General features: G+C 41.6%; 9 protein-coding genes and 2 long non-coding RNA genes across 20 annotated transcripts in view; 4 read left to right on the top strand and 7 right to left on the bottom strand.

The window, feature by feature from the left end:
• Nucleotides 1-2518, bottom strand: part of lzts2a (leucine zipper, putative tumor suppressor 2a) — a 16110-nt gene extending 13592 nt beyond the window's left edge. Inside the window, exon 1 of the mRNA XM_028970398.1 lies at nt 2214-2518. The gene's annotated coding sequence lies outside the window, so the exon portion shown is untranslated. The remainder of the gene's footprint in view (nt 1-2213) is intronic.
• A 56701-nt stretch (nt 2519-59219) lies between these two features.
• LOC114784688 (uncharacterized) lies at nt 59220-61656 on the bottom strand. The gene is made up of 3 exons (XR_003748903.1): nt 61256-61656; nt 60546-60633; nt 59220-60052 (listed from the first exon to the last, which is right to left on the bottom strand). It is a non-coding gene; the product is annotated as an uncharacterized LOC114784688 (long non-coding RNA).
• Nucleotides 61657-69327: 7671 nt separating this feature from the next.
• Nucleotides 69328-101147, bottom strand: slf2 (SMC5/6 complex localization factor 2). 2 transcript variants are annotated; one of them, XM_028970011.1, is made up of 22 exons: nt 101033-101147; nt 97106-97134; nt 96883-96967; nt 94902-95296; nt 90516-90546; nt 88170-88930; nt 87977-88026; nt 85037-85135; nt 84756-84923; nt 84169-84271; nt 83963-84050; nt 81064-81196; nt 79685-79763; nt 78795-78971; nt 75785-75879; nt 75192-75279; nt 75001-75111; nt 74798-74875; nt 72197-72283; nt 70768-70836; nt 70420-70663; nt 69328-70350 (listed from the first exon to the last, which is right to left on the bottom strand). In XM_028970011.1, the coding sequence occupies exons 3-22, from the start codon at nt 96965-96967 to the stop codon at nt 70217-70219; spliced, it is 3075 nt and encodes a 1024-aa protein (XP_028825844.1). In that variant the 5' UTR covers nt 97106-97134; nt 101033-101147; the 3' UTR covers nt 69328-70216. The 2 variants fall into 2 exon arrangements, with proteins under 2 accessions (XP_028825844.1, XP_028825843.1); XM_028970010.1 differs by having other exon boundaries at nt 69328-70663.
• Nucleotides 101148-112673: 11526 nt separating this feature from the next.
• Nucleotides 112674-114265, top strand: LOC114784642 (uncharacterized). Its single transcript, XR_003748892.1, has 2 exons — nt 112674-112905; nt 114087-114265. It is a non-coding gene; the product is annotated as an uncharacterized LOC114784642 (long non-coding RNA).
• A 2117-nt stretch (nt 114266-116382) lies between these two features.
• sufu (suppressor of fused homolog (Drosophila)) lies at nt 116383-154308 on the top strand. Of its 5 annotated transcripts, none has more exons than XM_028967130.1 (13): nt 116383-116713; nt 117336-117470; nt 122464-122600; nt 125273-125415; nt 133736-133821; nt 133962-134034; nt 134314-134467; nt 135871-135973; nt 147502-147540; nt 148047-148181; nt 152167-152305; nt 152850-152918; nt 153133-154308. In XM_028967130.1, the coding sequence occupies exons 1-13, from the start codon at nt 116562-116564 to the stop codon at nt 153220-153222; spliced, it is 1455 nt and encodes a 484-aa protein (XP_028822963.1). In that variant the 5' UTR covers nt 116383-116561; the 3' UTR covers nt 153223-154308. The 5 variants fall into 5 exon arrangements, with proteins under 5 accessions (XP_028822963.1, XP_028822966.1, XP_028822962.1 ...); XM_028967133.1 differs by having other exon boundaries at nt 134311-134467; nt 152247-152305; XM_028967129.1 differs by having other exon boundaries at nt 134311-134467.
• A 1238-nt stretch (nt 154309-155546) lies between these two features.
• Nucleotides 155547-175618, top strand: trim8a (tripartite motif containing 8a). Its single transcript, XM_028967085.1, has 6 exons — nt 155547-157467; nt 163325-163420; nt 172411-172644; nt 172905-172936; nt 173038-173153; nt 174171-175618. Exons 1-6 carry the CDS (start codon nt 156895-156897, stop codon nt 174824-174826), a joined length of 1707 nt encoding a protein of 568 aa, XP_028822918.1. The 5' UTR covers nt 155547-156894; the 3' UTR covers nt 174827-175618.
• Nucleotides 175619-191403: 15785 nt separating this feature from the next.
• On the bottom strand, nt 191404-195124 carry npm3 (nucleophosmin/nucleoplasmin, 3). Of its 2 annotated transcripts, none has more exons than XM_028969396.1 (5): nt 194968-195124; nt 194750-194862; nt 194545-194664; nt 193607-193700; nt 191404-191909 (listed from the first exon to the last, which is right to left on the bottom strand). In XM_028969396.1, exons 1-5 carry the CDS (start codon nt 195038-195040, stop codon nt 191806-191808), a joined length of 504 nt encoding a protein of 167 aa, XP_028825229.1. In that variant the 5' UTR covers nt 195041-195124; the 3' UTR covers nt 191404-191805. The 2 variants fall into 2 exon arrangements, with proteins under 2 accessions (XP_028825229.1, XP_028825230.1); XM_028969397.1 differs by having other exon boundaries at nt 194750-194835.
• A 404-nt stretch (nt 195125-195528) lies between these two features.
• On the bottom strand, nt 195529-212257 carry oga (O-GlcNAcase). Of its 3 annotated transcripts, none has more exons than XM_028967511.1 (17): nt 212171-212257; nt 211710-211885; nt 211213-211264; nt 210942-211039; nt 210716-210846; nt 210459-210630; nt 208217-208315; nt 207220-207504; nt 205851-206009; nt 205093-205748; nt 204282-204456; nt 201454-201539; nt 200128-200232; nt 199615-199706; nt 199122-199314; nt 197199-197358; nt 195529-196869 (listed from the first exon to the last, which is right to left on the bottom strand). In XM_028967511.1, exons 2-17 carry the CDS (start codon nt 211873-211875, stop codon nt 196733-196735), a joined length of 2766 nt encoding a protein of 921 aa, XP_028823344.1. In that variant the 5' UTR covers nt 211876-211885; nt 212171-212257; the 3' UTR covers nt 195529-196732. The 3 variants fall into 3 exon arrangements, with proteins under 3 accessions (XP_028823344.1, XP_028823335.1, XP_028823347.1); XM_028967502.1 differs by having other exon boundaries at nt 211990-212191; XM_028967514.1 differs by lacking the exons at nt 211213-211264; nt 211710-211885; nt 212171-212257 and having other exon boundaries at nt 210716-210841; nt 210942-211010.
• A 12856-nt stretch (nt 212258-225113) lies between these two features.
• On the bottom strand, nt 225114-233262 carry pprc1 (PPARG related coactivator 1). 2 transcript variants are annotated; one of them, XM_028970805.1, is made up of 14 exons: nt 233135-233262; nt 231672-231809; nt 231394-231546; nt 231159-231236; nt 229357-231061; nt 229174-229227; nt 227842-227902; nt 227627-227697; nt 226912-227473; nt 226628-226810; nt 225973-226045; nt 225776-225897; nt 225537-225688; nt 225114-225433 (listed from the first exon to the last, which is right to left on the bottom strand). In XM_028970805.1, the coding sequence occupies exons 1-14, from the start codon at nt 233213-233215 to the stop codon at nt 225333-225335; spliced, it is 3534 nt and encodes a 1177-aa protein (XP_028826638.1). In that variant the 5' UTR covers nt 233216-233262; the 3' UTR covers nt 225114-225332. The 2 variants fall into 2 exon arrangements, with proteins under 2 accessions (XP_028826638.1, XP_028826639.1); XM_028970806.1 differs by having other exon boundaries at nt 227627-227694.
• Nucleotides 233263-236700: 3438 nt separating this feature from the next.
• On the bottom strand, nt 236701-239390 carry LOC114784544 (calcium homeostasis modulator protein 1-like). The gene is made up of 2 exons (XM_028970016.1): nt 238555-239390; nt 236701-237581 (listed from the first exon to the last, which is right to left on the bottom strand). Exons 1-2 carry the CDS (start codon nt 239101-239103, stop codon nt 237144-237146), a joined length of 987 nt encoding a protein of 328 aa, XP_028825849.1. The 5' UTR covers nt 239104-239390; the 3' UTR covers nt 236701-237143.
• A 31179-nt stretch (nt 239391-270569) lies between these two features.
• On the top strand, nt 270570-275987 carry cxcl12a (chemokine (C-X-C motif) ligand 12a (stromal cell-derived factor 1)). The gene is made up of 4 exons (XM_028967034.1): nt 270570-270818; nt 272255-272372; nt 273803-273886; nt 274686-275987. The coding sequence occupies exons 1-4, from the start codon at nt 270581-270583 to the stop codon at nt 274717-274719; spliced, it is 474 nt and encodes a 157-aa protein (XP_028822867.1). The 5' UTR covers nt 270570-270580; the 3' UTR covers nt 274720-275987.
• The last annotated feature ends 12371 nt before the right edge of the window (nt 275988-288358 follow it).

Genomic DNA, 288358 nt, shown 5'->3' with positions numbered 1-288358 from the left:
CTGATGCACTATATGTCACTTACAGCTCCACCAGTATGCGGTGAAATGGTGGTGTGGAATCAACTGACTCAGCGAACTGAGAGGAAGGAGAAAGCTTAGTTAATGACCCTTCCCTCCCTCTGCCAGCCTAATATAAATACCTGACATGTCTTAACCAAAAGGGTGGATGGTATGAAAAAATACCTCCAACACACATCCCACATCCTCATTTAGCACAAAAATGTACTGCAGGATCTTGCAGATCCACATCCTTCAGCATGGAAATGCTGATGGTGTGGATACAATTTTACCTTAAAGTCAACTTCCCAAAAGCACCCTTCATAAAAAAAAAAACTCAAAATTACTAGTTATTTATTTAACCAAACTGCATGGCAAAGTGTTGAAAAAACAGGTCCTGGAGAATTGCTGGGTGTCGATACAGATCTTGCACCACTATGATGCAGTGAAGGCTAGTGCTGCATGATTAATCTAATCGCAATTGTAATCGCGATGTCAGTCTGTGCGATTACATGAACGCAAAAAGCTGCGATTTAAATTATTAGAACATGGATTGAATCGGCAACACTCATTCTCTCAAAGTTTGAGAGCTGACTGAAGTCTTACTTCAGTCAAATGTCATGACTTTCAATTCGTTTCAATGGAGACCTCAGACTCGCATAGACATATGGGTACATGTATGTCAACGTCGCCGCCATATTGTGATAGGCGCTGCTGTGGAGTGAAGCATATACATGTCTATTGAGAGAAGTGCATAAAAATTCCTCACTCTTGTGCTGCTTGGGGCTGTACAAACCGCTGTACGCTCCAAACCAGATCCCGGGGGATTGCATTTCATAGGTAAGGCTGGACTATTGTTTTGAATATATTTGTCCATTATAAAATCCCGTTTTATAAGTCTTAACCTTAGCTAAGCTGAACACATGCATTCCTGTGTTCAAGTTAGCCTCCAAACAACGTTTTGGCTAAACATAGGCATTAACTAAACTTTGAAGGTTTCCTAAAGAAATTCACCTCAGTTTACAAATATTAACCTTAGCTAAGCTAGCAAAACTATTCATCCCTGTGTCAGCCTCCAAACAACGTTTTGGTTAAACGTAAGAACTATAATACGGGATTTTATAATGGCCAAATATAATCAAAACAGTTGTTTAGCCTTACCAGGGTTTGTCGTTTGACAGTAATGTAAAGAGTTTTTTGTGATTATTTAATTTTGTAGAATATTGTATTTTGAAAGCACTGGGCATTTCAAGTTGTTATAAGTAGTTTGTACGTTTCACTTTGAAATTAAACATTTCACTATTAGTAATTTGTATGCAACTTTTCATTGATATACAAGCAGGTGTCCTTTATCATATCGCATATCGCAATATTGATCTCAATAATTGCAGTATGTCTTTTTCCCCAAATCGTGCAGCCCTAGTGAAGGCTATGGCAGATAGGGATGTAAAAGGTGTAATGCTCTCAGATCAGCCACTACGGAACATTCATTTCTTGTTAACTTCCAGGCTAACAGATGTCATGCAGTAATGAAATAACCAAATAGCTGGTGAATAGGACCATGCCTAAAGTAGAGATATTGCGTATGTGTATTTTTGTCTGTAGTAGGTGAATACTGGCTTTCTGTTACTGTCTGTGATTGTTTAGAAATAAGCAGGAGACTCTCTGTTAAAGGACACATGAAAATGCAGTCAAGTGAAAAATTAACCCCCCCCCCCAACTTGTGGGACTAAAATAAAAATAATCTTAAATCAACAATCTAAATCTGCAGCTGAAAGTCATGTGATTGCAAATTTGGTCAAATCAGTGAATCGTGTTGCTGTTTGCATTTGTATTTTGGTGTGTGTTTGTGTTAAAGTTCTTTAAATCGGTTACTTATTGGTTAGACTATGTCTAAAAGTAACCAACAAACAATGCTACACCACCTGATGTTAAGTTGGACAGTGCTGGAAGTGCAGGGCTGGCAACACAGACAGGCCATGTTAAAAGCATCAGCCAGATGCCTGTGGTCAGACTGACCGTGCCACCCTCAATCCTATCAAAACCACAGGCCAAACACCCAGCTCACATTCCTGGACTTCTTTCCTATGGCAGGACAAACTGATGTACAGGCATGTTTCCTGACCCCCGTCATCAGCCATCACGCTCAGTAAACTCCCAAAACACACACACACAACACAGTCTTCACTTAGTAGTTGTTTATGTAGTTCACATACCCCATCTAGATGGATGCATCTCCTGGCTCGTCTCTCTTTCTCCTCAATCACACTCCTCTAAGGCAGCACTGCCACACTCTCGGCTCTGCCTCCCACCACTCTCTTCTCTTCAAAAACTTTCCTCTCTTTGTCCTCCTCACTCACCCTGTAAGTAACCACCCACACACACACACACACACACACACACACAGTTCCCCTTGTTACTGCTTTAGCTCCACCCCCAGACCCCTTCTCTTTTGTCTGCAGCCTTCTCCTCTCTCTTATACTCCATCTAAATTCATGTCTTCCCCCTTCCTGGTTTCAGTCATGGTCTTCTGCTGCTTCCTAATCCTCTCCAACTTCAGCCCCTCTCTCCGTTTTCCTTCTCTCTCTGCTGTACCTCTCTGTGTCTCTTGGCTGCATTCTTACATCTGAACAGGAATAGGCTGCCAGAGAGTAAATTTCACCCTTCAGTGAGCCATTTCATCCTGGAAATATCTAACCCTCAAAACAACAAAATGGTGTGTATGAATTTTTTAACAAAACCTGAAAATTTAAAAAGAAATGTTGGCCATCACACTAAATTGTAGACAGAAATATTTTTTTTTTAATGTTGTACCCATTGAATCTCTATGGTTCATTTTAGGTCAACATCTCACAATGGAGGCTCCCTCCTTTTCCTGAACCCTGACATACATATACGGTTGCATATTCTTTCATCTGAGCCATTGTTATTCTTTTTGTTTACAACTCATTTGTTTCACTACTTTTTGTGCCATAATCTCACAAACTAAGCATCTATTAGGAAAAAAGTTCTGTCAGTCTCTGACTCCCTTTTGCTAAAACCAGTGAATTTTGGTCTCTTCAGGTTGCTAGCAAACATGCAGTGTCATGTGTTCTTTTCTCTAACAGGACATAGTGCAGCTCACAGTGAGGATGCCTTGTCACAACCACGGCCACAATTCCTACAGAATGTTTTATACAGAGAGTCTGGGATCTTGAAGTAGTGACAATTTGCAGTTTGTGAACACTGTCCAGGTCCAGCTCTGTAAATATAAGAGTGCCCCTGCTGGGCAGGAGTGAAACAGCAAGGTTTCACTTAAATCCTGATTACATAACCAAACCATACAGTTCACCCCAGGACACAGCAGCTGCAACTCACTGAGCGAACATAGGCCTCTTTGTGTATGGTTTTTTTCTGTGTCTGTGGAGAGAGACTCCAGGTCCAGCAGGAAAAATAACATTGTAACTTGAGTGATTGGGCAGACACACACACACACACACACACACACAAAAGAAGCCATGGGCTCAGCAGCAATAACTGCAAGCCCCAGCTAAATATATGCGCAATGAATGCTACTGTCATTCTAAATCCATTATCTGGTAGATTTTGCTGCTGAATTAGCATTTCAAGCGTGAAATGACCCCGCCTCAATATTATTGAAACATTGGTATCTAACATCAGATTCATTGTTATTCTTTGTCCTTTAATGATGCAAACTATGATATATGGCCAACTGGTAAAGTTATGAAACAAGGATATTATTTCAGCCCAATCATAATGAAACAAAAAATAAAAAGCACTTATCCTCCATTTACGTAAAAAGGTCCTGTGGAGGAGTTTTTACGGCTGATTCGGATGACTCATTTTGCATGAGCATTTATATTATTTTCGAATTATCCAGGAGAATTGAGCTAAAGAACAGGGGTTCAGCCAAACAGTTTGAAGCAGAGAGGGTGAAAGCACCAACAAAAACAGAACATTATTACATGACCTCATTGTGTCATTTCATTGTCCTTGGTAATCAGTTTTGTTCTATAATGTAAAAAGCAAGAAACAGAAACATTTTACAACAACCTGACTCTCAAGTGTCACCAATACCAAAGAGATGGTTGTCAACTTCAGGAAGAAACTAACTGTCCCCACCCCACTGCACATCGATGGATCTACTGTTTAGATCGTCAGCAGCGTGAAGTTCCTGGGTGTGAACATTACAGACGACCTCTCCTGAAGCCTCAACACCACCTCCATCACCAAGAAAGCCCAGCAACGTCTGCACTTCCTCAGAAAGCTGAAGGGTGGTAGTAGCCTAGTGGGTAACACACCAGAAGACCCGGGTTCGAATCCCGCTTACTACCATTGTGTCCCTGAGCAAGACACTCAACCTTAAGTTGCTCCAGGGAGACTGTCCCTGTAACTACTGATTGTAAGTCGCTCTGGATAAGGGCGTCTGATAAATGCTGTAAATGTAAATGTCATTCACATTATACCTGAAGAAGGCCAACCTCCCTTCTCCCATTATTCTCACTGTCTGGTACGGGAACTGCACTGCCGCTGAGCAGAAGGTCCTGCAGTAGATACAGCTGTGAAGACAGCATCATCAGGGTTCCACTTCCACCCATTTCCAAGCTCTGAGACGGACTTCATCCGTCAAGCTCAGAACATAATGAAAGACTCTCACCACCGCTGACATGCCCTGTTCTCCGTCCTACTGACGGTTCCGCAGTATCAGAACTGTAATTGCCAGACATTGCAAGAGCTTTTTCACTCAATGCACAGTAGGGCTGCATGATATATCGAAAAATTATCGTTTTCACGATATTAGTATAAAAAGTGTTGCAATAAATTAAATCTATGCTGCGTCCGAAACCTCATACTATATACTATAGTGACGAGCCAACGCCGCGAGGTCAGGAAAGGAGAAATGAGAGTTTCGGAATAACACTTTTTATCGAACGGAGGCCAGTATGAGGCGCCAACAGCCGATACCTACTCTTCCGGAGTCTACAAAATTCCGGAGTCTACAAAATCCTGATAACACGGTCTAAGAAATGTCTGTTTCAGCGGCGTGTAAGGGGTTAACCACAGGCGCTGAGTGCCCGCTGCAGAAAACTGAAATCAATTGTTTGTGAGAGAAAATGTCCAGAGAAAATCCACGTGCTTTAAAAATAACACGGGCAATTATCGAGTACATTGCATGGAGTGACCAGCAAGATCAGCTATAGATTGTCCAATGTTTCATAATTGCAATGACATTTTGTTTTATGACATTACTTTAAAAAACATCAACAAAACTGTGTGTGTTAAGATAACTAAAGTTAATAAGTGAAAGTGAAGTGATCGTCATTGTAAAACACTGCAGCACACAACAAAATGTGTTCTCTGTTTTAAACACATCATCCGTAGTGAGCAGTGGGCAGCCATGACAGGCACCCGGGGAGAAGTGAGTGGGGACGGTGCTTTGCTCAGTGACGTATTTTAGATTTTTGCGTGACCAATAGGATCTAAGCGTGCAAGTTTTCTTTCTATCACTTTGAAACACAGTGAGACGCAGTGAGAATGGAGGAAAAGCTGATGTCACGACTACGGACTTACGAGGGAAGGAAGCGCAGAGGTCTGACATGCTGGGAAGGGGGTTTTATTATAAACAATAAAGAAATACAAATAAACAATGGCGCGGTGGCCGAAAACGATTTAACTTAAATACAGATAAACTAAAACTAACCCGTAGGCGTGTGGCGATTGCCAGAACTCAAATTATAAGCAGTGTTACCAACTGAAGTTCACGAAAATGCCAGCGACCCCGAACGGGCGGAAACTTCCGGCATTTATGGGGCGTCAGAATTGGATTCCGGTGTGGAGCCCAGCTGCAGGCAATCCTGACAGAGCCCCCCCTCCAAGGGCTACGTCCTCGGAGCCCCAACAGTACCATCAGTGGAGGCGGCGGGGCGGACGGCGGCAACCACAGGGCTCCTGCCCTGTTGTATCCTCCCCTTGGAGGACCGGGTCCCTCGGGCTGGCTCCCCGGCGTGGTCAGGCGTGGCGGCCCCGGACCCTCGGCCTGGCTCCCCGGCGTGGTCCCGCTTGGCGGCCCCGGACCCTCGGCCTGGCTCCCCGGCGTGGTCCCGCTTGGCGGCCCCGGACCCTCGGCCTGGCTCCCCGGCGTGGTCCCGCTTGCGGCCCCGGACCCTCGGCCTGGCTCCCCGGCGTGGTCCCGCTTGGCGGCCCCGGACCCTCGGCCTGGCTCCCCGGCGTGGTCCCGCTTGGCGGCCCCGGACCCTCGGCCTGGCTCCCCGGCGTGGTCCCGCATGGCGGCCCCGGACCCTCGGCCTGGCTCCCCGGCGTGGTCCCGCTTGGCGGCCCCGGACCCTCGGCCTGGCTCCCCGGCGTGGTCCCGCTTGGCGGCCCCGGACCCTCGGCCTGGCTCCCCGGCGTGGTCCCGCATGGCGGCCCCGGTCCCTCGGCCTGGCTCCCCCGGCGTGGTCCCGCATGGCGGCCCCGGACCCTCGGCCTGGCTCCCCGGCGTGGTCCCGCATGGCGGCCCCGGACTCCCGTACCTGCACACAATAATCAGGGCCGATCCATCTGGGTACATGTGGGCCCTGTCTCCCACACGTCCCCTCTGACACTTCTTGTGTCCACCCCCTGCACCGCGCAGGGAGATTGTCCCAGAGCCTCCGGCGACTGTTCCAGGCACCCCAGGCTGGTGCCTTCTGGGACTATGCAGCCCCTCTCGCTGCACGGCCCTGGTGCCAAGGGGGGGGCATTGCCAGACCATCCGGCTAGCCCCTTCTGCGTCCGTTGGGACAAGCAGGCCCTCTTCCTGCCTGTCCCAGCTGGGTCCTCATGCCTACCCGGGGGCTCTATGGCGCTCCACCCCTCTGGAGGCAGACGCAGGCCCATGCCTGGCCCGCCCTCCTCACTGGCTACCGGAGGACCCAGCTCCATCGCTTCCCCACCTCCCCTCCCCTCAGGAGGAGTCCCCAACCCGAACTGCACCCCCCCAAAAAATTCTTTGGGGGAGCACCCCCCCCGGCTGGACTTAGGGGTACCTTGGGGCTTGTCCACCTCGCCTTGGACCAGCACATTCGGGTCAGGAACCTCCTCCCTGGGGTTCGGCTCCGCGGCTGGGTCGCCATCTGGTGGACACAAAGAGGGGAAGTGGGGGCGACATACGGACACATATGTCACACAGACACACACAGACAGAGACAGACAGAAGAGAGGGTCGTCTGGCTCCCTCTCTGGGCTCTCCAGGACCTCCTCAGGGGGCACAGCCAGGATCTCGGGAGGTGCGACCTTCTCGTCGCCCGCCAGTGCTTGGTCTTCTTGCCCCGGATCCTGACTGGCGCTGGACGTGGTGGAGGGGCAGAGTTCGATCCCTGGCTCAGGCTCTGGCCGATCAAACTCCGCCCTCAGTCTCTGCTGGAAGTCCCGAAAACTGCTGTCTGTCTCTCCCTGTTGCCAGAGGGCTGCGCTCCAGCCCCATGCTGACCCAAGCAGACACGAGAGGATGGTGGTGGTCTTATCAGTGTCTGCTGCCCCACTGAAGGGTCCCGGGACAATTGGGCTGTCCCACATGGGGCTGGGCACGTTGCTGGAGATGGTGGTAGGTGTGTGGTGTGGAGGGGGGTGGACGTCTTCTCCAGCAGGTGTGGACGCTGGTGCTGCGCTGCCTTTTCGCTGGGGAACGTCCGGGCAGAGGGAAGGCGGGTCGGCGACTGGAGCAGGAATGGAGGATTCCCTGCGAGGCAGTCCCGGCAGCGCAGTTGCTGGCTGGCGACATCCCGTCGCCCTCTTCCACCAGCTTTCCTCACACTGCTGGGAGGGACGTGGGTCTCCACGGACCTCGTGACGATCCTGGTCGTCGTCCGTGTCAACCTCGTACCCCCGGAAGTCACATGGGTCATCACGGACGCCGCGATGATCTCGGACGCGCACGCTGGGCGGAGCCATCCCGGCACCGACCGCCCACCGAAAATCCACGTCATCATCGCTTTCGTCATCCGTGTCCTCCCACCGGTGACTCCGAGGGTCGTCCACCCTGCGGACATCCTGGACCCATGGCGCGATAAGCTCCCATGGGCAGTACTCTGGCCATTCGGGCTGGAGGCTGCCCACCTCCTCGCTGGAGGAACGCCGCCGTTGTTGCCGCTTCTCACCCCCCTGGAAGTGACGTGGGTCCCCACGGACCTTGCGACGATCGCAGACTGGCGCGATGGGCGGAGCCCAACTCTCGTCTCCCGTGCTCTCGTCGTCATCCGTGTCGTCCCAGTCCACGGGGAGCCTTGCCAGCAGAGCGCAGAGTTCTTGGCTCGACATGCCGAAGATCGTGGGGGTCGCATCTTCTGCGCTCGCTGCCCACGTCACTTCCTCGCTGCTGCCGACGCCAACGTCCTCGCTCCGCCTCCTCACCCGCCGACGTTGTCGCTTCCGGGTTTCGCGGAGTTTCCCGGGGGTGACGTCATCACGCGGCGCCGCGTACCACGGCTTCTCGGGGAGAAAACGCTCCACCAGAACGGGCGGCGCGTCTCTCCCCTGCCGTCCGCGTTCGCCGCGCCGCGCTGCGTCCTTCGCGGCGTTTCTTCTCCTCCGCTTTCCACCTCTGCGCTTTTGGGTGGGTCGCTGGCATTCTGTCACGACTACGGACTTACGAGGGAAGGAAGCGCAGAGGTCTGACATGCTGGGAAGGGGGTTTTATTATAAACAATAAAGAAATACAAATAAACAATGGCGCGGTGGCCGAAAACGATTTAACTTAAATACAGATAAACTAAAACTAACCCGTAGGCGTGTGGCGATTGCCAGAACTCAAATTATAAGCAGTGTTACCAACTGAAGTTCACGAAAATGCCAGCGACCCCGAACGGGCGGAAACTTCCGGCATTTATGGGGCGTCAGAATTGGATTCCGGTGTGGAGCCCAGCTGCAGGCAATCCTGACAGCTGATCTGTCCAAAGATCTACAACACTGCTGTCCAAAGCTGTCCAAAGATCTACAACACAATTGTACATTATCATATATACTTTTATATATACTTTTTATATATACTTTTGCGCTGAGCCCCGCAGCCTGTGTTCAGTCTGCATTCACTTCTGAACCAGGACATCTGAACCAGGAGTTTTTCTTGCCGTTTGTGGAATTTGGGGAGTGTTGACTGAACACAGACAATTTTTCTGCTCATTGTAGCAAATCAAAGCGTCCTCACACGTGTACAGTTAAAAAAAAAAAAAAATGTTGAACTGTCTGAACTAATATAATGTCGGGGTTGGATTTGCAACTGGACATCCAACACATTTTTACCTGAATTAATAATGAAAATAAATATTAATAGAAAAGTATGAGTCATAAAATAAACGACTGTTCTATATATCAGGTCTATAGTTACATTAAAATGTTTACAATTTCAAAGGTTATTTAATTTACACTTGACAATAGAGGTCCAGAATCTTTGTGTTGTTTTTAAAAAGAAAACGTTTAATTTCTATGCAGTGAGTGATTTGAAAAAACACTGTAAAAACTGGCATTTACCTATTCACTATTGATTTGCATTACACATGAACAATAATGTCAGTTCAATTCTGTACCTTCTGTCACTGCAGTGAAATTAGACATTTTGTTTTGAAAAGTTACTACAAACATTTTTCTGTTCATTATAGCAAAGTGTCCACACAGGTCTACAAGATCTTAACCCTTGTATTTGAGGCATGCATCATGATGCATCAATATAGAGGCATTGATAAACATAATCGAATCGTAAGACTAGTGAAGGTTCACACCTCTACCAGCAATGGGCCAACAGCATCCAGTGCTGAAACTTGCACATTTGTAAAAGTCAGAGAGGCACCATAGCTGAGCTTGGTGGAAGGGGTACATTTCTAACTAACCCCGCCAGACAAACCAATCAATTTTTTCCCCCTAATATACATTTCTGAACAGGTGTTTCCTATTAACAATGATGATGCGAGGAAAGAACATACACACACAAAATAAAGTAACATAAAAAAAAAAATGACTCAACGTAAAACTGCTCCGCCGAGCAAGTTTTAAATAGTAACATTTTTTGGCATATTTCATAGGTCAACTGTCGGTTATGCTTTGGTCTGAAAGGAATCTGCACATATATAATCCGGAGAAATGGCTGGAAAGAAGCGTCACTGCTGGACAGGGCGCACCTATCTTTTCTTCCAGTGCCCAGGCAGGGGAATCCACCCCGCGTCATCGTGGCCCGCATCCACTACTACCAGGACTGTGCAAATATCCTGCGTTTTGCCAGAGAGAAGCATTGTATCAAGATAAACGACATGTCCATCTCGATCTTCCCAGACTTCACGGCTAAAGTAGCTAAGGCTCGGGCTGCATTTAATGACATCAGACGGCAGCTCCGTGGGATGGAGGGGGTGAAGTTTGGCATTCTTTATTCTGCTCGACTCAGAATCACCCATCTGAATGGGTGAATGGGTGAACAGAGAAAATGTTCTCCTCTCCGGAGGAGGCCCGAGCCTTCGTCTCTCAACACTTTGAGGGACATACAGGTGGTGAATGACTTTTCTTTTTGCCTGTTTTGAATTAATAAGTCAGCTGATCCTTTGACGACTGTAAGTTATTCATCTTGTACATGCATCAAGTACAGTATTCTCTATTTAGGTATTGTCTGTAAAACTGGTCTGATTCATGATTGACAAAATTCTGGTTAAAATATCACACCCGAGTTTCAGATTGGGTACGTGTTCAATTTCACCTGATTCATTGGTGTGCTCAGTTATTACTGTTTACTGACTGTTTACTGTTATTGATGATGTTACCATAATTGCCATATGTCTGTGAAGATTCTCAGTCATCCAGGTGAATTTGCCTGACAGTTGAGTCATGGCAACTGGACTTTCTTCCTTTAAGGTAGAGACGTTTCATTCTGCATCCACAGAACTGCATCCATAATTGCCATAATTTGCTGTTACTGCTCGGCAGTGCTTATTAGAGTGTGGTAGTTCACCCTGAGCACTGTTGTGCTATGTTTATTGCTCATTAGGAGTGATGCGGTCCCCCACTTTATATTTGGGGTTTTAAGTTTGTGGATCTGAGATGGAGATATAAGAAACAAGATGAGCCTGGGAGTGTGTACTGATTTTGAAGGTCTTGGAATGTGTGCAAAGTGCAATCATCGCAAATGTCATTAAACACATGGATGCCTTTAGTTGACCATACAGAGGAGATAAAGGGTCGCCTGCCTGATGTTAAACAAGGGTTGTTCCTAGCCCGTTTGCCAGCCCAGTTGTGATTGTGGGGTAGGCCGCTTGTGCCCAGCCCATAAGAGATGGCACGAGGTACACGTTCCCAGGCCGCCAGCCTTTCAAACATGGTAAGGTTTTGCTCAATGTAGTCACTCTCCTCCAACTTCGGGACCATAGCCCATGTCCAGACTGTTTTGGGAGGCCAGTTACTGCTGCTCCCACAGCACATACGAATGATTTTCAGATGATTGCTGACCTTCATTCTCACCACCTTAGGTTTCAGCATCCAGGTCCTCTTGAAATGGTTTCATCTCGATCTGAACAATACGCCACCTCTGCTCCTGGGAGACTTCTGGATGAGCTGATAGAAGGCATGCAGGTTGGGTAACTCTGACAATGTCAGGATTCACTGCAGCTGTGCTTATCACCTGTACCCAATCCTGACAGCACTTAAGAACCGCAGATGTCCGCCCTTTCGGGAGGGACGGCATTTTCGTGAACGTTAGTGCATGGTTATGTATTTGTGTATTTTCAGTTCTGGCAATCGGCACACGTCTGTGGGTTTGTTTTAGTTGATTAATCTTTATTTCCCATTCTTGGCCACCGCACCATTGTTTATTTGTAGTTATTTATTGTTTAATAATAAACCCCTTTCCCAGCATGTCAGACCTCTGCGCTTCCTTCCCCCGTAAGTCCGTAGTCGTGACAGAATGCCGTCCCTCCTGACAAAAGCGCAGAGGAAAGAAGCAGAGGAGAAGAAACACTGCGAAGGACGCAGCCCGGCGCGACGAACGCGGACGCCAGGGGAGAGACACGCCGCCCGTTCTGGTGGAGCGTTTTCTCCCCGATAAGCCATGGCGCGCGGCGGGTGAGTGGGCGGAGCGAAGACGGTGGCGTCGGCAGCAGCGAGGAAGTGACATGGGCAGCGAGCGCAGAGGATGCGACCCCCGCAATCTTCCCCATGTCGAGCCAGGAACTCTGCGCTCTGCTGGCCAGGCTCCCTGTGGACTGGGACGACACGGACGATGACGACGACGAGAGCACGGGAGACGCGGATTGGGCTCCACCCATCGCGCCCGTCCATGATCGTCGCGAGGTCCGTGGGGACCCATATCACTTCCAGGGGGGTAAGCGACGACCACAGCAGCATTCCTCCAGTGAGGAGGTGGGCAGGCTCCAGCCCGAATGGCCAGAGTACTGCCCATGGGAACTGATCGCGCCATGGGTCCAGGATGTCTGCAGGGTGGACAACCCTCGGAGTCACCGGTGGGAGGACACGGATGACGAAAGCGGCGATGACGTTGATGTCTGCCCGGACGTTCCCCAGCGAAATGGCAGCGCAGCACCAGCGCCCCCGCCTGCTGGAGAAGACGTCCACCACCCTCCACGCCACACACCCAACACCATCTCCAGAGATGGGCCCAGCCCTGTGTGGGACAGCCCAATGGCCCCGGGACCCTTCAGTGGGTCAGCAGACATGAATGAGATCACCACCATCCTCGCGTGTCTGTCTGGGTCAGCATGGGGCTGGGGCGCAGCCCTCTGGCAGCAGGCAGAGACAGACAGAAGGAGCTGTCGGGACTTCCTGCAGAGACTGAGGGCAGAGTTTGATCGGCCAGAGCCTGAGCCAGGGATTGAACTCTGCCCCTCCACCACATCCAGTGCCAGTCAGGATACGGGGCAAGAAGACCCAGCACTGGCGGGCGACGAGCAGGTCGCGCCTCCCGAGATCCTGGCTGTGCCCCCTGAGGAGGTCCCGGAGAGCCCAGAGAGGGAGCCAGACGACCCTCTTTTCTGTTTGTCTCTGTCTGTGTGTGTGTGTGCGTAGCATTTGTGTCCATATGTCGCCCCCACTTCCCCTCTTTGTGTCCACCAGATGGCGACCCAGCAGCGGAGCTGAACCCCGGGGAGGGAGTTCCTAACCTGACTGCACTGGTCCAAGACGAGGTGGACAAGCCCCAAGGAACCCCTAAGTCCAGCCGGGGGGGATGCTCCCCCAAAGAAATTTTTGGGGGGGGTGCAGTTCGGGTTGGGGGCTCCTCCTGAGGGGAGGGTAGGTGGGGAAGCAATGGAGCTGGGTCCTCCGGTATCCGGTGAGGAGGGCGGGCCAGGCATGGGCCTGTGTCCGCCTCCAGAGGGGTGGAGCGCCATAGAGCCCCCTGGTAGGCATGAGGACCCAGCTGGGATAGGCAGGAAGAGGGCCTGCTTGTCCCAGCCGGTGCAGGGGGTGACACAAGACGTGTCAGAGGGGACGTGTGGAGACAGGGCCCACACGTACCCAGATGGATCGGCCCTGATTATTGTGTGCAGGTATGAGGGTCCGGGGGCCGCCAAGCGGGATCACGCCGGGGAGCCAGGCCAAGGGTCCGGGGCCGCCATGCAGGATCACGCCGGGGAGCCAGGCCGAGGGACCGGGGCCGCCAAGCGGGACCTCGCAGGGGAGCCAGGCCGAGGGACCGGGGCCGCCACGCCTGACCTCGCCGGGGAGCCAGGCCGAGGGACCGGGGCCGCCACGCCTGACCTCGCCGGGGAGCCAGGCCGAGGGACCGGGGCCGCCACGCCTGACCTCGCCGGGGAGCCAGGCCAAGGGACCGGGTCCTCCAAGGGGAGGATACAGCAGGGCAGGAGCCCTTTTAAGAACTTATATGGTTTAACCTTAGATGGTATTGTCATGTCATGTTAAATTCAGTAATAGTTTATGAATTGCATTAGTTCATAAGAGTTGTTAAAGTATTATAGGGCTTGTTCTTAGTGGTATTTTGTTCTGAAGTAACATTCTTAGCTTTTAATAAACATTTTGTTCAGAAATGTTGTATATGGCTATATTTTTTACAAAGGATTGGTTGTACTGTTCAGTAAATTGCAAAATATTGAAAGTATTAAATATGAAAAATATTCAAATCGAAATCAGGATTTAACTGTTAAAAAAAAATCATGATTGAATATTTTGCCATATTACCCACCCCTAATTCAAAGCATTGCTTGTCGGTTCAGTTGACAAAAATAAAGTGATGTGTATGTCCTGTCAATATGAACTAAGCAACCACAGATCTAGATTAAGTCAAAATACCACTTTCTAGCCAAGTACACATCTAACGAGACAGCACTCCTCCACACACTAGATAATTTCCACAGAAACAAATGGACAACTCTACAAGCAACACATTTTCAGAAGCAACAGATAAATGGGTAGCTACAGCTTGCAAATCAATTTAAATGTGGAGGACGAGGGTCCTCACCAGGGATTACTGGACATCACAGTTATCTAATAATTTAAATTCTTCATTCAAATATTCCATTCATATTTTAATAGAAATTTAGTTTATATGTATTTTTTATAATATATTTTCACTGAAATTACTCACTGTCATTAATAAACATAAATCTGAACAAGGTAATCATATTTGTCAACTCCTATGTTGATAAGGTGCGATTAATCACGAGTTAAGTATGTCAAACATGAGTGCTTCTTGTCCATCGTTGTATTTGTCTCTTCTGGGAAGGTAGGATCTAGACTTTGTTTACTGTCTATTTGTAAGCTCAGCTGTAGGACTGTGTAGAACTATCAATTGTGTGGTGTTACGTCCTTTAGGCCATAGAATGGCTTGGGGTGCTCTGTTTTGTGCGTGTTCTCTTTTAGGCCGTCTGCTGGGGGGAGGAGATTTGGATTACAGCTCCACCCACCAATTCCCTCATCAACTGGCAGCCAATCAACGCACAGGACAGAGAACTACATAAGGACCATTCCAACCACCATTCAGGGCTCATTGTTGTGGAGCCGGAGGAGGAGGAGGAATTGAGAGGAGAGTTTGGTGTTGAAATCGGAGTTTTGGATTGTGTTAGTTGGATAAGAGTTGTTGTGTGTTAGTGATTAGTGTGGTTAGTTGTGGCTTTGTTGTGTATTTGTATTGTCTCTCCTTTCATGGTGTGTTTTCCTCCTGTGACTTGTTGTGAATTGTTGTTGTATATAGCACTTTAGGTTTGGTTGGTTGTTCACTACTCACTGTAAATAAAAGCACAATATTTCACTTGGACATGGTTTCTGTGTCTTCCCACTGCACATATTCCCCTCGTTTGTCATCATTATCTTACTCAGCTGGTCAATCAATGATAGTTTGGGGTTCCCTGACGTGTAAATTAGGGGGCTGGATTTAGGGATTTTTATAGTGAAGTTCACTCAGCTGTCAGTCCAATTCTGCTTTTCCATTTAGCCTTTTATTTCACAGCAACAATGTGTCTGGAATTCCAGTAACTATCTCTCACAGGCCTAGGAAAACACTCACGCTGCAGAGGTTCTGTTAAACAACCTCATCTACCCTGCCCTGTCATCTACTTCTCAAACAAGTGTGGTAGGTGGGCTCTGGAACTGTCAATCTGCTGTTAAAAAAGCTCACTTTATCTCTGGCTTCACTAGTCTCCACTCCCTAGACTTCCTGGCGCTAACAGAGACATGGATATCCCCTCAGAATACAGCTACACCTGCTAACCTCTCTTCTGCCTACACGTTCTCCCACATTCTTAGAAAAACTGGGAGAGGATTGGGTACTGGCCTTTTAATATCAAGGCCACCACTTCCTGACCTTCACACTCTCTGTACCTACAGGATCCACAACAGTCCGCCATCCATCCTTCATTCCACACAACCTTCACACTCACCTTCATCTGTATTTCCCTGCATTCTTTCACATCTCCCAACCTCTGATTCGTTCTTCTCCTAAACTCTAGAGACAGCTACTAACTCTTTCCTCACCTCACTTTCCATTTCCATGGATCAACTCTGTCCTCTATCAACAAAACCCAAAAGGCCTTCTCCCCCTGCGCCCTGGCTCTCCGATACATTGTGCAGAAATCGAAGAGTACTTCGAGCAGCGGAGAGAAAATACAAGAAATCACAGCTTGACTCAGACCTATTGCATTACCAGAATCTTCTGCACATATTTTACACTAACCTCACTTCTGCTAAAACTTTCTACAAAGCAAGAATATTTAGATTAACTTGTAACTTTCTTATTGTCGAACTTGTGTACAGAATCTACAACAGACTCAATTAAAGGTTGTATTCATAGTCGGGGTCCTAATGAACCGGAACTGATCACTTCATTGATGGTAACTTGAAAGCATGTTGTAAGTCGCTCTGGATAAGGGCATCTGCCAAATGCCTTCAATGTAAATGTCAAACATGAGCGGCAGTCATTTCACTTTATTTATTATGACACAATGTGTATACTTAAATGTTCTGATTTCTTTGTATGAATTCAATATTTTGCTTGATTGCAACATCTGGTGGAAATTGTCAATAGCCCACTTAGAAATCCCCTTACTGATAAAAATGCTGATGTGTCAAATACTTATTTTCCATGCTGTATTCATTTAAAATTGAAATGGTTAAGTTAAAAAAGTTAATAAATGTGTGCATGTGTATACACAATGATCAAAAAGGAGAGAAATAGTTAAATTATTCATTGCCTTTGACACAATTACACAATTTTGTTAAACTACTAGGCTTTGAAATATAAGGCAACCAGCGTATTTTTAAATTCTCTCAAATTCAAATCGCCATGCAGTTGTGCTAACCTGCTTTTTGTCACGGTACGTGACAGGATCAATCAGGATCAATGAACAGGATCAATCTTACAAGTTGAGGTGGCGAAGGAGCCGAGTCAAGTTGACGAATGCCAATCAATGAATGAGTGGCTGGCAGTGGCCATCTTGCCGATTTATAAGTCACATCTCCGTGTTGCTCCCGGTCACGTGGATGGAATCATGTGACACTTTTCTTCTTCGGGTATACTAGTTCACCCAATTTATCATTTCAATCTCAGAAAGATAATACTATTTGACAACAGAGATCCTACAACGCATCATATTTTTATGATTGCTAACTAACATTAGCACTTCTTAGAACGTACATTATTTGTAATTATTTGTGTTATGATTCGATAGTGAGGAGGCATGATAAGGCATGAGATCTCACTCATGTAATTCATCCCTCCTCATTTCTCCCTCCCACGTGCCAAAAACACATGCACGCACACACACACACACACACTGACAGGTTACATCTCAAAACACGCCTTTCCCATACATAAGGTAGTAATAATAAATACAACAGATGGACAAATCTACATTCATTAGCATTAGTGCTGCACGATTAATCTAATCGCAATCGTAATCGCGATGTCAGTCTGTGCGATTACATGAACGCAAAAAGCTGCGATTTAAATGATTAGTGCATGGATTGGATCAGATATGTTGCCGATCCATTCTCTCATTCTCTCAAAGTTTGTGAGCTGACTGAAGTCTCACATCTCAGTTGGATGTGACGTGTTTGGTCACATGACTTTCGATTCGGAGACATATGGTTAGATGGCGCATGACGCGCTGCATCGTACGTCAATTGCCTCTGCCATATTGCAATAGGCTCTGCTGTGACGTGAAGCATATACATGTCTATGGAGAGAAGTGCATAAAAATGCCTCACTCTTGTGCTGCTTGGGGCTGTACAAACCACTGTATGCTCAGAACCAGATCCCGGGGGATTACATTTCATAGGTAAGGCTGGACAATTGTTTTGAATATATTTGGCCATTATAAAATCCCGTTTTATAAGTCTTAACCTTAGCTAAGCTAGGCTAAGCTAGCGAAGCTATGCATTCCTGTGTTCAAGTCAGCCTCCAAACAACGTTTTGGCTAAATGTAGGCATTAACTATTTAAACTGTTCTTAGCTGTTTAGTTAACTTTTCTCAAACTTTGAAGGTTTCCTAAAGAAATTCACCTCAGTTTACAAATCTTAACCTTAGCTAAGCTAGCAAAGCTATGCATCCCTGTGTTCAAGTCAGCCTCCAAACAACGTTTTGGTTAAACGTAAGAACTATAATACGGGATTTTATAATGGCCAAATATAATCAAAACAGTTGTTTAGCCTTACCAGGGTTTGTCGTTCGACAGTAATGTAAAAGAGTTTTTGTGATTATTGTATTTTGAAAGCACTTCAGGTTGTTATAAATAGTTTGTATGTTTCACTTTGAAATTAAACATTTCACTATTAGTATGCGACTTTTCATTGATATACAAGCAAGTGTCCTTTATCACATCGCAATCGCAATATTGATCTCAATAATCGCAATATGTCTTTTTCCCCAAATCATGCAGCCCTAATTAGCATATAGATTTACTTTTGGATGAGTTATAGCATAAAAATCACAGTGGCGCAGACTTGCACATGCATTGCACACACATGCACTAAGACAAATTCTCTCTCTCTCTCTATTTTGCACATAACATTGTACCTACCTACCTCATCTGGATACAACTGGAAAGTGAACTGTATTGTTTAAGTTGTATTATTTGTAATACTTGAATTGTTTATTTATATTTTCTTTTTACTATTTTGTACCTTCATACTTTTTTCTCTTTATTCTCAGATGGGCTATAGCAGGGGGTACACGCCTTTTTCCTTTTTTTTTTAAATAAAATAACAAACATAGGTTAGACAAATAGGCTAACCTATGTTTAGTTATAAATGTTTCACAGAAAGATTGATTTAATGGGTATTAGTTTTGGAGCTAGTAACCCAAAGGTTTTAAGCTTTGATCTAATAAAAGTATTGAGCTTGAATAAAAAAAACTTTTGTTGTGAGGAATAACAGCCAATTGCTTGCTCATTTTAAGAGGATTTTCATGTTGTTTAAAGAAGTTGGAGTTATTCGATTACTCGATGAAAAAAAATCGACAGAATACATGATTCCAAAAATATTCGATAGTTGCAGCCCTACCAATGTGATTCCATATTTTTCTGGTGTTTGTGGTGTCAGAACCAAAATCTTTAGAAAGTGCACAAACATGTTGCTCCTTGAGCTGTTAAATAAAATGGACTAACACAAAAAACATACACATGTATGCTTTACATCTGCCAAATATACTTTTTTTTAAAAAATAAAGTGCCACCTGAGCTGCCAGAACCGCCATGTATCTTTCCTCTACCTCCGCTCGTTTTTTTTTTTTTTTTGCTCCGCGCTGTCTATGAGGCGCCAAACTCTGCTAGCATCTGTGCGCGAGACCGAGTGTGTTCACTCCGCTCCACGCTCAAATAATATCTTTTTTTTAATAATCAAATGTCTCCGTGTCGCGCGACACAACGAATTGATTAGGAAATTCGTTGCCAACTCTTTTAGTAATCGATTTTTAGCGATTTAATCGATTAGTTGTTGCAGCCCTACACAGTTGCAATGTTAATGTTTGTGCGGATATACAGTACAGGCCAAAAGTTTGGTCACACCTTCTCATTCAATGTGTTTTCTTTATTTTCATGACCATTTACATTGGTAGATTCTCACTGAAGGCATCAAAACTTTGAATGAACACATGTGGAGTTATGTGGAGTTATGAAAACATGTTTTATATTCTAGTTATATTCACACTCTTGGCATTCTTTCGATGAGCTTCAAGAGGTAGTCACCTGAAATGGTTTTCCAACAGTCTTGAAGAAGTTCCCAGAGCTGTTTAGCACTTGTTGGCCCCTTTTCCTTCACTCTGCGGTTCAGCTCACCCCAAAACATCTCCATTGGGTTCTGGTCAGGTGACTGTGGAGGCCAGGTCTCCACTTTTTTTTAAGTACATTCATAGTTTTGATGCCTTCAGTGAGAATCTACAAATTTAAATGGTCATGAAAATAAAAAAAAGGTGTGACCAAACTTTTGGCCGACGCTGTAATCATTTCCTAAAAATCTTAGTATACATGTATGCCTGGACAATAAATCACAGTGTGGCGGTGTTACGTCCCTGGACGTATGCTCCCACGTGTTCTGTGTGTCTGGCTGTGTTTTTTTGCGTTCTGTCCCTTTTAGGTTGACTTCGTGGGAGGAGTTGAGGCCTACCAGCTCCATCTGTCATTGGTCACCTCCACCTATTTAAAGAGACTTCAGATGGTCTTCGGGAGGTCCCCAGGGTCTGCTAGGCCCTTATGCTTTTGGGAGGTCCCCAGGGTCCACGGAGATCTGCATAGAGCTCCGTTGGGGATCTCATTCGTGTTTCTTGTTTCTTTGTGTGATAGACCCTTTGTTGTTAGCTGTTAGCTTGTCATGTGCCATTTTTGGTAACTTGTACGTGTTTTAGTTATCCCTGCTGTTATCCCATCCCTTCCATTAAGCTGTTTTGATGTTGGTTAGCTGTCCTGAGTCCTCTGTCTTATTAAACCTGTTAGCACACTGTAAATAAAAGCACTGTTTGTATCGTTTGTTTGGTTGCATGTGTAACAGTGGACCTCCTCCTCGCCACACCCTTGTTGCGTTTCTGAGACCCCTAGACTTAGGAACGTGACAGGCGGCTGTGAGGCTTGAAACCATAACAGGACTGATACCCAGTGGAGATCCCGGGTTCTTCAGAGTATGAAACGCACCACGCATTTAACCGTTAGTTTGATTGTTTTTGATTCTACAAGATGCATGAACTAAAGACTGTTTCCACTTTAAAGCTAAACTACAACGTCAGGCGCAGCGATTTCCATCCGTTTGCTATCTTTGGGTCTTTTAAACCGTGAAGGAAGGTCGGGCTCCGCTTCGTTCGTGTCAAAGCAGACCAGCATCGCGGCACTCTTCGAACTGTGAAATTACCACATCAAACGTGACGTGGTAACATGGATGCAGTTATTTAACTTAATAAACAGTTGGTAAACACAAGTACATCTTATTGAACATAATTTATTTTCATCACCAATTATTTTAGTAGAACAGCTTTCTCAAGCAGTTTGTGATGCATTTTGGAAACAGGAGATGAGCCCCTGGTCTAATGCACCACCTGGCTTGAGAAACACGTTCTCAAAGACTTACTTTTAGTCATTATTTGGGTAGCACACATATTCTGAATGCCTTCGTCAGAATTCAAATGAGCCATTTGAATCTAGATTAATCTAGATTAATTCCAAGATTACAGTGAGATTAATCTAGATTAAGAAAATTAATCTATGTCCACCTCTACAAAAAAGCAAGAATTCTGGCTGTAGCTGCCATCAGAGTTACCAATTTGAAAGTGAAGTGATTGTTATACAAAGGACTGCACACAAGGAAATGTGTCCTCTGCCCTTGGTGAGTAGTAGGCAGCCATGACAGTTGAGTTGATGTATTATTTGTTACCTGTATTGTGTTTCCTGGGGGAACAGTCTTTAGGAGCACACTTCTCGTTTCATTTGCATTAAGCAGTGGTCTAGGTCAGGATTGTGAACAATTATGAAAGAGTGAGGGAAACGTCACAACCGTTCGAATGAAGTGATTTTTAATGAAACAAAACAATACAAGTCACGCCTTGAAACACAGTCAGGCCACGAAAAAGCACCGGGTAGACTAATGGGAACAGGGCATCTGTCTGGCGTACTTTCCCATTCTCCCTTTCCTTCCCTCTCTCCTCTTTTTCTCTTTTTCTCTTTCTCTCCTTCTCTCCCCCTCTCTGTTGCAGCACACCACCTTTAATGGCCTCACTCCGACGGGAGCACAAATCAGCGTCAGGTCTGGGAGGAGTTCCGTAAATTACAGGCTCCTCCTACAAAAAAGGAAAACACAAACAAGACAGAACATATACAGACCACACATCACATGATCACGGGACGTAACACCCCCACCACCAAGAATCAACATCCCCATGTTGATTAATACCATTTTCACACTCAAAAGGCCTGTGACATGGTGTCCGCATTGTGCCCTCCCCGCTTGTACTTAATCTCTAGGTTAAAACCATGTAGTTCCAAAGACCAGCGCATAATACGCTGGTTTGAGTTCTTCATACGGGCTAAAAACACCAGAGGATTGTGATCAGTAAAAACCAGGACAGGGAGTGGCGTGGACCCAACATACACCTCGAAATGCTGTAGTGCTAAAATTAGGGCTAGAGCTTCTTTCTCTATAGTACTGTAGTTCAGTTGGTGCTTTAAGAACTTTGTAGAGAAAAAGGAAACGGGATGATCAACCCCATACTCATCCTCCTGTAGAAGCACAGCTCCCGCTCCAACGGCACTGGCATCCACGTCTAACTTTAAGGGCCGCTAGAAATCTGGGGCGGCGAGGACTGGAGAACTGCAAAGATGAGACTTCACAGCCTTAAATGCACTTTGACAGTCTGCAGACCAGAATGAGCTGCCACGAAGCAGCTTGGTTAACAAGCAGACCACGTCTGAGAAGTTCTTACAAAACCCCCGATAAAATCCAGCCATCCCTAAAAACCAGTCATGAATTTTCCTGGGGACAGGAAAATTCATGAGTGCCTAAACTTTGGCCTCCACAGGCCGAACTTGACCTTGACCTACTTCTCTTCCTAAGTAGGGCACAGTCGCTTTCCCAATTTCACATTTGGCGAGGTTGAGGGTCAGTGACGCTAGTGTCTCAAGTGTCATCTAGGTAGGCTTCACAGCGAGGGACTCCAGCAAGCACCTTACATATTAAGTGCTGGAAGGTAGCAGGCGCATTGCGTAACCCAAATGGCATCACTGAGTACTGCAGAAAGTTATCAGGTGTAACGAAGGCAGAAATCTCAGCAGCACGAGGAGTCAACGGTTCCTGCCAATAACCCCGCAACAGGTCTAATTTTGTGACAACTCTAGCTGCACCAACCTTGTCAACACAGTCTTCCATCTAAGGCAATGGAAACGAATCCGGTTTAGTGACTGCATTAACCTTTCTGTAGTCAGTACAGAATCGAATCCCGTCCAGCTCAGGGACCAGTAGGCATGGACTACTCTGTTACGTCCCCGGTCTAGGGTCAGGGACATAACAAATGGGACATATGAGTATAAACTCCAAAATGACGCAACAACACTTAATACTAATCTTTTATTACAAACGAAGACATTTAAACAACAACAGAAACACAAAACAGGTCTGGGCAGTCTAAGTCCTATCTTCTCGTCCTAATCCTTCACTTCACCAACCCTCTTCTCTACCAACAACAGTCTATCTTCCTCAAACACTCTCCTCCTCTTTTCACCAACTCTCCTCTTCTTCACCAAAGCAGCCACCATTTTGAATCCTCTTCCCGATTACAGCCCACCAATCACAGCAGGAAGTGGGAGGAGTCCAATCATGGGCTGATGAGGAGCCACCCTGCAACATTACACAGAAAGAAAGAGAGAGACACACACACAAACACAACAGAAAACACCCATAGTCTGTCACGGGACAGACATGCACTGCAACTCTGCATAGCCAGCTTGTTCTCCAACAAGTAGTTCACTTCAGACTGCATCACCGCTCGCTTTGTTGGATTCAGCCGATACGGGTGCTGCCTGATGGGAGAATGACCGCCAACGTCAACATCATGTTGTATGACAGACGTACCTACAGGGACGTCAGAGAACAAAGCAGCACGTGACTGAATTAGTCTTGTAACTTGTCTGTGCTCTGCTACAGGTAAATGAGACAAATAAGCTTCCAAATTCTGCAGAATTTCACTATTCTGCAGCCGGGGTGAAGCTACAGGGACATCACGCAAATATAGTCCATCCTCAGCTGGAGAATAAGTCATAGGGACAGAAACTAATGCTGCAGAGATAACAGGTTTTCCCTGTTTCTCAGCCTTATTTTGTACCACCACATTCTCTCGCTCAACGTAGCTTTTCAGCATGTTGATATGGCACACTTGAGTTTTCGGTCTCACTCAACTTTGAGTCCACCACATATGGATCCACAAACTTGGCCTGCAAAGCAGATCCCACAATAGGCAGTAAAACTAAAACCTGGTCACCAGGCTCAAAAGATCTTGAGACTGTTCTCTTATCATAATGAGTCTTCATGCCCCTCTGGGCTGAAGACAACGAGGCTAACGCAGCTGAACAAGCCTTATGAAGGCGTTCCCGAAATGCACTGATGTAATCTAAAACATTAGTGCTGGGAGCAGGCTGCTCCGACACCCACGTCTCCCGTAAACGTCTAAGAGGACCACGCACAGTGTGACCAAACACTAAGTCCGCAGGACTAAATCCCAGGGACTCTTGGACCATCTCAAGAACAGCGAATAAAAGGTAGTCCCTCATCACATTCTTTAGCTGTGTCCAAGCAATAAGCAAGGTTTTCAAGGTTTGGTGAAACCTCTCTAGCGTCCCCTGTAACTGAGGGTGATAGGCACTAGAAACAGCATGCTCAATTCCAAGGTGGGACAACACCTGCTTAAAAAGACGTGACAGGAAATTGGACCCTTGGTCCGTCTGCACCACCTATGGAAGCCCGAATAGTGAAAAGAACTGGGTCAGTGCTTTCACCACGGCTTTATTTTTAAATGAGCGTAAGGGGACTGCTTCGGGAAAACGGGTGGCACTACACATCAGAGTGAAGAAGTATTTGTTTCCTGATTTAGTGGACCAACACTATCTAAAATTATTTTCTTAAAAGGTTCTGTTAAAACCGGTATGGGGTACAGGGGTTCAGGTGGTATTGTCTGGTTCGGCTTCCCAGGCAACTGACAGATATGGCATGAGCGACAGTGCTTTGCTACATCTGCTTTTAAACCAGGCCAAAAGAAGTACCGATTGTAGGTCTTCGTTACTCCCAGGTGACCCGCAAAGACATTATCGTGCCCCACTGTTAAAACCTGCGACCTGAATTTAAGTGAAACCACTACTTGGAACACAGAATTCCAAATCAAATCCTCAGCAGTAGTGATTAAAATATACTTTATGTCAAAAATGATTGATGACATATCGGCATAAGGAAAAAGCGCGTGATTTATGACCACCTACCCTTCTACCTTCTCCCCTTCTCCACCGGACACCCTGCGCGTAATTTATGACCTCCTAGCCTTCTACCTTCTCCACTTCTCCACCGGACACCCTGCGTGTAATTTATGACCACCTTCCTTCCCTCTCCTCATTTCTACCCCATGGACACCCGCACATCCTCTCACATTCATAGATGTCATATAACCACATAGACAAGCTTTAAAAAAACAGATGTCTTATCAATTGTTTACAAACTATGGTTGCTGTGGGATAGGTCATACGCCGGTATACCTCTACACCTTTCTTGCAAACACTGAATCAATATGTGTCCTTACAAATGTCACACACACACACACACACACACACACACACACACACACACACACAGAGACCAAAACAGAAACCTTATTATGTTTCTAGTTAAAGAAAAATGTGAAAGGCTTCGTGTTCTAGGGTATGTTAACTATACAGCTTTTCAAACAAAGTTAATTTCATACCCCTACTGCTAAAATAAATGAAACCCTTTTATGATTTCCCTGACCCACACACACGCAGATCCTAGCACATCCTCTAACAATCTTTAACACCCTAATCTTACCAATGTTTACAACTAGGGTCATCTCCATGGTCTAGGACCCATCTAACCACCATTCTCGCAAACACTGAATCAACGCGTGGCCTTACAAATGTCACACACACACGCGCTCGTGCTCACCCTTAGACTTTCACACCCTTAGAATTTCTTTTAAAACAGAAACCTTGTTTAAATGATATATGTTTTAAAACTGTTTCTAGTTAAAGAAAAACTATTTTGCTTTCAAACAAAGTTGATTTCATACCACTACTGCTAAATAAACGAATTGTAATGCTGTTTTATGAATAATCCATTCTTCAAAGTTGTCTATTCTATGGTTTTCAGATGATATGTCACACAAAATGTTAACAGACTATAATTTCTATTTAGTTGAACAGTGCACAGAGAATTATATGGATAAGCCTGTGAATTACCAATTTTTAACAACTTATGTTTTTTTCTACAAAAAGATTTTTTTTTTCAAGATTCTTTTCAGAAAATAAAATCCTACATTTATTAACAATGTTAATTTCCTCTGAAACTATCCCAGCTTGTGACCGCTCCTCATTGGCAGTAACAAGGTCTTCACCACCCAGCAGATAACCAACTACTATTTCGTGCTCGCTTGAAACTGATGTTTGCAAAAATGACCATTGTTGGTGTTTTACGACCCCTCATATCAATGACACAGACCCACAGTTCACACACCCTTAGACTATCTTGTAAAACCATATTTTAATGATATATGGTTTAAAAGGATTTCTAGTTAAAGAAAAACAAGATTAAACACAATACCTATTTTAAATATACAACACATTCAGTCGTTTTTCCAAAAGATACATCACACAATGGTATGTAGGAGGCATCACATCACAGAAATGTTAACAAACTATAATTTCTATTTAATTGAACCACACACATACTTTTGTTTATCAAACTGATATATTTATGAACATGAAAAAACTTCTCAAATCCTACTTTAAAACGTTGAAAACCACTATTCTTTTTAATCATGTTTTTTTTTTTTTTTTGTCCACTTTGGATTATGTAATGATAATATTGAAAAATAAACCTACACACTTCTAACCACTTTTTGTAGTTGTTGTAGTTCACATCAGACATATATATATTTTAGACATTACTTTTAATATTATTATCAAGTAACTTCAAATAAATTTCTCATGTTCACAATTAAAATCATATTTTCTAAAATCGTATCAATGGGTGTGATTTTTAGAGAGGGGGGTTGCGACTTTTAGGGCTATAATATCAAGAATTTAAAGTTTCAGTTATTTTTTTCTACAGTATATTTGTATTTTTTTAACCAACTGATGCTGAAGGGCTTCACTGTCCGTATATTTACTATTTGTATGATTGACACACACACACACACACACACACACAGACAACAGACTTTTTCTTTTCCTTGCTAAAATAAAACTAATCGTCACGCTGTTTTATGAACAAGCCAGAGGTATTTCATTTATGGTTTTCAGATGATATGACACACAAAACGTTAATAAACTATAATTTTTATTTAGTTGAACCATACACAGACTTTTGTTTATCAAACTGATATATTTATGAACATGAAAATTTTTTTTCCAAGATTCTTTTCAGAAAATAAAATCCTACATTTATTAACAATATTAATTTCCTCTGAAACTATCCCAGCTTGTGACCGCTCCTCACTGGCAGTAACAAGGTCTTCACCACCCAGCAGATAACCAACTACTATTTAGTGCTCGCTTGAAACTGATGTTTGCAAAAATGACCATTGTTGGTGTTTTACGACCTCTCATATCAATGACACAGACCCACAGTTCACACACCCTTAGACTATCTTTTTAAAATAGAAACCTTGTTTTTCACTCAAGGATTGAAAAACACATACTAAACAAAATACTAATTTTAATACAACGCAAACATTGTTCATATACTTACTGAATATGTTTATCCCATCAGTCATTTTCCAAGAGATACATCACATAATGGTATGTAGGATGCATCACACCATTGACACAGGACATAACCTGTTCACACACACACACACACACACACACACACACACACACACACACACACACACAAACAGACTTTTCCATGCCAAAATAAAACTAATCATAATGCTGATTTATGAACAAACCGTTCTCCAAAGGTGTCTCATCTTTGGTTTTCAGAAGATATGCCGCACAAAAACGTTAACAAACTATAATTTCTATTTAATGAACCTCACACAGACTTCTGTTTATCAAACTGATATATTTATGAACATTGAAAAAACTTTTCAACATTTTTTTTAATCATGTTTTTCCACTATGGATTATGTAATGATAATATTGAAAAATATACCTACACACTTTCTAACCACTTTTTAATATAGTTCACATCAGACATATATATAGACATGATTTTTAATATTATTATCAAGTAACTTCAAATAAATTTCTCATGTTAACAATTTCATATTTTCTGAAATCATATCAAGGATGTGATTTTTAGGGAGGGGGCTTGCAACTTTAGGGCTTTAATATCAAAGAATTTAAAGTTTCATTTATTTGTATATTTTTTTCTACAGTATATTTGTATTTTTTTATCCTTCTGATGCTGAAGTGCTTCATTGTTTGTAGATTTTCTATCTGTATGATTGATTCTCGCTGGTCATATTATTAGGTAGACCTCGTTAGTACTCGGGTGGACCACCTTATGTCTTTAGAACCACCTTATTTTTCATGGCATAGCCTCAAAAAGGTGTGGAAATATTCCTCAGATATATTGGTCCATACAGACATGATAGCATCTGCTGGTTGTCTATGATATCCGAAGCCAATATCCGAAGGTGTTCTGTTTGGATTGAGACCTGGTGAATGTAGAGTATAGCGAACTCAATGTCATGTTCAAGTAACTAGTCTGAGATCACTAGATCCAGGGTTGGATGCATCCATGCTTACATGTTGATTACACCACATTTTGACCGTACCAACTGAATGTTAAATTGTTTTGATAATTCTCCAGTCTTCAGTTTTCTAGTTAAATTAAATATACTTTTTGGCATTTACTGTCAATATTACTCTTCCACAAATAACTTAAAAATACTAAAGATCCTTCAATACAAATCAGATATTTTAAACTTGATGTGACAATGACAAAATGCACTTTAAACCTTACCACCACATATCTTTTTAAACACAAGACAATATATGTTTTAATGCAACCCAGCAACACTACTTTCATGGCCATTTACAAGAACCCTCTAAGGTGTCAGTGCTGAACTGTTTGGTTGAAAAACTTAAATCCCCCCCAAAAATCCAATAATTGGCTAACAATAGGCATAAACATATGAGGTGCTGCTTTTCTAATGCTTGCAAAAAAACAAACACTAAGTTTACTAAATAATGAGGTCTTATCAGGTCTTATCAGTGAACAATACCGAGATAATTATTATAAAAATTATTATAAAAATGCATGAATTAATTATCCCTCGCACTCATACTGTACTTGGAGAAAATGGAATGTTTTGTGGTAACGTTTGGCACTGTTACGCGCTATATTACGCACACTTGTGCTTGCTCTGGAACGGGCAGATGGTCGTCCTGGTGGCAGCGCAGATCAGACAGCCGTGTATACATTTATTTTAACAAAGTAACTGTATTCTGATTATCACTCATTTAAATGGTACATGCATTCCGTCACTCCCCGACACTGTCCACATACATTGGTTGTTCTGACATTTTGAGTCTGCCCTTTATCCTGTGACATCAACAAGTCTTTTTGTCTACACGACTGTTGCTAACCGGATCTTTTCTCTTTTTCAGACCTGGTAAACCCTACATATGGTTGTGCATGACAGTAGATCACCAGTTTTTAAAAACTCCAACCGTGTCTCGTCCAAAACCACTTAAATATTCTTTTACCCCCATTCTAATGACTGGTTTGGACTTCAGAAAATTGTTTTCACCACGTCTAGATGCCTAAATGCAAATCTGATATAATCTGGCAGATGAGCTGTTTGTGTTAACCTACATGTAAAAGGAAAGGCCAGGTTGTATTTAACAGCACTGTTTACCCCACTTAAATCCAATTAGACGAGTACAAATTGTATTATACTGAATACATAAAACTATATGCAATCACAATAATAAACATAACTGTCAGGATTGCCTGCAGCTGGGCTCCACACCGGAACCCAATCCTGACGCCCCATAAATGCCGGAAGTTTCCGCCCGTTCGGGGTCGCTGGCATTTTCGTGGACTCTGCACGAACTTGACCTGGTTTTGTTATGAGTGTTTTGAGTTCTGGCAATCGCCACACGCCTACGGGTTAGTTTCAGTTCGTTATTTAAGTTAAATCGTTTTCGGCCACCGCGCCGCTGTTTATTTGTATTTCGTTATTGTTTGTATTAATAAAACCCCTTCCCAGTATGTCAAACCTCTGCGCTTCCTTCCCTCGTAAGTCCGTAGTCGTGACAGAATGCCAGCGACCCCCCCAAAAGCGCAGAGGTGGAAAGCAGAGGAGAAGAAACGCCGCGAAGGACGCAGCCCGGCGCGGCGAACGCGGACGCCAGGGGAGAGACGCGCCGCCCGTTCTGGTGGAGCGTTTTCTCCCCGAGAAGCCGTGGTACGCGGCGCCGCGTGATGACGTCACCCCCGGGAAACTCCGCGAAACCCGGAAGCGACAACGTCGGCGGGTGAGTGGGCGGAGCGAGGACGTTGGCGTCGGCAGCAGCGAGGAAGTGACGTGGGCAGCGAGCGCAGAAGATGCGACCCCCACGATCTTCGCCATGTCGAGCCAAGAACTCTGCGCTCTGCTGGCAAGGCTCCCTGTGGACTGGGACGACACGGACGACGACGAGAGCACGGGAGACGAGAGTTGGGCTCCGCCCATCGCGCCAGTCTGCGATCGTCGCAAGGTCCGTGGGGACCCACGTCACTTCCAGGGGGGTGAGAAGCGGCAACAACAACGGCGGCGTTCCTCCAGCGAGGAGGTGGGCAGCCTCCAGCCCGAATGGCCAGAGTACTGCCCATGGGAGCTTATCGCGCCATGGGTCCAGGATGTCCGCAGGGTGGACGACCCTTGGAGTCACCGGTGGGAGGACACGGATGACGAAAGCGATGATGACGTGGATTTTCGGTGGGCGGTCGGTGCCGGGATGGCTCCGCCCAGCGTGCGCGTCCGAGATCATCGCGCCGTTCGTGATGACCCATGTGACTTCCGGGGGTACGAGGTGGACACGGACGACGACCAGGATGACGCCGTTTGGGCAGTCGGTGCCGGGATGGCTCCGCCCATCGCGCCCATCCAGGATCGTCACGAGGTCCGTGGAAACCCACGTCCCTCCCAGCAGTGTGAGGAAAGCTGGTGGAAGAGGGCGACGGGAGGTCGCCAGCCAGCAACTGCGCTGCCGGGACTGCCTCGCAGGGAATCCTCCATTCCTGCTCCAGTCGCCGACCCGCCTTCCCTCTGCCCGGACGTTCCCCAGCGAAATGGCAGCGCAGCACCAGCGCCCACACCTGCTGGAGAAGACGTCCACCCCCCTCCACACCACACACCTACCACCATCTCCAGCAACGTGCCCAGCCCCATGTGGGACAGCCCAATTGTCCCGGGACCCTTCAGTGGGGCAGCAGACACTGATAAGACCACCACCATCCTCTCGTGTCTGCTTGGGTCAGCATGGGGCTGGAGCGCAGCCCTCTGGCAGCAGGGAGAGACAGACAGCAGTTTTCGGGACTTCCAGCAGAGACTGAGGGCGGAGTTTGATCGGCCAGAGCCTGAGCCAGGGATCGAACTCTGCCCCTCCACCACATCCAGCGCCAGTCAGGATCCGGGGCAAGAAGACCAAGCACTGGCGGGCGACGAGAAGGTCGCGCCTCCCGAGATCCTGGCTGTGCCCCCTGAGGAGGTCCCGGAGTGCTCAGAGAGGGAACTAGACGACCCTCTCTTCTGTCTGTCTCTGTCTGTGTGTGTGTGCGTGGCATATGTGTCCGTATGTCGCCCCCACTTCCCCTCTTTGTGTCCACCAGATGGTGACCCAGCAGCAGAGCCGAACCCCAGGGAGGGAGTTCCCAACCTGACTGCACCGGTCCAAGGCGAGGTGGACGAGCCCCAAGGTACCCCTAAGTCCAGCCGGGGGGGGTGCTCCCCAAAGAATTTTTTGGGGGGGTGCAGTTCGGGTTGGGGACTCCTCCTGAGGGGAGGGGAGGTGGGGAAGCGATGGAGCTGGGTCCTCCGGTAGCCAGTGAGGAGGGGCGGGCCAGGCATGGGCCTGCGTCTGCCTCCAGAGGGGTGGAGCGCCATAGAGCCCCCGGGTAGGCATGAGGACCCAGCTGGGACAGACAGGAAGAGGGCCTGCTTGTCCCAACGGACGCAGAGAAGGGGCTAGCCGGATGGTCTGGCAATGCCCCCCCCTTGGCAACCAGGGCCGTGCAGCGAGAGGGGCTGCATAGTCCCAGAAGGCACCCAGCCTGGGGTGCCTGGAACAGTCGCCGGAGGCTCTGGGACAATCTCCCTGCGCGGTGCAGGGGGTGACACAAGACGTGTCAGAGGGGACATGTGGAGACAGGGCCCACACGTACCCAGATGGATCGGCCCTGATTATTGTGTGCAGGTACGGGAGTCCGGGGGCCGCCATGCGGGACCACGCCGGGGAGGCCAGGCCGAGGGTCCGGGGCCGCCATGCGGGACCACGCCGGGGAGCCAGGCCGAGGGTCCGGGGCCGCCAAGCGGGACCACGCCGGGGAGCCAGCGAGGTGTCCCGGTCAGCCGGGACCCGCCGGGGAGCCAGGCCGAGGGTCCGGGGCCGCCAAGCGGGACCACGCCGGGGAGCCAGGCCGAGGGGTCCGGGGCCGCCAAGCGGGACCACGCCGGGGAGCCAGGCCGAGGGTCCGGGGCCGCCAAGCGGGACCACGCCGGGGGGAGCCAGGCCGAGGCACCGGGGGCCGCCACGCCTGGACCACGCCGGGGAGCCAGCCCGATGGACCGGGGCCGCCACGCCTGACCACGCCGGGGAGCCAGCCCGAGGGACCGGGGCCGCCACGCCTTGACCATGCCGGGGAGCCAGCCCGAGGGACCGGGGCCGCCAGCCTGACCACGCCGGGGGAGCCAGCCCAAGGGACCGGGTCCTCCAAGGGGAGGATACAGCAGGGCAGGAGCCCTGTGGTTGCCGCCGTCCGCCCCGCCGCCTCCACTGATGGTACTGTTGGGCTCCGAGGACGTAAGCCCTTGGAGGGGGGGCTCTGTCAGGATTGCCTGCAGCTGGGCTCCACACCGGAACCCAATCCTGACGCCCCATAAATGCCGGAAGTTTCCGCCCGTTCGGGGTCGCTGGCATTTTCGTGGACTCTGCACGAACTTGACCTGGTTTTGTTATGAGTGTTTTGAGTTCTGGCAATCGCCACACGCCTACGGGTTAGTTTCAGTTCGTTATTTAAGTTAAATCGTTTTCGGCCACCGCGCCGCTGTTTATTTGTATTTCGTTATTGTTTGTATTAATAAAACCCCTTCCCAGTATGTCAAACCTCTGCGCTTCCTTCCCTCGTAAGTCCGTAGTCGTGACAATAACCAGTAAAAAATCCATAACATGATTGAAACTGAAGGGAATTGATTTGTGGTTGAGGGTCAGAAACTACATTAAACAGTGAAGAAAATGGCCATGTTTCGAGTGGCACCCAGTGGGGTGGGGGGGCAGCACCAGTGGATTCTTCAGTCTGCTTAATGCTGATAAAACAACCGGAATCAAATACTTTTATCCTAAACTAATTCCTACAATGCAAAAAACGTTCAGCAAAATATAAACTCGTAAATAAATGTATTTACCAATCCACAATATCACCACAATGTATAATATTAAAAGGAGAAATAAGTCAAACAAAATGCACTTCTAAGTCCTAGCCAGACAGAGGTCTCTCATCTGAAAAAGAATAGGTGGACGACCCTAAAATGAATGAGTAGCCACATCTGTGTGTAAACTGAAATAATATCTAAATGCTGTTAACAGCCATTGAAAATTATTAAAGCAGATGCCTCTTTCAGTCCAGCACAGATAGAAAGCTCTGATAAGGTTGTGGATATGCCATTCACACGATAAAAGAGGACTTTACATCATGATTTGATGTTTACTATGTGCTATTCAGGGTATTCAAGGAGAATTGAAGTCAGCGTCAGCTCACATAACAGAGGATTGAGAGATATAAATAAATAAATTATATATACATTCAGTGGAGGAAATAATTATTTGACCCCTCGCTGATTTTGTCCAATGAAAAAGAAATGAAAAGTCTCAGAACAGTATCATTTTAATGGTAGGTTTATTTTAACAGTGACAGATAGCACATCAAAAGGAAAAAAAACTTAATACTTAGTGGCAAAACTACATTAAACGTTGAAGAAAATGACCATCAATCGACCTCGGTCTGGGGCTCCACGCAAGATCTCACCTCATGGGGTCTCAATGATTCTGAGAAAGGTGAGAAATCATCCTAGATCTACACGGGAGGAGTAAGTTAAAAGTCTCTTTTTCTCTGGCAAATTCCACAAACGTAAGATGATTGTTTTTTCTAAATTTTCTGAACTTCTGCCTGTACGCCTCAGGCTTACTGTGTTTTTTCAGGAGATAAAGTAGTGTAGTTACTACAAAGTAGTTAGTATTAGTAAGTTTTCATGGATTTAAATCCTGCAGCGCTCGAAAGGTGTTTCAGTTGACTGGGTGCAGCAGCTTGCTGTGAGGATGTGAATCTGTATCTTTTGTAAATATGTGTATTTATTGATTTTTTACATTTTTAGCACCTTCCCACACTGTAAATAAACCTTCACCTTTATCATTACTACAACAGTTATTTGTTTGGTCTCTTTGGTGGAAGCGCATGAGGAATCACCTGCATAACCTCTATCAGCTCATCCAGAAGTATCTGCAGACCCAGGAGCAGGAGACATATAAGAAGAAGCAGAGGTGGTGCAGTGTGCAGATCCAGATGAAGCAGGTTTGGGAGGACCTAGATGCTAAAAAACGGGGTGGTGGAGCCTCCAGGGCCATCCCCAGCTGGTGAGTGATGACACCGAGCTTCAGGCCAGTAATATACTGAGTGGGGGGAGGCATACCTGTCGGCCCGGCAGGGACAGCAACTGGAGATAAGGTAGTGGAGTTGGTCAGGGCAGAGTAGGGGTTCTAACACTAAAGCTTACATTTTCCCTACTGCTGTCTGTGGTGCCCATATTTATGCCTTCTGTTTGTCATTTTTGCAGCCAGACCAGGCATAAAGCTTGCAATTGCCCTTTTAGGGTAGCAAATGGGGCAGGCATATGTGGGCTACCTTGATCTGGGGAGAAACAGGGAGAACATCATTGGGAAGATTCAGACCACCACTGTTGAAGTGAATGGCCACTCAACAATAGCACTCCTTAACATGGTTAGTACACACTTTGGCACAGCTTCATCTAGTGGAACCCAATGAGGCATTGGGGGTAAGGCAGCTGAGGGTTTGCTGTTTGAATGGGGATGAACATTTTTATCGTGTAGGAGAGATCTGTGTGAAGGTTGGGGGTCAGGCTTTCAGGTTATTGACAAGGATAATGGAGAGATTAAGAGATCCAGTGGTGTTATACTTCCAGAGTTGTTGCATGCCTGAAGTGACCCGAGCCCATGTTCAGGTGAAGGAAATCCCTGAGCAGTCGGTTAAGGACCTCTTGGTTGTGAATCCATATAGAGAGGCGGAGATAAACACACTTAAGCAACTGAAAGTGTTAAAGACAGGGAGGGAGTTGTTGGGTACAATACAGAAAATGTCAGAACCTGAGGTGGGCCCACAGGAACCGGATTGTGGGAGCTTTCCAGTAATTTTAGCAGCCTGCACCTTGAGAGGGACATTTAATAAGGTGGTGAAGCTTGAGGGGGTGGCAATGGGAGCTACTAGTTTTAACTGGGGCCTACTATTTTATTGGGGAAAGTCTACTTTATCATCAACCAGAAGGGGGGAGTGCAGAGCAGCTGGTGGTCCCGAAAGGTCTTCGGTCCAGGGTTTAGCTCTAGGACATGACATCCCATGGGCACGACATCTAGGTAGTATTAAGACCCTTGAGAGGATAGCCACACATTTTTACTGGCTAGGGTTTTATGCAGATGTCCAACAGTATTGTAGGGGCTTGTCCCACATATCCAGCAGCCTAAAGTAAAACCCGCAACACTTATGTCACTCCCCATAATTGGTTCACCATTCCAACGCATTAGTGTGCACATTGTTGGACCCCTGGGGTAAAAACAGTCATGTCACAGATGTATATTGGTAGTGTGTGACTATGCAACCAGATACCCTGACGCATTTCCCATGCATAAAGTCATGGCCAGTGCTATTGCTTGTGTACTGTTTTGGTTATTCTCGCTGGAGTTGTAAAGGTATTAAATTCTTGGAACATATGTTCGAAGAAATAGACTTTATTACATTTGACATATTAGTTAAACAATATGGCATTAACAAGAACAGATTTTTAGAATATCATTAAGTTAAATCTATAGTAAAAAAGAAAATTTAAGTCTAATCAAATTAAATTACAAATGACAACAAGTGTGGCAGAAATATACAGGACACTTTCCAAAATAGATTAATCAGCATCACTTCCTATTACAAAATGGGAGGCAGATCTATCAGTCAGCTGGGACCACAATGTTAAAACCCTTTAAACTGATAAGAAATCCCAGTCTACAAATAATACAATACAAATTCCTGCATAGAGCGCACTATTCAGGTCATTGGATGTTCAGGATGGGATCTTCTAGCAACTGCTCGCACTGTCAAGGGGATAAACCTGATAATTTCATCCATGCTCTTTGGTTCTGTCCTCCTGTTCAGAGGTTCTGGCACAGGATTTGTGAAGACTTATCAAAGTGTCTTAAATGTTCCATTCCAGCCTTCCCTTTAGTCTGCTTGTTAGGCGACAACAGAGAAGAACACATCCCACATCCCACATGGCTTTCACCGCCTTATGCATTGCTAAGAAGACTATCCTCATGAAAAAAAAAAAATCTCAATATCAACCAATATAGAGATCGTTTGTTGTACCATATTAGTCTTGACACAGCTTCTGCCACCACATTATATCAATCATATTGGGCTCCTTTGATCGGCTCCATCACCTAGTGGGAGTGGGGGGTCACTGTTCTGTCTGGCTTTGGTCTCTGCTGTTGACGTGGGGAGACACACGTGTTAAAACCAACTATGTATTGAATTTGGTAGCACTTCTGTCCAATATGTGTTTGAAGGTGTAATGTAATTTGCGTAATTTGCATGTAGTAGGTCTGTTTTAAATAGTTGGAATTATCCAATTATGTCTGAGGAAATCTGCATGTACATTGAGTTGTTTATGTTCATTAAAATAAGCAAAAATAATAACACAATAATAATAACACAGTTATTATTATTGTTATTATACAGAAAAGTAAAGGACTAAAATTTTTAATTCATCACCCCTCAGCCAGAGGACCCGTCTTCGGAGCAGACCAGTAATCAGGTCCGGTTAGGGTTAGGGTTACATGGAGGGCAGTGGTGGCCTAGCGGTTAATGAAGCAGCCCTGTAATCAGAAGGTTGCCGGTTCGAATCCCGAATCACCAAGGTGCCACTGAGGTGTCACTGAGCAAAGTACCGTCCCCACAAACTGCTCCCCGGGCGGCTGTCATGGCTGCCCACTGCTCACTCAGGGTGATGGGTTAAATGCAGCTAAACCCTGGTCCGCAAATTTCACCGTGCACCGTGAGCTGTGCTGCTGTGTATCACATGTGACAATCACTTCACTTAGAATGATATATTTGGATAAGAAAATCAGTAAATTCATCCATGAAATGGACCACTTGAAGCTACAGATTTAAAAGACAAAAATACTTATTACTGACAAATTACTGCTGGATCATCAGTTAAGGGTGGGTGAAGTGGTCAGAGATAGATGAATTATTGAACTGTTTAAACAACAATAATATTCTTTTAATATTTTGTGTACAGGAAATACAGGAAACCAATAAAGACAGTTAAACAAAAAATGTAATTCTTCTTTTATGATTTTGGCATATGGTGTCTCTGACTACTCTTCCATCTCGTACATCAGTGGGGAGGGTCAGGATGTTCATTGTTTGGATCATTACATGGTTCTGAAGGACAATGTTGTCCCCTAATTTTGGCAATGTTGTGAAGAATCACATGCCACAATAAGGTATCTTTCTGTGTCCCTGAGTCTTTGGAGGCACTGGAACCAGGCCTTGAGCATTCCTGTAGTAATTTCAACTCTGGCTCTTGTCCTCCATGTCATGTCTTGTACTGGGTCAGGGTAATGGGAAAGCAAATTTGGCAAACATGGATACCCCCTATCACCAAGCAAGTAGCCAGCAAGCTCTTCTTATATAGAAAAATGAACTTTAGTTCAAATGTCGGGAGGAATCCCAAAATTAACTCTTTTGGAGCGCCTAGGTCCCAAACTCTCAATCCCAACACTCCCTTGTGAGTTAGAACCTACCTGCCTTGGTTCCCCTAAATCAATGACAGGTCTTAATGCCTGTCCTTCGTTTTGGGGCGGGCCTGACTGTGGAGGACCACACGGAAAATTAACAGGCCAAAAGCCCAAACCACCCTGTGATATCTCCCCACCCCCAGGATCTGCTTCCTCTTGACACCCCTTCCAACACCCAGGGCAGGGACGCAAGTTATTCTGGTGAATTGTATGAGTGGGTCCCTCTGTATCTTCGGGGCATATCACATAAACAGGCTGGCCAGGGTTAAGTTGGGAGACGACCACAAAGGGCTTCGGGACCCAGTGGGGGCATAATTTTCGCCGGGCCCGCCTCCTAAAGTTCCTACACAGTACCCGTTCCCCCGGCACCAAGGGGAGGGCTTTGGCCCTCCTATCATAACGCCATCGGTCCAACTCTTGCTGCTGGTGTGTCTGTCTCCATACCTGGTGGTAGGCTGTTACTAACTGTATTTGATGTTGTTGCACCCAGTCGTTCAACGAGCCCTGTGTCTGTGTCTTAGATGCCTAAAGCCATATCTTTTTCTTTATTTCTTCATAAAGTGAAGTGATTGTCACATGTGATACACAGCAGCACAGCACACGGTGCACACAGTGAAATTTGTTCTCGGCATTTAACCCATCACCCTGTGTGAGCAGTGGGCAGCCATGACAGGCGCCCGGGGAGCAGTGTGTGGGGACGGTGCTTCGCTCAGTGGCACCTCAGTGGCACCTTGGCGGATTGGGAATCGAATCGAGCTGCAATGTACATTGTTTTTATACATTTTTTTCCTCCATCGTGCTGGAGATTACTAGCAATCATGGCTAGTAATTTTCTTTGATTGTGGATCTGGAGCATCACATGGACTGATCTTTTAGAGCCTTGTGTTCCTAAGAACTGTAGACTGGGACAATTTGTGAAATAATTTTTTCATTTTTAATTACTTATCCAATGAACATCTGGTTTAATTGTGCATCCAGCCTTGTTTTGAATGGTACAGTTTACTCAGAGTAGTTGGGGAAATGTGCTGGCAGTGGAAACTCCACGCAATAAAATTGTGTTTATTAAAAATAAAGTTGTCATCTGAAGAGGGGGGTTGGTGGTGGGCCAAAAAAACATCTGCAAGAAACAAACACGTGTACATGCAGTTCACCAGTTACACGTGTGCAGTGTTCTTCATCACTATCATTACAGGACAATATAAAAGGTGCAGGTAGTGCTTTCCCACTCCTTCCGTGGATTCATCAATGACTCTAATGACTGCAAGGATGAACGGTTTGAGGACTACAAATGGGAAAGCTTTTGGGAGATCGAGGATGAAGATAAGTGGGAATTGGAGAAAGATGAGGAGCCAGGGTCCCCAGGCAAGAAAAAGAGTAGGGGATAAATTAAGTGAATATGACATAGAAATGTAAATGGAACAGGATGTTTTAAATGTTTTGATTAAAATTGCAAACATTTACAAATGTGTGATGCCCATGGACTAGCCAGGTGCTGTGTGGCATATGCACACAAGGATTCTAATCACCCCCAGCTGCTGCTTGTTTGGCATGGGTGACTCCCTTGTCCTACGTTATTGATGTTGATGTGTTCACTGTGTGCTTCGTTTGTTGTGTGTATTTTTGCCATCATGCCGTTTTCCTCTTAAGTCCTTTTTAAAACCTTTTTTAAATACTTTTCAAATTTCACATATCAAGCATTTGCCCCTCATCCCTGTGGTATGTGAGCAAACCTCACAGTGGATGTGTGGGGCACAGTGAAGCACAAACCTCACAATGGGAAGTGGATGGTATAGCGGGTAAGGAAAGGGACCCGTATTCGGAAGGTTGCCGCTTCTTTACTTTACTTTACTTTACTTTACTTAGCAGACGCTTTTATCCAAAGCGACTTTACTTGAGGAAGACACCAGCAATTCTCATTCGATTTCTATAGATTTTGAGTTTACAAAACTAAGAGCTCTGATAAGTCCTAACTTGTCAGAAAAAGAACATGCTCAGAAATTGTTAAGTGCTAGACGAAGATGTGTAAATGTTAGATTCGTCTGAATCTAACATTTATTCGTCTGAAATACTTTTTGAACAAGTGGGTTTTCAACTGATTCTTAAAGGTAGTAGTAGTCTCGGCTAGTCAAATGGAGCAGGGCAAGTTGTTCCACCAGCCAGGGACAACGAAGGAGAATAGAGTTGATTGGGATTCCCCCCGTGAAGAGGGAATTTTCAGTCTCATTTAATTTGCTGATCTGAGAGTGCATGCAGGAGTGTTGCTAGATAGTAGTGTATTGATATAAGAGGGTGCACTTCCATTTACAGCCCTGTTGGCAAGCATCAAGGATTTGAATTCAGTGCGAGCAGCTACCAGGAGCCAGTGGAGAGATGTGAGAAGAGGCGTGACATGGGTGTATTTTGGCTGATTGAAGATGAGGCGAGCTGTTTTGGACCACCTGGAGTGGTTTTATGGTGACTCCAGTTTAGAGATGACCATTGCCTGGACGAGGAGCCTGTTGTGAAAGGAAAGGCCTAATCTAATCTGTGGGGTGGTAGTAGCCTAATGGGTAACACACTCGCCTATGAACAAGAAGACCCGGGTTCGAATCCATTGTGTCCCTGAGCAAAACACTTAACCCTCAGTTGCTCCAGGGGGGACTGTCCCTGTAACTACTGATTGTAAGTTGCTCTGGATAAGGGCATCTGCCAAATGCCTTAAATGTAAATGTAAATGTAAAAAATGTAAATGTAAATCTTGCGAATGTTGTAGAGAGTGAACCTATAGGATCTGGAGATTGCAGCAAAGTGATGGTTCAGCCTCAGTTTGTCGTTAATCCGAACTCCAAGGTTTTTTGCAGATGCCATGGGTGTTAACAGTAGCGAGCCAATTTGAATTGAGAGGTTTTGCTGAGGGGAGTTGTTGCCCGGAAAGATCAGAATCTCAGTTTTGGATAGGTTGAGTTGGAGGTGTTGCTCAGACATATATGGCGATATATCCCAGAGACAGGCCGAGATTTTTGACGCAATAGTGGCATCTTCTGGTGGGAAAGACAAATAGAACTGGGTGTCTTCAGCGTAAGAGTGATAAGAGAAGCCATGTGATTGGACAATGTGACCAAGTGAGCGAGTGTATATTGAGAATAGAAGGGGGCCAAGGACAGAGCCTTGTGGAACCCCAGTTGTTACCCTATAGAGGACAGATGTCTCACATCCCCGTGATACCTTGAAAGACCTGTTGTGAAGATAAGAGTTGAACCAATTTATTATGGTTCCTGTAACTCCTAAAGCGTGTGTTTTTTTTTTGAGCAGGGGAGCAATGACAGCCTGTTTGAAAGCAGTGGGAAATTGGAGCCGAACCCCCAGGGAGGGAGTTCTTAACCTGACTGCACTGGTCCAGGATGAGGTGGATGAGCCCCAAGGTGCCCCTAAGTCCAGCTGGGGGGGGGGTTCTCCCCCAAAGATTTTTTTGGGGGGCTCCTCCTGAGGGGAGGGTAGGTGGGGAAGCGACGGAGCTGGGTTCTCCGGTAGCCAGTGAGGAGGGCGGGCCAGGCATGGGCCTGGGTCCGTCTCCAGAAGGGTGGTGTGCCATAGAGCCCCCTGGTAGGCATGAGTACCCAGCTGGGGCAGGCAGGAAGAGGGCCTGCTTGTCCCAACGGACACAGAAGGGGCTAGCCGGATGGTCTCGCAAAGCACCCACCTTGGCACCAGGGACGTGCAGCGAGAGGGGCTTCATGGTCCCAGAAGGCACCAGCCTGGGGTGCCTGGAATGGTCACCGGAGGCCCCGGGACCGCCCCCCTGCATGGTGCAGGGAGGGAAGCTGGCCGCTCTGCCAGCAGGGACATGCAGTGAGAGAGGCTGCATGGTCCCAGATGGCATGAGCCTGGGGTGCCCTTTCAGTATCTGTAATGCACCCACCGTCTTTCAGCAGTTAATCAAAGACGTCCTACAAGACATGCAGTGATGGTGGGTTTACGACATTATGATCTACGCCCAAGCACATAAGAGCAGTACTCAAGAGTACTTGCCCACCGATTGTGTAGTAAGTTGGAGCTCAACCTCGGTCATGTGGCAGTGAGAATGCTGAACTGGGTGACACATCCCAGTATTAACCAATGTTAACCAATTATCCAATTATACAATCAGTATATCAGTAATACCGAATAGGTATTAGAACTTGCTCATCAAAATAGAACCAGTAAATTTAAAATTCTAAATCTCCACTGTAATTTTACAGCTAAATGTACTCACTGAGCCATTGAGCTTGCGCCATTTGTCATTTAATCTTTCAGACATCAGAAGACAGTGCAGATACACTTTAAATAAAAACTAAAAAGTGAATGGCATTAGTTTCTGTATTGTGTTTTTAAATACAAGCATCTGTTGTTTCAACTACAGCTACAGTGCCACTGCCCACAGTCCCCAACACAGGATATCTACATAGAATCTGCAAGCTAATCAAACCATGTCTTGTCTTCTGTATGCAAGACACTGTTCAGTTCTGCTATGTGCTGTAACAGAATGTAGCTATGTTTATAAAGAATCCTTCTCCTGTTACATCTAACTATGCTATTAAAAAATCTTGAGATTTGGGAAAAAGTGGCTGCAAATGAAGAATGTCAATTGAGTTTATCCAAGTTTAATTTACCATGCGCATGGGGGGGACTCACATGAAGAATTCCCACCGTTAGAAATTCACAAGCATATTTATACCACTGTGGGTAACGAAGGGTAGGAAAGTAGAATCAAGCCAGCTTTGTCATAGACGCCTGGACAAGGACACCAGAATCTGTCTTGTGTACAGCATAACACGCTTGTTTGAAAAACATCTTAGGCTTTTACATCACCAAGGTTGTTTTCTGTACAGTTGTTTTCTGACTGTTCCATTACCAAACAGGTGAAACAGGCCTACACATTCACATATTTCTGTACCACTTGTACAATGCCACCGTCTGCCGCTGCTTCTGTTTTTTTGTCTCCGAGGCACTGAATCAAGGATGCAGACCACCTGCAGAGTCCAGTGAAGAGACCACCAGATGAATCCTAGTCCCTGTAATTGCTTCACCTGTAAGCAATGAAACGAACCACAGGGTCACCACAGCCACTAACACCGTAACAGCTAAACCTTCAGGGATCTTCAAATGGACCATTAGCATTATAAGGAACACGCAATGTAAACCATGACACTGGACTAAAACCTACTCTGCAATGTGTAGTACCTGCAAACATGGACAGATGCTCTATACTGCACCTTGGACTTTTTAAGTGATATTAAACACTCGGTGTGAAACATTTGTGGAAATTCCATTGGAGGTTGGACTTGGATCGAAGTTTGGATTTAAGGACTAATCACACTGTTTGGTAATACTGGGGGAATACCAATTCCCCAGGGGTGGTAGTAGCCTAGTGGGTAACACACTCGCCTATGAACCAGAAGACCCAGGTTCAAATCCCACTTACTGCCATTGTGTCCCTGAGCAAGACACTTAACCCTAAGTTGCTCCAGGGGGACTGTCCCTGTAACTACTGATTGTAAGTCGCTCAGGATAAGGGCGTCTGATAAATGCCGTAAAATGTAAATGTAAAATGTAAATGTAAATTCAGGGATGACCCTAATATAATTAAATGGTATTTAGGTTCCAGTGTGGGTCAAGTAAGCTGTGATGTGCTCATGGGAACCATGGCCCTGGGCATCCAGACAGCAGATTTTAATATCCTGGGAAAATAACAAGAACCACTCTACACAGTAAAATCACAGGAGTCAAAAAAGCAGTGTTAGAGTATGGGAACTCTAAAAGAGTCAATTCAACAATAGTGAATGTAAAATGCTTGCTTTTGTGCTGAAGTGTTGGTGTTAATTTTCAAAGTTAAATTAAAAAAAAAAAAAAAACTCTTCACAGTGTAATCTGTGAGTCTGTAAAGACATTTTACTCTTTCGGAGTTATTAAAACTCTACAATCCAGTGTTGAATAAATTTTCCACCAAAATAGTGTAAACCTTTGTAAACGTTACAATGATAAGCTTCGCCCCCCGCCGTCTTCTTGGCAGACCGTGCAGAATTTTCTCAGCGCCATCTCGCTTGAAGAAACACGATAAGCTTCCTTAATTTGCAATTTTCATTTCTGTTATTGACTAAGCAACTTATTAAAATAACATTCCTCCAAATACGGAACTATTTTTGTCAGAAAAAAACATTTTTTCACGTGGCAAGTGCAACGAGTTATTAGCTAGCTTAAACATTCAATATGCCATCCTATTTAGCATTTAAGACTAAATTAAAAATAGGTGACGAAATTAACACTACTACTGCATTAAATTTGCCACTTATGATATTATTACAAATTACATTTGTTTTTTGAACTCATAATTCTTTCTTTTTTTAAGATGCCATCATGCTAATTAAAACAAAAATCGATAAGGAACAGAAATATGTGAAGATTGTTGAGCCAAGCATGGAAGAATTCTTGAAAGCTGGTAAGCCATCATTAACTTATTATTGCAAACATTTGTTAAAGAGGATTTGATACAGTGTTGCCCCTAAAAGTCAGCATCTTTAGTTATCCCAAAGAAAACTGGTGAAAATGATTTTTTTCTTTCTTTTTTAGTGTGTTTAAAGTTCTATTACTTATTAACCGTATGACATACAGTGATTCTGACAACTGAGGAACAAACTACAGAGTATCTCCTTTCAAAAGAGTCCATGCATATACTCCAAATGGTTCAAGAACAGCATGCAATTTATTTTGGGTACACCTGTTTTACACGTTTTAGGCGATTTTGTGCGGCTAGGCAGTAGGTTAAATATTGTAGTTTAAATATTTTAGACTTACAATTTCATTGTATTTTTCTCTAAGCTTTGGTGAAGTTCTCAATTTCAACTGTCGATGAGGACATCAGAGTTTTTGATGAGAGAGGAACTGAGGTGGATGCAGAAATATTTGAGGAGCTTGTGCAGCAGCCCACAACTGGTATATTCACCATCACATTAGGCAATGGTAAACTTGATTTTTCTCTATTCTTATTTCTTTTTTAAATAACACTGCATGCAGATTATGACCAAAGTACCCTAAGACTTTGGGGTGACAACCAGTGAAATTTATTTTTGCTTCTCTCTCTTGTCAGTTCTGGAGTCTCAGAGAACTTTGTTCAATAGTTCTCAAGGATCACTGTCATCTGACTGCAATCGGGAAGCATCATGAAACTAACAGATTCAGCATCACCGCTTTCACAGAGCAAGTCTGATGATACAATCATCCTGGAAGTTGTGCAGTGCAGCTCTGATGATCCTATCCACAATGAGAATCAAAGTCCTCCCAGTAAACGGATGAAAGATGAAAGTACTATGGATGGATACAGCTTCAAAAAAGGTTGGATGCTAACATGATAAAAAAAAATTACAGTTCCAGTGTGGGTCAAGTAAGCTGTGATGTGCTCATGGGACCTTGAAGTGCTTGCCATGGAACCATGGCTCTGGGCATCCTGGGAAAATAACAAGAACCACTCTAACCACTTTTGTATGTAGATGAGGAAAAGGTAGTGTATGTGCGAGCTTTGTATGTAAATGTGTGAGGAAAAGTAGTGTTTGTGCGTGTTTTTCTTGATATATGAGCTAGGAGGCATCTCAAAGGTAGAGGTTCATATGTGTGTCCAGACTCCTTAGTTGCCTTCCATTCTAAGTCTGCATGCTATATTGATTAGGTGGGAGGACACAGCTCCACCTACTCACTTTCAATGGTTGTAGGACCATATGTCCTGCTCAAAACTTGAAAAATTATATATACGCTTCAACATCCCAAAATAAAACAAAATAATACCACACCCATTTTCCTAGTTTGCTTAATGTAAAATGCAATAATTGTTGTTTATTAAATTTAAAAACCCTCGTGGTGTGCACAGAAAATGACAGAATTCTCAAAAATTAGGTCACCAGTAGTCAACCACTGGCGCCAGCACTTACAGATTATCCTCCTGATATTCACAGGGCCATTGCTCAAGATGCATGCTCAGAATCCCACCATGTATAAATATAGCATTTTAATCCAGCACTGACAGCCAATCCAAGCACAGGCCTCCTCCAACCACTCAGCAAAAGCTTAAAATGACCATAGCACACACACATCCACCGGCTCATGACCGCTCCCCTTGCCTGGAGGACATACTCATATGTGATGTTTGTGTGAGCACTGGGCACCCTCTAATGGACATGGAAAGTGTTTCAAATGATACAATTCAAAGAGAAAAAACATTGCTGGTCTGGTAAATAACCATGTGAAAAGGCAAATTGAATTACTTTTTTCTTCTTCTGAACTAGTTCCTATTATAATAAATCTGAATTTGCCAGGTTTGTAACTAAATTTTGTTCTCAAACTCTTAATTCAACAGTTAAAAGTAATGCAAATAATTTGCCCTCAATGTTTTGTGCTCATGTTAATGAAAAAGATTGTTGTGCCAAAATTGATAGTTTGTTCTTGCATTAGTTGATTATGCAAGAGCTCTATTACAAAACAAATAATACAACATTAGAACTATAAATCACTGTACTTTTCCTTTCTGAACATTTGATATCAAATTATTTTGTACTTTAGTCAAGTGGTATTTTAAAAGCTTTTCTCATAGTGGCCACAAGAATGTCTAAGTGACAACAAACCTCAGTTCACCTCCTGAATTTTAGCATCTCCTGAGATCAGGAAGACCATAGTAAAACATCTGGGACCAGTAACCTACATGATCCACAATGGAGTGAGAGAGTGCACTGACTTCCTGGGTGAGGGCAGCAACCCTAAATTCAGTTAGGAGGAATTCACCTGGCGCTGATGGAGGCAGTAAAGAGGATGGAAGTATAGCACCACACCACTCACAAATATACACACAGACCAGGTCATCAGTCACTCCAGCATCAGAAACACCACAGACACCATTACTCAGGGCACCCACATGTGCCCAGAAACACAGTTATCCCCAGATATGCCATGTTGCAAGAAGTTGGACCAGTGATGTACTTGTTTTGGGATAACGGTCCTCGTGGAAAACGTTGTGTCTAGAGACTTAAGCATAGGTTTGGATACTCATTATATTATTGTTTCATTCTGTTTACTTTATAGTGGTCCTACATGCAAGCAAGCACAGTATTTACATTTACAGCATATGGCATACGGCTATTTCCAGAGTGACTTACAAAGTGCTTTCAGGTTACCATCAGTGAAAGTAATTAGATCTGGTTCACTAAGACCCCAACTCTGAATACAATTCACTCTGTGCACTCTGTTGTAGTTTTTCTTACATAAATCAGATTGCAAGAAAGATTTTACAAGTTAGGCTAGAAACAGTGGTCCACTGAAATGCCATGCTAAGATGTTGGACTGGTGATGGAATTTAAGCTATGAACATTCCTTTGTTTGTTTATGTGTTACATGCTGACAGTTTGTTTGATTTTGTTGTTGAAAAGATTTATATACTAAATATATAAAGTGTCCAGCACGGCAACACAATTCTGCGCCTTCGTCAGCCTGTAGCTCTTGATTGAAGGTGAGTGATTTTAATTAGTCTTATACACATTTTGTAAAAAATAGTTTTACACGTTAGTACTGGCTAATGTTAGCCTCACTGATTTTGTATTTATCTCATCTTTAGCAGACACTTAAATGTGGTTTTAAAAGTGTTTTTTTTTTGCTAAAAATCATCAGTGGATAAGAGGGTGAGGATTGTCAGTCTCCTCGACGAATTTAGCTAGTGTAGCTAAATAATAAAAATGACTTTTGAGTTTTTGCTTTCAAGTGTCAACCCGTAAAAGCGCTGTTCTTGACTTTTCAGACACCAATAAAGAAAACTTGAATTTAGTTGAACCGCGCATGTAGAGTACAAATGTACTGTAATGTAGAGTACAAGTGTAAATGTATTCTGTACATTTCTCAGATCTGGATTAATCTGACACTAAAATATTATATTGTTGCAGATCATTTTCAATTACAGAAATGATTTCGAGTTGCAGTATTGTAATTTGTACCCTATGTTTTTCCTACAACAGCAGACAAAGTAGACTGCTTAACTTCATCATTGCTCACTACTGCACCTTTGTTTTATAGTTGTATCATAGTATCTAGAGGATCTCCATCACACTTGTTAAGATAATGTCTTCTTATTGGGCTAAAAGGCATAATTTTTTCAGTAAATTTGTTAGGGACACAGAGCAAGACATCCTCACTGGGTATAATTTGGTCACCTCCAAGTTCAAATTCTCACTTTTCTGAGGGCACAAATTCTCCTGTCACAGCCTTTTTTGAGTGCCTGCAAGATGGCTTAACACCTTCATCCGAGTCCACAAATTGCCATCGTCCAGAGTGTAAATATGTGCTCTAAAACACCACTGGATGATCATTTAAAAAGTGGACCCGAGGCTAATAAAATTGAATCTAATAGAGAAAGTGAAAATGAGCCTAATGAGGACTTGTTCATAAGGAGTTTAAAATATTGGGCAACATCTTATTCTGTGTCATTTGCACTGTTTGCATTGTTGTCTATCTTGAAGACATTTCATCCTACCATTCCAAAAGATGGAAGGACTTTGCTTGAAACCCAAAGACTTGTGTCTACCACAAAACTGGAAGGGGGTGAGTATGATCATTTGGGATGGTGAAAGGAATACTTTTTTATGACTGGCTTGTTTGTCTTTGCTAGTATCTCTGACAACTCTTACTTAAGTATTTAATATAGATGGCTTACCCTTATTTTAGAGTTCCAAACTTAAATTTTTGCCTATTTTTGCCTTTTGCGTGTCTCAATTTGTTGTAGGCCTCTTTTGTGGTTTAAGCAAGCGAAAGGGTATTTTTTGAATACGTACAACAATTTGTAGGAGATCTTTCTGATGGCATTATACATAAGTACAGGTCTCTTCCTTTATTTGTGATTTTATTAAACAGACTAAACAGCATATAATGGATATTCAGGGCATGACAAGGGTTTTCAGTTGGGTGTATGGAGGATGGACATATTCAACATATCTTAAAACAAATATAAGACAAACTCCAATTGTCCATGAATATTCCATTAATACTGAATTATTCAATTATGCAGGTTATTCAAGCTCAAGAACTTAAAACTTGAAAGAAACTGTAAATGAAAATGGTATACAATAAGTACCACAATATGTTTCTGAGTGGAGAGTGATGGGTATTTTTGGGGCATTTCAGTATTAGTTTGTGTTTATACGTGAAAACAGAACACTTAAACCTGCCCTTTTACACTACTTAAGAGAATGAGCGGCTGAATTAGGAGCACTGACCACATTAGACTAACATGGCAGAGGTTGTGACAAGGAGCCGGGATTGTTCAAGATTACCAAGACACCAGAAGTGCAATATTTCAAAGGTTGGACATGCATTGTCCAACCTTTTCAGTTCCAACAAGCATACTGTGTTTAAATACCAAGTATTTTATTTTACTGTTATTTTTTTGATAATTTGTGGAGAGGAAAAAAAATTTTCACTTAGTCCGTACAGCTAACCAATGTACCAGTGAACAAGTAGTTACACTGAATCTGTATTATTGATCAATGCATACAGTACCCATAATTTCCATAGCCTGAATTATGTGTGAGATTATAATTCTAGACATTAAATATTGCCTTGTTTATCATACTTATGATATACTTACTTAAACCTTGCTTGGTTTTAGGTTCCAGCCAACAAAAGGCCACCTGAACATGTACTATTTTTGTAAACGCATCTGTGTGCCCATGTGTGCATGTTAGTGTTTTACCCATAAGTCTGAGATGAGATCTCCACGCACTGGATCCCAACCCAATGCACAGAGAGGGTCGCGGGCAAAAACACAGTCATAACATGAGGTGTACATGGGCACATGCACCACCTCAAAGGAAGACCCTACACACTAATCTAAGGAGAAAAAAACATTTTAAAAAACCCTCTGAGAAGTTAAGCCTATGTATTAAACTTCCAGAACACAAGTAATTTAACTAAAACTTTATTTTTCATATTGGGTGGGAATAGTGTGGGACATGTTTGCTAGTGCAAAATTAGGCATCATCAGAAAATTAGAGAAGCACAATGACTCGACATGCACATGATTTTGGGCAGTGGTTGGCCTAACAGGTAAGAAAATGGATCCATAATCTGAAGGTTGCCGGTTTGAGTTCCGAGCTGCCAAGATCCCACTGTGGTGCCACTGAGCAAAGCACCATACCCACACACTGCTCCCAGGTGCCTTCCATTGCTGCCAACTGCTCTCTAAGGATGATGGGTTAAAAGCCGAGGAATCATTTAGTTGTGTCCACTGTGTCTCAGTGACAAACACTTAAATTTCACTTTTCACTTTCAATCAAACCCCCAGCAGTGTGTGATGACAGTACCTTGCTCAAGAGCAGGGCCAGTCCTAACAACTTGGAGCCCTAGACAAGATTTTAGATTGCAATAATTGCACCCCATTGCAAAAATTCTACTGCTAGTGTACAGGGAGTGCAGAATTATTAGGCAAGTTGTATTTTTGAGGAATAATTTTATTATTGAACAACAACCATGTTCTCAATGAACCCAAAAAACTCATATCAAAGCTGAATGTTTTTGGAAGTAGTTTTTAGTTTGTTTTTATTTTTAGCTATTTTAGGGGGATATCTGTGTGTGCCAGGTGACTATTACTGTGCATAATTATTAGGCAACTTAACAAAAAACAAATATATACCCATTTCAATTATTTATTTTTACCAGTGAAACCAACATAACATCTCCACATTTACAAATATACATTTCTGACATTCAAAAACAAAACAAATCAGTGACCAATATAGCCACCTTTCTTTGCAAGGACACTCAAAAGCCTGCCATCCATGGATTCTGTCAGTGTTTTGATCTGTTCACCATCAACATTGCGTGCAGCAGCAACCACAGCCTCCCAGACACTGTTCAGAGAGGTGTACTGTTTTCCCTCCTTGTAAATCTCACATCTGATGATGGACCACAGGTTCACAATGGGGTTCAGATCAGGTGAACAAGGAGGCCATATCATTAGTTTTTTCTTCTTTTATACCCTTTCTTGCCAGCCATGCTGTGGAGTACTTGGACGTGTGTGATGGAGCATTGTCCTGCATGAAAATCGTGTTTTTCTTGAAGGATGCAGACTTCTTCCTGTACCACTGCTTGAAGAAGGTGTCTTCCAGAAACTGGCACTAGGACTGGGAGTTGAGCTTGACTCCATCCTCAACCCGAAAAGGCCCCACAAGCTCATCTTTGATCATACCAGCCCAAACCAGTACTCCACCTCCACCTTGCTAGCGTCTGAGTCGGACTGGAGCTCTCTGCCCTTTACCAATCCAGCCACGGGCCCATCCATCTGGCCCATCAAGACTCAGTCTCATTTCATCAGTCTATAAAACCTTAGAAAAATCAGTCTTGAGATATTTCTTGGCCCAGTCTTGACATTTCAGCTTGTGTGTCTTGTTCAGTGGTGGTCGTCTTTCAGCCTTTCTTACCTTGGCCATGTCTCTGAGTATTGCACACCTTGTGCTTTTGGGCACTCCAGTGATGTTGCAGCTCTGAAATATGGCCAAACTGGTGGCAAGTGGCATCTTGGCAGCTGCACGGTTGACCTTTCTCAGTTCATGGGCAGTTATTTTGCGCCTTGGTTTTTCCACATGCTTCTTTCGACCCTGTTGACTATTTTGAATGAAATATTTGATTGTTCGATGATCACGCTTCAGAAGCTTTGCTGCATCCCTCTGCAAGATATATCACTATTTTTGAGCCTGTCAAGTCCTTCTTTTGACCCATTTTGCCAAAGGAAAGGAAGTTGCCAAATAATTATGCACACCTGATATAGGGTGTTGATGTCATTAGACCACACCCCTTCTCATTACAGAGATGCACATCACCTAATATGCTTAATTGGTAGTAGGCTTTCGAGCCTATACAGCTTGGAGTAAGACAACATGCATGAAGAGGATGATGTGGACAAAATACTCATTTGCCTAATAATTCTGCACTCCCTGTAGATATACTCACAAGAAACTGAATGGCTTTGTCTAAGACATTCTTTTATATAAATAAACCAATTGCAAATTTAAAATACAAACAATCCATGAACTTGAGCTTGATGAAGGCTTATCAGAGAGAGGTGAAATGCTACTATTCCACCGTCCAAGAAATGCGTGAGAAGTGTGAGAAATGCCATGTGTCAGTGTGTGAACTTGTTGAAATGCATGAAACGTGAAAGCCCTGATTATTGTCCGACAAGGCTGTGATTGAAATAAAGGATTGGAGCTGCCTCTGAAGGGACAAATCAAAACCACCCATATTTCAGGATGTCCCAAACAATGTGGGACTGTTGGCAACCCTACCTCCACTCAGATGTGTCTGGATTAAGGACACCACAGTGGTCTGACTTACCTCAAAGGGAGACTAGGCATCTTACAGAAAGGAGGTTGTGAAGTTGGCAGCCTGGTGTTCACCAGGCTCTGAATTCCAAGGAGATCATTGTTGACTTCTGGAGGGACAGCACATCAGTGGCAAGGGTGTGTGGAGAGGGTCCATACCTTCCCATCGCTGGTGACATCTCTTGGAAAAACAACATCATAGCAGTCATAAAGAAGGCTTAGCAGCGGCAGAGTCTAACCCCCATACTTCCTTCTATCCTCCAGCTGGGCAATATTAATATTTATTTAGCATTGAAATACTGTGCCATATCGGTAAAGTGTACAATATCATTATTGTACTGTCCAACATCCACTACTCAAGATTCAAGATTGGTTTATTATCAGTGCAACTGTATACACAGTATACCATGTATTGTAATAATGTTTCACCCAGACCCCCCATAGTGCAATCATAAAAGAAAAATATATATGTATATACACATTAAACTAAACTATTCATAGTTGGGGTCCCAGTGAACCGGAATTGATCTCTTCATCGATGGTAACTTGAATGCACATTGTAAGTTGCTCTGGATAAGGGCGTCTGCCAAATGCCGTAAATGTAAATGTAAATGTAAACTATCCTAACTAAAACCTAAATACTGTACAGTATCTCTATAAGAGAAAAGTAAAACTTTTCTGTACAATGAACAGGTCGAACAGGATATAACTGGACAACATCATGTAGGATGCTTGTAAGTGGATAAGTTGGATATTTCAAACAGGACACACAAGACAAGACAAACGTGCAAGATGTGCAGGAATGTGCAAAAATAGAGATGAGAGTTGAAATGTGCAAAGATCAGGTGCATAAGGCTGAAAGTGTATTGTTGTTGAGTTTATCAGTTTTTTGGTGATGGCAGTGCATTGAGAGCTCTGAATGCTTGTGGGACTGCAGTGTCTTGCAGTTACAGTTCTGATGCTGCGGAACCGTGGGAGGGGGAACAGGGTATGTGAGGGGTGGTGAGAGTCCTTCATTATGTTCCGAGCTCGACGGATGTGGTCTTCCTCGAAGAGCTGGTAGATGGGTTCCAGTATCAGACAGCGATGTAGAAGCAGAGAACAGTCTCAGTGGTCCCCCGGTAGAACAATGTGAGGATGGGAGGAGGGAGCCTTCTTCAGCTTCCTGAGAAAGTGCAGATGTTTCTGGGCTTTCATGTTGGTGGAGGTGGTGTTGAGGTTCTAGGAGAGGTTGTCTGTCATGTGCACACCCAGGAACTTTATGCTGCTGATGATCTCAACAGCAGATCCACTGATGTGCAGTGGGGTGGGGACAGTCGGTTTCATCCTGAAGTTGACAACCATCTCTTTGGTCTTGGTGACATTGAGAGTCAGGTTGTTGCTCCGGCACCAATCCACCAGATGTTTTATCTCCTCTCTGTAAGCAGACTTATCATTGTTGGTGATGAGCCCCACTACTGTTGTAGTGCTCAGGCACTGTGATGATCTTGGTGGTTTTGAGGCAGTCCTGCTGCTTTCTGTGGGTTGACTCTGCGGAGGGTCATCCTGACATCTCCCTTAGCAAGACAGAGGACCTGGTCGTTGGGAGAGGGAGTCGTTTTCCATGTGAGCCTGTGACAGGTTGGCTCTGGCTGTAGAATAAACTCTTTATCTTTGGACTGGAAGGCAGAGTACTCATTGCATGTTCATCATTACTCTGAATACTTTTGAAACAATGTGCAATAATCCAATGTGCAATCACTGTATATAAAACCTTACTGAAAGTGAAAGTGAAGTGATTGTCATTGTGAAACACAGCACAGCACATGGTGTGCACACAACATCACCCTTGGTGATGACTGCCCAGGGAGCAGTGTATGAGGACCGTGCTTTGCTCGGTGGCACCTTGGCAGGTCGGAATTTGAACCGGCAACCATCTGATAACAGGTTCATCTCTTTATCTAGGCCAAACACTGTCCCAAAGTTATTTATTCTTGTAAAAAGTGCTGTCAATTTTTGACACATTATTGTATTTTGTTGTACTAGCTTCTATATACATGCCTGCACTGAAGGAGTTGCTTTTAATCTCATTGTACATGCGTATAGTGACAATATAAGGCATTCTTTTCTGTTCTCTATAATTATCATATTTGTTTGATAATTTTAACCTCTATATGATGTACGATCAAAAATTCCAAAAATCCCATAATGTACAATAGTAATTTGTACGATACAATAGCACGACACAGCACAGATGGCTGTTTTCATTTGGTTGATGAAATACTTGGCTTGTTAATGCATTTGTGGCCGGGATGAAATGGAAGATGATTGTATGTATGTCGTGAACTCCAACAAAACTTATTGTAATTGTAAGCTACAGGGTTCATGTGTTTTTCCGTGTAATTGTGGGTAGGAACGAAAAATTTGGTTCCACATTGCTTGTGTAGTTAGGGTTATATTGTTGCCGCACTCTATAGCACACGTTCACGTGCAGTTACCTCAGTGTGCTGCGGGAGCAGAGAGGAGTGAGACGCCCTCGTAGTGTTCTCCATATTATCCGTTGTATATAGGTGTATTAAAGTTATTAAAGTCGTTTAATGTCACTGTTGGGCTAACCTGTAAATAGTTGAACATTTAATGACTGTTTGAATTCATGTGGTGGGTTATTTTATGTATTTTATTTTATTTTATTTTACAAGTTTGGGTTAGGGTTAGGGTTCACGTGCAGTTACCTCAGTGTGCTGTGGGAGCAGAGAGGGGATGAGAGGAGAGCCACTGACAGTACCCTGCTGTGTTCCCACAGAAATAAAATCTCTCTTTTGACACCAACTGATGTGCATGGGTGATTGAATGCTGGTGTGCATCCGTTACACATTCATCTCACAACAGTAAAAGCCATCTGCTGTTGCAACGTCCAGATGATATTTTGCGCTATTCAGTGTATGGACTCATCCTGCAGTCCACACAGGGAGAGACGCTGTTCTGCCCATAGGTAGCTTTTACAAACATTCTGTAGGTAAAGGCTGGATTATATACTATAATATGCACAGTCTATGATAATGTGTTACTGAAGCAAATTTTCAGAGCAACATCAGAATAAAAATTGCATGTGTACGTGGTGGCCTCATAGGGTAGTTACATATCATTATCATTATTACTGCTACAATTTAATAGGCTTTGCTGTGCAGGTATATTCATGTTGATTTGTTATTTTCATAGTAAGACACATTAATACAAACTAGTTTTAAGAATAGTTTTTTGCTCCCGCCATTTGTGGCGCTCCCTGGATGGATGGCACCCTTAGCATTTGCCTATATTGCCTATACCACAGACCAGACATGCTCAAGGACACCTCAATGGCACCTTGGCGATTCGAGATTTGAACTGGTAACCTTTTGATTACAGGACCGCTTCCTTAGTCCTCACTCGTCTGACTCACCTGCTTGGCAGAAATGACAATGCTAAGAATCAGAATCCCACAGTTCACAATCCCAAGCATCAGATGCATTATGCACCTTAAATCAATAACCAGTTAACCAGTCATAAACTATTCAAAATATTCAGGAGTCAGATACATTTTAAACCTGTGCCAAGGAAGAGCAGATGGTGCCACTTCCCATTCAGAGTGGGCACCTTGTGCACTGCCAAACAGGTGTAGTCTATGCTCTGTTGGAACAGAAGGGGTCTCCGATCATGTGGCTGAATTTGTTGGAATATGAGAGGGTGATGACGCTCAAAGTGGGTCATGTGTTGAGTTCATGCCTTTTATCTGCAGCTGGTGTGTAATGCACTGGATCAAAAGATATGTGGTTAAAGTATCATCATGTTGTAAACCCAGAAGCCATCAATGTCTCTCGCTGTATCTTGACCTTAAACTTTCCCTAGACAAAGGTGAACATAGCAGCATGAAAAGCTAATAGAACCCTCCTCCCTTCCCCCAAACCCCCAAAATGCTGAAATATTTTCATGTATTTTATTGATCAGACACCCTTATCCTGAGAGACTTACAATCAGTAGTTACAGGTACACTCTCAGGGACACTGGAGACACTCAGGGTTAAGTGTCTTGCTCAGGAACTTGTGGTTCATTGGCAAGTGTGGGCTAGTACCAGCTGTAACCACTGCCTGTGAATGCACTTTAGGGTGTAAAGACCAGACCACTCACACACAATTCTCAATTCTTGGGATTCAACCAGCACCTTTCTGATTACGGGTCCGAATACACAATCAGAAATTTTCAACTCTCAAAAGCTCATGCAATTGAAGGAAAAATAACATAGCAATCTAACATAGCAATTTCTGTTCTCCATTATGATATCATAGGTGCCTAACTGAGATCATTTATTTTTAGTTAGGGGTCCAAGCAGCAAAGCTGCGAGAACCCTGTTGTATTTGTGCTGTTTTTTATCCAAAATTGAACAGCAAATACTGCATAACTTTGAAACTTGGCAGGTAGGGCTCGTATCCCACCCACTACTCAGAATAACATAATATTTTCAATTAATATTTTTTTATGTTTAGTTTATGAACTGCTAGTCTGATTTGTGATAACTTTGTTGTCCAGTGATCCTTGGCTTGTGCAGCTCGTGAGACCATGTTCACCACTTTCAGCATGATTGGATTGTTTGCTAATTTGCATAATGTGTAAAACCAACTTTTGTGAACTAGTCTGCACAAATTTGATGTCATTTGAAGTGCAAGACACATTTGAAGTGCAAGACAAAATAATTATCAAAAACATGTACAATTTTGCACACACAATAGCTGCCATAAGCAAATTACATTTTTTATTTCAAGTGTATACTTTCACAAAATTTGCAAATACTCATGAGGACCATGTGGACTATGGCCACCAAATTTCAAACACACATGCTAGCCAAATTTGCAGCAACATCAGCTAATAGGTGGCACTATAGCAGATGAAAAAACACCGACTTAACATTATTGGTGCTATGTTGTAATTGTAACATGCTGAATAAAAATTATTGGCAATTATTGGAAGATTGCAGTCAAACTTGACACATGCGTTAGCTTGCAGCTTACAGTTCAAATTTGTTGAATTTCACCTATTGTTGTCTCTAACCAATTCTTGGTTTTGGTAAATCCTCTGGTGTATGCCAAACCTTAAAACACGGATTTTATTGTGCTAAGTAATTTAATTTGTGCACAATTTAATAAACCTCGAAAAACATTTTTTTTGCAATTTGCATGAAACTGTTGTGTTATATGACTCAGAAGAGTCCCAAAGCCTTTAATTATCAAAAAAATAAAGGCATCTATGCCATGTTGACAGAAATTGAAATCTGCAGATTTTTTTCTTATCTTGAATTGCTCTGTGAGTGAAAGAGTTCTGCCTTGGAGTGATTGTGACTTGGCAGACTGCGCTTATTGGACCTCGCAATTGATGCTTGTTTTTTGTAAAATCATGTCCACAAAAATATGGAGACAAACTAACTTCCTTTTTGTTGGTGTTTTTGTCTTACAGAACACAATCTTTAATAATATTCTAAAATTGGTTGAATCTGATGATTGACAGTAGCACACTACATCACACGCACAAACTGTTCTTTTTCCTTTTTGTTTTATGTATTTATGGAAATACTTTGACCTTACACCAGTGAACAATCCCCACGCTTAGCACCTTCTATCACCAAATTAACTGTACCAACTACAAAAGCACAGGTGAAACACTCTACCTGCAACATCTCTTTTACACCAAGTTATACCCAACTAATCAAACTGTATCCAACCTATTATACAGTTGCACTTAAACCTACCCTTTTACACCATTACAACAATAGGGTGTTAGTAGCCTAGTGGGTAAGACACTCGCCTATGAACCAGAAGACCACAAAGTCACATGCCATTTACTAGTCGCACAGCAAGTCTCCAGGGGGACTCTCCCTGTAACTACTGATCAGAAGTCGGTCTGGATAAGGGTGTCTGATAAATGCCATAAATGTAAATGTGAAACATTGCCTACTACATCAGTACAGACTCGATGCTCAACCTAATTAACCACAAAACATATACCTAACAAATTAAATTACACCTGATCTATACACAACCAACTTCACTGCACAAACCATTCCATCATACAGCATGTAGATATTGCGCACGTTGAGGTTGAAGTCATAATCTGGTAGAGAGCAGACAAGATGCGCCTTCTTTTGCAGAGTCAGGTTACCACCTCTATCCCCATGCAGAATTTAAACAAATTCAGTAGCTAATGAATTTAGATTTGCACTGTCTACATGTCTTTCCTAGGAACAACACTGAATATATGACACTTTAATGTGAAGTAGTCAGTGTACTGCTATACGGTAGTGTAAATTTGCTGTTTGGACATGCTGTTTGGACTGGTGAAATTGTTATGAGGTGACAGTCAATTTAAACTGTTATATATATGACATAAACAAACTGACCTGACAAATGGTTGGAATGGTTATCATAAATGTTTTGAAATTTGCAAAAAAAAATATTTTTCTTGCAGAGTTGAAATTAAATTGAAGAGCACACACCATCAGTTTATGGCTTCATTAACGGTACTGAATAAAAGACTGTCTACCAACAACCTGTAACCTGTACACCTGCAAAACATTTACAGAGAAGGAAACTTGATGTAGTTTACCATATAAACACAATCACATATAGACAAAATAAATCACTGATACAACAAAAGACAATTGTTTATTTTAATACAAATTCAAATACATCTCTTCAGTCATGACACACCATTTTCTCATATATCATTATTTATAACTCACATATGACCAGGCAAGAATTTTGTGAACCACTGGGTTATGGAAGGCATCAGTGTTTGCACTGATTTTCAAATGCAAAAAAAAAGCTGTACTCAAAATGTACTGTGTTGCTTATAAACAGAAATAAAATAGTAAGTCTGGGTAAGTGGACTCTGTTCTCACCTTACACAAACTCACCACAGCAAAATACCCAGTTCACACAGTGAAATGTTTTCTCTGCCTTTAACATATTCCCTGAGGGAGCAGTGGGCAGCCATGAACAGTTCCCTGGGAACAACATTGGGGACAGTATCTTGAATCCACAACCTTTCGATAGGTCTGCTTCCATACCTGCTAGGCCACCACTGGGTTTATTCTGAATTTGAATGATCAATTACAGTAGATTGTACTGTATAATATATAATGTTATATACAGTATAATCTCCTGTTTCCACCCACCACCCAAAGGCATGCAAACTGTGGATTGGTGACCCTAAATCATAGGTCATAGGTGTGAGTATGTGAGAGAGAATGTTGTGTGTGTGACCTAAATTGGGCCAGCACACCAGCCTTTGGGAGTCCCCGCTCTATGCTCCAAATGTTCCAAGATACCCCAGTAATTTTTTTTTGTTATAAGCAGTATGGAATGAAAACATCATTATAAAGCAGGGTGATTGTAGTAACTATTTGAGAACATTTAAATAATCTTGAAATATTGCCATAACATTTATAATAAATAAATATTTATTATAAATACATCAACAATGCATATAAATAATCATGTTCAAAATAAAAATAATTTTGTACAATAGTGAACATTCAAGCAGTTTGTTATTATCTGAATGAATTTTAAAGTAGTCATGTTAATGATGAAGCATATTTTATGTTCTTTGAAAGTTTTCACCTATTAGCCAGTGCAAAGGCGCATCCTCGGTTTGATTGTGGGGCTGGGTGAGTTTCGTTGGATGTCTGGAGAGCTTCGGAATTTGTACTGTGAGGCGGTGTACATCTGCACACAAAACAAAATATAATATTAATTTATGACAGAAATAATCTTGTATATATAACCATATTAATTAAGATTAATCAGGTCAATGAAATATTTATCGTTTATCACTTAGAATAAACACAAGTTGCTGAGATAACTGGTTGGGAAGGAAATATTGCAATCCTTTAACATTGCTGAAAACAAAGCTGTCAGTCACTCTCAGCGTGCATTAAACATCTGACCACTCAATGACTAAACCTCCACTGCATCAAAAGGCTTCTTCAAGCTATCAGAATGTATTAAGCCACTGTTCTCCTCAGGCCAAACTTAAGTGACACACAGAACAAAAGAATCTTTGCAGTCATCCTACACATCCAGACTGTTTTGAAAATCCAGCCAAGTTATCCACTCACTTTTAAAATCTGTAGTTTGGCCTTGGGAAATGTTTCTTAGGTTGAGGACAGCCTTGGAAAACACACATTTGGTAAAAACTATTAGGAAGGATCTGCAGTACCTATGATGAGGCCAGTATATCCTTTGGCAGGGTCAAATGGGCACTTCTCTCTGCCGTCCTCAAATGAAATCTTGAACTTCTCTCCATCCTAGACAAAAAACAGTTATGTGTGAATTGTAATGAGAGAGAAGGCTTCAAAAAGAAGATGATGTTTAACCTTACTCTTAAATATATAGAATAAACAAAATACAATGCTTGGAAAAACATAAGAAAAATGGAATTTGCTTACAACAATTTATGTAGAACACCACCATGTTGCAAGATAACATAAGGGTTATGTAAAGTACCAGTCAAACGTTGGTCACACATTCTCATTGAATTGTTTTCTTTACTTTTCTTATTTTCTACATTGTAAATGAATACTGGTGACCTCCAAACTACGAAGGAGAAAATATACTGGAACATGCTTTACATTTTAAATTCTTTAATTTTTACTACTCTTGGTACCACTCAATCAGCCTCATGAGGTATATTCCTCATGAGGTATACTGGTGCACACATGAGTCACAATTAATAGTGGGGAGACCCATTCATCTTACAATGTATGCACAAAGAGGTTTAAACGCATGGGTCCTAAGGGTGTACAGGTGAGTTCAGTTAAGTCACTAAAGAAAGTGGATATGGTTGAAGCACTCTGTCTGCAGGAGAGAGTGACGACATAAATGCCTCAAAAAAAATGTTATATAATGTAGAAGCAGAACTCTGCCTACTTTATGGTCTTTTCCCTTGTTGAGGCTCTGCCATTTCTGGTCTTCAGGGGCTTCCCATGCAATATGAGCAGTGAAACAGAACATTCAACCATACAGTTTTTATCAACATTTTACAGAATTGATTAATGATGGCTATTCTGCAGTATGTTCAACCACAGTTTGAACTTATGTATAATTTGAGACATGCATATGGCTCAGCAACAAGATTAAAAGATGAACATAGAAACCAAAATTCCAGAGGAAATTTTGATGGGCCTGTCCGGGAGCAGGCATGGCCTCCTGATCTGGTGTCAGCTGTAAAATCAGCCAGTGTTATTAAAGTAATCAATAAAACAGGCGGTCATGTGAAATTTGGTGACGTTTGAAAAATGTGCATGTAAGCATGCTAGCATGATAATGTAAAAAATGCTGAAAGGGTGTGGCCAAGATGTGTCACATTAAATTTGGTGACAATTGGAGCATGTTGAAAAATTAACATGTTAGCATGATTATGCTAGCATGCTAACATCAAAAACGCTAACAGGGCATGGCTAATATGTGTCACATAAAATTTGGTGACATTTGGAGCATGTTGAAAAATTAACATATTAGCATGCTAACATCAAAAATGCTAATATAAAACATACTAACATGGCATGGCCAAAATGCATCATGTTGAATTTGGTGACGTTTGGAGCATGTTGAAAAGTTAGCATGCTAACATGCTAACATCAAAAATGCTAACATGACGTAGTCAAGATGCATCATGTTGAATTTGGTGACGTTTGGAGTATGTTGAAAAAGGCATTTTTTTTTGTTAGCTCAAGGCATTCCTAATAAAGTGGCCGAAGGACTGGGCGTCCCTAATAAAGTGGCCGAAGGACCAGGCATTCCTAATTAAATGGCCGAAGAACCGGGCATTCCTAATAAAGTGGCCGAAGGGCCGGGCGTTCCTTATAAAGTGGCCAAAGGACCGGACATCCCAAATAAAGTGGCCAAAGGACCAGGCATTCGTAATATAAAGGCAGAAGGACCGGGCGTCCCTATTAAAGTGGCCGAAAGACCAGGCGGTCCTAATAAAGTGGCCGAAGGACCGGGCGGTTTTAATAATGTGGCTGATTGAGCAGGCATCCTAATGAAGTGGCTGGTTTAAGACTCCATTGAATTACAGTGTTGCCGATGCTGCTTTATCAGTACCCCTTGTAGAGTGAGCGTGGCCAAGCTATTAACGCTCAACCATTTGTCCATTGGAATGCAATGAATGCTAGTTTTAGCATTGGTAGCATTTGTAAAATGGGGCCCCATTTTACAAATGCTACCAATGCTAAAACTAGCATTAAGTGCTGAAAAAGTTACACTTTTTTTGGTTTTCCAAAATAGTACATGATACGTAAGCCGGACATTGTCAAGCTATATGTCAAAACGTCGGTCTTGGCAAGATCGACGAGACAACGTTAAAAACTTTTTTATATGTCAAACCATCTGGACATTAAAACACGAAAGTCGTGGGTGTGCGCTGAACGGTGTCATTGCAAATTCTAAGAAACCTTTTTTTTTCCACACTTTTAATAGTTTGGTCACAAATTTAGGTTGTTCCCAACAAAGCAAGCAATATGTTTTTGTTGTCCATTTCAATGTCTTAATGTGGCAGCCACAAATGCACGACAAGGCCTTTTTTGCTTTTTTCCTAATTTTCCTGACCCCTGTTGGGGGTAGCGACACATCCAATATGTCAAATTGTGTGACTCGGTGAGGCGTTTGGCCTCGCCTTGACTCCCTTGTCACTAGCTTTTACGGCTGGTCACAGGGAGCTGAAAACTTCTTCCTCTGCACAATAGAAAATCTTACTCTTTAAACTTTGAACCCAAATTGTGGATGGCCCATACAACCAACCAAAACAAACAATATGTCAAATTGTGTGGCGATGTCAGGCCGTTGTTTCTGTGCATTTCACGATCTTACCGTGGCAGCCTTGAATGTAAAACATGTCCTTTTTTGCCTTTTTCCGGGTTTTCAAAACCCCCATTGACTCGTCCCATATGTCAGATCGTAGGTCTCATAGGTCTCGACTCCTGGGCACAAATACTGACAGGCACAAATAACAATATAAAACAGCATACCTGTCAAAGTTGCAATGGCATTAAGTAAGTTTAACAGAGAATTTCATGTCAAGAACAACAGGGGACACTGGAGGTTACGTTTTTCAGTGGAACTAACCATGAGAACTGGACTGGCAGAGATGTTTGAGGACTCCAGGGCAAAGATTGCTCCCCTGCCCCTTACATACAGGACATCCACTTGTTCCTGTCCCCTCTTTTCCAGGAGCAAAGTATGTAGTTCAGCACACAGCCACGGAAACAGGTTTCCCCAACAGGTTTGAGGAAGACACAAATTTACACAATCATGTATTGCATGCATCACACACTCACCACATTATTCCAAACTGGGACAGCATCGCCTTTCAACCAGACAGCAAAATTCACTAACATTTCATCACAGCCATTTTCACTCACACATGCTAAAGCTGATTTAATAATGTTAACTGGAAGTGTGGCTACTAATTAGTCATCAGCTCACCCTGGTGCATGCAGAGAGATATTCAACAGCACACTAGGATTAAATTCCTTGGGTGTTCCAAAGTTCAATGTGGATACCATCCTCATTGAACACATTCATTAACCAAAACAACTGACTTACTGAAGACCATGGAAACTATCTCAAGCTCCACAGCTATGCCAGACGTTATTTTGAAAACCTTTTATCACTCTCTTTTATCTCTTTGTCTTGAGAAGCATGTGTGCATGCGTATGTGTGTGTGTATGGGCATGAACACGTTTATTTAATAGAGTGAGACAGTGAATCAGTCTCCTGTCCCTCCTCCTCGAAGAATGGGATACCAATAGCTGATTCAATGTGGTAAAAACATTTACACTGTTATTATTAAAAGATGATAGAAATGTGCAGCGACCAAATACGTTTTCAAGACCATACAACAATACAGTAAGTATTTTCTAACCACAAGAAACAAAGCTTTACAGCTAAATATGACACCTACTAATACAACAAATTGGAAATGTAATCCATTACAATTAAAAGTTACCAAATTTAATTTACTATGTGAAAGTAACATAACTAATTAAATTTGATAACTTTTGATTACTTTTTAAAATTATAAATGAATATTCTTAACTTATAACCATTTTGAAAATTTGCAATGTGGCAGTTTTTACTTACAACAGGTCTAAACGTTTACTAATGTCAAACTTTTCAAGTGAACCATATTATAATTTAGCAATTTAATAAAGATAATATAATAACAGCCAATACAGGGTCAGACTTCAGGCCTCATGTTACTTTAAGTTCACACAGTTATAAACCACTGCTAAATAAAATATTTAACATTCTACAACCCTGAAAAATGTGAGAAACTTTATGGTTGGTCCCCAACACTACTTCTGATGTAATGTATATTTCATTCCTCTACATTTATACTAACACTAGTTAAATCTGATTTGGTCAGTTTCTGTTTATAAAAAAACCTCTTTCCGTTATGGGGGTTAAGCATCAGGACACAATACAAATCAAATGGTCCTTAAAAACTGAGTGCTTAAAAACTAACATCCTTAGTGCTTATTCAAGATATTAAATTGAAAACATTCAAGATATTTGCCAATCTTCCATGAGTGGATGAAAAAATCATGCCCCAAAGCATATCCTTTTGGGAGGGTTCAAACATTTTCAAACTGGAATTCAAAATCATTATACTGGGTTGGCAAACTAGCTTTAAACTTTTGTTTGATTTTCCTCACATGCAACTGATTTAATGGACAGCCTTTTAGAAAATTAACAATCAGAGAAAACTGCTGTCAAAGCAGTTTGTCTAGTAAAAGCTCATCAATGATAAAAGCTTGTAATTTGTCTGGTCTAGTTTAGACAACAGTGTATGTTATTGAACATAATTGAAAATTATTTTGCATAAGGATTCTTGAGTGAACATGACAGCATGATAAAGTTACAGAGATGTATGCATTTTTCAGCAAGACAACAATGTATCTGAATAGTAAAACAATACATCTGTGTAGTTTAAATGCTGAATTTTCAAATGATTTTCTGTTTAAAGTGTATGTGTGTGTGTGTGTGTGTGTGTGTGTGTGTGTGTGTGTGTGTGTGTGTTACCGCCGCTGTCCAGCACAGTTGTGCATGGTGTGATGTTTAAGTCCAAAGGGGATTTGAAAAGATATCCAGTCAGTGCAGATGCTCTGCAAAACACCACCAAAGGTAGGTGCAAGGCATTACGGATCACCTCAACTACCTCTAGATAGGCAAAGGAGCCAGAGGCCCTACACACACTGATGGGTGTGCAAGTCCACACTGGTCAGCAGGTTGTAGTCCTCCCTGCTGCAGATGCAATCTAAATGTCAGGAGAAAAAGCACATCTATGTCATTTCTGTGAGGACTACAGTAACAAAGATGTTACACAGTAATCAGGAATTTAGAATAAAGGTTGACAACCCCTGGTCTAGAGCATCAGCAAATGGGCATCAGCAAATAGAGGGTGGTAGTAGCCTAGTGGGTAACACACTCACCTATGAACCAGAAGACCCGGGTTCGAATCCCACTTGCTACCATTGTGTCCCTGAGCAAGACACTTAACCCTAAATTGCTCCAGGGGGACTGTCCCTGTAACTACTGATTGTAAGTCGCTCTGGATAAGGGCGTCTGATAAATGCTGTAAATGTAAATGTAAATGTAAATTTCACTACGTCATTACTTAACATTTTGTAAATGACTGTTATTCTATTTGTATTTTTTTCTATTCAAATCCATTTCATGTTTTTTATTCCATGGAAAATAGAACAAGTTGTGTGGACCAGGATTACATAGATTCTCTTTTTTGTCAAAAGGTTTGTTCCACTGTACAAACCATAGAGTTCAAGCATTTAAACACATACATCCAGTGCTTTGGTCAGCATGGGTTTCTGTAACTTGTTGATGCTGAGGGGACTATATGTCAGAATATGAATCTTTGAATTGTATCTTAGAAAGCCACCATTGTGCATTTTTGATTGTTTACATTTTTAATCTGTCCTTAACATCTCTTAATCTTACATTTGTCCTAGTTTCCCTTGGTGCATTGCTTCCAATTGTGCTGCATCTTTCACTGCCTTGCATAGATCAGTGAATTCCCATGATACACTTGTGCTTTTAGCTCCAATCTCCTGTGTCTGTGCAGCTGTAGCAACCAAAGTGGTGCTGTGGCAACTGTTGTGTAGTGTGAAAACAAAAAAGGTTTAAAATAAATAAATAAATAAATAATTTGAGTGTGTGTGTCGGCCTGTGTGGAAGGATAAGGAGGTGAATCCTGAATTCGACCCCTTCTACTGCATTTTGTTTAACCATTGGTGTGACAGAAAAAGGTTGTGATGTACAGTTGTGGCCAAAAGTTCTGAGAATGACACAAATATTGGTTTTCACAAAGTATTCAGCTTCAGTGTTTTTAGATCTTTTTGTCAGTTGTTTCTCTGGTGTATTGAAGTATAATTACAAGTATATTATAAGTTTCAAAGGCTTTGATTGATAAAGGTCATTTTTCAAGACCATTGAAATTCACCCTGGCATGCTGTCAGTCAACTTCTGGCCCAAATCCTGACTGGCAACCCATTTTTAGGTTGTAGGGTTGAGGGTTGTATGTTTTTGTTTGTCCACCTGCCTCTAGAGGATTGACCACAATTTATCAATTGGATGAAGGACCGGGGATTTTCCTGGCCATGGATCTAAAATTTCAATGTTTTACTCCCTGGGCCACTTAGATATCACTTTGGTCTTATGGCACAATGCTTCATCATGCTGGAAAAGGTATTGTTCTTCACTAAACTGCTCTGGTTGGGAGAGGTTGCTGCCGAGGATGTTTTGGTACAATTCTTTATTCATGGCTGTGTTCTTAGGATGTGGGTGTGACCACTCCCTCTGATGAGAAGTAGCCCCACACATGAATGGTCTCAGGATGCTTTACTGTGGGCACTAGACAGAACTGATGGTAGTGCTCACCTTTTTTTTTACAGACAGTCATTTGTCCAGATGCCCTAAACAATTGGAATGGGGCTTTATGAGAGAAAATGATTTTACCCTGATCCTCAGCAGTCCAATCCCTGTATGTTTTGCAGAATATCCATCTGTCTTTGATGTTTTTCTTGGCGAGAAATGGCTTCTTTGCAGAACTTATTGACACTCGGCCATCCTTCAAAAATCTTCACCTCACCTGCCTGCTGCCATTCCTGAGCAAGCTCTGCACTGGTGGCACCCCAATACCACAGAATCATCTTTAGGAGATGGTCCTGGCGCTTGCTGGATTTTCTTGGGTACCATGAAGCCTTTTTCAGAATACTTTAACCTCTCGCCTTGAAGTTTTTGATGATTCGATAAATGGTAAATCTTAGTAGCAGCAATATTCTTACCTATGAAGCCTTTTTTATGCAACACAATGATAACTGCATGTTTCCTTGCAGGTAACTATGGTTGACAGAGGAAGAACAATGATTTGAAGAATCACCCTTTTTAAAGATTCCAGTCTGCTATCCTAACTCAATCAGCATGACAGAATGATCTCCAGACTCTCATCTGTGTTAACTGAAATGATCCAGCACTGTGGCAGGGTTTAGGTTCATTCTTATGGCACTTAATTTGCACTTAATCTGATCACTCTTCATAATAATCTGGAGTATATGCATATTACCTTATTAAAAACAGAAGCAGAAAATCTTGTGAAAACCAGTATTTGTGTCTTTCTGAACACTTTGGCCGAGTCTGTAGGAGAGGGAGGCATTTACAGAGGAGAGGAGAAGGGTGTCTGAAGGGTGTGTTAAATAATCCACTTTGTGCTAGCTGTTTTTTCCACTCTTCAGCACACCCAAGGTGTCCTGGATTATCTTAATCCATAAAATATTTAACAGGTGCCACCTTTTTTTTTGTAAAGTAGAAGAGGGCACTCCACCACATTGGCATATGTTCCTGTGGATGTGCGTGTGTATCTCCTCAAAAAAGAAATATGTAAAACACATGCATGGGTAATTTTTATCAGCATGTTGTAGCAGGAAGAATTTTGGGGTTTAGGCACAGTTTAGGGGTATACTGAGGTTATCAGACAAAGATCCATTTGGACCTGGTTTCCACAAAAAAGAAGAGCCACAAATTAAAGAGCCACCAAGAGCCACAAATTCTTTAAAATATACTAGTTAAATGTTATACTAACTCTACACAACTTTTCAACTTAGTCATATGCAAATACTAAATATTATAAATAAAAATACTAAATATTCAAAACAACTGTTTAGCTTGAAATGCAACTCTAATTGAACAAACTGATTAACAGATCTGGTGGGGGTGACCAGACGGGGTGGCCAGCATATAGGTATTTTTTACAATAATGTTCAAATTTTGAACTACGTTCAAAGAAAACGGATAAAAAAAATAAATAAAATACACTTAAATTGTTATTTATTTTCCAAAACCAAAGGAAGTGTATGGATTAAAGAGCCACGTGCAGCTCCAGAGCCACAGGTTGCTGAGCCCTGCACCAGACACTCTATTAGTGTGAAGAGCACAGCATTCCATTCAAACTCAAGACTAATTATTGACAGCCATTTCCAAAGTCATTTAGAACAATGTCTGGACTTTGATCCATTTTTTGTCTTTTTAATGCACCAAACTATTTTTTCAAATCCAGAAATTGACATTTTTTAATAACCCTAAATATTTTAAACAGTGTACATGTGGCAAACCAGCTGAGTGCATATCATTATTATCTACACAAGGCCACACAATTTTACTTTAAATAATACTTTAAATATCCAGAAACTCATCCACAAAGCACAGATAAAAAACATTCTCTGTCCTCATATGTATCTGTAAGGTAGTGCTGCCCTCATTAGTTTTAATTATATATTAAACAGAATTGAGAAATCCTGGTTCATGAAAAATCCTGCAGTCATCTCTGTCCAAGATCTTGCCACCACCTTCCGGTCAAAAATCAGTATCTATATTGCTGCAGTGGAATGTGTGGAACAAACGTGCAAAAAGAAAAGCACACATTAATCAAAACTTAATTATTCAAGTTTATTTAATTACTTACATAAAATAAAAACAAATAATCATTAAAATACTAACAAATATTATACAACATGCACAAACTTGTCTGCAGGAACAGTTACAGGATCAGAATCTGCACCTCTAATACATAAGCAAAAAAAAATGAAGTGATCTTCAAATTTCTTACAAAAATGACCCAAATATGTAATAAATTGCATTTTCGGAAAGTGCTGCAACCCAGACCTGAGCTGAATAAATCAACTAATCAAAATGCAACACATATGCAATATATATGATAACTGAAAACACCTAAGATTGAACAGAAAAAAACAGTAACATTACAGTAATTTAATACCCTGGGTAAATATGATTTTGAATTTACGATATCACCGTCACTCGCTTACAGCGCCCTCTGGTGTCTAAGGCACAAAATGGTGCTGTTTACAGATGCACAATGTATGTCTCCATCTAAATAAACAGCTGCAGGTCTTGCTTTGCTATTAAATGTATGCTTGTCTGTTAATAAGATATTTAAACAAACAAATGTAGCCCTTTCAAAATAGCAATTGAAATCGGATTAATTTATATTATGTGAGCTGTATAAAAATGTATTCTACATATAAAAGTGGCTTATGTATGTGCAAAGTTTACATCTTTCACTGGCAGGTCCTGAGGTTTTCTATATAAAACAAAGATTCTTACAAACAGAGATAAAATAGTGAAGCTTCCCTGAGTAAAAACATCAAAACCAGGTGGAAACAAAAAAAATGGTAGATGCATAGTAGATTAATCTGATTCAGCTAATCTTCCATATTCTTCTTATTCTCATCATTCTTCAGGTCTGAAATCTGTGTATCATCCTCAATATATTCAAGCTCAGACTCTTCAGATTCAGCATTATGATGCCTCAGATATTTCCATTTCTGAATCCTCTGCATCAGACATGGCCTCTTTTATTTCTGTCTCATCCATTTGAAGTTCCTGTTCAGCCTCATCGTCTTCAATTTTAGGTTCCCAAACTGAAAATTCTCCTGCAAATTCACAAAGCCCACCTTTATCCTCAGATTCACAAATTTTCAATTGTTCTTTTCCACACTCACGTATTTCTGCTTCTTCTATGTTGTTTATTTCCCCTTCAGCCTGAGCTTTCTCAACTGACTGCTCTACAGCAATGGTGTCAGCTCCGTCTGTTTGGTGTTCTTCTCCATGACATGACATGACATGACTCTCCTCATCATCATTCTCTAGCTCAGAAACTTGCTCATCCCTTTGGCACCACAGTGCATTCTGGTGCGTGGTTGCTATGTCCTCAGCCATGGGCTCCCAGGAAGTCATAATTTTTCCCTGATCAGGGAAAAAATGAATAAATAATGAATGAAACACATTAATTACTAAAGTTTACTAAATCTACTGGCAATTCACCTGTAGGCAGAGCAAAATGAACAGACCTGTGATGGGCCCATTCTCTGGAGAAGAACCTGCCATTTAATGCATATCCTGGCAATGAATTCAATTACCTGCACAGACAAAAGCACAAGTATGTCATGCTTATTTTATGCACAGAATGACTTGTTATATATTGTATTTGTTGTGTACACTTGTATGTTGCAGCTTTCATGACTGCCCACTGCTCACCACGATGATGGGTTAACTGCAGAGGACACGTTTGATTGTGTGCACCGTGTGCTGTGCTGCAGTGTTTCACAATGACTGTCACTTTTCTTTCACAAATAAAAATTTATTGTGAAATCAATTTCACAATTGAGCTGCTTTTAAAATTTGATTAGACTCTACCTATTGTAAATTCAGTTGACTGAACATTATTGGGAATGGTACACACTTGGTCTAAATGATTTCTCAAAGTTGAGACCACCAAGCACTGTTTAACAAACCTGGTCTACTGTTTCTATCAATTTTGTGCAATATGATATAACTTGCCTTGGCAACTGCATTCCTAGATGCCTGATGTTTCGTAAAAATCCTTGGTTTTGCAGTTTACCCAACAAGACATTCCGACTCCATGACCCACTTTTTAACATAGTTTTAACTTCTAACTTTTCTGCATCTTTGGTCAATCTTCTGCATCTTTGGTCATTGTGTCGGTTTAAAGTGTATTCAGCAAACTGCACCACAACTAAGAACACAACTTCTGTAAATAAATAGGTCTGTAACTCTGGATGTGAGTGGACAATAGTGGCAATTCATCTTACAACACGACAAAGACCCAGAGTGAATGTCCTTGAGTGGCCCAGCAGGAGCCTGGACTTCAAATAAATCTGAAAAGACCTAAAAATGGTTGTCTACTGGCACTGCCCATCCAGCCTGAGTGAGCTGGAGAAAATCCCCCAAAAATGGATTACCAAACTCATAGAGGTAAACCCATGAAGGTTTGAGGCTGTGATTGCAACTTCTACAAAATATTAAAACATGTGTGTGAATACTTATGTACCTATTGTGTTAAAATGTTTCATTTTTTATACATTTAGTAAAATGTCTGAAAACTTGTTTTCACTTTCCCTTTATGGACCATTTTCTGTTGTTTAAAAAAAGAGTGACTGTCACTGTAACCACTGATTGTAAGTTGGATAAATGTGTCTACAAAATGCCATAAATGAAAAATTAGGGCACACGTTAAAGCCACAGCTAATGCATGCAAGATATCTGAATGATGATGTATAGTACAGTATTCTTTTTATTTTTATATACTCGTATTCCACATTCCAACCTCAAACACATTGCTCCCTGAGTGCCTTTCATGGCTGCCCACTGCTCACTAAGGATGATTGGTTAAATGCAGATGCAAATACATTTCATTGGGTGCACCATGTGCTGTGCTTGCTATGTATCACAATGACAAAAGCAATCACTTTAACTTACCTTACTCCTGTACAGGTAATTCATACTCTCCCTAATATTACTCTTCACATACATCTCCACGGTGGACAAAAGCATCTTCAACTGATCCTGAAGAGGGATAGAACTGTCATTTTTATTTTCGAGTTTCTGTTGATAAAAGTGAATTGATGACCAGCCAAAATTCTGCACAAAACTAAAGGTCAGATCACACCATACACCTTCAGTGGCCCAGGGTAAAGGACTCAGCTCTGAGGTCCTTTTAGCCATTCTGCTCTTAAGGACAAGCCCAAATTGTGTCTTGTTTTTCATTCTTTTTCCGTTCTTTTTTATTGTTTAAACATTTCGTGAATATTTAAACAATGTATCTTTATACTGATCATATAGTGAACAGATTACATTTAATGAACCATTTGTTCATGTTATCTCATGTAAAATGACATAGCAAAGATGTGTCCTTTCATCAATGAATCCTATAGTCTATTCTAATAAAAGCCAGTAAAAGATGCATTTACTTTACTTTACTTTATTTAGCATTTAAAAACACAGTTAGGAACTGTTCAAAATATGAATTTAAAATTAGATTCTGTGTTTGGATTTTGGAAAATTGGGACAAATCTTTATTTATATTTAATTAATCTCTACATACCTCTAGATGCCCAAACATTAATCTATATTTGATGCTTTCTGCGTCTTAACAGTCTGTACAACTTTTGACTTTCCAGGACCACAGTGAGAGCTAAATGTACATCATGTAGGGCTGGGCAACTATACGATCACTATAGTCCACTCAAGCTAAGAATCACATCAATACTTTACTTCAGTGAGGAAGGGGGGGCACTGCAGTAGTGGTAACCAATGCTTGTTTCTTGCCCTGAACAACACAGGGGGCTAAACACCACTGATCAGCTGCCGCTTGCAGTTGAAATCGCGTGTGTGTGCATATATATACATACAGTTGGTACGGAAAGTATTCAGATCCCCTTAAATTTTTCACTCTTTGTTATATTGCGGGTATTTGCTAAAATCATACTTCTCATTAATGTATACACAGCACCCCATGTTGACAGAAAAACACAGAATTGTTGCAGATTTATTAACAAAGAAAATTTTAAATATCACATGGCCCTAAGTATTCTGACCCTTTGATGTGACACTCATATATTTAACTCAGGTTCTGTCCATTTCTTCTGATCATCCTTGAGATGGTTCCACACCTTCATTTGAGTCCAGCTGTGTTTGATTATACTGATTGGACTTGATTAGGAAAGCCACACACCTGTCTATATAAGACCGAACAGCTCACAATGCATGTAAAAGCAAATGAAAATCATGAGGTCAAAGGAACTGGCTGAAAAGCTAAGAGACAGAGCTGTGGTAACAAAAGTTAACAGATTCTGCAGCACTTAAGGTTTCTAAGAGAACAGTGGCCTCCAAAATCCTTAGATGGAAGATATTTGAGATTACCAGAATCCTTCCTAGAGCTGGCCGTCCAGCCAAACTGAGGTAAAGAAGAACCCAAAGACCACTGTGGCTGAGCTCCAGAGATGCTGTCAGGAGATGGGAGAAAGTTGCAGAAAGTCAACAATCACTACAGCCCTCTACCAGTTGGGGATTTATGGCAGAATAGCCTGATGGAATCCTCTCCTCAATGAAAGTGGTATGTGTGGAGAAAACCAAGCACTGTTCATCACCTGTCCAATACAGTCCCAAAAATGAAGCATGGTGTTGACAGTATCATGCTGTGGGGGTGTTTTGCAGCTGCATGGATGGAACAACTAATTGCAATCGAGGGAGACATGAATGCGACCATGTACAGGGATATATCCTGGACAAAAACCATCTCCAGAGTGTTCAGGACCTCGAGACAGGGCCGAAGGTTTACCTTCCAACAAGACAATGACCCTAAGCACACTATATAACAAAGGAGTGGCTTCACAACAACTCCAAGACTGTTCTTGAATGGCCCAGCCAGAGCCCTAACTTAAAGCCAATTGAGCATCTCTGGGGAGACGTAAAAATGTCTGTCCACCAACATTACCATCCAACCTGCCAGAACTGGAAAGGGTCTGCAAGCATGAACCACGTGATATTTCAGTTTTTCTTTGTTAAAAAAAATCAGCAAAAATGTCAACAATTCAGTCAATATGGGGTGCTATATGTATAACTTTTTTATAGCAAATGGCTGCAATATAACAAACAGTGAAAAAGGGGGTCAGAATACTTTTTGTACACACTGTATATATAATTTTGTTTATGAAATGTGAAGCGACAGACCCGTTTCAGTTTGGTGGAACTTTGTCACTATGTTTGCGCAGCAGATCTCTAGACAGTTTTTCTGAAATGTAATTTTATAATAATTATTATTCCCTACTACCTAAAGTACTGTCAAAGAATGTGATCATTTGATCTGCTTTGTATTTTTCTATCCATATTGTTAAACATTCAAGAAATGTATTAAAAGTATGGATCAGTCAATCATAATTTTTTTTTTTTTTAGGAATAGTTCTTACTCCATATATTTAATATAATACTTTTTTATAAGTAATTATTAATATTTTTTTTGAATGGTGATAATTTCTTGTCAATAATTAAGACAAACAAACATGACAAAAAGAAAATTACCATTTGACCTTTGGGTAAAACTTCAAAATTAGATGCTTCATTCACCAGAGCCATGAGGCTGTAGCAGAGGTAGTAAGCCTGAGAGGATTTTAAACAATGAAATAAATCAGTAGAAATAATTAATGGAAAACTTTATTAACATTCAATCTACTGAACACCTCTGATCTGTTTTGCACTGAAAAGTGCCTGAACAACTTCCTTACCTCTTGGTCCTCTGCATCTGTGTCCTCTGGCTGCTCTGACTTCCTGGTGGCCAGCAGTTTTTTCAGTGAGGCAGGCTGCATGTGTTTGATGTATGGATGGAGGTGGTGAAGCTGCAGGTAGTAAAAAGTGCAAGACATTTGGCCTTGAAGAAATCAAAACACATCAAAACAAACACAGACATTCCCCATACCTGAAACTCAACGCCAGATGGTTGATAGCTTAACTTCTGGTCTAACAGCTTTGAGATGACAGACATGCTCAAGTGACTTCGCAGCTGTCTACACAAAAAAAAGGACAAAAGACAACTTGCTTTTGAAAGTGAAGTGTAAGTGAAGCACCCTGTGCACACAGCAAAATGTGTCCTCTGCATTCAACCCATCAACCTTAGTGAGCAGTGGGAAGCCTTGACAGGCATCTAGGGAGCAGTGTGGGGATGGTACTTTGCTTAGTTAATTGTTCATTGTCAGTTTACATCAGTATAAGAATAAGGGCTCTCCCAACAACATTTTTTAAAACATTTTAAGCAATTATTTTTACAATGCATCTAATGAATCATTTTTATTAATTGGTTCGATACGATTCTCGTTCATTTCCTTGTGTTCTTGAAATGTGTTCTTCCTGAACAAACACAATTTAACACATTTTCAAATATCTCACAACCTTACTGAAAAAAATGCATCTTCATGCAAAATGGCAAGGACTTTAAGTAAAGATATTATTATTATTATTATATTAGCCCTAGTCAGGAAGTGTGTTAAGTAAGTGTAAAAGTCTCTGACTCACTTCCCACGATTCCCAAGAGGAAGCAGCTGAACTAGATGCCGCAGGTTATGATGATCATCAGTGAGTTTAGTCAAAGAAAGGCACAGCTGTGGCATCTGGAGTTTAAAAAAAATCATACAACAGATTGGGATTAGGCACAGAAATATATCATTACCATACACAATTAATAAACATCAGACAAAGATACATTCACATTTACAGCATTCAGCAGATACCCTTGTCTACAGTCATCGGCAAAATTTGGAGAATAACACAAATACTGGTTCTCACAAAGTTTGCTGCTTCTGTTTTTATTAAGGTATTTTTATTAAGGTATTTCAGTCCTGCCACAAAAGGATCTGCTTGTTGACATCTGTGAGTGTTGACAAGCACAAGACTAGAGATCATTCTGTCATGCTGACTGAGTTAGGAAAGCAGATTGGATGCTTTAAAATGAGGGTGATGCTTGAAAATATTGTTCTTCCTCTGTTAACCATGGTTACCTGCAAGAAAACACATTAAGTCATCACTGTGTTGCATAAAAAGGGCTTCACAGGCAAGGACATTGCTGGTACCAAATTGCATCTAAATCAACCATTTATCGGATCCTCAAAAACGTCATGGAGAGAATTTCAAGTGTTGTGAATGAGGCTTCACGGTGGCCAAGAAAGTCCAGGACGTCTCCTAAAGCTGCAGGATCAGGGTGCCACCAGTGCAGAGCTTGCTCAGGAATGGCATCAGGCAGGAGTGAATTCATCTGCATGCACAGTGAGGCAAAGACTTTTGGAGGATGGCCTAATATCTAGAAGCCACTTCTCTCTAAGAAAAACATGAAGGACAGACTGATATTCTGCAAACAGTACATGGATTAGACTGCTGAGGTAAAGTCATTTCCTGATGAAGCTCCTTTCCGATTGTTTGGAGCATCTGCACAAATGATTGTCTGGAGAATAAAAGGGGAGTACTACCATCAGTCCTTGTACCAACAGTAAAGCATCGTGAGACCACTCATGTGTGAGGCTGCTTCTCATCCAAGGGAGTAGGTTCACTCACAACTTTCCCAAAGGACATGGCCATATATAAAGAATGAAACCAAAGAAACCAAAAATCCTCCGACAGCAACTTCTCCCAACCATCCAAGAACAGTTTGGTGAAAAATAATGCTTTTTCCAGCATGATGGAGCACTGTGCCATAAGGCCAAAGTGATAACTAACTGGCTGGGGGAACAAAACATTGAAATATTGGGTCCATGGACAAGAAACTCCCCAGACCTTAATCCAAATGAGAACTTGTGGTCAATCCTCAAGAGGTGGGTGGACAAACAAAACCCAAATATTTTGACAAACTCCAAGCACTGATTATGAAGGAATAGGTTGCATGCATTGCAAAGGTCTTGGGGGGAAAATGGTCAACACTGTAAACACTGCAAATATTGACGCTTCTGAATTCACAAAGATTGCTTCCTAGATAGCTGCTGTGTATCACATGTGACAATCACTTCACTTTGGGGATTGGGGTTGCCGGAATCCAGCTGCTGTTCCTTTCCCTCAAGTAACTCTATGTGATATATGAAGTCCCTCTTGACACCAAGTTTGCCCTGGGAAGTGGATCAGTCTAGTCCCAGTCTGGCCACAGATCTTTTACAGACCTATCATACACTTATGTCTCGTAGCCACTGTGTATCCTTCTCTCTAAAATATTTGAAACTTATAAAATGCTTGCAATTATACTTAAGGCACAGAAACAAATGATAAAAAAACAAAAAAACTTTGTGAAAAACAGTATTTGTGTAATTCTGAGAACTTTTGACCACAACTGCAGAGTTAATAATCAGATTAATCTAATCGCAATCGTAATCGTGATGTCAGTCTGTGCAATGACATGAACGCAAAAAGATGCGATTTAAATGATTAGTACATGGATTGGATCGGCAAAATATCCGATCCATTCTCTCAGAGTTTGTGAGCTGACTGAAGTCTCATTTCAGTCGGATGTGACGTGTTTGGTCACATGACTTTCGATTTCGTTCAATGGAGACCTCAGATTCATGACTGGGTAGACGTCGCATGACGAGCTGCATCGTACGTCAACGTCGCCGCCATATTGCGATAGGCTCTGCTGTGGCGTGAAGCATATACATGTCTATGCAGAGAAGTGCATAAAAATGCCTCGCTTCTTGGGGCTATACAAACCACTGTACTCTCCAAACCAGATCCTGGGGGATTACATTTCATAGGTAAGGCTGGACAATTGTTTTGAATATATTTGGCCATTATAAAATCCCGTTTTATAAGTCTTAACTTTAGCTAAGCTAGGCTAAGATAGCGAAGCTATGCATTTCTGTGTTCAAGTCAGCCTCCAAACAACGTTTTGGTTAAACATAGGCATTAACTATTTAGACTGTTCTTAGCTGTTTAGTTAACTTTTCTCAAACTTTGAAGGTTTCCTAAAGAAATTCACCTCAGTTTACAAATCTTAACCTTAGCTAAGCTAGCAAAGCTATGCATCCCTGTGGTCAAGTCAGCCTCCAAACAACGTTTTGGTTAAACGTAAGAACTATAATACGGGATTTTATAATGGCCAATAATCAAAACAGTTATTTAGCCTTACCAGGGTTTGTCGTTCGACAGTAATGTAAAGAGTTTTTTGTGATTATTTAATTTTGTAGAATATTGTATTTTGAAAGCACTGAAAGCATTTCAAGTTGTTATAAGTAGTTTATATGTTTCACTTTGAAATGAAACATTTCACTATTAGTAATTTGCATGCAACTTTTCATTGATATACAAGCAAGTGCCCTTTATCATATCGCAAATCGCATATCGCAATATTGATCTCAATAATTGCAATATGTCTTTTTCCCCAAATCGTGCAGCCCTATTGGATATGTAGAATTTGGTTTTCATTTTTCATTCATTGGATTTAAAACCATCCATGTTTGAGATGATGTCTGTAGCAGGTCATCAGACAACCTCTGCTGTAAAGCTGTGGGCATGTATGCTGCAGCATGAATGCATTTGTGTGTGGTACCTGTTTGCTCCAGTCTTTTATGTTGTTAATAAGGTTGTTCATTAGGTTGGAGGCACAGGCTGTCTGTATCATCAACAAATGCACATCCAGGCTGAGACGGCAAAACAGTGTAAACAGTAATACCAACTCCTGATCCGAATATGCCTGTGGACACAGGCCGGCACACACTGCCATGTACTGCAAAACAGGCAGAAGGGCAGACTGAGAACATCACATGCAATTACTCTCACACCTAAAATGTGTCAGTCGCAAAAAGTAAAAAAAAAAAATTCATATCTTATGGCCAAAATTAAGAGTAGCACTACACATATTCTTCATGCTAATGTTCTTAAATGGCCCCATGACATGAAAATTTCACTTTGTGAGATTGTTTAAACCTTAATACAAGTTCCCCTATCCTATCTACGGTCCCTCCAGTGGCTAGATATGGTGATAGGTATAAAGAGTGATTTGGTCATTGTGCTACGCTGTTCATAGAGCGACAGCTCAGCTGGCCCGATCTGGAATTTGGCCCCACCCACACACCCCCAGTCACCCCACCTTTAAGGTCATGATCAGGCTTTATACAAGGATAGCTATGGAGCCGCAATTAACTTTTTAAATAAACTGGAAGAAGGAAACAAAAAAATGTTCAGAAGGGAAAAGCGAAAATATGAGTATGAAAATGGTGAGGTAATTTTGTAGGGGGTCAGCATTCTAGAGACATTTAAACATTTATAATACATTTATAATCAACTTATACTATTTGCAAATATGGTAAGATATTATCAAAGCTATTATTATCCAAGAACATGTATGTGATTTTCAAATTGAAATCTCTACTGTGTAAAAAATCTTAAATCAGTTTAGTGAAACCACAGTGGAACCATCTTGGAAGCAAACCAACCTACCTCAAGAACGCTCTGAAAGTTATGCTCAGTGAAAGAGTTGTGGTTGCTGACAGCACTGGGAGACACATTCAAATGGCGTCTGGGAAAAAAACAAATCTTGTCAGTGCTCAGTGCTAAAATATTTCCCTTTATGCTACTATGTAATGCTGCACGATTAATCTAATCGCAATCGTAATCGCGATGTCAGTCTGTGCGATTACATGAACGCAAAAAGCTGCGATTTAAATGATTAGTACATGGATTGGATCGGCAACATATCCGATCCATTCTCTAGTTCCCTCAAAGTTTGCGAGCTGACTGAAGTCTCACTTCAGTCGGATGTCACGTGTTTGGTCACATGACTTTCGATTCGGAGACATATGGTTAGACGCCGCATGACGCGATGCATCGTACGTCAACGTCACGCGCCATATTGCGATAGGCTCTGCTGATATGCTACATGTCTATGGAAAGAAATGCATAAAAATGCCTCACTCTTGTGCTGCTTGGGGCTGTACAAACCACTGTACGCTCAGAACCAGATCCCGGGGGATTACATTTCATAGGCAAGGCTGGACAATTGTTTTGAATATATTTGGCCATTATAAAATCCCGTTTTATAAGTCTTAACCTTAGCTAAGCTAGGCTAAGATAGCGAAGCTATGCATTCCTGTGTTCAAGTCAGACTCCAAACAACGTTTTGGCTAAACGTAGGCATTAACTATTTAGACTGTTCTTAGCTGTTTCGTTAACTTTTCTTAAACTTTGAAGGTTCCCTAAAGAAATTCACCTCAGTTTACAAATCTTAACCTTAGCTAAGCTAGCAAAGCTATGCATCCCTGTGTTCAAGTCAGCCTCTAAACAACATTTTGGTTAAATGGCCAAATATAATCAAAACAGTTGTTTTGAGCACTGGTCATTTCAGGTTGTTATAAGTAGTTTGTATGTTTCACATTGAAATTAAACATTTCACTATTAGTACGCAACTTTTCATTGATATACAAGCAAGTGTCCTTTATCATATCGCAATCGCATATCGCAATATTGATCTCAATAATCGCAACATGTCTTTTTCCCCAAATCGTGCAGCCCTACTACTATGGTTATCATTGTCTTTTTGTGGGGCTAGGTTAATCTGGAGCATTTTTTTTTATGACATTTTCCATTACTTTAAATATTAAACAACTACTCTTTATTCAAATTCTCATTCCTTTGCTGCCATTGATTCTCAGATGATAACACTGATTATACACCAATCAGGAATAATCTGAGGTGGTGTGTTCTTGAATCTGACTTGTTTTTGCAATGTAACATCCACATGAATAGCAAGAAATCAATACATTCTGATCTAAATAACATTTTAGGCTGTTCAGATGGATTGTGCTGCATAAGAAACTCACACAACGTCCTTTTCAGTGAATGGAGGTCCTTGAGGAAACATGCTGAGAAATTGAACCCCCATGTTGAGGAATATAAGTGCCACATCCTGAACGCTGGGTACCCAGATCTCTAACATCTTTTTTTTGTTCCCCACTGCCAAGAAAAAGTCATCAAACACTTTGGGTCAGTCCTCTTTTGATCATTTGTTTGGTATATCACTACGGGATGCACCATCTGTGTGGCCGACCGCAGAAGCACCAGTGACACAGTGTCCATTCCAAACAGACCAATCACAGCTGAACACAGGAAGCCCCGCCTCCCATATATGAGATGTGGTAGTAGCCTAGTGTGTAATACACTTGCCTGTAAGCGAGAAGAACCCAAAGTCACAATTCAAATCCCAATTACTTGTGTCTTAAAGCAAGATCAGTGATAGATTTTGGAGAGAAGGATACACAGCAGCTATTGGACATAAGTGTATGGTAGCCCCCAAGCTTTCAGCAGAGAGCCCTTAAAAAAACTCACTCCATCCACGCTTCCAATGGTTGGGTAGACACAATGGACGAAGTGTACCTCAATCTGCTGTTCGGTGACTCAATGTTCATGGACATGGAGATGACTGATGTCAAGGAGATAGAGAATAACACCAAGACCTCTGTGGTGATCCGTAGGACAAGGATCACAAGAGATGTACAGCCTTGAAGACCTCCAAGTGCTCAGGCAGTGAGACCTATTACTTTGGGAAGTTCAGTCTGATTGAGGTCTGTAAATGATCTATGGCCAGACTGGGACTAGACTGATCCACCTCCCAGGGCAAACTTTCCGGCAACCCCAATCCAGCTATCTAGGAAGCAATCTACATGAATTCAGATTTTAATCTGTGCACTTCAGGAGGCACCGTTCAAAGCTGTGGCAGCACTATGGGCCTTGCTATAGTGGGTGAGAGATCGCTGTGGCTGAAATTGCTCCATTGGTTGAAGCCATGGAGTCAGCTCTCCTGAGCAAGGCAGTGATAAGGTATGTTCCAGGAGAAGAACAGGGGGTCTGCTTCATTCTGGACTTGCGTCACCTCAAGAACAGTTCATATTCAGAATGCTCAATCATAGTCTTTATTGGTCCTGGGGAATGGCTCACTACAATTGACCAACAGGACATGTGTTTTCCATTTAGGAATCTATCCTGCACACAGGAAATAGCTCAGATTCCTTTATTTGATCCCACTCGGGCTCAGCCTCAGGCCACATGTATTCAGGAAAAAACTGCTCTGACCCCGTCAGACACTCAGGTGTCAGAGTTCTGGCATCTGATCCCACATGGGGATGCTGATGAGCCACCGCTTAATATTGGTTTCAGCATAAATCACACCAGCATAATGCCCTTTTACACAATAGAATTTCTTGGACTCAAGATAAATTCAGGGTCTTTTCATGCTACAATGTCCAAGATACGAATACTGCTATTGTATCTATTTGTTCAGGAATTCAGATCAAAACCTACCTCAGGCTTGTGAAACTGAAGGCCTCAAATGGTAGATTTGATTATGAAAATGAAAATGATGTGAAACACTGCACAGTGCACAGAATAAAGTGTGTTTGCTGCATTTAACTAATCATCTTTGGTGAGCAATGGGCAGCCATTAAAGGCGCCCGAGGAGCGCCTTGATCAAGGGGACCTCAGTGGCAGTGGTGGCCAAGCGGTTAAGGAAGTGGCTCCGTAATCAGAAGGTTGCCGGTTCAAATCCTGACTGAGGTGCCATTGAGCAAAGTACCATCCCCACACACTGCTACCCGGGCGCCTGTCATGGCTGTCCACTGCTCACCAAGGGTGATTGGTTAAACGCAGAGGGCAATTTGGGGTTTAAACCAGCAACCATGCAATTATGAGTCCACTTTATAACCATTATGAGTCCACTTTCCTACCTGCTAAGCCACCACTGCCCACTGAATATGAGGGTTTTTCAGTGTTGAGCCTCTGTGCTGCATCTTTGTTGCCAAAGTCGTGTCAGCAGGCTGGTGGAAATATTTGTGACTTGCACATTACTAGTCATCTCTGAGATCTCTGAGGCAGTGATCATGGACGCCTGCGTAACAGGGCAGTGCGGTCTACATGCTCTGGCCATTACTACTTCGGAATGCCAATATAAATTATATTGAGCCTGGACAGAACAAAAGCTTTCAATATCAGCAACTGTATATTTCTTGGCTTCCTCCATACAGAGGTATGCCCATCTCATCTCATCACACTGGCTGGTGGATGTGATTGGTCTGGTGTATTGCATTGGTGGCTTCCTGTCTTAGGACTCTTTCCACATGGTGATGGCTACCTCTTGGGATTTATTCTGTACATTTACATATTTGTGCTGCAGCTAGCTGGGCTACGCTGCACACATTTATTCGATTTTATAGGCTCGACATTACAGCGCCTTCACTTAGTGAAGTAATAATAAAAAATATGAAATATGGGAGTTGGCATTATGCTTCCCATAGTGAAATACAAAATGAAAGTTTCAAAGAGAACGTTTGGTAACATGAGTGAGTTATCTCACCACTTCTACTCCTTGCATTTGGTTGCATGAGGCAGGGAATATGCTTGAGAAGGCCGTTCGAGTGGACTGCAGCGACTCATATAGGGCTCATATACAGGGCTCCCTGCCTGCTGCTGCGATTGGTCAAGCCACAACGAACGTGGTTTCATTGGTGCTTTCACATTTGGTCAAGCCGAGGGTGTACACCATAGTGAGATACTCATCTATGTTATCATTATGTTAAATTCCCATTCATGGATAAAGCCTACACCAAAGAGAAGTTCTCCATTCAAAAATGCTTATAGTCTTGGACTAGATTTAATACATCAACACAAAAATTGATCTGAAAATATTTGTCCAAATGATTTCATTCAACATTACCATAGAGAACATACCAATACTTTCTGCAGCAACGAGGGCTAAGTGCTTTAAAGAGCTCAAGATATCTGCTGATGTGGCTGGGCTCGGATGAACTGACATCATCTTTCAAGGAAAAGGGCACAAAAAATAATTATGAAAAAATAAAGGTACTGTGGTCAAAATACAGATATTCAGTTGCAATAACAGCAGTTTAAGTATGTCAGAACAGGTTGGTGATTACCTGGAAAAGCCATCGAGCAACTTCTGGGTGGCAAGAACAGGAAGTGTAGGCCTTCTTAAGAAGCCCAACCCTAACAAGCATCAAAGCCTGTTCAGGACTTGCCCTGCAAATAAACAAATAAATATTGAAAGCATTATATAAAGCCAGCTCTGAATCCTTATGAGTTTCAATGATGAAATCAAAACTAATGAAACTTTCTTTTCAAACTGCAATTAATAACTTTCAATACATGTTCTCATTGGGCCAATTATAGAAACAGTAAGGAACACAATAGCTGTGCCTTACTACAAGAAAGAAATATTGTTGTATTTACAGCACTCTCCTGTTACAGACAGCTCCCAGGATCCATGGTAGACAGCTCCCAGGATCCATGGATCCAGTTGCCACTACACTTATTAGGTCTAAGCCTATATGAATGTGTTCTTTTGTGTTTTTTTTGTGTTCTTTTTATGATTAATATTTTCGCAGTGAAAAAAGCAAAAGTTCTAGTTAATTTCACCTCACCTTAACAGGTAAATGCATAACCACAAGAGATGCATTAAGATGCGTAAAAAAATAACTGCATTGTTTAACCCATTATCCCATACCTGAGAAATATTGCCAGCGTGGGGTTGGAGGGTGTTGTCTGGAGGGTGGGTTGAAGCAGGTTGCGGTGGCTAAAAAGTTGAGCAAATTTGGACAGAGAGAACACCACCTCTCCCGGGGGAACATCTTTGATTTTTCCGGAGGAGAGGGAATACTTCTGGATTATATTCCTAGTGATGTCAATTAGGTATATGTTAAAAGGTTAACATATATTTATAAAACTTGCCACAATTTCAGTGTGCATCAGCACAAAATAGTGAAAATCAAATCTGCAATGTCATACTTCTGCTCCAGTGTGATATCCTCCTTCAGGCTATCCTGACCCTCCTCTGGGTCAGTATCTTCCAATGTCAGCTGCAGTTTCATCTTGTCCTCCTTCATCCTGTAAGGGAGATTGTCAGATTGATGCAACACTCTTGTTCCTATTTTCCACCACAAATTTGAATGTGACTGAGGCTTTTTAAAACTTGTTAATGTTAATGAATTTCACTTTGCAAAATACACCAAAAAACGTCATCTTATATGCATTATTTTACCATTGCTACACAAAAAATATCAATCTACATTGGCAAGAAAAAGTATGTAACCATTTCATGGTTTTCTTAATTTTAATTGTTTTCTGAATCTTTCATATCTTTATTAAGCACAAACATAAAAAAACATATTGTTAATGGAAAAAGCATTGAATCTTAGTTAATTAAACCTGGAGGCTGATTAAGAAATAAGTTTGGAGGTGCAGACCTGATTTTGACTGAAAAAGTCTACCCAATCTTTTGAGTGGTGAACTACAGGGAGTGCAGAATTATTAGGCAAGTTGTATTTTTGAGGAAAAATTTTATTATTGAACAACAACCATGTTCTCAATGAACCCAAAAAACTCATTAATATCAAAGCTGAATGTTTTTGGAAGTAGTTTTTAGTTTGTTTTCATTTTTAGCTATTTTAGGGGGATATCTGTGTGTGCAGGTGACTATTACTGTGCATAATTATTAGGCAACTTAACAAAAAACAAATATATACCCATTTCAATTATTTATTTTTACCAGTGAAATCAATATAACATCTCCACATTCACAAATATACATTTCTGACATTCAAAAACAAAACAAAAACAAATCAGCGACCATTATAGCCACCTTTCTTTGCAAGGACACTCAAAAGCCTGCCATCCATGGATTCTGTCAGTGTTTTGATCTGTTCACCATCAACATTGCGTGCAGCAGCAACCACAGCCTCCCAGACACTGTTCAGAGAGGCGTACTGTTTTCCCTCCTTGTAAATCTCACATTTGATGGACCACAGGTTCTCAATGGGGTTCAGATCAGGTAAACAAGGAGGCCATGTCATTAGTTTTTTCTTCTTTTATACCCTTTCTTGCCAGCCACGCTGTGGAGTACTTGGTGTACTCCACAGCGTGTGATGGAGCATTGTCCTGTATGAAAATCATGTTTTTCTTAAAGGATGCAGACTTCTTCCTGTACCACTGCTTGAAGAAGGTGTCTTCCAGAAACTGGCAGTAGGACTGGGAGTTGAGCTTGACTCCATCCTCAACCCGAAAAGGCCCCACAAGCTCATCTTTGATGATACCAGCCCAAACCAGTACTCCACCTCCACCTTGCTGGCGTCTGAGTCGGACTGGAGCTCTCTGCCCTTTACCAATCCAGCCACGGCCCATCCATCTGGCCCATCAAGACTCAGCCTCATTTCATCAGTCTATAAAACCTTAGAAAAATCAGTCTTGAGATATTTCTTGGTCCAGTCTTGATGTTTCAGCTTGTGTGTCTTGTTCAGTGGTGGTCGTCTTTCAGCCTTTCTTACCTTGGCCATGTCTCTGAGTATTGCACACCTTGTGCTTTTGGGCACTCCAGTGATGTTGCAGCTCTGAAATATGGCCAAACTGGTGGCAAGTGGCATTTTTGCAGCTGCACGCTTGACTTTTCTCAGTTCATGGGCAGTTATTTTGTGCCTTGGTTTTTCCAGACGCTTCTTGCGACCCTGTTGACTATTTTGAATGAAACGCTTGATTGTTCGATGATAACGCTTCAGAAGCTTTGCAATTTATGAGTGCTGCATCCCTCTGCAAGATATCTCACTATTTTTGACTTTTCTGAGCCTGTCAAGTCCTTCTTTTGACCCATTTTGCTAAAGGAAAGGAAGTTGCCTAATAATTATGCACACCTGATATAGGGTGTTGATGTCATTAGACCACACCCCTTCTCATTACAGAGATGCACATCACCTAATATGCTTAATTGGTAGTAGGCTTTCGAGCCTATACAGCTTGGAGTAAGACAACATGCATGAAGAGGATGATGTGGACAAAATACTCATTTGCCTAATAATTCTGCACTCCCTGTATGTGGGGAAAAAATAATCTGTTGCTGTTAGAAAATGGAATGATATGAAATGATTTTCAATCAGTAGTAATAGTATTGTGTTATGTTTTTTAAAGCCCCTCAGGCTTTGGCTCTCTCTCATCTCATCTACTGTAATCTAAAGGTGTGAACCTTCACTTGTCTCATGATTTATTTTTATTATGATTAGCCATGCATTGGTTATCAGTGCATCACATAAATTTTTCTACATTGCAGTATTTTTTCTACTTCACATTACTTTTTCAAATATGTCAGTGAGATGAGTTATCCAGAGTATAAGGGACCTAGGTGAGCACAAAGTGCAAATTTTTCAAAGGGAAAGTACAAGAAGGTCTAGCAGGAAGTGCACAGTACACACAGGATATAGCTGTCAGAAGAGGAGGTGCTATTCTGAGAATAAAGTTAGATTAGTCAGGACTGATGGTTATGATGACATGTGATTTCTAGTGGAGAGCAGGAAGTAAAAATTGAGGAAAGAAGATGTAGACCCAGTGTCTAGATAGCAATACAGGCAATTAATTAAAACATATGTTGGATGTGATCTCATGAAGATGAGTGAGTACTTAAATATAAATATATTCACCAAATGTTAGTCTTACATTGGCATGACATCTCATGAAATCCACCTATTGGACACAAACCTTGCCAATATCTTTAACAATAGTGGGAATAAGCCAATCAGTGCTTTTTTATATGAACGCTCGGGTTATTCCTGGGATCTATATATTATACTTTATTAGCACAAAACAGTAAAAAAAAACCACAACAATACATTTAAATAAGCTATTCCAGGCAGCTCCAGAAACCCACATTCCAAGACTAATATGTCCTTTCCAACAACAGCTCACCTTTCATTCTTCTTCTTCTCAATAAGCATTTGATCCAAAGTGTTGATCACCTCAGGAAGATAAACAGAGAAAAACAGAAAGAAATAAAAAATATAATCTCTAACGCATCAATTGATAAGGGCAAAAATAAAAAAAAAGGATTTAGGGCGTAAGTAAGTATTTTCGGGCGCAGTAAAAACTAAGTGAAACTCACTTTTGACTTTGTTGTAGGCTGAGAAAAAGTGTCCTTCAAGCATGTGGAAGGTGGTCCATTTAAAAAGTAATCTAAGGGCGGGAGGTTTTCATCATCACTGCTTTCACTGTAGCTCTGGTCAGCATTGAGGGTCAAGGGCGTCAGTTCCTCCTCAAAGGAATCCTGGTTCTCATCATCTGGTTCTGGGGCATCACCTGAGACAGGGCTCCCTTTGGAGGTCATCGCTCCTTCAATCAGGTCTTTACTGGGTCCTCCTAACAAAGGTGTTTTGGGCTGTATTTCTGGAAACTTTTGGCTGATGGGAACTGTGCCAGGGTTTCCAGTTATATCATTAGTAAGGGTGTAATTATTGTTACCAGTAGTGATCGTCTCAAATGAACTATTCTCACAGACACCCACAACACCTAATTCTTGGATAGGGCAGTGCAGTTCTGCAATAACATTGCTATTTACAGAGGAGGAGAAGGAAGATTGTGGTGATGACTCCTTCTTTACTTCAGCTCTATCAATATGTGCTTTGCAAAAACATTTCTCCTTAATGTGCACCACACTGTCTTCAATGCTGCATAGAAAGGCATTCTTTATGTACAATGGTGATGAGCAGTGTGTAGCAGAATCAGGATGTGGGTTCGTGACATTAGGTCTTGGTGCAGGTGAGTATGCATCTTTCTCCAGACTGCAACACCGCTGTTTTCTGTGCTGGTGTACATCTGTATCACTTTCCCGCTGTCTTTTTCCAAACAGACATAACTTATTTTTACCTACAAGCAGAACAAAGTAGATAAATTCAGGACATGATTAAAGTGAATTACTATACTATAACAAACTGGCATATTCAACTTAATTGAATATTGTTATGAAAGCAATTACATAAAGCAGAGTTGTTGAAAAAAAGAGCAGTATTTACAATCTGTTCTGTTTCTGTTCTTTGTCTGAACAACTAACATTGCAATAGAAAGCTTCAGTTTTACACATGTATTTTTATAACAATTTCAACTCAATTGTAACATTAAATTATAATAACAACAATAGATCTTAATGTGTCTGTGCTGCACTCAGTCAGAGAAGTGAGAAGTCTAGACCCGTCAGATAGACAGAGCAGATATAGCAACATGTTAGAGCTTTAATCGGGCCTTAGGACTGAGCCTGACAAGTACACCTTTTCAAAAGCCCGAATCTGACATTATGCCAGACAACATGACTGTACCAACATGCTATGCATGTGTTATGAGTCATTTATAATTTTTTTGCACATAATTTTTTCAACACCTCAGACTTTGCTTTGTTACATAAAAAATATTGTCATCAAATAATTAAGTAGCGCTATGTTTGTTCATATTTCATCATGCAGTCCTTCCTGATTTTTTAAAATCATTTTGACTTTGTTGGACAGGGCACCAAACAGGCTAGCAGCGCCCCATGTCATTTCCATGTTAGAACCCAATCGCAGGCATGGAACCGATTGGGTGAGTGGTATAGATTGGCCATTGACACGCACACTGCATGTGATAGATTGAATGCTTGTTTTATTTGGGTCTGTCTGCGGTATTTTTAAGACATTGAAACTCTAGATTTATGGATCACTAGTCATTTTTAATTATATTTAAGACTTTATTTTTTGGAAACTCAAAATTTAGACTTTTTTAAGGATACGTGGAAACACGAAAAAAACTAATGTGTCCTGCTGCAAGTAGGCACAGGTGACGTGACTGTCATTTTTGTGAGGAGCGAATATTTCTGCAGTAGGACTTTATAATCAAAATCTCTTCCATTGGCCAAATTTATATCAAATACCGTTTATATTGCGCAGTCCTAAGTGAATATAAAACACTGGACTGGCCAAGTGTCCTCTCTCCCTGCTGCCTCTCAGCAACAGGCAGCAGCAAACAGATCAGGCCAAGAGGATCATCTAGTTTAACTCTGCCTATAGTATTTCATTAGAAATTGACATTGGTCAGTTTGAAGGCTTAAAAAACTTGCACTTTAATATAAATTTTCTTTTTTATTTAATTTATCAGCTCAGTGAAGCACTTTAAGCACACATTTTCATAAGTAAAATAAGTTAATCAGACTGTTAATCATTTACACGTCAATATTACAGATTTGGACAGTGATAAAAAATGGAACCTGTAAAAATGCAGTGTTAAATGCAATGAAAACCAAAATTGTGTGCACCTAACTCTTGTGCTGGTGCACATTAGAAAATAAGTTTGTAGACCAGTGCAAAAAAAATGACCTAGAGCCCTGGTTTGGCACCATTACAGTCAGCACAGCTCATAGTTGTCTAATATAATAATGAGTCACTGATGAGCAAATTGTGTGATCAATGAGGACAGCACTGATTACCTGATGGGATCTTCTTCCGAATGAGAGTGTGCTGGGGGGAGGGGGAGAAAATGAAAAACATGACATTTCCACATTAAAACATGAGGTTATAAATAGATATAAAACATTTGAAATTCTAGGAAAACTAGAGATTTGGCAAATGACTATTCATGTATTCAAACAAAACAGAGAAGAGAGAATTTAGACACAGCCTTCCCAGGATGTATCAGCAGTTTTACTGTGCTAAATGATTACACAAGTCCTTATGTCAATTTCCTCCTCCTTGAACCTTCACCTTATCATGGTGGAGGAGTTTGAGAGCCCTAATGATCCTAGGAGCTATGTTGTTTGGGGCACATTGTGCCCCTGGTAGGTTCTCCCATTACAAATTGGTCTTAGGTAAAGGGTGAGACAAAGAACGGTTCAGAAGACCATTCATGTTAGGAAGAACAAAGAGCCAGTGTACCCGTCCCGGAGGGTTACCGGGGTCCCACCCTGGAGCCAGGCCTGGGGTTGGGGCTCGTGAGCAAGCGCCTGGTGGTTGGGCTTTCGCCTGAACTGGATACATGGGCTCATCCAAATGTGAACCCACCACCCGCCGGAGGAACATGAAGGGTCCGGTGCAATGTGGATCCGGTAGCAGACCGAGGTGGGAGCTTTGGCGGTCTGATCCCCGGACAAGGAAACTGGCTATTGGGACATGGAACGTCACCTTTCTGGTGGGAATGGAACCGGCGGTACTTGCTAGATATAGTCGGTCTCACACATAGCATTGGCTCTGGAACCCAAGTCCTTGAGAGAGGTTGGACACTCTCCTTTGCGGGACAGTGGAGGACTAGTGGTTAAGGAAGCGGCCCCATAATCAGAAGGTTACCGGTTCAAATCCCGATCTGCCGAGGTACCACTGAGCAAAACACCGTCCCCACACACTGCTCCCTGGGCACCTGTCACTCGTGGGTGATGGGTTAAATGCAGAGGACAAATTTCACTGTGTGCACCGTGTGCTGTGCTGCTGTGTATCACAAGTGACAATCACTTCACAGCACTTTGCTGGAGTTGCTCTGGGTGAGAGGCAGAGGGCTGGTGTTGGCTTTTTGTTAAGCCCCAAGACTCTCAGCCAGTTTGTTTGTTTACCCCAGGGGACGAGAGGGTAGCTTTCCTGCGCCTTCGGGTCGGGGAATGGGTCCTGACTGTTGTTTGCGCTTATGTGCCAAATAACAGCTCAGAGCACCCACCCTTTTTGGAGTCCCTTGGAAAAGTTTTGGACACTCGGGTGAAGAGCGGAGCTGTCAACTGACCACCACCTGGTGGCGAGTTGGATAGATGGCAGGGGAAGATGCCAGATAGATCTAGCAGACCCAAACATATAGTGAAGGTCTGCTGGGAATGCCTGGCAGAAGAAGATGGTCTTCAAATCCCACCTCCATCAGAGCTTTGACCGCGTCCCGAGAGCAGTAGGGGACATTGAGTCTGAATGGACCTTGTTCCACACTGCAATTGTTGAAGTGGCTGTTGCTATCTGTGGTCGCAAGGTGGCCAGTACCCCCCGTGGCGGTAACCCACGTACCCACTGGTGGACACCAGAGGTTAGGGGAGCAGTCAGGCTGAAGAAGGAGGCCTACAGGGCATGGCTGGTCTGTGGATCTCCAGAAGCAGCAGACAGATACTGGACGACTAAGCGGGGTGCAGCAGTGTCAGTCGCAGAGGCAAATCTCGGGCATGGGAGGAGTTCGGTGAAGCCATAGAGAAAGACTACCGATTGGCTCCAAAGCAAACGGCAAACCATCAGACGCCTCAAGAGAGGAAGGCAACAACTCGCTCACACTGTTTAGAGTGGGGATGGGGAGCAGCTGACGTCGACCGGGGCTATATAGTCGGGCGGTGGAAGGAATACTTTGAGGAGCTCCTCAATCCCACCAATGCGCATTCCAAGAAGGAACCAGAGCTGGGATGCCTAGGTATGAACTTTCCAATATCAGGGGCAGAATTGCTGAGGTAGTCAAATAGCTACACAGCGGTGGAGCCCCTGGGGGTGGAGATCTGACCTGGGTATCTCATGGCTATGGATGTTGTAGGGCTGTGGACATCAGGGGCAATTCCCCTGGAGTGGCAGACTGGGGTGATGGTCCCCGTTGTTAAGAAGGGGGACCAGAGGGTGTGTCCCAACTATAGGGGGATCACACTCCTCAGCCCCCTGGAAAGGTCTACTCCAAGGTACTGGAGAGGAGGGTCCGATCATTTACATTTAAGACATTTGGCAGACGCCCTTATCCAGAGCGACTTACAACATGCTTCCATGTTACAATCAATGAAGTGATCAATTCTGGTTCACTAGGACCCCCCAACTAAGAATACAATCTTTTTATTCACTCTATTGTAGTTTCGATACATAAGCAAGACATTAAGAAGGTTATAAATTAATCTAAGTATTCTCTAAAGAGGAAGGTCTTGAACTGCCATTTGAAAAGGTGCTGTTCTGACCTCAAGGGGAAGTTCATTCATCTAGGTAAATAGCAAGATCCTGATGTGGTGCGGAATCTGCTGGATGTCATCGGCATAACAGTGGTAGGATAATCCATGTGAAGAAATGACATCACCAAGTGATCTTGTGTAGAGGGAGAAAAGGACAGGATCGATCAACAGAATCGGCACCCTATGGGGGGCGCTCCAGGAGTATGGGGTGGAAGGGCCTTCGTTAAGGGCCATTCCGTCCCTGTACCAGAGGAGCGCGAGCTTGGCCCGCATAGCCGGCAGTAAGTTCCCGGTGAGGGTTGGGCTGCCCTTTGTCACTGATTCTGTTCATAATCTATATGGAGAGAATTTCTAGGTGCAGCCATGGTGTGGAGGGTGTCAAGCTCGGTGGCAGGAGAATCTCATCTCTGCTTTTTGCAGATGATGTGGTCCTCCTAACTTCATCAGGCTCTGACCTTTAGCTCTGGCTGGGTAGGTTTGGAGCCGAGTGTGAAGCAGCTGGGATGAGGATCAGCACCTCCAAATCTGAGACCATAGTTCTTGACCAGAAAATGGTGGCTTGCCAACTCCAGGTTGGGAAAGTGGAGGAGTTTAAGTGTCTCGGGATCTTGTTCACGAGTGAGCGAAGAAGGGAGCAGGAGATTGACAGGCGGATTGGGGCAACGTCTGCAATGATGCGGACACTGAACTGTTCTGTTGTGGTGAACAGAGAGCTGAGAAAGCAAGGCTCTCGATTTACCGGTCGATCTATGTCACCTATGGTCATGAACTTTGGGTAATGACCGAAAGAACAAGATTGCGGATGCAAGTGGCCAAAATGAGTTTCCTCCGTAAGGTTGCTGGGCGCAGCCTTAGAGATAGGGTGAGGAGCTCGGACATTCGGGAGGGACTCGAGAGGAGCCAGTTGAGGTGGTTCAGGTATCTGGTTAGGATGCCTCCTGGACGCCTCCCTGGGGAGGTGTTTCGGGCATGTCCTGTCAGCAGGAGGCCCCCAGGTCGACCCAGGACACGCTGGAGAAATTATATCTTCGGTCAGGTCTGGGAATGCCTTGGGGTCCTGCCGGAGGAGCTGGTGGAGTCGGCTGGGGAGAGGGCTGTCTGGGATTCCCTACTTGGGAAGCTGCCTCCACGACCCGGACCCGGATAAGTGAAGGAAGACGAGGATGAGGACAATTTCTATGTTCAGACTCAGATGTATTACCATGAACAAAGCAGTGACCACCAAAACAGTGGATCAAAGTGCTATGTAAAACAAGAACTGTGTGACATATGAAGATGTGACATCCCGTTGTGTTGTGCTGTGTCAGTTTTCCTGTATTATTTTCTGTCTCTCCCTCTCCCTGTGTGTGCAAATTGGATACAGCTGGAAACTGAATTGTTTAAGTTGGATAATTAATAATACTTGAATTGATTATTTATATTTTCTTTTTAATACTTTGTACCTTTGTACTTAGATGGATTATAGCCCGGAGTACACCATTTTTCTTTTTTTTAATAGAATAAAACTAAGGACAAATAGGTTAACCTATGTTTGTGAAGTTGTATTTTCATGTAGACCATAAATGTATCACAGAAGGATTAAATGAGTTCGTAACAGCAAATTGCTTGCTCATTTTAAGAGGCCTTACATGCCTAAGAGGCATTAGTTGTTTATAAAACAACGATTTATCAGAGTATTCAATGAAAAAAAAAAGTACTCGATATTCAATAGTTGCAGCCCTAATGCTGTCTGTTTAACAATAATGCTTATAGTTATGTTTACAATATGTGTGATAGCACATCACACATGGAACAAATCTCGATACATCGAGTATATTCGATATATTGCCCATTCAATAGTACAGTTCTTTAGCATTACTTATCTTGAATTGTCAAGGCAAGAAATGGAAAAACAAAAAAACAATTAACAGGATCCAATAAGTTAAATTTGGGTACCTTCAGGTTCTTTTGCTCTTTACTTATAGAATCAGTGTCCTCCACATTGAACGAAGGGCCAGGCTTAGATGCAGATGTACACAAATGTCTTTGCTTGGAAGTGTTTTTGCCATTTAAGTTGCTACTGTGGTGCAGCTTGGAGGAGTCACCCTGGCGCTGGAGTACTACAGTACAATGGTTCTGAAAGTCCTCTGTCCTTTGTGTTGTTTCTGACTGAGACCTGTTGGTTTGCAGGGGTAATTTTGGCTGATTTTTTAATGTCGTGGTGGTGAAAGTAGGCCTAACAGAGGTCACTGGAGTCCTGATGGCACCTTGCTTTGGGTGAGCAAATGTTTTAGTGACATCAGACTTGCAATGTCTCTTGGACGTTGGGCCCAGAGGAATAAATTCTTGCACTGTAAAAGGAAAGAATAGTAATTGAATGTCTCTCCTTTTACCTATACATTTTGAAATGTCAGTGAAATATGTTTTTAGCACTATTGAAAGGGTGGAATAGTTTTTTTTATGTTAAGAATAGCCAGCCACATCCTTATGGAATGCTGTGCCAAAATGGCAAAAATAGACGATTACATAAAAAAGTATAATAAATTGTGTCATTTAAATAATTGTTTACTAAATGGGAATTTGAGACATTGTTAATTAATTCAATATGACAATAATGCTAAAAAAAAAAAACATGTATTAATTAATTAAATAAGTCATTGAAGTATTTCTCAATTAATTTAATTTGAGCATACTAAACACATCATGAATTACTTCTATCTGTCAGTCTGGCCTATCAAAGTAAGTGGACAGGAATAACATTTCTTAATACATTACATTATAGTTTTTATTACTGAGATATTATGTATTTTTTAGTTTGTTCTCCAATTTAGTGTATAACTATACTTACTGGCACAGTAAACTATGGTGGTGAAAATGATAAAGCTTGCCAATAAAAGAAAGGGCACTAAGAATGTTCAATCTGGAGACAGGATTAGCATTATCTTCCACACATACTGAAGCAGAAGCATGTGTGGCTTTTATGTGCAAAGTAATTTGACCCAACAACCTTCTGAATACGGGCCGCTGCCTTAACCGCTAGGCTACCGCTGCCTCAATGTAACACTGCAACAAATGTAACACCGTTAAATGCATTTCTCTACTCGAAAATAAATGTATCTGCTGCACAAATGTCAGTGCAATTACAATTATTCACAAACCCATAAACGTGCTTGTTTCACAAATGCCAGGTAACAAATCAAATGTCAATCAAAAGTTTTTAGCCAATCAAATCAATTGATGTTTGTGAGTATGATTTAATGGTGACAACATTGCACTACATTCGTGCTTTTGGTACGAACTGCGAAAACACAAGTTTCCCAGGGAAACTTTCATTTAAAATCAGTAGAAGCACAGTTAGTACCACAAAACACCACAGGATTTTCCTTTATATTCCTTTATAACACCGTTAAATCATAAATCAGTTGATGTGTGAACTTTGGAGACATTTAATTGGCTACCTGGCATTTCTGAACTCAGCAGCGTCAGTTTAAAAAATCCACAAAGAAATGTAAGGTTAATCACAAATATATACAATGATTTGTAACCGCAGGTTTATAGGTTTGTGAATAAATGTAACTGCATTTGTGAATCACATGATTTTGTTGTTTTTTTTTTGGTGAGAAATGCATTTTGGAACGATATTACATTTATTTGTAAGTCATGAAATATATTTGCCAATGGTGTGATATTTATTCATGAATTTTAAGCACTTCCTCCGACATTGAGTGGTAGTAACCTAGTGGTTAAAACACATGCCTATGAACCAGAAGACCCAGGTTCAAATCCCACTTACTACCCACTTGTGTCCCTGAGCAAGACACTTAACCCTAAGTTGCTCCAGGGGGACTGTCCCTGTAAGTCCTGATTGTAAGTCACTCTGGATAAGGGCATCTGAAAAATGCTGTAAATGTAAAATGTAAATGACATTGTGTCTCACCTATAGAGTTAAAGTGCTGTTTGAGGTTACTTGAGGTCATTTTATCCTTGTTGGAAAGTGAAGGGGGTGTATCCTGGGTGGTCATCTGTACACATTAAAATGGAAGTCAAGCATTTCAGGGAATTTGCAACATAACCCACATCATAATAACCAATTCCTATCACATGTAGTCAGACACACTCATACATGTTTACATCTTTGGTAAAGGAACATTCACATATACCTGTGTCACAGTCCACGTTAGCTGGGTTTCTGGAACAAGAGGGTATAATTAGATTTTTAAAAAGATTAACCAAAAGGGGATAAATGATAGACAAGATAAATGTCTGAATAACGTCCATGTAATAAACCAATAAAATCTGATGGAGTTGGCTTCATCTACAGTCCCTGACAAAAGTCTTGTCGCTTGTGTACAAATTGACCTCAAGTGCCGCTGAAATATATTTCTAAATGTTTTATTCCCAACAGCTTTTTTAATAATGTTCCAGTACAAAATGAAATTGTCAAAAAGTATTCTAATATTCAAAGCTTGGTAAAGCCCATTGTGTCAATTTTTGCAAAGAAATAAGTGTTGTTGTCTTGTCATATGAGCTTCACATGTGACAAATAACGGATCAATTAGGTCTCATGTGTGTATAAAAAGAACCCCAGTACAGTAGACCTTCACATCACTTCACTTTCACAACTTGACCTCTCCAAACATGCCAAAGATTCACCCTGAGACTAAAGTGTTGATTATCAAGAGGCTGAAGACCAGATCCCACTACTGATGTGGCAGGCACCTTCAATGTCTCTCAGTGTCAAGTATAGAGGATTAAAAAAAGTTTTTGAAGAGACTGGAGACATTTTTGACAAGCCCAGGTCAGGCAGACCCCGCAAGGCAACTGCTCAAGACCGTTTGTTGGCTCGAAAAAAATCCAAGGCCAGCCGATTTTCCACTGCAGCAGAGCTCCACAAGACCTGGTTACCTGAAGTCCCTGTGTCAACCAGAACAGTTTGTCGGATTCTGTATCGAAATGGCTTTCATGGTCAAATTAGTACCCAGAAGCCAGTACTAAACAAAAGACAATTGAAAAACCATGTGGCATTTGCCAAGGCCCACAGCCTGCTAAAAGGAAAAATGGCAAAGGTGGATTTTTCAGATGAATCTTCTGTTGAATTACACCACAGTCACCACAAATATTGCAGGAGACCTACTGGAGCCCACATGGATCCAAGATTCACCCAGAAAACAGTGAAGTTTGGTGGGGGAAAAAATCAAGATATTACAGGATTGGCCAGCCCAGTCACCAGACATGAACATCATATGGCATGTGTGGGGTAGGATGAAAGAGGAAGCATGGAAGACGAAACCAAAGAATATTGATTAACTCTGTATTTGCAGTAAATTTGTTCTATTTCTGTGTTTCTACAAAATTAGGTGTTTCTACAAAATTGATAAGCGACAAGACTTTTGTCAGAGACTGTATGCTGATAAATGTTTATAAATGTACCACTTTGTTTTTAATTACATTATTTAAATCAAGGTTTACTGTTTCCTTGTCATCAATAACTTGTTATTATATATTTTATATATAATGTTATATATTATAATAACATCTATACATGTTTAAAGTGTGATGAGACAACGTTTCTCTATGGCCCCAGTGCAACATATAGTGAACACTGAACATTACAAAAGCATCACAATGTGCAAAAAGGAAGTACAACAAATAACCATGCAGAAAAGCAGCATAAGACCACAAAGTGCTGAATAAATTGATATAGTGACAGGACTGTAACTGTAGGACAGTAACTGACAGGACAATAAATAGGCAAGACATCAACTGAATACATTAAAGTAAAGTATCCTTAGTTCATGAAATCTTACATGGGAGAAGTATTTTTTTCCTTGTTCAGGGTTTAGATATTATAAATGAGTTCTTATTTTATATATTTACACACACTTAAAAATACAAGCACTTCTGTTTGTGTCTGTATGCATGTAAGATGTTCAGAGATGGGTGTGTCTGCCAAGCTGGAAACGCAGGAGTGGAAACCAGTCAAGGGCTGGCTGCACCTAAGAAAAAACATTAGGCACACCAGTGCTAAAAGTTAGTCTAGATCCCTATGAAAATTTCTGTGAACTGTCTTTGATTACACAGGAAATCAAGATTCTCTACGGAATCGGTAGCTTGAACATCTGAGTGTTACAAGATATCACAACATAAGATCTCACAATATTAAGTATGACTGACACACAATATATGTCAACTGTCTTAAGCAGCATCAAGCAGCAGTCAGCATGGAAAATAAGGCAAACAAAATACCCCCACCACTACTTTTCTGTCATTTCTGTAGCAGCTGTTTGGCTACCCAATAGAAATATTAAGTCAGCTTCAGAAGAGAACATGTCGTGTCTGATATCACTTTCACTGCCCATGACTCCACTTTTGCTGCAGTTTTCTAGCTTTATCTTCCCCAACAACTTCTGTAGCTGCAATCACAAACTAAATTCTGGGCACATCGCTTCATGTTGCTGTAGAGAGTAAAAAAATATACTCATAGCAAAAATTCCGAACATTTGTCTAGAGGAAAACAGGTACTAATCATCACCTGGTTATCACCATCACTACTGTGAAGCATGGTGGTGTTAACAGCATGCTGTGGGGATGTTTCAAGATAACCTGCTCCAGAGTGCTCAATCATCAACGATTCATCTTCCAACAAGACAATGAACCAAAGCACACAGCCAAAATAACAACAGAATAATTTCAGAATAAGGCTATAACATAACAAAATGTGTAAATAGTGAAGGGTTGCAGGGATCACTGTGGTGTGAAACCCCAACATCACACAAAAAAATCTGCAGGACATAGGATAGCGCAACCTACATGGACAAAGTGAGACACATACAAAAACACCTCAAGCGGCTCGTGGCCGAAGGCCAACAAGAGACAACCAGAAATGGGACTACTCCATGGGAATATTTTGGATACCCAAAAGATGCTAAAAGAGGAAAAAATGAATATGATTTTGGCAGCAACAAATGGGCATTATTATTATACGCGATATCTGTATCGCAAAAAGTTTTAAATATTTGACATGTTAACACAAACAAGACGCAGTTGTATTTTTTTTTTTTCTCTACATGAAGACAAATGGATACAAGGCCATGAGGTGCTCAAACATGAAGCAACACACTTGCAGTGTGACAGCAATGCATATGTATCTTTACATGACATTTTTTATGTGATATGGTTCACAGTGTTTTTGGTCATGTAACAGAGATTACAAAAATACCTCAAAATATTTTTCCATTGTTGCTGAACCAGCATTGTTGCTGAACCAGCATTGGAAAAACATAAAAAAATGTCCATAATATAATGCATTTTGTTTCATTTCGCTATTTAACCTCAGCTTTACATTGCCTTCAGAACGATGATCTGGATCAAATAGCTGCAAATTCAGATTTGCCAATAACAAATGCCCAAAACATGAATTGTAGTATGAGACATAATAGCAGTATGAAAATGTGGTTAACCCATGGTCAGGTTTACTGTTTAAAGAGTGTTGTGTAGTCTAGGCTTTTCTTTTTTTAAAAATTGTAACAATACAACTAATACTACAAGTTGAAATATCTCTGATAAGTTATCTGTACAAATGTACCAGTACCAAATACTGAGTTCCCCACAGCACTGGATTATCTGTATCGTGTTTCTAAAATCTTCATTTGTGGACTGGTCAGGTAGCTGTGTTTTTTTCTGGGAACCAAAGTAATATCAGTGAACACTAATCTGTGTTGTAGTTTTTGACAGGACAACAGTTAAATGAACTAAGAACAGCAAAACATTTATTAGACTTCTTGCTCTGTCACTGCACCATGAAAATCTTAGCCCTACGGCATCTGTGTAACAACGGCAAAGAACACTATAACTCTATTTTATTAACAAGTAAATATTATTATTATAAAAACTATTTTCATATTAGTAATAGTACCCGGGCAACAAAATATATAATACAAAAAAATTACGGCCTAGCCTCAACCTGCATTAGCATGTTAGCTAATATTAGCAAAATGTAGTTGCTGAGTTTATGATTTGACAAAACCTGTAAGCTTCAAATTAATTGTCGAAATGTGTTATATTAAAGCAGGACTAAGGTTTCCTACCGCTGAAATAGGCAGAGTGGGTCCTTTATCGCCGAAAACATACAGTGTGTACATGACGGTGAAGTAACGTTTTCCTCTCGTCTAAGTTTTGGTTTCAGTTCCTGAGTCACACGTGCCCATAAAGTAGGCGGGTTTTAGACGAAAGCCCGCCACGCATTGCATTGTGGTAGTTGAAGTCGGCTTGGAAAGTTAATTTCGGAATTGTTCACGTTCAATATGTTGACAAAAAACTAGACGTAAGTCGTCTAGTAATGGTTGATGTTAGACAATCGTTGCATCCGTGCAGTGGTGAACAGTAAATGTAATTTGTCCCTTCCGGGGCCGCTCCAGCCCAGTATTCTCATGCAAACGTTGCTTAGCTATAGGCTGATTCAGGGCTGTCAAACTCGCGGCGCACGGGCCACATCCAGCTAGATCACTTTATAAAGATCTATTATTATGACCAGGCGATATGAAGCGCTGATGACACAAAAACTACAGATCCCATAATTCCCTGCTGCACTTGCCTTGCCGAAAACTGCAGCTGAATTTGTAAAAAAGGCGCGCGCACCTGCAAGGTAGTTGTTTTAGATTGAATGTATTAAAATCAGTTGTCTAAAAAGATTCATTAAATAGATTTGTTCACCGAATCATTCAGTGCATGGCAGGAGGCAAAGGAGGCAACCCCTGTAATCAGAAGGTTCGAATCCTGATTCCCCAAGGTGCCACTGAGCAAAGCAAAGTGATAGGTTAAAAGCAGAGGACACATTTTGTGTGCTGTGCTGCAGTGTCTCAAAATGACAATCACTTCAGTTTCACTTTTCACAGTACTAAATCAACATTAAAGTTAAAGTGTAAAGTGTAGTGATTGTCACATGTGATACACAGCAGCACAGCACATGGTGCACACAGTGAAATTTGTCCTCTGCATTTAACCCATCACCCTGAGTGAGCAGTGGGCAGCCATGACAGGTGCCCGGGGAGCAGTGTGTGGGGACGGTGCTTTGCTCAGTTGCACCTCAGTGGTACCTTGGCGGATCGGGATTTGAACCGGCAACCTTCTGATTACAGGGTCACTTACTTAACCGCTAGGCCACCACTGCCCCAGCAGTGATAGTATTTCAGAACTGATAGTATTTCAATTGATATTGATAACTGTTATGGCTCCCCTCTCAGCAGGTTAAGAGTCTGGTTGTCATCCTCAACAGTACACTTTCTTATAAATCTCATTTCAATAACAATATACTAACATATGTCTGCATACTGTCATCTTTGTAATTTCAATCTCCTCCATCCCTCCTTCACCCACCATACTACTTCCATCGTGATTCGGCAACCTTCTAATTACAGGGCTTCCTTAACCGCTAGACTACTAGAGCCTTTCTGTGGCAGAGTAATTAATGGCATTCTTTTGATGTCAGAAGTGACCAATTCTTTTGACCTAAAATGAATTGATTTAGCAACAATAAATCACTGTACTTTAACTTTTTATACTAAGTACATTTGATGGCAAGTACCTTTGTACTTTTACTCAAGTAGAAATTTAAATTGACGACATTTACTGGAGTAAAACGTTACCTTGGGTAATGTACTCAAGTGCATGGTTTGTGCACTTCGTCCAGCACTGCCTCTGTGCGCTTGCTGTTGGATTTTAACTGTTCTTGGATTATCCAGATGGGCTAAAGGAAACCAGAACCAATGCAGGTCGTCTAAGGTACCCAGGAGCAGGATTATGAAACTCTGTATTGGGGCCTGACTTTGGGGATCTTTTGCTTACCATGTGAAAATAATAATACAAAAAAAAATCTTACATTTACATTCATCAGCAGTAGACCAACACATGGTTTATATGTGTAACATTAACATGGTGTGTTTTAAATCTGAGTTAAGGAAATTCTATGTTTCCTACTTGATCTGAGTGAAGCGTTTGACACTATCGATCATGCTGTTCTCCTTGCCAGGTTAGAGAATGTTATTGGGATCAAGGGAACAGCCCTTGAATGGTTCAGATCATATTTGACCAACCGATATCAGTTTGTGGACATCAATGGTGTTTCGTCTTCACATAGTAAAGTAGAGTTTGGTGTTCCACAAGGTTCTGTCCTAGGTCTATACATGTTACCTTTAGGCGACGTCATCCGCAAATACGGTATTAGCTTTCATTGCTACACTGACGACACACAGCTGTATCTGTCAGCAATGCCAGATCAGAGGCAGCAGCTGAACAATATAGAGAATTGTCTGAAGGACATTAGACAGTGGATGCTCACCAACTTTCTCCTGACAAGACAGAAGCGCTTGTACTTGGGCCTCAAGCAGCCAGGCATAAACTGGCTGACTACACAATAACCCTGGATAGCCTTTCTATCTCACCGAGTATTGAAGTGAAGGATCTAGGGGTCATCATTGATGCAGGTCTCTCATTCAATTCACACGTAGATAATGTCACTAGGATAGCATTCTTTCACCTTAGAAATATTGCGAAAATAAGAAATATCATTTCAATGCATGATGCAGAAAAGTTGGTCCATGCATTTATTACATCAAGGTTAGATTACTGCAATGCATTACTGTCTGGATGCTCTAGTAGGTGCATGAGTAAACTCCAGCTAGTACAGAATGCTGCAGCCAAAGTTCTAACTAGAACCAGGAAATTTGACCACATCACCCCAGTCTTACAATCACTGCACTGGTTACCCATCAAATTTAAGATTGACTACAAAATCCTACTTTTAACCTATAAAGCTCTAAATGGTCTCGCCCCACAGTACCTGAGTGAACTTTTGGTTCTTTACGAACCGCCACGCCGCCTTCGATCAATGGGTGCGGGGTCACTACTGGTACCAAAGGTGCAGAAGGTCACAGCTGGGAGCAGATCCTTCTCCTATAGAGCTCCGCAGTTGTGGAACAGCTTGCCTATCAGTGTCCGGGACTCAGACACAGTCTCAGTGTTTAAATCCAATCTCAAAACCTATCTGTTTTCTCTGGCTTTTTGCTAAAGTCCTAGACCCTCATTTCACTTCATTCTGACGCAGTGTCAACTATAAAGTCCAGTTTATCACAGAGTCCCCCTGTTAGACACAGACAAAGTTAAATTCACCCTAGTTAGGCTGTCCTAGTTATGGTACCGGGCCACTGTAGCACCAATATACCACTATTACCACATATTTCAGTATCGGTCGTACAGTGCAACCGTCTGCCGCTGCTTCTTTTTGTTTTTCTCCGAGACACGGAATCAAGCACCCAGACTACTGGCAGACCCCAGTGAAGAGACCAGCAAATAAATCCTGGTTCCTGACAACTGCTTAACAAGGACATACCATGAAACAAACCAGAGGGTCACCACAGCTCACCACCGTTACAACTACAGCTATAGGGATCTTCAAATGGACCAGTAACATCATTGTAGACATGTAATCTAGACCCCCCCTTGGGATTTACTATGTTGAGCATCTGTGGGATGTGCTTTAGTCAGCATGAGAGAGATTCAAAATATTTGTGGGTGGTTTTAATGCAGCGTTTGCTTGTTTGCTGGGTCAGATAATTCTTGGAAATGGACATAATTAACAGTGATGTAACAAAATCAAAGAAAGAACTTTACTTTACTTTACTTTATTTTGCAGACGCTTTTATCCAAAGCGACTTACAGGAGGAAGACACCAACAATTCTCATTCAATTTCTATAGATTTTGAGTTTACAAAACTAAGAGCCCTGATAAGGCTAACTTGTCAACAAAGAGCATGCTTGGAGATTGTTAAGTGCTAGACAAAGAAAAAAAAATTTTTTTATATATATATATGTATTATTTTGTGCAGTGTGTATGCATGTGTGTGTAAGTGTTAGATTAGTCTGAAATACTTCTTGAACAAGTGGGTTTTCAACTGCTTCTTAAAGGTGGTGGTAGCCTCGGCTAGTCGAATGGAGGAGGGCAAGTTGTTCCACCAGCCAGTGACAACAACGGAGAACAGAGTTGATCTGAATTGGAGACCCGGTGAAGAGGGAATTTTCAGTCTCTTTTCATTTGCCGATCTGAGAGGTCATGCAGGAGTGTAGCTAGGTAGTATTATATTGATATAGGAGGGTGCAGTTCCATTTACAGCCTTGTAGGCAAGCATCAAGGATTTGAACTCAATGCGAGCAGCTACCGGGAGCCAGTGGAGAGAGGTGAGAAGAGGTGTAATATGGATGTATTTTGGCTGATTGAAGATGAGACAGGCTGCCATATTTTGGATCATCTGGAGTGGTTTTATGGTGACTGCAGAGGCTCCAGCCAGGAAAGATTTACAATAGTCGAGTTTCGAGATGACCATTGCCTGGACAAGGAGCTGCATAGCCTGTTGTGAGAAACTGTGTATATTATGAAAAAACACAACCCTGTATGTGCTGTCCTCACTACAGTGTGGAACTGAAGCTATACAGCCAGTTAAACTCTTCCCGCAAATAATGGCTTGAGTCGTCGTAAGTTTTCTTTTAAGCCATTTACTGTGACTCTTCATTTATTTACAGAGTGAAAACTATAACACAGGAAAACATAAATTAACCATCCTGTATGTGTTTAACAATCATAAATAAATTGTCTTTGTAACATACATTTACGTTTATTTTCTTAAACAAATAATGCCTTTAACATTAACCTAACACTTTAATTTATGAAATTATGTACTCACGACATTGCATCTGTGGTGATTACAGTGTGGATTACATGCGATGGACCCAGATTACACACAACTGAATTCTAGTGTGGTCTTGACGAATTATAAGGAAACAGGATATGACCCATAACAACTTCCTGTACAAAATAAAAGCACTCGCTAAAAGTCTCTAACTTTGAACCTTTCAAAATAAAGTTGCACTCAAAGGATGCCTTAGAAGGCAGCACACTCCCCGCCTGATCTCTGTGAGGTCACTAACCAGAGCTAATACATACTAGTCTTTACCCAAAAGCAAAACAACCTCCGAAGCTGGTCTGAGAAAGGTCTTTGAGTTTCCCTGATTAGTTGTCCTTAACTCCACCTTTCGTACATTCCCGTCCCCTCCAGGGAACGCTTTCGTAATCACAGCCATAGGCCAGTCATTACGGGCAGCTTGTCTGTCTTTAAAAAGCACAATGTCTCCTTCTTGCAAGTTCCGGTGTGACTTGTTCCATTTCCTACGATACTGCAAAGTTGGCAGGTACTCTTGCCTCCAACGACTCCAGAATCTATTGGCAAGAACCTGCACTTGTCTCCACTGTTTGGTGAGAAGATCTTTGTCTGTGAAGTCTCCCAGTATAGGTGGGACTCCAACCTTCTGGTTTAACAGCATTGAAGGTGATAGGATGAATGGGTCCTCAGGATCATCTGAAACTGGGATTAGTGGTCTTGCGTTGATGATGGCTACTACTTCTGCCATTAATGTGCATAGAACATCGTGTGTTAACCGAGTGCACTGATCGCGAAGCATTGCATCCAGAATCTTCCTAGCTACTCCGATTAGTCGTTCCCAAGAACCTCCCATGTGTGAAGCATGAGGGGGGTTGAATACCCATGAACACCCTTGTTGGCTTAGGAACCTCTGCACTGTGGTCTCAGGGTTGTTCCCACTCATTCCAAGCTCCTTACACGCTCCTACAAAGTTTGTGCCACAGTCAGACATGAGCTGTTTAGCTGGCCATCTCACTGCGAAGAAACGTCTCAGGGCGTTGATACAGCTTGAAGAATCCATCGATTCGATAACCTCGATATGTACTGCTCTGGAACTCATGCAGCAAAACAGAATAGCCCAGCGCTTGCTTCCTGCCTACCCACCCTTAGTGCGCCGTGCGATGATAGACCAGGGTCCAAAAACATCTAAACCTACGTAAGTAAAAGGAGGGCAGGTTTGGAGACGCACCGCAGGTAAGTCAGCCATGCGTTGTGTTTGCAGTTTGCCTCTGAGCTTACGGCAAGTTACACATTTATGTAAGGCAGAGTTAATAAGCCTTTTACCACCTAAAAGCCAGAACCCTGCTGCCCTGAGAGCTCCCTCTGTGAGGTGACGACCTTGATGCTGTACCTGAGAATGATAATGCCTGACGAACAACAAGGAAACATGATTGTCCTTTGGGAGAATTATTGGGTTAGTTTCTCCAATGTCCAGATTAGCATTTTTCAGTCGACCTCCGAGACAGATGAGATTGTTCTGCAGGATTGGACTGAGGTGAAGAAGATTGCTGCTTGGATGGACTGGTTCATTCATCATCAAGGCTTTGAATTCCTTAGGGAATGCTCTTTTCTGCACAGCGCCAATGATGATTTCCTTTGCTTGAGATAATTCTTCTGGAGTGTGAGGAAGATCACACTTACGCCACCCTTTACACTTTTCAGTGCGCTTCGAATGAATGTGAGACCTTGCATTGTGTATTAAGACGGCTATGGCCCGAATGAGAGAACTCAAACTAGAGAATCTTTGAAAGCTTTCCGCTTTGAGGTTCTTCTCTCGTAATTCTGTTACATAGTTTCTCACTTGAGTACGGACATTCACATCCAGCTCTGGTTCAACTAGATCAAAAGGTTGAGCCTGCTCTGATTCATTAGGAGTGTTCATGAGAAATTGAGGTCCTGTAAACCACGTCGTCTTTGCCAGGAGCGAAGCAGGAACAGACCTTGATGCAAGGTCTGCAGGATTGTCCTCTGTGCGCACATAATGCCATTGTTCAGGCTTCGTAGTTTGACTAATGCGCTGAACCCTGTTATGGACGTACACATAGAAGCGTCTCGATTCATTGTGGATGTAACCTAAAGCTACCTTGCTGTCAGTGTAGAATTTCGTGGAATCTAATTTTAAATCCAGTTCATCTTTAATCAGGTCAACCATTTCCACAGCTAGAACGGCTGCACAAAGCTCCAGTCTTGGAATCGTTGGTTCAGACAGAGGTACGAGCTTGGACTTTCCCATCACAAATCCGACCTGCACTTCTCCGTTCTCTTGTACAGTTCTCAGGTACGACACAGCACCAATAGCTTTGGTAGATGCATCAGAAAAGGTACAGAGCTGTACGTGTACTGCTTTGGCTAAAGAAGTCGGCGTATATGTACGTGGTACATGAAGGTGTCTTAGCCTCTCTAGTGAGTCGTGCCAGACTTTCCACCTGCCAATCTTATCTTCAGGGAGCGGCGTGTCCCAGTCCGACTGTTCAGCTGTGAGTTCTCTTAGAAGAGCTCTTCCCTGGATCGTAACTGGTGCCAAGAACCCCATTGGGTCGAAGATACTATTTATCGTGGAGAGGACACCACGACGGGTGAATGGCTTGAGGTCTTTCGCCACAGAAAAGGTGAACGTGTCACTTGTCACTTCCCACAGAAGACCTAAACTGCGCTGAGTGGGCACAACTTCCCCACTGAGATCCACATTCCCTTCAACTGCTGCTCGGTCTTCCTGAGGGAAAGCTTCCAAGACCTTTTGGCTATTAGAAGCAAACTTGTGAAGCTTGACATTTGATTTGGCAAATGATGACTGCGTTCTGCTGAGCAGATCAATGGCTTCAGCATCAGATGGAAGGGAATGAAGACCATCGTCCACATAAAAGTGGCGCTCCACAAAGTCAACTGTGTCACTCCCATGTTCTCTCTCATCCTCTCGGATAGCTCTCCTGAGTCCATAAATAGCTATGGCTGGAGACGGGCTGTTCCCGAAAACATGGACTTTCATTCTGTAGTCTATGACTTCTTTGGTCACGTCATTGTTCTTATACCACAGAAACCTCAGGTAATTCCTGTGATCTGGGCGCACTATGAAACAGTGAAACATCTGCTGTACGTCTGCAAGTATAGCTACCTTTTCCTTGCGGAACCGCATCAGTACTCCAAGCAGCGTGTTGTTAAGATCAGGCCCTGTGAGAAGCACATCATTAAGAGAAACTCCAGAACACTTAGCGCTCGAGTCAAATACCACCCTGATTTGGCTTGGCTTTCGAGGATGGAACACCCCAAATGTTGGAAGGAACCAACATTCTTCATTCTGTCCCAATGGTGGCGCTACCTCTGCATGGTCGTTCTCCAGAATCTTCTCCATGAAGGCTACATACTTTTGTAACATCTCTGGTCTCCTTTTTAGGCTGCGCTGGAGCGATGTGAAACGTTTGACTGCTTGATCACGATTATTAGGTAAGCGTTGTCTCGGTTGTCTGAATGGGAGTGGAGCAACCCAACTGTTAGACTCATTTCTGTAGACCTCTTTGACCATCATCTTCAAAAAGATGTCATCCTCGATAGAAGGAGCCAGCTTGTTGTCACTCTCCGTTTGATTGAAGACTGTTCGTCCTAACAATTCTCCTGCAGCTTGGTTGTTCTTTAAGTTTCCCTTCCTTGTCCTTGTGTCAGGATCTATCCTTTCTTTGATATGCAGACTTTACTAACGACCTATTACTTTGGTCGTCCAATATGGCATAGGCTTTAATAGCTTTGTTTGGTTGGCCATCGAGGTAAACTTTGACTAAGCAAATCTTAGAGCACGACCTGCCAGCTTGTCCCATGCCACAAACCTCTGTGCAGCTGGAATTAACAACAGCTTCGCTGCTGCTGTGCTCTTCTCCCTCCCCACCATCATGTGATGGAGTTGTAGCCGCTTGAGCTTGAGGTGCTGGGCCGGGATGCATAGCAGTGTTATGGTGAGTGCTATCACATTCTATGCATTTAACTGCATTTGAACAGTCTTTTGCTACATGAGCAACAGAGCTACAACATTTAAAACAGATTCTTTTTTCTTTAAGAAAGGCTTTCCTCTCTTCTAGACTTTTGGCTCTGAAGGTTCTACACCGTTTAAGTGGGTGAGGCTTGCCATGAAGTGGGCACGTTTTATCTGGATCACTATAGCTTTTCACAGGGCTGCTACTTGTGTATGTTGAAGCTACATTTGTCTTATGGACCGAAATGGGGTTTCTTTTGCCTTTGGGAAGGAATTTGTCAGGCCTTGTAGGTGTGCCACTAACACCTGAGATGGCGAAGCTAGGGTCATTTCTTCTTTGTGCTTCGGAACCTACGAATTTGCTAAAAAAAGCAAATGGAGGAAACTGTCTTCCATTTTCTTCCTTGTACCGTGAACCAGTTGAAACCCATTTATCTTGGAGTCCATAAGGTAGCTTGGCTACGATTGGTTCGATGCCACGTGCTGTGTCCAAGTAGGAAAGAGCTGGGAGATATCCGTCTTCCTTGGCACACTGTACTTCCATTAACAAATCTGCGAGTTCTCTAAGCTTTGTGTGTTCCTTGCTTGAAACTCTTGGAAAACTGCTCAGTCTGTCGAAAAGAGACTTTTCGATTATCTCAGGTGCAGCATAGCATTCTTGGAGACGTTCCCAGGCCTTTCTAAGAGCCATGGTTGGATTTGTTGCATATGCTGACCGTAGGCGTCTGACATGGTCACCGGATTCTTTACTGAGCCATTTTACTAATAAGTCCAGCTCCTCTGTAGCTGTGAGGTTCAGTCCTTGTGTCACATTAGCATACGATGACTCCCAGGCACGATAATGTTCAGGCTTGTCATCAAACTGGTATAAACTTGAACTGACCAGCTCTCGACGCGCTAAATACTGCCCCAAGTGTCCAGCTGTAGGTGTGCTATGAGAGGCTGTTGACATATGGTGGGGGAAAAAAGGCTGTGTCGATTTGTTCGAAGTAGAACGACACTCATTTTGACAGCTTTGTTGACGGGATTGTACATGCGCAGTCCAATTGTCCATTCTATTTGCTGATGTGACATAGACACGGTCATTTTTCGGTGCATGCTGGTTGACAATATCAGCATATAACGTCTGACATCCTTGGTAAAAAGGGTTGTGAGGACTAACCGTTCGAGGATTAACCGCTTCTTGGATTGAGCAGTGTGCTTGAAGACCTTTGTTCTCTGTGTGCGAGTTGAAATGGTCAGCAACATAGTCACTCGTTCGCTCCATTTTATCTTCCTCTGAGGGACCCGCTTCATCCAATAGCAAACCGTTTCTCGTGACATCTGCTGCTTCCCAGACGGCTGCCTCAGCTTCAGCTGCCGCTGCTTCTCTACGCATAACAAGCGCTTCTAACTCAGCATCTCTTTTTACTTTTTCTATCTTGACTTTAGCTTCTTGTTCGGTGTATGCAAGGCGTGTTTTTGCTGCCTCAGCTTTGGCACGTGCACGTATTGCTGCACTGGCAGAAGACATGGATGATCGTGAGCTTCTCCCACTAGCCATCGAAGTCTTGTCGCTTTGTCTTCCATCCATTTTACCACAATGTAACACCAGTTACATTGTAACACCAGTTACACAACACTGTGCTGTCCTCACTACAGTGTGGAACTGAAGCTATACAGCCAGTTAAACTCTTCCCGCAAATAATGGCTTGAGTCGTCGTAAGTTTTCTTTTAAGCCATTTACTGTGACTCTTCATTTATTTACAGAGACAGAGTGAAAACTATAACACAGGAAAACATAAATTAACCATCCTGTATGTGTTTAACAATCATAAATAAATTGTCTTTGTAACATACATTTACGTTTATTTTCTTAAACAAATAATGCCTTTAACATTAACCTAACACTTTAATTTATGAAATTATGTACTCACGACATTGCATCTGTGGTGATTACAGTGTGGATTACATGCGATGGACCCAGATTACACACAACTGAATTCTAGTGTGGTCTTGACGAATTATAAGGAAACAGGATATGACCCATAACAACTTCCTGTACAAAATAAAAGCACTCGCTAAAAGTATCTAACTTTGAACCTTTCAAAATAAAGTTGCACTCAAAGGATGCCTTAGAAGGCAGCACACTGTACATGAAATAGCCAGGTATAGGTAAAACCTGAAAGTTCTGTGTCTCTCAGATGGGGGGTGGGGGGAGGAAATTAGTTTGGTGACCTTTGCAAGCAGTTCACCAGTATTCAAATAGAAGCATGAAAGCCAGGATTGTTTCTGAAGTCCTGTGCAAAATGTCAATTGCACCTTATCCCAGCAGCAAAAAGATTTAATCTGAAATTGGATTCCCTAATTGTTGCAATGGGTTCTTGCAGATTGGTGCTCTTCTCGAAAATGAACAAAGACTAGCAAGCATAAACAAAATAGCATAAACTAGCATTAATATATGCATTGGCATTTTCCCATAAAAACCAGTGACACCATTTAGTGTATGTAATTAATAATCTCACACTGGATACTGTTGACGGTCTTTGTTTATCTTTAAGTTTAAATAAGCCTTTATCAGTGATTATTGCTTAATGTTTTGAGAACAGGAATGTGGATGAGGGAACTGTCTGTGGGGTGAATGAAAAGTTTTATTCTTTATTTCTTTTGACATTTTCAACTCATCATCATTTATGACCACAGATATTTTTCAATATTTGGTTAAATCTCTGAAATGGATGAAGAATGAAGAGTCAGCTATGAGATTTTCTTCCTGTGAGACTCCCACAATTATGGTTAACCCATCTCTCTAGTGGTTGCTGTCATGCCCTTACTTCAATTCCACTCATCAAAGCTGCTTTTAGGCAATTGGGGAATTCCTGGTTGCTTCACTAGTGCGTGTATGTGTGTGTGTTTCTTTCCCCCTTTTTTATTTTATTGGAATCGAGGGCAGAACCAGTCAGATGTTTTTCCTCAGAAGTGCTGTCTAATGATTCATAGTGAGGGGGCGTGGACTTTCCTCCCACTCTTTCCTCCTTACTGAGAAATGACTACCAGGTTTATCAAACTGAACAAGTGTGAGGGAAAGGGAGGGAAAAGAAGAAAGAGGGAGTGGATCTATTTAAAAATTCAGAGCTGTGGACTCATTTGTGTCTACAGAACTGTAAGGACACAGACCAGACAGATGGTAGGAGCTTGGAAATTTCAGGACTTTGATCTGCTCTTACAGGGAGTGTCAGATGTCAAGGGAGAACTGTTGCTGACAGAACAGGTGAGAGTTGAAAGTCCTGTGTCTTGTGACTGGATACAACTGCAGCATTCCAATTTCATTGCCTTTCATTTTGATCCACTTTTCAACATTTTTTTTCCAGCTCATTGTGTTTAAAATTCTGTAATATACGGAGGAAATAAATAAACATGTGAAATGCAGAGTCTGGGCATAAATGTAGTGATTTCCTTATGTACCGGATGTCCAACTGGGTAGCTCTACTGGCTATGGAGGGAGTAGAAAAGCTTCTTGTGGCCATAGCAGTTAGCTTAATCTCCAGGGCATTGTCTTTATGTTAACATAATGCATGTTTTATATGTAGTTTTGCATTTATATGTAAGATACCAATGTAATAGCAGAGAGAAGGACATTTGTTTAAGTCATAAGATGCCACAGTAGTCTCTAACCTTATGAACTGGCAGAGGGGATGAAGCAAGATTTGAATCTCCACTGTCTTACTGGTCATCATGTTGAAATCAACATAGGCCTATATATTAAAGGTGCTGTATGCAACAAAATGAGCTTGACACTGACGTGACTTTACTTACTTGATAAACTGTCCAGATTTTGCTAGACCACCTTTTTAGACTATTTGAGTGCAAAAGCCCTGAGAACTGAATTCCATAGATGGTGTGTCATGTAGAACCTGTCTATGGACTCAATTCTCTTGGCTTTGTGTTCACAGTTTGCCCAGCGAGCACCACCTCATTTCCATCAAATGGACTGTAAAAATGTGTAAAATTTCTAAGAACTGGAAATGTTATTTATATGGCATTTGGCATTTTCTATAGCTAACACTGTATCTCTATAATACATTGCATCTGTCTATAACCTAAACCAGTGAAATTGTGTTGGGAAGTTTGCATTTCAAGAAGTTGCATCGGTCAGACACTCTCTGTGAGCTTTAGCTGTTGAGTATCAGTTAAAGGACTCATTGTATGTCATGGATGAGAAGGCATTAGAATAGTCAGTGTGGCCAGTCTGGAATGTTGTAAATTGGGTGAGGAACAAGCTTTAATCTTCTTCATGTATCATTACTTTCAGGAAATATTAAAAACACACACAAATTTTATTGTATATACTCTATGTCCTGACTAACACATACAAGGTGCTGAACACTCATCAGGTGCTCACCATGCACCAAACCACAAATACAGTAGATCTTGTCTAATTTTCCTATGTAGTGACTCAAGATGAATTCCTGGGAATCTGGAGGATGGACATCTGAAACACAATTCTGAGAACCTCATCCACAACCACCACAGCTAAATAAGTGATTGTTCAGCACACATGAGTAATTTGTTTAACAGTAAGCTTATGTGACTGTAGAGGTAATACACCTGTTTCAATTTTGATTAACCAAGATTCATTCCAATTTGTCTTTTTTTTTAGTTGCTTATTTGACCATTATTTCACATTTATATAAGTGAAAAGTGAAGTGATTGTCACATGTGATACACAGCAGCACATGGTGCACACAGTGAAATTTGTCCTACATTTACATTTACGGCATTTGGCAGACGCCCTTATCCAGAGCGACGTGCTTTCAAGTTACCATCGATGAAGAGATCAATTCCGGTTCACTAGGACCCCAACTATGAATACATCTATTTTATTCACTATGTCGTAGATTCTGTATACAAAGTGCGACAACAAGAAAATTACAATTTAATCTAAATATTCTTTAAAGAGGAAGGTCTTGAGCTGTCGTTTGAAGGTGCTCAGTGACTGAGCTGTTCTGACCTCGAGGGGAAGTTCATTCCACCACCATTCCACCACCGAGGGGCCAAGACCCATCACCCTGAGTGAGCAGTGGACAGCCATGACCGGCGCCCGGGGAGCAGTGTGTGAGGATGGTGCTTTGCTCAGTGGCACCTTGGCCGATTGGGATTCAAACCGGGAACCTTCTGATTATGGGGCCGCTTCCTTAACCGCTAGGCCACTACTGCCCCTGGTCACCACTGCCCCTATCACCACTGCCCCTATTCATTTTAATTTTACAACTGAATATTTAAAAGTGTATATGTGGAACTATTAATTAACTGGCTCATGCATAAACATTTTTTAAAATCTGTGTATAAAGCAATAAACCTTAGTTAGCCATCCCTTGGAATTTTCGACAATGATTCCTTACAATATTATAGAGAGAATATTAATGAAAAACTGTACAAACTATTGTTGTGTCTAAAAACTTTCTTTTTTTTCACTATGCCACTGACAGCACAGCCTTTCAATTTTTGCTGTTCTATTTCTGTACCACATTTCAACTAAATGTGTAAATGTGCTGGTAGGAATGCTTCTCATGAGCGAGCACAAACCCCGCTCTCCTGCAGCTCAGCACCAAGACAAACACCCACCAAACTCCCCCACATAGATGTATGAATATAAAATTTATTACACTACTTCCTGCTACAGTGCCTTTGTTATGGACATATGTTACCATTTCAAAAGCAGTAACATTTACATTTATTTATCAAATTATATACCGATATATATATCACGTACCATCTATGGTTCAATTTATATTGTAATATGAATTTTATGTCATATCGCACAGCCCTAATACAGTGTTGTCTTGATTTTATATGTCCCAACGAATTTGTGGCTCCTGGCGTTTTCTCTTTTGTGGAAACTGGGTCCAAATGGCTCTTTGAGGGTTAAAGTATGTCGACCCTGGCTCTAAAGACTAGTATTTCTTTAAAAATGTTTTTGCATAAAAGTCTTTTTTAATGTAGGTCTAGTTAGCAAAACTAGATTTCATCCTGTGGGACCTGAATTCTTCTCGGGTGATGTACTTGGTGGCATGTATTTATACTCTGTATTGTCTGTAAATAAAATTTCAATCCCGTATTTTATTGTTTATTATACTGATTATTTACCTTATATATGTATTTGTGTTTTACGTATGTTGCCAATTAACCTGATTCTGATTGTTAGATTATAATAATTATGTGAGGATCCTGTTTTGTGGCTCTGCCTTTAATACCATCATTCCTTCACTCCTCCATCCCAAATTAACCTATCATCATACCTGTATGTGTGTGTGTGTGTGTGTGTTTGCTATTTTGCACACTATTTTTGTATATCTGTATATCCGAGTCTGTGTCTTGTTTTGTCATTGTCATTCTGTTGCATTGTAGAGTTCTGTCACTAAAACAAAGTCCTCGTATGTCTAAACATACCTGACAATAAAGTTTATTTGATTCTGATTCTAAAAAATGAGACACCGGTAACGATACAAAAACTTAACATCTATTTAAGAATTTAATATTTTCAATGATACGATTAAATGTCATTTGCCACATAAAGTGTTGTTATTACTGATTGATTGTTACTACTGATCTTTTAGTTTACATAAATCAGTGATCAGTGATAGCTCAGATATACAGAAAATCTTTCTGAAAATATCCCCGCCCCGTCGTCAAGACTCCTCCTTGACTAACAGGAAAAGTAGCCAATGGTATTTCGACATGGACTCCTTCCGTTGAAGAGACTCTTCACAAAGGTCCGCCCCTGAAGAGGTAGCAAGGCCCAGTGGGAGAGGCTGTATTCACACATCGTTTTAACAAAGTGGTTAAAAGAAAGAACACAGTGTACATCAGATTTCAGTCCGGATCTTAAGTTAGCTTAACCATTCTGCTCGGAGGTGCAGCGCGGCGATGGAGGACATGCGGCCTGGTAGCGGCGCCGCGGCACACCTCGGGCTAGCTGCGCTCTTCCCCCCTGGTCTGCAGGCCGTTTATGGGGAGTGCAAGCGAGTTTACCCCGACCAGGCGAACCCACTGCAAGTTACAGCCATCGTAAAGTACTGGTAAGGTTATATAAATTTCGTTCATCATAATCAACATTATGGAGTTTATTTATACCCATAATTCTCTGTTCTGTTAACGGTACAGCTAAGAGTTGCAAATTATATACAAAAACAACGATTTCTTAGTTTATTTTTCTTTGTTGATGTAGTTAATTTGCTGTAACCGTCTATTGTCTCCAGTCTTAGGACCACAATTACAATTTAAGTGATAGAAATGAAAAGACCATAAAGTAAAAGAAAACTAAGATCCTCAAAGTTATATAATTTTTATAACTCCTAACTTTCTAATGAATAATTACTTCTAACTAATGTAGTAAATGTAAATTAAAAGGAAATAAAATCTTAAATACAGATACATATAAATAGATACATAGATAAATGTGAAACTGAGAAAATAAAGATTAGTATGAGTTGGGGCATTTGCCCATTGATGTATTTCTCAGGAACCCAACCACACCCAACACATCTGTCCCACTGTTGTGGTGGATGAATGGTCTTAATAATGAAAAATCACTCAATTAATGTTTTTTCCCTAAGTAATGAAAATGCTCTTTGTTTTGTGATTCCATTTGGATGTGTTCATGAAGGACAATCACTGATCTGTTTGTTTGCACGTTCCCAGGTTAGGTGGGCCGGATCCACTGGACTACATAAGCATGTACAGGAATGCTGGTTGTGCATCTGTAGATGTCCAGGAGCACTGGCACTATATTAGCCTTGGCCTGAGTGACCTGTATGGTGATAACCGAGTTCATGAGTAAGTGTCACTTTTAACACTGCAGGCACGGAAATAACACATAACATGGGAGGAATTTGAGGTCACCCAGTACTTTGTAGACACAAAAAGGTTAGAAAAGATATTTGGATTTCTTCTGTAGGGCATTTGATATCAAACTTTTCATAGTCAGTACTTATGGGCTCCTCCACTTTGTTCATACAGTGGTGTGAAAAAGTGTGTGCACCTTCTCTGATGTCTCACTTTTTCCATGTCAATCATATTTAAATCTTTGAGACAATAAAGATATTAACTATGTCAAAGACAACAAGATTCTATTATTAAGGGAGAAAAAAATCTAAATGAACATGACCCTGTGTGACAAATTAATTGGGACTTTTGGGAGAATACTGACAGACATACGTTTTTGAAAGTTGTGTGTTACATCTGGCATTAAAAAAAACACTGCATTTTAGAAAAGAACATCACACCAACAGTGATGGGGGTCTGGGGCTGTTTTGCTATTTCACAGCCCCTGTAAGCTGTGATAAATGGAACCATGAATTCTGCTGTCTTCCAATAAATCCTCAAGGAGAATGAAAAGCCTGTGTGTGACCTCAAGCTGAAATGAAGCAGGAAAATGACCCAAAACACACCAACAAATCCACCTCTGATTGGCTGAAGAAAAACAGAATAATCAAAGTCCTGGTCTTACTCTTATTGAGATGCTGTGGCATGATCAAAAACCCTCCAGTATGGCTGAACTACAACAATTCCTCCACAGTGTTGTAAAAGACTCATTGCAAGTTATCTTGATTGTAGACTTGATTGTGGTTGTTGCTACTAAGGGTAGCCCAACCAGTTATTAGGTTTAAGGGACAATCAGTTTGTCACACATGGCCATGTAGGTTTTGATTTTTTTTTCTTCCTTAAGAGGAAGGGACACACACACTGTGGACTGACTGAAAGTCCGAAACATAAAATTGTACCTAAACAAAATTACATTTCTGCACTAAGCAAGTAAATAAACAAACAGCAAGAAATGTACAAGATATATGGCACTAGCACTTATGGAACTTAAGCTAATTGTCCATGTTGTATATCGGATGGAAGCAGAGATTCTGCAGTAATAGTATTATCATTCTCCAATCCAAACTGACTGAAGTAGAGGTAAAAGAACATATCTTTATAACCTATGAAAATAAAACTAGCCTTATCTTGTTTTTAACCATAGAAAGTGATTTCACACTGTGTTTGATGAATGGTGTTTACGGTTATTTACGTTTATTCTGCCTGTCAATTCTAGTGCCTGTGAATTCTCAAAAGAGGTGTCAAGTAGGCTTAAGAACAAATGCGGCAAGAGTGGCACTGAGTAATGTGACATGCTGGAGATTAAATTGCCAAAATATTGATCACAATATACTTTCCCAAATAAAATGATTAACATTTCTAAGAATATTTTTCTGATATTGCCAGTCTGATATTGTATCAACAGTGGTTTCCCATAACTAAAAGTAATTTCCTTCCCTTGTCTATGCCATTAACACTGTAAACCACGTCACGTTGTACTGTGTGCTTTGCTTCAACATTCCTGTTCTTCAACAGTGGTGTGCCTCCATTTAAAAGTAATGTAAATACACACAAAATGTTATTTTCTGCCATGTTTATCATGATTATGAAAAATCCCCAAAGCTGATCACAGAAATCAAGCTGAATTTGATCTCCTTCATTGTGTTTTTTGACTGTGAACGTTGCTTGTTGGCTTTATATATGAAATAGAAAGAGCATATCATAACATCACTTTAACTGGAATGATAAGGTTAGTTAGGTTTTTTTTTTTTTTATTTACAAAACGTGAGGGTGGTGTCCAGAGATTGCCTCAAACAGTCCTACTGTCCTACTTCTTCTTCCATAAAAAGTAATTATATATTATATGCATTGCACTTTAACATACAGTCAGGCTGTGCAGTTATAAACAATAAAGCAGTTGGACTGATTACTCCGTTGGACTGTTGGCCCAGCCAATATGAAATTCATAAAATGAAAATGGAAGTGAATGTGAAGTGATTGTCATTGTGAAACACTGCAGCACAGCACACGGTGCACACAAAATGTGCCCTCTGCTTTTAACCCATCACCCTTAGTGAGCAGTGGCAAACCATGACAGGCACCTGGGGAGCAGTGTATGGGGATGGTGCTTTGCTCAGTGGCACCTTGGCAGTTTGGGATTTGAACGGGCAAACTTCTGATTACTGGGCCTCTTCCTTAATCGCTAGGCCACCACTGCCCCATTGTTTTTATTATAAAAAAAAATAAGGCTTTCCTTATTATAAAAATGTAGGCCTTTTCTGTGCACAAAAGTCAGAACTAGCAAAAAATTACATATTTTAGGGGTCCTTGTGCATGGGTGTGGCAAAATGACTCCACTCTGTCACATACCATCACAACATTTTTTTCCACAGACACAGCCTTACATAGTCTCTACAGAGAAGTGAAGCAACAAGTTCAGGAAAGTTTGAGTACAGCAGAAAGAGTTACAGGCTGTTGATTCATACGTGACTATACCAGCTCATTAGGTCACAGAGGATTGGCAACTGCTGTTTTACGTTCATGCATTATATGAAAGTCACATCAGAGTGAACATCAAACTGCAGCACAGGAGTGAGGAATTGCTGACAAAAATCTGGTGGTTGTAACTTAAAATGCTTCTAACATAACCATTGCTGTTCAGCTAGCAGGATACCTGCATGTATGGTGTTTTGCTCACACGCTTAGCCTAGTGTCACAGCGGGCATTAAGTCTGCCAACTGATATTGGGAACACTGAAGAAATTGGCAGAGCCTTGAAGGTGATTCTAGTGGCAACCACTGCAATGCCTGAGGAGAAGAGTCCTACTCATTCTCTCATAGCTCCACTGATGGCCATCTGTTACATGACACACAGGACAATGACATAGTGCTGGTCAGAGACATAAAGTAAAATATTTCAAGATCTTAAGGAGAGCTATGCCACCCCATTAGAGAAAGTGAAGTGATTGTCATTGTGATACACAGCACACTGTGCCCACAACCAAATGTGACCTCTGCTTTTAACCTATCACCCTTAGTGAGCAGTGGGCAGCCATGAAAGGCACCCGGGGAGCAGTGTGTGGGAACGGTACTTTGCTTTGATTACGGAGCCGCTTCCTTCCGCTAGGCCATCACTGCCCCAGAAGAACATCATCTACACAGCATCTTGGGACAGTGGTGGCCTAGCAGGTAAGGTAGTGCCCCCTTAATTGGAAGGTTGCCGGTTTTAGTCCTGATCATGGCAGCCCACCACTCACTGAGAGTAATTGGTTAAAAACAGAGGATGCATTTTATTTGTCTCCATATGCTGTGCTGCAGTGTTTCACAATGACAATCACTTCACTTTCACCTGCTCTTGACTCACTTTCAAACATGGCCTTTCTTGTCTCATAATATATTTTTGTTCATTTTCATTTAACAGAAATGTACTTGAAGTGGCTGCATAACCTTTGCAGATTACACTGTTCAAAATACCTGTTATTGCACAGTAACAGACAAATGCATTGCATATACAGTCAGCAAATTAAAAATGATTGATGTGAAAGACTGGGGTCTTTTTTTAGTAGATTAAATTTATTTTGACCAAGATTTTTTTAAGGACATAATTTAGTTGAGTTTAAACTGCAAAAATATCATATCATGAATTAAGTATCGTGATAGTATTGTATAGTGAGATATTTGCCAAGACCCACCCCTATTGATAAGGGTGTGGGCCCAGTTAAGTGTATGTGCAAAGTTTCCAGAATAGATGCAGCACTTTTTAGTGGAAACTGGAACTTCCTTACGACATTGACTGATCTGCACCAAACTTGTAACGATTGACGAGAGTCCCAGTCTGATTTAATGCATGAATTTCCTAGAGTAGTTGGAACAGCGCCAACTAGTGGAAAAAGGAAATATTTTACTACAATTTAATACAATTGTTTAGAACATAGTTACGTGGCTGCTGGAAGTGGCAACCTGCGCATGCCACGAGATACGTAATGTGCTTTGTAGAGATGGGGGAAAGATCTATACAGCATAATATTGCAATATTTTATGTGCTGATATTTGATCGCTACAGGGACACAAAATATTGATATTTCTGAGTACAAATTTTGTATGCAAAGTGTTTTAGTGAGATCAGCAGAGGTAAGAGTCAGCATGCGAATACAACCTTCACTCCTGTAGATAACACTGTACAGTACCTGGCATTTTAAATTACCACTTGGCATTTCATGCAGAGTGAAATCACAAAAAACGACAGACCAGCGATTGTCAGTATGGCAGCCCATTAAAAATTTGTAACATAAAAATAAAACTGATAGTATGAGCTAGTATGTATCTAATCGCGATGCATTGATTATACGATTAATTTCAACACCCCTACTGCATACTGTAAATACATTCTTATCCCCTGGCTTCATATTCAAAAAAAGATCTAATCACTTGTTATTTTATTTATTTATTATAAGGATTTCTGTATTTCTGAAAGATACGTGGTCAACATTTAAAATAAATCTCTTCTCTCTGCCGCTTCTCTCTGCCGCTTACATGTGATTGCTGGACTTAGCAAGCCACTCAATTTTACAATTGATTCAAAGGGTTGAAAGAATAAACAGCTTTTTTAAACGCATCACCATAGCCAACCATGTGCTGCGTCAAAAACAGCATCCTTTGTATCAGTATCAAATTTTATATTTCAGTATTGTGACAAGCCTATTACTATTGCATACACTTATAATATCAAGAAGAATGAAACAAAAAATAAAGAACACCAGTATCAGTTTATTATTAAATATTTTAGGTAATTATACTTATTCTTTGTAAAGTGGTTCATGTTAGAAATTGTTGCAGACATGAGTGTCACTAAACCTTCTTTGATTTTATTATTTAGAAACCCGAACACTGTATAAGGTTTTACATTAATATGTAAAGGTTTCAATTGTTTCTGAAGCTTGATTACACTTGATTACATTCTCTCCCAGGTTCACAGGACCTGATGGACCCAGTGGTTTTGGCTTTGAGTTGACCTTCAGGCTAAAGAGAGAAGCAGGAGAGACTGCACCCCCCACCTGGCCAGCAGAGCTGATGCAGGGTTTGGCACGCTATGTCTTCCAGTCAGGTGAGTTTCGGTGTTATCCCGAGTGGTCATAAAGTCTTTATTGTTATCAGGAATCATGTTGTGCATGGACTGATGTTTTCATAGACAACAAACTGCTGGGGGTGACTGCTTAAATTAACACCTACATTTTCTTGCTCTGGATAAGGGCGTCTGGTAAATGTAAGAAATAGATACACATTTATATATGTATATACATATACATACAATATATAAACATATTGAAATCATACAGTATGCTCAGTCTGTACAGTGCAACCATAACGTATTCACAGGGCATTTTATTTGTTATTGCTTTATTCTATTATAAATTAAAATTGTTCCTCAAAATTCTAAACACCCCATAATGACTAAATCTGGAAGAGTTTTGGCAACTGAAATAAAAATGGAAAAAAAGCTCAGGTCCATCCTGTTTCCCCTGATAATCCTTGAAATGTTTCTGCATCTTAATTGGAGTCCACCTGTGGAAAAAAATAGATCAGTGGACATGATTTGGAAAGGCACACACCTGTCTAAAAGGTCCCACAATTGACTGTTCATGTCAGAGCACAAATCAAGCATGAAGTCAAAGGAAAGTCTGTACACCTTTGAGACAGGATTTTGGGAATGTTAAAGAAAAATTGCTGCTTTGAAGATCCCAATGAGCACAGTGGCCTGCAATATGTAAGTGGAAGAATATCAAAACCACCAGGACTCTTCCTAGAGCTGGCTGGCTACCTATACTGAGCGACTGGAGGAGAAGGGTTGTAGTAGAACCCGATTGTCACTCTGTCAGAGATCCTCTATGGACAGAGAAGAATCTTCTAGAAGGACAACCATCTTTGCAGCAATCCACCAATCAGGTCTATATGGTAGAGTGGCCAGAAGGAAGCAACTCCTTAGTAAAAAAACACATAGAAGTTCATCTGGAGTTTGCTAAAATGCACCTGAAGGACTCTCAGACCATCAGAAACAAAATTCTCTGGTCTGATGAGACAAAGATTGAATGCCAGGATGAAACCAGGCTCATCACCAGGCCATTACAATCCCTACAGTGAAGCATGGTATGGCAACATCATGCTGTTGGGATGTTTCTCAGCTGCAGAAAATGGGAGACTAGTTAGGATAGAGGGAAAGATGGCTTCATTTTAATGAATGAAAGGGAAAGATTACTTAATGACAAATTTACAAATTTACAATAAAGGAGTGGTTTTGCAAGTGGTGACAACAGACCACTTCTTAGTTCCTGTGCTTTCTGGCTGTTTTGGTTAGTTTTGAATGCTGGCGGCCCTTTCACTCTAGTGGGAGCATGAGACTGAGTCTACAACCCACACAAGGCTCAGGTAGTGCAGCTTATCCAGGTTTGCCCATCAATGCGAGCTCTGGCAAGAAGGTTTGCTCTCTGTCAGCACTTTCAGGAGACAGGCCAGTATATCAGGAGACTATGCGATATTTATACATTTACAACTACAATGCTTACTATCACAGATCTGTAGTACCTTTGCTAGCTTTGCATAGTGAATCACGTCACATGGTGCTGCGTACACTGCTTACACCTGAAGATGGATGCCCAAACTTGATGGAGGCCCATTTTTTGCGAGCTTGCATGTACTTGGAGGAAGAAACACTGTTTAAGTTAAGCTTTTCAGGGTTGATTAGTATTTTAGTAATTTTGACTTCTTTTTTTGGTCATGAAAATTGGTAAGAACCTGGGTAAACTAGACAATAAATACTGAGAAATAATAAACTTTTACATAATTTTTAAAGATTCTGTATGTAAATGTAATCTCAATGATTCTTTCATGTGTTAAAAGAAAATGAATGTTATATGGGTTTGAGACAGTGGCATTGGCAGAGATAAAGATGCTGGATATGGGGTGACTAGCATAGTTGTTTTTGTTGGCCTGTCTTTAATTTTAGTTTTACTCTAGCCTTTGTGTCAACCTGCCATTTTTGTTTTTATTCATGTTAGTCACTTATTTTAGTCTAGTCAAGTTTCAGTCGACTAAATGTCTGAACATTTTATTCTTACTTGAGTCAGAATTGTCTCAATGACTATTTTAGTCTAGTTTACTCAATGAATATTGTATTTTAGTCTCTTGTGTTATTAATACAATTATTATTACCATCACATGACCAGCATTAAATTCTCTCCTCTATCTGTCATTGTAAAGGTTTGTTTCCAAAGATATTCCGTTGCATATTCCGTCAACAAAAAAACTAGTGACATGGATGGACAGGATTAGGATGGGAGACAGATGGGTGAGATTGTGTTGGTACAGAGGACATACATTAAGGATGGTGAATGATGCTGAGGATGGATCTGTCTGGTAAGATGAAAGGAAGTCCTAGTAGGAGGCTTATGGATGTTATGAGAGTGGACATGCAGGTCATTTGTCTGGAAGAGAAAGATCTAGAGTGTGTGCATTTCCAAATTTCCATGTCTAATCATATGAATTTACCACAGGTGTTCACTCAAGTTGTGGAAATTTCTGTACGATGCAAACAGGATGCGCCTTTTACTTTTGAGTGTCATGGCCAAGGCTGTGCTCATGGTTTATTTTTCCATTATCACTGTGGGTTATTGTTTGGAATTTTGAGGTAAAAAAATTTCTCCCATATAGGATTATTCTTATGTTTAACAGTACTACTATGATATAAATCCTGACAACAATATATTCCTCTTGATTGTACAGACAACACATTCTGCACTGGCGATCACATCTCATGGCACTGCCCCCTGGACAACAGCGAGTCGCGCATTCAGCACATGCTGCTTACCGAAGACCCACAGATGCAGCCAGTGCAGACACCTTTTGGACATGTCAGCTTCTTGCAGGTTAGCACTTATCAGCACACCTCAAGGTCTTCAGTTGTTTGATCTGTCTGTTGAATGTGAAATATGAAAGTGAAGTGATTGTCATTGTGAAACACACCACAGCACACGGTGCACACAACAAAATGTGTTCTCTACTTTTAACCCATCAACCTTGGTGAGCAGTGTGCAGCCATGAAAGGGACCCTGGGATCAGTGTGTAGGGACTGTGCTTTGCTTAGTGGCACATTGGTGGTTTGGGATTCGAAACCAATCTTGTGATTAGGCCCACCACTGGCCAAAAATCTGCAATAAATCTTCACTGAGTAACATAGTATAAAGGTCGGGTAATTATACACAATTAGGGATAGTGGTAATCTATTATGATCTATTATGATGATGAGCTTTGGGCATATTTATTCAGTCACACATAGCAGACATTCATAACCAATCATAATTTCTCTCATGACAACACAGCAGTCTCAACTCTGTATAAGCTTGACTGATTAGCTGGCTCTTGAAAGGTTAATCTTGGAATTGTGAAAAATATGTGAATATCATAAATTACAGACTATAAGCCACTACTCTTATCACACGATTTGAGAACTGTAGCTTTTACAACTAATTTATGGATCAATTTAGTCAATTAATGAAACGGCAAACTCACTGTAACAGTCGTCACTTGTATGTGACTTTAAGGTACTCCCCTTAAATCACACCTGTACACCCATAAACTCAGCTCAAATGCACAAATCCACCTGTGATTGAGTAAATATGTCTAAAGCGGATTATCATAAGCAACTTGAATTTTGTCACTATTACTAAGCACAATCACATCACACAGCCATACTAGCTTGACTAATGCAGACAAACGGGGTGGTACAAACCAAACCATGACTGTGAACTGTGGATTTTGTAGTGTCAGTTCACAATATTCATAATATAAATTAATGTTTATTTTGATTACTCCCCACTCATGTTTACTTTGATTACTTTCCTTATATCTGGAGATTATCAATGAACTTGACTCCAATGCCATTCAAAGCATGTGAGTAGTTTGTAAAGATAAAAACATTGCTTTCCTATATCATGGATATAACAGTAACACTTTTTCACTGCTATCTAGCAGACGATATAGAAGCCTGCAGACCAGGATCAGCCAACACAGGAACAGTTTCTTTCCCTTTGTCGTCACCCTCCTAAACTGCTGAACTGTTACACTACTGCACTACACTTTACGTACAGTGTGGCATTCCTGTAATCTTTGTATTTTTCTGTATATAAGATTTCTTCTATCTTTAGGACCAGAGTACTGTAGGTGCAAAGCCCTATTGCTTTGGCAAAGATTATTATTCTCCTTCTTGCAGACTTTTTCAGGTGCTTCCTATGCATGAAAACTCCCCACAAATCACAATTCATGCAAAGGTCGTACACAGACAGGTTTTAGCCCAGGCGTGGCCAAGGGGCTCAACAGTGTATTACCGTAACGCATTACCCGTTCTGGTGCATGGACACATTTTGATGGCGATGCGTGATACATGGCGATCATGTGTATCTCATCAAGACAAGTTTATGATAATCTCACACTCAATAGCTCTGCCCAACAGGAAGTGAGAGAATCTGGATTGTTTAATTTTTTCATACAAAGAAATTTGAAATAAGGATCCTAGTCCCTTTGTCTGATTCACTCCAAATTTGCCTTGAATGTAGATCCATTCATCATGCTAAATTGCATAGCTTTTTTTGAAAACTTGAACGGTCTTAAAATGGCACGGTGATGGGTTAAATGCAGAGAACAAATTTCACTGTGTGCTTTGCTGCTGTGTATCACATGTGACTGTTACGTCCCCGGTCTAGGGTCAGGGACATAACAAATGGGACATATGAGTATAAACTCCAAAACGACGCAACAACACTTCAATGCTAATCTTTTATTACAAACAAACACATTTAAACAACAAAACAAACACAAAACAGGTCTGGGCAGTCTAAGTCTTATCTTCTCGTACTAATCCTTCACTTCACCAACAACCTTCTTCTCTCACATCAACAGTCTATCTTCACCAACAAAGTCCTCTCTTCCCCAATCATTCTTTCTTCACCAAACATTCTCCTCCTCTTTTCACCAACAGTTTTCTTCTTCACCAAAGCAGCCGCCATTTTGAATCCTCTTCCTGATTACAGTCATGGCAGGAAGTGGGAGGAGTCCAATCATGGGCTGATGAGGAGCCACCCTGCAACATTACAGAGACAGAAAGAGAGAGAGACACACACAAACACAACAGAAAAAGAACATAGTCTGCCACGGGACGTCACACCCCCACCACCAAAAATCAACGTACTATGTTGATTCACCAAAAACGTAACCTAAAAGGCATAACCGTATATTCTAAGAAATTATCCGGTGTGACGAAAGCAGAAATTTCAGAAGCTCGGGGAGTCAACGGAACTTGCCAGTAACCACGAAGCAAGTTTAATTTACTGACTATACGAGCCGAACCAACCCTATCAACACAATCTTCCATTCGGGGCAATGGAAATGAGTCTGGTCTAGTTACTGCATTTACTTTTCTGTAATCAGTACAGAAACGAACTGTACCATCAGGCTTAGGTACTAACAGACAGGGACTACTCCATGGACTACAGCTTGGCACAGACAACCCGTGTTCCAACAAATAATCAACCTCAGACTGCATTACTGTACGCTTAGTGGGATTTAGTCTGTACGGGTGCTGTCTGATCGGGGCATGTTCACCAACATCAATGTCATGCTTTAATACTGTAGTACATGACTGAACATCACCAAACAATATCTTATATGTCCGAATTAAAATCATAACCTGCTCCCGTTCATTAAGAGGCAAATGTGACAGTTTTGTAAGATCACACTCTTGTGTAATCTGGGTGAAGACACAGGAACATTTCCCAGATGTAACCCATCCTCCTCGGGAGAATATGCATCCAGCAGGGGCATAGAAGCCACAGATAACACAGCTCCTTTACCCGGTGGATCTGCATTGTCCTGTGTTGCATCACTGTCTCTCATAACGTATTTCTTGAGCATGTTCACATGACATACACGCATTTTACATTTTCGGTCAGGAGTGCGAATAACGTAATCAGTGTCACTTAACTGGGACTCCACCACATAAGGACCTGAGAATTTTGCTTGGAGAGCAGACCCCATTAGTGGTAATAAAACCCGAACTCGATCACCCGGCTGAAAAGATCGAGAGACTGCTTTCTGATCATATCGGGCTTTCATAGACCCTTGTGCATGTTGTAAGGAAGCTCAAGCAGTAGCACAAGCATTATGAAGCTGTTCCCGAAAGGAACTGACATGATCCAGCACATTAGTCTCTGTAAATGGTTCAGCTACCCAGGCTTCTTTAAGAAGCTTGAGTGGACCACGCACGGTGTGACCGAATACAAGGTCAGCAGGACTGAATCCCAAAGACTCCTGAACAGTTTCACGAATGGCAAACAACAATAGTGGGAGACCCTCATCCCACTCTTTAGCCGAAGCTAAGCAATAAGTACGGAGCATGGACTTCAGAGTTTGGTGAAAAGTTCCAATGCTCCTTGTGACTGAGGATTTTTAAGCACTTGATACCAGATGCTTTATTTGTAATTCCTCCAAAACTTGCTTAAAAAGGCAAGACAGGAAATTCGAACCTTGTTCCGTTTGGACCAATTTTGGAAGTCCAAAAGTAGAAAAGAACTTCACTAAGGCTCTCACTATATTCTTAGCCTTTAGTGAGCGTAACGGAACTGCTTCCGGGAAACGTGTGGCACTACACATTATCGTCAGCAAGTATTTAAAACCTGTTTTGGTACGAGGAAGTGGACCAACACAATCTAAAATTATCTTCGAAAATGGTTCGGTTAGGACAGGCACAGGACAGAGTGGCGCGGGCAGAATTGATTGGTTCGGTTTACCAGCCAATTGACAAACGTGAAAGTGAAAGTGAAGTGATTGTCACACGTGATGCACAGCACACAGTGCACACAGTGAAATTTGTCCTCTGCATTTAACCCATCACCCTGAGTGAGCAGTGGGCAGCCATGACAGGCGCCCAGGGAGCAGTGTGTGGGGACGGTGCTTTGCTCAGTGGCACCTCAGTGGTACCTTGGCAGATCGGGATTCGAACCAGCAACCTTCTGATTACGGGGCCGCTTCCTTAACCACTAGGCCACCACTGCCCACGAAGCAAGTTTAATTTACTGACTATACGAGCCGAACCAACCCTATCAACACAATCTTCCATTCGGGGCAACGGAAATGAGTCTGGTCTAGTTACTGCATTTACTTTTCTGTAATCAGTACAGAAACGAACTGTACCATCAGGCTTAGGTACTAACAGACAGGGACTACTCCATGGACTACAGCTTGGCACAGACAACCCGTGTTCCAACAAATAATCAACCTCAGACTGCATTACCGTACGCTTAGTGGGATTTAGTCTGTACGGGTGCTGTCTGATCGGGGCATGTTCACCAACATCAATGTCATGCTTTAATACTGTAGTACATGATTGAACATCACCAAACAATATCTTATATGTCCGAATTAAAATCATAACCTGCTCCTGTTCATTAAGAGGCAAATGTGACAGATGTGCATCTAAGTTTTGTAAGATCACTCTGTTCGGTGGATCTACATTGTCCTGTGTTGCATCACTGTCTCTCTCTGACATGATCAACAATATTGAGCAACATCAGATTTCAACCCAGGCCGAAAGAAATGGCGCAAAATCCGGTTATATGTTTTTGTTACTCCTAAGTGTCCAGACATCACGTTGTCATGCCCTAAACACAGTACCTGAGACCGATACTTAAGAGGAACCACCACTTGATATACTGAATTCCAACCTACATCATCAGCAGTTGGAGGATTCCACTTCCTCATCAAGATCCCTTTATCCCAGAAAAAGGCTACCAAATTTGCAGTTATGTTGGCCTTGTCAACAACAGCCGAACGACACTGCGTTAAAGTAGAGTCTTTTCGCTGCTCCTGGGACATAAGTGTTTTACTTACAGGCAGCGACATTGTCTCATCACCAGGGACATTAACAGCTCGCATCCGCGGCGCTCCCTCCACCACTCCGCCGTCTGATGGCGCTGCACGGGAGACCAGAGGGTCAGAAACAGCCATAAACGTATCATAAACGTATCGGGTGACTGCACAAGCAGGGAAAACTGACTCATAACCCGGCACCACTGAAGAGGGTGGAACTGTAGGGTTATCGATGACCTCCGGAAGGGGAAGAACTTTCCCTCCAGCCAAATCATTCCCAAGAATAAAATCGATTCCCTGCATAGGCATTTCGGGGCGCACTGCAACTTTGCACGAACCTGAAAATAAAGCACAGTGCAGGTTTACAACGTGCAGTGGCACCTTAACGATGCCTAATTCAATACCCCGCACCAGTACATAAGAGCCACAGAACGTGTCATCAGAAAAGGGCCAGACATTCGCTAAAACAAAAGACTGCGCAGCACCGGTGTCTCGTAAAATGCGCACTGGCACTGCACTACTGTTTCCAGCAGCTGCGGAAACTGTACCAGCAAGCACAAAAGGTTCATAAACAGGATCAACCATAGTGGGGACACTCACAGCAGACTGAACAAACCCAACCCCTTTTGGTGAGGATTTTGGAAGTGAACTGTGCTTCTTTATAAGCTTAGCGATGAGTTGGCCGGTCTCGTGACAATAAAAACATGCGCGACCATCACTAAAGGAAACGGGCGTAGATCAAAATACGTTCCGATCCCGTCGGAAACTCACATCCCGATCTGGTTTTCGTGAGACTTAATAAAACACAACTTTGAGTAAGCACAAACTCATCTGCGCAGACGGCTGCCTGCGTCAGCGTTGACACTTTCTGGTCGTTCAGATGAGTGGCAACAGCTTACGGCACTGGAAACACACGTTCTCTCTGGCAAACTCCACATATGAAATTTGCTCACCTTTCCTAGACTTCCGGAACTTTTGACGGTACGCTTCCGGGACAAGTTCGTACGCATTCAGAATTGAAGTCTTTACCACATCATAGTCAGAGCTCTGCTGCACAGAAAGAGAAGAGTAAACTTCTTGAGCCTTGCCCACAAGAACACACTGCAGTAGCAGCATCCAAACTACTTTAGGCCACTGTAAAGTTGTTGCTTTGTTGCTCAAAGTGACTGAAATATTTTTCCACCTCGTTCTCAGAAAATGGAGGAACCAGTCTAATATGTCGGCCGACGTCGAAAGCAGGGGTTTGCGACTCGGTTTGAGGAGGTGCCAGAACAGACTTGGAAGCCAATTCAAGTTCGAGACGTTTTAATTCTAGGTCTCGTTCTTGACGTTCACGCTCAAACTGGCGTTCGCGATCACGTTCTTCCAACTCCAATTGCTTAAGGTGCAACTTTAACACATGGTACCCCCTTTTCCACCAACCCGATTTTTAACGCTGTTACTAATAAGTCTTTCAACTTCCTATCGGGGCTGGCAATGGGTATGCCATAAAAGTCAGCTACACCCAATAGCTGCTCCTTGGTTAACTCTGCTAACATCTCATCGGAAGGGAACTCAACAAAACCTGTTGCCACAGTGACCTGTAATTCTAATCTCACAACAAAATATAAATTGAATTACTGGTGATCCCACCAAAACAAAAAGAAACTACACAGACCCAACTACGGCTCACTGGGATGTATACCAGAGTCAGTCTGCTCCTGTGGGATTCTAGGAACTCCAGCTCCTACTCTACCTAACCAGCCAGCTACCTAAGATCTAGCTAGTCTTCGGGGAAGTTACCAGTTTTAGGCACCTTTAAACGCAAGCTCGCAACATTTCCAGTCTCTGACTGAGACAGAAATGCTCGACGCGTACCTCCCCCTGGATTTTTCCCCAAAAATAACAAACCAAAACAATAAACAAACATAACTAACAGCGTCCGTTGGAAGGACCCGCTCAAGGCAGAACCCAGCTGGACAGCTCTACCTATCCAGAGTTCACCAGAAAACCCACATAAACATAAAAAAACTCAAACTCACCCAGATGAGAACAGTTGCTAAGGTCCACAGCCTACACAATATCCTACCTACGCGATAGGAAATCCCGGACAAGCCCCCAAAATTTGTTACGTCCCCGGTCTAGGGTCAGGGACATAACAAATGGGACATATGAGTATAAACTCCAAAACGACGCAACAACACTTCAATGCTAATCTTTTATTACAAACAAAGACATTTAAACAACAACACAAGCACAAAACAGGTCTGGGCAGTCTAAGTCTTATCTTCTCGTCCTAATCCTTCACTTCACCAACAACCTTCTTCTCTCACATCAACAGTCTATCTTCACCAACAAAGTCCTCTCTTCCCCAATCATTCTTTCTTCACCAAACATTCTCCTCCTCTTTTCACCAACACTTTTCTTCTTCACCAAAGCAGCCGCCATTTTGAATCCTCTTCCTGCTTACAGTCATGGCAGGAAGTGGGAGGATCCAATCACGGGCTGACGAGGAGCCACCCTGCAACATTACAGAGACAGAAAGAGAGAGAGACACACACAAACACAACAGAAAACACCCATAGTCTGCCACGGGACGTCACAGTGACAATCACTACACTTTAACTTTAAATGTTTCTTGCCCATAACATTTCAAATGCAAGGTACAGGCTGTGATTTTGGAGTGAATCATTTTTTTTATTTTTATTCTATAACCTACATACCTCAAACCTTGTAAACATGTGTGTCAATACAATCTTAATTTACATCCATTTGCTAAAATGCATAAAAATATTTATTTTTTTGCATTATATGTTTTCTCACCTCCCAAACTTTCATGCTCAGTTAACTAATGCAACATCCATTTCACATCAAAATTGAAAAGTTGAACATTTCACATATAAAAATGTATTTCCTTGAATGTTTTTGCTCACATACTTGGCCAATAAACATCATACTTATTCTGATATGGCACTTCCTTTCAAAAAACGTATACCAGTGTCCCCACACACTGCTCCCTGGGCGCCTTTCATGGCTGCCCACTGCTAACTAAGGGTGATTGGTTAAATGCAGAGGACACATTTTGTCGTATTACCATGTGCTGTGCTTGTTGAGTATCACAATGACAATCACTTCACTTTCACCAGGAAGCCAAGGGAAATCAATACTCACAGCCTGAAAGTATTGTTTGCATATTTTCTATTGGAGTTAAAAGCTGCATGTCATCAAATTGGTCATCCTTATGATGTGTAGCGGTTTGCTCATTGTGTTTGGATTTTTATGGATGTACTTTTGTGCTGGATTCCTGCATGTTTGATGGAGTAATTGTGGTGTGTGTGATTCCCGCAGATTGTCGGTGTGTGCACAGAGGAGCTTCAGGCTGCACAGCAATGGAACGGTCAGGGCATCTTAGACCTGCTCCGTGGGGTGCGAGTGTGAGTTAAAACCCAAGAGAAAACTATCCAAAATCTGTGTACAGTTATGCAGCTTTTCGTTATCATTTTGCTGACATGACCAGTGACTTAAGCAGCCGTTTCTTATTAGCCTTTAGTAACCTTCATGTGCTGCTTTGCAGGGCAGGAGGGCCATGGTTAATCACCGACATGAGGAGAGGAGAGACAGTATTTGACATCGACCCACACTTACAAGTAAGGCTTTCCTCAGTTCTTTCCAGAGCTGTTTAATTATTAACATATATCTCTAGGTGTTTGTTCACTAGAATTGGCTAGATCAGTGAAATGATTTATTTGTCATCACAATTTAAGACATACTGTGAAGAAGCAGTGGGCTTATAAGGTCTGATTGATTTAGCTGTATTAAATGGCACACTGTGTTTTTTGTTTTTTGTATACATTTTTGTAAAACACTGAATTTGGTGCAAGGATTTCTGTGGATAAGTTGTGTGTGTCTGTGTCTATTCCAAGCAGGACTCTATTGATAAAGGTGTTGAGACTGACGGTTCTAACTTGAGTGGTGTCAGTGCTAAGTGTTCCTGGGAGGACGTGAGTCGGCCCCCAGAGGATGAGGACGACAGCCGCAGCATCTGCATTGCTTCTCAGCCACGGAGGTTGTCTGACAAAGGTGGGCAGGGTTACCTTGTTCAGAAGGACCCTAAAGAAGACTAATTTGTCTATACTTTAAAATGGTGCATTCAGTAACCAGATAAGGCTGAGCTATATGGAGAAAAATTTGGCTATTTAAACCATAGGAATTACTGTGCAACAACATGCAGATTCTGGGCTGAACCAACTGTACCACAAGCTCACTGAGACTTCATTCACACTGATGCATTAGAAAGATGACTACTATTTTATAATATAAGTTTTTATAATAGTATAATGGGTCCATTTTTTAATTGTGTGAAAATTTATTTTTTCTTGCCCAGCCGTACTCTGCAGGTTTCTATTCAAAGCAATGCATGCCAGTCTTAGTCACTTTGATAATCTCAAGTAGGGATGCGTAGTGTAAATGGTATGTGATATGAATTTGTCCAACAGGAGAGATTTTGATTATACCAGCCTACCGCAGAAATATCCGCTCCTTGCGAAAATGACAGTCACATCACCTGCATGAAACCATGCCTACTTGCTGCACGAGGCATTGGTTTTGGGCGAGAGACACAGCAGGGTTTCTGTGGCTTCTTAAAAAGTCCTAAATTCGAGTTTCCAAAAATATAAGATAACATTGAAAATGACTAGTATTCCTTAAATTCAGAGTTTGAAACTCTTAAGAAATACTGAAGACCCACTAAATCAAATTAAACAAATTTTCAATCTGTCAGATATCCACTCGTCACTGGTCACTGCGCACTTTTACGAAGTACAATGCATGCATGGAGATGACCAGGGGCAGCCCTAGTGCAAGGGCCAAAAAAAAAAAAAAAAATGTGATTTTAAAAAATCACAATAAAAAAACTTTGAATCCTGGAACGATTGCACGATAAAATATGAACAAGCCTAGTTATATTTAAGTATTTTCTGACTTTTTTTTTTTTTTATGTAAAATCCAAACATTTTATAGAATCGCTCACATCATACAAATACCTGGTATTTCACAGGCGTTATAGGTGTGACAAAGTCCACTTTCAGTAGAATTGCCAGATATTGATTTGCCAGCTCTGCTATATGGTTATGCTATATGTTCATGTAAAAACTTACTTACTGCTGCAGTGCCTCTGCTATGGACATGTTACCCTTTCAAAAACAGTAACATTTAAAAGTACATATGAAATTATATGCCTCAATATATACGTCTATCATCAATGAATTCATTTATATTGCAATATGATTTTTTTTCTGCCATATCGACAATTCATTCACAGTGGGTTGCTTATGTTGTTTATTTTTAAGATGGAAAACTATATGAGATCACTGCAGATAAAATTTCTGCATTGAAACTTGTAAATTGTTTGTTTAGGTGCAGGAGGAGCAATGGACTATGGATGTAATTTGATGTGGAATTCTTAACATTGGTGTTCTCCACAGACACAGAGCAGATTAGAGAGGCACTGAGGAAGGGACTCGAGATTAACAGCAAGTCTGTGCTTCCACCAATCGACAGTCGGCGTCATGGTCATGACCGTCCCCAGTGAGTACCCATGCTGTTTATGTAGTTACTGTACACATAAGACAGGTGTATTTAATCCAAAATTAATCTACAACAGGATAAGACAAACAAAACAGGATTTCATTTGTGTTTTTGTCAAAGTAATTAAGACAATAAATGCCTGTCATGACTAATAAAAACAAGACTAAATATGGTTTACAGGATAAACTAAACTAAAATGTCTCTTCTTTTTGTTGAAAAATTCAAGACGAGACGATATGTCCTTGTTTAATCGTGTCAAAATATCGTGGTTTCTTTTTCCTGTATCTCCCATCTGGTCGCACAGATGGAGTCACTTCTGCAATATGCAATTGTGGCATTAATTACATTTCAGGAGATTTCTGATTGGTGACCAGATGTCTTGGAGAAAATAAAAATAACAAAAACTGAATGGAACAAATCAGAACATCTTCAGTTTCTGGAATGGATGTAGTGTATTCTTGCGTCTATAAGGTAACAATAATATAATAATAAGATTTGTTTAAACTTTGTTTAAATTGAATGAACAAAACTTTTACTAAAGGAACTTTTTTTGTCTGTTCTACTAGGTACTTGTACTATATTGACTGGGTTTAATAGAATTGCATTAAAAAAGACAAGCCATCAAAAACAACTATAATTTTAGTGCATGGTCTATGTACATATCCACTTGTGAGAAACACAATATGTAGTGCTATCAGAATGTAGTCCCATAATAGGTCCTCGTCTTCCTCTGTTTATCCGAGTCTGGGTCGCGGGGGCAGCATCCCAAGTAGGGAATCCCAGACAGCCCTCTCCCCAGCTACCTCCACCAGCTCCTCCAGCAGGACCCCAAGGCGTTCCCAGACCAGACTGGAGATATAATTTCTCCAGCGTGTCCTGGGTCAACCCGGGGGCCTCCTGCCGGCAGGAAATGCCCAAACCAGGAGGCATCCTGACCAGATGCCCGAACCACCCGAACTGGCTCCTCTCGATGTGGAGGGGCAGCGGTTCTACTCTGAGTCCCTCCCGAATGTCTGAGCTCCTCACCCTATCTCTAAAACAGCACCCGGCCACCCTACGGAGGAAACTCATTTCGTCCGTTTGCATTCTTTCGGTCATTAACCAAAGCTCATGACCATAGGTCAAGATTGGGACTAAGATCCACCAGTAAATCGAGAGCCTTGCTTTCTGGCTCACCTTCTTCTTCACCACGACAGATCGGTTGACATCACTGCGGACGCTGGCCCAAACCGCCTGTCGATCTCCTGCTCCCTTCTTACCTCACACGTGTCAAGATAATTAAACTCCTCCACTTGAGGCAGGACCTCTCTCCTGACCCGGAGTTGGCAAGCCACCATTTTTCCGGTCAAGAACCATGGTCTCATATTTGGAGGTGCTAATCCTCATCCCAGCCGCTTCGCACTCTGCTTCAAACCTACCCAGCAAGAGCTGAAGGTCAGAGCCTGATGAAGCTAGGAGGATCACATCATCTGCAAAAAGCAGAGATGAGATTCTCCTGCCACCAAACTCGACCCTCCCTTCACACCACGGCTGCATCTAGAAATTCTGTCCATATAGGTTATGAACAGAACCGGTTACAAAGGGCAGCCCTGGCGGAGTCCAACCCTCACCAGGAACAGGTCTGACTTACTGTTGGCTAAGCTCATGCTCCTCTGGTGCAGGGACAGAATGGCCCATAACAAAAGGCCATCCACCCCACACTCCTGGAGCGCCCCCCCCCATAGGGTGCCTCTGGAGACACGGTCATAAGCCTTCTCCAAATCCACAAAACATGTGGATTGGTTGGGCAAACTCCCATGCCCCCTTTTATCACCCCAGCAAGGGTAAAGAGCTGGTCCACAGTTCCACGGCCAGGACGAAAACTACATTGCTCCTACTTAATCTGAGATTCAACTATTGACCGGACCGTCCTCTCCAGTACTTTGGTGTAGACCTTTTTAGGGAGGCTGAGGAGTGTGATCCCCCTATGGTTGGAACACTCCCTCTGGTCCCCCTTCTTAAAAACGGGGACCACCACCCCAGTCTGCCACTCCACCGGAACTGTCCCCAATGTTGGTGGGATAGAGGAGCTCCTCGAAAGTATTCCTTCCACTGCCCGACTATAGCCCCAGTTGATGTCAGCAGCTCCCCATCCCCACTGTAAATAGTGTGACCAAGCGGCTGCCTTTCTCTCCTGAGGCCGATCAATAGTCTTTCTCCGTGGCCTCACTGAACTCCTCCCACACCCGAGATTTTGCCTCGGCGACTGCCACTGCTGCACCTTGCTTGGCAGTCCGCTGCTGACCTGTCTGAGCTTTTGGAGACCCACAGACCAGCCATGCCCTATAGACCTCCTTCTTTAGCCTGACTGCTCCCCTAACCTCTGGTGTCCACCAGCGGTGGGAAGACCATCTTGACAGGTTCTTCTGCCAGGCATTCCCTCACTGGTAGATGTTTGGGTCTACCAGGTCTACGTGGCATCTTTCCCTGCCACCTGATGCAACTCACCACCAGGTGGTGATCAGTTGACTGCTCCTCTCTTCACACGAATGTCCAAAACATATGGTCTCAGGTCAGATGAAACGACTACAAAGTCAATCCGCCCTCCACCTCTCACCCGGAGCAACTCCAGCAATGGAGATTGTCCAACCTCTCTTTAGAACTTGGGTTCCAGAGCCAATGCTATGTGTCAAGGTGAGTCTGACTATATCTAGCTAAAGCTCCCTTCTCGGTCTGCCACCCGATCCACATTGCACTTCATGTTCCTCCTTCTCACAGGCCTGGCTCCAGGGTGGGACCCCGGTAACCCTCTGGGCCAGGTACACTGGCTCTTTGTTGTTCTTTCCATGAAAGGTCTTCTGAACCATTCTTTGTCTCACCCTTAAACTAAGACCAATTTGTCATGGGAGACCCTACCAGGGGCACAAAGTGCCCCAGACAACATAGCCCCTAGGATCATTAGGGCTCTCAAACTCCTCCATCACGATAAGGTGACTGTTCAAGGAGGAGGTCCCATAATAGGGAGACAGATAATTCATATCAAGGGAAGAAATAAAGATCTACTTGGCTCGGCCTGTCATGGATTTATTTATTTATTTATTTATTTAAACTGTTCGAGAGCACCACCCGGTGAACTAAATTTGTATACAAAAATATAAATATTTTGTGTTCCTTTATTTATACAATATCAGCATGTAAAATATTGCAATATTATGCTGTATCGAATTTAACACCCCTAGTAAATAGAAGCACTTAAAGCATTTCAAACATGAACCTGCTCATTTCTAAGAGATTGTATTTTTGGATGAATGGTCTTTCTGTGTTGCCGTTTAGTCGCTGTGAAGCAGATAGCAGATTTATTCAGTTTCTATAAGTCAATGTGCTCTAGAGAAATGCTAAATACTTGTTTGACTGATCAATAGGAGCTGCATTTCTCTCCAGATTCTCCTGAATGTTGAGGTTTGAATTTCTCACTGGGCCCATGAAAACTGGTCAGGTACATCAAGAGACATCCAGCGTCAAGGAGATGCAGTAATGGACATATATCCCACTTCTGACAGATAATCCTGTTATGGGGCAGTGGTGGCCTAGCGGTTAAGGAAGCGGCCCTGTAATCAGAAGGTTGCGGTTCGAATCCCAATCCGCCGAGGTGCCACTGAGCAAAGCACCGTCTACACACACTGCTCCCCGGGCGCGTGTCATGGCTGCCCACTGCTCACTAAGGTGGGTTGATGGGCTTTATATACTGTTGACCATGACAAAAGTTGAAACCTACTCTGCACGGTCCAGTATCGTCAAAGCAACCCATAGTCCTAACATATGGAAAATACACAAGATGGCTATACCATATATTATATGCAACTATTAATTGCATGGAATTATGATTATATTCACCCATCTGAAGATTCCTCTTCTGGTTGTTGGGATGACCCTCTGCATCACGGAACATAATTCGATTGGTGTTTCGATAGCAACGGTTATTTGATGCCATGCAGCTGACCGAATGGGGATACTTTGATTTGAAAGTGAAGTGATTGTCATTGTGAAACACTGCAGCACAGCACACAACGAAATGTGTCCTCTGCTTTTAACCCATAACCCAGTGGGCAGCCATGAAAGGCACCCGGAGAGCAGTGTGTGGGGACAGTGCTTTGCTCAGTGTTACCTCAATGGCACCTTGGTGGATCGGGATTTGAACTGGTAACCTTCTGAATACAGGGCCGCTTCTTTAAGCGCTAGGCCTCCACTGTCCCAATGAGCAGAAAAACATTGTGTTCAGTTTGCACTGACCTGATGTCACTAACACCAGAAAAATGCCTGGTTCAGATGTACATGTGAATGAGGCCTTAACTCTCATCTTATTTGAAAATATAATGTGAAGTAACATTGATATTATGATGCATTGAGGATCTAAATTTAGACCAGTGAAGGTTCACACCTCTGTGGTCTATCTAGGACAACCTTAATTATATGATCATCATAGTATATGTGTATTTAACTGTTATGGAATGCTTGGCTAAGATGTATCTTTAGCCTGGACAATATTGACGCTATATCTCAATTCCAAATATTAGTAGGAAGGCTGTTCCAAAGCAGGGGAGCTCTGTAGCAGAAGATCATACACCTGCTGATATTTTGTTAATTATCTGTACCGATAAGATAAGATGATCCTTTATCAGTCCCACAAGTGTGAAATTTACATAGTCAGAAATGTGAACGGCAGCAAAAAAAAAAAAAGAAAACAGTAACATAGACAATATGCGGACTGTATAATACAAAGGTCAATATACAAATCAATTGGTGTAGAAAATCAAAAGTGGATGTGAGTTGTAAAAATAGAAATATATCAGTATTTACATAGATATATTTGTGAAAGTGTACAAAGGTAGTATAGAGTGGATATATATAAATATATATCACATAACAAAATGCAATGTGTGTGTGTTTTTAAAAAAAAAAAAAAAAAAAAAGGTCAGTAGGAAAACGCTGACCATGTTCTATCACTCTGTGGTAGAGAGTGCTGTGCTCTTTGCAGCTGTGTGCTGGGGCAGTGGGGTGAAGACTGCTGATGCAAACAGGCTGAACAAGCTGATTAAAAAGGCTGGTTCTGTCCTGGGTGTCAGACTGGAGACCCTGACGGAAGTTTATAAGAGGAGAATGCTGAAAAAGCTTCTCGGTATCATGGACAATCCCTCTCACCCCATGCATGCCTCCATAATGGCCCATCGGAGCACAAGAAGCAAAAGACTCATAGCCACTAAATGCAGAACCGACCACCACAGGAAATCCTTCCTACCTGGAGCTATCAGATTGTATAACTCGCCCTTGCTCTGTAGGTGATTTTTTTCAGGGCTATTCAAACACAAATGTTTCTCACTCAGATGTGCAATACTACTCACCTGGATGTCTTTGAATGTTTGTTTTTACCCCCCTGCACACGCTGCCGCTGCTACCCCCTCTCACTTGTACCCATGGTATAATCATTATGTCACTTAGCACTATCTCAGGCATTTCACTGGATATAGTAATATCATTATTGTGATTGAGCCTTAAGCTATTTTTGATAACTACTTATCTATTTTTTTTAAGCTATTTTTTTTTTTTTTTTTTTTTTTTTTACTATCTCTGTTCTGTTTTTTGTAAATATAATTTATTTCTCTTGTTTCTCCTTCTGCATTGAGCATGTTGTTGACAAGAATTTCCCTCGGGATAAATCAAGTTCTTCTTGTCTTATCTTAGTCTATGTATGTGTGGTCAGCTGTTGTAGAGCCTGACAGCGATCTTCTGAATCTCTCAGTCCCTCACATTGTGGGTGCCACAGCCTTCCACTAAAGGAGCGGCTCAGTGCTGTCAGGGAGATGTTGTCCAACAGGTATGACAGCTAAGTCACCATTCTCCTGTCACTCACCACCTCCACTCGGTCCAGAGGGGATCCTAGAACAGAGCTGGCCCTCCAGATTATCCTGTTCATTCTCTTTCTGTCCCCAGCAGACCACACCATAAGAGTCATAAAAGGTCTTCAAGAGTGGCAGTAGCCTAGTGGGTAGCACACTCGCCTATAAACCAGAAGACCCAGGTTCAAATCCCACTTACTACCATTGTGTCCCTGTCCAAGACACTCAACCCTAAGTTGCTCCAGGGAGGGATGATGAACAGTATGCCTCAGTATGGTGCAAAGATGGCATTGCGACAGTAGCCCGCAGCGGCCTCTTCGGTTCCACAATGGGGGTTTTTGAATTCTTTTCAGCGCACCAAAAAGACACATGGTGTCGGGCAAAACAATGTCCATGTCTACAATCAGAAAAAAACTTCCAGCTTCGTCATCCTGCTGACATACAGGATGATTTACAAGAACAACTGCGCACACTTGGACTGCTACGGAGAGCAGGCCTCTAGGCCCCGGGAAACGCCGCCGCAAGCAGTGCGCGAGAAACCAGAAGTGCGGGAAATGGTTGGGGGTCCAAGCTAAGCTAAATGCTAATCATAGCCGACCAGCTCTCCCGTCAGTACTTTCTATCCAACATCCGTTCCCTAGACAATAAAATGTATTACATAAAACTTAAGCGGACAACCCAGTGGGAATATAGACACCGTTGTATCTTTGTTTTTACTGAGACGTGGCTCAGCGACAGAGCTCCAAACGGCACCATTCAGCTGGAGGGCCTTACCGCGTTTCATGCCGACCAGATTGCAGCACTGTGGGGTAAATCCCGTGGCAGCGGCTTGTGTGTTTACATCACGGAATGGTGTCAGAACTCTGTGCTAGCCTTTAGCTACTGTTCGTCGCTGGTGGAGTTTGTGACTATAAGATGCAGACCTTTTTATTTACAGTTGGAGTTCAACTCAGTTTTTATTATCGAAGTATGCATTCTACCCAGTGCTAATGCGATGGAAGCCCTCTGCTTACTGTACATAACTGTTAGCGATCTGCAGAATGCACCCTGACAGTCTGTTTATTAGCGCTGAAGATTTCAACCATGCAAATCTCAAGTCAGTTCTCCCTAAATTGCATAAACGTGGACTTTATGACGAGAGAGGATAACACACTGAATTTCATATACACCAACAGTGCCAGTGTGTATTGGGCGTAGACCCGCCTCCATCTCGGCCAATCAGACCATCACTGTTATGGTAATTCAAGCATACAGACATACAGACTGCTCTTCAGCCACAGAGAAACGGTTCTGAAGCAGGTGAGAACCTGGCCGGCTGGAGCCATTTCTGCTCTTCAAGACTGTTTTGAGTGCACTGACTGCCAAAAGTTTAGGGAGGTTGCAACCAACGGCGACAACACAATCAACTGGAGTACATGACATCAGTGAACAGCTACATCAGCAAATGCACTAATGACTTCACAGTCTCCAAGCCCATCACAACAAGACCAAATCAGACGCTTTGGATGACTGCAGAGGTATGTGAGCTGCTCAAAGCTTGAGACTCTGCTTTCAGGAACGGTGACAAGGTTGCCCTAAGATCAGCGAGGGCCAACCTGTCTCGAGTCTGGGCATTCAGGCTGTCTGAAATTACAGGACTAAAACTACCTGTGACTGTGACCCCAACCTACCTGATGTGCTGTGACTTTTACGCACAATTTGACAAACAGAACAAGGTGACTGCGAGGAAATCCAATCCTCCTTCCACGACGGTGGATTTCTTCGCAAAGTTAACTCATGAAAGGCTGCTGGACCAGACAACATCCATGGAAGAGTGCTCAGAGAATGTGCAGACCATCTGGCAGATGTTCTCACAGACATTTTCAACATCTCCCTGAGTATCGCCATTGATCCTACATGTCTCAAGGCCACCACCATCGTGCTCGTACTGAAGAAGTCTTCAGTGCCGTGTCTCAATGACTCAATGTTGCACTTATACCCATCATGATGAAGTGCTCTGAGAGGCTGGTCATGAAACATATGAAGACCCTGCTGCTCTCCACCCTGGACCCACTGCAATTCACCTATCATCTGAACTATTTTACGAACTATGCCATCTGACCCTCACCCGCCTGGACAATAAGGAACAGCATCTCCAGTACCACACTGAGCAATGGAGATCTACAGGGCTGTGTGTTCAGTCCAATGCTGTTCACCTTGCTGACCCACAACTGTGCAGTGATGCACAGCTCCAACCACATTATCAAGTTAGCCAATGACACGACCGTGGTGGGTCTCATCAGCAAGAATGATGAGTCAGTGTACAGAGAGGAGGTGAAACGACTAACGGACTGGTGTAAGGTCAACATTCTAATTCTGAAGTTCCTCTGTGTTCATTTAGAGGAGCACCTCTCCTGGAAGCTCATCAGCCAAGAAAGCCCAGCAGCATCTACTTGCTCTGGAGGCTGAGGAAAGCCCATCTTTCACCACCCATCCTCACCACCTTCTATAAGGGAGCGTTCTATAATTGACCAGCTGCATCAAGCATTATGACCAGCTGCATCACTGTCTGGTTTGGGAACTGCACCGCATCAGACTGCAAGACCCTACAGCGGTGAGAACAGCTGAGAAAATCGTCGGATTCTCTCTTCAGTCCATAATGGACATTTACCACACATGCTGCATCAGGAAAGTCACCAGGATTGTGAAGGACTCTACACACACTTTTCACTCCTACCATCCAGAAAAAGGTACCAAAGCATTCGAGCTCTCACTGATCTCTCAATGATCGTCATTTCACCTGTTTAGCGCTGTCTGTCTCATTGTTTACATGTTTTTGTTAAATTCTTGCACTAACTGTGTCCCCGTTGTACCTTATATAGCCCAGTTTGTCGATGTCGCACACGTGCAGTTTGTCAGTATTTAACTTTGCATAATCGTTCAAATGTTACATGTAGCACCAAGTTGTGGAGAAACGTTATTTCATTTTACTATGTACTGCTTAACATGTATATAGCTGAAATGACAATAAAGCTCAACTCAGTTTTTGTGTTGGCATTCAGTAAGTCCAATGTTTTATTGTCTCTGGTGGGTCATGTCACATACTGGGTGAAGGTGGGTAGTGTGGAGTCAAGTGATGCATGATTAAAATCCCCCGATATTAAAAAAATCAAGATTGAGTTTGTAGTCTGCTGGCTACAGAGTGGAGAGTGTCACAGGATGCTTCCTCATTGGCCGAGTGGGGGGACACACGCAGTTATCGCAATAATACCTTCCCTAGGGAGGTAGTGCGGACGCATGCTAATGGATAACAGCTCAATGTCTACCTCAGAGTTGTTTTTTCCCAGTGATGCGCCCAAGGTTACACCATCTGTGGTTCACAAATACCGCCAGTCCCTCTCCTTTCCACTTACCGCTCTCCCTTGTCCTGTTCGCTTGCAGCAGCTGAAATATGGGCCATTAGCATCATGATGTTACACTGCCGGTACTCCATCTGGGAGAGTTAGAAAGTGAAGTGATTGTCATTGTGAAACGCTACAGCACAGCACACGGTGCACACAACTTGGTGAGCATTGTGCAGCCATGATAGGTGCCCGGGGAGCAGTCATTACAGCCCCTTTTAGCCAGTCACACAATCAGCTTTTCCAGGATGTGCCGTTTCGGTGTAACTGCAAGCAAGGAGGAGAGTGACTCATGTGATTGAACATTTCTGCAAATTTTCACATCCAGTCATCAAGCAATTGGAATGCTTCACACGTTTGGAAGCCATGGCGGTCGGTGGAGTTACTTTAGTAGGGGGGGAATTCTCTAGGTGGACAAAGCATAAGAAATAGGAGGTAACTTTTCCCATTATGACAACATAAGGGGAGACATTCCAGGTCAGACCGTATGAGCTGCTGCTGTCTGAATGGCGAAGCAGAATGGCTAAAGGTTTCTTTATACATATAATTTCCAGCCGCTGCATGACCATGCCCTGTGGGAATTTTCAAAATAGGGGACCTTTTGATAAAAGCCACATGGAAGTGTGCCTGGAGTTTTCCAAAAGACATCTGAAGGACTCTCAGACCATGAGAAACAAAATTCTCTGGTCTTTGGTATGAATGGCAGGCATCATGTTTGGAGAAAACCAGGCACCACTTATCACCAGGCCAATTACATCTCTACAGTGCTTCAAACAGGATTGGGCCAACTGGCCAAGGATAGGTGTACCAAGCTTGTGGCATCATATTCAAAAAGACTTGAGTCTGTAAATTCGGCCAAAGGTGCATCAACAAAGGCTGTGAATACTTATGATTTCTCTTTTATTATTTTTAATACATTTGCCAAAAACTCAGGTAAACATTTTTTTACGCTGTCATTATTGGGTGTTGTAAAGGCATTTAATCCATTTTGGAATAAGGCTGTAACATTGCAGCTAGAAAGTATTCATAGTGCATCCGTTTTTTCCACATTTTGCTCTGTATAGGCTATTTTACTTACTACCACGTGCTTTCATGCTGCAGGCTGTAAGTTTAGTCTATGGACACTCAGCATTGAAAAAACTGATGCTAATTATCTGGGCAACATTCTCTAACATCAGTCAAGTTGTCGTTTGTGTCAAAATTGTTTGCTTGGTAAATGATTGCTGTAGGACATGCTTTGTTTCATGGTGAGGCACTACTCTCCATGGTCTGAGAAAAATGCCTTGCACAATCCTGCACAATTTCCTTTCAGTTCAGGCATTTTTTCTTTTCTTTTGCATTTATTTTTTTACTCTAACAGGGGGTTTTCCAGTGTAGTGAAGTAGAATTTCAAAAACAACTTAAACATTCAAATTACTCACAAAAACTACTCAATTACAGTTTCTTGAGTAAATGTAATTAATTTCTTTCCACCTTTGGGCATGTTATGTCATTTTAAACCTTAGTGTGTAGAATAGGCTGAAAGAGCAATCACCCAGTTGGTCGAACGCATTTGGAAACAAATAGAATTTTTTTTGAAGCCATTAAAAATTACGTCAGCAGGAGCACATCTTGAAACATGGCTTACATCTGAGTAAAGTAAGCACTGAGTAAAACTAACCATGAAATCTTATAAAGGACATTGGTGGCTTCAGGAAACTAGCAAAAACTGTACTTTGTCCTTAGTATGAATGTTAAATGTTTTGTTTTTGAATGACTGAGAAAAATAGTGGAAACTATAGTACTTTGTGAGCAACCTTTTTTAAGTTCTTTATTTTTATGTTCTCAGCTGTTTGGACCCTTTCAGATTTTTGGATGGCGAAAAAGAATATTGTGAAAACATGTTTAAATGTTTTATTGCTGATGAGCTGAAAAAGATGTCAAGAGTGCATGATTCTGAGGACTAGATTCATTCCCAGAGTTCTCTGCAGTCACTGCATGCATCTGTTTGTGCAGGCAGCGCTAATAGTTCTAATAACTTTGCCGTTTGTGTTTTGTCAAATACACTTGTAGTTTTTTTTTTTTTTGTGTATATCGTGATTAGAACAACTGACTACTGTTTAGGCGCAAGCACCTGACACCAGGGGGCAGTGCACAAAGGTGTTAAGAATATAGACATTTGTTGGCCCAGTAACAGTGATCAGTAATCTGTGATCAGTAAATACAGTAGATGAAACATGAAAAAAACCTTCTTTGCTCTTCACTGAGGTGCATGTTTGCCCCAATTTCTCCATAGACTATCAATGGGCCATTTGCAGAGCCAGCAGACCTCAAGGTAAGAAAAATAAAGGAATATGGATCTGGGAGGGTAGACTCCTTTCAATTTACATGTACATTACCCTTTTGCATCAAACAGTTACTTCTTTTCAAAAGACTGAATATTATGTTCAGATTTTCCTGGTTAAAATTGTATACATCAGCTTCTATGCAAAATACAGCACTGTACATCATTTGCTACCTGTCCTCTTGCTATTGATCACAGAGCTAAACCCTGCTCATCTCAGCACTAGCTTGTGTGGGCATTATACACACACTCGTACACCAATCATGAAATGACTTGCGTTTGTGATAAATTTGCAGTTAACCAATGTTATGAAGTGTTTCACTCTTTCTGCTTTTTCATGCTCTCAGTAGAATCACTACGTCTGACATCACATCCTGATTTATTATCTGTAAATGAAACACTCTTTTTCGAACAGTGGGGGCTGGTCGTGTGCAATGAAAATTGACAAACACCTCTCCACCCTTCTTTTCTCTCTCACTCTGTCCTCTCCCCTCCAGGAGCCGCAAAGACAGCTTAGAAAGTGAGAGTTCGTCAGCCATCGTACCCCACGAATTGGTTCGCACACGGCAGCTGGAGAGCGTTCACCTGAAGTTCAACCAGGAGTCTGGCACACTGCTGCCGCTCTGCCTCCGGTAGTGTGGCTTCTTCTGTCTACCCACTGAATAATTCACTTACTCAATTGAAGCTCTTTGTAAGGCTAGACTTTTAATATTTGTAAGATTTAGATTCAGTTACTAGCACCACAAATATTATCCCATAGGAGGCATTTTGTCATGTTTGGGTTCTTGGGACATTAATTTCGACTTGACACAGAGAATAAGGCTTGCTTATAAGGTGTCCTCTGAAATTGCAGAAATAAAACAAGAAATATGGTCTTCAATAATGTTTGTGAATGTGAATTATTTAGTGTAATTTAGTGTATTTTTTTTACGATAACAGATTACCCTATTTAAAGTGTAATCATAGTGTAACTATTTCAATTAATATATACATTTTATGTAACTAGTTACATTTAATTACTTGTGTACATTCTGAATGAATGAACTACTGATTTAAAATCATTATAACATAAAGAAGATAAAATAGTAACAGCCACTGCAAGGTCAGACTTCAGGCCTTATTTTAGTGAAAGATCAGTCAGTTATAAGTCATAACATTTTGCTGGCTACAAAACTGCAAAATCAAATCAACATCCCGAAATGTGAGTCTTTTTTTTTTTTTTTTTTATAGGCCGGTGTGTTACCCACTAGGCTACTACCACCACATGATGCCTCCATTATAACTCATAATTTCAGTTTATGTAATTGATTCAATTAAAACATACATACACAGGGACTGTCCTAACCTATTTGGTACCCTAGGCAAGCGCCAAACCATTCCTTCATAATCAGTGCAGAGTTTGTCAGAATATGGAGATTTTTGTTTGTCCACCTGCCTCTTGAGGTTCTTAATTAGATTAAGGTCCGGGGAGTTTCCTGTCCATGGACCCAAAATTTCAATGTTTTGTTCCGTGAGCCACTCAGTTATCAGTTTAGCATTACCCTTTTTTTATAATTGGAAAATATATTATTCTTCACCAGACTGTTCTTGGATGGTTGGGAGAAGTTGCTGTCAGAGGATGTTTTGGTATCATTTTTTATTCAGGGCTGTGTTCTTAGGCAAAATTGTGGGTGAGCTCATTCCCTTGGATGAGAAGAAGCCCCACACATAAATGGTTTTATGATGCTTTACTGTTGGCATGAGACCAGACTGATGGTAGTGCTCACCTTTTCTTCTCTGGACAATCATTTTTCCAGATGCCCCAAACAAACAGAAAGGGTCCTCATCAGAGAAAATGACTTTACCTCAGTCCTCTGTAGTCCAATTCCTGTACTTTTTGTACATTGATGTTTTTTTTTGGAAACTATCCTTTCCATATGATTCGCTGCTTGTAAATTTGTTTCGGTGACAAGTGTAGTAGTAGCCTAGTGGGTAACACACTTGCCTGTGAACCAGAAGACCCAGGTTCAAATCCCACTTACTACCATCGTGTCCTTGAGCAAGACACTTAACCCTAAATTGCTCCAGAGAGACTGTCCCTGTAACTACTGATTGTAAGTCGCTCTGGATAAGATACATCATTTTGATGAAATATTAAACTGTTTTGCAAGTCTTGGCCAGTCGTCAGGTGATTGTGACCGCATATACAGCATATATAAAACCTTTTATGGTGAGCCAGATAAATACAGAGCATTTATTATTGCAGGGAACTTATTACCTTTCAAAAGATATTTTATACACTGCTCAAAAAAATAAAGGGAACACAAAAATAAGACATCCTAGATCTGAATGAAAGAAATATTCTTAATAAATACTTTATTCTTTACATAGTTGAATGTGTGACGACAAAATCATACAATAATTAGTGATGGAAAACAAATTTATTAACCCATGTGGATGTATAGATTTGGAGTCACTCAAAATTAAATAGGAAAAACACACTACAGGCTGATCCAACATTAATGTAATGTACTTAAAACAAGTCAAAATGAGGCTCAGTAGTGTGTGTGGCCTCCATGTGCCTGTATGACTTTGCTCAAATACCTGGGCATGCTCCTGATGAGGTGGTAGATGGTCTCCTGAGGGATTTCCTCCCATACCTGGACTAAAGCATCTGACCACTCCTCCTGGACAGTCTGTGGTGCAAAATGGCATTGGTGGATAGAGCAGGACATGATGTCCCAGATGTACTCAAACGGATTTAATTTTGGGGAACGGGCGGACCAGTTCATAGCATCAATGTTTTAATCTTGCAAAATCTGCTGATACACTCAAGCCACATGAGGTCTAGCATTGTCTTGCAGTCAGGCTATCACTGGCGAGCACATGTAGGGCTGTGCGGTCCTCCATAGAAATGACACACCATTACTGACCCACTGCCAAACCGGTCATGCTGGAGGATGTTGCAGGGAGTACAATGTTCTCCTCCAAGTCTCCAGACGTTCATGTCAGATTTTTTTTAATCTGCTTTCATCTGTGAAGAGCACAGGGTGCCAGTGGCACCTCCATATCTCTGGACACTACACTGATAGACACTGCATTGAGTTGCCATTCTGTATGAGCTGCACAAACTGAGCAACTTGTGTGAGTTGTAGATGCCATCTCATGCTACCATTCAAAAGTGACCAAAACATAGTTCAGAAAGCATACGAACTGAGAAGTGGACTGTGGTCACTGTCTGCAGAACCACGCTTTTATTGGGGATGTCTTGCTAATTGGGTATAATTTTCATGTGTTGTCTATTCCATTTGCACAACAGCATGTGAAATTGATTGGGAATCAGTGTTGCTTCCGAACTGGACATTTTGACTTCACAGAAGTGTAATTGACTTGGAGTTACACTGTGTTGTTTAAGTGTTCCCTTTATTTTTTGAGCAGTGTACAAACCCCACACCACAGTTCATATTCCGTTTTCGTTTTTTGCCATTAAAGCTTTCTTAAAGAACACTGCACATTTTACCAGTCTTATCTGAGACGTCACAACGATATCCCAGGTGTGAATGGATATGGAGTCGGGCGACGGTGAACTTGTTGGTAAAAATGAAACAACAAATACAACTTTGTATCAGCACCTAAAACCCTAATATATCTGATTTCATATCCAGCAGTACCTATATAGTACCATACATAGTATGTCTTTCTTATAATGTACCCGATTTTAAAAAATGCTTATTGATCTAATTAATTTTTTTTACGCTGCAGTATGGGGAAAAACATATGCAGTGATGTAAAGTTTTACGAGTGATTAATATTATGCAGTATTTTTATTGACAGGCAAGCAAGTGCCATTTATCATATTGCTGTATTGATCTCAGTATTCAGATTTTTTTTCTCGAATCATGCAGCCCTAAAATAAGATACCAAAAAATATTGCAGTCTGCGCCCAGTGGCTTGCTGGTAATATGAGTCTGGTAAGATTGACAAAGGCTAAAAAAATGTTTAAAAATTGGAAGGAAAAACAATATTTTAAATAATAATATATTACTTAAGATAAAATACAATTAATATTATTAAAGTTATTTTAAAAGAGCATATGGACCTGTCTGCCGTATCTGGCCCTGGGAGAAATGTATTTGACTACCTCAATGAAGAGTTTTAAGTTTGGTGAATGTCTTAAAAAGGTCTTAAAGAGTCTTAAATTTGGATTCCTGTATACGGAGTTTGCGTGTGTTATTGGCATTTTATACAATTAATGTTTACTAATATAATTTAATTACCTCAGTGCAGATACAATTCACCCCAATTATTTTTCGCTATATGGGTGTGATTTTTATTTTGCGAGCTGGTTATCAGCCAGGATTAAGTAGTAATATTAAGTAGTCAAAACTTTGGCAACGGTGGGTAGCTGACCATGAAATTAAGCTTCTGCTGTGGCCATCTCGGTCCCCTGACCCATTACAATCTTGAGGTGTGGATAAAGAGGAGACTGTGCATGATTATTATTTTCTAATCTTTACAGGTGGTGCATTGTGTGTATTGCAGTCTGGCCCTCACTTGATCTCATAGGATAAAAATGTTTGGAAGAAAAATGTAAAATATTTGCTTTCAGATTTTGACTGTTTGTTCTGTTATTATAAGGGGCCGTATTCTTCATGGGAGGCACTTCACATACAAAAGTATAAATGGTGACACTGCAATTACTTTTGTTTCCTCTGGAGTGGAGGGGGCTTTTGCTACAGAACAACATCCGTATGCTGCGCATGGGCCCTGGCTACAGGTGAGCATACAGTTGGTTTAATATTTTAATACTTATTAGATGAATAAATCTATAATATAATATATTCTAATATAAATCTAATATAAAGACATGGATTAATTCAAATGAAAAGGGTAATCAGTCTGTAACAAGGAGGACAAATCACAAAGGACAAGGCAGTGCCTGGGAGGGAGTTCTCATCATATCCAGTTAAAAATGCTAATTATTAAAGTGTGACTTGATGGTCATTGTCAGTTGGGGCCATGAGAACATAATTAAAAATAGCAGGAATGTCAATTCCAGATCCCCAAACCAAATACCAAACATTTGGTAAACCCTCTTTGCTTGTTTAATTGTAAAAGTAAAAGCTTTTACTTGCACAACATGCAATGAAACTAGGATTAGGTCTTATCTATATGACCTTTTCCCATTTTACACTGCCCTGGAAGCAGGGTACATGAACCTTGAATAAAATCCTCTGTGTGGTATGAGCACGGTTGGGGAAGCAATGAAGGACAGAAACTGTAAAAGATGTGATGTGTTCTGATTATCTTTGTGTCTTTAGATCCTGCTGACCGAAGACTTTGTGGAGCAGATGCTGTCCGAGCTTCAGGACCTAAGCTCTCGTGGGGAGGTGGGACTTTAGGTTTCCTTTTATCATTTGCCTCTCAAATCTTTCCAGAAGTTTGTTGCTGAATTTATGAATTTAATTTAGCTTTCAGATCTGCTGAAAATTAGTTAATATTTCATTACTGATATGTTGAACACTGAAAACAATGTTGACTAAACAATAGGACTCATTATATTTATATATTCATGTCTGATATATATATATTTTTTTTATTCAGTCAAAGCTCCCTAAGGAATATAGCTGGTCAGAGAAAAAGCTGAAGATCTCAGTTCTGCCAGACTCTGTTTTTGACAGTCCTCTTCAGTAGAACCTCCTCCACATTCCGGCACAGCAGTATAACCTGAAGGATTTACAGAGAAAGAACCTCCATTGCCTTGGTGGAAATCCAGATCTGCTTTTTCCAATTACACTCCTCCATCCCCAAACACCTCAGTGTCCTTCACTGAATTGACCTATGGGTAGGGACAAGACTGTCCTTTTTAATGCTGCACATGCAGACAATTGGATTAGCAAAGGTCATAGTATGGATTATCACAGATTTCTAAAATAAGAGGTAATAGTCTAGATGTGTATATGAGTGGCACTGACTGGATGTCAGTTCTCTGAAGAGGAGTTACTAATGTAAATAAAATTAAAGTTTGTGTATACAGATGGCTTGTGTCCAATTCAAGTGCCATACCACTCTGCCTTTTTTTATATATATATGTCTTTGTTTTATTAAACCAAAGGTGTTTGTTTGCCAGAGGGCTTTGAATAAACACCACATATAACAAAATCATGATTCCGGGGGAAAGAAAGAAATAATAGTTTTAATGATTGAAATAATAGATCTGTACAATTAGATGAACTGTTTAGCTTGCAAGGTGTGGTTTCTTGGTTGAAGGCTGATATTTGTTTACATTACACAAATAAATTGGCCTCTAACAAAACCCTTCTGTGGCATGCAAATTGCCGCTGCATAACCGATTTATAATCCTACTTATTCTTAGACAGAAATTCAGAATATCCAACCATATTTAGTTGCTTCCAGCATAGTGTAAGGTCACTGTGTCTGTTGACCCAGACAAATTCTCTTCTTCAATGACTTCAGTGCCAATGACAAAGCTGCCTTTATTTTCTGTTTGACCACTATTTCCCATAAAGACACTATTTCTGTTCCAAATCCAGTATTTGACCCTATGTATTTTTTTTTTAAACACATAACAAGTATGTTTATTAGCAGTTCCCAGAACAATCACTGCATTCCATGCCAAAAAGGGGGGAGAAAAATTAGCCATGTAACTAATGTTACATTGTACCACAATTTTTTTTTTTTTATTGTGTACTGTCTGATGTTGAATCATTAAGCTGCCTGTTTGTAAACCTGAAGTGCATTAAAGTTGTTTGCAACTGGTCTGTGTGTTTGTGTGTGTTATTGTGACATGCAACTGAGGTAGGGCTGCACAATAAATTGAAAGATGATCGTTGGCAATATTTACATTTAAATAACCAACCACCAGTGGTGAACGAAAGCATAGACTAAGCGGCAACCTCAAATTGTGACAGAGTGTTCACTCCTGCAAGAAAGTGTCCCTCATTTTGGGTTGAAAAGGTTGGCAACCATAATAGATATATACATTAGATGTCACATTCAGCTTCTCAGCATGTCATTTCACCACGTACGGAGAGACTAAAGAGTAAATCTGAAATCTTGTTCACTTACTGTTTCTTTAAAATAGAAAGCGCAATATGTGTTTTACCTTAAATAATGAATAATCGTGATTGCAACATATATTTAAAAAAAAATGGGATTATCATTTTGGCCATAATCGTGCATCCTTAACCTGAGGGTCTCAGAGAAACAGACGTATTGTTCTCAACAATACGTCTCCGGCCCTGAATGTATTAAAGCTCCATAGATATATAATTTCATAAGTAGGATCATCTTCTATGTTACGATATTTTGTGTTCGACAAATATCGCTATTCATATTACAAACCAGAGCATCTGTCTTCCCACCGACACCACGTAGGAAAGGCCCAACTTCTGTACTGACACCTGTAAATACAGATAGTTCACTGTCTATAGCTCTTGACAAAATGCCTCTGTGTATGGATCTGCCCTGTCTAGTTATTATAAATACAAAAATAAAGTATTTTCCTTGTCCGAAAAATGTATTGTGAACACCTCATTGTCTATAGTCCATACATACAAATGCCTGTTGTTTTGGATAAAGGTGTGGATATAAATGTATAAGTCTTAACGCTACTGGGATTATCATGAAGATTGCCAGTCTTTCAGCTAACAGTACTAGCCATTTTGTGGCGTTTGCATTTGTATTATTCTGCATGTAGTATGAGTGTAGTTGAATGAAAAAATACCTATATTAGATTACAGATTACATTTTGAACATATAATTATGCTATATTTTCAAAAAACGCGTCTTTATTCATGTATTAACGTAAAAACATGTCTGACAATAAAAATTCTGTATTCCAACTTGGCCTTGAAAGACGTTCATTCATTTAAAAGGAGCTGTACTCCGTCCCAAGATGGCGGCTCTGTTGACACATAGACTCCCATTGAACGCGACATCTAGTGTACATATCTATGTCAAGGCTCCTGCGGATCACGTGACCTGCGGAAGGCGGAGTAAATGTGAGGTGTAATCTGGGTTCAGCCCTGATCCTGCATTCCTCACATCAACGATTTGCCTGAAAGAAATGGTGGGACAAATATCATAAATACCAATGCGGATACTAAGCGGAATAACAGCTCCTACCCGCTGAAATTTCGGAGTTTATCCACAACACAACAGCAAGACAAAGTATTTTCGCTTTCCACCATTTCGGCAATACGCAAGACAACTCGAACAGATAAGTCTGGCAAATAAACGTTTTTTTTATCCCTAGTCAAACAAGAAAACAAAATGGCTGATAGAGTAGCGCGACGCCGTTCCCTTTAAGAGGAGGAAGGCTGCTTTGATGAAGAAATATTTCATAAACAGAATCCACTACGTGACATTGCGCTGTCTACTATTGTGTATAGAAATCAGACAAAAATTTGCGCGATGGTTTGGGGCCGGCAGCCAGTGGCCATTGCACGGCACCTTTTATGACGTTTTATAAAGTCCTGTCATTGAAAGTAAAGGCAGTGAGGCATTTGCGCTTGGTTAATCTGTAAACTACAACCTGTCTGTAAACGTGTTTCAGGGTTTCACCGCTTTTGTTTTTTTAACGCTAAGAATACGAAATGATTTATGGAACGAAATGCAATTTTAGTGAAACCAGCTCGTGACGTTAAGAAGCCAGGCAAGTGTCAGATCAGATTTTAAATGAATGCAGGGATTCACTGCGAAAATCACCATAGCCTGCTGACATGAAAATCCAATTTTCCTCCATTTTAACTTCTTTCCGCCGCAATTATTATTTTGAACCATACGCTCAGAGTGGTAAATAGTATTAAACGATCCAGTGGAAATTCTGACCGAACATCTTTCGGCGATAATGCGGATTTTGGATTTAAGAACTGTGTATTCGCCATTGGCGGGGTTGCCAGGTTAACATTTTTCACGTCAAAAGGGATTTTGTTAGATTCTGGATGAAATTCGAAGTTTATAATGAGCAAGAATGAAATGTAGCGCACGAAGGAAAAAATTAGACCAGGATTAGTATCCTGTGGTGTCCTTTAATCGTTTTGTCACTCTTGTTACGGTTTTCACTCAAGACTTGTGTCCATGGAAAAGTTGCATATGAGTTGTTTGCCCCATGGGAGGGAGTGAGTGTGCTAGATCAAAGGGCAATGGCAGTGGGTTGAGAAGTCTAGAATCTGGGGATACTGCATGCAACATTTAACATGAAGATTTATATTCAGCAAAAGTCCAGATGACATCACAAGGAAGACTTCTCACATCTGGATATTGAGTTTTGGATTTTTGTTTCTCGCAAAGTGCTTTGGACTTGCTTATTTTTAATACAGTTGTGCCCAGAAATCAGTAAACATGGATGCAATCTGGAAGAGCTGTTTTGAGGAAGAACTTATCTGCCCCATCTGCCTGCACGTCTTTGTGGAGCCAATCCAGCTGCCCTGTAAGCACAACTTCTGCCTAGACTGCATTAGTGAGGCCTGGGCGAAAGACCCAGCCATGGTGCGCTGCCCAGAGTGCAACAACGCCTACAACCAAAAGCCTAGTATGGAGAAGAACCTCAAACTTGCCAACATTGTGGAGAAGTTTAATGCTCTCAACACTGAGAAAGCCCAAGTTGTCCTCCAGTGCATCCTCTGCCGCCGGGGCCCACCGTTTCCAGCACAGAAGGTGTGTCTGCGCTGCAACGCCCCATGTTGCCAGTCCCATGTGCAGACACACCTCCAGCAGCCGTCCACCAATCCTGGCCACCTATTGGTTGATGCTGAGGACATACAGGCCTGGAGCTGCCCACAGCACGATGAGTACCGGTTGTACCATTGTGAAGCAGAGCAGGTGGCTGTGTGCCACTACTGCTGCTTCTCCAGGTGTGCCCCCACCCATGTCCATGCTGTCTGTGATGTGGAGGTGCGCCGAGGAGACATCAGGGTAAGAGAGTCAAGACACATTCTCCCTTAAAATATTGTGGAATACATTTACGGCATTTGGCAGACACCGTTATCCCGAATGACTTACAACGTGCTTTCATGTTACCATCAATGAAGTAATCAGTTCTGGATCACTAGGACTCAAACCATGAATACAATCATTTTATTCACTCTGTTACAGTTTTTCTTGCATAAGTCAGACATAAGAAAGTATTCTCTAAAGACGACTGTCTTAATCTGTTGTTTGAAAATACTCAGCGACTGTGCTGTTCTGATCTTAAGGGGAACTTCATTCTGCCACCTGGGGCCAAGAGAGAGAGGAGTCTAGATTAGTGTTTTCCTTGTACCTTTAGTGGTGGAGGGACCAGGCGAGCAGTACTGGAGGGTCTGAGAGTGTGATGTATAATAAGGTAGGATGGTGAAACCCCATGTCTGGCTTTGTAGGCCAGCATCAGTATTTTGAATCTGAGGCGGGCAGCTACTGGGAGCCATTGGAGGGAGCATAGCAGTGGGGGTGGTGTGAAAGAATTTAGGAAGGTTGAAAACCAGTCTTGCTGCTGCATTCTGTATTAGCTGTGGTGGAAATTCTGCCGTCTGGGGAGCTGCAATAAAGGAAGTCAACTGAATTGATTATCAAAGTTTTTTTTACCGCGCACGGGGGGACCCACAAGAGAACTTCCCCCCCGCTTGATTACAGTTCACAAGCATTTATACATCTGGGGTATACAAGGTTGAAAAGCAATCTCGCACCACTTTGGACAGTGGCGCCCATCAGCGTCACAGAACCTTTCCTTTATCAGATTATGTCCATCTTTTGTGTCAAGCTTTTGCATCAACAAGGTCAGACCTAAGATACACAGTTGTCTTCTGACTGTTCCGTGACCAAAGGTGAAACACGTGTGTTCGGCCTACTAAATTTCGTGGAGTGTCTGGGCCTACTAAATAGAGCTGCTAGAAGGAAATTACAGTAATCCAGTTGTGAGATTACTGTGGATTGAACAAGTATCTGGGTGGCCTGTGTTGAATCATAAGGGTGGATCCATCTGAAGCTCAAAATGTTGACTTGTTGCCTAAGATGTTTAAAAATCTCAATTGTTACCTCTCCTGGTCTTTTTTTTATTTTTTCTTTAAATGGAAAACTTCATTCAGATTTTCTTTTTGCACAACCAGTGTAGAGCCATATTCCATCCCTCAGATGACATAAGTTATTATTTCAGTTTACCTACAACCCTGTTGTGGTTCATGAACATTAGTGTTTGATGTGAGAGCCCATACTTTGTCAGCCTTCTCATGACTGGCACATCAGATGTTCATGGCCTGTTTGGTTTAAGACAATGCTTGTGTGTGTGTGCTCTCATCCCTCCCAATGTGTCTCCTGTAGGATGTTGGAAAAAATTAATTACCATGCCTGTACATGTGCTGGCTACAGTATGCTGCTGATCTCAGAGAAGAATGGAGAAAAAGAATGACATTTGGTGCGATTTATGCACCTGTATGTGTCTGTCTCTGTTCTATTCATTTGTTTAAGATGTTGAAGATGTTTAAATAGGCATTTTGAATGCCACATCATTAATACTGTTAAGTGTTGTATTCGGCAACAAAATTCCAGCCAGAGGAGCATCCTGATGCACTGACTCAGGTAGGAACTGGTGTTTTAATGATTTTAAGATGTGACTGAGTTCACAATTTCGACATAGTGTAGTTAGGACTCAAAGGATTAGATTCAATGGAGACCTCAGATTCGTGACTCATGAGTCAGGAATCGCTCAGCACTACAAGGTACTTGTCATGGTTTAGTAGTTGGCTGGGAGAAAATGTTGAAGCAATTTTTGAATTCTGTGTCTGGAATATATTCTTGAGTCTATAATGTTTCAGTTATGAAATGGGTTTACTAATTTGTATGCGACTTTTCATTGATATACAAGCAAGTGCCCTTTATCATATCGCAATCGCATATCGCAATATTGATATCAATAATTGCAATATGTCTTTTTTTCCCCAAATCATGCAGCCCTAGGTTTGACTAAAATAAAATGTAACAAACTTTTCAGATTGTGGTAAATTATTAAAATATGTTATGCTTTTGCTCTGTACCTTTTTTGTGGAGCCCTTAATCCCTTGCATATTTACTGGATGTATAAAGCTTGTTGTTATTTCTTCATAATCTTTACTAATGACTTTTCCCAGTGTTAAAATTCCTTTTCAGTTACTCCCAACCATTTACATTTAAGGGATTTAGCAGACACTCGTATCCAGAGTAACAGGGACAATCCCCAGGGACACAATGGTAGTAAGTGGGATTTGAACCTGGGTCTTCTGGCTCATAGGCGAGTGTGTTACCCACTAGTCTACTATCCATGGCCTTGACTATCTCTTATTGGTTTATACTAACAGAGACAGAGATTTTCCCCCGAACGGCTGTGACCTTCGATATTTTTTGCACCAAAAAATATCGAAGTCTAGATGAAGACACACAAAATTAAAACACAACTAGAAACCAAAATTCCAGAGGAAATTTTGATGGGCCTGTCCGGGCGTTTTTCGTAAGAGCGCGGGCATAACCTCCTGAGCTGGTCTCAGCTGTGAACTCAGGCGGTGTTATTAAAGTATCCGATGGAGCAGGTGGTCACGTGAAATTTGTTGACGTTTAGAATATGTTGAAAAGATATCATGTTAGCATGTTAATGCTAGCATGCTAACATCAAAAATGTTAACAGGGCGTGGCAAAGGTGCTTCACATTAAATTTGGTGTTGTTTGGAGCATGTTTAAAAATGAGCATGTTAGCATGTTAATGATTGCATGCTAACATCAAAAACGTTAAGAGGGCGCCTAGAGGCGTCATGTTAGATTTGGTGACGTTTGGACAATGTCCAAAAAATTTGCATGTTAACTCAAGGCTTGCATGTTAGTGGCCGAAGGACAGGGCGTCCCTAATAAAGTGGCCGAAGGACTGGGCGTCCCTAATAAAGTGGCAGAAAGACAGGGCGTCCCTAATAAAGTGACCGAAGGACAGGGCGTCCCTAATAAAGTGACCGAAGGACAGGGCGTCCCTTAGGAAATGGAGCTAATGAAGCTGCTGGTTTAAGATGGCATTGAATTACAGTGCTGGCGCTGCTGCTGTATCAGTACCCCTTGTAGGACCCCCTTTGCTGGCAATGACACCGTAGAAGTACCACTTAAAAGGGGCCCCATTTTACAAATGCTACCAATGCTAAAATTAGCATTCAATGCATTCTAATGGGAAAATGACCCTGTTTGAGCGTTAATAGCTCGGCCACGCCCAGTCTGATCGCTTATTAAAGTAATAGCACACCTCACACAATATAGTACAAATTTTTGATATGTAGCACGCCAGTGTGCGTGCTTCGGTACAACCCGCATTAATTGCCGAAAAAAGGCTGAAATAATAAAAAATTAATTAATTAATTAATTTTACCCATTGACACTTTTTTGTTTTTTCAAATTTGTGCATAATCCGTAAATCAGAGAGGGACAAACCATATGTCAACTTGTTGGTCTTGGTGAGATCTACGACACAACATCATAATCTTTTTTGTATGTCAAACCATCTGGACACAGTCCAAAAAAGTCAAATTTTGGACTAGGATAATAAATGCGTTCTGAAAACGCTTTTTGGGGAATTGCGCGCAAACCGCAAATCCGACCGAGCCAAGCCATATGTCAAACCGTGCGAAAGGAAAAGCCGCACGACCTGACATGAAAATCGTGTGTGTGCTGTGAAGCGATTCATCGCAAATTTTAAGAAACCAAATTTTTTCACACTTTTAATGTTTTGGTCACGATTTGTGGCCCTCCTATAGTCCCCAAAGAAGCAATCAATATGTGGCATTCTCCATTTTTTTTTGTGCGTCTCACGGTCTTAGCGTGGCAGCCACAAATGCAAGACATGGCCTTTTTTTCCTTTTTCCATATTTTCCATGTTTTCCTGACAACTGTTGGTGGTAGCAACACATCCAATATGTCAGATTGTGTGTCTCTAGCTTTTACGGCTGGTCACAGGGAGCCAAAAATGTGTTCCCAGCACAGTAGTAAACGGTACTTTTTACACTTTGAACCCGATTTGTGGGCGGGCCGTACGACCTACCAAAACAAACAATATGTTATATTGTGCGGAGAGGTCAGGCCGAAGGTTGTCTCTGTACGTTTCACGGTCTTTGCGTGGCAGCCTTGAATGTAAGACATGTCCTTTTTTGCCATTCCTAGCACAATAGTAAATGGTCTGTCATGCTGACAGGCCCAAATAAGTCACAGAAGGGTGCATATGAAAGTGATTGTGCATAATTTAAGTGACAGTGCAGTGCATACTATGTGTTGTATAGCCTGATGGCACTGGGGTAGAAACTGTTCCTGAATCGTGATGTGCGTGTGCGAATTGTCCTGAGTCTCTTGCCTGATGGCAGGAAAGTAAAAAGTGACAGTGCAGGGTGGCTGGGGTCCTTCAGGATGCTCTTTGTTTTCCTGAGACAGCGCGTGGTGTAAATGTCCATTATTGCTGGGAGTTGTGTGCCTATGATCCTAGCCTTTTTTTATTACACATTGACACTTCTTTTGTTTGCCCAAATTTGTGCATGATTTGTAAATCAGACAGAGATAAAATCTTCTTTATATGTCAAACCACCTGGACACAAAGTCCAAAAAAAGTCCAATTTTGGACTAGGTTATGTTACGTCCCTGGACGTATGCTCCTACGTGTTCTGTGTCTGGCTGTGTTTTTGTGTCCTGTCTCTTTTAGGTTGACTTCATGGGAGGAGTTGAAGCCTTCCAGCTCCACCTACCATCTGCCATTGGTCACCTCCACCTATATAAAGAGACTTCAGATGGTGTTCAGGAGGTCCCCAGGGTCTGCTAGGCCCTTAATCTTTTGGGAGGTCCCCAGGGTCCACGGCGCTCTGCATGGAGCTCCGTTGGGGATCTCATTCGTATTTCTTGTTGCTTTGTGTGATAGACCCTTTGTTGTTTGCCTGTTAGCTGTTAGCCTGTTATGTGCCCTTTTTGTTAACTTGTGCGTGTTTGAGTTATCCCCGCTGGACCATCCCTTCCTTTAGGCTGTTTTGATGTTTATTAGCTGTCCTGAGTCCACTGTTTTATTGAACCTGTTAGCACACTGTAAATAAAAGCACTGTTTGTATCGTTTGTTTGGTTGCATGTGTAGCAGTGGACCTCCTCCTCTCCACACCCTTGTTGCGTTTCTGAGACCCCTAGACTTAGGAACGTGACAGTTAATAAACGTGTTCCGAAAACACTTTTGGGGGAATTGCGCAAAGACTGTAAATCCGACCGAGCCAAGCCATATGTCAAACCGTTCGGAACGAAAAGCCGCACGATCTGACATGAAAGACGCGTGTGTATGGTGAAACCTGTCATTGCAAAATATAAGATTTTTTTTTCACACTTTTAATGGTTTTCCTTATTTTCCAGGTTTTCTTGATCCCTGTTGGTGGTAGCAATACATCCAATATGTCAGATTGTGTGTCTCGGCTAGGCCTTTGATCTCGCCCCGACTCCCGTGTCTCTAGCTTTTACGCCTGGTCACAGGGAGCTGAAATCTTCCTCTGCACAATAGTAAACCATACTTTTGACACCTTGAACCCGATTTGTGGGCGGGACGTACGACCTACCAAAACAAACAATATGTCATATTGTGCGCAGGGGTCAGTTCCTGCTAGGCCCAAACTAGCAGGAACCAGGTTGCCAGTTCAAAAGCACTTTTTAGGTGTAAGAGAGATGGCATTATGTATGTTTGTATTTTGATATTTAGGCTTTGTGTTGCGCTCATGATCTTATGAGCTACTGGAAATTAAGATACTAAGAATCTCCCCTGCTTTCCCCCATCCAGCAAATGCTGATGAAACAACAGGACCAACTTGAGGAGCGCATAGAAGATGTTGAGGGGGGGGTGAACAAGCTAGAATCTGACCAAAAGCTGATTGAGGTAAGAATCTTTATTTGTTTTTATTTTTTATTCATTTCTTTATGTTGTTTGTGTGTGTGTATATACACTGATCAAAAATAAAGGGAACACTTAAACAACACAATCTCCAAGTCAATCACACTTTTGTGAAATCAAACTCTCCACTTAGGAAGCAACTCTGATTTCACATGCTATTCTGCAAATGGAATAGACAACTGGTAGAAATTATAGACTATTAGCAAGACATCCCTAATAAAAGAGTGGTTCTGCAGGTGGTGACCACAGGTCACTTCTCAGTTCCTCAGTTTATGGCTGATGTTTTGGTCACTTTTGAAGGCTGGCAGTGATTTCACTCCAGTTGTAGCATGAGCCACACACAAGTGAGCCACACAAGTGGCTCAGGTAGTGTAGCTCACCCATCCTGAGCCGCTTGTGTGGGTTGTTGCCTCATACAGCAACAATCCAGAAGCAGGACTGCTATGTCTGCTTTTGTGCAAGGAGGAACAGGAGGAGCATTTACATTTACAGCATTTATCAGACGCCTTATCCAGAGCAACTTACAATCAGTAGTTACAGGAACAGTCTACCTGGAGCAACTTGTCTTGCTCAGGGACACAATGGTAGTAAGTGGGATTTGAACCTGGGTCTTCTGGTTCATAGGCGAGTGTGTTACCTGGCTACTACCACTCAGAGGTACCACCCATAGGTGGGTGTTGTGCCCTCATACCACCCTCATGTTTCTGACCATTTGAGCATTTGATAATTTTTGTGTGATTGTATTTAATAAGAATATTTCATTCATTCAGATGTAGGATGTTTTTTGTGCTCCCTTTATTTTTTGAGCAGTGTATATTTGTGGTGCAACAGATCACTGTTGATCTGTGACCAGAACCGATCTCTCTCCACTGTTTGGCATGCACGTTATCTGAAGATTTGGGACGAAAAAAGTTCCACTCTATATGTTGTGTGCAATGTTTAACTCCAATGACAATTTACACAAACAATATCGATGAAGAGCCTTGAGGCCACCATATCCTTCATCGTATTTAGAAATCCTTGTGGCATTAACCAGTCCAGGGCATTAATTATATATGCATAACGTTGAATGAATGCATCCATTCATTAAGGAATAGAGGTGGTGCATGTGCAGGTGCGTAAATAGCTCTGGGTGCACGTGTGGGTGAATGCACCTATGTGTGTGGTCTATAGGAACAGAGAAAATATAAGTAAAATGGAAGTGGCTAACTGATATTGTATATATTACTGGTAGGACAATTACAGTCATCAATGGCAAGTTTAAGGAACTGAAGCTGTCGGACTACAAAGGAAAATATTTATTCTTGATTTTACTTTTTAGTCCTAGTGTGTGTTCTCAACTGCAGGGGACATAGTTACAGTAAAGAGGAAAATTTATACAGCCTCATCTTTTTGAAAAACATTATAAGTTATAAGCTTACGTCTGCTTTCTTATTTCTTTTTTGATGATGTGGACATAAGCGAGTTTTTAATTTCATGTTCAAAGTAAGAAGCAATGATACCTTACATTTTTTTTACATTTTTTTTTTGTCCATATTAAAGGAAATAATTATCATGCCCTGTTTTAATATAACACTTTCAAATGAGTCTTGAGTTAAATTTTTAATAGTAAAAAAATTTTGGCCGATCTGAAAATTTAATGAAATCCTTGACTTAAAACTGTGATCAAATTCTGATCTTGAGATCTGAGAGAGAAATTTATATACAGTGGAGGAAATAATTATTTGACCCCTCGCTGATTTTGTAAGTTTATCCAATGACGAAGAAATGAAAAGTCTCAGAACATTATCATTTTAATGGTAGGTTTATTTTAACAGTTACAGCACATCAAAAGGAAAATTTTAAAAATAACTTTAAATAAAAGATAGAGACTGATTTGCATTTCATTGAGTGAAATAAGTATTTGAACCCTCTAACAAAAAAAGACTTAATACTCAGTGGCAAAACCCTTGTTTGCAAGCACAGAGGTCAAACGTTTCTTGTAGTTGATGACCAAGTTTGCACACATTTTGCACACTCATCTTTGCAGATCATCTCTAAATCACTAAGGTTTCGAGGCTGTCTCTGTGCAACTTTGAGCTTCAGCTCCCTCCATAGGTTTTCTATTGGATTAAGGTCAGGAGACTGACTAGGCCACTCCATGACCTTAATGTGCTTCTTCTTGAGCCACTTCTTTGTTGCCTTTGCTGTATGTTTTGGGTCATTGTCGTGCTGGAACACCCATCCAGAACCCCTTAGCAGAAAAACACCCCCAAAGCAAAATGTTTCCACCTCCATGCTTGACAGTGGGGGCGATGTCTTGGAGGTCATAGGCAGCATTTTTCTTCCTCCAAACACGGCGAGTTGAGTTAATGCCAAAGAGCTCAATTTTGGTCTCATCTGATCACAGCACCTTCTCCCAGTCACTCTCTGAATCATTCAGGTGTTCATTGGCAAACTTCAGATGGGCCTTCCTTCTTGAGCAGGGGGACCTTGCGAGCACTGCAGGATTTTAATCCATTGCGTTGTAATGCGTTTCCAATGGTTTTCTTGATTACTGTGGTCCCAGCTACTTTGAGGTCATTAACTAACTCCTCCCGTGTAGTTCTAGGATGATTTCTCACCTTTCTCAGTCAATGAGACCCCACGAGGTGAGATCTTTCTTGGAGCCCCAGACCGAGGTCGATTTATGGTCATTTTGTGCTCCTTCCATTTTCGAACAATTGCAGCAACAGTTGTCACCTTCTCTCACAGCTTCTTGCTAATGGTTTTGTATCCTATTCCAGCCTTGTGCAGGTCTACAATTTTGTCTCTGACATCCTTGGACAGCTCTTTGGTCTTTCCCATGTTGGAGAGTTTGGAGTCTGCCTGATTGATTGTGGACAGGTGTCTTTTATACAGTTGACTAGTTAAGACAGGTGTCATTAATGAGGGTGACTAATTGAGTAGGAGTGTCTAACCACTCTGTGGGAGCCAGAACACTTAATGGTTGGTAGGGGTTCAAATACTTATTTCACTCAATGAAATAAAAATCAGTCACTATCTTTTATTTAAAGTTATTTTTAATTTTTCCTTTTGATGTGCTATCTGTCACTGTTAAAATAAACCTACCATTAAAATGATACTGTTCTGAGACTTTTCATTTCTTCATCATTGGACAAACTTACTAAATCAGCGAGGGGTCAAATAATTATTTCCTCCACTCTATAAGGCAGTGGTGGCCTGGCAGTTAAGGAAGGTTGTCATGGCTGCCCACTGCTCACGAAGAATGATGGGTTAGAGGCAGAGGACACATTTCGTTGTGTGCACCGTGTGCTGTGCTGTGTTGTGTTTCACTTCACTTTCATACACACACACACACACACACACACACACACTCAGTGGGTACGGAAAGTGTTCAGACCTCCTTAGCAACCATTTGCTAAAATCATTTAAGTTCATTTTTTTTCCTCATTAATGTACACACAGCACTCCATATTGACAGAAAAACACAGAATTGTTGACCTTTTTGCAGATTTATTAACACAGTAAAACTAAAATATCACATGGTCCTAAGTATTCAGAACCTTTGCTCAGTATTTAGTAGAAGCACCCTTTTTATTTAACAAAGCCATGAGTCTTTTTGGGAAAGCTGCAACAGATTATTCACACCTGGATTTGGGGGATCCTCTCCAGTTCTATCAATTCTGTGTACTTCTGTCAGTATGGGGTGCAGTGTGTACATTAATGAGAAAAAAAAATAACTTTAATGAAAAATGAATTATTGTATCAAATGGCTGCAATATAACAAAAATTTAAGGGGGTCTGAAATACTGTCCGTGTATATATATTACAGAGACACACACTACTCACAATAATTTCTATGCTGTGTTTGATTTGATAAAACACTGAAAAACTGGCATTTACTTATTCACTGTTGATTTGTATTTCAGTAGAACAACAATGTCAGTTCAATACTTTACTTTCTGTCACTGCAGTGAAATTAGACATTTTGATTTCAAATGTTACTAATGGTTACAGGCAGCCATCTTGGAAGAGAACAATATTTTTCTACTCATTGTAGCAAATCAAAGCATGTACATAGGTGTACGAGACCTTAACTTTTGTATTTGTGACCAGAAAATTTATAGCATGCATCGATATTGGAGCGAATTGCGAGACCAGTGAAGTGTCACACCTCTAGTCAGTGGTGAAGTGAAATTGCTATAACTGTAGACTTTGAAAGCATGATGATAGTCCTGGATTCCAAATGGTACCTAGCCGCAAGTACTTCATTTAAAATTCAAAATGCCCAAATTGCATGGCACAGTCTCCATGAGACTGATCTCCATGGCATCAAAACAGATCTCCATGGCATCAAACATTTTACTACTACTATGAACCTGTGGTCAACTCACACTTTGGATCCTTACACTTCACTTCATCAGTGATGAGTGAAAGTTGTGTAGTAAATGCCTACCAACATCCTATTTCCCCAAAGATCATCCAAGGACTATTTTATTGCTTAGGGACTAAAGGAAGCACGTGAATCATGGAGACTAGATGAAAAGTCGCAACTCGAATAGAGTGACTCTAGGCAGAGACTAAGAACGATCACGGATTATAAAGCACCAACATCCGGTATGACTAATGCGGACGAGCTGAACTCATTCTATGCTCGCTTCGAGCCTGCAGCTAAAGATGCTAGCGAGGCTATGGCTAGTGGCTCCAACAGCTGCAGACAAGAAGACACTGCCAGCACCGGAAACGCGTTCATAATCACCAAGCATGACGTGAGGAGAGCCTTCAGGAGAGTGAACACCAGGAAAGCAGTAGGACCAGACGCGATCTCAGGGAGAATGCTCAGACCAGCTAGCACCTGTGTTCACAGAGATATTCAACCTCTCTCTATCTCAGTTGGTGATCCCCACATGCTTCAAGGAATCCATCACTGTTCCCATCCCGAAGAAACCTCATCCTGCCTCCCTCAACGACCACCGCCCTGTAGCCATAACCTCAGTAGTGATTAAGATCTTTGAACGGCAGGTCATATTTTCTTCATTACTGGACACACTCGACCCACTACAGTTTGCCTACTGTCCCAATCGATGTACAGACGACGCCATCTGTCATCAGCTCCACACAGCACTCACCCACCTGGACATTTGGGAGGGAAATTAAAATGCTTTTCATTGACTATAGTTCAATATTTAACACTAATCCCTTCCACACTCACCACCAAGTTGGAGCACCTGGGACTCAGCTCATCTCTCTGTCAGTGGTTCTCCAACTTCCTAACTGGGAGACCACAGGCAGTAAGGATGGGCAGACATGTCTCAGCCACCAACGAATCTCAGCACCGGAGCCCACCAGGGCTGTGTTTTGAACCCCCTGCTGTACTCTCTGTACACCCACGACCTGGTGCCAGATTTCCAATCTCCACCTGAACGTCAGAAAGACAAAGGAGTTAATAGTGGACTTAAGTACATTTTTAGACTATTTTAGTCATCAACAGGTGCCTTAAGAGAGAGTGTTCACATCACGCAGGACCTGTCATGGCCCTGTTGCATCAGCACCATGGTGAAAAAGGCCCGGCAGCGTCTCTACCACCTCAGATGCCTGAGAGACTTTATACTGCCATCCAAGGTGCTCAGGAACTTCTACTCCTGCACCATAGAGAGCATCTTGATTGGAAACGTCAATACACTCCAGCACTTTCACTTCCACTTTCAATCACTCTGGACTCAATCCCCCCAAAATCTTTACATTTGCACAAAACCTTTACTCTTTTAAGATAAGATCAACCTTTATTAGTCCCACAAGAGGGAAATAGCATTTGTTATGGCAGAAAGTGGATGGAAACAGAAGTAATTGTAAAAACAGAGGTAAGTGGCCCCTGTACTCCAAAAGACCAGGTACAGCCTGCTCTGCCCTTTTTTGTAGACAGCATTTGTGTTATGAGTCCAGTCCATTTTATTGTTCAGATGAACCACAAGGTACCTGTAGCTCTCCACAGCCTCAATGTCCATACCCTGGATGTTCAGTGGTTGCAGTGGAGGATGTTTGTGCCTACGGAAGTCTACCACCATCTCCTTGGTTTTTCCAGTGTTGATCTGGAGGTAGTTCTGCTGGCACCATTCCACAAAGTCCCATGTCAGTTCTATGTACTCCCTGTCGTCCCCATTAGTGATGAGGCCGACTATTGCAGAGTCATCAGAGAACTTCTGCAGGAAGCAGTTGTAGGAGAAGGTTAAATCCTGGCTTTCATCCTCCTCAGTTCTCTCCTAACCTGCATGGTTGAGAGAGACAGGCTGGAGCCATGTGCTGGATGCCGTGGTTGGGGGGGAGGAGCAGTGAGCGGTGTAAGCAGTGTGAAGTGTAATGGAGGTGTGAATAGAGGTTTACTCAATTTATTCTTGCACAATTTTTTTTTTACTTTTCATTTTATACTTTGACTCCACTCATTTGCACACCTTCACCCTACCTGTTACACATATTTTATGTTTTATGTTAAAGACATAAAAGTGTAATATTTGGTTATGTTTGCAATATTTGCAATACTGTGGTCAGTAGCAGTCACTAAAGCATTTCACTGCATATCATACCGTGTATGACTATGTATGTGACAAGTGAAATTTCAATTTGAGGTTGAATTTGATTATCACTGACAAAGGTGCCACTGTTGTAAAATCAGTGGGACTGAATGACTGGAGTGTTCTAGCAACAGACTACACCGAGATTCTGATCTTTCCGGGCAACAATTCTCCTCAGCAAAACCTTTCAATTCAAATTGGATCGCTATTGTTAACACCCACGGCATCTGCAAAAAGCCTTGGGGTTTGGATAGATAACAAACTGAGTTTGAACCATCATGTTGCTGCGATCTCCAGATCCTGCAGGTTCACTCTCTACAACATTCGCAAGATTCGGCCTTTTCTCTCACAACAGGCTACGCAGCTCCTCGTCCAGGCAATGGTCATCTCCAAACTCGACTACTGTAACTCTCTCCTGGCTGGAGCCTCTGCAGTCACCATAAAACCACTCCAGATGGTCCAAAATATGGCAGCCCGCCTCATCTTCAATCAGCCAAAATACACCCATGTTACACCTCTCCTTACCTCCCTCCACTGGCTCCCGGTAGCTGCTCGCATTGAGTTCAAATCCTTGATGCTTGCCTACAGGGCTGTAAATGGAACTGCGCCCTCCTACATCAACACACTACTACCTAGATACACTCCTACACGCTCTCTCAGATCGGCAAACGAAAGGAGACTAAAAATTCCTTCTTCACGGGGTCTCCGATTCCAATCATGTCTGTTCTCCGTTGTTGTCCCTGGCTGGTGGAACAACCTACCCTCCTCCACACGACTAGCCGAGACTATCACCACTTTTAAGAAGAAGGTGAAAACCTTCTTATTCCAAAAATATTACAGACAAATTTAACACATACACATGCATACACATTTAACAAATAAATACAAAATGTATAAATACATTATAATTTTTCTTAGTCTAGCACCCAACACTCTCCGAGCATGTTCTTCAATGACAAGTCTAAGCCTTATCAGGGCTCTTAGTTTGTATACTTGATATTCTATAGAAATCGAACGAGAATTGCTGGTGTCTTCCCATTGTAAGTCGCTTTGGATAAAAGCGTCTGCCAAATAAAGTAAAGTAAAGTAAAGTAAAGTACACCTTGCCATCGGTAAGTTAAAGCCTTTTTTGTCCTTGAACAACATTTTAAAACTATGTTGCGACTTGCGGACAAAGATATTTATAAAAGCGGAAGGTTATGAAAATCATGTTGAAATTCAAATAAAAAGAGATGTATAAACATTTTCTTTGTCAATTTGGAGAAAACGGCACCAAAAACTCAATTTAATTTACAAAATCACCAAATAAAATCTTGAAATTCAGCTTAATACAGAAAATACAGATATTGTTTTATGTTGTGTACGGTTATGCTATATGTTAATGTATATGTAGTGTCTGATGCTTTTTAATATAACTAGATTAATAATATATAAAAAAAAACCTGCTATAAACTGCCATAAAAATAAGTGTTTTAATTTCTTTTGTGCACTTAATTTTCTTTAAAAATATGTTTACAGGTTAAACATGATTGTTTACAAAAAAGAAAGTTGACAGCCACATGTTGACAGGCTTGTGTGGAATAGGTAGTAGTAGCCTAGTGGGTAAGACTCTCGCCTGTGAACCAGGAGACCCAGGTTCAAATCCCACTTACTACCATTGTGTCCCTGAGCAAGACATTTAACCTTAAGTTGCTCCAGGGAGACTGTCCCTGTAACTACTGATTGTAAGTCACTCTGGATAAGGGCGTCTGATAAATGCTGTAAATGTAATGTTGTGTTCAAGATCTAATTCTTGCTGACCTAGTGTGAGGGTCTTTGGCTGAACTGGTTGGCCACCCCCTGGTCTAGTTTTTTGAAATAGGTAATTTTACTTTTACTCAAGTACAGTTTTACACAAGTATTTTACTGTCAGAATTTTCAGTTCTATCAGAACTGAAAGGAAATTGCACTGGCATTCGTACTAATTTGCTGCAGAACCCAATATTTCTCAGACTGCGGCACAGTAGCGCTTTTCATGTGGGTCCAAGTTCGTTACCAGTCAATCAAAAAATAGATGGGCTACACTATAGCCAATCAGAAAACTGCATTATCTGCGTAAAATGTAACACAACAACCAATGAAAAGGCATCCTCGAATTCTTCGAGATAAACTGCGTTCTTGCTCAAAAGTTAGACTGTAGCTTCTTCAAATAATCAGTTGACTCTAAATCAGCACAAATAATTAAACTTTTCCTTCATGCATACAGTAGAGCTGATTGGCATTTCTGTAAACCTTCCTTTATTAAGGAATTCCTACCAATGATCCCTGGCTGTAAATATCAGTCTCTGACCATGAAAAAGGTGTTGACCGTATTATCAAGAATAACTGTGTTATGGTATGGTTGATTGCTTTCTGTAACAAAATTGCACGTCTCAATGCACACAGGACAAGGTAGAACAGTTGAAGGAACAGGTTCATGCTCAGTACCAGAAGATGCACCAGATTCTAGATGAAGACCTGGGAAAAGCATTGGAGGTTCTGGAGAAGGCACAGACCAAGTTCTGTCAGGATAATTCCAGCCAGCAACTGCAGCTTAGTGAGTGCCGACAGGAGATCAAGAAGATGTTGGGTTTGGTGCAGGTGATGTTTGACAAGTCTGAGGACATCAACTTTATGAAGGTGAAAAAAAAAAAAAAAAAAACACATTTCTCACATGCTTTCCCTCATAATTATTCCTATTATTTATTATACTAATAATGGTGCTACTTCATTGTGGAATGAATTATTTAACTTCCACCCATCAATAAGTCACATCATTAAAACATAATGTAAAACATCTTAACATAGTATGAGGTATTTCTGCTAGAATACCTTAGTAGCCATGTTGAGTCTGAGGACAGGGCAGCAGATCAGTACTTAACCTGTCTTTTCCTCCACAGAACACTAAACCAGTCAAGATCTTAATAGACAGGTTGGTTATGGCCATAAATATGTTAATTACAGAGTTAATGAAATAAGTTAAATCCATTCTTTGAAACAGTTGTCCATATTGAACCACACTTTCCCATGCAGAACCCAAATGTGCATAGATGCTGGTTTACCTCCTCACAAAGTTGGCCACCTAAACTCCAGGATTTTCCTCTCAGAGATACTGAAAAAAGAAAAGAGCCTCCGGAAGATGATGGAAGGTACAGAGAGTTTTTGTACTGTAGGATTCACACACAGAACAATTTTATAGATTTTCTATATTTTGCCAAAACATGATCCAATGTATATTTTAGGAAGGTGAGAAAACATGCTGTAGAGTAAAAAAAAACTTTTTACATAATCCCAAGAGAGCAAACAAAAGTAAAAAAAAAATAAAAATAAATTTTTTGGTGTTACTACTCTTTGCCTTCAAATCAGCATAATTTTTTATAGGTAAACTTGCACAACAGCAGGGATTTTGATTATATTTCAGGTACAGTCAATCAATTATACAGATCAGGTGATAATAATCATCAAGTTTACACATAAGAGAAAAAAGTAATGTATTGAATTATAAACAGCTGTGGAGGTGGATTTAAACTCTGGGGAACAGACAAACAGACTACCAAGGTGAGGTTTTGGAACACAGTTTTATGACATGCAGGTCATACAGCATGGCAAAGCTGAACACAACTACAAAACACAAGGTAGTTATACTGTATAAGCAAAGTTTTATCCCAGACAAAGGTTTCAAAGCAGTCTGGGTTTGCAAGGTGTGCTTTTCAAGCTCTTTTAATCTTATTTCCCTTTGAAATTGTAAAATGAGCAGCTCCAGGAAGTCCAGGATGGTGGAGATTCCTTGCAAGTTTGGGGCTGCATTTCTGCAAATTTGGAAATTTGGTCATGATTAATTTTGTCCTCAATGCAGAAATACAAGCAAATACTTATCAATCCGCAGCACCAAGATTTTTGGAACAACCTACCTGCAGAGTTCATGCAAATACTGTGTGCAAGCATACCTAGAAGAATTGGTGTTCTTTTGAAGGTGATCACTAAATATTGATTTGACAGGATTTATATATTCTGTTCTCTCACTGAATTCTGTTAATTTACAGGATTTTTTCACACCTGTTTTTTTGCACAATACTGTTTTTAAAACAAAATAAACTGTTTAAAAACAAAATAAACTTCCATTATGAGAAAAGAGAAAGTGTAAATAATAAGTTATTTTTTCACAGTGCCATTTAACACCCCTGCTCAGTTTCTTCAGTCACTTCCGGCGTTCCCCTGCAGCCAGAGCATCTCCACTAGTGAGAAACGGAAACATTCAACAGCATTTCCTGACAGTGGTACCTCAGCAGCTGTTTTCATCACAGATGCGTCATCTAGCTCTTCAAGCAAACAGCCATTTCTGGGCCACGCGTCCACATCCGGAGAGGGCCAGACGTCGCAGCAGCCTCCTGCAAGCATGCAGGCGCACTGCAGTTCCACCCAGCACATGGGGGCGCAGTCAGTGCACCACTCTGCACCTGTCTGCGCCCCTGTCTTTACCCCCTCCCACTACCCCCAACGCAGTGGGAGCTCCCAGCAAGCTGTGCTCCCGCAGTATAGTGGCCGCAAGATTCTGATGTGCACTGTGGACAACTGCTATTGCTCCTCAAAGCCCACGGTATCCAGCCAGAGAGGAGGCCATGCCCCCTACCACCGATCAGGCTCCTTCTCCTGGGCTATGTCGCAGGAGTACCCTCACCCACTGCCTTCTAGGCCAGCAGTGTCACAGCCTCTGCAGAGTCTCTCCATGCGGGAATGGATAGATGCTTCACAAGCACACAGACACCCTGATATCTACAGAATCTATGGCCAATCTTCCACTAAGCACTATATTACCAGTTAACTAACGAGCAACCTGATGTTCGATTTTTTTTTTTTTTTTTTTTTTTTTTAAGTAAAAGAAATATTTATATGAGAAGTATTTATGTGATCACAGCACAAAACAGATTATTTTATCCTCCTCATTCCCACCTACTTATATGATCTTCCGTGAAAAACATGGGCCCTCTGTGCAGAGCCTTTAGAGAAACAGATCTGGAAAAAAGATTCTTTGTTTGTTCCTTCCTGAGTTTCCATTTTTATTACTTTCCAACCACTCTAGTGCTACAGTTAGGTTAGAATTTTAAGGTTCGATACAAACTGTGGCTATGATGAGCAAACACTGCATGCAGTGCTCACTTTGGTGTCTTAACTCTGATGTTTACAAACTGAATTTTCTGTTTGGTCCAGAATGCTGGGTTTTATCAGAATGTGTACAGGTTGTAATTTGCACTGGATCATGTGCTGGCCCTCCATATCATATTGTGTGATGTTACTTCGGGATTCAGGACACGTTTTTATATAGAATCAAAGCCACCTCCTCGGCCTTGTGAGTTTGATGACTTCCTGCTTCTGCAAGCATGGAAGTTATCAGGAGGGTTAACTGGATAATTGTTGATATAGCTTTTTTATTATTTTTATTCACTTCAATTTTTATAAAAGACTTCTTTCTGAAATCAAATTGATAATACATGCTTCTAAATATGTATTAAAATTATTGTTAATGTAAATATTGAATATTTTCAAAATGCTGATCTCTTTAATAAATTGTGGTTAGAAAATAAGAAAATCTGAACTGGTCATTGTTTTTTTTACCTGAGAGGTGGGGATATTATAAAGGTACTCAGATTTGATTGGTGATATTTTTGTCTAATGTTAGTATTGTAATTATTATTATGCATTATTGTTGTTCATTTTTTTTTGTATTATTGAGTGTTTGAATCAGTGGAGCACAATCAGCTTTAAATCTTCAAATTGAATGCCTTTGGAGAAACAAAAAGTTTTTAATTAAATTTGTTTGTTCTCTGCAAAACCTACTGAACCTATTGAAGGAAGGAAGAAGGTTCCAAACTTTTGTGAGAGCAGTAGGGCATCTTGGGTTCCATGATGTTAATCTCCGAGACACTTTTCAATAAATAGACATTTTCAGGATTCTAGAACAAGATGGTTAGAGAAACATTATAACATTGCACAATTTAAATATAAACAAGCTAAATTTCAAACCGCTGCATGACCTCATTTTATCATTCATCATCTGATTTAAAGCCATGAGTATGCCTGCAAATGGTGTCAGTGCAGAGTTTGTGATGATTTGTCCAATAAGAAAAAAATAAGTCCTACAGTTGTAGGGTTGGAGTAGTCCAGTGTCATGGTCTACATTACGTGTTCATGTAGTCTCCAACCCATATAACACTGCTGATTTCACAAATCACTGCTGACAGGTTCCTCCAACCACTCTCCATCATTTTTTATGGGGCAGTGATGGCCTAGCGTTTAAGGAAGCACACTCGTAACAATAGGGTTAGAGTGGCCAAGGTGCCACTGAACATGATACCATCCACAAACACTGCCTTGGCTACTCATTAAGGTAATTGGTTAAATGCAGAGGACAAATTTTGTTTCACTGTATGCTGTGCATCATAATGACCATCACTTTCTCTAATTCCCCAAAGAAAGTGCAGCTGCATCTGATGTTCTCTGTCCTTCTCAATCAAAACCCTGAGATCAAACATTATATATCTGTAATGCTCTTTCCTGGCATGAAACTATACCATTCATCATCTCTCTTCTTAAGCTTGCTTAATCCACTTTTTTACAGAAATTAAGGCATGGTGTGTAAATGTCCTGGGACAGAAACCACATCCCATGGCTGGATTCAGTGTTTACATATGAGTGAGGACTGAAGAAAGACCCTGTTCATTTGTTTGTGATTTCACAGTCTTATTTTTGTCTGTCAGTTGTTTTGCTGGGACATACTGTGGTTGCTATAATAAGGGTTCTTACACATCTCTATAAAAGAATTTCCATGAAATTCAATTTTCAATGCAAATTGTCATGCTGATACGTTTTAAACATTGTAGTTGTAAACGTAGAAAAACATTTCTCACACAGCTCACTGCTGCAATACCTAATTTTATCACTCATCATCTGATTAAAGCCATGATCTGCTCATTATCACTCATCATAATCTGTGCAGGTGTAGAAGGATGAAACATGTTTCACCTTTGGTCATGGTACAGTCAGAAAACAACTGTATCTCACTTTAAACCTTGGTGATGTACAAGGCTAAGATGTCTTCCAAACAAGCGTACACAAAACAGATTCTGGTGTCCCTGTCCAGGCGCCTATGACGAAGCTGGCGTGATTCAGCTTTAATACCCTTCGTTACCCACAGTGGTATAAATATGCTTGTGAACTTACTTACGGTGGGAGTTCCCTTGCGAGTCCCCCCATGGCCATAGTAAATAAATTTGGATAATTCAATTGACTTCCTTTATTCCAGACAGGGAAAATTCCCACCACACAGGCATGACTGGACCTTCACACAAATGATGACAAGGGTACTTAAAAGGGTCTTACACAAACATATCAGCAAACTATTTATGAGTGTGTAGTACTAAAATCGTTGGTCATTTCTGATAATCCTCACTGGTTTTGTTGAAGCATTCATCCAGTCAAATCAAACTGATGGGGCACTATATTGAGCTGGTGCTATACACAAAGCATCAGACTTGTTTGCTTGTAAAAGGTAATGTATAAGGTGGACAAAACAATTCTTCTGTTCTTTATTATTTTTACAAAGAGAATCAGTTTTTATATCATAATGAGCAATAAAGAACAACTTAGATATTATGGGTGAGCTTGATCTTGGAAACAATGGAAAATAAACAGATTTCAGTCCTTCATACAAAACAGGCTTCTGTTCACAAAATGATGGGTGCTCGTTTCAGTCTGGTGCACAAAATGAATAATATCTTCTGATTTCTGTGAACAAAATAAAGACATAACTTTTTCCTTTTGTGGACAAAATGTGACCAGGGTTGAAAGATGCACATCCCCTCCAACACCTGTCTCGGAGCCCTTTTTTGTATTACAGTTTTTTACAATCACTTTTGCACTAATAACAGAACCTTCATGTCATTTTTCAAAATTCTAGACACAAAACTCAAAACAGTCATTATTCTTAACACAGGCTGTCCAGTGTTCAAAACTTGGCATATTGCATTCATATCTTTAGAGAAGCCTTACTTTTGCAGAAGCATTGTTTTTATAAAAATCTAATTTATTATGAAATATCATAGGAACATTACTTTAGATCACCCATACACAAGATACCCATAACTTCATTGTGTATTTGTTAGTACAATCATTAAATATAGGTGTACAAAATATGTGATTCATGTTTCATTATTTTATTAAAGACTAGAGAGAATAGTACAGACACAGTGGCATTATTGAAATCCTGCAATGTGGAATTTACTGATCAAATCAAATCACAACATAAGATTTGTAGATTACTTAAAAAACCAAAAGTAACAGAAAACAATACTGTATACTGTAAATGGAAGTGTTCTTCTCTGCACTATGGATCTATGTTTCCATCAACCCGGTCTTGTGGATTTGGCCACAGGTTCTCATCTACATCACAATGAATGTTTTCATTCGCCAAACATCTGGGAAAGAATCTTCTGGCATGGCGAATCCAGGCCTGACACTGATCTGCTGTGATGTCATTGCAAGCATCATCCATGGCCTGGAGAAGAGTGACTTGTTCGTGAGGGTGCCTATCATAGACCTTCCACCTCCATGTGGAGAAAAACTCCTCAATTGGGTTAAGGAAAGTATAGAGGTAAATGCAGGGTGAGAAACTGTGGATGGGCCTGAAACCATGCTTGGACCATTCGAGAACGATGAAACTGAACATTATCCCACACTATTACATAGATCACACCATCAGCTCTACAGACCTGATTTAGCTCATCAAGGAAGGCTATGATGAGAGCTGCATTATATGACCCAACACAAGGTTTGCGTCCAACCACTCCATCTTCTGATATAGCTGCACACATGGTTATATTGGCTCCACATTGTCCAGGAACTTCAACGGTTGCCCGCTGACCAATTAAATTCCAACCTCTCATCCCTGTCTTAGCTAGGTTGAAGCCTGCCTCATCCAAAAACAAGAATTTATGATGGTTTTCATCAGCGTCAAGCTCCATCACCCTCTAAAATACAAAAACAATTACTGATTACAATGACAGAATGTTTGGAGATTTTTTTTCTCCCCATAAAACAGGCAAATTGATCATACCTGAACATACTCAGACCTCAGTTGCTTCACTCAATCTGTATTTCTTTGAAAAGGCACATGATATAGTTGTTTTAAAGACACCTGATGTCTTTTCAGCACCTGTGCAATAGTGGGCAAACTTATGGCATTCACAATAAGTCATCATTGTCCAAGATGTGCTGCTGGATTTCTCTAAGGCGAATATCATTTCTGACCCGAACCATGTAATCATGTAAAAAAGTGTAAAAATCTTGCATACAGTAATGTTGAATATGAAAATGTGTTCTGTAAAAGTGGTACATGGGACCATAGACACTATATCTGGTAAAGAAAGAAAGTCCACCTGGGGTCATATTCTGTATTAATTGGTATCAAATGATAGTTCCTCAAACTGTCATAATCTAAACATACACTATTATTAATAAATTTTCATAAAGGCTATGCTTCAAGAGTAATGCAACAGTTACTTATTATTTTAAGCAGTTGTATCAATTGATAGTTGGATCTTTATAATGAAATTAATACACACCAAACTCAGATGTGATGTGTGATTTGCATTTTGAAATAGTAATACTTTGATGTCAAGTTGTGTCATTTGGAACCAGTGATTTTAGTTCAATGAACAAATCATCTTTGGCTTATATGTATTGTATCCAAGCATTTGAAAAAAAGAGTTAAGTGTTTTGAAAAATGTGCATTTTGATAATTGGTTGTGATTTATGTGTCTAAAGTTTTGAAAAATAACATGAAGGTTCTGTTATTAGTGCAAAAGTGATTGTAAAAAAACTGTAATATGTAAATTGATAATTGACAACAAACAAAAGTATGGCATCAGCACAATGAGAAACTCTATATACAGGGGGCAGTGGTGGCCTAGCGGTTAAGGAAACGGCCCCTTAATCAGAAGGTTGCCGGTTCGAATCCCGATCTGCCAAGGTGCCACTGAGGTGCCACTGAGCAAAGCACCGTCCCCACACACTGCTCCCCGGGCGCCTGTCATGGCTGCCCACTGCTCACTCAGGGTGATGGGTTAAATTCAGAGGACAAATTACACATATACAAAATAAACCAATACTTGAAAACAATAACAGTCTAAACAAAACGTAATAATAACAATATAATAATAAAGTAAAATAATCTCACAACCCTGAGCTGATGTAGTTAAGGTGTAGTGAAATGCATATAACATGTTTCATTAATTCCGCTCGGGTCTTTCACCGTTGGTTGGTGAGTACCACAGGAGAGGAGAGAGAGTGGTGACTCCTGAGAGTCGTTAATTTACCGAAGAGATAGGTCCATGAATCTGTTTCCTGACCTCTGGGTCTAGAGAGGTCTTCAGGAACCAGAGCCATAAACTGAGGAATGTGCTAAAGGAAGTACTGATTGGCTGTATCAGGCTGTATCCAACCTGTGTGTCTCCTACACATGCACACAAATTAACACAAAGTAATAATAATAATTACACACACATCAATGGAGTGTGATTCTTATTACATGTGTCTCAGTACATACACAAGCTTGCAACAACATAGCTAGCAACCCTTACCAAGATTGCAAGTCTAAAACAAATAATTAGCATTTAAAAAAAGCACTCAATAGCCATGTCATCCCCATTATAAAAATAAAGCCTCATGCAACAGCAGCTGTAGAGAGATGCCATTCAGTTAGGTGGTTTCATTAACAAAGCATCACACAAATAAACAGCAAACCTCACCAGGATACCTGTTGAATCCACACCACAAACCTCCCCTGTCCGCAATCAGTTCATAATTACAAAATACAAGCAGCTGTGCAAGGAGGAGACATGTGATCAGAAAGTCAGGAGTTGGCACCTTTGGTAACCTACAACAACAACAACATTTATTTCTTATATTGCCCAAAATCACATACAGTATGTCTCTATGGGCTTTGACAAGCCCTACAGTTGACACCCCCCACACTTGACCCTTCTGCACACAAGGAAAAACTCCACCGAAAAAACCTCTAGGAGAGAGAGAAAAAAAAGAAAGGAAGAAACCTTGGGAAGGAGTGATACAGAGAGGGACCCCTTCCAGGGTAGAGTGAGCCTGCAAACCCTACCCTGGCCAACTACAAAATACACATAACCACCAAGTAACAAAAAACTTTTTTTCCAGCTTTGATCATGCAGCAGATGATTTGCGCCTGAAAGGAAATACAAATGCAAGCAAAAGGCCAAATATTGGAATCTCAACAAACACTGTGAGAAAAGGCAGACAAAAAGGCAAAAGGTTTTGTTGTGAAACTAATGATCTACTGAGAGGAGTTACCAAACACACAACATTTCATTATCTCCTTGGTGAGGAGATTTCTGCTGAGCTCTACCAGATTCACCATCTACTGCAAAGAAAAGAAAATCAACAGCACTTAGGAGTTCCTATCACTATGACAATGCTTTCATCGACTTTTACAAATGGATATCCATATTTCTGACACTTCCTGTCAAATCAGTGAGCTTTTCTTGTCTGATGTGTGAGCGTAAATGTGTGTATACATGTGACGTATATTTCACAGCACCCTCAATGAAAGACTAAGCTACCTTGTAGCTGGAGAAATATAAATTTTCTGGAGCCACTCCTGCTCAGACATGACAATATTCTATATTCGTCTACTATCAACATTTGGGTGATTTTCTAGAAAATGTTAAAAAAAAAATCTGTAATATGTGTACTTTTACTTGTCCTAATAAGATGGGTACTAAGATAATGTAGAACCACCTGGGGGATGACTGCAATATTTTCGGTTTGTTATTTGTGAGTCATTTCTGCCAGTTTTTTACAGTGGGTACGGAAGGTTTTCCCTTATTTTTCACTATTATATTGCAGCCATTTGCTAAAATGCTCATTAATGTACACACAGCACCCCATATTGACAGAAAAACACAGAATTGTTGCCATTTTTGCAGATTTATTAACAAAGAAAAACTGAAACATCACATGGTCCTAAGTATTCAGACCCTTTGCTCATGGCTGTTTGATGGCTGTTCAAGGAAAGATAATAAAGTGAAGCTTCAGGGTGCCCAAGAAAATCCAGCAAGATCCAGAACCATCTCACGTGTGGGGCTGCTTCTCATCCAAGGAAGTGGGCTCACTCACAATTTTGCTTAAGTGTCGGCCATGAATAAAGAATGGTACCAAAACATGAACTTTCCCAACCATCCAAGAACAGTTTGGTGAAGAACAATGCCTTTAGGGCTGCAACAAGGAATTGATTGAATCGATAAAAATAGATTACTAAAAGAGTTGGCAACGAATTTCCTAATCGATTCGTTATGTCGCGCGACGCGGAGACGTTTGATTATAAAAAAAAAAACTTTATTTGAGCGTGGAGCAGAGTGAACACACTCAAGTCTCTCTCGCGCACAGATGCTAGCAAAAAAAAAAAAAAAAAACGAGCGGGGGTAGAGGACAGATACATGGCGGAGGTAGAGAAATCTGCGCGAAAATATGCAAAAGCGACATGGCACGGCACGGGAGCACCACGGCAATGATCCAGCACCTGAAACGCAAACATGTCGGAGTGTTTGATGAGGAAGAAGGGAGTTCAGCAGCAGGGTAAGTCGCTACAGAATCCTACTTTGTTCCTTTTTGAAGTGAGGAACGTAATGTCCCTGGTGCTGGTGTTTAACTCGCGGCGGAGGAGAACTAGACGGGGACTTACAGCGCCACCTACAGGTGTGGGGGGGGGGATGAAACAGCGTTCGGACTGTTCTCTGCGTCTCCGCGTGGACGACTCGCCTATTGTGTCCCTGAGCAAGACACTTAACCCTAAGTTACTCCAGGGGGACTGTCCCTGTAACTACTGATTGTAGGTCGCTCTGGATAAGGGCATCTGATAAATGCTGTAAATGTAAATGTAAATGTTTACCCGTCATTCAGCTTGACAGGCATGACAAGTTAGCGTTAGCTCGTTAATAACAGTAGTAAAGCAGGGGTGCTATAGTTACTTTGCATTAAAAGACTAAAGACATGTTTTTATTCACTAGCCTTTTTTGGACCATTCATTTTTCTATCTGTTGTCATGTATAGCTACACTGCAAAAAAAGCTTTTCTTACCTTGTAATTTTGTCTCGTTTCCAGTCCAAATATCTAAAAAATCTTAAATCAAGATTACTAGACAAGAAAAATGGCATGAGAAAATTAAGTGATGCTTAAAACTTCTGTTTGAGATTATATCTCATTAAGATTAGTTTTTTTACCCCATTGGCAGATAATTTTGCTTGTTTTAAACAAACAATCACTTAATTCTGAGATGTTTTATCAGAAAACAATACATAATTTCTTATGCTATTTCATGTGTCTAGTAAATGTATCTTGATTTAAGATTTGGACTGAAATCAGGACAAAACTACTAAGTTAGAAAAGCATTTTTTGCAGTGTGTGTGTGTGTGTGTGTGTGTCAGTGTGAGAGTTTGTGAGTGTGTGCATCTGCAGTGTAATGTAGAGAACAAGTTCTGACATTCAAACAAATCCTGTTAAATTTTCTGATTTGTATTGTTCTTTATTTTTTTTATAATTTATTTATCGTTCTGGCAGCTCAGGTGGCACTTTATTTCTTTTAAAAAAAGTATATTGTGTATGTTTTTTGTGTTAGTCTATTTTTAATTAATTTTTATTATAACAGCTCAAGGAGCAACATGTTTGTGCACTTTCTAAAGATTTTGGTTCTGTTTTTGAATAAAGGGTTGGAAATGAATGTTTTTATTGTTGTTGTTTTATTTTTTTTTTTATGAGGTGTCGGCCGTCGGGACCACCTACTCTCTTTGTCTTCCCCAGACGGGAGGCACCGGGGGCATGACGTCAGAAACAACAGGTTCTGATTCGTCTGTGGCAGCTTCCTGTAGGACAGGTGTATAAAGATCTGTTCACATGTGGGGAAGGGACTTTTCTTTCCCAGCTGCCTTTCCATCGAAACCGGATGTTAACCAGTTTTTACATGGTTAACATACAATAAGCAATAAACACAATTCACAGTAACAAACACAAATAAAAAAAATACAATAAAATTAAACAAAAACCCAAATAAAACACTACAGCAAAACAGCAGTGCCGTAAAAACAGTTGTTATTATCACCCACCAGAAGGAAGCTGCACAGGTAATACCTCTCTGAGGAACAATGTTTACAGATAACAAAGGGCCACTTATTTTTAAATTGCCGCAGGCTATAGTCCTTCCCCGAGGGCTAACACACCATAAATATAAATATACATGCATAAAATATTTTTTTCAAGCAAAAAATTACAGCAATTTATATATCACAAAACATTTGGCAAAAATACCACACATATTGCCAGCCTGCTTTCTAACCCCACCCTCTACGCTCTCAACCATAACCCATGGTCTTCAGGAAAGGGGAATATTAAAATTCTCGGCCACTGCTGCTAATATTGTGCTGCTGGTCCTCTGCAACTGCCAGCTAAAACAAACCTGGTCCCTCTCTCTCTACCACATTTACTACCACACTCTCTACCCCCACAACTACCTATATTCATTCGCGGCCGATCTAACACCGGCGACAGACACACCACCGTTTTTTCCCAAATCTGGCAGCGGACCCAGATTAATGTTTTTATCTGTGTGGGAAATGCCACAATGAACACATCAGAGTGTTCCCCAAACAGAAGCCCTGGATGACCAGCCAGGTCCACAAACAAGAGCAAATTTAAAAAGGTCCAAAAGCCAAATCAGAACAACACTGTGGCACGGTGTCCACCTACAGAACAACACTATGGCACGGTGTCCAGCAGATCACTAACTAGCAGAGGAGCTGAACACCTTCTTTGCATGCTTTGAGAACCAAACCCTAACAGCATCACCATCTCAGCATTGACCAGCTTTCAACTCCCTTCCACTAACAGTGCAGGCGAAGGACGTTGAACGAGTGCTCAGCAGGGTGAAACCCAGGAAAGCAGCCAGACCTGACAGTCCCGGGGAAGGTAATTTAACTGTCAGAAACCTTCACCACAATCTTCAATCTCTCTCTGACACAGGCTACATTGCCAGCCTGTCTACCACCATCATCCCAACAGCCAAAAAGTCATCCACAAATAACTTACATTTACATTTACATTTACAGCATTTATCAGACGCCCTTATCCAGAGCGACTTACAATCAGTAGTTACAGGGACAGTCTCCCTGGAGCAACTTAGGGTTAAGTGTCTTGCTCAGGGACACAATGGTAGTAAGCGGGATTCGAACCCGGGTCTTCTGGTTCATAGGCGAGTGTGTTACCCACTAGGCTACTACCACCCTAAATGACTTAAATGACTACCACCCAGTTGCACTCATTCAAATCATCACTAAGTGCTTTGAGCGGCTTGTCCTAAATCACATAAATGCCTGCCTCCTCTAATCCTTTTCACCCCCACCAATTTGCCTACAGAGCACACAGGTCAGAGAACATCATTGCCACTGCACTTCACACCGTGCTTATTCACCTAAAAAATTGGGAAGACTACGTCAGATTGCACTTCATTATTCAGCTCAACCTTTAATACAATAGTAGTCATTAAAATATACTTTATGTCAAAAATGATTGATGACTTATCGGCATAAGGAAAAAGCGCGTGATTTATGACCTCCTACCCTTAGATGTCATATAATCACTTAGACAAGCTTTTAAAAAAACAGATGTCTTATCACTTGTTTACAAACTATGGCTGTTGTGGGAGAGGTCATAAACCGGTATACCTCTACTTTTAAAACAGAAACCTTATTTTTAAGTGTATGGTTTTACTCAACCTACTGTTTCAGTGTTTAACACGTTTAAACACAATACTTACACAAACTTATTTTAAAAATACAAAAGCATACGCTATTCATATACTGACTGAATATGGTAGAATCCCATTTTGTATGCAGGAAGCATCACAGTACCTTCTGGCCCCACTCTATCGCTCTCTCCCTTGTGTCGCATTACAGATGTCATATACACTTAGACTAACTTTTAAAACAGATGTCTTATCACTTGTTTACAACTATGGCCATTGCTGATGGCTTATGACCCCATTTCTCCCAACGCCATCCCTTTCCCCACTTCAGTATAATACAATTTGTACTCGTCTAATTGGTTTTAAGTGGGGTTAAACAGTGCTGTTAAATACAACCTGGCCTTTCCTTTTACATGTAGGTTAACACAAACAGCTCATCTGCCAGATTATATCAGATTTGCATTTAGGCATCTAGACGTGGTGAAAACAATTTTCTGAAGTCCAAACCGGTCATTAGAATGGGGGTAAAAGAATATTTAAGTGGTTTTGGACGAGACACAGTTGGAGTTTTTAGAAACTGGTGATCTACTGTCATGCACAACAATATGTAGGGTTTACCAGGTCTGAAAAAGAGAAAAGATCCGGTTAGCAACAGTTGTGTAGACAAAAAGCCTTGTTGATGTCACAGGGCAGACTCAAAATGTCAGAACAACCAATGTATGTGGACAGTGTCGGGGAGTGACGGAATGCATGTACCGTTTAAATGAGTGATAATAAGAATACAGTTACTTTGTTAAAATAAATGTATACACAGCTGTCTGATCTGCGCTGCCACCAGGACGACCATCTGCCCGTTCCAGAGCAAGCACAAGTGTGCGTAATAGTGCGTGTAACAGTGCCAAACGTTACCACAAAACATTCAATTTTCTCCAAGTACAGTATGAGTGCGAGGAATAATTAATTCATGCATTTTTATAATAATTATCTCGGTATTGTTCACTGATAAGACCTGATAAGACCTCATTATTTAGTAAACTTAGTGTTTGTTTTTTTGCAAGCATTAGAAAAGCAGCACCTCATATGTTTATGCCAATTGTTAGCCAATTATTGGATTTTTTGGGGGGATTTAAGTTTTTCAACCAAACAGTTCAGCACTGACACCTTAGAGGGTTCTTGTAAATGGCCATGAAGTAGTGTTGCTGGGTTGCATTAAAACATATATTGTCTTGTGTTTAAAAAGATATGTGGTGGTAAGGTTTAAAGTGCATTTTGTCATTGTCACATCAAGTTTAAAATATCTGATTTGTATTGAAGGATCTTTAGTATTTTTAAGTTATTTGTGGAAGAGTAATATTGACAGTAAATGCCAAAAAGTATATTTAATTTTTTTTTTATTCTACTTTATTAACTAGAAAACTGAAGACTGGAGAATTATCAAAACAATTTAACATTCAGTTGGTAGGGTCAAAATGTGGTGTAATCAACATGTAAGCATGGATGCATCCAACCCTGGATCTAGTGGTTCAGGCTGGTGTTGGTCTCTCGGGGGGGGGCTGTCCATGTAACTACCGATTGTAAGTCACTCTGGATAAGGCTGTCTGATAAATACCATAGGTACACATAAATTAGTATTGCTGCTGACATGTCCATCCCCTTATTACCACAGTGTACCCCCTTTTTGATGGCTACTTAAATACAGCATAATACACCAAGTCACAAAGCTCAAACCATCTCAGACTAGTTACTTGAACATGACATTGATTGTCGCTATACTCTACATTCACCAGGTCTCAATCCAAACAGAACACCTTCGGATATTGTCTTCGGATATCATAGACAACCAGCAGACAAATCTGCCGCAGCTACATGATGCTATCATGTCTGTATGGACCAATATATCTGAGGAATATTTCCACACCTTTTTGAGGCTATGCCATGAAGAATAAGGTGGTTCTAAAGGCATAAGGTGGTCCACCCGTGTACTAACGAGGTCTACCTAATAATATGACCAGCGAGAATCAATCATACAGATAGAAAATCTACGAACAATGAAGCCCTTCAGCATCAGAAGGATAAAAAAAATACAAATATACTGTAGAAAAAATATACAAATAAATGAAACTTTAAATTCTTTGATATTATAGCCCTAAAGTTGCAAGCCCCCTCCCTAAAAATCACACCCCTTGATACGATTTCAGAAAATATGAAATTGTTAACATGAGAAATTTATTTGAAGTTACTTGATAATAATATTAAAAATCATGTCTAAAATATATATATGTCTGATGTGAACTATATTAAAAAGTGGTTAGAAAGTGTGTAGGTATATTTTTAAATATTATCATTACATAATCCATAGTGGAAAAACATGATTAAAAAGAATGTTGAAAAGTTTTTTCAATGTTCATAAATATATCAGTTTGATAAACAGAAGTCTGTGTGAGGTTCATTAAATAGAAATTATAGTTTGTTAACGTTTTTGTGTGGCATATCTTCTGAAAACCAAAGATGAGACACCTTTGGAGAACGGTTTGTTCATAAAACAGTGTTACGATTAGTTTTTGTGTGGCATATCATCTGAAAACCATAGATGAGACACCTTTGGAGAAAGGTTTGTTCATAAATCAGCATTATTAGTTTTATTTTGGCATGGAAAAGTCTGTTTGTGTGTGTGTGTGTGTGTGAACAGGTTATGTCCTGTGTCAATGGTGTGATGCTTCCTACATACCATTATGTGATGTATCTTTTGGAAAATGACTGATGGGATAACATATTCAGTAAGTATATGAACAGTGTTTGCGTGTATTAAAATTAGTATTGTGTTTAGTATGTGTTTAACACTGAAACAATAGGTTGAGTAAATCCTTGAGTGAAAAACAAGGTTTCTGTTTTAAAAGACAGTCTAAGGGTGTGTGAACTGTGGGTCTGTGTCATTGATATGAGGGGTCGTAAACCATCAACAATGGTCATTTTTGCAAACATCAGTTTCAAGCGAGCACTAAATAGTAGTTGGTTATCTGCTGGGTGGTGAAGACCTTGTTACTGCCAATGAGGAGCGGTCACAAGCTGGGATAGTTTCAGAGGAAATTAACATTGTTAATAAATGTAGGATTTTATTTTCTGAAAAGAATCTTGAAAAAAAATTTTCATGTTCAAAAATATATCAGTTTGATAAACAAAAGTCTGTGTATGGTTCAACTAAATAAAAATTATAGTCTTTTAACGTTTTGTGTGTCATATCATCTGAAAACCATAAATGAAATACCTCTGACTTGTTCATAAAACAGCGTGACGATTAGTTTTATTTTAGCAAGGAAAAGAAAAAGTCTGTTTGTGTGTGTGTGTGTGTGTGTGTGTGTGTGTGTGTGTGTGTGTGTGTGTGTGTGTGTGTAAATATATGAACAGTGAAGCCCTTCAGCATCAGAAGGTTAAAAAAATACAAATATACTGTAGAACAAAATAACTGAAACTTTAAATTCTTTATATTATAGCCCTAAAAGTTGCAACCCCCCTCTCTAAAAATCACACACCTTGATACGATTTTAGAAAATATGAAATTGTTAACATGAGAATTTTATTTGAAGTTACTTGATAATAATATTAAAAATAATGTCTAAAATATATATATGTCTGATGTGAACTACAACAACTACAAAAAGTGGTTAGAAGTGTGTAGGTTTATTTTTCAATATTATCATTACATAATCCAAAGTGGAAAAAAAAAAAAACATGATTAAAAAGAATAGTGGTTTTCAACGTTTTAAAGTAGGATTTGAGAAGTTTTTTCATGTTCATAAATATATCAGTTTGATAAACAGAAGTCTGTGTGTGGTTCAATAAAATGGAAATTACAGTTTGTTAACGTTTCTGTGAGAAAGGTTTGTTCATAAAACAGTGTTATGATTAATTTTATTTTAGCAAGAAAAAGAGAAAGTCTGTGTGTGTGTGTGTGTGTGTGTGTGTGTGTGTGTGTGTGTGTGTGTGCCAGTGATGTGATGCCTCCTACATACCATTGTGTGATGTATCTTTTGGAAAAACGACTGAATGTGTTGTATATTTAAAATAAGTATGGTGTTTAAACGTGTTTTTCTTTAACTAGAAATCCTTTTAAACCATATATCATTAAAATATGGTTTTAAAAATAGTCTAAGTGTGTGTGTGTGTGTGTGTCAATATGAGATTCTGCAAGGTGTCGGGGAAGAATGTGAGATGAAAGGGAAGAGAGAGAGGGGAGAGGGAAGAAGGTCATAAATTACGCGCTGGTTGTCCAGGTGGAGAAGGGGAGAAGGTAGAAGGGTAGGAGGTCATAAATCACACGCTTTTTCCTTATGCCGATAAGTCATCAATCATTTTTGACATAAAGTATATTTTAATGACTACTTACAATCACCACCAATATAGTAAATTGTCTTATCTGGCGGTCTGACTCCACGGCGGTCATTAAGAAGGCACAGCAGCGTCGGCTCTTTCTGAGTGTGCTTAGAAGAACATCAGCGAGAAGCTTCTACCGCTCCACAATCGAAAGCATAATTATAAACTGCATCACAGTAATGTTCTCATACTTCACAAACTTCAAAAAATTGTCTTCACCCTCCACTCACCAAAAGACATCTTCACAACCCCATTGCCTTAACAGAGCAGAGGGAATAATCAGAGACTAGACCCCTCCTGCTCATGGTCTGTTCAACTTCCTGTCCTCTGGTAGATGCTACAGAATCATCAGCACAAGGACCAACAGACTCAAATAATAATTTCACTAAACACACACAAACTGATATCATTACCAATGCTGTTTGCCTCAATCTCAGGCAATAATCTATAATCATCAATTTATTCCCATGCAGAGTCATCTACACACACACATATATATATATATATATTTTTATACACATCAACATTTATTTCTTATATAGCCCAAAATCACATACAGTATGTCTCAAAGGGCTACACAAAAATTCTGGAATTCAAAAATTCCAATATTGACCAGTAAACTGTGTGCCGTTGTTGTCTATAACTTTATGTCTAATGTGTACCAAATACTCTGGGTTTCTATTTTGTATACGTCTGCTTCGCCATTTGTACAGTACTGACTTTGAACATGTTGAATCCCTCAAGGTTCAGGCCTTCTCCTGTTGTCCCTTTACACTTAATTTCTTTTTGATGTCGCATTGTTCAAAATACTGATGCTTGCCTATAAAGCCAAGGAAGGGTCAGCACCTTCCTACCTGAGATTTTTCATCACTCCCCTGCACCGTGATCTCTCTGATTCTCCAGCACTGCTTGAATAGTACCACTTTTTTTCAAGGTACTAGGAAAGCATTCATCTAGAATCTTCTAGCTCCTAGGTGGTGGAATGATCCTCCACTAGATGTCAGAACAGCTGAGTCAATAAAGATCTTCAACTGCAAATTAAAATCCTTACTGTTCAGAAATTAATTTTCTCAAGAAATCAGTGGCATTAAGAAGATCTCTTAAGCAGGTGCATTAAACATGACTAGATTAAATATATACACACACAAACATATATATATAAAATTTACAAACTCTGGGAAAAATCAGCTTAAATCAACACATTTGCACATAAAAAAAAGTGATTTATTTACAGTCAAAAGAACACCCCTATACAGTCCTGGGCTTCCATCTTAAGAACCTGCATTGATTAGCAGTACAAATATCCCTTTTTTTAGTCTAATCTATCTAGTAATTGTTAGAATCATAGTAAAACAGTTACACACACACACACACACACACACACTTCCAAATACTGCTGCATTTGAATGTAATTTAATACAGTAGGTGTTTTAAAAAATATTTAAGCTCTTTTACCAGATATACACACTTACTTGACTGGGAATATGGAGCTTTAAATGCAGACATGAATTTTCTTTTTTCCTTTTTTGAGAATGCTGGTGGTAAAATATATAAAAGAAATTGCTCCTTGGGGAGAAAAATGTTCAAATGACTGGATCAAACATAGCAACTGATCACAGTATCTGCTTTTTCTTGGCTGGTTTGACAGGAACCATCTCTTCTTCCTCTCGCTCCTCCTCATCTTCAGACATTTCAGAATCTGCCTCTCTCTCACAGGCTGTGGAACAACAAAAGATCAGCTAGACCCTGCTTTTGGGCTTATCAAAACTATATTCAAACATACAATTCCAATCAAAATAGTACTCCATTGCATTCATTATTTTAGTATTTTTAATTATTTAACACTTACATACTCTTGGAGTATTTTAGACCCCAAATAGATTTTTTTCAATGGCATTATGAACATCTTACAATGAACTTGGTCATTACCTGCACATTTCTCATAATATTGAGACAGTGTTTGATTTGGGTGAAAACATTAAATCCCTTTAAATACTGCCCTTGTTCAATGGACATTTGATTACTCAATATGAATTAAAAGTCAAATGGGTACATCTGAGCCTCACTGAACTCACAAATGTGAATTCACCCAAATGTCAATTATTTGCTGTGCAAGACAAGCCTACCAACTAAGACACATAGTAAAAATTATATTATATATATATATATATATACACACACACACACACACACACACCTGTTATAACTGTGGACCAACCGAAAACAAATTTACACAACAGATTTATGACTGAATTTGGCAATATTTGTCATTACAATTCAGATAATATAATCTTTTAGGAGTCAGTCATGAACACTTCATCTACATAGATGTTTCAAGACTGAAAAGAATCTGTTGGGTACAGGTGCCTTCCCTGCATTATTCCAGGTCACCCTTGCATACTCAGACAACACAGATATAGTTTTCGTGAAGGAAAGAAAAGCTGTCTGGGTAAGGCACAAGAGAGGTTGCTAAATTGCATGCTTTCATCAGTACTCTCATTCTAACTGGTTTATGTAATCCAGTTAGGCTGTTTCTAGTCTGTGGAACTGGAAAAGCAGAAAACCTGCATAAAATAAGGAAGAGATTCAAAATCCAGTCTTTGGTAATCAGATTTGAAGAAAAAATATCAAGAACAAAATAGCAAGTATAACATTTCAAATGTCTGCAAAACCTTTATTTAAAATAAATGAATAATGTGCAGCTGCCGACTGGAGTTCGAATCCCAGCTTCATTAATGTTGAATTCTTTGGGGCAGTGGTGGCCTAGTGGTTAAGAAAGCAGCCCTGTAATCCGCCAAGCAAAGCACTGTCCCCACACACTGCTCCCCGAGCGCCTTGCATGGCTGCCCATCGCTCACCAAGGTTGATTGGTTAAAAGCAGAGGACACATTTTGTTGTGTACATAGTGTTCTGTGCTGCAGTGTTTCATAATGACAATCACTTCACTTTCCCTTTCAAATAATGTTCCACATTGTCTGAACACATCTTAAATATTCAGACAAGCAAAAGCGCAAATATTACATATTTTTCCATTTTAATTTCATTTTCCAGAGAATTGTCCCTTTGCTCAATTTCGGACTTCGTTGTACTGTCTTGAGTTTGGTCAAACTTTATTTATTGGTCTTTTCTGTTCAGAAACCTTATTGTATTCTTAAGCTTATTTCTTCATTTTTTTTTTTAAATTAGCCTTATGGCTATGCTATTTAATTACACTGATTTCCTTTTCACAAAAAAAAAAAAAAAAAAAAAAAAAAAAAAAGTGAAGAGAAATATCTAACTAAATGTACATCATTATGGCGTATAGCATTATATCAGTTTTGTCTGCTAATTACAACTATGCTTCAGAGCAATTTGCCCAGACTGGACTGACTGGAGAGAAGTTCTGCAGAACCACAAGACAGGTCATATGCTTACTTATGAGATGAAGGCCACTGATAGTCACTGGACCTGACCCAGACTTCAGATGCAACGTGACAGGTGCCAGCAACTCAAAGTCCCCTAAATTTACCTGGGGGAAAAAAAAGGACATTCACTGATGCAAACCCATTAGTAAGGCCCTATGATTTCCACGATTAGGAAGACACGAACAGAATCCAAAAAATAAAACTGAATCCTGTAGAATTGCGTATAATGATTGTTTCTGGCAACTGAAGACCACTACACGTGTTTCCGGTGGGGGAGGGACTTTCACACACACCAACGCAATGTAAACGCGCGGTCAGCTATAGCAAAGAGGCTGTCAGTGCCGAATCCGAAACACCTTCTCGATCGGTTCCGTGCATGCACTTGGCTTGCTGGAACAACGACTCTTAGTGCTACGTTTAGAGCGGAGCAATACCCAAACTATTTTTTATAAAGCATATGTTTGCACGACCAGCAAACTCTCGGTCATGCAAACAAACCAGCTGATTCAAAGCGTGATTTTATTATCATGGTTCCAGTTCATTATGCAAGTGGGCATAACTTTTTATTGTATTCAAGGACACCCCGAGGTTTTTTATGTTGACGTCAAACGTGAAATACTTTTATTTTAGAAAAATTAGAATGTGTAATATTGTGAATGAAAAACACGTATTATTTACATGTAAATGGTTTACAAAAGCAAAGAGTAAATGCCCAAGCTCTTTGTTGAACAGTGATAAAATGATTTTGACAGTGATTTGTCATATTGCAGATTATTTTTCCCCACCCACTCCATAATCATGTTTATATGTTTATAACTGAATACAGGATTCAGAAGAATATAAATTTAGGAAAGAATAAAATAAAAACAGATCTTTTAAGGCCCTACATTAGTAGGCCTCATAACATATAACAACTATATTACTGACACTGAAAATAAATTGTGTTACCATGGGAAGGCAGTTGACGTGGAGGTTCGCAACGGGGACAGACACTTTCTTTCCCTGGTGGTTCATCGCAGTCACCTCAACGACGTTATTCTCTTCTTTGGCTCCTTCTCCCAGACAGACCTTTTTGCGAGGGAATGAGTTCACAACATGCCAGAGTGTAGCGTTCAGTTCATAAAACAATTTAGATAACCAATAAATCCCCCACCGTTCGCAGTTCAAGAAAGTGCTCCAAATACTCATCTTCATCCCCTTGAAACGTGAAGAAAGGTACTTCGGAAGATAATTCGCAGCCTGGATATTTTTTACATGAAAAAACATCTAACGTGGCAGTGTACACAACAAATTCAAACAAATTCAAGCATGAGTACATGAAAATAAAAAGATACGATAGGATATTTAAAGTAAAAGCAAACAGCTTCTTACTGAATATGTAGCTCTCCAGCCTGGACCTATCCATGCTTCCCGCATCTGATGCTTCTTCGCTCGTGATAGACATAATTAAAACTTCAGCTTCGATTAAATTTAATTACAATAGGCCCGTGTGGGTAACACATGTGACTGTACCAAAACCGTCGCAGGACTGATGACGCAACCAATTGTGCGACCAGGTGACTGCTGTGTACGTTCGGCATATAGAAAGACGCTTTAAATTTTAAATCGCATTCTTACATAATTACATTTTGAGTATGCTTTATCATTCTTACTAATATTCTTTTAGTCATAATTCAGATGCAGATATATTTAAATTGTTGAAAAAGTGTAAGTGGTCTTATTATCACGTATAGCAGATACGCATACATTTGTAATGCCTTGTCTAAAAGACCATTTCAGATATTCCCAATTCCATTATTTGATAGCAGTATATGGCGTGACGTTTAGGTACAATGAAGAGAACGTGACTGACACTCTTACAGAAGGAGAATTAGCAAACTTACTGTAAACATGCCAGTTCAGCTGAAATGTCAAGATAATAAACAAAACAAATAACTGAACATTTTTATTGTCATTAGTAATAATACCAATCTTACATACAAAGTATAATAATGTATTGAACAAACATCCCAATTTCTTTAACATATACACAAAATTGTCACACAAATTAATGTTTAATTAAAGCCCTTCCAAATGGGAATTCAATTCAACAGTTTCTTCAAAGCAACAAGCAGCAGAGAAAACCTTCAGCTTTCGGCCAGGTGATGATAGCTGATAAACTCACAGATGTTTCTTCATCATATCCTCCCAGCCATCCTATGGTGACATTTTTTTGCGACTTTTGGCTGACTGGATGTCAAATGAAATGCATTATGCTTCATGCATAATAAATATTTTTCAAAATTAACAAGACATCACAAAGTTAACAGAGTTACAAAAGGCCCAATTACATCTCTAATTGCTCCTTATCATGGCATAATCCGCTGCTTTACTTTGGCAACAGGGCAATGTTTGTTTAAAATAGTTCAGTTCCATTCTAGCCTTGAAACAAATGAAAAAAAAAACCCCACAGATGTCAAAAGGAGCTATAGAGGAACTTATTTTTGATCCATTTTAGTCCAAATCCATTATGGAGGCTTCTGATGTTGAGCGGTATGGCACTGGGACTACTGCAGAAAGAAAAGTAAAAACATGTAAATGAGTTACTTGTATACACGGCTGCAGGCAGTGCAGAACCCTGGGGTTAGGCTTGGAGATGCTGCTTGGTTGGAGGTGACCTACTTCTAAGGCTGTTTATGGAGCCATGCCCTTCTCCACCACAGTACCCTTCTCCATGCCCTTCTCCATCACTCCATACACTCAAAGCAGTATTTCCTAAAGACAACCTTCCTCAATTGCTCAGCTAACTGAAAATGTGATAATTCCTGCGGAACATTCCTGTGACTGCCAAACTCATGATTCTAGACATTTGTGGAGTTCCTTGGAGATTGTGGATATCACTGGATCTGACCAATCATGATGCTGACGTAACTTCAATTACCACAGCAAAGCAAAAAAAAAACAAACAAAAAAAAAAAAACACATGAGAATCTCTAGAGGGCACAATATGAAAAAACACAACCAAGTGATTGAAGAGCTGCTGAAAATAAAATTGAGCAATAAAAGAGGTCGTTTGCTTGAAAAGGTGGGATACATGCTGATGCCATTAAGGCTCTACTTCACTTGATCTATAATTCTAAATTTAGTTTCCACAGATTCACAAGCTCCTGCCCATTATGATTACATCCTTAGGAAAGCCTTCCATCTTGGCCACCTCAAAGCAGCCCAGCTTGCTGTAGAAGTCCAGCATCCTTTTGTCTATCTCTCTTACTTCACAAAAGGCACCATGGGAGCCTAGGAGAGAAGGAAAGGAATAAGAAAAGTAAAAAAAAAAAAAATCCCTATAATTCCAACTTATTTTAGTTATTGATCATTTTCTTTATTATTTATAAATTCCAAATAAAATACAGTTTAACAAAATTTTAACTTGACACTTGTTTTTAATAAAAAAATAAAAAAATATTTCAATCACCAGTTTCCAATTAATAGACTGCATAAAGAAATGCAGGAGTGTCAGATTCAACAGGTTTAAATTCCCCATTTAACAGATAAACCTGCCTAAAAGCACCAGACTCTATATATAATATTTTTACTTCATATACAAAAAGCCAGACAGCACTCACCATTGGCTTTTAGAGATGAGAGTAAGCATCCCATCATGCTTTTGGCCACACTAGGGTCAGTGACCTTGGCATGAATGTCCACCTTAATGAGTGATGGGAAATTACTGAGAAAGGACTCTGGTAAGCCCTCCTCCTCCTCATGGAAGCTGAGCATCATTTTCTATGGAAGGAAGATGTAACATATTGTTCATACTAGGGCTGCAACAATGAATCAATTAAATCAATAAAAATCGATTACTAAAAGAGTTGGAAATGAATTTCCTAATCTATTCATTATGTCGCGTGACGTGGAGACGTTTGATTATAAAAAAAGCTTGGCGCCTCATAGACAGCGCGGAGCAAAAATTACAAAAACGAGCGGAGGTAGAGGACAGATACATGGCGGAGGCAGAGAAATCTGTGCGAAAATATGCAAAAGCGACATGACACGGCACGGGAGCACCACGGCAATGATCCTGCACCTGAAACGTGTGTTTGAGGAGGAGGGAGGGAGTTCAACAGCAGGGTAAGTCGCTACAGAATCCTACTTTATTTCCGTTTTGAAGTGAGGAACGTAATATCCCTGGTGCTGGTGTTTAACTCACCGCGGAGGAGAACTAGACGGGGACTTACAGCGCCACCTACATGTGTGGAGGGGGGATGAAACAGTGTTCGGACTGTTCTCTGCGTCTCCGTGTGGACGACGGAGGGTGGTAGTAGCCTAGTGGGTAACACACTCGCCTATTGTGTCCCTGAGCAAGACACTTAACCCTAAGTTGCTCCAGGGGGAGACTGTCCCTGTAACTACTGATTGTCACGTCTGATAAATGCTGTAAATGTAAATGTTTACCCGTCATCCAGCTAGACAAGCATGACAAGTTAGCGTTAGCGCATTAATAACAGTAGTAAAGCAGGGGTGCTATAGTTACTTTGCATTAAAAGACAAAAGACATGTTTTTATTCACTAGCCTTTTTTTGGACCATTCATTTTTCAATCTGTTGTCATGTATAGCTACACTGCAAAAAAAGCTTTTCTTACCAAGTAATTTTGTCTAGTTTCCAGTCCAAATATGTAAACAATCTTAAATCAAGATTACTAGACAAGAAAAATGGCATGAGAAAATTAATTGCTGCTTAAAACTTTTTTTTTCTTTTAGTCAAACCCATTTTATCTTATTGTAATATTGTTGTTACCATAGAGACTCTATAATAATATACATCCCCATTTCTCATAACACATTGTTTTCTTTTCCACTTAATTGTAGAAAAAAAGGGTGTCCAAAGATTGTGCTGTCTTTTCTCCTAGCTATCTGCTAACCCACCAACACAAGCATTCTGTAATATAAATAATGTGTGAATGATAATTGAGGAAGTGATATCATATGTGCGACCGGATGAAAGACACAGGAAATACTGCAAAATAATATATAATAATGTCTAATGCCTGCAAACGAGGAAGAGAGAGTAAGGACGAGGAGGAGGGCGGCCTATAGAAGTGAGCAGGTATTCCTAGAAATGACATCATCAACACTTCCTGTTTGGTACAAATGTAAATCCTACAAAATGTACTCTTTATACATATCGCCATTTCTATCCAACTCAGGACCGCAGACGAGTTAGGGGAACTAGTAATAATGTTTTACTTTGTGAGATTGTTTTTCATAATATGAGACCTTTAATAATAAAAAGAATTAATCATATTGAATGTAAACATTTTTCAGGGTCGACCTAGTTAAGTTATAGCACAAATTGTAGCCTAAAATATTAAAGGCATGTAAAATTAGCTTATCATAGTTTTTTTCCAGTTGAGTTCAGATGCTCTCAACTGGCTAATAATGGTATTGAATAATGTAACACAGCTGACCTAACATGGTTATTCCACAAACCTACGGACTTACCGGCAATGCAAAATGGCCTATTGCTGAGTATAATACTGGACCTCACCTCAGCCTCTGAGAGCTCTTTTTCACCATCAGGTTTGTTGTACTTCTCCTGCATAAATGGGATCCAGCTCATCTTGCACTTGTTGACGAAAGGCTTCACATCCACTGTGCCTAGTGCATACCCACAGATACCCTCCTCATCCTCCAGAACAAAACCATAATCAGGGCTGAGTGTCAAAAAACCACCCACCAGCCTAAACAAGAACAAAAAGGTGTAGTGAAGAAATTTATTTTATATAATCAATAATTATAATCAATATATTTCTGAATCATTCTTGTTTAATTTGAACACTGATATCCAAATAATATTTTTGTTTAATGACATCTGACCTTTGCTTAGTAAATCAAAATATTTAAAAGTGGATTAATTCCCAGCCAAATACTCAATTTTCCTGTCCAGTAAGAATTTGGATTGTATATTTTGAATTATACAGAAAGCTTCACCAATACACACAGATGGTGCAGTATTAAATTTGCCCACCCCCCCCTCCAACCTGTCTCCTATCAGGTCCGGTTCCTGGTCAAAGAATGGGGTGCTATCACAGGCCTCAGTATACATTTCTTTGCAAATTTTGTATATTGCAGTCTGCAAAGAACATATTAACAATTGTAAGGTTTACACAAATCAGCCACAACTTTATGACAGCATAACATTGATTATGTCCCTCTTTGGCCTCCAAAACAACTCCCATAGTGCATCCTGGAGCCATGTCTTCCCCAGGGTAACAATGTGTATGCACCCAGCAATAGAAATTACGAAAAACAAAAACTTTAATTCGATTTTGCTGACTTTTCACAGACCTGACTTTGAGAAGTACTGGTCTGATGATTTCAGGTTTTACTGTGTTCACCTTTATCTACGCATTCAGTGGGAGGGATCTGGGCCATAATTTCCTAAACTAAGTATTAACATGTAACTGTTCACTAATGTTAGTATTACAAGGTCCAAATAGATGGAACAATCTGAAATCAAAGCCAACAAAAAAGCAGACAGTAAAAGTACTGACCTCATCTTTGGGATAGTATGGTCGTATGGAATAAATTTTGGAGGTTGGCAAGGAGGGGGGTGGCTGGTAGAAAAGATCATTTGCCCCATCTATTGGTAACAATCTCTGTGGAAAATGCAAAACCAGAGGCTTTCAGAGCCTTGTTTGGGCACATAACTGCAATGCTACTTCTGTTGGACTCAACTCATCACCAGTGAGAGCAGGAACACCCCCCAAAGCCCACCCACCCCACTTCCCCAGTTAAACATTGATACTGAACTCAAGTGACGTTTTAAAAGGACAGAGTGCAAATGATACATTTAATATTTTTCAGATAAAAGATATTTGACTTTTAAGAATGAAAATCATTCATCAATGTAGTAGTATAAAAAGTTTAAAATATTTCAGTTGTCTCTTAAAGAGTACATTTGGAAGTATTTTTGGAAGGAGAAAAAAATAGATGTCTGCACGTGATTCAAATGTTCTCTACTGTACTGCTTTACTGGTCCTACAAATGTTTCATTTCCCCTTTATTCAAACCCTCTTAAATCACAAATCAATAAAATTTCTAAAGAAAATTTACATTTAAAAAAAGATCAAAGGCACTCATGTTGGTGATGAGGCTTGGTCTGAGAAAGGCTTGACTGGAAAAAGAGATGCTCCTCCCCCACCCAAAAGAATCACAGGGCGCCGTCGCTGCGCATACTTCCTCCTGTAGAAAGACGTGATGATGCGGGCACAGCTCCATGAACAAAAATAGCAAGATTTTTTTTTCCTGTATGTAATTCAGTGTAATCTATCAAATCGCAATTAGTGGCCCTCTTTGCTCATGGAGCTTTCAGCAGGTGAACTTGCTAGCTTCCATTAATGCATGTGGGGAGGCAAAGGGGCAGGCGCAAAAGGGAATGTGTAGGAATAGGGACATTTTAAAATAAATGTATATATCTATATTTCCTGCAAAAAAATTATGAAAAGTGAATGAAAAGTGAAAACCCTAGTCAAGCTGCGCAAATGCAAGCGCTGGGGAAAAGCAGCATCTCTTTTGGGCAGTAGCTGAAACAAGACACCCCAATCCTACCAAGAAAAATCTCTCTCTGGATCTAATCATATCCAAAATACGATTCCCAAAGAACTTCAACTGATAATGTTGTTAGTAACATCTCTGGTATGGTGACCATACTACTCAATTTTAAAATCTCATCAGCTCGCCTTCAACAGACCAACCCAGTAATTTCTGTTTTTGCATCAGTAAAAACAAATTCATTCCAATAATTAAATTAAAACATCATAAATGAACAAACAGAACTCTTCATTTCAACATTTGGCAGTGAATTCAATTTTGGATACCTGAAACTCTCCTGCTAGACCGCCCCTAAAGGCCGAGGGTTCTTGGTCTCCACTTAAGAATTGTGCTGAAGACTGACTACGACACCCTGTTGGGATCAGATCCAAGTGAAGAACGTTATGGGAGTCGTTGGGTTGGGGTGTAGGAGATGGGGGAAAAGAGTATAGGTATCTACTTTCCAAATCACTCCACAGATCTCATTTAATTGAAAAATAAAGAATTAAAAATTAAACATAAATGAGGCTTAGTGTTGGGGTACTGGAGCTTAATCAGCCAAAGATTTTTTTGCTTTACAGTTCTTATATTGTACATGTTTTCTGAACTAATACAGCATCTATTGCAACCCACAACTCAAATAATCGACCAACAGATTTTGAAATCTGTTTTATTTTTTTTTATCAGAAGGTCAACCTTCCCCTGACCCTATAAAAACCTAAAGGCTACTGCAATGGAGGCAATTTTCAGCTTTAGTTGATCAAGCTCCAAATCCATCCCTGAAGTCACATTTACCTCTATCTGTCTTGTCACATGACATGCGAGCACTGCTATGCACATCCAAGAGGTAGCATGGAACCCACCTTTAATTAAAACTCCACCCTCCCCATTTGACAGAATGCCACAGAGCACCAAAAGTGCCTTTGACCAGCCCTAAACAGTTATTAAAAAGACCCTCTTTATGAGTACGAGGTGAGTACTCCAGCTGTGTAACAAGACAAATGCTATGCAGACACAGTATAAGACTCACTTTGCCAGTTTTTTTTTTACCTAACTTCACTTCCTTAATGAGGCCAGCTAAGTACAAAACATGGACACACCATTTGAGAGGAATTAGAGATATTACAAATAGGGCTGAAACAGACTGATGAACACACTGAAATGAGTCTACTATGCAAGGTATGGTGCCCTTTTTGAGCAAATGGAACAATTGACACCAAACCGAAGAGCATTTAGAGCATTTACCAGACGCCCTTATCCAGAGCGACTTTTGCGACAAATGCTCTGAATGAAGAGGGAATTCCTCTGAGAAGGTGTGTCCAATATCAGCCCTACTAACAGGATAAAGAAAAACAGGTTAGATTGTCGCTGCTGGATAGAAGAGAACGTGGTTAAATGTTCATCACTCAGAAGTATAGCTTGACTTCATGTCAGTTGCCTGTCCCTTGTTTCCAAAACAGCCCTTAATGGCACTGACACCATTTCTAAATCCAAACTACATTGTTTCTTTTTTTGAGAAAAAATAAATAAATAAATAAAAACAGAACAAAACAGAAATATGGCAGCAAATGGCATCGGCCATTGTCGATCCAATAACAGTAGAAGCTTGTGGTGAGGAATCTTCCATCTGTACATGGTGAAGGGTGAAGACAATAGAAGAGTACATTAAAATGGAGTTTCAGCAAAAGAGTACTGAGGCCCAAACAGATTGCCATCTGCACTGCATCCAACAGGGGGTGGTTCAGGGGAGTTAATCGTGTTTGAAATTTTCTGTGGTTTTTAGTGGTTTGGGTTGCTGCCTGCTGTGCATTTTGGTCAGTCTTCAGTGTCACCATAGTGCTGAAAACCTGTGAATGAAATGTGGTTTCCATGGTAACCCTGGCTATGCTGGTGCTTTTGTTCACAACAAATGTAATCCTGTTCTGAACACTCAAAACTTCAGAGTGGACGAGTTGAGCACTCATTCAAACTGGGAGACAACATTAAGCCGTGAGTGTTTGTGTATGTGCTGGTGTTTGTTAAGTTCCATTTTAATGCTTCAGATGACATTAGAGTAAACATTAGAGTTACTAATAATTGTAATCTTTAAAAATATATAATCCCCCTCCCAAATTCAGTCAGTATGTCGATATTACCCAAAAACATTTCGACCTTTTGCGACAAATGCTCTGAATGAAGAGGGAATTCTTCTGAGAAGGTGTGTCCGATATCAGCCATGCCATTTAGTATATTATCGTTTTTAGCTACATTTTTGTGCATTACACAAAAAATGTACGAGTTTGTTTTGAAGCAATAAATCAGTTCAATCAGGACAGTGTATCCACTCAGTTTGCATGCTGAGAAAGCAACAGATTTAGACATTAGAACACCTTCAATTCCATATAGAGAAACACGTAGGTGTTTCATCCAATTATCATTCTCTCTGTTGCACTAGAATAGCACTCCAAGTAGCCTTGCTCTCCAGGCTCGCATGCGCTATGCCGTGAGGGACAGTTGTCCGCCTACAGCTCCTCTGCCCAGGTGTGAATGACAGGCGACAGCTGCTTCAGTGTGAAACGCTGCAAAAAAACCCAAACAAACAAAAAACTGCCAAACTCAACTGTGTTACACTACACGCACAGCAAGCACCTGACCCAAATACCAGCACTTTGGACCAACCAACCCAATTAACTTTGCTGCTCAGCCAGTCAAATGCTGTGGGACAGGATTATGACGCTGGCAGTGAAAACAGCATTCGGTCAGTCCAAAGAGAGTTCAGTACAGAGCACAAAAAACAAAGCGATGACTCAGAGAGCACATGTGGAGATCAGAGAGGACTGAGACAGGCACAGGCGAGGTGGGGTGAGGTGAGCATGTCTGTTGGAGGACACTGCTGCCTTTTACTTTGAGATACATGTAGAATCTAAAAATATGTTTGCCATCTGTTTGTAACTCCACTGCTCTCTGAGATTTACACATGCCACTAAATACGTGTGCATTTGTTTTTAAGCACTTTACATTAAAACCTGATTTATATCAAAAACATTGTATGATTGTATGACAGGATTTTTTGCTGTAAATATTAATAGAGGACACATAACTGAACAAACATGGGGTGAATTCAGCTTATACGTACCTAACCACTGAACAAAGGATTTCACCATAGAGATGATGCTCTTGATGTCCCACACATAGGGGTACAGGTCGTACAGAATAGTCCGGTTAGCAGAATTGGAAAGCCGGGTGAACATCTGAATGACTGAAGAGCACATCTCTTCAAACTTCTCAGCCCTAGACCTCCACTCTAACACCTGAATTAGAAAGAAACACACACACACACATTCATCTTACTTCATGCAGTTAATTCAACCTGCCCAGAGAACTTCGCACCCCTCCCCTAAAAAATTAGCTCCACCGACTGCCATGACTTGCAAACAAGCAAAGTATTTCAGTTGCTCAGTACTTGGATGTAAAATGAGCACAAATCCCTCTCCTCCTCATTATCATTTAAAGCTGCATAAACAGTAACACAGCATCCTGCAGAAAACTCATTGTGGGACTGGCTGAAAGTGGCTGTAATTCTGCAACAAGGCTTAATATTGAAAAGAGACTTCAGATACAGTTTTTAAGGGACCACTAAGACCTATATTTAAGCAAAAAATGTTTCATGGGACCTTTAGCCCAATAGAGTAACCAGATAATCCAGGTGAAAGAGATCAAATAAATTTTAAAACTGGACTAAGATCTTCCTGTGAAGAAGGTTTTGTTTCTTCCTCTAATTCAATGTACATTTTTAATATATATTGTAAAATGTGCAGTTTAAAAAAAAAAGAGCAGTGCTGAAAAAACATTTTTCAAATTAGTTATCAACAATTCCTTTTAGGCCTCGATACCAACAACTTCGGCTATCGACTATCACAGCATTTGCTGAGTCAGAAGGGCCTCACCTTCTCAGGATCTTTGTTTTTGGAGTTGACACTGACAACACTGCTATTGGCCCGTAACCAGTTGAATTCTTTAAGCATCTGCATGGCTTTGGGTCCATGCTCATAGGGCAGGTAGAACAGCTCAGCCAATAATGTGAGGTCATCCAGAGTCAATGCCTCCGCTGAGAACAGTGGCTTCTCATTTGGGCCAGGCACAAATAACTCTTTGATAGTCAGTTGATCATCTGTCTGCATGGGGGCAATGTCACTGCCTGAGTCTTCCTGGACTGACATCTCAGGCGACTTGGACTCAGCGATGCTCTCCTTATCTGTATCCATGAGTCGAAGCTCCTCTGTGGTCATCTTGTCCTGGACAATCTCAGTCAGAATCTGACTCACATCGGCCTTCGCTTCAACGACCTCAACCTCAGCTTCATCCTGCTTTTCCGCTACAGTTTCCATGGGTTCCTCATCTGACTCTTTCTTGGCCTCTTCCACATCCACCACCTCTTCTTTACCCAGAGAGTCAGTCTCCCCAACCAGTGAGGTTGGTGTTGGACTCACTATGGGCTGCTGAAAAATAGTAGTTACTGTAGTGGAGGTCACCAGGTTGGGGCTGGCCAATGATGAAACATCAGTGGAGGAACTCTTGGCTCTACTGCGGGGTACCTGACGACCTGCAGCGCCGAACAAATGTCATGGTCAAAAAATTGAATTATTGTATTTCATGAAACATAGAAGCACTGATAACCATGGTGCAATATTAGCACCCTACTCACTGTTGTACTGATGGGGCACGCCAAACTCACTCAGCCACTCAGTAAGTGCCAGTTTGAGTGCAAGCTGTGGGCTATATAGCATGTCAGTCTCCAATTCCTCATCACTGCCCTCATTCTCAAGCTTCACCTGGATGGACACTGTGCTGTCCTCACTGTCCACTGAAACATAAGTATAACAAAGAATCATATCTACAGTGTGGCAGGGAGAATTATCCTGCTGACAGAGAGCACTATAATGAGCCAAAATCATTTTCATAAAAGGGTCTACTTGATCAACAACAATGTATTGGTATGTGATATAATCTTTATTGGATCACTTGGTAGGTCCTGACCACTGCAGACAGGAAACATCTAACAAGAGATATAGTTTTGAAGATGCTATCACTCAGCCATCTAGTTATCACAATTTAACCACTGTCAGTCCCTCAAATACTAATGTAAAGGTTTACAGTTTGTAGACGTTTAGCTATTGGCCGACTGTGCTTTTCCAAAACCTAGCAAAGCTTAATAAGTCCAGTGGCATAATTATTGTTCCTGACTTTTCCTGATCAAAAAGCTGAATTTCCATTACCTCCCATTTAAAGAAATGTCCAATATAATATTTGGGTGATGAGGCATTTAAAGGTCTTATAGAATTCAAAGCTGCATTTAAGTAATTGTTGTTGAATATAGGCATGTTGCAGTGTTGAATGAAACATATTAAAACCTCAACTCCATCTCTGACATCCTCTACATGCATGTTTTATTTTAGAACTGTGGGTGAGCCAGTCCTTAAATACATCTGTTTAGACTTGCCTGGTGTGTTTCGTAAGTTAAGGACATATGTTGACACAGATTTTGCGTTCTAGAATGTTGCACTTTTTTTTAGAACAGGAGAGGTATTGAGCAAAACAAAAAGACTCCTGATGTTATTAACAAAATTCCCTGATTATTCCCTGACTTGGCACTCAAATGGTAAAATTCCCTGACTTTCCCTGTCTGAAAATGCCTTTACTGAAATTCCCTGACCTGCGGGAACCCTGCAACACTTACAAAATAATTCTCAGAAGGCAAAAAAATGGCATTGATAGTAAAATCAACTGAGGCCACTTTCAACCACAGTACAGTTTTTAGATTACTTATCCTCATGCACACATAAGGTTTTGTGGCTATTTTTGTGTTGTTTAGCATAGGAGGGTATTATTGATTATTTAAGTGATACTGAAACTAAGAAGTAAAAAAATATATTTTATTTTATATTTTATTTAGTATCCATGGATGTGGTTTTAAAATGCCAATTAGTACATTTCCAATTTCATATAAATAATACTTTTTCAACAGCTCTGATACTAAGTGGACATCATACAACTATATAAAAACTTAGACTTACTCATGACAATGTCTTTCCGTACACCATTCATATTCGACTTGTACCAGGTGGCTAAGGTGTGAATGGCTACATAGTTGGACTCAAATTCACAGTTGGGGTTGGTGAGGACACCTTTTAGTCGAGGAATTAGTTCTGTGGAGCGCCCTTTGTAGGGCCCCAGAAATAGTCTCTTCTGATCATAATCGTTGGCATGAATGTTGTCCCAAATAACTGGTAGCCTCTTCAGTATTTTTGTAACCTCTTCAATAGAATCCACTGTTATATCTTTGGACACCACCTTTGGACCTGTGGATCACAAATATTTTAAAATGAAACAGACATTTGATTATTTAAAAAAAAAACTTTAGTTCAAACTCTGTCTCTCTCGCACACTGATGCTAAGTGAACAATGTGTGCATTTGCGAGTGTGTGCACCTCTAATGTAGTGTAGAGAACAAGTTCTGACATTCAAACAAATCCTGTTTCTGGTTTGTATTGTTCTTTATCTTTTATAAATTATTGTTCTGGCAGCTCAGGTGGCACGAAAAAGTCTATATATTTGGCAGATGTGTATGTTTTTTGTATTAGTCCATTTTTTCCAACATGTTTGTGCAAGTTCTGTTATTGAATAAAGTTGTTTTTATCTGATTCTACAATAATTAAAAAATCATCGACAGATTAATCGATTATTACAATAATCGTTAGTTGCAGCCCTAAAACATACCCATCTATAAAATTAGGAATAAGTTTGTCATTCTTATCACCACTGAAGTGTTGTTACTGTTCGTTACCATTTCTGCTTTAACAATTCATTTTAGTAATGTTTGCTTGGAAAGCCACAAATGTTCTCTGAATTGCAGTGGCTTCTGTTATGGTACAGCTCTCTACTTCACACTGAAGGCACAATTATTTCACATCTGTTCTGGCCACTATTACAGCTTTTTTGATCACAAATGTTTACTTAAAACACAGTGTTTTACTTAAAAACAAATTGCAGAGACAAAACACAATCCCTCACCTGTCCAGAGGATGTCAATGCCAGGTAACAGCTTCTCACCAACTGTGCAGAGGTATGGAGACTGGGAGACATTTGGGTAACAAAATGTCCCACAATACTCTGAAATAAACACACACGCATATCTATTTATAATGCTTTAAAAATCTAAATAATTCTAAATTGTGAATGAAATAATTATTTTGCCTTCAAAACAGCATTTTTATTGGTACAATTGCTCAAAGGCAAGGATTTAGTACGATAATATTCAGATTTATGATCAAACAGTTATGCCAAACAGGTGTACATTTAAAATGAAACACAGTCATTTATTGAAACAGCTGTGTAGAAGTTGTAAAACTCAGTGAGGAACATCCAAACTCTGCCATCAAGGTGAGGTTGTGGAAGACAGATTCATGACAAGGGTCACACAGCAACAAGACACAAGGTAGTTCTACAGCACCAGCGAGGTCTTTCCCAGACAAAGATTTCAAATCAGAGTGGTGTTTCAAGATGTGCTGTTCACAGAGCTGATAGAAAAAAAAACTGAACTCTTTTTGCTATGGATGAAACTCTTTTAACACATGCTCATGCTCAGCAGTGCTCGTAAAAAAGTATTTGCAACATGTGTTTATTGTGTTTGCTGACATCTCATTTACCGTACGAGCTCGACCCGACCCAACCCAAATAAAATGATTGAGCATGAACCCACCAGCTCTAGAGATCTAAAGTGAGGTGTGTTGTGTTGCTTGGACTGCTGCTTTATGACTGGGTTCTAATTCATGCCACAAACCTTTTCCCGCTAGTTCAATACAGTAAGTTCCTTGCGCACAAAGTGCAGCCTGTCTCTGGTTACCAGAGCTTTTGGCACCAGCTTTCAAAGGGCTTTTCATCATGACCCACCTCCTCTTTTCAAGCCCAGCACCATTTATTCCTTATGCCTTTATCGACATCTTTATTGTCTATAAATGTGCTATACATGATGTTACCAGTATGGGAAACACAAAACACATTCGCAGTGGAGCAACTGCTGGACCTGTATGTGTTCATCAAAGACCAAAGGCCCCCTTCTGTATCGCTAATTGGCCTCTGATTGCACTTCTTAGAAATACAGTACTAAAATGCCTGAATGCTATCAGCCCTGTGTTCAACATCTTTGGAAAGGCACAAAGGAACGGGCAATGTTGAGGGTTGTACATGCAGTGATCAGCCAAGGAAACCACCAAGCAGTACTGTCTGAAGAAGTCTGGCCAAAAGTGTTCTTCATGGAAAAGCCATTTTATGCAGCAGGACACTGACCCCAAGCAAACAGCCAATATCACTAAGAACTGTCTTCAGTATAAAGAAAAAAAAATCTTGGAAGGAGTCCCACCCCATATTCCCATATTCTTGACATTATTCAATCTGTCTCGGATTACATGAAGAGACAGAAGAATTTTAGGAAGCCAACAGGTACATAAGATCTGTGGTTAGTACTCCAGGATGTTTGGATCAACCTACCAGCAGAGTTCCTTCAAACACTGTGTGCAAGGGTACCTAGAAGATGCTGTTATGAAGGCAAAGGGTGGTCAAATATAGAAATTTGATTTGATTGCATTTCATTAATGAAAAAAAAAAAAAAACACTTTTGTCTAAAGCACACCTGCCCAAAAGTTTCAACAGTACTGTATAAAAAGACACTATGTGACAAAAGTTTTAAAATCCCCTAATTCAAGCAGTTTTAGTGCCAGGAATACCTTAAAAATGGTACAAAAGAAAACTGCCAGACAACTGCAACTTACAAGTGCAATTTCTGGAACTTTCTGAAGAATATTTGTGTTCCATTGAAGAAAGAATGTGTGTATCTGCCATCATGATGACTTTGATGAGTCATACATTGAGAATACATTTAGATATGGTTTATAAATGGACAAAAATCTATATAAACTTGAAGATGGCAGACATCTTCTAAAGACAGACAATTTAAGACGATTCATATTCAGCAGAAATTGTATGTTGATGTTGCCACAATATTGTGAATGGCTTTTCTGTTGAAACATCATGTAAAGAAGTTAAGTAGAAATGATCAATTAGCCTTATTTTACTGCTGGTCTGAACTGTGCATGTGAATATTAAATACAGTGATTGTTTTGTAGAGTGTGTATATGTTTATATTACCATCTATATATTGTTTAAATTACTATACAGCACGGCTATTTAAAGTATTTATCTCAGTTAATATTACATCGCGAGGCCTCAGAAAGCAAAAGCATCATCACATAATTACCTGTAGGACAGAACAAAAACGTCTCAGGCTCTCCCAAATATTGGAAGACTTCATTGGTTATTGACACCTGGGCATGTGCAAAGGAGCTGAACACTTCTTTGTCAGCTGGGCACATGTTGTGATCAATGTCATCAAAGAGTAAGGCAAAGGATTTGCAACCAAAGTGACAGACCTGTGGAAATGTAACAAATCAACTTACATCATAGCACACAAATGACCCAAAAAACGTTATAAAAGAAGCAGACATGTTTTCCGACCTGGTCCAGCTTGCGTTTAAGGGTCGAAACCTCTTTCTGGTTGGAGAAAGTGATGTCCAGACCAGGAGAGATTGCGTAGATGAACTCGATACCATGCTCTTTTGCAGCACTGATTAAAGTCATCAACTGCTCTGGGGACAGACAAGAAGACACAAATAATGAACATGGGTAAAAATGTACAGTGTGAGGGGACAACTTGCATATTTGTCTAAACTTCAAAGATTACCAGCTTCCTCAACAGAATACATTTCTCTCCAGAACATTCTGTGTTTGTAGTCATCTTTTGGTGCATACAGGTATGTATTCAACCCCCATTTCTGTTGTCTGCGGAACCAAATGTAAAAATTTAATCAGGCTAGTTATTCTGTGCCACTGTATGTATGAAAAAAAAAAAAAATATATATATATATATATATATATATATATATATATACACACACACACACACACACACACACACACACACACACACACACACACACACATATCTCAAATACCTCCTAAAAAGCTCTTTTCTTTGTTCCATTGTCCATGGGCGACCATAAAAACCTGAATAAAAAATAATAATTAACAAAAAAGTTAACAAACACTGACGGCAGACATGTTACTGACAACTATTTTGCCTCATTCTCATTTTTTTAAAAGCAGAAAATAAACACTTGAACATAAATGTGTGGTAATCCCTTAGCATTGTAAATAATTATGATAATCTCTTATTAGTAGAGGTTCTATTCCACCTTATTTTGCATTTATCACAACAATGCCTATGTTATGCCAAAATATATCATGATGCCAAAGCTAATGGAAAGTACTGTTGCAAAAAGTGTATTTTACTATATTTAGATGATATACTAAATAGTGCATGATAACTCCTACTTACTTAAACCTAACATTTTTAAATAATTGGAGTGACCTACATTAAAAAAACATCTAAGCCCTATTAACTACTAGAAGCAAGGATCAGAATAAGAATAACAGAACCAGGTATTCTCACCCTCCACAACCCCGCTGATGAATTTCCTCCGGCCTGTTCTCTCCACCTCGACAACCCGATGCACGACTAGAGCCTGAGTCTCGGGACCAGCCTCTGGAGGGGCTGGACTGCTACTAGTCTCCTTCTCCCGCTGTGGTTCCTCCCCCGCCTTGTCCTTCTGCACCATTTTATCGGTTCTTCACGGGAAAGTTGTGAGGCTGATTAACGTCAAGAAGACTTCTATGGTACACTTGGTGAGGGGGTTAGTAGGCCATTGCAGGCATAACTAAACCCATCTCACCTTAAAAACCTTCCACTAGCGTTCAACCTCGCGACAGCAACGAAGATTTCCACACTTCCCAAAAATTTTTTAACGTGGATTACAAAAAAAAAACTTTAAAGGTTGCAGCAATAATCTAACCAATTCACGTTTCCTTCAAATCCTTTCTCTGATGTATTTTCACGGACCTCTTCCTGTTTACCTCAATTGCGCATGCGCCACATTCCAGTTCAAACTGGTCACAGCAAGTTGCGTCGTGAGGAGAGCGCAGCTTTCAACAAAGAGTATACCTACAGTGCAAGATCGTCAACTCTGAGCCAGGGTTGCCAAGGACAGACATTGATAGACGCCTCTTAATAAGCAGAAATCGTACGTTGACAATATTGAGAAAGCGGGTTTAGTAAAATCTAAGTTATGGAAAACTCTGGGTTATTTTGCTGTAATTTTACTGTTATATTGTAATATTTCGACTATATTATTTTTACTATGCTATACGTAACATATATATTAGAGGTGGGCATAGATTAATTTTCTTAATCTAGATTAATCTAACTGTAATCTTGGAATTAATCTAGATTAATCTAGAGTAAGCAAAATTAATCAAGATCTAGATTCATCTAGATTAAAATTGCTCATTTGAATTCTGCTGAAGGCGTTCAGAATATGTGTGTTACCCAAATAATGATTTGGGGTTTCTGGGTTTCTCCAGCCAGGTGGCGCATTAGACCAGGGGCTCATCTCCTGTTTCCAAAATGCATCACAAACTGTTTGAGAAAGCTGTTCTACTATGATAATTGGTGATGAAAATAAATTATGTTCAATAAGATGTACTTGTGTTTACCAACTGTTTATTCAGTTAAATAGCTGCATCCATGTTACCACGTCACGTTTGATATGGTAATTTCACAGTTCGAAGACTCGTTCTCGCCCCCTACAGTGCAATTCGGCTAGGTATACATCCGATATATATCAAGGTGAAAGTCATCATAGTGTAGCGGTTCTTCTTCTGCGTTGTGTAACTTCGTTTCTTGAACCACAAATGATGAGCTGACACCCAAGAGATTTTCTGTGCAAAGTGTATTCTGTACAAAAAGCAAGGTCACGTCAGAACATCGCGTCACACCTCTCTACAATATACAGTATTAAAAGAACATAAAATAACACACATGCAAAATATTCCTAATATGTACATAAATTAAAATGAAAGAAATAACTTTTTGCACACAAACCCCACGAACCTCTCACGACGCCATGTGTCCAAGAGACCTGAAACGGGTCTCAAAAACAAAATAAGAGTCTTTAGGAAATAAGAAAATAAAAGACAGAAATATACTTATAAATCTAGTGTAACCATTTAACTCCGGCACAATAGCTTGCGTAGTATAGACCCAGCTCCCAACCCAACTTTGTGAATAGATTAACGGCGATATTTTTTTTATCGCCCGATAAGTCTCACGTTAACGCAGCACGTTAACGCCGATAACGGCCCGCCACTAATATATATATATATATATAATACCTCTATTACATCAACCAAAGACCTTGTTTTCCCTGCCTTTCTCTCCCTCATCTCTACATACAGCACAATGCCCCCCGCAACACACACCACTGCCATCATCAGCAAGCGCCCACCTCCACACTGCAATTGCCAGTTAGCTCACTCTCAACTGCACACAGTACAGCACACTGCCAATCATCCACCCAAGTGCATCATCAGTAAGCCCCTTCCCCACATGTACACGCTCAGAAGAACGCCTTGAAGAGTGTCTTCCTCATGAGGTAAAATGTATTATTTCATTATAAGGAGTTTTCTTAGTGCCCACTATAATGCTGTGATTGTAGCTAATTAACAAGCTAAATGTAGGACAGGCTAGTTAACGTCTTTACTTTACTTTACTTTAACGTCAAGGTTTGCAGTGACTTACGATGGAACACATCAACAAATATGGAAAAATAATTATTTTCCTTACATTGTAATTATTTACAGTAATGATTTTGCATTCAATGTTTCAGATTTTTTTTGTAAAGCGGGGAAAATAAGTATTTGACACATCAGCATTTTTATCAGTAAGGGGATTTCTAAGTGGGCTATTGACACAAAATTGTTGCCCTCAAGCCAAATATTAAATTCATACAAAGAAATCACAACATTTAAGTATACAAGTTGAGTCATAATAAATAAAGTGAAATAACACAGGGAATAAGTATTAAACACATGAAGATAACAAGGTGCAAAATGGCATAGAAAGCCAGGAGATCACCTGAAATCTGTCGTTATTGAGAGAGAAACCGTGCCCCCTATCAGTACTAATTGGTTCAGTTCACCACAAACCGGCGCTGATCAGGTGCTCCATGTAAGATTCATTTCCGAGGAGTCCAAAGAATAATCAGGAGAGTTCTCCAAGAGCGAAGAACCACTCGGGCAGAACTTCAGGAAGACCTTGCATCAGCAGGTACTGTTGTTTCAAAGAAAACTACAAGCAATGCACTGAACTGCCATGGCATCCATGCACGCTTACCACACAAGACTCCATTGCTGAACAAAAAGCATATTGAGGCTCGGTTAATGTTTGCGAAACAAACTAAATTTCAATGGGGCTTAGATTAGTTTTATTACATTTTCGCATGCGCATGGCAATCGCCACCAGTGGTTGGGCCTTTGTCCATGGAAATCCTGTGGATTCACAACATTTACTAATTTGTTCTCTCTCTCCACGACACCCCTGGACTGTGAATGATATGCACAGTGTGTTTTTGATTTAAAACCCAGCCTTACACTTAGCTGATCCAATGCTTTGTTGAGAAAATGTGTCCCGTTGTCGCTGGAAATGGTGAGTGGAATGCCCCACCTGTCACGTATGGGAGCTGACTGGGTAATGAAGCATGGAGGCATACTGGGAAACATTTATTTATTAATAAAAGGAAACAAAACCGGCCCAAGGGCCAACAACAGGGAAAACAAAAGGGGAGAACATAAACAAACCCACAAGCGTGTGCCAATTGCCAGAACTGAAAACAACTAAAAATGTTGCAGCCTCGATGGGCTGCTCAACAAGTCCTTTTTAATTACCCTGCTGTCAGGCAGATTGGTGCCAGGTGTGTCTCCAGGTGCACCCAATCGTGACACCACCTTGGAATTATTTCTGTGATCAAGGCTTTTGCCACTGGCCCACTGTCGACATGTTTTGCTGGAAAGACCTCCACCCATTTAGAAAACATATAAACGATCACTAGAACGTTTTCCTCTCGAGGGGGTGAGTTAAATGAGATCAACCATGAGGAGATCAAAGGGTTGTTGAGGTGGTTTGGATGCAGCCTGTGTCATGGGGAAAGGCTTGCCTACATTGGAAGAGGCGCAAATGAGACATTTCTTGCAAAAGGACTCGGTGTATATATTAAACACTTTGATGAACCATACAGCCCCTTATGAAACATGGTCCCACCCATGTGTACATTTAGAAAAGAAGGGAAAGAAGTGTCTGGGCAGACAGGGCCGACCATTAGGGGCCTGCCACACCTCCAAAGTAGTAAGCGTGCAAGAAGAAGCAGCCCACTATCTGTGCTCCTCAGGTTTGGCAAAAGATTGAGGTTACGGGGGACAAAGTCCTTCCAAGGAAGAATAGTGTGGAATGAAAGTCCTGCAATACCCCATCATTCCAAGAAAGGACATAAGCTGTCTCTTAGTCTCAGGACGAGGAATGTTGCGAATAGCCTGGACCCTCTCATCGGACAGGTGGCAAGACCGATGCGAGATCACATGGCCCAAGAAGGTGACCTGTTGCTGTAGGAACTGGAATTTAGAGAAACTTGCCTTATGACCTTTTGCATGCAAATGAGTCAACAAGTGAATTGTGTCTGCCTGACACTGATCAGCTGAAGGGCAGCGAAGCAGCAGGTCATCTACATAATGCAGAAGCACGGATCCCTCATAGAGCTCCAAGTCCATGTAGGTGGGAAAGGCTTTGTGAACTGGGTGGGTGAGGTGTGCATGTGTGTGCATGTATGCAGTACATTTTACATCAGTGTGTGGGGCTTTATGTTGAGGTGGGTTTGTGCTACGGAGCACGTTGCAAGGAGTGGACCCTGCAGTCAGGGATGTTGTCAATGTCAATGTTCTGTTGGATAGTCAGTGTTGTGTTTGGCAGCTGTGTGTGTGTGCAGTGCAGATTCTGGAGAGTGAAAGAGTAATTGTGAATGTGGTACAGGGTGTTCTAGAGGTGAATGAACAAGATATGTTTCGTTATAGTTTTTAAATCACATGACCAGTATTTACATCAAAAAGGTTAATTGACGAAGATATTCCACTGATGAAAACATTACCCTGGAGGAAGCTCCTTCGATATAGCCATGTCTCAGGACAGGAGTTCATTTATAAGAAGTAAGTATTTCATATGAATGATTTATATGCATTTGTCCAGTGTTGGCTTGGTTATGGCAATCCATTCATCTAACCTATTGTAATTTATTTGAAGTTATAGATGAGTATAATTTGATCTTTGTCATTACTTGATGTACATACTGTTGAAAGATATTTGAAAGTCTGGCCCACTCTTTTAAAAGTTATATTCAAAATGTGCAGGTCACATTTCTGTTTAGGAATTGCATGTAATCCTCATTGTTTTGCAGTTACTGATGGAGTAATCTGTGTTGTGGAACCGCCAGACACCCATGAAATTGTACAAATCTCAAGATTTTTGTACTGTGTTTCATTATTGGTTTATTCAATTAAGAGATAATATTCACTACAACCTTGTCAGCTGTCACAGGGAGGGAAGGTGTAGAGCAGGCAATGGTATGCACTTTCTAACAAATGTCATGTAAGTGATGCACCTTTTTAAAACATTTTAAAAACTTTCTTCAAAAAGCAATGCAGAAAATCGCCATGGGTGAGCCAACTGCACCCACAACGCTGCAGAAAACCCAAATAAAAAGACAAATTCTTATTCACTGGATATTATTAGAACATATTGCTTTTCTAACAGCTTTTTCATCTGTTGCATCAACATGAATGTCTCTTCTCATCATTGCAATATTGTGCTGGACTACGCATGCAACAATGATATCACAGGCCCTTTCTGGTGTGACATGGAGCCCATGAAGGCACTGGAAATGGGCCTTCAGTATACCCAGGGTCATCTCTATTCTTGCCGGTCCTGCTGTGAGCCAAGGATCAGTGTATGTGATCAGCATATAGGGCTAGCACGGTTATCCCCAACTACCCTACGAAAATGTGTAGACAGTTAAATATTATAATCTAGCTAATATACACTCACCACAAGCAAGTCTAGAGTGCATTCATGGAACATTCTGGCATTATGCACAGACCCAGGCCATTTTGCCTCTACATTGCTGATGTGATACATAGGCTGTATCACATATAATCTTCTCAATGCAGAACAGTGATTAGTTACTGTAGATATAAAGTAGGCCAATTATTTAATACAGTAAACTACTATAAGTGTAATTCATTTGAACTGGTACAACATCCAGTTTCGAAATTTGCATGGTCTAACAATGCCAAAAGCATAAATGTATTGAATCTGGTCAAAAATTTTTATTGGGATTTTTACATGGCATTGCAAATGACCAAAAAATAGATAAAATGTTGATTTCACAAAGGAGAGGTAAATACAGATTTCTAGATGCAGAAAACAACTTATAATAATGCCATTATATACCCTAACTACACATAACACAGGAAATTTGAAAATGGGAAAGTTAAACAAAAGCAAAAAAAAAAACAACCCATGTCACTGCCAGTAGTTTATGTAAAACAATAACAATAAAAACAAATAAATAAATAATCCACCTAATTATCAAGCCCTTTGGGTCATGTACTTTCAGCTGTACTCTAAAAGATTTTAGATAGTATACATAAAAGGACCCCATATTTCCGAAAACTTGCTATTTAAATGCTGGCATGAATACCAGATACCAGAAGTTTCAAACAAGTTGCCAACCACTAAGAATGAGTGGGGGGCTCATTATTCCTCTAGACCCGTTGCTTACCAGCGTTTAAGTGCACCCCCTCTCCAACAATGCCAAACAAGGCAACAAGAGGACTTAGATCCTACCCAAGCCTCAAAATATCTGTAAGGGTGTAAAAGACTCAGAACTGATGAATGTTCAGAACTGATGGACAAATGGACAATAGAGGCAAACCACCGGAGTGATGGGAGAGGAAGTGAAGAACAGAGTAAGGCAGAAATGGAGATCTTGACCCCAGAGTATAGTTACATTTTTACTATTCAGAGCAATCAGGACCTTCAACGCCATGAAAAATGACGAAATAGACTAAATAACGTAGGTTTGCAGCCCAGTAATATAAGGGAAAATTAGGAAAAGCCAATCCACCAGCAGCTTTGTTTTTTTTGAAGATGGGCCTTACTTATATAAGGACGCTTACCCTGCCATATGTAAGATGAAGAAATAGTCCAGTTGATCAAAAAAATGATTGGTATGGCCTGAAAAATGTCATTTTGATGGAATTAATACGCCCCACAAGTGACACGGACAAAGGAGACCACTTTGTGGTTCAGCAAGACAAAAAAAAGGCAAACTGGAGAAGTCCAAGGCCTGTGATAATCTATTAATTGGCAGAGATTGTGGAGATTTAGTTTGTAACCTGAAAACTGACTCAATTTGCTGAACAGTGACAGAACAGAAGCAAGTGAAGTGTAGGGATTGGAAACAAAGAGCAGCAGGTCATCTGCATAAAGTAAGACTTTGTGCTCCATGTTGTTTCTCCAAACCCCAGCTATGTCCTTACATGATTTTATTGGACTCCGGTGTGAAAAGCTGAGAATAAAAATCCCTAAATGTTTCATTAATTTGAGAATGATCTGTAGTCATTAAGCCTTTGAGCAACTTGGCAAACATTTTATCAGATTTGTCTCCATGTAAATAGAACCTGGATTTATTTTTTAGAAGTAAATGTTCAGTTGAATGAGTTCCATTAGTTTTTTGTAAAGGTCAGAACTGAAAGATTGAGCATTTTGCTTATCAATTTCTTTGATTTGTTGCGATAAATCAGATTTCTCTGCATAGACGTTACATTTTAGCTGTGCAGTAAATGCTATAATCTCCTAAAATATGCTTTAAGTGTGTCCCATACTGTTAATATAGAGACATCTGGGGACAGAGAGAAAAATGCTATCTCTGTCTCAATAAACTTCACAAAACTGTCATTTAAAAAAAGTCAAATTGATTCTCAACATACAACACAAAAGAACACCAGACTTAACATCAGATATAATGATTAAGTTAACAAAGCAAGGACTTTTTTTGTACAGTAAACTTGAAGTAAGATATAGGAGCGGAGCAACCAAAGTAATGAAAAAGTATTATGTACATCATGTAGTAAACAGTGCTCATCCAGTGAGTTTACTTTAAGGTGGTTTCGGTTATCTGGGGAGATCCTTGAGAAATGTACACGGCTCATCTACGGAGCTGATGCCCTTTCTGGCGCCGCTGGGCAGCGTGATGTGAAGCCTTGACGGGTAGAGAAGTTGCAGCCCACGCTGGTAAAGTTCCGGCATTACTTCTTTTTATGGGTTGGACTACTATTCCCTTGCAAGCTTCCACTCATTTCTTGGTGCACTGTCATTTTGTAATATTACAATATCATTTACTTGTATGTTTCGTGATGTCTTCTGCCATTTCTGTCTCTGTTGGAGGTTTAGCAGGTATTCTCGTTTCCATCGTTGCCAGAATTCATTGGCCAAGAACTGCACTCTTCTCACCTTTTTGTGCAGATAGAGGTCTTCGTTACAGAACTGTCCAGGAGGTGGCAGAATATTTGATGATTTCATGGTCAAAATATGGTTGGGAGTAAGGGGTTCTGGGCGAGTAGGATCATGAAGATGCTCAACACTTAGTGGCCTGCTGTTGATTATGGCCATTGTTTCAGTCTGCTAGTTGACTTGTCGAGCATAGATATCAGGATGCTTCAGATTGTTTGAATCTGGCACTCCCAGACTCCACCCATGTGGCTAGCTGAGGGAACATTAAACACAAATTCACAACCAAGTGCCCTCTGACGTTCTTGATCCATTCCTTTGGATCAGAAAGCTCAATTTTGGCACCGATAAAGTTTGTTCCTCTATCACATCTTAACTGTTGCACTGGTCCTCCAATAGTTATAAATGATCGAGGTGTGAATGTAGATTTGTTCATCTGTTGCATTTATTATTACTACCTTATGTATGGGGAATGCGTGTTTTGAGATGTGACCTATCAGTGTGTGTGTGTGTGTGTTTGCCAGGCAGGAGGGAGAAATGAGGAGGGATGAATTACATGAGTGAGATCTCATGCCTTATCATGCCTCGTCACTATCGACTCAACACAAATAATTACAAATAATGTACGTTCTAAGTTAGCTATGTTAGTTAGCAATCATAAAAATACGATACCTTTTAGAAGCTCCGAGTCTGATTGGAGATTCTTTTGGTTAAGGTGCTATAGCATATGGTAAGCCAGGTCCATTTTACAGTGTATACACTGCACTACGTTGTCCATGCAGCGTAAAATGGTCCCACACTTTAGACATTTTATGCCTTTTACACACACCTATATCTTAATTTTCCGCCAAGAAATCGCACCTCCTTAAATCTTTGAAATGCACGTCAGTTAAAACAGTCAGTGTAGAACCATAATTCCGGTACTGCACAGCTCCGCACTGTGTAGCTCCGTGGGAGCGATACAATAATAGATGGACTTTGGTGACGAATTAAACGAAGCCTTGAGACAAAGAATTTTCCTTGAATATTTTTTGTAATCGAATCATTCGATTAATTCGAATAATCATTTCAGCCCTAGCGTGAAGAGACCATATTTCCAAATCCTAGAATCCATATTCCGTTGGCACGTAACTGGTCATGCCTTTTTCTTGGTGCTGTATGTGCTCATGATGATGTTTGACGAGCAGAGCTGACACATGAGATTTCTTCGGAAGTATCACAGGATGCTTGACATTGTGATGTAAGGCTGACTGAGATAGCCGTCCTCCCACCGAGGACAGTTTTTATACAAAAAAGCATTCAACTGGCGTAGCCTATTTAGTGAATTTAGTGAAATGGTTGACCATTGAATTCAAATTTCTTGTCTCGACCACATGAACGTGTGCCTTGCGAAGCTCAGGATCAGCCGCTTCAACCACCATTCCTTCTTCCAGTGGAAGATTTTGCTGCCAAAGAAATTTGGGACCATTCAGCCAGTTAGATTCTTTCATTTGAAGTACACTCAATCCTCTTGAGGTGCAATCAGCTGGTTTATTCTCAGTGCTGACATGTCTCCATTGTTCAGGCTTTGTGCTAGATCTTATTCCCTGTATTCAATTGGCTACGAATGTGTGGAATCTTTTCGCATCATTGTTCACATAGCCAAGAACCGCTTTTGAGTCAGTCCAATAATACTCTTGCAGGTTTTCACTCTTAAGTTCCCTTCTGGTGATATCACCAAACGAACTGAAGTCACAGCTGATGATATCTCAGGTCTTGGGATAGTTGTTAGCTTGGTAGGAGCTACTCTTGCTTTTCCCATGAGAAGTGAACAGCTTATCTGTCCTGTTTCACTCCTCACTCTAAGGTATGAGCATTTCAGCTTACCTTATCTCTGGACAGTGTTTGAAGAATCTGTTTGCCAACCAATATGAATGGAGTCATAAATCCTAGTGGATCATAGACTGAGGAAACTGTTGAGAGAACCCCCCTCCTTGTCAGTGGGTTTTGTTGACCACAATCCTAAATTGAAATTCATCTGCTTCAACACACCATTGAATTCCAAGTGCTTGTTCGATGTGGAGTTCTCCTAGAGCCATATCTAGATCTTTGGTTTGAGCATGTTCTTGTGGTTGAGTTCCTGCAAACACACCTTTATCATTAGATATGAACTTGTGCAGCCGTAAGTTTCCCATTTTGCACAGAGCTCTTGACTCTTCCACCAAGTGTATGGCTTCAGCAGGTCTCTTTACACTAATTAGGCCATAATCCACATAGAAGCTTCTCTTAATGAATAATAAAACAATAAAATGACTTAATTCATCCTCAGGAGCATCATCACTTAATAATTCTTTGCCTATTCAAGCGTGACACCGCCACTTTTCATAGACAATTTTATATCTACGTTGAATGTGCTTCTGTCATTCTTCTCAAAGCTCTCTTCCCTTCTCTGTCAGGGTTCGCACTCTTTCGCCTCTTCGTGGCCTTTCTGCTGCAGATTCAGTATCCGTAGCTTCAGCTTGAGAAGGTAGTTGCAGATTATGGCAGGTTTCAGTGCTTATGTCAGACATGTTGAAATAATATTATTGTGATTGTGCAGCTATTAAACTTAAATTGGATTTCTTCTGTTCTATGTGCAAGTGAAAGTTACAATAGGCTCAATTTGAACGGCCAGAAAAGTTCAGAAATATAGATGACTTCATATAGGTGGACTTCAATATTGCAAAAAGAAAACTTTTAGAGCTTAAACTTATGTTTAAACGTATGTTTCAAAACAGGTAAGTTCAATAGAAATTACCTTAACTGAAATATGTAAGTAAACTAAGTAAACAACAGTGTAAATATACTTCAAGAAATTTTAAAGTGCATCTCTCTTACATATAGTACCCCTTTAAACTATGTAGCTCTTGTGAACTCAAACTTCTTTATACATATAATATATTCTTCAACATTAAATGAGAACCATTAACTTGGTACAATATCAATTATTCACTTATTAGTATTTCAAACCTTGTGACAACAAAAGTAAATGCAAACAGGTTAGTTTAATCTCTACATTAACACAACCAGCAGAGACTGAGTCCTTAATTGTAATTTCCAAGTTTAACCACTTCTCACACCACATTGTAAGATGGGACGTCGCAGGAACATGACGTTTCTGTGCTTTTGTTTTGCATGGAGATTCAACACCTCCGTTTTCCATATCTTTGTCAAATGGCAAGAGGTGTGAAATGCCTGCCACAGGTTCTTGTGATGCCCTGCCCTGCCTTTGTCTGCCCCAGACGGGAGACCACGGGGGCAGGACAAGACAGAAACAACACATTCTGATTGGTTGGTGACAACTTCCTGTGAGCCAAATGTATAAAGGATTGTTCACTTGTGGTCGGGGACTTTCATTTTCTTTTCTATCGGAAGCTGAGGGAAATTTTCCCATCAGAAACTGAGTCTTTCCTATTTTACCTATTTTTCTCATGTCTTCTCTCTCTCTTTCTTTTCATCTTGGTTTTCTCTGTAACATTGGTACCTTTTTACATACAATATTCATATGTAACTGCAATAATAATTTACTGATGTTAATAAACTGCTCATCCTTTTAACCTCTATTGTGCCATGCCTCTTTATGCTAGGTAACACAAAGTTGAATACAGTGCCTTGTGTGTAGAGAGAGAGTTTTTTACTCTAATCTCATGGTTTTTACAACATTAAGGTCACCTTTGTGGTAGAGCTCCTTCTGGTTTTGCCTGAAAATTAGCGCTTTAGCCCAGTCTAATGGTCGTTGCTTGTATTCACCGCGTTGACAATGTGTCATGCACTCAGCTTATCTGGTGTGCTTGCTTGGAACATGTAAACAGTGCAAAATGAGAGCTAATAATGTTATGGTCTGTGCTGAAAAACTGTAAAACTGTTAAAGAAAATCTGTAAAAAAAAAACAAACATTTCTCTGCCGGAGGGGGATGTGAGGTGGGCAAATTAACTGAATCACTTCTTAAACAGGTTTGATTCATCCAGAATGCAGTCTTCAACATCGGCTGCAGACACACCTACTCCCACCGCTGTCCCACCTCAGTCAGCTCAGCCACTGAGGTCCTGCGCAGATCAACTGTGTGCAGTGATTGAGCACATTCTCAACCTGAGCCTGGGGAAGAGTTCCAGAGCTTTGAAAATCCTCGTGTGGCACCACTGCCAAAGACTCCATGACCCAAGGACCTCAACAGCTACAGGCCGGTTGCTTGCCTGTGTGAGAACTGGCCCAGTTCCTCTTCACCATCTACACTGCAGACTTCACCTACAACTCCACCAACTGCTTCCTACAGAAATTCTCTGATGACTCTGCAATAGTTGGCCTCATCACAAATCAGGTAAACAGAAAAATGACCAGGGACTTAGTGGACTGGTGCCAGCTACCTCCAGATCAACACTGGATAGACCAAGAAGCTGGTTGTAGACTTCCACGGGCACAAACATCTTCCACTACAACAAAACATCCAGGGTATGGCAACTGAGGCTGTGGAGAGCTACAGGTACCTTGGTGTTCATAAAGGACCAACAACTCTAATGCCCTCTACAGGAAAGGGCAGAGCAGACTGTACCTGCTGCTGAGGCTCAGGTCTTTTGGGGGGAAGGGTCCACTCTTGGAAGACCTTTTATGACTGTGGTGGCCTCAGACATCTTTTATGGTGTGGTCTGCTGGTGAGGTAGTATCTCTGCTGGGGACAGGGAGAGACTGATAGGGAGGGCTTTGTTTAGGATGCCCTCTGGACCCAGTGGAGGTAGTGAGTGACAGGAGAATGTGGCTAAGCTATCATCCCTGTTGGAATACATCTCCCACCCCATGCAGGAGACCCTGACAACACTGAGCAGCTCCTTCAGTGGCAGGCTGCAGCACCCACAATGTGGGACTGAGAGATTCAGAAAGTCTTTCCTGCCAACAGCTGTCAGGCTCTACAACAGCTAACCACACAAACCCAGTAAACAATCTCCACTTCTCTTAATTGCAGTCTATATCTACCCACTCTGTACATATGTAAAATCTTACAAATATTTATTTTATGTATATACAAACATTTTTTTTTTTTTTTTTACAACTCACATTCACAGTTTAATGGAATGGAATGCATGACTTGTGGGACTAATAAAGGATCATGTTATCTTATCATGTGCTTCAAATGTAGACCGATCTTTTGGAAAAAAAAGGACACACTATGTCTGAGAAAGTACCTAAAATTGACAAATTTTAAAAGGTAAGCAACTTGAGTCAGGCCCAACTCACTTTTTGAATCTGAACCCACTAAACCCACTTCAAATGTGTGGGTTTAACTTGACTAGTCATAATTTTAAGATAAAAACACGGTGTGCCCTGTAACAGACTGATAAATCCAGCCATTCTATAGAAAGGTATTAGGAGGAGAGCTGAATGAAATGGTAGAGTCAATGATTAATCAGTTTTATTCATGTTCAATGATACTTTACATTATTGAAGTTGATAAATTATGCAATTTCATCCATCCCAAGCACAGTCTGAACAATTGTTCCATTCATTGATATAATTCTAAAATGCAAACATGAAGAATTGAAAGGCAACAATAAACCAGTCACAGGCTCTGAGGTAATAAATGTTCATCCAAAGCACCCATATCTTCTTAAATGTTACCTCTTCAATTTCTTCTTGGCTTCCTTGAGTAAAGAGTCAAAGTCTAATGATTCATATTTACCCTTTGCAGGTGCTGGATCATACTCTCTACTAGAATCTGAGGGACAAAGAAAAACATTTAACACAAAAAAGAAGACTACCAAATTAATTTTATAAAGGAAAAAAAAAAACAAAAACCTGTGCACATAACAGTTACTCACCGAGATCAGCATAACTAGTCTTGCAGAATTGCCTTCTGCCACCAAAACAGAGATCAAACGGCAACTCATTGGGTTGCCTAAGTTTACTCCCATTCTCTATAGCAGCAAATGCATCTTCGGTGTTGTAGTATGTAATAAAACCATAGTTGTCTCTGAAATTAGGAAAATAAATGTGAGCCATTTGATAAATCCACTTTATACATTTAGACCAACAACATGATCGTATTGTTCATGTGTACCCATGCTCTCTAAAGTGCAGTGTGCATGCTTCAATCTCGCCAAACAATGAGAAGCGCTCTCTCAGCTCTTTGCGAGTCATGCTTCCTTGAATACGACCCACATAAACAATCCTGCGTTCCTCCTGTAAAATGACAAGAGCGAAAATGCATTACAAGCAGTTTTACCATAATTAATAGACAACTTAAAATAAACTTACAATGGCTTTCTCTTTCTGTCTCTTACTTTCCTCATTTCGATCTCCACATTGAGTGTGATAAATTGACTGAGGACTGTCAGAAGAAAGGCATAAAGGTTTCATAAACACAAAAATTTACATGCACACACATTCATGACTGCTTTGTTCACTATAGTCATAACCAAAAGCCAATTCATGAGATGCTCATTAACATGAGTGAATAAGTGTTCAGCAAAAACCTTCAAGACTGTTGAAAATCACTGTTGTTTAATTTAAGATGGTGGAGAAAAGCAAAGAGTTCCCTGTTTTGTAGACTTGTTTGTTCAACTTTTGACTGGTAGTTTACATCATGGGGTGGTAGTAGCCTAGTGGGTAACACACTCGCCTATGAACCAGAAGACCCAGGTTCAAATCCCACTTTCTACCATTGTGTCCCTGAGCAAGACACTTAACCCTAAGTTGCTCCAGGGGGGGACTGTCCTTGTAAATACTGATTATAAGTCGCTCTGGTTAAGGGTGTCTGGCAAATGCTGTAAATGGAAATGTAATGGACATTTCAGAGAACCAAAAATATTTATTTAGCGACCAATAACATTTATCAAATCATACGCTATTAAGTAATTAATGAGCATTAACCACACTCTGGGTGTGGCTATACATCATTCAAGCTGCCCACCTGTAGCCCTTATAACTGTACCATGGCCTTTGAGCTGAACTGAAGCGGGAGCAGGAACTGGACCAGGATCTAGAATGGCTCCAGGACGCAGATTTAGAACTGGAGTACAAATATCGCCTCTGCTGAGGTGGGGAACGAGACCTTGAAGAGCTGGAGCTGCTTCTAGTGTGACTAGAACGATACCTTCACACAGAGAAGGTAGATAATTTATATTTAGAATTTCTACTTTTATGATGAAAAAATAAACAAATTGAAAAAAGAAAGGGGAGGAGGGGGGGAGGGACCTTTTTGTAGGTGGAGAAACTGATCGAGATCTTGACCGGGAATAGGATGTGGATGATGAGGGGGAACTGGACTCTGAGCTGCTGGACCTGGAACCATGTGATCGGATTTGAAAACGCCTCCTCACCCGCCCCCTCTTGAAGCGATCAGGACAAGGTGAATGCAAGAGTTTTCTGGGTTGACCATCCAGGTCATCCCCCTCTAGTCTACAGGGCGAGCTGACAGGGGTCTCCATTAATGAACTGCTCAATGTACGATCATCCAGAGACTCCAAGACCGCATCCCGCAAGATAACTGTTGACAGTGGTGCTGAGGAAGTCTCAAGGGAGGGGCCCTCACATAATGTAAGCTCTGTAGCTTGAGCAGTGATTTCAGGCTGCTGTTCAACAGACTCTTTAGGTGGAATGCAGTAGTCATGATCAAGGGAGAATGGCTGGAAGGAGAAGGGGCTAACTGTGGTCATTTGAATGACTTTTACAGGCACTGTCAGTTTGCTTTCATGGAGGACAGCTGGGATCAGTGGTTTCCACATCTGATGGGGAGGTGTGGCCGGTGGAGTGAGACCTGTTTGGGGTGTAGAAAGGAATCCAATACATTACTTTCCCCATACATTTCACAAACAGTTTTTATGCACTAGACCATGAGGATAATAGTTTTGCTGCATTTACCCTAATTAACAAAAGCAAGGTCTGTATAAAACACATGCTGCCCACTCACCTGCTGAACTGCCCAGCTCATAGATCCGAGCACCTTCCCGTACTTTATAGTCTCTTGCAGCATCAACACTACTAGGAGAAATAAGCAAGTCATAGATTCAGTTCCATGTTTTTCATCCCACTGTCCCAATCCAGTCAAGACTTCAGAAGGTCTTGGCAATTGTGGGTAGATTTTCACAACACACAAAAGGGTTAGAGGACTGCAAGGTAACCCACCTGCAGTTTCCTACAGCAACTGCTCTGCCACAGTCCTCTGCGGAACTGCACTCCTCTTTGGCTGGAAAGAGAAATTGGTCTGATTGTTCCTTGTTTGAGGGCAGTGGGGCTAGTCACAAACTACACCGGCCACTTTATTAGGCACACCTGTCCAACTGCTCTGACAAATTATTGAGGGTTAGGGTTTGCAGTTCAAACCAAGCTTCAGAATGGGGAAGAAATGAGACTTTGAACATGGCATGGTTGGTCTGAGTTCCTCTGAAGTCAGAGGAGAATGGCCCGAGTGGTTTGAGCTGATAGAAAGGCAAAAGTAACTCAAATAACCACTCGTTACAACCAAGGTATGCAGAAGAGCATCTCTGAACAAACAAAACGTTGAACCTTGATGCAGATGGGCTACAGCAGCTGAAGACCAAACCAGGTGCCACTCCTGTCAGCTAAGAACAGGAAACTCATGCAGGCTCACTGAAATTGGACAATAGAAAATTGGAAAAATGTTGCCTGGTCTGATGAGTCTCCATTTCTGCTGCAACAATATGAAAGCATGGATCCATTCTGTCTTGTATCAACGGTTCAGGCTGGTGGGTGGTGTAATTGTGTGGGAGACATTTTCTTGGCACACTTTGGGCATTTTAGTAATAATTGATCATCTTTGCAATGCCACAGCCTACCTGAGTATTGTTGCTGACCATGTCCATCCCTTTACGACCACAGTGTACCCATTTGTCCAGCAGGAATAAAGCTCGAATTATCTCAGACTGGTTTCTTGACTGGCAGGCCAATAGCATACTGTTTAAATTTTACTTCCATTAATGTTTTTTTCTTTATGAAAGGAAACCAAACCAAGAAGAAAATATAATGTTCATAACTAACCAACTGATTTCGATTAAAGCAAAAGCTGTGAAAGGTGTGCTCTGAGACATTGCTTGTGTTCTCATACAACCATTACAAAACGACCAATGAAATTTGGCAAGCATTTTTTTGATTGTGATAAGTTATCAATAGTGCACAATCCAACTACTGTCAAAAGTGCAAGCGGAGTTCTTTTACCCAATACATTTTCCTTGCTAAGAGTCTGTGATCAGCAGAGTACACTGGTATAAACTGCAGCACATCTGCCAAATATTAGGCAAAAACACCAATGACTGATGAAGTGAAAACATGTTAAGATTGTGGTGTTCTAAACCCGCACTCAGTCCACTTACTAGAGTTATTTTATTGCTTAGAAAACAACTAAATTTTAACTAAATGTGAGTGATTAGGATTAAATATGAACTAATACCAAGAATACCTAAACATTGCTTTACATTTAACCCAGTAAGAGTCCCTTACCTTGAGTCTCCTCAAATTGCTCAAGAAGACTAGTTAGGTCAGCAGCTTCAATACCTTTTAAATGGACAAAGCAAAAGCTCCAGGACATATAAAGAATCAGCGCAATATACTTTAGCACCAAATCAACATAGTAACTGGTACCACATTTTCAAAAGTACTAAGACTGTTCAGAGTAAAACTCACCAATTTCATTAGTGACAGAGTGAATGAAGTCTTCAGTTTTCTTTTGTTCAGATGAAACCCTTGTTTGCGCAACAAGCTTCTGGCCAACCAACTGAACAGTCTTTACAGCCAGTCTCTGTGCTGGTTTACCGTTTGAAGTAGGGAAAGCTCCAGGGGAGCACTTTGAGGTGTTGGAAGTTGTTAGTTTCGGCAGTGTACTTCTAGCTGATAAATGAATCTCAGAAACCACCTCTGGCACTTCCTGAACAGGCACAGTTATCGGTGTAGCAACTTTAGTGGCGGTTTCATTCAGATGGACTTTCTCGAATTGGAATTCAGCTTGGAGTTTTAACTTAGCAGCAGACAGTTGGGCAGAGCACCCTTGGGTCTGCTGGTGAGAAGAAAGAACAGTGGTACTTGGTAGTGAAGAATTATTGAAAACAGGTTCTAGTGGCTGGGTAATAGAGGTCAAGCCGGTGTGCATAGTGTCCTGTGATGCAGCAGATTGTGTCTGAGGTTCAGAAGGTACCACTCTACAAGATTTTAAAGGTTGCAAAGCATTTGGTATGGCCATATTAATGGAACTTGTTGCCATAGAAGCAGGAGGAACTAAAAGAGCCTCTGGGGTTGGAGGAGCACCAGGGCCGTTGTGCAACCACACAATTCTTTCAGGATTCTTGCATACTTGAAGTGCACTGGATCTTTGACGTGGATCTCTGGTATTGAGGTCATGCAAGCAAGGGATTGGGAGAAGATCTCGAGGAGGTTCAGGGAGTGTCGGCCACTTGGTGCGGATGTCTTTGGTCTTTGCAACAGGAGCCAGTTTCTTCTGCTGGCGAAAAAGCCTGTACTCTTGGAGACTGAGATGTTTGGGTTTGAGATCGGGCTCACTGGACACAGGGTCTAGACTACAAACTGTTCTAGAATGCTGTTTACAGTCAGAAGATGGCCAGGCAGTGACTTTAGATGAAGGTAAAGATATACCTTCAGCCTCTAGAAAAGATGTTGCAGGTACTGATCTTGGTATCCGTATGGGTGTTGGCACAGGAACCGCTGAAGTTTCAAGTACATTTTGTCTAGGCTCACCAGGTAAGGCAGATATAGATTGCTCTTTGTGCAGATTTTGTGACCTAGGCTCGGTTGCTTCTGTGGGCATGACTGAGACACAAGGTGAAAATGTCACCTTTTTTTTCTTCAATTTATCCTGTGCTTTTTGGAGAGGTCGGCACAAAGGTGTTTTTCTCAGTGAATAACTTCTTAAAATCCTCCTTTCATTCAGTGGTGCAGAAGGAAACACTTGATTTCTCAATTTTCTTTTTGGACAAACCTTTTTTTTTGAGTCTTTTTTGGGACATATGATGACCGCATTCTTCTCTCTGCCACCAACATTAACTGAAGACATGGCAGGCAATGGAGCTAGATGACCAGGACGCTCGTTCTTCACTGGGACACTTAGATCAGATTCTGTAGTGTCACACTCAGCCAGTGGAACAGGGAATCCCAATTCAGGAATGGTTAGGATTGGCTCACCATTTTCTCCCTGATCCACTACCTCCAATAAAATCCCTCCCTCTGAAAGCATCTGCTTGCCAGCCTCTTCCTCAAAAGAGAACACAAGAGACAGAGGCAAACTGCTCCAGTCAAGTGGAATTGGCTCAATCTCTGATATTATAGTCAAGGGCTCTTCATCCTCTCTATCAATTCTCTGTAGTGTAGTGCTCTGTATCTGTAATTCACACAAGCCAATCAAACTGTTAATGAAAAATATCTGGACAATGCTACAACTAATAAAAAATAAATGTACAGTTTGATAGGAGCATTACCTTTTTTGGGCTGTTACTCACTCTGGTGTGGCAAATGGGATCCTTTTTGGGTGGTGACTGGCAGAGCAGTTTCCTTAGCTGGAGGGGGAAGAAAAAAAAATAAAATAAAAAAAATTCAGTTACAAAAACAGACAACCTCTAGCCTTGAAAGGTACATCATTCACAATCTAAAATCCTAGACACACACACTCGGTCATGACAGTCTGGTCCAAATGCATGATAGCTGTAGACTAACCGTTGAGTGCTCATAGGCCTTGTTTCCTGAGAAAAGGTCAGAATCAGGGAGGATATCAAAGGGGGAGATGCTTTCATTATCTACATTGTCAAGCATTTCAGTCAGAGCAGATAGCAGCGTTGCTTCACTTTCCTCATCAATTCCCATTTTGACCTAAAAAAAAAAAAAAGAAGCAAAGTGTGACTATAATAAATAAGTATTCTGTAACAACATAGCGTTTCCACAAATACAATTATCTGGGTTGCTGAATGATTAAGCACATTAAATAAACTGTTTACCTCTCCAGTGGGACAGTCATCAAAGATAGACAGAATTGAAGATTCCAATGGCATGTTGAGGGCATCCAGGGAATCTGAAGATCCCAGGACTTGCTCTTCCATGGTACTGTTACAGAGAGCTTGCTCAAGTGGTTGACTCTGGAGGAGCACGAAAAAAAGAATAAAAACAATAGATTAAATAGTGAAGCCTTCAGGGGTGTTTTTCGATTGGAAAAGGAGTAGAAGATAAGACCAAACTTTGAGACTCCAAGCTATGACAGCACTGTTGTGATTTATTAGTAATGGCAATTTATGCAGGATTAAGAGGCCATGAATTAATTAAGAAATTATGTTAAATTACCTGAGGGGATCAAGGCTTCCTCAGAATATCCATAACCCCCATTTTTATTAAACCACCTTATTTAAGAGAACTTAAAATGCAGTTATTTATATCTGCACTTTAGTTTGTCTTTTAAACATGACATTAAATTAATATTTTGGGATGAAGTAGCAAAGACAAAAAGTTCACAATGCTACAGTAATGCTTGTAAGCAGTGCACAGCCTTGGGTAGTGACGTCACTTCCTCTCTGCGGAACTGAAGCCCACGTGTTGCAGTAAAACAAACTCACCAGAACTAAGGGAAGACCTGGCGGATTTATGCTAAACGTCTTTACTCGAAAATCAAATGCTTAAATCAGCTTGTCATTTACTTAAACTGATTCAACATTTCTAGGCGTACTAAATCAACCCCGAGACGCCAGATATTTATTTAATGGGTAAAGATAACTCACCATGGTTTAAAAATAAATGTAATTCAATTGATTAAAGCGAAAAATAAATACATGGGACAAACTGTATAAATAAGCTGTGAAATTTACAGCTAACTTACCACGTTGTAAACACGTGAGAATCCGGGCAAGACCACACGTGGTCTGATATGACTAACTTAAAATTACACGCAATCTGCTCTTCAAATTCAGGTACGGCAAATGAGTTAATTAAAGAGAACTGAGAAGCCTACACGTTATTTAGAAAAATCGGAAACAAACGTGGCAAACAGAGCGAACGTGTGCACCCTAAACTCAGAGGTTTTGTTTAAAACGACAAAAAGTTAAAGGGAGCCATTATTATTTGCAAAACCACAAAAGCTAAAACAATATTAGAGGCAATAGATTAATAAATTAATAAATATAGTTACAAACTATGGAATAGGTCTTTGAGCCCCACGAGGTTAACAGAAACACACGCGGCACAGACTAAAGTAAATGTACAAACCACACGAAGCTAAGGTTGGAGTTACGCTCAAAGTTAAAAATACCTAAACCCCAAAATATTACCAGCTGCCAAACTTAACTTTACAAAATCACTATACTGCATGCGCATACTTCCCATACACGTGTCAATTCAGCCCTACTCATATACCGGCATGAATTTAAGTGCCAACTAAAGCCTACAAATATAAACTAAGCAGCTGAATCCATACCTCGTCCAAACCGATTGGTGGTAAAAACATAATACCGCAATCGATTAAAACCTTCTCGCCGGTCCCCCACCGAGCCGCCATTTTACGCCCGCTCTGAGTGAAACCGTGAACGCCGCTGCTAGAAAGCCCACTACTGACTGCAAGACACGTGGTATTTGCATCCCCGTATGTTGCCAGATTCTAAATATCGAAGTAGCATACCAGCAGCTTAAAATGATCCTATTTTAAGAAAAATGTTCGTATACACCCTGTTTCCATTTGGACGTTGCTAATAACCCATATCATAAAAGACTGTGCACATTATAGTGTATAATGCAACTTTTACCTACAGAACGTTTGTGAAAACCACCTCTGACCAGAACAGCGCCTCTACCTGTGTGGAGTGCAGAATGAATCCCTACACTGAACAGCCCAGAATATAATTTTCACGTCGCAACAGCGACAGAAGGCTTTAGTGTTTTAACCACGCAGTAAAACTGGGCTCTTTCTCCCATTCGTTTCTTTAAGTCTAACAGAGATGTCGCGTATTCCGTAATTGCAACTCCACCATGCAAAACCACCACTCATCATTGTTTACTTTGCGCGCCACCATGTGTTACATCGTGCACTGCTTGGCTGTAAAGGCACGTGAAGGCTGCACATAAACAAACTAAGTATGGGTACAGAGATCCACCCCCACGAACACTGTCCGGTTCACCTGACTTTTGTTGAATACTAACAGTGAACGTGCCACTTTTTTTTTATTTTATTTTTTTTTGTCCTGCAATTTACTTTTATTTCACCTCTCTGTGGTCATAATGTTATGGCCAATTGATGTATTTGAATGTGAAGGTGAAGTGATCCCAACCAGTCCCACAATTACATCCAGTACATCTTTCTGTTTTACCAAACAACTCATAATAAGCCTGGGAATGCATAAATGAGGTGTGCCATCATGGAACAGAATGTGCTCACTTCGGTTGAACTTAACAAAGAATAATAAACAATAGACAAAATATATGGTTAATAATAAACAATAGACAAAATATATGGTTAACACACATGCCTATGAACCCAGGTTCAAATTCCACTTACAACCATTTTGTCCCTGAGCAAGAAACTTAAACCTAAGTTGCTCCAGGGGAAACTGTCCCTGTAACTATTGATTGTAAGTCACTCTGTATAAGGGCGTCTGATAAATGCTGTAAATGTAAATGTGATTGTTGAACCGAATGTAGAGGTGGCTACCATGGTTCTCATGGTAGTGGTTGACCCCTGTAATACGGTTCCAATCTGTGCTGGGTATAACCTTTCTGATACCCTCATAGGTAGTAAACAGTTCATGCCCATTCTTCTCTAGAACCACAAACACAAAGACTGTGGGTATCTTGGATCTTGGAATAGATGTCTGAGGCTCATTTGACCAGTATGGTTCCAATTTGCGAGTAGCAACGCTTAAGTCACTGCATCAGGAACACAATGATAGTGTTCACCGACACCCATACAGCTTTTAATGACTCTTGCCTCCATATCACTATTGTAATAATAAATCTTTTTGTCCTGTTTTATTTGTACTGACTTACTAGATTTTGTGACTGTTTTAGTCTAAACAATGTATGCAATAAATTTCAGACATCCTTCAGCAAAGTCTATTAGAAACATGATTTTGCAGTGAAATTTACACGTCTGCTACATAAAAGCTGCATTAAAAGCTGTATTATACTGAAAACTGAATTAATTATATAAACCTTTGTTACAAATTCCTGAAAAGATTAATTCTGTTTAAGCTATAATGTCCACCTTAAATCTATTAACTTTTAACTATTAACATTATTCCTTCTGAAAGGAATAAAAGGAATTCCTTCCTTTTATCTGTGTGAAAAGAAACAGCATTGCTTGGTTGTGTGCACAGTCCACAAGCAAAACTATTGAGTCATCTGGTTCCTCCCCAGTAGAGAAAAAACATAATGGAAAACACATGGGGTGACTCACTTTACATGCCCAGAGCAAGGGACAGATTAACTATTAGAGAACCATCCATAGATACCTGAAAGCACAGGATACATTTATTCTATGTATCCTATTCTCTGTATTATCTAAAATGTATGTAAAAGTCTGCACAATTTGACTTAATATTGAACTATGTGAAGTTGTGGTGTGGCAAAGTGGAAAACGTCTGAACAGCTTCTAGAATTATGATTCTATGATTTTTTGAGAAGTGAAACCAGTAAACCAAAAAGCTTTTTATATCAAAATAACATACATGATATGTACATGAGACTCTTATCGGCGATAAAAAAAATATCGCCGTTAATCTATTCACAAAGTTGGGTTGGGAGCTGGTCTATACTACCTACGCAAGCTATTGTGCCGGAGTTAAATGGTTACACTAGATTTATAAATATATTTATTCTTTCTTGTGTCTTTTAGTTTCTTATTACCTAAAGACCTTTATTTTGTTTTCTCTTGGACACATGGCGTGAGCTGTGAGGTGCGTGGGATTTGTGTGCAAAAAGTTATTTCTTTCATTTTAATTAATGTACATATTAGGAATATTTTGCATGAGTGTTATTTTGTGAATATTTTTTTATGTTCTTTTAATACTGTATATTGTAGAGAGAGGTGCAGAAAGACGCGATGTTCTGACGCGACCTTGCTTTTTGTACAGAATACACTTTGCACAGAAAATCTCTTGGGTGTCAGCTCATCATTTGTGGTTCAAGAAACGAAGTTACACAACGCAGAAGAAGAACCGCTACACTATGATGACTTTCACCTTGATATTTTAGCGCGGATGTATACCTAGCCGAATTGCACTGTAGGGGGCGAGAACGAGTCTTCGAACTGTGAAATTACCACATCAAACGTGACGTGGTAACATGGATGCAGCTATTTAACTGAATAAACAGTTGGTAAACACAAGTACATCTTATTTTCATCACCAATTATCATAGTAGAACAGCTTTCTCAAGCAGTTTGTGATGCATTTTGGAAACAGGAGATGAGCCCCTGGTCTAATGCGCCACCTGGCTTGAGAAACCCGTTCTCAAAGACTTACTTTTAGTCATTATTTGGGTAGCACACATATTCTGAATGTCTTCAGCAGAATTCAAATGAGCCAGATTAATCTAGATTAATTCCAATATTACAGTGAGATTCATCTAGATTAAGAAAATTAATCTATGCCCACCTCTAATATATATATATATATATATATATATATATATATATAGAGAGAGAGAGAGAGAGAGAGAGAGAGAGAGAGAGAGAGAGCGAATGTGTTATCTCCTGAAGATATGTCAGTGCTCATTGCAAACTAATCAGCTGTATTTATATATTAAAACACAAATGTTACATTTCTTATCACAATACATTTTATATACTATGTATAGCAAATAGAATGTATAATACGATGTAAAGCAATTAGCAATTTAGTGAGTGCATTAAGTTGTGTTGTGCATTATATCTAAATGTAATTTACTTTTGGTACAATAAATCACATTAGGACAGAATTTAAGGCACACAAAATCCCACACATGAAACAACTTAATGCATAATGCATCTTAATTCACATAATTGTTGGGGGTGATACATGTGTTTCTGTTTGATCTTTCTTTACTGGACATATCAATCATAAGTCTCAAATCAATCATAAGTCTTAATGTCTCATGATAATGTTATTATAAAAATGCTGCAAGCTATCCATTTCTAGGCTTTGAGGCACTATGTGACATGAAAACAGCTCCTCTGGGAAAAAGTTGATTTATAGACATTAATAATATTAAGTATCAATAGAATATACATTATAAAAGAATCTAATAACTTTTCATATTAAAAGATAAACTGTTTGAAAAGTCTATGATTCCATAGTCACACATGGAATAATCAAGTTTATTGAAGTTAAGAACAGCCCTTAAAGTAGATAAAGTAAATAAAGTAGACAAACACACTAATATGACCAGAGGTGTAAAACAAAACACAAAATATGTAGTACATTTAGAAATATATAACTGTAAAGTTCTGACATCACTCAGCACCCCAAATGTTTGCATGTCTGCTTGTGGTGTGTGCTCTTGGTTTGTGAATCACGAGTCAGGTTTAGTGCAGGCTTGCATGTGTGCCAGTTCCACAGTACTTTATTCACGTCTTCTTCTGCATGGATTCCAAGGAGCTTTTCCTCGTCACACTTGTCCCCATCATCATCATCATCATCTTTCTTGTGCTTCTTGTTAAGTTTCTCACCATTGAAAATTTCTCCACTAATACTGTGGAAGTACCGTTGAATGCCGATTTTGGCAAAGCTCTTGGCATGATCCTTGCACATCTGGTCAAATATTTTGCGCTCTGTGTCAATATAATGTGACCAGTATTTGGTTTTCAGGAAAATTGCTTGCGAGAAGCAAGGCCTAATAGCTCTTGCTGTAAAAGCCAGACATGTAATTAGCATTAGAAACATCCAGCCACAGGCCTGTGTGAGATATAAAAAACATTTACACAATGTAATTTAATATATAAAACATTACATAGATTACATGTCTTAAATTAGCATTTTCACGGAGTAAGGCCACAAAGCCTAATATGATACATTTACACCTATTCTGTTGTGCACTCAGTGTACCTGAATGAGGGTCATGCTATTTCCTCTTTGTGAATGGTTAATCCAGGGCTGTGTTTATGTCTTGCTTCATCTATTTATTTACAGTGGGTACAGATAGTATTCAGTATTGTTATTTTAAAGTGAAAGAGTTGGAGTGTATTAGTGTTCTGTCCTATGTAGTGTTGAAGGAGATCCAATTTGATCAGCCGATCAACTGAGTATCTCGGGAGAGACAAAAGGGTGCTTCTACTAAATCCTGAGCTAAGGGTCTGAATACTTAATTCAGACCCTTAGCTTAGCATATGATATTTCATTTTTTTGTTTTGTGGTATAAATAAATCTGCAAAAATGTCTACACTTCTGTGATTTTCTGTCAGTATGGGGTGCTGTGTGTACATTTAATTAGGAAAAAAAAAAACTGATTTTAGCAAATAACAAAGAGTGAAATTTAAGGGGGTCTAATACTAAATGTATGCAAATAATTTGACCTTACAGTGTTTAGACTAGTGAACAATCACTACACGCCCAAGTAGAGTTGTATTATATAACAAATGTTGTTGCCATGCAATACGAATGGTACTGGTCTGCTGTTTTGTATGCAGACATATCCATAGAAAATGTGGTAGTCTGTTCATCTTCTTGTTCCAGGTAGAGGGCACAAACCAAAATATTATCAGTCAAATGTTTCTCTGCTACATTTGGTACTTGCTTTACTAATAAGACAAAGTCACAGCCTTATTTGATTTATATGCCATTGTAATTAATTGCAAGCCCCTTCAAAAACTAAAGGCATATGCCTTATTTATGTGTTTGTTGATTTTTGTGGCTCATTTGGACCGCTTACCTGAGAAATGCATCGTATGTATCTTGATGCTGCTTCTCTGGCAATAACATCATGGCCATCAAATACATCTTTGCATGGGATTCTTGCCAGCAGTCTGGACAGTTCACGGTCGGGCAGATGTTCATGACTGTGGTTGCGGAACTGGTGCAGATCAAAGCGGGCACTGAAAGCGCACAAAAAGCTCTTTCCATCTAGCAGTGTCACAGAGATCCAGACAGCAGGCGCAATCAAGGAGCGCTGAGTGATTGAGCAGAGCATGTATCTCAGCACCTTTGGGTCTTTATCCCGCTTACCTGCTGGCCGTTTCCATTCCTCGGTCAGCATTGACACATTGTTGTTCAAAACAAATCCTAGCATGAAGAACCAAATTGGAGGAACCAATAGTATCCCAATGCCATATGCATAGTTGTACTCTGGTAGACAGGGGCAGGTGAATTCAAAAGACGTGTAGAGCTGTGCACTTGCCAGAGCCATGATTCCACAAAGGCCATTCATGAAGGATTCTTGGTTGGCCTGCAGAAACTGGAACAACAGCCGCAATTTATCCATCTTCAAGGTCCCAGCTTCAGTAAGCGTTTAGAATTGTGAGTAAGTAGTGAGACAGGACAAAAAAGGACAAAAATATAGGCTGTCAAGTCCCATAAATCTTTCACTGCGATCAGTCTTAGTCCACAGCACACACTGAAAATCCCCAGACTTTTCATGAATAGCTCCTCCCAGTCGAAGTCTCTCCAACTTGTACAGAAAGAAGGTTCTCATTTTTTGTCACCCGTATTGCATGTTCAAATTCTGTAAGATGAATAGAACTCTTTCATGTACTCTTTATTGTACATGAAACCGGTTAGATGGCATTCATTATGTATTGTTGCTGAGTAATGCCCTTTAAAAATACAGTGTTAAAGATGTTAATCATAATAATAGAAGTAGGATAAAGCTCCATGTAGATATATATATGGGAAAAGATTATAATGAATCAAACAACAAATGTAAAAATATAAAAATAATGTATGTTTCACATTGGTTTTGAACTAAGAGCTAGAATAAAGACAGGTGCTCAACCAAACCAAAATTGCTTATTTGCTTTTTGTGAGTTTTTGAAAGGAATGTAGTCTTAAACTTTTGAAAGCTTCACATTTGTGACATTCAGGAAATACATACAAAACACATTACCATGAGTTCATTGCTAAACTCCTGTTTGCATTTGCATCTCTGGAATGTCCCTTTCGAGTTCTGCAGGGTGAGTGAAGTGACATGCAAAACTAAAAGCAAATCTCATCCTAGTCAAATGCTGTGAGGTTCAGTCAACAACATGTATTAAGATTAAAGACTTTGATGACATTGTACAGTCATACTTAGTACAATAGTACAGTGAGATCAGTGATCTGCCCAGCGAAATGCCATAAAAAACCTGACTCTCCATAAAATGTTAAAATGTTCCTAACATCTAAACATTACCTTTATTATAGCAATCATATTTTTATACATACTTCAAGTTGACTTCACTTGAGTTGTAATGAACTGCCAGATATACCACTACTTAACCAGGTACCCCAAAATATACAGTATAATATAGTTACCTCTTTTTTTAAATGCTGTTATTGTCATTGTGATACACAGCACAGCACATGGTGCACACAAGGCACACAAAATGTCCTTTGCTCTTCACTCTGCTTGAATTATAAGAATGTTTTCAGCAAAACCTTCATGTGTCACATGACGCTCCTCACCAACTTTATGTTATAGGAATGGGAAGACATTGACAGGTGATTCCTGTTCTGTTTATTCAATACGTCTCTCACTCCTCACTGAGTCATTTAACTAGTCATTCAACTCACTTCAACTCGTCTCAAGATCACCTCAACTTGATTCAGCACCTTAAGTATGCTTGATCCTTCTCTACCTTTTCTAAACGTGTCACAACAGCAGATTACTGCATGATGCAGAAAAGCTAACCCATGCCTTAATTATGTTAATGTCATGGGGAAGGCCACAGACATGTTGGGAGGCAGATAGGGAGGTGATAGAGGGATGATGACGAGGGGGGGGTGGAGTTAGACAAGAGTGCCTTCCACAGCAGAGACACATGAAAAACAGTACTGACTCTCATTGCGCAGGGAATGGACACCTGGTAGGCAACAGGGTTTACTCAATGGATGAAGCGGAAGAGTCCAGCTTCTTGGCATAAGACAGCATTGGGAGACCCAGTGTGAACACCCAGTCCTGGTCCCCCAGATTGAAGCTCAGAGGCATCTGTGGACTGTGATTGCCGCCCAACCCAGGTCCCCATGCATGAGGGCCTAGGTGTTGTGCAGATTTCAGATCTGGAGGTTGACCTTCGTCGGCCCCTCTGGCATGGTCTGCGTTTCATTTTTTTAAATCTTTAAGCCATTTTGGCTGTGTTGAATGAATATTGTGGTGTCTGTTTCTTACAATAGCATAAAATGGCTAAGCTACAAGAAAAATGATGTATTAGTTCTTAGACGCAGAAAACGTAAAAAAAAAATTCTTAATGTAAATGCAATCCTTAATTTTGGTGGTGCAATTTTTTGCTTCTCAACACATGCAGTAAATTTGAACATGTTTTAATTATAAAGAGGCTTCCTAATGACATAATTAGGGCGCTTTCCATATGAAATTATTGGTTTATGTGAATATTGATGTTGGACTGATGGAGTGTGTGAGGTGTGTTCAAAAGTCTTTTTTCAGGTCACTCTCTGTGTTATAAACTAAAATCAGTATTAGAAGATGGACCTGCAGTCTTGCGTTGGGCTGCTCATTTTGGCTGATGTTTGCAGGTCAAGAAACAAATTAAATGCAAAGGAGGTGTTGACAACCTTGAAAAGGTAGGTGCCATTATGAATCAATTATGCATTTGTTTACATTCTTTTCTCAAAGACAATATATATAATAAAATTAGATAAAATAAATCTAATATGTCACTTAACCTAATTTACGTAGTTTACATTTTGGCATTTGGCAGACGCCCTTATACAGAGCGACTTACAACATGCTTTCATGTAACCATCAATGAAGTAATCAGTTCTGTTTCACTAGGACTCAATCCATGAATACAGTAATTTTATTCACTCTGTTTTAGTTTATCTCGCATAAGTCAGACTATAAGAAAGTTACAAGTTAGTCTAAATTGTCTATAGTTATTTCAAGGTTGTGTGCAGTTGTAGAAAGAGAGATCAGAGTTTTGCCTGCCATCCAAGATGAAATGTCAGTTAGACATGCAGAGAAGATCAGTTGTGTGTCGTCTGCATAGCAGTAGTAGGATAATGACCTCACCAAGTGATCTCGTATAGAGGGAGAAAAGGAGAGAACCATGTACTGAATCCTGAGGGACACCAGTGGTCTAAGTCACTTAGTAAGACCGCTCATTAAGGTAAGAATGAAACCATTTCAATGCTGAGCCCCAAATTCCAGGTCACGTCAAGATGGACAGGTCAACTGTATCAAATGCTGCAGAGAGGTCAAGGAGAATAAGAACAGATAAGAGTTTTGCTGATCTAGCCACATGTAGCTTCTCACAAACAGCAAGAAGGGCTGTCTCTGTAGAATGACCTGCTCTGAATCCAGACTAGTTTGGATCAAGGAGGTTGTTGTGAGACAGATGAAGTGATAGCTGATTGTAGACACAGCACTCAAGGACTTTAGAAAGAAATCAGAGAAAAGACACCTGTAGCTGTGTCTGCAGGATCAGTGGTGGGTTTCTTTAGAATTGGAAGAACCCTGGCTGTTTTAAAGACAGATGGTACATGACCAGATGTAATTGAACCATTCATGATCAGGAGAGATTGTTAGGAGGTTTTTTTTGTTGTTGTTAGGTCTGTTTGCACCCACTCCGCCAGGAGGAGAACAAATTCGTGGTCACTTGCCCTCTTCCACAACCTGGTTGATACTTCTCCTTAAAATACTTCCCTTCCTGCCTGTCCCAGCTGGTTCCTCATGCCTTCCAGGTTGCTCTATGGCGCTCCACCCCTCTGGAGGCGGACGCCCGGCCCCGACCACCCAACGAAAATCCACGTCATCGTTGCTTTCGTCATCCGTGTCCTCCCACCAGTGACTCCGAGGGTCGTCCACCCCTTGGACATCCTGGACCCAGGGCGCGATCAGCTCCCACGGGCCATTCTGCACTGGAGGAATGCCTCCGTTGCCGCTTCCAGGGTTCGCTGACTTCATCACGCGGCGCCGCGTGCCATGGCTCGCTGGGAAGAAAGCGCTCCACCAGAACGGGTGACGCGTCTCTCTGCTGGCATCCCCTTTCATTGCGCCTGACTGCGTCTTTCCTGGCGCTCCTTCTCTCCCTTCTTCCTCTGCACTCTCTGGAGGGATGGCATTCTGTCATGCTGGCGAGCTGACGGGGGAGGGAAGCGCAGAGGCGGGACATTTGGGAAACAAGGATTTATTAATAATAATAAATAAACACAAATAAACGCGGCTCGGTGGCCCAAAACAGTTGAACTTAACAGGGGAAAACACGAACAAGCCCGCGGGGCTAGAAATACACATTAACAGAAACAGGTCAAGTTCACACACTCAAGAGTCCACAAAAATGCCGTCCCTGCAGAAGGGGAGGAGTTACAGACTTTTAAACGCTGTCAGAATTGACCCCAGCTGGCAACCTCACCTGGAGCCAATCCTGACAACATGATAAGTTATGGACCCCGTTAACAGTTATAGAAGTAGCAACTGATTACCAAATTGTCAAACACCAACATATGTACTCTTGAACTAAAACACAGAAATTAATCTAAAACAAAGCGTGGTAGTAACAAGCCCATAATAATAAGATAAAATGACAAATGGCAAGAATGTGACTAATATAAACAATTAATAGTGGGTACAAAAGCTCTTTAGAACCTTGACGACATTCGGAAACCTGTGCTAGCAAGAAAGGGAATTAAGCTCCTGCATTTCTGAGGGGCCAAAATAGAATGTATTACTGATTACCCATGGCAGCACATTCTACAACACTAAAGATAGTATGAATAAACATTCACATAGTTGAAACAGAGACACAAAGCTTTAACTACATATGAAATGTGATTACTGTCAAAATGTCTTTCCAGCATTCCTTCATGTATGCTTACAGATATACAAGCATTCTAAAATCATAAGGTTACCAGTTTGAATCCTGGTCTGCCAAGGTGCCATTGAGATGCCACTGAGCAAAGTACCATCTCCACACACTGCTCCCTGGGGACCTGTCATGACTGCCCAATACTCACCAAGGGAACACATTTTGTTTTGTGCACCGTGTACTGTGCTGCAGTGTTTCACAATGACAATCACTTCACTTTCACTTGTTATCCTGTACAATTAGAACCAATTAAGTTCCAAGTGGCATTTAAACCAGATCATCAGTCTCCAACCCATTTCTCCACTGAGAAGAGTAAAGGTCATCACAAGAAGAATGAGTAATAAGTTAATTCATGCCATTTTATTGGCACAATGTCACGGTCACCTCCTGGCACCTATGGATCATGAGATGGTGCCACATCCTTATCTGTGTCTGTGTACTAATTACCCATTGACTCCAGTGTGTCATGATCAAGTCCGGAACGGACAACTCAGGGTAGGGGATTCGGACTGGAGTTTCATGTTCCTCCTGTGTTGCCAAGTTTCCTGATTGCCCTCACCTGTGTATGACTGTATAAAGCTGCTCTGTTTGTCTCTGTTCGCTGTTGGGTCATTGTTACTTGATGTCTCCCTTATCCTGTTCACCATGTATTAAACCCATGTTTCGTGACATCATGCGTATGCATCCTCGTTCCTAGTCATGTCCAACAATCATGACAGAATGACCAGATTTGGAATGGGCCAATGCCGACTGGCATGTCGGGAGTCGTGCCTAGGCGGGAGGGTTCCGTCATGATCTGGTCCAGGAAGGGCAACTCCGGACTGGAGTTTCATTTTCTCCCTCTGTTGCCAAGTTTCCTGATTGTCCTCACCTGTGTATGATTGTATAAAGCTGCTCTGTTCATCTCTGTGTGCGGCCGGGTCATTGTTACTTGATGTCTCCCCAGTCCTTTTCTCAATGTATTAAACCCCTGCTTTGTGACATATACGTCCTTGTTCCTCGCCATGTCTAGCCATCCTGACACAGTGCAGTACGTATTGTGATCCACATATAAAAGCTACAGTAGTTCAGATTGGCCCTCAGTTTTTGTTTATGTTCTGTTTAAGTTGAACAAGTTGATCTGCCAGCCAGCTGTTCCTGAGGTGCACCCAATCAATTATGTATGGTAACTGCGGAGTATTGTTTACAGTCAGCGTTTCAGTCCATATCAATTGTGTGTGTTGTCTACTTTTGAGGCCCGTTGTATGAGTGTAACCGTAATTTAAAACTGTCATGGAATCTTGTTCCATATTTTAGGGATCTATAAGCACATGCTTCTGTTTCCTGTTGATCAAAGAAATCATGCTAGTGGTACTTCTACCCATCCGATCCACCAGGAGTGTCACGACTGAGGAAAGAAGGAAGTGCACAGATGGGACATTGTGAATAATGGGATGTATAACTGTCTTACTGTCGGTGTGGGGGTGTCACCAGACCCCTCATGGCTCACCACCTTTTGCGTCCATTGGGTCAAGTAGGCCCCTTGTCCTGCCCGACAGACCCTTGGCTGGACCCTCTTGCCACCCTGGGGACGCTTTGGTATTCAGCTTCCCTGGAGGCAGACCCAGGCCTGCCCTCCTCACCTCACACACACACACACACACACACACACACACACACACACACAGAACAGTGGGTCCTCTGGCATATAAGTTTTACTTATTGCCTTGATGAACATTTTCAATATTAATTTATTTTACATTTTTAATCTCCCCATGTATGTATGTAATCAAAAACAATTTTTTCCCAGTGGAATCATATGGACAGATCAGTTATTTGATTTAAGAGCTTTATTTATGTTTGTATCTTTTTGGCCTAAAACTTTTTTGTTATCCTTTATTTAGAGGTCTTACTCAAGTTTCTTTTTACATTATCATTCCATTCAATTTTTGTAAAACAAACATTTAATTTAAAATGTAAACATGCGACCCAATTGCCTTGTTGTTTGTTCCCTCACCAGTGAATTTTGGCCCAGTCTGTTCAGTATGCTATAATGCTAGGAAAAGAGGAATGGAACCTTTCCAGAATATAACTGCATTAGCATACACCCAGATCAATAAAAAAATGGCTTCAACTGAAGAAAATGTTTTAGAATAGACTGGACAGAGCCCGAAGATGCTTTACGCTTCGTATTGTTTATATAATAAATATTTATTAGTATTAGTATTTCTCATACCACTTCTATGCACATGATACTCAACTTATAGTCTTTCAATCTAATGCACCCTTTGCACTTTAAGATGGCTTATGATGGTATGTAACTTAGCTGATAGTCTTGGTTGAACAGGAGTTGTCGAATTAACCCTTGTGTCCCTTTCCTCATGAGTACAGTCTCGCCATCTTTGTGTACAAAAATGTACACAGAAAAGCTGCCATAAAATACATCAATATTTACAAAATGATCATTTAACCATTTAAATACCAGTTTAATCATTTGAATCGCTGATTATTAAAAACTACATATTTTCCATATAATAATTTTTTTATGTAGTACCACATTTAATATTTTTGCACCCTCTCCTACTCTTTGTGTACAAAAATGTACATGCACAAAATCTGCCCTAAAACAGCCCTTTAGAAAATTATAAAACATTCAGTAATTTTCAGAAGTGTAACCCTTTAAATATCAGTTTAATAATTTGTTGAAAACGTTGAAAAATTATATTCAGCTGTTTAATGCAATAAAATGGTATTTCTTTCGTGAAATTCAGCAGTGTCAAATGCGTTTTGCACATGGGGTTTCAACGTGGAAGCTGTGCCAGCGCCATGGATAGCCACACCACGGCACACAAGAGGTATCTACTGCATTATAACGATTAAGTAAACATTCTTTCATTTGTCAGCATAATTTATTTCCAGCTCACCTTTTGCATAAAGATCATAGTAAATAGTAATACAGATACAGATCTGACATGTACTTCCAAATGTGGCCTCTGGGTGGGAGTAGACGATAAGGTTTGTTCTGTTGTATTGCACTTCAAAAAACCTGTTTCAGCCAACTTGAATTTCTTAATATGAAATTCACTTTTATCTAGTTATATTATTGTTACCTTATAGACTTAAGAATACTCTAAATCCACTCTAGTGGCCGCATTTATCCCCATTTTTTCAACCACACATTCAGTTGTCTTTTCTACTTCATTGTAAATAAAAAGCATCCAAACAATGCTTTCTCTTTTTCTTTCAGCCATCTGCTAACACAGGTATTTAAAATCTAAATAATGCCACAAATGGTGATTTAGGAAGTGACGTCACCTCTGTGACTGGACGTCACCTCTGACACAGGAAATAAAAAAATACTGCATAAAAATAATAACGCCTGATTAGCAGGTTCAAATGGCTCCCAGCTGTTTCCAATGGAGCGGGAGTCATCAGGACCTGTTAAATGCAGTAGATATGGCAGCTGCATTGAAGTGGAGACTTTATGTTGTGTTGTTTTCTCCTGACAGATTAGCTTTGTGTCATATTTAATCATATTTAATTTTAAAATGTTTGGTTTCTGAACCTTTGTCCCCTATGCACCCCAAGATGACAATAGTGCTAGAACTGTGAAACAATGTTTATAGAAGAACTATTTGAAAAGCAGTGGTTATTTACAAGCACACAGTTGAAAAAGGCAATGTTCTGTCTCTTTGTCCTTTCCTATCACAAATACAGGACAACCTGGTAATATATTGCTGGTCTTCATAAGAAAAAATGCTTATTTACAAATGAATTACAAAAAAATTATTTGCACTCATTACAATCGGATTACAATTACAAACATTTTCATATACAGAATTGTACAACAGCAACACAAATGTAATTCCTTCATCATGTAACAAATCATGTGCTTATATGTTCAACTTATAACTTAAACCTTCCCATCTGGCATGATAGGGTGAGGTCAATTGATGGCCAGGTCAGTTTTTCCAGGGTTTCCAAATTGTTCTGTGATGAGAGGTGAAGTAGAGTGTTCTGTAGGTGTGACCAGCTTTGCTGGTGGATCAGTGAAAAATTGTAACCACATCCCTTGAAAAAGTGAAATCAAAGGCCAAAGGAAGTGAGTTATTCACTAAGATCCCAGCATTACAATTTGACTCTTAATTTCAATACACTATTGTGTCTGCAAGAAATACTTCACTTATTACAGCTGGTAAGAGTTACAGTAATGCATACCAGGAAGTTCTCACTGGATGGTTACAACATTTCTGGTTCTGCACTGGTTCTGGTTGTCACTGGAACCATTACTCATGAGTATACACAGGGTCTGTTTCCACACTTTAAAGCAGGCCTTTATTTCAAAGTCCTGCTTGTGTGAAATGCTTTGGCTATGGTATAGGTTACAACTCTAGACAGCTAAACCTTTTCAGTCTATTCTTCTGCAAAGACCTACAATATACAGAGATGTAAAAAAAAATATTGATAGCCTGAGAATGGAATATTTAAAGAACATATTAGTCCTATATATTGGGAAAATATGTTCTGTACACAAGATTTTTTACTACATTGTATCTTGCTGTACTTTAAATTGTGCTTGAGAGACACATCAACCGGAATCAAATTCCTTGTATATGTTCGCTCACGTTATTGACCAATAAAGACAATTCTGATTCAAATTTTTGAATAAGATCCCTATTCTACCTCTTATCTATAAACAGTCTATTTACGTTGGCGTCCAGTCTATATCACCTCAAAGAGTCTAAAGACTACTAACCTCAGGTATAAGCACAACTTCCTGTCTTCTCTGAATAACTTGCCTCTCCAATAAGTCCTCCATTCTGATCGCCTCAGCTTTTATGAGCACCATCAGTGGTAAGTGAGCACCATTTAAGTCAAGCAGTGATACAGACACTTTGATGTAAATGATGATCATTAGGCTGCCTTGTGCTCTGTGCTGAGTGGCTTTCCATCTGTTGGTAATTCAGAGGTGCAGTGAACCACCCTGCCTTGGATCACTGCTCACAATAATCGGGAGGAGTCCTGATATATGAGCACTTAAAGCAGCCAATTTAATCTCAGTGGCTGTAAAATAGTCTGAGAGTGCAAATGAGAGAGACAGATGGAGAAGAGGGATGGGCAAAGGCTGTGGCCCCTTAACACATTCATTCCTGTTTTAAATGTGACCCTATGTTTGCCCGGATTGTTAGAGTTTATGGGAAAAAGTGTGACCATGCCACTCCGAAATAGTGAACTCTAATGTCCTGTTTCCTCACACTTCCACGGAGGTGGGGATAAAGGAATCCCCTGACTGGGTTGGAGGCCAAGAACCCAGGTCAACCCAATCAATCATTTGGGGAAAAGTGATCTCCGATGAAAACAAACAAATAAATAACTTAACAGTAATTCATTAACCATGAGTTCAATATCTCTAGCCACGCCAAGGCCTGATTACTGCCACACCAGTTCTCAATCAAGAAATTATTCAAATAAGACCTATCTGTGATAAAAACCAAAAGATCCTCAAAAGCTAGTCATCATGCCAAGATACAAAGAAATTCAGGAACAAATGAAAACTTTGGAGTGGCCTAGTCAATGTCCTCATTTGAAATCCTTATAAAATGCTTGAAAATACTCCAATGTGGCTGAAATATAACAAAGCAAAAGTGAGGGAGGCAAAACTCCTCCCCAGCACTCTAAAAGATTGCAAGATATAGCAAACACTTGTGTGCAAGTGTTGCATTAAACTAAATACACTCAGCTCATCATGTTTCTTTTAAATGATTGTCCAGATTTTCTATAATACAAAAAATATTTTGTATAATACAAAGAAATACAGTACAAAGGTACTACTATTGTTTTATTCTGCAACATCTGAGGGGATGCACTGAGCCTCTCACTGGAAACTGGATGAGGGCCAAGGGGTTTAAGCCAAAGGTTGTTTGTTTGGAAATACTGTAATGACATATTGTTAACAATGATATCCCATAAATCAGTGTGGCAGCATTTGGCCACTCCGGCGCCTGTCTCTTGCCCCTTCATCACTGCCAGGCAGACGGCTATTTATTTTTCAAGGCCTTAACATGAGTGCAGAGATATGACCTTGAGTTCCAAGACAAGTAAAAATAGAAAGAATTTGCATTCCCTGTGCAATGGAGAGCAGTGCAGTAATTTTCAGATAATGCAAATAAAGTCAGTTCTAAAGCAAAGGACACATACATTTACCCCACATATTTTTGAACTCACTTGCTATCCTATTTCACACATAAAATCATAATCACGAAACAATAATTGTTCATGACGAACATGACTGCTAAAATGCAGAATTCTAAACATTTGCTAAAATGTCCTCTGCAGCTGAATAAATACTTCTAAAACATACAGTAAAAAATTAACACCTGTGACGTGTTCTGTGACTGAACCCTCAACTCAAACATGTCCTATAGTATAGTGTCCTGTAGTAAAAGGTTTTCTAACTAGTTGTCAGGATTGCCTGCAGCTGGGCTCCACACCGGAATGCAATCCTGACGCCCCATAAATGCCGGAAGTTTCCGCCCGTTCGGGGTCGCTAGCATTTTCGTGAACTTTAGTTGGTAACACTGTTCGTAATTTGAGTTCTGGCAATCGCCACACGCCTACGGGTTAGTTTCAGTTCCTTATTTAAGTTAAATCGTTTTCGGCCACCGCGCCAGTCTTTATTTGTGTTTCTTTATTGTTTATTTGTTAATAAAAACCCCTTCCCAACATGTCAGACCTCTGCGTTTCCTTCCCCCGTAAGTCCGTAGTCGTGACAGAATTCTGTCAGGATTGCCTGCAGCTGGGCTCCACACCGGAATGCAATCCTGACGCCCCATAAATGCCGGAAGTTTCCGCCCGTTCGGGGTCGCTGGCATTTTCGTGAACTTTAGTTGGTAACACTGTTCGTAATTTGAGTTCTGGCAATCGCCACACGCCTACGGGTTAGTTTCAGTTCCTTATTTAAGTTAAATCGTTTTCGGCCACCGCGCCAGTCTTTATTTGTGTTTCTTTATTGTTTATTTGTTAATAAAAACCCCTTCCCAACATGTCAGACCTCTGCGTTTCCTTCCCCCGTAAGTCCGTAGTCGTGACACTAGTTCTGTAGCTGGATCAGCATTACCAGTTCTTTTGTTCCAGCTTAATCATTTGACTGGATAAAACCAGAGGGAATACTAATATATCATTATTTTGAATACTTTGCTCTTTGATATAACAGAAATAACAGTGAGACAATAAGACAATATCAGCAAGATATCAAGTTTGGTTAAGATTGAGTTAAAAACAAACAAATAAATAAATAAATAAAAGTGAATCCTATGCCTGTGTTTGCACTAGCAACATTTCTACAAAACTGAAATGAAAACATCATTATGTATTCTCTGTCTAAAGCACAATATAAACAACACAATAACACACTATTGCAGTGCTATGAACTAAGCTTAAGAATAACAAAAATGGTTATTTATGTCTTGAAGTTTCATGCCACACATATGAGAGGAGTTGCATGTGCTCGACATCTTGAGAGACAATAATATTTAATAAATAAAAAAGGACAAAAGCACAAGCGTCCAACTAAAATCGAATAATAAAGGACAAAGGAGTGAGGGAGAAAACCTAACCAACCATTCCAAACGAGCAGTAGAGGGGGGTGATTAGAACCTTGTGACACACGAACCGGGACCAGAACGAGAGAGACGTGTAGGAGGAAACGAGAGACCTCGGTGCGGCGGGACGCAGGGAGGCAGGTAAGTTCCTCTGCGTTAATCTGCGAACGTGGACGGCGCGAGCCGCAACACCACACTGATGTTGTCGTTCGCGTTTTAAGACACAAGACAGGTCAGGACAGGGCGACAGGAAGGAGTTCGTGGATCAGAAGAACAGAGAGGACAGGTACGGTCTTACTGGGTTGAAGGTTTTCGGGGCCGAGTCGAATGGCGTGCGTCATTCAGTGACTGAGCAGTTGGCAGCTGCTCTCTAGCCTAATATATAGGAGTCACGTTACCTCGTTTCTGTGTTACTCCCGGTCACATGATGGAATCATGTGACAGTACCCCCCCCTCCAGGGCCGACCCCCGACGGCCCCGGAGCGGCAGCGGTACGCTGCCGGTACTCAGTCACCAGAGAAGGGTCCAGGATGAAACGACTCGGGATCCAAGACCGTTCTTCTGGTCCATAGCCGGTCCAATGCACCAGGTACTGGACCCCCCGACCACTGCGGCGAGAGGCAATAATGCGCTCCACAGTGTAGGCGGGTCCCCCGTCGACGATGCGTGGCGGTGGCGGATCCGGAGCCTGAGGATGAAGCGAGGATCGGACAAAGGGTTTGAGTTTGCAGAACATGAAACACCGGATGGACACGAATGGCAGGAGGGAGTTGGAGACGGTAGGTGAGGGGGTTGATCCGGCTGAGGATCCGGAATGGCCCGATGTATCGAGGGGACAGTTTGTGTGACTCAGTCCTGAGACGCAGGTCTTGGGTGGATAACCACACTCTCTGTCTATAGGAGAAGGATCTGCTCCCAGCTGTGACCTTCTGCACCTTTGGTACCAGTAGTGACCCCGCACCCATTGATCGAAGGGCTGACAGATACAGCTGTGTGTCGTCAGCGTAGCAATGAAAGCTAATACCGTGTTTGCAGATGACGTCGCCTAAAGGTAACATGTATAGAGAAAAAAGTAACGGACCTAGGACAGAACCTTGTGGAACACCAAACTCTGCTTTACTATGTGAAGACGAAACACCATTGATGTCCACAAACTGATATCGGTTGGTCAAATATGATCTGAACCATTCAAGGGCTGTTCCCTTAATCCCGATAACATTCTCTAACCTGGCAAGGAGAATAGCGTGATCAATAGTGTCAAACGCTGCACTCAGATCAAGCAGGACAAGCAGCGAGATGCGCCCCTGATCAGAGGCCAACAGCAGGTCATTAACCACTTTTACCAGCGCTGTCTCAGTGCTATGATGAGGTCTAAATCCTGATTGGGCTGCTGGGCTACAAATTTTTCTAAGATTTTTGATATGAACGGAAGGTTGGATATCGGTCTATAATTTGAAAGCTGACTGCGATCAAGATCCGGCTTTTTAATCAGGGGTCTAATGACTGCTACCTTGAACGAACTTGGTACGTGGCCGGTGCTAAGCGACGAGTTAACAATTGAGTACGTCGTCCAGGTAGGCATACACCCACCGTCCCAGCATGTCCTGGAGAGTATCATTGATGAACTGCTGGAAGACGGCGGGTGCGTTGCATAGACCGAATGGAATGACTAGGGATTCAAAATGACCAGTGGGGGTGATGAAGGCGGTTTTCCACTCGTCGCCCTCTCGGATACGAATCAGATTGTAGGCCGACCTGAGATCCAACTTCGTAAAGTATTTGGCTCCGGAGAGGGGGCGTCAAGGGCGGTGTTGGTTAGAGGTAAAGGTGTTCGATTTTTGACTGTGATTTTATTGAGTCCACGATAGTCCACACACGGTCGCAGGCCACCATCCTTCTTGGTCACAAAGAAGAATCCTGCCGCGGCCGGGGAAGTCTATGGGCGGATGGTGCCGTTTTGAAGCGCCTCTGCCACAAACCGCTCCATGGCCAATTGCTCTGCCTTCGAGAGGGAGTAGAGATGTCCTTTCGGGGGGAGTGGTTCCTGGCAGCAGGTCAATGGCCATGTCGCCGGGTCAGTGGGGAGGCAGCTGGGCAGCTTTGGCTGGACTGAAGACAGTGACTAGGTCGTGATAGCAGGAGGGGACATGGTCTAGGACAAGACGGGTCGGTTCTGGGTTCGAGGAGGCAGACGGGAAGGGCTGTGGCAGAAGGCAATGGCGATGGCAGTGCGCTCCCCACTCCAACACCACGCCCGATGACCAGGAAAGGTGGGGTTCATGGAGGGACAGCCAGGGGAACCCGAGGAGGAGTGGTGAGGTGATAATATTGGTTACTAAAAACTGAATCTTCTCCACATGCGAGTCGAGCCGGAGATGAAGAGGGACCGTGCGGTGAATGATGGGTCCTGCGGAGATAGGATGACCATCCACGGAGGTGATTGTGAGAGGACTTGGGAGGAGTTCCAGGGGAATGTGATGTTGTCGGATGAAGGAGTGGTCTATGAAATTTCCAGCCGCCCCGGAATCCACAAAGGCTGTGGTGGAGATAACTCGCTGATTACATTCCAGGACGGCCGGGAGAGTGAGTCGGGAGGTCGGTGGCATCAGATGTGCTGATCTGCTGGGTGTCCCGTTTCCCCGGACGAATAGGGCAGGTCAGGCGGAGGTGTGAGGGGGAAGCGCAGTATGCACACAAACCCTCCCGAAAACGCTGCTGCTTTTCTTCGGGCGTGAGAGTTGTCCGTCCCAGCTGCATGGGTTCCCCCCTATGGTCTGGAGGAGTGACGGTGGGTTGAGGTGGTGATAGAGGCGGTCATCTTGGCATCACATGAAGAGAAGAAGTAAACTACTGTTGGAATTGCTGAAAAACAACCAACTTTTGCCTCTTATTTGATTTCACACTTGCACTTAATTTCTTTAAAAAAAGAGACTTTTTACTACAGACTTAACTTGCCCAAAATGCTTCCTCTAAAACCCCCCAAATCCCTGCTTGAAAGGGATCCCCTACAATACATGCAAATAACCTATTGCATATTTCACTCTGAACACGGTGTGAATTCACATAACTCCCCATAGCCTGACATGACACAGTAATGTAAAGATGGAACATTGTGTCTCTGAGCAAGACACTTAACCATGAGTTGCTCCAGGTAAACTGTCCCTGTAACTATTAATTATAAGTCACTCTGGATACAGGTATATCTAGCATTCGTCACAAAAAACATATTATAGTATACGAAGCAAAACACCTGCTAATGTCCAGCAGTAAGTTGAGCTACTTCTGTTCAGACTAGGTTGATGCATTGTCCAGGACAATGGGGAGGGACTGCCATAAACCAACTCTGCTAAGGAGGAATGAAGCTGTTCTTTAGGAACAGTCCTGGGACCCAGCATAACCCATGCCCAGCCCATTTGCCTGGGGGTTATCAACTTCACCACATTATGCTTAACAGTTCACGTTGGAGCTTAATGCCACAGCCTTCAAAAGCTCCAATGTGGACTGTGAGCCCTGTCAGATGAGATGTCAGACTGGGGGGCCAACCCAGGCATCCAGATGCCAAGGAAAACAAGCAATCTCCATGGATGTGCGGACTAAATGTGGAAAAACCTAAATCAGTGCATGGTCCTGTCCATTATTGTGAGAAAATAAGTGTAGACCTGGGAGGAAAGCAAGGGGTCAACCAGATTCACGTGATCAAAACATTACCTAGGGACAAGGTGTTAGTGGGGCTTTTGTGTGGCTCACATTCTTCTGTTGCCAGACAAATTTGCCATGTACAAATGTCAAAAACCCTCTGCCTCCACCCATTGGTGACAACAGGCCATGGCTGGCTTGTGGAGAAATAAAAAAAGAGTGTAGTAACAGTGGCATTGAAAACATGTCCATCAACTGCAGGTCTTTGCTCTGTCTGAGAGTGATTGTTTTTGTCATTGAGATGCACAGCGTAGCGAAGCACACTGTGCACACGGTGAAATGTTCCCTCTGCATTTATCCCATGACCCTTAATGACACAGTCATTAGTTCATCTTTAGCAGTACATTGCAGAGGATTTAAAGACTTAAATGTTATAACACAACACATTAAAGATATGTGTTAAACATATTGCAGTCACAACCAAATATGCATTGACCTTTACAGTGATACAGTCTTGCATAGGCAGTTAAAAAAAAAATCAGCATTTACATGAAAATGTCTGGACCCCACAACCTCCTGCTGACGAGCAGGAAGAAGATGTCGTCAGCAGAGACAAGGCTTTCTGGGAATTCCTCAATTTCACTAACTGTTATTAAATAGTGGAATCAGCTGGGGTTTGCCGTTAGCCTCACGTCCGGGTACCACCTTGAATCTAACAGCCAAATGGAATGGCTGAATCAAAAGCTGGAGACCTACTTGCAATTTTATGCTCCACCTGTCCATCCACCTGGGGCGCCCATGCTGTACTTACCAGAAATCAACATGTCACATCAGCCATGGGCATCTACACCTTTGAGGCCACCACCGGCCATGCGTCCACATGATTCCCCACCGACACAGCAGTGGGCCCAGAATGTGGCTGACCCATCAGGGGGCCTAGCAATCAACAGGGTTTATAAAGCCTGGCCGCATCTTTACTTTACTTTACTTTAATTTTCTTTATTTAGCAGACGCTTTTATCCAAAGCGACTTACAGAGGAAGAGGAAGACACCAGCAATTCTCGTTCGATTTCTATAGAATTTTGAGTTTACAAAACTAAGAGCCCTGATAAGGCCTAACTTGTCAGCAAAGAGCATGCCATCTTGGATTGTCACCATCTCAGTCATTGTTGAGCCTTTTAAGATAGGAATTTCTGAATGAATAGCTGATAAATTAAAATGAATGTTGCGTGTTTGTTGCATTACTTCGTAACTGCAGTTTAATAAATGTTTACTCTACTTCCACTGAAACAAAATCCAGTGCACTGTCAATTGTTATCAGGTTATCCGTGAATGTCCAGAAATTGTTGCTTTGTTTTGTCTTGCAAATGAAAGTAAACCAATAAACTGCACAGATTTTTGGACAAGACAGGATATGTCCACACAGTAATGTGTGGACAGGATATGTCCACACGTTTAAGGTAGATCAATGTAATGTAATAAAGGATTTTTTTTTAAAGTGATATCCAGACACTGGCGCAGAGATAGTCCATGACATGCCAAGGAAGCTGCAATGTGGTTTTACAGGACAACCTTGGTCTCATTGCTGGATCATATTACAGACAGAAATTAATTAATAAACACATGCAGCACAGTAATTTTTAAAAAATATAGTTTTAAAAAAAAACAACAACTCTGTCATCTGAGGTTTATAAAATGTTTTTGGTCCATATTTTTAATAGTTTTATTATTGTAATTATTTTGGATTTTAAACTTGCAGTGCATAACTAAATTATTCACAGGGCACCACTTTTTTCAAATAGTTATTGTCACATGAAATATCGTCAGCATTTATGTTGCGTCTCATCTTGTTTTAGTCACCTCTTTATACCTCTTAATTAGAGTTAACAAATTGAAAAGTAGGTTTATAGTTAACACATTCTATTTGTATTTTATATATACTACCCAGAAACCCAGCCACTGGAGATGCACATGAAAGTGAACGTGAAGTGAAACATGACAGTGTTTGTCCTAAACCCGGGTAAATGTTGCATCAGGAAGGGCATCCAGCTTAAAACGTTTTTGCAGGTCAATGGTGTGGACAGCCAGACCAGCAGAGCCACTGTGGTGAAGGAATGTTCACTGTCAGAAAAAAGGAAGCAGACCCGTAATCAAATCCCAAACCGCAATGGTGCCACTGAGGTACCCTTGAGCATGGCACCCGTGCCCACACATTGCTTCCCAGTGACTTTCAAGGCTGCCCACTGCCTCAGGGGATAGGTTAAATACAGAGAACACATTTTACTGTGTGTACTGGGTGCTGTGGTGTGTCACAACTGGTTAACACAGTGGATAAGCAATGTACTTAAAATGTACTTAAAACCACAGAGCAATATACTGCAATGTGCATTGTGTGTTGTAGTGTTTCACAGTGGCAATCAATTTACTTAAAATTTCAGTGATCATGTGTTATTTGCAGCCATAATAAGGTGGGTTAGATGCAGAATCTGAGACTGGAGCAGACGGCAGGTTGGAGGAGAACGTCAACAGCCAGTGGTGACCGCTTGGTGAGAAACCGGAAGTTCGGCGGAGAGATGTGAGGGTCTACCCCTTTGGGACGTGATGGACCGGCACCCAGCTGGGATTGGAGAACAAGGCTGTAGGAAAGTATTGTGATGAGAATTCTCACCCCTCGCAAAGTTAAGTATTGCCAAATGTTGTACTACCTCTAGCAAAGGGACTTGGGGTTAACTGTATAACTGGTGTGGTTATACAGTTAACCCCAAGTCCCTTTGCTAATCTAAATAAAAGGGGTCATTCTTTCCACTCCCACCATTAACATAGTTACCAAAACTGTCCATTAAGGCACACATGTCACCACGGGTCACTTTATATAGATCTACAGTAAAACCATGGACTTCATGAAACAGCAGGTAGATCGACACGATGGCCATCTTGGTTTTTCACTCTGGAGACAGGGTCTGATGGTGTATAGGGTGTCCCTGCCCCCATACTAGGACTGCCCCCAGACTATCAGCCTCCGCAAATATCTCACATTCCTGCTGGTACGTACTCCCAGGCTAACTCATCTACACAATCCGCTGGCTCCATTTACATTTACATTTACAGCATTTATCAGACGCCCTTATCCAGAGCGACTTACAATCAGTAATTACAGGGACAGTCTCCCTGGAGCAACTTAAGGTTAAGTGTCTTGCTCAGGGACACAATGGTAGTAAGTGGGATTTGAACCCGGGTCTTCTGGTTCACAGGCGAGTGTCTTACCCACAAGGCTACTACCACCTGGCTCTAAGGAAGGTCCTGTCACAGGAACTCAACTGATTCATCAGCCCTTGCCATTGCCAACCCATGACAATCAACCATTCTTCTGCTCACCTCTTTTCTGATTCGACAGTGTGTAATCAGAGCTGTTCCCCTCCACCCTCCCTTCCCCTCTCTCACTGCCTGCCTTTGCCACTCCAAGTGCCCATATCCTGCTTCTTGCTGACCTCCTGCATCCCCTCCAGTAGTCAATGTAAAAAGAAATCAGGGGGTATGGTGAATTTTTTATCAGACAGGGCACATGGGGGGAGACCAACTGTGTACCATTTTTATTGGTGTTTAAGCAAAACATAATTAATATATTCTACTATACGAAAACTACATGCATTGTGGATGTTATGTGTCAGATACTTGGATTTACTCGCTGCCTGGATGGAAGTCACCCTTAGCACATGCCCATATGGTCTGATTTTGCATTAAGAGAACTATCATCTGAATTCAGACCTCCCTTTATTGCATTCCTCAATTTATGGCTCTGGGATCCCAAAGACCTTTCTCAACCAGAGACCCAGGGGGTCAAAACCCAGATGCCGGGACATATATCTCTTACAATTCTCCCTCTACTGGAAGGGAAGTGACATCCAGAGAGACACACCAGCCCTTCTAATCAAACAAAGGAAAAACACAACTTGTCATAATTCAAAGATCACAGGGATTAACAATCCACAGGCCCACAGAAGGACCAGAGGATGCAAACTATGTCGTGCCATGCTGGCTAGAAGGATCCCACTCTCCTTTTTGTCAGTCTGCCCACAAGGAGAACTTACCTAAAGACGTTACATGAAATTAATAAAACATTGAACACAGGACCCCAAAGGATCCTATAAGACTCAGTCTCATATCATCCTCATCATTACTGGGGCATTACACAATGTTCATTTGACCATAATGTTTTTATTTAAGTGTAATAATGTAGACGGTAAAACATTAAGTGGGTCATACTTGGTATCCATCACTTGAGAATGTTGTGTAAAGAATGTTAATGAATGTGTCTGAATGAAAAATAATAGATTTTTGGATTGTATGGTCATTTTAGATAACATTCAGGATCACAAAAGAGACAATGATCCTACATACTAAATAGAGGGGGAATTCACTACCAGATTATTTGTATCTTGTCTGTCTGCTTAAAAAAGGGTTTGTACCAAAGATACGCAAAGTTATCTGTGACACCATTCTGCTCGTATAAAGCTTTAACCTGGTATAGTTGGTATAGGTATAGTTTGGTATAGTTTTTTCTGAGTTTCTTAGTGAATTTACAGATTTTGTCTCCAACTTAGTTGTATCTGTGGATGAAGCCCTAATTGTCGGTGACTTTAACATCCACTGTGATAAGTTAGAAGACTCACTAAGAACTGCATTCTTGTATTTATTAGACTCAGTTGGAGTTAACCAACATATAACAGGACCTAAGCACGAAGGTGGTCAAACGCTCGATCTTGTACTGACCTTCGGTTTAAATATAGAATATATAGTTACTCTTCCGCAATCTGAAATGATCTCAGATCATTTCCTCATCGCTTTTAAAATATGTCTCAGACACAATAAACTCAACCCCCCTCGTTATAGAGACAAACGGACATTTACATCAAGTACGGCACAGAGGTTTATTAATACCTTACCAGATTTATCAACGCTGATAAACTCACCGTCAGACCCTACTGAACTCGACCAAGCGTCTAGAATTAACACTGCGTAGTACGTTAGATAAAGTCACTCCCCTCAAAAGTAAGATAGTAAGAGATAAAAATGTAATTCCTTGGTATAATGATCACACGCTCCCTTAAGAAGATCACCCGGAAATTAGAACGTGAATGGCGTTGAAGTAAATTAAACGTATTCCGAATAGCATGGAAGGAGAGCCTACTTAACTATAAGAAGGCTCTTAGCGCGGCTCAATCAACGTATCTCTCCTCGTTAGACAAAAACAAAAATAATCCCGGATTCCTGTTTAAAACTACTGTATAGCCAAACTAACCAGGAATAAGACAGAAACGGATACTACCACTCAATATCATCATAGTAGCGACGGTTTTATGAATTTCTTTAATACTAAAATAGTCGCGAATAGAGATAAGACCTCGCTGCTTGTCCTGCTTGATCTGAGTGCAGCGTTTGACACTATCAATCACGCTATTCTCCTTGCCAGGTTAGAGAATGTTATTGGGATTAAGGGAACAGCCCTTGAATGGTTCAGATCATATTTGACCAACCGATATCAGTTTGTGGACATCAATGGTGTTTCGTCTTCACATAGTAAAGTAGAGTTTGGTGTTCCACAAGGTTCTGTCCTAGGTCCGTTTTTTCCCTGACAAGACAGAAGCTCTTGTACTTGGGTCTCAAGCAGCCAAGCATAAGCCGGCTGACTACACCATAACCCTGGATAGCCTTTCTATTTCACCAAGTATGGAAGTAAAGGATCTAGGTGTCATCATTGATGCAGGTCTCTCATTCAATTCGCACGTAGATAATGTCACTAGGATACCATTCTTTTACCTTAGAAATATTGGAAAAATAAGAAATATCATTTCAATGCATGATGCAGAAAAGTTGGTCCATGCATTTATTACATCAAGGTTAGATTACTGCAATGCATTACTGTCTGGATGCTCTAGTAGGTGCATGAGTAAACTCCAGCTAGTACAGAATGCTTCAGCCAGAGTTCTAACTAGAACTTGGAAATTTGACCACATCACCCCAGTCTTACAATCACTGCACTGGTTACCCATCAAATTTAGTATTGACTACAAAATCCTACTTTTGACCTATAAAGCTCTAAATGGTCTCGCCCCGCAGTACCTTAGTGAACTTTTAGTTCTTTACGACCCGCCGCGCCCCCTTCGATCAATGGGTGCGGGGTCACTACTGGTACCAAAAGTACAAAAGGTCACAGCTGGGAGCAGATCCTTCTCCTAAGGAGCTCCGCAGTTGTGGAACGGCTTGCCTGTCAGTGTCCGGGACTCAGACACAGTGTCAGTGTTTAAATCCAATTTCAAAACTGTTTTCTCTGGCTTTTTGTTAAAATCCTAGACACTCATTTCACTTCACTTTGGCACAGTCTAAATTATAAAGTCCAGTTTATCCCCTGTTAGACACAGACAGAGTTAAATTCACCCTAGTTAGGCTGTCCTAGGCTATCCTAGGGTACCGGGCCACTGTAGCACCAATATACTACTATTACCACATATTTCAGTATCGGTTGTGCTGTGCCACCGTCTGCCGCTGCTTCTGTTTGTTTTCTCCGAGACACGGAATCAGGCACCCAGACTACTGGCAGACCCCAGTGAAGAGACCAGCAAATAAATCCTGGTTCCTGACAACTGCTAAACGAGGATTTAGCATGAAACGAACCAGAGAGTCACCATAGCCACCACCACCGTTATAACTACAGCTTCAGGAATCTTCAAGTGGGCCAGTAGCATCATTATGGACACATAATCTAGACAATGACACTGGATTACAATCTGGACTTTTTCAACCCTACAACTGTAGGACTTATTATAATATTGTAAAAATCATCACCAGCCCTGCACTGACACCATTTGCAGGGGGGTCCCTCTCTGTATCACTCCTTCACAAGGTTTCTTTCTTTCTTTTTTTCTCTCTCCTAGAGTTTTTCCTTGTGTGCAGAAGGGTCAAGTGTGGGGGGTGTCAACTGTAGGGCCTGTCAAAGCACATTGAGACATGCTGTACGTGATTTTGGGCTATATAAGAAATAAATGTTGTTGTTGTTGTTGTTGTATAAAGTTAAATGTGAGCAACCATCTTGCCCTTATAACTAGTACTATGATTTTTCACACACTTCTAAGAGCAGTATTTGTTTTTATTAACCACAAAACTCTCGGCGGATGAGTGGTCAAGCATGTTGAATTATAATCATTTACTAAAATCATATGCTTATGAATCAATTCACAAATTAATTAATAATCATTATAAATCATTATATGTATAATTGATTAAGTTCATACAGTTCTCTGGGATACAATTGAAGAATAATGTGAATAAGATTTGAAAGGTCTTGCCAAATATTTTCTTTCGTATAAATATATCTTGTTATGTGCATACATGGCTGGAGAAAAGGTTGAGTCAGGAGAGCTTTGTGTCTCTGGTTGTGGACACTGACAGAAGAGTGACTGGGACACGAGAGAGACAGCAATCCCTGCTGGCCATGTGGTGGTGGCGGTGGCAGCACACAGCAAAGAAACAAGTTAGGACTGGGTCAGTATTGAGAAGGTCCATCAGTCCAGAGGAGGACACAGAAGAAGAATCCTTGAACAGGCTGTGTGCTCTTGTTTGACAAAGAGTAAGAAGACAGAGAAATAAGCTTGGCCAACTTTCGGGTTGGTGAACCCAAGGTTGGTCATGTGGCCTCTGCTGGTGTGGTGGTGTGGGAACGGCAGGGTGGGTGGGTGTCAAGGAATTCCCGGATGAGAGAGGGGTCCAAGATACACCAGGTCACCAGGATCATTCTTCTGGCCTGTACCCCTCCCAATCAATAAAATACTCGTAACCCAGGCCTTTTATTGGCCGTCCAGGAAGCAGTGGACTGTGTAGATGGGACTGGGACTAGAGGTGATGGGGGAGGTGCTCGGTGGGACTAGAAGGTCCTCGGGATGCCTGCTAAAGAGGAGAGGTGAGGAGGTGGGAGACATGAACTTCCAGAGGTGGGAGACATAAAAGAAGGGACTGAGTTTAGACTGACCCACATGCCCAGTTGATGGCAAAATTGGTGCCAGAAACATGCGACGAACTTGGGTCCCATGTCAGACAACAGGTTAGTGGGCGCCCATGGTGGCAGTGATGTCAGGACAGTAGTGGGGAGGCTGGGCAGAGCGACAAAACAGATTTCATGAAGTAATCAACCAGGACTGTGGTGTAGCCATTAGAGGCCCATCATGAAATCCAGGGAGACGTCGGGCCAAGGGTGATGGGAGCATGAGTCCCTGGGGTCATTAGTTGTCTGCCTGGGGCAGTGGTGGCCTAGCGGTTAAGGAAGCGGCCCCGTAATCAGAAGGTTTCCGGTTCGAATCCCGATCCGCCAAGGTGCCTCTGAGGACACTGACAGAAAGCACCGTCCCCAAACACTGCTACCCGGGCGCCTGTCATTGCTGCCCACTGCTCACTCAGGGTGATGGGTTAAATGCAGAGGACAAATTTCACTGTGTGCACCGTGTACTGTGCTGCTGTGTATCACATGTGACAATCACTTCACTTTGGCCTTGTGGGCTGCATAGGTGGGACATGCGAGCACATAGATAGCCATATCTCCCGAACACCTGCTGGATGAGTTCCTGGGTTCGGTTTTGGCCGGGGTGGCCAGACACACCAGCATTACATAAATAAATGTAACACCATTCAGAAATATAATTTATGACACAAATGTCAGTGCAGTTACATTTATTCACAAACAGAAAAACCTGCATTTACAAACCCCTGTATATATTTGTGAATACCCTTACAATTATTTGTGGATTTTTTAAAACTTCCATGATGGCGCTCGTTTCACAAAATCTTTGTTTTCAAAAGGTAGCCAACCATATATCTCCAATGTTTAACTTATGTTCGAGCGTTTGATTTAATGTTTAACAACATTGCGCTTCTATTGCACATGGTCGTGGTCTCTCTTGGAGGGAGTTGTGAAAACACAAGTTTCATAAATTGAATCCGGCCAAAACTCATAAATATAAAGCAAATACTACAGTGTTTTGTTGTGGTGGTAACTGTGTTTCTGTTTAATTTAAATGAAAGTTTCCCCTCTCGCTCATGTCAAGTGGTGTCCATCGGTCACATGTCAACACAGACCGCCTGGTGTCTGGACAAATCCTGGATACAATAATACGATCTGAAATTCTCAGAAGCTCAAGTGCACCTGTCTATAATCAGACCATGTTATATCGCGTTGTCATGGACAACGCCCCTCCAGCCCGCTAGAGGGCGCCTCACCAGCATGGGAGACAACAACCCGGAAGAGGAAATGGAAGTGGGTGGTGGCAATTATAAAAGTGAGGTAACCCCAATGAGACACGCCCGCTCTTTGTATGAGTTTACTCGCCAGAGACGCTAGTTCTCTCACCCACGCCCAAAGTATGTCTGCAAGTGCGTCAATGGATTCCCTTTGTGACAGTAAGAGCAAGCCATCTCCTGACGTAGCGGACATAGGATCCATGCAGGAGACACTGGGCCAGCTGATCGCATCCCTGCAGCTGCAGCACGGCATGATGCAGTACCAACGCGACGCAGCAGCGCGCGCTTATTCAGATTAGCTCCACGCTCGCTGATCTGTCAACGCAGGTCCACGCGATGCAGTCTCAACCTGGTGGTCCCGGTCCTTCAGTGTCCACTCCCGCGGCCACGGCTCTCACGCCACTCCCACTTACGTCTGCACTGGCGGGCCTCGCAAGAACCCCAAGAAATGTCACGGTTTTATAACACAGTGCTGTCTGCTCCTTCGGCTCCAAGCCGCACACCTCCCCGATGACGAGACGGCGGTCGCGTACATTATTACCCGGCTGGCGGGATGCGTGCTGGAATGGATAACACCGCAGGTAGATCGACGTGACCCGCTCTGCCTCTCTGTCCCCGCCTTCCTGACCGTGTTTCCCCAGAATGTCGCTATGGGACGACTCGGCCACGGCCCTCAACCCAAGCCATGTCCCGGAAAACGTGGACCCTTCCTTGTTACTCACAGCATCGGCCCAGTCTTCCGCGTCTCAGAGGGGGGGCTCTGTCATGGCCAACGTGCCTCCAGCCCGCTAGAGGGCGCCTCACCAGCCTGGGAGACAACGACCCGGAAGAGGAAATGGAAGCGGGTGGTGGCAAGTATAAAAGTGAGGTAACCCTAAGGAGACACGCCCGCTCTTTGTATGAGTTTACTCGCCAGAGACGCTAGCTCTCTCACCCATGCCCAAAGTATGTCTGCAAGTGCGTCAACGGATTCCCTTTGTGACACGTGTATTCGCGTCAGTACATGCAGAGTGACGCAGTGTGATAAGTCACAGCTTCCTGAGAGCTACTGCATTTTAGACTGTGTCTAAATGTGAGTGGTGTGTGATATACGGGGAGTGCAGAATTATTAGACAAGTTGTATTTTTGAGGAATAATTTTGAAAACAACCATGTTTTCAATGAACCCAAAAAACTCATTAATATCAAAGCTGAATGTTTTTGGAAGTAGTTTTTAGTTTGTTTTTATTTTTAGCTATTTTAGGGGGATATCTGTGTGTGCAGGTGACTATTACTGTGCATAATTATTAGGCAACTTAACAAAAAACAAATATATACCAATTTCAATTATTAATTTTTACCAGTGAAACCAATATAACATCTCCACATTCACAAATATACATTTCTGACATTCAAAAACAAAACAAAAACAAATCAGCGACCAATATAGACACCTTTCTTTGCAAGGACACTCAAAAGCCTGCCATCCATGGATTCTGTCGGTGTTTTGATCTGTTCACCATCAACATTGCGTGCAGTAGCAACCACAGCCTCCCAGACACTGTTCAGAGAGGTGTACTGTTTTCCCTCCTTGTAAATCTCACATTTTATACCCTTTCTTGCCAGCCACGCTGTGGAGTACTTGGACGTGTGTGATGGAGCATTGTCCTTCATGAAAATCATGTTTTTCTTGAAGGATGCAGACTTCTTCCTGTACCACTGCTTGAAGAATGTGTCTTCCAGAAACTGGCAGTAGGACTGGGAGATGAGCTTGACTCCATCCTCAACCCGAAAAGGCCCCACTAGCTCATCTTTGATGATACCAGCCCAAACCAGTACTCTACCTCCACCTTGCTGGCGTCTGAGTCGGACTGGAGCTCTCTGCCCTTTAACAAATCCAACCACGGGCCCATACATCTGGCCCATCAAGACTCACTCTCATTTCATCAGTCCATAAAACCTTAGAAAAATCAGTCTTGAGATATTTCTTGGCCCCGTCTTGACGTTTCAGCTTGTGTGTCTTGTTCAGTGGTGGTCGTCTTTCAGCCTTTCTTACCTTGGCCATGTCTCTGAGTATTGCACACCTTCTGCTTTTGGGCACTCCAGTGATGTTGCTCTGAAGTATGGCCAAACTGGTGGCAAGTGGCATCTTGGCAGCTGCACGCTTGACTTTTCTCAGTTCATGGGCAGTTTTTCCACACGCTTCTTGTGACCCTGTTAACTATTTTGAAAGAAACGCTTGATTGTTCGATGATCACGCTTCAGAAGCTTTGCAATTTTAAGAATGCTGCATCCCTCTGCAAGATATCTCACTATTTTTGACTTTTCTGAGCCTGTCAAGTCCTTCTTTTGACCCATTTTGCCAAAGGAAAGGAAGTTGCCTAATAATTATGCACACCTGATATAGGGTGTTGATGTCATTAGACCACACCCCTTCTCATTACAGAGATGCACATCACCTAATATGCTTAATTGCTAGTAGGCTTTCGAGCCTATACAGCTAGTAGGCTTTCGAGCCTATACAGACAACATGCATGAAGAGGATGATGTGGACAAAATACTCATTTGCCTAATAATTCTGCACTCCCTGTATTTGTCAATTTTGTAACTAAACTCTATATTAGAGAGTTGGGCCGGTAGAACAGGATGAAGTTGAAGCACATGAATAAACGCCCATCTTGCTTGCCAGGTTCACCCGCCGGGCTTCCCAGATTTTTAGGGTCGGTCAGGATTAGAAACATATATTTGGCTCCCTCAAGCCAGTGTCATTCCTTGAGGGCCAGTTCCACTGCCAGCCGTTCCCAGTTTCCGATGTTGTAATTTTGCTCAGCAGCCGGGAGACGGCTTCTGGTCTGTGCTTACCCTTGCCGACAGTACCACTCTGATGCCCAGGTTGGAAGAGTCAACCTCTTCTGTTAAGGCAAGATGACGATCGGGATGTGTTAGAATGGGGGCTGTGGTGAACCTGTGTTTGAATGCGTTGAACACTGCCTGTGTCTTGGGGTTCCAGAGGAGGCGGGCTAGCTTCCCCAATAGCATCTGCCAGGGGTAGATTCAAAGCCACTCCGGAATCAATAAGTGCATGCCCCTGGTGGATGTGAGAGAGAACCAAAGTCCAGGCAGGCAGACGAAAGGCACGGATCCGGTGAAGAAGCTGGCGCTAGGGGAACTAAAATGAGTCCTTGCTGATTAGCTGGGTGGCCAGTACTGTAACAATGGTGCCCAGGTGGTCCAATGACTGCTACTGCTGTTTCACCATGTGCTGTTGCAGCTGCAGTGAAGAGAGGAGCTGGCTGATCGCTTCCTGTACTGAAACTTTTGCTACTGCGTTTATACTGTCAAGGGGGTTTTGTTGTAGCACATGTGCATACATGGCTGGCACACAGGTTGAATCAGTGTTAGTAAGATGGCCGCTGGCCTTTTATATTGCTCTCCGAATCCTGCGTTGTGTACTTCCAGGTCGGTGACCCCGAGGACGCTTGCATGCATCCTGCTGGCATGGTGGTGGTGCGGGAACCCTGACATATTTATTTCACATTAAATGTGTGTATTTATACTTAGTTAAAAAATTGTGTTTCCCACATATTTATAGGCCAATATCACTCTTGTTTCCCAGAAATTAAAGACATATCTTTATTACAGTCATTGCGATGCTGTCATGTTGAGCAATACTGGCAGTTCTTGGCAGTGAGAAAAGAACTGAATGTTTTTGTTAGCCTTTTATTCTGACCACAGACTTGTTAGAGCGGAGAAAGAATGCTACTTAACACAACACAGGGAATACAATTCCTGTGCCAGAAAATTTTATATAACTTTAACAAAGACATGGGCAGTGTAATCACATCCAGCACAAGAAAGAAAGAAAGAAAGAAAGAAAGAAAGAAAGAAAGAAAGAAAGAAAGATTACCCTTAATATCAGCAAGTATATACTAGGAAAATCTGCATGCAGCAGAACATCAAGATCATAACCTCCATTCCTGTTTTTGTCTACATTCTTCAGGATAACTTGTTTCGCTTGCCCGGTCAAACAATATGCCAAGATACAGTAAAATTTAAAAAGAAACTAAAAACCTGAACAATTCAACTCTTCCACATTTTTAAACATAAATCCCAAAGGTCAATGAGGAGCACTCGAGACCGCTCCTCCTCCTTCTCCTTTTATTCTTTTTCCACACATGCTCTTAGTCATACTAAACATTCGATCTGGAATGGTGACATGGCACCGTGACTGCTTCGGATTTGAACCAACAACCTCTCAGTTTCGAGTTTCCTTAATCGCTAGGCCACCACTGCCCACCAATTAAATAGCTACATAACATATAGTACCATTTCTTATTAAAATTTAACATTTGTGTGGACAGATAGTTTACCCCAAATTTGAATTGTTTTGAAAAATTATTGCAAGGTATTAAATCTAAGTCTTAATACACTGGAAGGGTAATGCATCAACAATCAAGAAACGTAATAGCACAGGTCCAACATGAAACTATGGTCCAAACTCCGGATCCTACGCCGGGCTACTAGGCATGACTCCTGGAAGTGTCGGCTGTTTGATGCAACCACCAGTACTGTTTGTAGTGATTTTGTTTTGAAAACACAACAAGAATGGACCGGTAACACTTGAGTTTTTGTTGGAAGAAGAATGACACAGGTCATCACCAACCAGATCCTGCACTGCCGGTCCTCATTCTCCCTCTGGCCATATGTTGCCCCGCGGGCTGGCAGTGCTGTGGCAGCAGAGAACAACTCCCCATTCTGGCAACCACCTGTACCTGCTTCCCGCTCACACCTACCCCACCACAGGGGTCACTTACCAACATCACCAAATACCCAACACAATCAGCACAGTTCGTAGCTCCTGGCAATCGCCCCATGCCTTTTTATTATTTCTGGTTTTGGCCCCCATTACATTATTGTGATTTAATAAAATCCCTTTCCTTGAAAATATCTCATCTCTGCACCTTTACCCCTCAGCCACCGCATGACCGCTATTTCCCCAATTCATTCCCCCTTTGAACTTGTTTCTAACACTGTTTTAGCACAGCACTGTTTCCAACATTGGGAACCAGTTGAAAAGGGGCATCTGTCATCTAAGGCAGGCACATGTAAAGGACGTGCCAGTGCATATGCTGCTTCACACAAAAAGGCAGGACTGAGAACAGTGTTGCGTGCACACAAAAGAAAGACACTCAAATGATTGTCATTTTTACTTTCATTTTACATTTTCAGCAGAATTTATAATCTGTAATCAGAATGTGAAAATATGGTTTTGGAGTAAATAGACAAAAAGTAACAAAATAAAATAAACGTTTATTTCATAAGAGGCAGAATAAGGATTGCATGTCTAGTCCCTCTTATCTCCCACATTCTGTCTTTTTGTGCGAAGACTACATTGCACTGTGATTCAAACTAGGTTTACACATAGCAAAACACAGCTTAGAGAGCCCATTGTTTCATTTCAGTTAGTGTGGTTCGGTTTCTGTCTTGGTGCTCCGTCTGTGTGAATGGCTTAAGGGATTTCTTATTTTACCTACCCAACAAATACACACACAGTAACCAAATGGTTCTGTTCAGAATAATATAAATAATTATTTAAAACACAGCTGTCTGTGTTGTGTTTTATCTAAAGTGTAAATTGGGTCTATGTGTGAGCACGTGTGTGCCTCATCTCTCATCTTGGCTGGTGGGGGTCCTAGGGCTTTAGAGGATCAAGTGGACAGATAACACTTGGGTCCACGCTGATCTGTGCTTTTTTTCTCTAGCAGGGGTGGGGAGAGAAAGACAGGATATGGGCATCTGTGAAGTTATCTTACCAATTACAGCTTAGCTCCACCTGTTGATTCTGTCCCAGCTGTGTTTCCCTCAGTTCACCTTCCCATAATATTTTAAAATATTTTGCTTTCTATTTTTACTTAATTTACTTTGGTTGACATCAAATTATAATATGTCTGATATCCAAATATCAAAAATTAAAGATTGTTGCATTTTTAAGAAACCATTCAGTGCCGGCTTATCAATAAGTCACAATTTATCCATATAAACTTTTTTATTTATTCTCAGTTTAGTGCCTTAACCTCCTGCAACCAAATTAAACAATCCCTGCACTGGGATTCCTTTGCAAGCTAAATAGCACACATATCCCTTGAACACTGCTGAAGATTTCTTTTGAAGCCTGTGGGCCTGGAATAAAGTAAAACATTTATTACAAATGTATTTTCTTAGTGAAATGTAAGTAATTTCTCGTTTTCTCAATTTCTCTTTGCCCAGATGATGTTTGCATTTTCATTACCATTCTGACATGACCTTTATCCCGACCTTTATCAATGTTTTGTATGGGGCTCAATTCCTCCATGTTTAGGGGGGATTCAGGATGCATGAGAATAAAGAATAGTAATTGTAGAATAGTAACTGGACACATTTGCCTGCTCAGTAGCGTTCAATATACCTGCAGATGGACCCGGATGGGGCATCAGCCCGAACGTGCAGGGGTTGGGGAGAGAACACCCCAACCCCACCTCGTCGCTCTCTACGTCGCGTGGGCGGGGGTGCTGAGTGCTTGGGGAGGTATAGAGCGCGCCCCCGTCTTTGCTCCTGTCATTACTTCCAGGACTCGAACAGGACTCGCGTGTGAAATGGAGCTCAAGATTGCTGCAATAATTCTTGTATTATCGGTGGCTTTTTGCGCTCCGAGTTCTCATGGTAAGTTCGATGTTTCACTTTTTCACAAGTGTTTGTATTAATTCTTATACGGCGATGCTCATGCGCAATTCCTCTGGTTGGCCTGTGTTTGTAAATGGTGTTGAAAACTGTAGACTTTAACACTTTTTTTGTAGCGTTCACATACCTACAATGTTCTAAAAATGCACAAAATACCTGGTAATGTATTTGCATGTCAGTTGGATGTTTATGTTGCAACATGTGGTCAAGGAGCAGTGTGGTGATTAATGTGTGTATTTATGCAGCCCAACTGTTTTTGTCTTTTCTTTTTCAATTACCCTCAAATTAAAGGGCGTAACAAAGGCGCCAGTGCCCACATCAAGTACCGGTTAGGAACGCGCCATGTCAACCACCGTTAACATAACAATATGGGTGCGTTAAAGCGTCAAACTATTAGCATTTTGCACAACCGCAATAATTCGATTGGGCAATGATCCGCAAATGGTTGTCGGCGTTATGCACGATCGTAGTGGACGGGGTTACGTGCGCGACTGCCGATGCTTTATGACGGATGCAGGTTGATTTAAGGAATTCTGAAGGATTCACTTTGCTTTCTATATTTATTTAAACATGTTGGTTAGGTGAAGTGGTGTTTGTGTGGCCTGGCAAATGTGTATTTAGTAGACAAATCATTCCGTAAATCTGAATAAACGCCAGGACTTCCAAATTTGGGCACTAATCACAAACCCAACTATTTTAGTTTGTATACACTTTGGAATTAGATTCTCAAAATCCGGGATGCCACTTCCCCTTTTATTTGGTTTCTGTGAGAAAAGAAACCAGAGTTATTGTGCTGATACACTCATATGGTAATATGGATACATTTCCAGATAGATGTTTTTCTTTTGTTTTGTTGAAATCTTTTAGAGGAATGTTGACTTTATTACAAGCATTCATTATTTTTTGTGTTCTGGCCAACATAACCAACTGTGAATTTTTCAGTCTAGTGTGTGGGTTTTGGTCACTTCACTCTGATTGGTTACTGATTTTCTCTGCATTTCAATATAAACATGTCATTGACAATATGTAATTAGTTACGAGTTGCTTGGGCAACATGTTGTTTTCAGTGCTGTGTAAATTCTTAAATAATTTTTTTTGGGGGGTGGGGGGGTGGTAGTAGCCTAGTAGGTAACAGACTTGCCTATGAACCAGAAGACTACAGAGTCACAGGTTCAAATCCCACTTACTACCACTGTGTCCCTGATCAAGACACCCTAAGTTGCTACAGGGGGAGACTGTCCCTGTAACTACTGATTGTAAATCGCTCTGGATAAGAGCGTCCAATAAATGCCATAAATGTAAATGATGTGTGGGTCACTGCTGAATTTGGTTTTTCTTCTGCCACTAGGAAAAAACAATGCTGTGTGTGGTGAGGCTGATGTATGCTGTTTGTGTGCTGACTCTGTTCTTACCATCAGCCAAGCCGATCAGCCTGGTTGAAAGGTGCTGGTGCCGATCCACTGTTAACACCGTCTCCCAGAGAAACATCCGTGAGCTGCGCTTCCTCCACACTCCCAACTGTGCCTTCCAAGTCATGTGAGTGTTAGAAACTCTAAAAGGCCATATATATGCATGACACTGGTGTTGAGTGGGGGTTGGATTTTATTATGAGGTGTCTCAGTGATCTAAGACATGCAAACTTGTGACAAAAGGTCAACTCTGATAAACAGTGAGTGAGGATGTAACCCTAGCCCTTGGTGTTTACTGTTGGTCCAGGCTTACTGTGATATAATTACTACCTGCTGTCTGCAGCCCTCAGACCAAATGCAGCATCAAAGAGTTTAGTTTATCATAACCCCTGTAGCTGTAGCATCAGAATATCATCAGGAGAGACACACTATAAGCATGGTTTGTATGTTTTTTGGGATTGGTTTTTCATGACTTGTGTACCCATGGTGGCTAAGTTGCCTGGTGAGCAACAGGAATGTGTGTGGTGAGATTAAGTGTCAAAGTAAAAGAGAATACGTGTGAAAGTGAGTACTTGATGTACAGCTGTTCACTTTGCAATGACCTTTGTTTTGTTGGAGTTGCTGATAAGCTGTTTGAACAATCTAGGGTTTGTCTACAAGCCTACAAACCAGTGAAATCAAAACACATTTAAACGAAAGCAATTTTTCTAATGAAAAAAAAAAAAAAGCCAAACATTGATCTACCTAAAATATCTATCTAAACTGTTTATCACAGTATTTTTCTTTGTAAAACAATGAGATTATGTGAATAGAGGTAGAGAGAAAGAAATCTCCACAGTTCTGTTGCTGCTTTTCTAAGCAGCAATACTATATTGTGTTCCACTTATAGGCTCGGTTGTAGGAGATAATTTATTTGTTTGCAGAGTTTGGAGAGACCAACCCCCAGTTCTTGTAATGGATCTCTAGGCATCAGCAATTTTTCTGAAATCAAATGAATTGCCGCTTTTTAATAATTATTTTTAGATCCCTAAGCAGAGTTACTTTTGGGAAGATTAAAAAATTGCCATAACCTTTTGCACAGTGCTGCATGTTCCAGCTTCTGATGACTGAATCAGCTGTGGCGAACAGTGCAATCTGCACAAAAATGGCATGTGAACCTATGTGCATCATGGAGCTGTGCGCACTTAGTATTCTACTGAGGAATGAAACCAGCCCCCTACTCCAACCATCTGTCCCCCAGGGCTGGCTGGGGGGTCAGGAGGGTATTATTTTCTTAAACTTTGAGCATAGATTGTGAAAGACATTTGAAGTCTGGGGATAAAGTAATTTCTTTCCTTTCATTTGCTCAGAGAGACAGAAAGAACAAATGATTAAAAATATAACCAATAAATAGTAAACCATAAAATGTCTGTTAAAGTTTTGAAATTTGAAAGTGGGCTGATCCTGAGTGCAGCAGGAGAGCCAGAGCCAACTCTTATTCATCTTGAGTGAGAGCAGATGGTTGAGCGCTGCAGACTGACTCTCATTTTGTCCCTCATTTTCTTTCCCCTTCTGCAGCGCTAAGCTGAAGAACAACAAAGAGGTGTGCATCAACCCAGAGACAAAATGGCTCCAGCAGTACATCAAGAATGCCATAAATAAGTAAGGATTTTTTTATAAACCTGGGTAAACCCTCTTAATCACTCACTCTACCTTTCAGTGTTTATTTGTGTTGCACAGAGCATGCATTTTTAAGCATTCATTTATTTTTCTGTTTTATTAGTTTTCAAATACGTTTTTCATTTGTGTGATTTTGGACAAAAGCAGGAAGAACTTAACACTGTTTTTTCAGATCAAATCCAGGCATATCCTCACATGCAGTAAAAAAATGACTTAATTCAATTTCGGAGTAAGCCCAACAAAGTAGTCAAAAGTCCTATACTGCAGGGCTCATTAAAAGCCCTTACTAGATAGGTGGTCCTTGTTGACTCTAAATTGCATAGTCGTTGTGGTGGAAAAAAATGTGAAAATTGGGGCTTTTATAAATCTTTGGGGCCCCATCCATTCTGAGAGATTCCATCTGTGTGCTTACATGTGTGCCAGCCCTATATGCAAGAGTGTACATTGTCTGAGAGGCAGAAAGGTGTGAACTGTCTGTCTGCACAATGAAAAGGCAGTGGCAAGCAAGAGGCCCATGCCTCCTCGGGAGGTGGGCTGTGAATAGGCTTTGCCTGTGCATGCTCAGACTCATAAGACTGTTTTAGTCCTTTCACTAGTTTCTGTGGCTGAGTCGAATTCCTACAGAGAAGACTGAGCCATTAGCCATTATCTCATACTGTTTATGTTGGTAAATGGCCACTACTAAAACACATTAGACTATTTTACTATTTATTATATAAATAGTAAATTATATATTTTACATATTTTTCATATTCTGTACATTTCTTGGTTTTCTCTGCAGAATGAAGAAGGTCAAGGAACAGCAAGTAAGTTAGTTGGCTGGCCAAGACCACATGTATCCAAGCTCCTCTGGCTTTTCTTTTTACACCAGCACTTATCCCCCCAACACTGTTTCTGCTCCAACTTCAGCTTCCGCTCCAGCTATCATGCTTGTCCAGTCCACCTCCTCTATAGGCCACACAAATAGCACATTTTTTACGTCTTTTTTTTTGTTCAAGAGGTATATCACTTTCCACCAGTCTACTAACAGAAAAGGGGGTTATGCAAAGAATGCTGAGGTCAGGAGGTACTTTATGGTTTTATCATGTGTGCTGGCACCTCTTTAGTGCATTCTGGAAGAGGAACCCATGATGCAGGGATGTGTGTCAACAGCAGCTCCTATGAATTTTTTTAATTATATAATTGCATGTCTCTCTCTTGCATTGCCTTTCCCTTTTTTCATAATTTTGGTCAGGGGATTGGAGATTGTAGGCTTTGTTTAGGGGAATGGTACATCTGGTGGTAAGTGTGGAGTTAATGGTGCGGTTAGTGCACACACAGATTTTGGTTCTGGTAAAATGGCCATAAATCATTAGCTCGAAAACTGCAGATTACAAATGCTGCAAATGTTTTATCCTTTCAAGCTTAAACTGACCAAAGCATTACATATTTTACAACATGTATTATCTGAGCAAGTACTAATAAAAATACATTTAGAATCAAAAAGTGTAGCAGCTGCAGTAATGTTAGCAATAATCACAGTAGTTAACCCTTAAAGATTTACACATTTTATACATTTTGTATTTGATGGCACTTTATTGATGTTTTTTTTTTATTAGTTCAGGGTCCCGTTATGGCTGAGTTGCAACAGTATTAGAACAATTTGAAGGAATGAGAGACAGTTACCTGAACACTGTTAAACACTGTTATTCACCTCATTCTGGCTGATAAACGAGAGTTAAAAATCAGCCAAATGCCTTGTTATTGGAACATTACAACACAGGCTCAATTTAATCTTAAAGACCACACAAACATTCAGACTAACCAGCTGGCTGTGTGTTTAACTACTGGCATGTGTCTGACCAGGTAATGTCAGGCCCAATGTTAGGCCAAAAAAACTGAAATGCTGAAAAAAGTCGATAACCACCAATTATGCAATTTACAGGTATATGTATGTGCATGTTCCCTTTTTGCCTCCCTTACAATGTGAACCTTGTTTCTCACTATATGGCAGCTCAATCAAAACATTTACTATGTCTGTATTAAACGATGTCAACACTTTTTTAAAGATGTATTGTTTAAATAAATTCATGATGTAACATTCCATGTTTGAACAATCATTCACACATACCAAATGTCTGTGAAGTAGAACAGGAACTGTATAATACACACACCTGTAGGTGACTCGTTCAGCTTCCTCATGGTCAGTAAACGTATGAGGGGGGAATGCACCTGGTCAACACACTTGGTCTTCAGTTTTTCTGTCTTTGTTTATGATGTAAATAATATACAATTTTTAAAAATACATCTCCACTTCCCCACCACCTGCTCATCAATTCCAGTGACACTATAAATTAACCCCAGCTCACGTGACCCAATGCACACCTGTCACGTCTGCGGGCTGATGGTGGAGGGAAGCGCAGAAGCAGGACATACTGGAAAACAATGATTTATATACACAAAGAAACAAAACAGTCACAAGGGCTGAAAAGGAAATGCAAAAAAAACTCACAGCGATTGCCAGAACCTTTATTTTGCAGACACTTTTATCCAAAGCGAGCCCTGATAAGGCCTAACTTGTCAGCAAGGAACATCTTCAGAGATGATAGTGATAGATGAAGAAAAATTTAGTATTATTATTTTTATTTATTTTGTGCAGTGTGTATGCATGTGCGTGTATAAGTGTTAGATTTGTCTGAAATACTTTTTGAATAAGTGGGTTTTCAACTGCTTCTTAAAGGTGTTAGTAGTCTCGGCTAGTCGAATGGAGCAGGGCAAGTTGTTCCACCAGCCAGGGACAACAAAGGAGAACAGAGTTGATTGGAATCGGAGACCCCGTTAAGAGGGAATAATATACACGCATGAGTTTCACGCTCCACATCGCAGCATTGGTCTGCTGCCCTAAAGGTCCTTATAACAAGGCTCTAGCCATGTATGCCTAGTTAGCCTCACCTGTCCATAGTTGGAGCCCTGCTGTCAAACTGATTGGTGCCAGCTGTGTCCCCAGCTGCACCCAGCCATGACACTCCCATACAAAGACCATCCATAGAACACCAAACACTAACACCAAAAATGCTTTAGATAAGTTTTTAATAACCTGCAAATAACTCAGCTAGTGGTCACTAGTTTCTTCCTATTAATTGACACTTTTTGCTGAATGTGACCTATCAATACAAAACAAAATACTAAAAACTAAGGTGAGGTAATTAAGGTAAACAAAAAGAACAGCAGACTGACATACACACAATGTCACTGCATATCATGCACATTGAACAGTCAGCTACAGGGGTACAATGCATGACGACGGGAGAGATGATCTAAATACACTTATCAATCGTATTATGTTTGAAGCAGATAGGTTGATGTTGTAAGTTATTTTCTGTTTCCACTTGTGGCACTGCAACTATTCCGAAAAGTTCATCAGACTCAAGGACCCAGGACACAGGAATTAAAAATGATGGACTTCTTGCTGGGTTTAGGACATACCTCAATGACTTTTTTATGGTTTGGCTTGTTACAGAAGCCTGCTGAATTTCATGAACATGTGAAATGGTGTTCCAAGGAGGTTTCACTGAAAAGTGCCACTTAAGAGCCATTTTGCCAGACCCATGCACAGGACCATTTAATAGGTAATTTCTTGCCAGGCCTCAAATGTGTGCAAAGTTTCGTGACTTTCAATAGTTTCAATTGGGTCCTACTGATGTTTCGGGCACCTTTTAAGGAAGCTAATTATGTATTGTGACATTTCTGTGTCTCACTCTTGCCAGTGTCAGTCAAAAGGAAACAGTCAAAAAGGCCAACAGGAAGCTTGGCTACATCTAAAAGAGTTTAAATCAAGGGATGTTATATACAGGGCAAATAAAAGTGTACACACCCCACATAAAACTGCCCATGCCTCTGTGAGTGAGGAGAGAGAGCAAGTGATGGGGGAAGAAAACTGTCATGATCCGGTCTGGCAGGGGCTACTCCTGGTCCAGAGTTCGGACCGGAGTTTCATGTTCGTCCTGTGTAATGTTCCCTGATTGCTATCACCTGTGTATAATTGAATAAAACTATCCTGTTCGTGTCTGTTTGCCGTCAGATCATTGTGTGGTTTCCCCTGTCCCTTGTAATATGTATTAAACACCTGTCCTGTGACGTTGTGCGTATGCGTCCTCCTTCCTCGCCATGTCCAGCCATCATGACAGAATGACCTGACCATATTTGGACGCAGCTGACGATGCCCCGCTGAGATCCAGGAAGCCGTGGTTCTTCGGGAGAATGTCTGTCCCACAGTTCCATGTCTGGTGGTGTCCAAGGTTCCATGTATGGACGTCCCCCGAATCAGGAGCTGACAAGCTTGGAATTAGCTTGGAATTAACCAAAATATATATTGGTTAATATATATAATTGTGAGCTACATATGTGTATCTGTGCACAGTTGTGTGGTTGACATTTGTATACTTGCGTCCATACTATGCGTTTTAATCTGTAGCGTTAATTAAATTAATGCGTGTATCTTAAAATTGTCATCTGTTGAGTTCGGGTCTCGCAACACTGCCCCGATAAACTTATATGTATTGCATCTCTGTATACTGTCAGGATTGACGGCACCTGGACACATCACCTGTGTCCAATCCGGACAGCCATTGAAAAGCCGGTGACTCTGCCCCTCGCGGGGAGGTGGTCCCGGAGCCTCCAGTGACCGTTCACGGCACCCGTCTGGTGCCTTCTGGGATTATGTAGCCCCCTTCGCTGCACGTCCCCACTGCAGGGACGGCATTTTCGTGGATTCTGTGTGTGAACTTGACCTGTTCCTGTGTGTTTTGAGTTCTGGCAATCGCCACACGCCTGCGGGCTCGTTTATGTTCTCCCCTTTGTCTAACTGTTTTTAGCCATCGCGCCGTGTTCATTTGTGTTCTTTTATTGTTTATTAATAAGTCCTTGTTCCCAATATGTCCCGCCTCTGCGCTTCCCTCCCCCGTCACAATGCCGTCCCTCTAGAGAAAAGCACAGAGGCAAGAAGCAGAAGAAGAGAACCACGGAGAAAAATGCGGCCAGCCGGAATGAACGCAGAATCTAGTGAAGAGACGCCCGTGTGGTTGGGGAGATTCACGACAAGACACGCCTGGAAGCGAGGAAGTGACAAGTGCAGAGGATGTGACCCCCATGATCTTTGCCATGTCAAGCAAGGAACTCTGCGCTCTGCTGGCAAGGCTCCCCGTGGACTGGGATGACACGGATGAAGACGAAAGCAATGGAGACGCCAGTTGGGCGGTCGGGGCCAGGATGGCTCCGCCCATCACGCCTGTCCACGATCGTTGCGAGGTACATGCCAGCCATTTATAACATCCTGTGGTGTCTACTTTGCTGCTCTTCTCTCCCTTTCAGATGCAGAGAAGATCACCACCATCCTCACGCATCTGACTGGGCCAGCATGGGGCTGGGGTGCAGCCCTGTGGCAGCAGGGAGAGACAGACAGAATGAATTTTCGGGACTTCCTGCAGAGACTGAGGGCGGACTTCAATCAGCCAGAGGCTGAGCCAGGGATCAAACTCTGCCCCACCACCACACCCAATGTCAGTCAGGATCCGGTGCAAGAAGGCCCAGTACTGGCAGGCAGCGAGAAGGTCGCTCCCCTGATCCTGCCTGTGCCCCCTGAGGAGGTCCCAGAGAGGGAGCCAGATGACCCTCTCTTCTGTCTGTCTGTGTGTGTGTGTGTGTGTGTGTGTGTGTGTGGCATTTGTGTCTGTATGTCGCCCCCACTTCCCCTCTTTATGTCCACCAGATGCAGACCCAGCCGCGGAGCCGAACCCAGGGAGGAGGATCCTGACCTGAATGTGCTGGTCCAAGACGAGGTGGACGAGCCCCATGGTACCCCCTTACCCTAATTAAGGAGCTCCTTCTAAGGGGTGGGTGGGTGGGGAAGCGACAGAGCTGGGTCTTCTGTTAGCCGGTGAGGAGTGTACATGCCAGTCGGTGGAGGCTCCGGGACCGCCTCCCTGCGCGGTGCAGGGAGTAAAACTGGCTGCTCTGCCAGTGGGGACGTGCAGCGAGGGGGGCTACATAATCCCAGAAGGCACCAGACGGGTGCTGTGAACGGTCACTGGAGGCTCCGGGACCACCTCCCCGCGAGGTGCAGGGAACAACGCAAGAGGTCGTCAAAGGGGACGTGCGGAGACAGGGCCTGTACGTACCTGGAAGGATCGGCCCTGATTTATGTGTGCAGGTTGGAGGGTCCGGAGCTGCCATGTGGGACCACACCAGGGAGTTAGCGGGGACGTGCAGCAAGACGGGGCTGCATTGTCCCAGAAGGCACCAGCCTGGGGTGCCTTGAACGGTCGGCGGAGGCTCCGGGACTGCCTCCCTGCACGGTGCAGGGAGGGAAGCTGGCCGCTCTGCCAGCAGGGATGTGCAGCGAGAGGGGCTGCATGGTCCCAGAAGACCGGGGCCTCCAAGGGAAGGACACAGCAGGACAGGAGCCCTGCGTTTGCTGCTGTCCGCCCCGCCACCTCCACTGATGATACTGCTGGGGCTCTGAGGACGTAGCTATTGGAGGGGGGGCTCTTTCAGGATTGACGGCACCTGGACACAACACCTGTGCTGGACAGCCATTGAAAGCCGGTGACTCCGCCCCTCTGTGTGTGAACTTGACCTGTTCCTGTGCATTTTGAGTTCTGACAATCGCCACACGCCTGCAGGCTCATTTATGTTCTCCCCTTTGTCTCACTGTTTTTGGCCATCACGCCGCGTTCATTTGTGTTCCTTCATTGTTTAATTAATAAATCCTTGTTCCCAATATGTCCCGTCTCTGCGTTTCCCTCCCCCGTCAGTTTGCGGTCGTGACATATACATTCCGTTAATTTCTGAGTATGTGCACAAAAACCGACACAGAACGCAGGATACGGACCATGGTTGTACATAATTAATAGCAAGTATATTTCTGCCTTTAGAGGCAGAGCCCCACAGCCAGGGTGGGTTGTCCATAACAGGGGTGCTGAACCTTAAATGCTTGCCCTGGTCCTAAAAAGTCTCTGCAATTGTCCATCTCAGTGGAGTGGGTGGGTGTCTGGTGCATGTCAAGGAACCCCCGGATCACAAGGCTGGGAGATTTGAGAGACTGTCAGCATTTGTGTGGCCAGACCAAATGTGATACTATATATTAAAACACTAGTCCTGAAGCTCCAAGATGGGAAAAAATTATCCTTTAAATGTACTTCCCATATGATTAGAATATGACCAACCAACATAATCTTAAAACATAAAATTATCTTTTACTTAATTGTTTCTTTTTAATATAAATCTGTGTGTAAATATTTAATTAATGAAAGGTTTTTTTTTAAAATCATGTTGAGTCAAAATAATATTTACTTCCAGAGCATGAGATTTTGAACTGTGATGTCAACTTGATTGACATCAACTTGTGAATGTCTTATTTCTCTTAATTTTTTTGAAGAATGAGAATAAAGAATTTAAGCAAATATCTTACATTTATTGGTATTTCATGGTTGCACAGGTGATAGTGCTCAAAATGATCACAACAATTTACTACTCAACCTTATGTTTTCAGCGCACAGTCACCAACCCATCAACCAAACTAGCAAATCAACACCACCAACAACAACATTTATTTCTTATATAGCCCAAAATCACATACAGTATGTCTCAATACTGTTGACACCCCCCACACTTGACCCTTCTGCACACAATGAAAAGGTTGTAGAGTCCTACAGTTGTAGAGGTGGAGAAGCCCAAAGTGTAGTCCAGTGTCATTGTGTACATTACGTATCCATTATGATGCTACTGGTCCATTTGAAAATCCCTGAAGCTTTAGTTATGGTGGTGGTGGCTGTGGTTACCCTCTGGTTCGTTTCAAGTTCACATTTAGCAGTTGCCAGGAACCAGGATTTATCTGTTGCTCTCTTCACTGGTGCAACAAACAGAAACAGCGGCAGACGGTGGAATTGTACGACTGATAATGAAATATGTGGTTATAGTGGTATATTTGTACAACAGTGGCCCAGTATCCTAACTAGGACAGCCTAAATAAGGTGAATTTAACACTGTGTTTAACAGGGGGACTGTGTGATAGAGTGGACTTAATAATTGACACTGTGTCTGGGACTTTAACAGAAGGACAGAGAAAACAGATGTGTTTTCAGTTTATATTTAAACACTGAGACTGAGTCTGAGGCCCAAACACTGACTGGCAAGCCGTTCCACAACTGTGGAGCTCTATAGGAAAAGGATCTGCTCCCAGCTGTGAGCTTCTGTACTTTGGATACCAGTAGTGACCCCGCACCTGTTGATCACAGGAGGCGTGGCGGATCGTAAATAACTAAAAGCTCACTCAGGTACTGCGGGGTGAGACCATTTAGAGCTTTATAGGTCAAAAGTAGGATTTTGTAGTCAATCCTAAATTTGATGGGTAGCTAGTGCAGTGATTGTAAGACTGAGGTGATTGTCATTGTGAAACACTACAGCACAGCAAACGGTGCACACAACGGAATGTGTCCTCTGCATTTAACCAATCCCCTTAGTGAGCAGTGGCCAGCCATGACAGGCGCCCAGGGAGCAGTGTGTGGCTCAGTGGCACCTCAGTGGCACCTTGGCGGATTGGGATTTGAACTGGCAACCTCCTTAACCGCTAGGCCACCACTGCCCTATGCACTGATGTGCCCATTTCTATCGAACAGGATAAATCTGCATTGATCACACCTTTTTTCAATGCTCTAGTGTCAAGAGTACAATTAGCCTGACTTATTATTATTATTATGATGACACAGCTGTCCTTGTTACATAGTGTGTATTGAAATGCTGTTACCTTCAATATTAAACAAAACTTTACTTGTTACGTCCACAAGTAATGGGGGGAAGGAAGCGCAGAGATGGGACATGCGATTTATTAAACCCAACAAGGGAAAATGGAATGAGGGCCAACCAGCTGCCCAACGGGTCCTTATAACAGGGCTCCAGCCATATATACCCAATCAGCTGCACCTGTCCATGGCTGGAGCCCTGCTGTCAAGCTGATTGGTGCCAGATGTTTCAAACTTGAAAACATGTTTTATTTTCTTGTTTCTTTCTAATTGCTTTGCACACTCTTGGCATTCTCTCGATGTGCTTCAAGAGGTAGTCACCTGAAATGGTTTTCCAACAGTCTTGAAGGAGTTCCCAGAGTAGTTTAGCACTTGTTGGCCCCTTTGCCTTCACTCTGTGGTCCAGCTCACCCCAAACCATCTCGATCGGGTTTAGGTCTGGTGACTGTGGAGGCCAGGTGTCCACTTTTGGTTAAGTAAATAACTCCAGTACATAACTTAATTTCATTCATAGTTTTGATGCCTTCAGTGAGAATCTACTATGTAAATGGTCATGAAAATAAAGAAAAAACATTGAATGAGAAAGTGCATCTAAACTTTTGGCCTGTACTGTATGTGTTTTCCTGTCATGACTTTAATAATATGCTGAAATGTTCATTCAAAGCTCATCATTGAAAGTTCATCAGTTAATTTATAAAATGTCAGTTCATTAGTTCATGGGAAAAACTTTCCTATGTGGATTCACTTTGTTAGCAATAAGTTAAAATTTGAATTGCAAATTGAGTCTCAGAATAGATGCATATAATTATAAGGCTTGTATCAAGAAATATCTCAAAGGCTTTCCTTACTCCAAGGATGCTCATGAAAGCCTCCAAGGTGTGTGTGCAACACACTTCCAGTCCATAGGGAGTATCAACATTATCACATTCTTGATTACTGCATTTGACCTGATCCATTGAACCATTCAACAACTTAAAAAAAAAAAATGTTTTCCTTGCATGGGATTAATGATTTCCAAATGTCTGTGTCTGTAGTTGATTGCGCTGGGCCATGAATGGCAGTTTTAAGGTCCCTAATTGTTTTGACACTGCAAGTGACCTAAAAGGACATAAATCACCATTGGGACAAAATAATTTAGAGGAGTTCTTTGAACCCAGTGGGCGTGGACGGTGTGGAGTGCTTGTGTGGCCCCTCCTCTTGAAGCCTCCCATGGAACGTGACAGATTGAGAAGAGCCTTGCCCTTGGGGGGGGCCTCTGCAGCAGCATCTCAGCTGTGACCTGTAGCAGCGAGCGAAGATGGAAGAGCCCAGCACCGTATTCCCGTCCGTTGCGAGCATGGGAATTTTGTCGTCCGCTTCGCCTGGCGCGGGCAGGGGGCCTGAGTCCTTCTGATGGAGGCTCAGCCCAGGGGCGGTGTGAGGCCGGTAATGGCCCCCGCCCCGCCGGGCTTCTGGTCTTCTCGGAGTCAGGTTGTTTAGGAATGCAGCCCAAAGTGGGTGGTAAACTCCATCTAAGGCTAAATAACAGCACGAGACCGATAGTCAACAAGTTCCATAAGGGAAAGTTGAAAAAAACTTTGAAGAGAGAGTTCAAGAGGGCATGCAACCGTTCAGAGGTAAACGGGTGGGGTCTGCACCGTGGGATTCGACCCGGTGGGATTCGGTCAGCCCCGGCGGGCGCATTTCCTCTGTGTGCGCTGCGCAGCGACCGGCTCCAGGCCGGCCAGGAAGGGTCAGGGGTGAGTATGGCTCTCCACCTCCACGGCGTGCCTTAGCATCCTCACAGCCCCTACCTCGCCACTTCCTGGGGCCGCGGACGGAGTGAACTGCACCCCCCGAAAAAATTTGGGTCTCGTCAACCTCATCCTGGACCAGCGCAGTCGGGTCAGGAACTTCCTCCCTGGGGGCACAGCCAGGATAATTGGGAGGCACGACTCTCTCGCCGCCTGCCAGTGCTGGGTCTTCTTGCACCAGATCCTGATTGGCACTGGGTGTGGTGGTGGGGCAGGGTTTGATTGCTGGCTCAGGCTCTGGCTGATTGAACTCCACCCTCAGTCTTTCCAGGAAGTCCCGAAAAACCTATCCTGTCCATCTCTCCCTGCTGCCAAAGGTCATGCTGACCCAGTCAGACATGTGAGGATGGTGGTTATCTTGTCTGTGTCTGAAAGGGAGGGAAGAACAGCAAACTACACATCACAGGATGTTGTAAAGGACTGGCATGTACCTGCTGCTCCCCTGAAGGGTCCTGGACCATGGGTATGTCCCACACAGGGCTGGGCACGTTGCTGGAGATGGTGGTGGGTGTGTGGCATGGAGGGTGGTGGAAAACACACGCAGTTGTTGTTGTAACGCCCGAGCGCTAAAAGCGGAATCCCACCAGGGAAACACCGTTACGATATACCGGCCGACAAAGTAGCTCACGAGCTGAAGAGACAGAGAACTCACGGTACCGGAGATGTAGAGGTCTGGAGATGGGATCAGGAAATAGTAGCTACCGAACAGGTAGGAGCTCATGGACAATGTAGGAAACACGATGTCTGAGCGAGGAGCAGGTGACAGGACTTCCTGTTTATATCCAGTCCTAACCAATCCTCGCTCTTCCTCACAGTCACCTGACTTGCTCACCTGACAGGACCCCCCCCTCGACGACTGGCTCCTGACGGGCCTGGACGAGAAGGCTGGCGATGATGGAAGGCCGAGATGAGGTCTGGGTCCAAGATGAACCGGGAGGGAACCCAGGAATGTTCCTCGGGACCATAGCCCTCCCAGTCCACAAGATACTGGAAGCCCCGGCCACGAGGACGAGAGTCCAGGATCCTGCGGACGGTGAAGGCGGGACCAACATCGATGATCCGAGGAGCAGGCGGAGGGGCCGAGGGGGGAACGAGTGGGGAGGAGACATAAGGCTTGAGCTGGGAGATGTGGAAAATGGGGTGGACCTTGAGAGACGAGGGGAGGCGCAGCCGATAGGCGACCGGGTTGATCTGAGCGGTCACGGGGTAGGGACCGATGAAGTGAAGCGTCAGCTTCTTGGAATCGGTGTGCAAGCAAAAGGTGACGAGTGGAGAGCCAAACCCGGTCGCCGGGGTGGAAGGAGCGTCCCGGACGGTGCTGACGGATGGAGTCGGAGTTGGCTTGAGTGATGGCAGTCTGGGCCTTGATCCAGGCTGAGCGGCACCACCGAACCATGTCCTGCGCAGCCGGAACATTGACCTCTGCTTCCTGGTGAGCAAAGAGGGGCGGTGAGTAGCCGAAACAGATCTCAAAGGGAGACAAGTCTGTAGCAGAGGAAGAGTGCAGGTTGTGGGAGAGCTCGGCCCAGAGCAGGAACCGAGGTCAGAGACGGGGCTGCGAGGACACAAAGCAGCGCAGGAAGCGGCCGAGTTGCTGATTGGCCCGCTCAGCCTGACCATTGGACTGGGGATGGTATCCAGAAGAGAGACTGCGGGTGGCACCGATCAGACAGCAGAAGGCTTTCCAGAATCCGGCGACGAATTGGGGCCCCCTGTCCGAGGCGGCATCCGTCGGAAACCCATGCAGCCGGACCACGTGCTCCAGAAGTAACTCCGCAGTGGTTTTGGCAGAGGGGAGTCCAGACAAAGCCACCAGGTGCCCTGCCTTGGAGAACCGGTCCATGATGGTGAGGATGGTGTCCTTCCCGTCCACGGGAGGGAGACCGGTGACGAAGTCCAAGCCCACATGCGACCAGGGGTGCCGGGACGGTAGGCCAGCTGGAAATCTAAAGATTCGAAAAACAAAGCCCAACAAGCCTGGCGGGGGTTGAGCTGATTGGCCGAGCGGATCGGTCGGTCCAGATCAGGAATGGCTCAACAGTGCCCTGGAGCCAGTGCCGCCACTCCTCCAGAGCCCACTTGATGGCCAGCAGCTCACGGTCCCCAACCCCGTAACGCTGCTGAGTGGGAGAGAACTTACGGGAGAAGAAGCAACACGGATGGAGCTTCCTGTCTGGACCACGTTGTGAGAGAACAGCGCCCACGCCCACAATGGACGCGTCCACCTTGACAACGAACTGCTCGGCTGGATCCGGGTGGCGAGCAGAGGTGAAGAGACTGATGAGGCGATGGAAAGCCCGAAGAGCCTCTGGAGGAAGAAGAAACGGCCGGGGTTGATGGGCTGGTTTAGTGAGAGTCATCAGGGGTGCTACAACTGAACTAAAACCCCGGATAAAACGGCGATAGAAATTGGAGAACCCCAGGAAGCTTTGCAGCTGCTTAAGAATAGTGGATTGGGGCCACTTGTTCACAGCTTTGACCTTCTGGGGATCCATGACCACGCCCTGGGTAGAGATGGTATAACCCAGAAATGCAGTTGAGCGCTGGTGGAAGGCGCACTTTTTCAGTTTACAGTACAGCTGGTGGGCAAGCAGACGTTTCAAGACGGCTCTCACATGAAGAACATAATCCTGTTCATTCTGGGAGTACACTAGGAAGTCGTCCAGGTACGTAAACACTCACCGGCCCAGCATGTCCCAGTGGACGCCGTTGATGAAATGCTGGAACACGGCGGGTGCATTGCACAACCCGAACGGCATCACTAGGTACTCCCAGTGTCCTGTCAGAGTAATCAAGGTGGTCTTACACTCATCCCCCTCCCAGACGCGCAGGAGGTTGTAGGCGCTGCGCAGATTCAGCTTGGTCAAGATGGAGGCCCGGGAGAGGGAATCCAATGCCGTGGAGAGGAGAGGAAGCAAGTGCCGGTTCTTGACTGTGGCTTTGTTCAGCCCCCGGTAGTCAATGCAGGGGTGGAGGCCCCCCTCCTTCTTCTTCACGAAGAAAAACCCTGCGGCCGCAGGGGAGGTGGAGGGCTCCCAGTGTGAAGCCTTGTTGGAGGGCCTCCGCGATGTAATCCTCAATCGCCCTGTTCTCTGTGGGGGACAGAGAGAACAGCCGACCTCGAGGCAGCACTGCACCAGGTAAGAGGTCTATGGCGATGTTATAAGGACGGTGCAGAGGCAGGGTGGAGGCTTGCTGTTTGCTGAAAACCTCAGCGAGGTCACGATAAGGGGCTGGGATGGATTTGAGGTCAGCGGGCAGGGGGGCTGAGGACTCTCTGGAGCACGTGCTCATCCTGGGAAGCAGACCCCAGTCCAGGATGCGGTTTTCAGACCAGATGATGTGTGGATCGTGGAGCTGGAGCCATGGATAATCCAGGATGAGAGGTGATGAAGGTGCCGAGATGACAAGGAAGTGGATGTGTTCAGAGTGGAGGCCAACGGACATCAGAACTGGCTGGGTCTGAGACTGGACTGGATGAGGTTGGGAGGCTGGGAGGCTAACCCTTGGTCGATAAAATTGTCGGCTGCTCCTGAGTCCAGGAGAGCCTCCAACTCGACCCACCTGTGTCCCAGCTGGAAAGTTACCCTGAGTGAGAAACGAGAACTAATGACATGAGTGGACGTGCCAGGCAGGGCTCCCCCGACACCTACCTGGCTGCGCCGTTTCCTGGACGGAGAGGGCACTGTGAACGGCGATGTTGCGAAGAGCCGCAGTATGCGCAGAGGCCCTCTCTCCAGCGACGGTCTCGTTCCCCCTGCGGCAGTCGTCCGAGCTGCACGGGCTCCTCGGCCGCTGGGCTAGCGGCAGCGCCGGGAAAAGAAGAACGAGGCAGAGACGGCGTATGGGTGGAAGGTTGTCTGGTCCAACGTTGAGCAGGTGGA

Source organism: Denticeps clupeoides, chromosome 2 (genome assembly GCF_900700375.1).
Source record: "Denticeps clupeoides chromosome 2, fDenClu1.1, whole genome shotgun sequence".
Lineage (NCBI taxonomy): Eukaryota > Metazoa > Chordata > Actinopteri > Clupeiformes > Denticipitidae > Denticeps > Denticeps clupeoides.
The sequence above is the reverse complement of the archived record's forward strand: the minus strand, read 5'-3'. Positions and strand labels throughout refer to the sequence as shown.

What these genes read in the sequence shown, in the direction of transcription:
- slf2 (XM_028970010.1), bottom strand. Translation starts at nt 96,967, where the DNA reads ATGACCACCCAGGATACACCCCCTTCACTTTCCAACAAGGATAAAATG. An exon ending in ACAGCACTTTAACTCTATAG is followed by an intron (nt 95,297 to 96,882) that starts GTGAGACACAAT and finishes TTCCTTTTACAG; the next exon opens with TGCAAGAATTTATTCCTCTG. An exon ending in CCTCTTGGGAATCGTGGGAA is followed by an intron (nt 75,280 to 75,784) that starts GTGAGTCAGAGA and finishes TTTTTTGTGTAG; the next exon opens with ACAGCTGCGAAGTCACTTGA.
- sufu (XM_028967129.1), top strand. Translation starts at nt 116,562, where the DNA reads ATGGAGGACATGCGGCCTGGTAGCGGCGCCGCGGCACACCTCGGGCTA. An exon ending in ACGCTATGTCTTCCAGTCAG is followed by an intron (nt 122,601 to 125,272) that starts GTGAGTTTCGGT and finishes TTGATTGTACAG; the next exon opens with ACAACACATTCTGCACTGGC. An exon ending in ACCTAAGCTCTCGTGGGGAG is followed by an intron (nt 152,919 to 153,132) that starts GTGGGACTTTAG and finishes TTTTTTATTCAG; the next exon opens with TCAAAGCTCCCTAAGGAATA.
- trim8a (XM_028967085.1), top strand. Translation starts at nt 156,895, where the DNA reads ATGGATGCAATCTGGAAGAGCTGTTTTGAGGAAGAACTTATCTGCCCC. An exon ending in TGCGCCGAGGAGACATCAGG is followed by an intron (nt 157,468 to 163,324) that starts GTAAGAGAGTCA and finishes TCCCCCATCCAG; the next exon opens with CAAATGCTGATGAAACAACA. An exon ending in GTCAAGATCTTAATAGACAG is followed by an intron (nt 172,937 to 173,037) that starts GTTGGTTATGGC and finishes TTTCCCATGCAG; the next exon opens with AACCCAAATGTGCATAGATG.
- npm3 (XM_028969396.1), bottom strand. Translation starts at nt 195,040, where the DNA reads ATGTCTATCACGAGCGAAGAAGCATCAGATGCGGGAAGCATGGATAGG. An exon ending in ACTTTCTTGAACTGCGAACG is followed by an intron (nt 194,665 to 194,749) that starts GTGGGGGATTTA and finishes CCTCGCAAAAAG; the next exon opens with GTCTGTCTGGGAGAAGGAGC. An exon ending in ACGTCAACTGCCTTCCCATG is followed by an intron (nt 193,701 to 194,544) that starts GTAACACAATTT and finishes TTTTTCCCCCAG; the next exon opens with GTAAATTTAGGGGACTTTGA.
- oga (XM_028967511.1), bottom strand. Translation starts at nt 211,875, where the DNA reads ATGGTGCAGAAGGACAAGGCGGGGGAGGAACCACAGCGGGAGAAGGAG. An exon ending in GTATTCTGTTGAGGAAGCTG is followed by an intron (nt 210,847 to 210,941) that starts GTAATCTTTGAA and finishes GTCTGTCCCCAG; the next exon opens with AGCAGTTGATGACTTTAATC. An exon ending in CGTGCCCCATCAGTACAACA is followed by an intron (nt 205,749 to 205,850) that starts GTGAGTAGGGTG and finishes TCGGCGCTGCAG; the next exon opens with GTCGTCAGGTACCCCGCAGT.
- pprc1 (XM_028970805.1), bottom strand. Translation starts at nt 233,215, where the DNA reads ATGGCGGCTCGGTGGGGGACCGGCGAGAAGGTTTTAATCGATTGCGGT. An exon ending in CTCTGTCACTAATGAAATTG is followed by an intron (nt 229,228 to 229,356) that starts GTGAGTTTTACT and finishes TCCATTTAAAAG; the next exon opens with GTATTGAAGCTGCTGACCTA. An exon ending in TACAGTTATAAGGGCTACAG is followed by an intron (nt 226,046 to 226,627) that starts GTGGGCAGCTTG and finishes TTCTTCTGACAG; the next exon opens with TCCTCAGTCAATTTATCACA.
- LOC114784544 (XM_028970016.1), bottom strand. Translation starts at nt 239,103, where the DNA reads ATGGATAAATTGCGGCTGTTGTTCCAGTTTCTGCAGGCCAACCAAGAA. An exon ending in ACATACGATGCATTTCTCAG is followed by an intron (nt 237,582 to 238,554) that starts GTAAGCGGTCCA and finishes TATCTCACACAG; the next exon opens with GCCTGTGGCTGGATGTTTCT.
- cxcl12a (XM_028967034.1), top strand. Translation starts at nt 270,581, where the DNA reads ATGGGGCATCAGCCCGAACGTGCAGGGGTTGGGGAGAGAACACCCCAA. An exon ending in TTGCGCTCCGAGTTCTCATG is followed by an intron (nt 270,819 to 272,254) that starts GTAAGTTCGATG and finishes TCTTACCATCAG; the next exon opens with CCAAGCCGATCAGCCTGGTT. An exon ending in AACTGTGCCTTCCAAGTCAT is followed by an intron (nt 272,373 to 273,802) that starts GTGAGTGTTAGA and finishes CCCCTTCTGCAG; the next exon opens with CGCTAAGCTGAAGAACAACA.